This window comes from Equus asinus, chromosome 20 (assembly GCF_041296235.1).
Source record: "Equus asinus isolate D_3611 breed Donkey chromosome 20, EquAss-T2T_v2, whole genome shotgun sequence".
In the NCBI taxonomy this organism is placed as follows: Eukaryota; Metazoa; Chordata; class Mammalia; order Perissodactyla; family Equidae; genus Equus; species Equus asinus.
The window spans coordinates 10,870,984-11,159,341 of record NC_091809.1 but is presented as its reverse complement, the minus strand read 5'-3'; the positions used below and the strand labels follow the sequence as shown (position 1 = coordinate 11,159,341).

Below are 288,358 nucleotides of genomic sequence, written 5' to 3'. Positions count from 1 at the left end.
TCTCTCTGCGTCTCTCTGGGCCTCTGTGTCTCTCTGTGGGGCTGTGTCATTTTCTGTCTCTCTCAGTCTCTCCCGGTCTCTGTTTCTCTGTCTCTTTCTCTCTCCATTTCCGTCTCTTCTTCTTTGTCTCTCTGTCTCTCCTCTCTGGCTTTCTGTCTGTGTCTCTCTCCGTCTTTCTCTCTGTCTCTCTGATCCGTTGTTCAGGAGAAGCAAGACGAGATCTTAGGAGCTGCGCTTGGTGGCCCTCGTGCAAAGAGCTAGTAGAGGGTCCCGGCTCCCAGACGGAAAAGACTCCCAAATCCATCCAGATGGCGTCCTGCCAATAGTCGGGCAGTGGTGTCCGAGACAGGCCCCGCCCCTCTAGCCTCCGTTGAGCCTGCAGCCTCAGCCTCCCGGGAGACCTGGAGGCAGAGGTTCCTAGCAGAGCTGAGCCTGGATCCTGGGAGAGAAACGAGGAGGTGGTGCCTGTTTGTTCTTACGAGTACTAAGTTAGGGTCGTGCTCACACCCAGCCTAGACAGCTAGGAGCTCCTTCCAGGCCTGAGTCTGGCCCTGCCCTCCTCCCCTCCAGCCTCCTCTCCTCCCCAGCTCTCTGCAGCCACTCTAGCTCCTTTCTCACCTCCTCTCGGCCAGATTCCCTTGCGCCTCCGAGTGTCTGGCCCTCGGAGCTTCCCTTGGCACACTGCACCCGGCTGTGTGCAGGGCTGGCTCTTCGTGTCCTTCTGCTCGTGGCACCAATGTCCGCTCAGAGGACTTTCGACCCACCTCAGGGCTGCAGGCCCTCCCTCCAGCACCCTGCTTCCTTGCCCTCTAGCACCTGCGTGTCTTTTCCACATGGGTTTGCTTCCCTCACTCGGTCCCTTCCCCTTGCAGGCGGTGAGGTCCTGGAGGACACGGGCCGCGTGAGGGCTTTCAGAACCGCCCCCAGGCTCACACCGCGCCTTCCCAGAGTGAGCGCAGGGCCCACAGCAGCTGAAAGAAGGGGATGACCTCAGAGCCCCCTTCCGCCTCTGAGCACCTCCCATCGTGGCCATGGGCGCCAATCATGAAAGGTACCTGTTGCTTTGGCCAGGGGAAGCCCCAGAAGGACCGCTGAGTGTGCCTTCCCTCTTCCAGTTACTCCTCTGAGCACGAGCACGAGTGGCCACCAAGCCCCTGGTGGTCAGGCCCAGCATTGCAGCAACAGGCGGGAAAGCAGGCCACGAAAGACACACCTTGGTTCGGGGCCTGGAGGCAGCGGTTCCAGCAGGGCCCAGGGCGCAAAGGAGAAGGCCGTGCAGGCTCCGGGGGTGATGTGAGGGACCTGCGAAGCCTCTCTTGCTCCCTCTCTCCCTGCACTGGCCCCGGCGTGTGCACTTTCCCCACGAGGCCTCCTCACTGCAGCCAGGGCACTGACTCCACTCCACGTCCAAATGAGGGCCCCGAGGCTCCAACAAGGATGGCCTCGGTCCTGCTCTGCAGAGGAGGGGGTCCTGTGCTCTGCCACGTTCTGCAGGAGCCAGGTGCCCAGCCCACCTACAGCTCAGGCTGCCCTCTGCCCAGAAAGGCCTCGAGGGACTAGAAGGCCCAGTCCAAGGCCTCGGAGCACGGTGGGTCATGGATGGACAACTGAGATCGATAGACTCTTCTACAAGCTTGTGGGGTCCTTGGAGTCACTCCTCTAGGCTCCTCAATTGACGGAGGAGTAACCTCAGGCCTTCTATCCACTAGCCCCTTCCACACTGGGGGCGGGGACATCCTCCATCCAGGTGCCCAGAGTGGTGGACACAGGACCCCAGACCTTGTCAGGCATCTCTCCTCCTCATGCTGCAGACCTGGGCATGTTGCTAGGGGACTGGAAACCCCTGGGCCGAGGCAGAGCCACCTCCAACCTCTTTCTTCTTTCCAGCTGTCACCTCCCCAGTGTGCACTCCCCTCCTGACCCCCACCCTGGGCAGGCAGAGTGTGTGTGAGTGTGAGAGTGAGTGTGCGCCCAGGTGCGGATGCCCAAAGGAAAGGGCCCCCAATGGGAGGGCGTGGACAGAGGTCCCCCAGGATCTTAGGGGCTCTCCTTCCCAAGGCCAATCTCCTGGGACGCTAGAGCTGGCCCAGGGGCCTGGAAGCCTCGCTTCTCCTCTGGACTCTGCCCACCTCGTGGGCCCAGGGCCGGTCCCTGTTTCCCCTGGCCTCAGCTTCCCAACTGTCCCGTGAGGGTTGCGCAGGAACCGCATCAGCCCTGCTCGGCATGGACACAGCCCTGGCCTCCTGCCCCCCTGGGTGTGGCAGGGCTCCCAGTCCTCTCTCCCTCGGGGCAGCCGGGCCTCCTGTCCCCGGCCAGGCACACAGAGCAGCCCTGCCGGCAGCACACGTGGGGGTCCCCGCCCCCAGCACGCCTGTGGACCACAAGAGGCTCCTGACACGGCTGCTTTCGATCAGTGCTTCTGAAAATATTGCATGATTCCACTGATAGGAGCCATCCAGAAAAGACTGACCAAAACCTGCCAGAACACAGAATAGGCGTTGTCAGGGAGCCAAGGAGGAATGAGGCATGAGCGCTTTGGGAAAAGGCTTCCCCTGTGGTGAAGGGAATGTTCAGCAAGCGGACAGTGGTGATGGAGGCCGAGCATTGGGACTGTACTTAACGCTCGGGAATTGTACACTTGAAAAGGAGAAAATGCAGAGTTCTTAAAATATAAAGAAATTTATTTTACAATTTACATAAAGACCAAAGAAAGACAAGAAAACGAGCAACATAAACGGCTACACAGACATACAGGGGAAGCAGGGAGGGGAAGGGAGGTCGTGGTGAGGGAGCAGGTGGAAGGGATGGGTCAGGAGCTGGGGATGACGGGGGTTGGAGAGTGAGCTCTCCCGGGGACAATGCTGGGGCCTGAGCGGGCTCCAGGGCTCCAGGAGGCTCTGGAGCAGGGGATGGCTCTCCCTGCTCCCTGGCGACCACTTCAGCCTGCCCCGGGGCACTGGCAGGAGCCAGAGCAGGGGATGGCTCTCCCTGCTCCCTGGCGACCACTTCAGCCTGCCCCGGGGCACTGGCAGGAGCTGGAGCAGGGGATGGCTCTCCCTGCTCCCTGGCGACCACTTCAGCCTGCCCCGGGGCACTGGCAGGAGCCAGAGCAGGGGATGGCTCTCCCTGCTCCCTGGCGACCACTTCAGCCTGCCCCGGGGCACTGGCAGGAGCTGGAGCAGGGGATGGCTCTCCCTGCTCCGCTGGTTCCATGAGAGCCGGCTGCATGGCTCCTGCCCGAGCCTGAGGAGGGGCTGGCTCTCCCTGCTCCTGTCCTGGGGCGCCGCTTGTCTCCTGCCCTTGTGCAGGAGCTGCTGGAGGTGATTGTGCTCCCCGCACACGGGCTGGGGCCTGTGCTGGCTCTGATCCTTGTGCAACAGTCCCTGAGGACGGCAGCCTTTTCCCCACGCCTGCCGCTACGCTGTTCCCGCCCAGCTTCTCCTCCCTCGGGGAGCTGGACTCCGTGTCCCGAGTGGACCTCTGCAAAGACAGTGACCAACAGTCAGCCCAGAAGCATCAGAGCCCTGCTCAGCTGCCCCTGCTCTTTCTTCTGCCCTCTGCGCCTAATGCTCCCACATCAGGCACCACCCTGTGTCTGCGCAGAATTCTCCCCGGGATGAAACAGATAGACCTCAGGGGCTCGGGAGAAACCTCGGGCAGACGGTGCTGCCCGGCACTCCACGTCCCACCCGATCAGCCATGAGCTGGGGTGGGAATGGGCCCGGCCCACCAGGCTTCTAACCCCTCATCAGCCTGCTCCTCCTCGCGGTGGTCCACTCACACAAACCACCCTTCCACAGACACACACACATGCACACACACACTAACAAACACACACACACACACACGCACACACACACTAACACACACACACAACCCCCCCCCAGGGAGGGGACGTAGGGCTGTCCAAGTGGGACCACAGTGGTGGTCTGGCCTGGATTGGCCCACCCCGGGCGTCCCTGTGTTACCTTTGTGTCCCTCCGCACGAACGTCCAGAGACGTCTTGAGCGGGACAGGAGCCCGCCTTTGCGTCCAGGGCGCTCCTTGCGGGCTCTGCTGAGGCTGCGGCCCCGGCAGATAGGCAGACAGCAGAGAAACATGCTGCTCCTTCTAGACGAGTGCTAGACGAGTGAGCTGTTGGGGGCTGTCTCTAGGAGCTGGGTGCCTAGAGACCAGGGTTCCAAGTTCTCTTGGGCCCAGTGAGGTCACTGCCTGGGGTCCCCTTCCCTAGGCTTCCTGCTCACACGAGACCTCCCTAAGGGCCCCCTGGGCCGCTGACGGCTCACCCTCCATCCCAACACCACAGCCATCCACACTTGCACCAACACAGCCCATCCCACCGCCCCCGAGGAGGCCTGGCTCGAGTCAGAAGCCAGCGTTGGGGACGCACAGCTGGTCAGACCTGGCTCCTCCTTCTTGCCAGTGATGTCCCCCTGGACAGCCATGTGCCTCTCAGGGCCTCCCCATGCCCCCATGTGTGCAGCGCGGGTCGTTCTAGTACCTACTTGCTAAGGGTGTCTTCAGGTGTCTAGACCTATCAATCCCTCTAGCGCCTGTCAACCCATGGGCCGCTACCCCGTGGAGCTCCTGCCCAGACTTAGCACGGGAAGGGTTCCCCAAAGGGCTGGGCGGGACAGACAAGACAACTCCAACAGACCTGGGGCTGCTCTGGCATCTGGGAAAGGCACTGCCCCTCCTGCCTGTTTCCCAGTGTCCCCAGGGAGCGTTGTCATGAAATGCTGTTCAGACATCATCTCCCTCTGGCTCACAACCTTCCGGGGCCTCCTGTTAGGTTCAGACTCAGGTCCAACGGCCTCCTGTCCGCCTCTGTGCGTGGGAGACCCCAGAATGGCTCCCAGTGTTCCCACCCCCTAGCCACATCTTATGTGATCCGGCCTCCTCGCGGGGAAGGAACTGGGTTCCAGCCAGTAGAATACGGCAAAGGGATGGGATGTCCCTTCCAAGACGGAGTTCAGGACATGTCTGTGGCTTCTGCCTGCCGCCCTCTCTCCTGTGTTCATTCTCTCTCCATCTCTCTCTCTCCATCTCTCTCTGTCTCTCTCTGTCTCTCTCTGCGTCTCTCTGGGCCTCTGTGTCTCTCTGTGGGGCTGTGTCATTTTCTGTCTCTCTCAGTCTCTCCCGGTCTCTGTTTCTCTGTCTCTTTCTCTCTCCATTTCCGTCTCTTCTTCTTTGTCTCTCTGTCTCTCCTCTCTGGCTTTCTGTCTGTGTCTCTCTCCGTCTTTCTCTCTGTCTCTCTGATCCGTTGTTCAGGAGAAGCAAGACGAGATCTTAGGAGCTGCGCTTGGTGGCCCTCGTGCAAAGAGCTAGTAGAGGGTCCCGGCTCCCAGACGGAAAAGACTCCCAAATCCATCCAGATGGCGTCCTGCCAATAGTCGGGCAGTGGTGTCCGAGACAGGCCCCGCCCCTCTAGCCTCCGTTGAGCCTGCAGCCTCAGCCTCCCGGGAGACCTGGAGGCAGAGGTTCCTAGCAGAGCTGAGCCTGGATCCTGGGAGAGAAACGAGGAGGTGGTGCCTGTTTGTTCTTACGAGTACTAAGTTAGGGTCGTGCTCACACCCAGCCTAGACAGCTAGGAGCTCCTTCCAGGCCTGAGTCTGGCCCTGCCCTCCTCCCCTCCAGCCTCCTCTCCTCCCCAGCTCTCTGCAGCCACTCTAGCTCCTTTCTCACCTCCTCTCGGCCAGATTCCCTTGCGCCTCCGAGTGTCTGGCCCTCGGAGCTTCCCTTGGCACACTGCACCCGGCTGTGTGCAGGGCTGGCTCTTCGTGTCCTTCTGCTCGTGGCACCAATGTCCGCTCAGAGGACTTTCGACCCACCTCAGGGCTGCAGGCCCTCCCTCCAGCACCCTGCTTCCTTGCCCTCTAGCACCTGCGTGTCTTTTCCACATGGGTTTGCTTCCCTCACTCGGTCCCTTCCCCTTGCAGGCGGTGAGGTCCTGGAGGACACGGGCCGCGTGAGGGCTTTCAGAACCGCCCCCAGGCTCACACCGCGCCTTCCCAGAGTGAGCGCAGGGCCCACAGCAGCTGAAAGAAGGGGATGACCTCAGAGCCCCCTTCCGCCTCTGAGCACCTCCCATCGTGGCCATGGGCGCCAATCATGAAAGGTACCTGTTGCTTTGGCCAGGGGAAGCCCCAGAAGGACCGCTGAGTGTGCCTTCCCTCTTCCAGTTACTCCTCTGAGCACGAGCACGAGTGGCCACCAAGCCCCTGGTGGTCAGGCCCAGCATTGCAGCAACAGGCGGGAAAGCAGGCCACGAAAGACACACCTTGGTTCGGGGCCTGGAGGCAGCGGTTCCAGCAGGGCCCAGGGCGCAAAGGAGAAGGCCGTGCAGGCTCCGGGGGTGATGTGAGGGACCTGCGAAGCCTCTCTTGCTCCCTCTCTCCCTGCACTGGCCCCGGCGTGTGCACTTTCCCCACGAGGCCTCCTCACTGCAGCCAGGGCACTGACTCCACTCCACGTCCAAATGAGGGCCCCGAGGCTCCAACAAGGATGGCCTCGGTCCTGCTCTGCAGAGGAGGGGGTCCTGTGCTCTGCCACGTTCTGCAGGAGCCAGGTGCCCAGCCCACCTACAGCTCAGGCTGCCCTCTGCCCAGAAAGGCCTCGAGGGACTAGAAGGCCCAGTCCAAGGCCTCGGAGCACGGTGGGTCATGGATGGACAACTGAGATCGATAGACTCTTCTACAAGCTTGTGGGGTCCTTGGAGTCACTCCTCTAGGCTCCTCAATTGACGGAGGAGTAACCTCAGGCCTTCTATCCACTAGCCCCTTCCACACTGGGGGCGGGGACATCCTCCATCCAGGTGCCCAGAGTGGTGGACACAGGACCCCAGACCTTGTCAGGCATCTCTCCTCCTCATGCTGCAGACCTGGGCATGTTGCTAGGGGACTGGAAACCCCTGGGCCGAGGCAGAGCCACCTCCAACCTCTTTCTTCTTTCCAGCTGTCACCTCCCCAGTGTGCACTCCCCTCCTGACCCCCACCCTGGGCAGGCAGAGTGTGTGTGAGTGTGAGAGTGAGTGTGCGCCCAGGTGCGGATGCCCAAAGGAAAGGGCCCCCAATGGGAGGGCGTGGACAGAGGTCCCCCAGGATCTTAGGGGCTCTCCTTCCCAAGGCCAATCTCCTGGGACGCTAGAGCTGGCCCAGGGGCCTGGAAGCCTCGCTTCTCCTCTGGACTCTGCCCACCTCGTGGGCCCAGGGCCGGTCCCTGTTTCCCCTGGCCTCAGCTTCCCAACTGTCCCGTGAGGGTTGCGCAGGAACCGCATCAGCCCTGCTCGGCATGGACACAGCCCTGGCCTCCTGCCCCCCTGGGTGTGGCGGGGCTCCCAGTCCTCTCTCCCTCGGGGAAGCCGGGCCTCCTGTCCCCGGCCAGGCACACAGAGCAGCCCTGCCGGCAGCACACGTGGGGGTCCCCGCCCCCAGCACGCCTGTGGACCACAAGAGGCTCCTGACACGGCTGCTTTCGATCAGTGCTTCTGAAAATATTGCATGATTCCACTGATAGGAGCCATCCAGAAAAGACTGACAAAAACCTGCCAGAACACAGAATAGGCGTTGTCAGGGAGCCAAGGAGGAATGAGGCATGAGCGCTTTGGGAAAAGGCTTCCCCTGTGGTGAAGGGAATGTTCAGCAAGCGGACAGTGGTGATGGAGGCCGAGCATTGGGACTGTACTTAACGCTCGGGAATTGTACACTTGAAAAGGAGAAAATGCAGAGTTCTTAAAATATAAAGAAATTTATTTTACAATTTACATAAAGACCAAAGAAAGACAAGAAAACGAGCAACATAAACGGCTACACAGACATACAGGGGAAGCAGGGAGGGGAAGGGAGGTCGTGGTGAGGGAGCAGGTGGAAGGGATGGGTCAGGAGCTGGGGATGACGGGGGTTGGAGAGTGAGCTCTCCCGGGGACAATGCTGGGGCCTGAGCGGGCTCCAGGGCTCCAGGAGGCTCTGGAGCAGGGGATGGCTCTCCCTGCTCCCTGGCGACCACTTCAGCCTGCCCCGGGGCACTGGCAGGAGCCGGAGCAGGGGATGGCTCTCCCTGCTCCCTGGCGACCACTTCAGCCTGCCCCGGGGCACTGGCAGGAGCCAGAGCAGGGGATGGCTCTCCCTGCTCCCTGGCGACCACTTCAGCCTGCCCCGGGGCACTGGCAGGAGCTGGAGCAGGGGATGGCTCTCCCTGCTCCGCTGGTTCCATGAGAGCTGGCTGCATGGCTCCTGCCCGAGCCTGAGGAGGGGCTGGCTCTCCCTGCTCCTGTCCTGGGGCGCCGCTTGTCTCCTGCCCTTGTGCAGGAGCTGCTGGAGGTGATTGTGCTCCCCACACACGGGCTGGGGCCTGTGCTGGCTCTGATCCTTGTGCAACAGTCCCTGAGGACGGCAGCCTTTTCCCCACGCCTGCCGCTACGCTGTTCCCGCCCAGCTTCTCCTCCCTCGGGGAGCTGGACTCCGTGTCCCGAGTGGACCTCTGCAAAGACAGTGACCAACAGTCAGCCCAGAAGCATCAGAGCCCTGCTCAGCTGCCCCTGCTCTTTCTTCTGCCCTCTGCGCCTAATGCTCCCACATCAGGCACCACCCTGTGTCTGCGCAGAATTCTCCCCGGGATGAAACAGATAGACCTCAGGGGCTCGGGAGAAACCTCGGGCAGACGGTGCTGCCCGGCACTCCACGTCCCACCCGATCAGCCATGAGCTGGGGTGGGAATGGGCCCGGCCCACCAGGCTTCTAACCCCTCATCAGCCTGCTCCTCCTCGCGGTGGTCCACTCACACAAACCACCCTTCCACAGACACACACACATGCACACACACACTAACAAACACACACACACACACACACACACACACACACACACACTAACACACACACACAACCCCCCCCCAGGGAGGGGACGTAGGGCTGTCCAAGTGGGACCACAGTGGTGGTCTGGCCTGGATTGGCCCACCCCGGGCGTCCCTGTGTTACCTTTGTGTCCCTCCGCACGAACGTCCAGAGACGTCTTGAGCGGGACAGGAGCCCGCCTTTGCGTCCAGGGCGCTCCTTGCGGGCTCTGCTGAGGCTGCGGCCCCGGCAGATAGGCAGACAGCAGAGAAACATGCTGCTCCTTCTAGACGAGTGCTAGACGAGTGAGCTGTTGGGGGCTGTCTCTAGGAGCTGGGTGCCTAGAGACCAGGGTTCCAAGTTCTCTTGGGCCCAGTGAGGTCACTGCCTGGGGTCCCCTTCCCTAGGCTTCCTGCTCACACGAGACCTCCCTAAGGGCCCCCTGGGCCGCTGACGGCTCACCCTCCATCCCAACACCACAGCCATCCACACTTGCACCAACACAGCCCATCCCACTGCCCCCGAGGAGGCCTGGCTCGAGTCAGAAGCCAGCGTTGGGGACGCACAGCTGGTCAGACCTGGCTCCTCCTTCTTGCCAGTGATGTCCCCCTGGACAGCCATGTGCCTCTCAGGGCCTCCCCATGCCCCCATGTGTGCAGCGCGGGTCGTTCTAGTACCTACTTGCTAAGGGTGTCTTCAGGTGTCTAGACCTATCAATCCCTCTAGCGCCTGTCAACCCATGGGCCGCTACCCCGTGGAGCTCCTGCCCAGACTTAGCACGGGAAGGGTTCCCCAAAGGGCTGGGCGGGACAGACAAGACAACTCCAACAGACCTGGGGCTGCTCTGGCATCTGGGAAAGGCACTGCCCCTCCTGCCTGTTTCCCAGTGTCCCCAGGGAGCGTTGTCATGAAATGCTGTTCAGACATCATCTCCCTCTGGCTCACAACCTTCCGGGGCCTCCTGTTAGGTTCAGACTCAGGTCCAACGGCCTCCTGTCCGCCTCTGTGCGTGGGAGACCCCAGAATGGCTCCCAGTGTTCCCACCCCCTAGCCACATCTTATGTGATCCGGCCTCCTCGCGGGGAAGGAACTGGGTTCCAGCCAGTAGAATACAGCAAAGGGATGGGATGTCCCTTCCAAGACGGAGTTCAGGACATGTCTGTGGCTTCTGCCTGCCGCCCTCTCTCCTGTGTTCATTCTCTCTCCATCTCTCTCTCTCCATCTCTCTCTGTCTCTCTCTGTCTCTCTCTGCGTCTCTCTGGGCCTCTGTGTCTCTCTGTGGGGCTGTGTCATTTTCTGTCTCTCTCAGTCTCTCCCGGTCTCTGTTTCTCTGTCTCTTTCTCTCTCCATTTCCGTCTCTTCTTCTTTGTCTCTCTGTCTCTCCTCTCTGGCTTTCTGTCTGTGTCTCTCTCCGTCTTTCTCTCTGTCTCTCTGATCCGTTGTTCAGGAGAAGCAAGACGAGATCTTAGGAGCTGCGCTTGGTGGCCCTCGTGCAAAGAGCTAGTAGAGGGTCCCGGCTCCCAGACGGAAAAGACTCCCAAATCCATCCAGATGGCGTCCTGCCAATAGTCGGGCAGTGGTGTCCGAGACAGGCCCCGCCCCTCTAGCCTCCGTTGAGCCTGCAGCCTCAGCCTCCCGGGAGACCTGGAGGCAGAGGTTCCTAGCAGAGCTGAGCCTGGATCCTGGGAGAGAAACGAGGAGGTGGTGCCTGTTTGTTCTTACGAGTACTAAGTTAGGGTCGTGCTCACACCCAGCCTAGACAGCTAGGAGCTCCTTCCAGGCCTGAGTCTGGCCCTGCCCTCCTCCCCTCCAGCCTCCTCTCCTCCCCAGCTCTCTGCAGCCACTCTAGCTCCTTTCTCACCTCCTCTCGGCCAGATTCCCTTGCGCCTCCGAGTGTCTGGCCCTCGGAGCTTCCCTTGGCACACTGCACCCGGCTGTGTGCAGGGCTGGCTCTTCGTGTCCTTCTGCTCGTGGCACCAATGTCCGCTCAGAGGACTTTCGACCCACCTCAGGGCTGCAGGCCCTCCCTCCAGCACCCTGCTTCCTTGCCCTCTAGCACCTGCGTGTCTTTTCCACATGGGTTTGCTTCCCTCACTCGGTCCCTTCCCCTTGCAGGCGGTGAGGTCCTGGAGGACACGGGCCGCGTGAGGGCTTTCAGAACCGCCCCCAGGCTCACACCGCGCCTTCCCAGAGTGAGCGCAGGGCCCACAGCAGCTGAAAGAAGGGGATGACCTCAGAGCCCCCTTCCGCCTCTGAGCACCTCCCATCGTGGCCATGGGCGCCAATCATGAAAGGTACCTGTTGCTTTGGCCAGGGGAAGCCCCAGAAGGACCGCTGAGTGTGCCTTCCCTCTTCCAGTTACTCCTCTGAGCACGAGCACGAGTGGCCACCAAGCCCCTGGTGGTCAGGCCCAGCATTGCAGCAACAGGCGGGAAAGCAGGCCACGAAAGACACACCTTGGTTCGGGGCCTGGAGGCAGCGGTTCCAGCAGGGCCCAGGGCGCAAAGGAGAAGGCCGTGCAGGCTCCGGGGGTGATGTGAGGGACCTGCGAAGCCTCTCTTGCTCCCTCTCTCCCTGCACTGGCCCCGGCGTGTGCACTTTCCCCACGAGGCCTCCTCACTGCAGCCAGGGCACTGACTCCACTCCACGTCCAAATGAGGGCCCCGAGGCTCCAACAAGGATGGCCTCGGTCCTGCTCTGCAGAGGAGGGGGTCCTGTGCTCTGCCACGTTCTGCAGGAGCCAGGTGCCCAGCCCACCTACAGCTCAGGCTGCCCTCTGCCCAGAAAGGCCTCGAGGGACTAGAAGGCCCAGTCCAAGGCCTCGGAGCACGGTGGGTCATGGATGGACAACTGAGATCGATAGACTCTTCTACAAGCTTGTGGGGTCCTTGGAGTCACTCCTCTAGGCTCCTCAATTGACGGAGGAGTAACCTCAGGCCTTCTATCCACTAGCCCCTTCCACACTGGGGGCGGGGACATCCTCCATCCAGGTGCCCAGAGTGGTGGACACAGGACCCCAGACCTTGTCAGGCATCTCTCCTCCTCATGCTGCAGACCTGGGCATGTTGCTAGGGGACTGGAAACCCCTGGGCCGAGGCAGAGCCACCTCCAACCTCTTTCTTCTTTCCAGCTGTCACCTCCCCAGTGTGCACTCCCCTCCTGACCCCCACCCTGGGCAGGCAGAGTGTGTGTGAGTGTGAGAGTGAGTGTGCGCCCAGGTGCGGATGCCCAAAGGAAAGGGCCCCCAATGGGAGGGCGTGGACAGAGGTCCCCCAGGATCTTAGGGGCTCTCCTTCCCAAGGCCAATCTCCTGGGACGCTAGAGCTGGCCCAGGGGCCTGGAAGCCTCGCTTCTCCTCTGGACTCTGCCCACCTCGTGGGCCCAGGGCCGGTCCCTGTTTCCCCTGGCCTCAGCTTCCCAACTGTCCCGTGAGGGTTGCGCAGGAACCGCATCAGCCCTGCTCGGCATGGACACAGCCCTGGCCTCCTGCCCCCCTGGGTGTGGCGGGGCTCCCAGTCCTCTCTCCCTCAGGGCAGCCGGGCCTCCTGTCCCCGGCCAGGCACACAGAGCAGCCCTGCCGGCAGCACACGTGGGGGTCCCCGCCCCCAGCACGCCTGTGGACCACAAGAGGCTCCTGACACGGCTGCTTTCGATCAGTGCTTCTGAAAATATTGCATGATTCCACTGATAGGAGCCATCCAGAAAAGACTGACCAAAACCTGCCAGAACACAGAATAGGCGTTGTCAGGGAGCCAAGGAGGAATGAGGCATGAGCGCTTTGGGAAAAGGCTTCCCTTGTGGTGAAGGGAATGTTCAGCAAGCGGACAGTGGTGATGGAGGCCGAGCATTGGGACTGTACTTAACGCTCGGGAATTGTACACTTGAAAAGGAGAAAATGCAGAGTTCTTAAAATATAAAGAAATTTATTTTACAATTTACATAAAGACCAAAGAAAGACAAGAAAACGAGCAACATAAACGGCTACACAGACATACAGGGGAAGCAGGGAGGGGAAGGGAGGTCGTGGTGAGGGAGCAGGTGGAAGGGATGGGTCAGGAGCTGGGGATGACGGGGGTTGGAGAGTGAGCTCTCCCGGGGACAATGCTGGGGCCTGAGCGGGCTCCAGGGCTCCAGGAGGCTCTGGAGCAGGGGATGGCTCTCCCTGCTCCCTGGCGACCACTTCAGCCTGCCCCGGGGCACTGGCAGGAGCCGGAGCAGGGGATGGCTCTCCCTGCTCCCTGGCGACCACTTCAGCCTGCCCCGGGGCACTGGCAGGAGCCAGAGCAGGGGATGGCTCTCCCTGCTCCCTGGCGACCACTTCAGCCTGCCCCGGGGCACTGGCAGGAGCTGGAGCAGGGGATGGCTCTCCCTGCTCCGCTGGTTCCATGAGAGCCGGCTGCATGGCTCCTGCCCGAGCCTGAGGAGGGGCTGGCTCTCCCTGCTCCTGTCCTGGGGCGCCGCTTGTCTCCTGCCCTTGTGCAGGAGCTGCTGGAGGTGATTGTGCTCCCCGCACACGGGCTGGGGCCTGTGCTGGCTCTGATCCTTGTGCAACAGTCCCTGAGGACGGCAGCCTTTTCCCCACGCCTGCCGCTACGCTGTTCCCGCCCAGCTTCTCCTCCCTCGGGGAGCTGGACTCCGTGTCCCGAGTGGACCTCTGCAAAGACAGTGACCAACAGTCAGCCCAGAAGCATCAGAGCCCTGCTCAGCTGCCCCTGCTCTTTCTTCTGCCCTCTGCGCCTAATGCTCCCACATCAGGCACCACCCTGTGTCTGCGCAGAATTCTCCCCGGGATGAAACAGATAGACCTCAGGGGCTCGGGAGAAACCTCGGGCAGACGGTGCTGCCCGGCACTCCACGTCCCACCCGATCAGCCATGAGCTGGGGTGGGAATGGGCCCGGCCCACCAGGCTTCTAACCCCTCATCAGCCTGCTCCTCCTCGCGGTGGTCCACTCACACAAACCACCCTTCCACAGACACACACACATGCACACACACACTAACAAACACACACACACACACACACACACACCCAGGGATTGGACGTAGGGCTGTCCAAGTGAGACCACATTGGTGACCTGGCCTTGATTTCCCACCCAGGCCGTCCCCGTGTTACCTTTGTGTCCCTCCATACAAACGTGCTGAGTTCTCTCGAGCGGGACAGGAGCCCGTATCTGCATCCTGGGCGCTCCTTGCGGGCTCTGCTGAGGCTGCGGCCCTGGCACATGGGAAGACAGCACGAAATCATGGTGCTCCTTCTAGTCAACTGCTAGATGAGTGAGCTGTTGGGGGCTGTCTCTAGCTGCTGGGAACTTAATGCTCAGGAATTGTAGAATTTAAAAGGAGAAAACACAGATGTCTTAAAATATAAATCCATAAATCTATTTCAAGGTGACACAAACACCACAACAAGACAAGAAAACGAAAATTATAAACGGCCACACAGACATACAGGTTAAGGTGGGAGAGGAAGGGAGGTTGTGGTGAGGAAGAAGGTGGAAGGGATGGGTCAGGAGCTGGGGATGATGGGCGTTGGAGAGTGAGCTCTCCCGAGTACAGGGCTGGGGCCTGAGCTGGCTCCAGGATTCCAGGCGATGTGGAGCAGGGGATGGCTGTCCGTGGTCTCCAGCTGTGGCTTCAGCTGGCTTGCCAGCCCCAGGAGGAGGCAGAGCAGTGGATGGCTCTCTCTGGACCGTGGCTGGGGCTTCAGCAGTCTCCCAGGCACAGGCAGAATCTGGAGCAGGGGATGGCTCTCCCTCTTCCCTGGCTGCGACTTCAGCTTGCTCCTGGGCCCTGGCAGGAGCTGGGGCAGGGCATGGCTCTCCCTGTTCCGGGGTCACATGTTCAGCTGGCTCCACAGCCTGGCAGGAGCTGGAGCAGGGGATGGCTCTCCCTGCTCCATGGCTGCGTCTTCAGCCAGGCCAGAGTCCCAGCAGGAGCCGGAGCAGGGGATGGCTCTCCCAGCTCCTGGGCCCTGTCTTCAGCTGGCTCCACAGCCCTAGCAGGAGCTGAAAAGTCAAAGCCTGTGTCTTTCCAGTGCTGGCAGACCCCATCTCCCTCCCCCAAGCTCGGCTCACAAAGCCAACCTGTGGCTGTGACAGCAGTGCCCAGCTGCCCCCTGCCCTGGATTACAATGGGCACAGATATATTGGGGGGTTTCCTGCCAACCTCTGCCCAGTGTCCACTCACAGAGTGGCATCAAAACTTCCTCAGTCCCAGGACTGGCGTGCTCTGCTCTCATCTGTGAGCTCCCCAAGGTCCCCTCTCTTAGCTGGGGCTGGGAAGGACCCTACATGTCCCCACATCCAGACCCAGTGGCTCAGAAAGGTGGCCCAAGATGGCCATGGGGTCCTAAAGGTCAGCCTGGGAGATGCTGCCAGGAGGGTCCTGTGGTAGGTGGGCAAGTTTCTCTTGGTGCCATCAGCTTGGGGTGGGGGCCACGACTTTCCTGTCTCTCCAGAGCCTTCTCTGCTGACCTCCCTGGCTTCCTCTGTCACCTCACAGGGGATGAGCCCCACCAGACCCTGCATTTCCTTGTGGACACCACACTGGTCACTGAGGCCATGCTGCCTGGTGGGGAGGCCACAGTGGGCATCTCTGAGTTCCCCGGCTCCCTCTCTTCCACCAGAGGCCTGTGGCCTGCAGAGGGTGGGAGGGGAGCCTGCTGGTGCTTGGGGGGTCTGGAACCCCTGAATCTTGAGAGTTGAGGTGTGCACACCTCTCCAGCTTGGATGAGTGCCTGGGCGGAGGGCAGTGGCATGGGCAGCACCTCTTGGGGGACTTGGGAGACCCCCGTGGAGGATGGAGATGCAGAGCCAGCCCTGCCCAACTCTCTGTGGGTGAGGACTGGGGCTGAGGGAGAAGGAGGTTTGTAGTGAACCAGGGGAGCCCATGCCGAGGGTGGAGCCAGAGCAGACACTTCTAATTGGAGTGAGGGAAGCAGTGCCCAGGGCTCCCCTGTCCCTGCCTCTCCCCTCCTTGGCTCTCACCACTCTGGACTGTACAGGGATGGGGTGGGCGAGGGGCGAGGGGTGGGGGTAGTGTAGATGGTTTGAGCTTTTCCCACCAGGGAGAGGCACAGAGGCAAAGACACAAGCTCAGAGCCCAGGTGGCGGCTCCCGGCGCCCACTCACCCCGCCTCTCGGCAGCCTGGCCCAGGAACCCCGTTTCCCTCCCTGTGCCGCCTGCCTCCCCACCCTGAGCCCAGAGACCCTCAGCCCCCATGGGGCATCTTCCTCAGGCCTCCCTGAGCCACGGCTGCCCTCAGGGTCCGCCTTTGCCTGCAGCCTGGAGGAAACGTGGTAATGGGCTCTTGGGCCTGAACATGGGATCAAGGGTCACCCAAGATGGCAGCGCCCAGCATGGGATTTCTCTGAAGTTTTCTTCATGTCACACAAGGGACCTGAGCTCCACGTGGGCAGGAAACATATTGGGTTTTGCTCCCTGGTGAAGTTACAGTGCTGGGCACACAAGCAGGGAATAGAGGCTACTGGCTGAATGATTAAAAGAATGAATTCCTACCTGAACGAATGAACGGATGATGAATGAGTGAAGGCCTGAATGAATGAATGACTGAGTGAGTGAGGCCATGAGTGAATGAGTGGATGAATAAGCCAGTGAACGGAAACACAGACGCCGCGATGCAAACGGGAGGAGGCTCTATTTCTTGTCCTGGGGCCTCTGCCCAGCTCAAGGGCCCAGCCAGTCCCTGCCGCTCCTGGCCTCCGTTTCCCCACTGTCCCCTGAGGGGCGGGTGGTGGGGCTGCAGCAGTCCAGCTTGGCGTGGCCATGGCCGGGCTCTCCCCGCGGGCTGTGGCGGGGACGCATTCGGAGCCGCACTGCCTCCCTCCAGCGGCGGACATGGGCGGACCCCAAGGTCGCGGCCGGGCTCGCTTCCTGGCCCTGTGCACAACGGCCAGAGAAAGCGCGTGCCCGTGACCGCCCGCCGCGCGCATGTGCACCGCCAATGGCGCCCAAGGGCCGCTCCCAAGGGTCTTGTCCCGCCTTCTGCTCCATGGCCAGGTTGGGTGGGGCGTGCGGAGAGGTCCTGGGTCCCAGGGGCCAGGCTGTGGGCGCGGCGAGGGGAGCAGAGAGAGGTGGCCTGTTCCCCCAGAAGCCTCGGCCCCGCGTCCCGGGCCAGCCGGCGCCCGGAGGCCGGCAGAAGAGGCTCCGGGGCTGGAGAGAAGGCCTCTGAGCCCGGAGACCCGCCTGTGGTTCGCCCTGTGGGCCGGACGCAGGGGACAGGTGCCCTTTGCTCCGTGTCCCGGTCCTTTATCACCGAGGGCTGTTGGTCGGCATCTGCAGGGACAGCAGGAGACCTCCGTCACCTCGGTGAAGGACACGGCCCTGGCCTGGTGAGCCCACAGGTGAGAGAGCTGCTGCCCACCACCAAAGGCGGCACCATGCTGCCACCCCTGTGTCCGGCCCTGTCTGGACCCCTGAGGGAGGGACAGGGACCTGGTGGCAGGAGCACACCTGTCGCAAATGTGGATGCTACCTGGGCGAGGAGACCAATGTGTCTCTGCTCATTTATGATGAGTTGATGCGTTTACTGGGACGAAGGGGTCAGGACTCAAGTCGTTTGGTTCAAATGTCCGTGGGGATAAACTGAAAATGGCAACTCGCCCTAGAGTTTTCTCCTGTCCAGTAGACTGTTTCCTTTCTGTGTTGGGGAAAGAACAAAAATGATGGTATATTTTACCCTTTGCAAAAATAAAGCACCAACCTTTGTTTCTTTAAAATGATGTGAAAAGTTACTGGTATCCTTCAAGTTTTGTTTGGGGGTCACTTGATGGTAAACAGGCAGCTTTCTTCGAAAATGTCTTGTTCTAATGATCCGGCCACTCCTGGCACAGGGAGCAGAGATTTTCATGTCTCACCAGGTTGAAAGGCCCTGGGCCAGCTGTCAGAGACACTACCAGCCTCCCTGTGTCTCAGTTTCCTCATCTGTAACATCGGGCTCGGCTGGAGGGCCTAAGTGGTTTCCAGAAGTTCCTGCAGCTCTGACAGCTGATGCCTTAAGTTACCAAATGTTCCTGAAGACATGAAACAGGGGACAAAAATAGTTTTCTCCCCTTGAGGGTCTAAACTGGTAAACAGACAGACGAGAGAGGCCGAGCTCTCAGATGAGTGGTTCCAGTGCAACTCGCTCACAGCCTGTGTGTCATGGAAAGTTCCCATTTCTGTGCTCACTGCACAGGTCCTGCTCCTTCCGTCTCACCAGAGTTCATCGATGCCCTTGGGCACTTTCATTCATCTTTCAGCAGGATCTGTGTTCACCCTCGTGGGTCCCTGACTATCACACTAATGAGTCAATAATGTTCACTTGTTCCAAGTCCTGTTGTTTAAAATCCCATCTCCAGCTCTGTTCTGGGCAAGTTTCTAAGGAAACCTCCGTGTCTTGGAGTGATTGAATTAGAGAGAATGTTACAGCCTATGCACTCTCGTTTTCTCCCTTTCGGTGTGTTTCCCACATGGAATAGCTGCTTTGAAAATCAAAAGATAAAATTTCCACTCTGTCCTCTGCCAGCTACCCTCTTGCCTAGAGAGACACCATAAGCTGCACCTGCTTTCCCTTGGGAAGATCGAGGCATAAATTCAAGGCAACATTTCTTTAGTGTGAAGGGTCGGGTTAGGGCTGCTCCCGCCCATGCTGCTGGCTGGAGCAAGTCTGCACCCCCTTCCTGACACCAGCATCCCCCATCCTTTCCTTCCGAGGATGTCTTTGCCCATTTCCCTGGGGGTGGGCTTTGTGGGGCTGTGACCCACATCCTTTGGATTGGTTGGGACTCAGCTGTAGCCAGTGCCTCGTGCTACTTATCGTGGGACAAAGACACATCGCAAAGTTAAAAGAAAATTGCTTTTCTTTTTCTTTTTTGAAACAGCTTTGTTGACATATAACTGCCATGCCGTGTAATCCACCCATTTTCAGTGTACGATTCAGTGGTTTGTGGGATATTCACAGAGCTGTGCAACCATCCCCACGATAGTAGAACGTGTTCATCCCCTCGAAATGAGACCCTGTACCCCTGAGCAGTCACTCTCCATTCCCCCATCCCCAGGGCCCTAGGCAACCCCTCAACTACTCTTGTCTCTCTCTGTCTATTTTGGACATTTCATATACACGGAATAATACAATACAGGTCCTTTGATGGCTCCTTTAATGTAGGATGTTTCAAAGTTCATCCGCATTTATAACACATGTCAGTAATTGATTCTCTCTTATGCCAAATAATATTCTGTTGTCTGGATATACCATGTTTTGTTTATCCACTAACCAGTGGAGGGGTATTTGGGTTGTTTCCAACTTTTGGCTCTTGTGAATCCTGACGCTATGAACATTCGTGTTCAAACTTTTCATATGTTTCCATTTCTCTTGGGTACATACCTGGGAGTGGAATTGTGGCGTCGTATGGAAACTGCGTCTAGATTTTGAAGAGCTGCCGGGCTGTTTTCCAAAGGGCTGCACCATGTTTTATTTCAAGCCAGCAACATATGAGGATTGAATTTCTGCCCATCCTTGTCGACACTTCTTACTGTCTACCTTTTAAATTACCACCGTCCTAGTGGATGGGCAGTGATATCTTGATTGTGGCTTTGATTTGCTTTTCCCTTCTGAATAAGGATCTTGAGCATTTTGCCTGTGCTTTTCAGCCTCTTGTGTATCTTCTTTGGAGAAATGTCTGTTTAGCTCCTTTCCCCATTTTTAAGTTGAGTTATTAGTTTCTTTATTATTTTTTATTTATTTATTTATTTTTAATTCTTTATTTTTTTATTTATATTTATTGAGTTAATGATAGGTTACAATCTTGTGAAATTTCAGTTGTACATTAATGTTTGTCAGTCGTGTTGTAGGTGCACCACTTCACCCTTTGTGCCCTCCCCCCACCCCACCTTTCCCCTGGTAACCACTAATCTGTTCTCTTTGTCCATCTTTTTAAATTCCTCATATGAGTGGAGTCATACAGAGATTATCCTCCTCTAACTGGCTTATTTCACTTAACATAATTCCCTCAAGGTCCATCCATGTTATTGCAAATGGAATGATTTTGTTCTGCTTTGCAGCTGAGTAGTATTCCATTGTATATATATACCACATCTTCTTTATCCAATCATCTGTTGATGGGCACTTAGGTTGCTTCCATGTCTTGGCTATTGTAAATAATGCTGCAGTGAACATTGGGGTGCATAGGACTTTTGGGATTGCTGACTTCAAGCTCTTTGGATAGATACCCAGTAGTGGGATGGCTGGATCGTATGGTAGTTCTATTTTTAATTTTTTGAGGAATCTCCATACTGTTTTCCATAGTGGCTGCACCAGTTTGCATTCCCACCAGCAGTGGATGAGGGTTCCTTTTTCTCCACAACCTCTCCAACATTTGTTACTATTAGATTTAGATATTTTTGTCATTCTAACAGGTGTAAGGTGATATCTTAGTGTAGTTTTGATTTGTAATTCCCTGATGATCAGCGATGATGAACCTCTTTTCATGTGCCTGTTGGCCATCCGTATATCTTCTTTGGAGAAATGTCTGTTCATGTCTCCAGCCCATTTTTGGATCGGGTTGTTTGATTTTTTGTTGTTGAGTTGTGAGTGTTCTTTATATTATGGATATTAAGCCTTTGTCAGATATATGACTTGCAAATACTTTTTCCCAGTTGGTTGGTTGTTTTTCTGATTCAATCCTGTTTTCATTTGCCTTGAAGAAGCTCTTTAGTCTGATGAAGTCCCACTTCTTTATTTTTTCTGTTGTTTCCCTTCTCTGAGAAGACATGGTGTCCGAAAAGATCCTTTTACTACTGATGTGAAAGAGTGTACTGCCTACGTTTTCTTCTAGAAGCCTTATGGTTTCAGGTCTCACCTTTAGGTCTTTGATCCATTTTGAGTTTATTTTGGTGAATGGTGAAAAAGAATGGTCAATTTTCATTCTTTTACATATGGCTTTCCAGTTTTCCCAGCGCCATTTATTGAAAAGACGTTCTTTTCTCCATTGTATGCTCTCAGCTCCTTTGTCAAAGATAAGGTGTCCATAGATGTGTGGTTTTATTTCTGGGCATTCAATTCTGTTCCATTGATCTGTGCACCTGTTTTTGTACCAGTACCATGCTGTTTTGATTACTGTAGCTTTGTAGTATGTTTTGAAGTCAGGGATTGTGATGCCTCCCGTTTTGTTCTTTTTTCTCAGGATTGCTTTAGCAATTCGGGGTCTTTTCTTGCCCCGTATAAATTTTAGGATTCTTTGTTCTAATTCTGTAAAGAATGTCCTTGGGATTCTGATTGGGATAGTGTTGAATCTGTAGATTGCTTTAGATAGAACGGACATTTTAACTATGTTTATTCTTCCAATCCATGTACATGAAATGTAGTTCCATCTCCTTACGTCATCATTCAATTCTCTCAGAAAGGCCTTGTAATTTTCATTATATAGGTCCTTCACTTCTTTAGTTAAATTTACCCCGAGGTATTTTATTCTTTTTGTTGCAATTGTGAATGGTGATGTGTTCTTGAGTTCTTTTTCTGTTAGTTTGTTATTAGAATATAGAAATGCTACTGATTTATGCAAATTGATTTTACACCCTGCAACTTTGCTGTAGTTGTTGATTACTTCTAAGAGTTTTCCAATGGATTCTTTGGGGTTTTCTATATATAAAATCATGTCGTCTGCAAACAGCGAGAGTTTCACTTCTTCCTTCCCTATTTGGATTCCTTTTATTCCTTTTTCTTGCCTGATTGCTCTGGCCAGGACCTCCAGTACTATGTTAAATAAGAGTGGTGAAAGAGGGTATCCTTGTCTCGTTCCTGTTTTTGGGGGGATGGCGTTCAGTTTTTGCTCATTGAGTATGATGTTGGCTGTGGGTTTGTCATATATGGCCTTTATTATGTTGAGGTAGTTCCCTTCTATGCCCAGTTTGTTCAGAGTTTTTATCATAAATGGCTGTTGGATCTTGTCAAATGCTTTGTCTGCATCTATTGAGATGATCATGTGGTTTTTATTCCTCAGTTTGTTGATGTGGCATATCACGTTGATTGATTTGTGGATGTTGAACCATCCCTGTGTCCCTGGTATGAATCCCACCTGATCATGATGTATGATCCTTTTGATGAATTGTTGAATTCTGGTTGCCAAAATTTTGTTTAGAATTTTTGCATCTATGTTCATCAGTGATATTGGCCTGTAGTTCTCTTTTGTCGTGCTGTCCTTGTCAGGCTTTGGTATCAGCGTGATTTTGGCCTCACAGAATGTGTTAGGAAGTGTTCCATCCTCCCTAATTTTTTGGAATAGCTTGAAAAGGATAGGTATTAAATCTTCACTGAACGTGTGGTAGAATTCCCCAGGAAAGCCATCTGGTCCTGGGGTTTTATTCTTTGGGATGTTTTTGATTGCTGCTTCAATCTCTTTCCTTGTGATTGGTCTGTTGAAACTGTCTGCCTCTTCTTGAGTGAGCTTTGGGAGATTGCAGGAGTCCAAGAATTTATCCATTTCCTCTAGGTTATCCATTCTGTTAGCATAGAGTTTTTCGTAGTATTCTCTTATAATCCATTGTACTTCTGCAGAGTCTGTTATTTCTCCTCTTTCATTTCTGATTTTGTTTATTTGAGCTTTCTCCCTTTTTTTCTTTGTAAGTCTGGCTAGGGGTTTGTCAATTTTATTTATCTTCTCAAAGAAGCAGCTCTTTGTTTCATTGATCCTTTCTACTGCCTTTTTCGTTTCACTAGTATTTATTTCTGCTCTGATTTTTATTATTTCTCTCCTTCTGTTGACTTTGGGCTTTATTTGTTCTTCTTTTTCTAGTTCAGTTAGGTGTAGTTTAAGATGGCTTATTTGGGATTTTTCTTGTTTGTTAAGATGTGCCTGTATTGTGATGAATTTTCCTCTTAATACAGCTTTTGCTGTATCCCATATGAGCTGATATGGCATGTTATCATTTTCATTTCTTTCCAGGTATTTTTTGATTTCTTCTTTAATTTCTTCAATGATCCATTGCTTGTTCAGTAGTGTATTGTTTAGTCTCCGCATCTTTGTGCCTTTCACAACTTTTTTCTTGTAATTGATTTCTAGCCTTATAGCATTATGATCAGAGAAGATGCTTGTTATTATTTCAATTTTTTTAAATTTGTAGAGGCTTGCCTTGTTTCCCAACATATGGTCTATCCTTGAGAATGTTCCATGTGCACTTGAGAAGAATGTGTATTCTGCTGTTTTAGGATGAAGTGATCTATATCTGTCTACTAAGTCCCATTGTTTTAGTTTTTCGTTTAGCTCCACTATTTCTTTATTGATTTTCTGTCTGGATTATCTGTCCATTGATGTGAGTGGGGTGTTGAGGTCCCCTACCATTATTGTGTTGTTTTTAACATCTTCCTTTAGGTCTGTTAATAGTTGCTTTATGAACCTTGGTGCTCCTATATTGGGTGCATAGATATTTATAAGTGTTATTTCTCCTTGATGAAGTGTCCTTTTGATCATTATATATTGTCCCCCTTTGTCTCTCTTTACCTGTCTTATTTTGAAACCCACTTTGTCTGATATAATAATTGCAACACCTGCTTTTTTTTTGCTTGCTAGTAGCTTGAAATATTATCCTCCACCCCTTGACTCTGAGCCCGTGTTTGTCCTTGGGGCTGAGGTGTGTTTCCTGGAGGCAACAAATTATTGGATCTTTTTCTTTAATCCATTTTGCCACTCTGTGTCTTTTTATTGGAGAGTTCAATCCGTTTACATTGAGAGTGATTATTGATGCATGTGGACTTAAAGCTGTCAATCTGTTGCTCATTATCTGGCTTTCCTGCTTTTCTCTTCCTGTGTGCTTTATCCTACCCATTTGATATGGCAATTTCTTAAGCTGGGTTTCATAGATTTTTCCTTATTTATGATTTGTGTCTCTGTTCTGTTTTTTAGTTTAGTGTCTACCCTGAAGTTTGTATTTAGAATCTCGTGTATAATATAGTCTATTCTCTGGTGGTCTCTTAGTTACTTGGCCTAGACTGATTTAGTCCCTTTGCTCTTCCCCTCCTAAATTATTATCTTCGTTTCTTATTCCAACTCGTGTTATGAGTTTGTAGTTAGAGTGATAAGATCCTCTTTGCTTTGGTAGTTTCCTTACCTTTATCCTAATGCTATAGTTGAATATTTGCTATCCTATTCTCGTTCTATTTATCTGTCTCGCTACTCTGTGGTTTGTGACCCCTTTCTCCATTTTTTCTTTTTTCAAGTATGAGAGCCTTCTTGAGGATTTCTTGTAGTGGAGGACTTTTGATTACAAATTCCCTTAACTTTTGTTTGACTGGAAAAGATTTAATTTCTTCCTCATATCTGAGGAATATTCTTGCTGGATAGAGTATTCTTGGCTGAAGATTTTTATCTTTTAAAGTTTTGAATATGTTACTCCATTCTCTCCTAGACTGTAAGGTTTCTGTAGAGAAACCCACTGAAAGTCTGACAGGAGTTCCTTTGTAGGTTATTTTCTTCTGTCTTGCTGCCCTGAGTATTCTTTCTTTGTCTTTCATTTTTGCCATTTGTACTACTATATGCCTTGCAGTAGGTCTGTTTACATTGACAATTCTAAGAGAATTGAAAGCTTCCTCTACACACATTTCTCCCTCAATCCCTACATTTGTGAAGTTCTCTTCTATAATTTCATTAAGCACACTTTCTGCTCCATTTTCCTTTTCCATGTTCTCGGGAATTCCTCTGATCCTTAAATACTTTCTCCTCATTGAATCCACTATCTCTTGGAGATTTTCCTCATTTTTTAAAATTCTTAGTTCTCTTTCTTCCTCTGTCTGGAGCCATTCAGCCTGTCTTTATTCGATTATGCTAATTGGCTCTTCTATGGTGTCTACCCAGGCATTCCAGGAATCCGTATTCCGTTTTATCTGGTCCATTGTGTTTTTCATCTCTAATAATTCTGTTTGATTCTTCTTTATAATTTCAATCTCTTTTGTGAAGCAACTCCAGAACTCGTTGGCTTGTTTCTCTTTCTCTCTACCCCATTGAGTTTTTTGATTATAGCTGCTCTGAACTCATTTTCACTTAAGTTACCTGTTTCCAAGTCCTCAGTACTTAATTCTGTGTTTTTATTGTTTTCCTTCTGGTCTAGAGCTTTTATAAGTTGCTGGATGGTAGAGGAGCAGTTTTTTCCCATGGTGGTAGAATTCGGTTGCAGTTACAGCCTGTTGCCACGAGATGGGGGTCGAGAGCTGCATGTTCTGAGCTCTCCGCCTTCGGGCAAGATGGTGGCGCCCAGCTCAGTTCGCCTGGGGGAGGGGCAGTTTTTCTCTCAGGCGGATCTGGATTCAGATCAGTTCTGGTCTCTGGTCTCCCGGGGCCCTAGGTATGTGGGGTCCCCGCACACGGAAGACTTCCCCCATCAGCAGGTTTCCACTGTACCACCAGCGGGAGTCCTGGATGATACCCCGGTTGTGCAGCCCCTCCCCCGCTCCTTCCCTCACTGGAGGCAGCAATCCCAGACTCTAGGGGAGGGAGCGAAGTTCTCTCCTACTGCCTTCCAGCTCCTCTGAGGCCAGCAGCAGGGTCTCTGTCCTCCATATTTTTGATACTGTAGGTCTCCAACGCCCTGGCATTAGGTTTATTTGCTGAAATTGAGTTTTTTTCCAGTCCTTTGTTGCAGTTTGGAGGGGAGACAGTCCCAGGTCAGCTCACCCCGCCGTCTTGCTCAGTCCACACCTGTAGTTTCTTTATTATTGACTTTTAAGTGTTCAGTATGTTTTCTATACGCAGGTCTCTTATTATACTTGTGATTCGCTTGGGTATTGTCCCATTCAGCAGGTTGTCTTCTCACCTTCTTGATACTCTCGTTTGAGACACACGTGTTTTTAATTTTGTTGAGGTCCAATTTATTTCTTTTCTATTTTATACTAGTGCTTTCGGTGTCATCCCTGGATAACGATTGCCTGACTCCAGGTCAGAAGTTGTGATCCCATGTGTTTTCCTGTAGGAGTTGTGTAGTTCTGCCTCCTATGTGGTGTTGGATCTCTGTGAGGTCCTTTCTGGAAGTGCTGTGAGGAAGGAGTCTGACTTCCTCCTGTGCATGTGAATATCCAGTTGTCTCGATACCATTTGTTGAAAAATTATTCTTTTCCCTTTGAACTGTCTCATCTCTCATCAAAATCCAACTGACTGTAAACATGAACATTTATTTCTGGTCTTTCAGTTCTGTTCCATTATCTGTGTGTTTATTTTTCTGTCGGTACCACACTGTTTTCATTATTGCAGCTTCACAAGGAGTTTTAAAGCAGGAAGCGTGAGCTCTCCATCCTGTTCTTCTTCTTTGAGGTTGCTTTGGCTCCTCTGGCTCCCTTGCATTTCTCTATGAATTTCGGGATTGGCTGGTCAGTTACTGCAAAAGAGGCTGCTGAGATTTTGCTCGAGGTTGCATTGACTCTGCAGTTCTCTCCATGCAGTATCACCATCTTCATAGTATAAAGTCTTCTGATCCATGAATATGGGCAGTCTTTTCATGTATTTTGGCCCTCTTTAATTGCTTTCAATAATGTTTTGGAGCATTTGTTGTACAAGTCTTGTACTTCTTAAGTTAGATTTATTACTAAGGATTTTATTGGTTTGGATGCTATTGTAAATTAACCTATTTTCTTACTTTTATTGTCAGTTTTTCATTGCTAGCATGGAGAAATAAAATTGACTTTTTAATTGAAATATTATATTAGTTTCAGGTGTAAAATATAATGATTCCATATATGTGCGTATTCCCAAATCCTACCGCCATGAGTCAAGTTTGAATCCATCGCCTTGTTACTGAGCAAGGGCTTGCTGCCTGATGCGCATAGAAGCCAGGACTATGGCCTTGGCTTTGGAGAAAAGAAGAGCTTCATTGCAAGGTCGTCTCACAAGGTAACAGGGGGCAAATCTCTCCAATCTGTCTTCCCAATGCAGGTTTGGGGTCACATTTCAGCACTGGTGGACTAGCAAGCTGCTGCTGGGACCACGTGGGCTGCCGGGCTGGCCTTGACTTGGTAATCAAGCTACTTGGGCTGCTGGAAGCCAGATTGTCCTTATTGAAGGGCTGCTTGCTTCCGGTGTCAGTGTTTCTGAGGATTCTTGTCTCTGGGGACCTCCTGGGGCCATGGGTTCCTGCCTGGCATGTGCACAGTGCTGTCTGTGCAATTGAGCACCAGGACTGATTAATCAACAACCTGTTTTAATGGAGAAAAACTAGTTTAAGATGGTCAGTGTTTTCTGTGCTGTTGCAACCTCATATAGCTACAAAATTTTTCTTCTTGTCTTGAGAATTTTTAACATTGACTCTCTTAGCAACTTTCCAGTAGACAATATAGTACTGCTAACTCTACTCACCATGATGCACGTTAAGTCCTCAGGACTTCTTCATTTTAGAACAGGGAATTTGTACCTTTTGACCCCCTTGCTCCCTTTGCCCACCCACTACCCCTTCCCCGTGGCAGCTGACAACCTGTTCTCTGCATCTATAGCTCAGACACGTGGGTTGCTTCTGTGTCTGGGCTCCTGTGAATCATGCTGCAGTGAACATGGGGGGCAGATGTCTGTCTGCAGGAATGTTTCTGTTTCCATTGTGTAAATACCCAGAAGTGGAATTACTGGATCATATGGTGGTTCTATTTTTAATCTTTGGAGGAACTTCCATACTGTTTTCCATGGTGGCTGCACCAACTTGTAGTTCCGTAGATTGGTGGTGGTTTTGTTTTTTTTTACTGATCTTGTATCCTGTCATCTTGCAGAAGTCGTTTATTCGTTCCAATACTTTTTCTGTGTTTTCTCTGATTTCCTATATACATGGCCATGTCATTTGCAAATAGAGAGAGTTTTACTTCACTCCGTCCAATCTGGATGCCTTTTATTTCATTTTCTTGCCTATCTGACATGGCTAAAACCTCCCGTAAATGTAAAATAGAATTGATGGGAGTGGCCCTTGCTCACCTTGTCCTGACGTCAGGGACGAGGCTTCCAGTCTCTCCCGTGAAGTATGATGCATGTGAGCTCTGTCTTGTTCACAGATGCCCTTTCCAAGGCTCAGGGAGCTGCCTTGTGTTTCTAGTGTCCTGAGTGTTTTGATCACAAAGGGCGTTGGATTTTGTCCAATGGCTTTTCTGCATTTAGTGGGAATCAGCTTTCCCAGCAGCTTTCAAACCATGAAATCATCTTCCCTTCCCTCTCCCTCCATCTCTCTCCCTCACACAAACACACAGACCTCTCTGGAAGCAAATCAGAATCCACCCAGCAAATCCTTGCTAAAAGTTGTCGAAGGAGTCATCTAGACCTCTTGCTCCCGGTTATCGTTGCCTGGCTGCTGCGTAGCTAGGGGTGGCCCCCACTCCACACAAGTGATGGCAGAAATTCACATGCTCCTGATGATTTGCGAGGGTGCTGACTCCCTCTGGCATGCACACACCATCATTTTTCTTCTCTTGACTGACTGTAGAGTGGAAGCATTTAGCACGAAAGGAGAGGACCATGCAGGAAGGAGCATGTATCAAGTGCGAGTGCTAAAGGGTCACAATAGACAGATAACATGTTGACTTCCCCAAGAAGTGTGTTAAAGGAAATGTGACATATTCTCGACAGCCCTTTCTGGCATGGAAGTCCGCGTTCTGCAAATACTGCTTTGGGTTTATTTCCTGAGGCCTCATATATTGCTTTTGTCTTGCAGGAGTTTGGTTGCTGACCATGTTGTCGAACGGCCCTCAGGAGGGTGAGCTTTCTGTTCCTCAGTTTGGCCTGTTGCAAGTAAGGGGCCTTGGGGTCCTTTGTGTGTCTTCAGCTAGGAAAGGGTCATCTGGGCTTTCCCCAGAATTCCCTGGCAGTGCTGGGAGCGCTCGACATGCAGTACAAGGTCTGGATTGGACAAACGCTTCATCTGCAAACTTCCTATGGTGCTGAGTTTCTAAAGCCCTCGAATGACATGGATTCTGAAATGGAAAAGTGAAGGACAAAGGGACTTCAGCAATGTGGTTGCCAGGCTTCTCCTGAAAACAAGCAACAGGATACACACCCACGCACATACACAGATGTGTGTATACGTATGTGGAGAGAGAGACTGACTTTAATATACTGGCCTGTGTGAGCATGTGGGCTGGTGAGTCCACAGTCTGCAGGCCAGGCTTACAGACTAGAAGCTGTGGCAAGTTAGGTCTTGCTGAAGGTGCATATGAAGGTGAGGCTGACCCCCTGACCAGGTGATTGTAAGGCTCAGCTGTGTGTTGCTGCTACGGTCACTTTACTCACTTTATTGGGTGAAGTGAGCCCCAACACAGCTGGCTGAAAGGTCTAATAGCACATACCTGCTGTTGTTTTGCTATAAAGTCAGTCAGGCCCCAGTGTGGCTGGTTGCTAGTGTCACGGCCTCGCATTTTCTTTGGGCCTTTGGTCTGCGGGGCTGTTGTTAGCTCTCTCAGGAGCTCAACCTTGTGACGCCAGACTCAGGGATGGGAGCACACAATCATTTCAGGTGTTGGAAGGTGGGCAGATTCCCTATTTGTTGTATAAGAAGGCCAACAGCACAAGCCTGCTGCACTTGAGAAGTCTCACCACCCCACTGTGGGACCATAAACCCCATCAACACAGGCCCACCCTGTGTACATGCCCTGCTCTGCTGAAGCAGACCTGCTTATCTTGCTGTAGAGGTCCAGAACACACCAGCTACACAGCCCGACAAGTTCCCTGTTGGCTGGCTAGTGGGTGGGGTGAGTCCCTAGGGCAGGGCGCCTTCCCTGGATGAGCTGGATTAAATCACTGCTCTAGTGGGCAGGCTAAACCCCTCAGCTAACAGGCCATGGGAAGAAATACAATTGCATCTGCCACTGTCTGTCTCAGAGGCCTGTATTATGTCACAATAATGGCTCCGACCAGTGTTCACTCCCTGGGGTGGTGATCCCAATCACCTTCTGCCTCTCTGAGATGTGCTCAGAGCTTATCCAGTGAGTCTTTTTTTTAATCAAAGGACTATGCACCTTTCTTTCTGGTGATTTTGTTTGGTTTTTAGAATGGGTGAATTTCTGCATGGGTCCCTTGAAAGCAGGCTTTTCTTTCTCTTCGCTTCAATAGGTTTTCTGGGGGGTATTCTCCTTTGGGTTTAATAACCAGCAAAGCCAGGTACTTGTCTTTGGTTGTGCTGAATTTGACGGTTGCTTATTATGACATCACTCTCCCCCTCAGATCCCCTGCTCCTCCAGGAAAAGCTTCATACCTTAAAATGTCTCTGGCTTGAAGCACCATGGCAAGAATGTGACTCTTTCCTCAGCAGGAACGTATCTCTGCCTCTTATAACTCAGTCAGTGTTGTTCTTTGTTGTCGGGGTTCATTTTATACAGTCTCCAGTTCTCACTCAGAGGTAATCATTCCACAGGGGTAAATTTGTTGTGTCCATCAGAGAAGGTCAGTTCAGAGTCCTATGTTACCACCTTCCCAGCAATCCTCTTGTCATTGATTTTTGACTGTTTTGTTATCACGTGTCTTGGAGAGGGTCCTTTTGTGTTGAGATAATTGAGTGTTCTACTTGCACAATGGATTTGTATATTCAGTTCCTTCCCCAGGTTTGGGAAGTTCTCAGCTACCATTTCTTTAAATAAGCTCTCTACTCCCTTCTCTCTCTCTCCTCCTTCTGTGATATCCATTACCCTTATGTTGTCATTTCTAAAGGAGTCAGATAGTTCTTGTAGAATTTCTACATTTTAAAATGTGTTAGCTGTCTCTCCTCTTCTACCTGCCCAATTTATAGCTATCTTCAAGCTCCTAATTCTCTCTTCCACATGACATGCTCTTTTTGCAATGTTTTCCAATGCATTCTTCATCTCATTCATCGAGTTCTTCACCTCCAGAATTTTTGCTTAGTTCTTCTTGAAAGTTTTGATCTTTTTGGAGATTGAAGTATTCCTGCTATTCATTGATTTCATTCCTGAGGTCATGAAACCATCTTTCTGAGTTTTCTTGAAGTTCACTGAGTTTCTTCATGATAGCTATTTTGAATTTTTTGTCCATTAGATCAGAATCTCCCATGACTTTATGTTTGGTTTTTGGAGGATTGTTTTCTGTAGCAAATACGTTTTTTATTTAGGTACAGTTTTGTTTTGTTTCAAACTTTTCAATTGCTTAGAGATTAGAAGCCTTTTTTTGTTTTCAGTAGGTGTCATTATAGTAATTGTTTTTGATTTCTCTTACCTGAGCTGTGTCTGGCTATATTTGTGGATCTGCAAGTTCTATCCTCCAGCTCCTCTATTTTGTGTCACATGGATACTCTCTTTGTTGCTGCCTGCCCTTCTGGGGCCCACTGATGGCTTTTTATTGCTTGCATTTCTGTGGTTGCTGGCTTTGCTCTCAGGACATGGAAATGGTCAATGTAAAGCCACATCTGAGATCTACTGAGTGGGAAGCTCCACCACAGCTGTGGGGATTGGGGTTGGGGAGGTGGTGAGGGAGACTTGTACAAGCAGCACTGTCTCAGCTGTTGCCTGTTACCCTTTGGTCCCAGGAAACACTGCTGTTGGGAAGTGGGAGTGCTGTGCACACCTGGTGCCACCAGGCTCTGAGCTGAGGACAGGGGTTTGGGATCATGGGACTCCACCTTTGTAGCTCCTCTGCTTCCTGTAGCCACAGGTGTCACTGCCCCTGCCTGGCTGCAGTCACACGTACACCTCTGCTGAAGACCACTGTGTCCTCTGGGATCAGGGGTGGCTGGCTCATCTGCCATGGCTGGGGATCCAGGATCCTGGGTGCTGCCTCCACTGCTCCCTCATTTAGGCTTTTCTATGTGCTCCAATTCACTTTCTTTGCATGTACTGATGTGTAGATCTTTCCATCACCCTGGTGTTTGGTGCAATTTAGCTTTTGTTGAGTTTTGAATGTTTTAATCATTGTAGATTGAAGAGCAGAGACTCAAGGATCCTCTCACACCACCATGATGATGATGTCTTCTAATTACTACAAATTCTTAACCCCATATGATATACAATGTTTATTTATTAGTTTTACCAGTAAGTTCCATGGGGGGAGAGACCATGGTTGCTTGTTAATCACCATATACCATGCTACCCAATACGACAGTGGGGACATAGCAGAAGCTCATCAAATATTTGTCAAATAAATTACTGAATTATATAAATGCCACCATTGTCTTAACCACAGAGATATTATATTCTGGTGAGAAGAAGAGCACCAGGTAAAAGCACTAGAGAGCAGGTTTTGAAGAGAGTGATGATACACTGACCTACACCAAGAATAAACAAGATAAGATCAGTGAAACAAGACATTTTAGCAACTGAGTTGAGTTAGAGAAACAAGGAATAGCTCAACATATAATGGAGAGAAAGAGCAGTGTATGACAACGAGATGGGAGTAAATATGAAGGAGATGTAGGGACATGCTATTTTCTTCTTTGATATCTGTATCTGAAGTCTTTTGACATGTTATATTAATGTTGAATATGAAATTGGAGTATGACCAAGAGCTAGAGTGGGAAACACTACTGGCAATTGCCTGTCTCTATTCCTTGACTTCTGTTCTATGATATTGCATGTGGCAGAACCCCCAAAAGTGTCCTATGAGCAAAGGAGACTAGATTTTTTGCAGTCTGTCTTCTCAAAAGGGTTGGATAGAAAGGAGCTAGAAAGATCTGTGTTTCAAGATGAAAAACAAGCCAGAGACTCTAGGAATTGTTTCTCTCCATGCTTAATTGGCCCTTGGAGAAGTCATTCCCATGTTACCATCAGAGTGATGCTCCTTGAAATATCTCATGCCCTGACACCTCCCAACGAACTCCAAGAAAGCCCTTTGGGAGTGCTTATCTCAATGCACACAGGGAGTGTAATTGGCATCTTGAAGTAATGCTCTCCAGAAGAGACTCAGGATGTGTCCTCTGGGTTGAATCCCTGATGCCATACATTGAGTGCCCTTGATTTGCCTCAGCTGACATAATAGGGTCTCTATGTTAGAAGGCTGTTTTATTTCTCACAGATGTTTGCTTCTTTTCCCTCATGTTTAGCTCATTCGGTCCAAGTCTCTTCTCATTTTTACTGCTATGATTCCTGCTGAGGAAAGATTCATGCAGTCAAGAAGGGGATTCTACTAAAAAATACCAGTGCTAGAGGCAAATTCTTGTTTTATTTGGTAGGAAAGGAGGTGTAAAGCTAAGAAGAGAGTGCCTTGAGTGATCCAAAATAGCAGAAACTCCAAAACAGATTTTCTTTTGGCTCTGGACCTATTGATGATTAAGCTGGTATTAAATGAACCTTCTTAATCTGGTAACATTAATGGAAATTCTTTTTGCCCAAGCTCTTGTTGTCCTTTTGGATGGAGAGGTACCTGAAATATATATTTAGAGGCAGATGAAGGATATTCATTATTCAAAGGCCCACCTATTACAAGTTCAATAGGTTCAGTTACTTAATCTGTCCTGATGTGTGCTGATGGAGTTCAAAATCTGAGCCCAGATTGCAAGAGCATTACTACGGATGCTATTGTTCCTGATGATGCTCTGTCACTAGGATAATTAGTGTAGACAACGATGACTGTGTAGGACATGGTGTTCTATGCCATTCTACCAGTAAATGCAGATGACCAGGGTTAGAGAAGAAACTCTGATGAGCACCTCAGAAAAGACTTGTTTGGATGATCAGTAGCCAATGTTTGAGTTAGTGTGGATCTATGCTTCCCTCGCCATTTCACTTCTATACTTGTTCTCTCCACAATTCTCTGCAGCAGAAATTCCAGGTAAGATAATTTTTGGGCTCGAGGTGTTCAGGAAACCTTCACTATAAACTAGGGCAACCTCTGGCATTGTTAGCTTATTCCCTCATCCCTAAAGTCAGAGGGTGATATTGGTCAGTCTGTGAGGAAAGCTGGCTGAGAAAGCAGAGAAAAAAGTCAACTGAGGGTCACAAATCAGAATGGGAAATTATTAGGAAAGTTGTCTAAGGGAGGCAGAGAGACAGGACTCAGATAATGAGAAAACCAATGCTATGGACATTTAAAAGGTGGAAATTAATGAGGAAAGAGATAGAGACGTAGATGAATACTTTAATACAAGGGAAATATGTGGATGGCTTGATAGGATTGGAGTGACCAGGGGGAACATGGGATATTGGGCCCTTCATTCACAAGAAGCTGAGTTTGAAATAACAGTACGAGGAGACAGCCAAAAAGATGACCCTAGGCTGCATTAATTGGAGAGAGATAATATATGTGACCTCTTTCTTACTGGTCAATTTATCCTTTGGAGAAAACATTCAGTTCTGACTTCTTTGCTCTAAATGGTAAGCAGATAATGTGGAAAGCAAGAAGATCTAGGAGATGTTTAGGAAAAAATACAAAGAGGTATTGGGTCGATATTTTGGAGATTAATTTAGATTATCAATTTTTCAAGTTGGGCTTCACCATGGAGATGAAGCACTCATTCTGATCAGCATTCCTGTGAGAATGAGATAAAGGGCCAAGTGGGAATGTGATTGACTAAATGTTATAGAATTTGGTTGATTAAATGTTATAATCTTAATTTGATCAGCCTGATCCATAATTTAAAGAGACTCAGGTCTACTGAGGACATATCTCTTGTTTGTTTTCAGGTATATAACAATGGTGGTTTTGTTATTTGTCAACATGGCACCCGTATATATCTCATAAACCATACTTAATCTCCAAATAAAGAGCATACCAAGTTCTCCTTCCATATAACATAATGCGACTACCCCACATACAATCAAAAACTTGTTAACCTTTTCCCAAGAAAAGGATATAAATCACACCAACCCTTTCCACTTAAGAAGATACCAAATCACTTCCTTGTCTTGGTTGAAATTCATTCTACTTCTGTCTGGTTCCTACTCCCCTTTTTATGTCTTATGACTGATATACTTAGATATGAACCTAACTACATTAATATACCATACGTTAGAAAGGGGATATGTGAGGGGAAAACCTCAAACAATTCAGTTAATTATATTTAGAAAATATTCATAAAAAAGAAAGAAGAAATACCTGTTACTACTACAGTTTTTGTTTCTGAAGCTGCTTACATAGTCATGTCTGGTGTATATAACAGTCTTCTTTCACACCATTCCATATTTCCTTTGTCTGCATTTCATCATGTTTCCTTTTCTGGTGGGATGACCCAAACATTCATTCCTGAAGGATCTGGGTCATTACCAGTCCTGTGTGAATTGGGTTTGCATAGTTTTCCACTGACTTTCATCACAGGGCATTTGAGTACAGAGGTGCCCCCTAGAAAATCTCCTGCCTTCCAGACATGCTTCTCCTCATCCCCATGGTGTAGTAGAAACTCAGTAACCCCTTGCTAGTCAGGATCAGCCATGCAAGGCAGTGTATAGTAACTTCCTTTGCTTGTTGATTCAGTGATAGGAGGAGTCCATGTTGCTGAGCCCATGTGTAGCCTTCATCCTGGTTTCTGTGGCTACTCTGTTTGTGAGGCCATTATCATGAACGAGAGTGACTGAGCAAGAGTGTAACTGACTTCCACAGAATGGGTTAGCACATGGATAGGATGTCTCATTCTGTGGAGAGCAGGAATGGATATTTCTTCCTTGTTTTTATATGACTATTTCACATGTTTTTGGTTCTATGTGGGATAGTGATATCATGTTAGGTAAAAGGATGACTGTTGTGTTTATTTTGGGATGAAGTGTGGCTTAAGGAGATGTGCATCTGTGCCAGATTGACAGGAGATGGACTCTGGTGGTTTCGTAATGTGTCAACTTGGCTAGGATGGACTACATTTCCCAGAATTCCCATTTTTTGTGTTTCTGGTTAAGGTGGGTCACAGGAGAGACTGTCCCAGAGCCTTAGAGGCAGAAGAGAAGCAGCCATTTTGTAGTGTACAGAGATGGCATCTGATCTGCTGATTCTCCTCTTCCGTGCGAAGCAGCAGGTGGGCCTGCAATTGTTCTGCCTTCCCCTGGATCCTCCTTTAGCGCCTCTGACTTCCAGGCCAGGTGTGTGTGTTTAGGCTCCTGAATATGGGCCTCAGCTTCTGTAAGACAATCACACCACCAATTCCAGTGGCAACAAGAACAGGCATGGCTTTCAGTCTGCCCTGTTGGGGTTATATCTCATTCTTGTGGGTTCCAGCAGGCCCTTGATCTGCCACACTTTATATCCACTTTATAGCTTCCTGACTGCTTGTGCCATGGACTTGAAGTTCCAGCATCAGACACAAGGGTGACAGCCTTATATAGACCGCTTAAGCAGCTTTCACTATTGCATAATGCAAAATTTCTGTACAATCCCATTAAATACATACATATGTATATATGTATATATACATATGTATGTATAAAACTCTCAGTGGTTCAGCTTCTCTGGATAAACTCTGACATAAGTAAGAAAGCATATATGTGTACTTTGTATATATATATATACATATATAATATATATTATACTAAATATAATTTAGTAAACATTTAGTCTCTCTCTATAAAGCATATATATATATATATACTTATAAAAAGTATATATGTGTGTGTGTGTATTTCTTTCTTAATGAGGAGAGGCTCTTGTTTGATTTTTGGCACTTAGAGGTTAGAAATTCCGGAATTTCTAAGTGTCATGTTTGTGAAGAAAGATTTGACATTCTCATTTTAAAGGGCTATTTCAAGAATTTGGGCTATTGAATCACTAGAAATAGAAAAAAAAGTCTTCAAAAATTGTGTGGTAAATCAAAAGGTCTTATTGTAAGGTGTGCTGAACTCCACTATTTCTGATATCAAAATTCTTCTCCACTTCCTGTTTCCCCAGGGACAGAGAAAGGGGAGATACGGCAGAGGAATCAGACCTCTCCAGTAGACTTCATCCTTGAAGGGCTCTTTGATGACTCCCTCACTCACCTCTTTCTTTTCATCTTGACCATGGTGGTCTTCCTGATTGTGGCAAGTGACAACATCCTCACCATTCTCCTCATATTTGCAGATTCCCAGCTTCATACACCCATGTACTTCCTGCTCAGCCAGCTCTCCCTCATGGATCGGACGCATGTCTCCACAACCATCCCCAAGATGGCTACCAACTACCTATCTGGCAAGAAGTCCATCTCCTTTGTGGGCTGTGCCACCCAGCACTTCCTCTATTTGTCTGTGGGTGGTGCTGAGTGTCTTCTCCTAGCTCTGATGTCCTATGACCGCTATGTTGCCATTTGTCATCCACTGCATTACACTGTTCTCATGAACAGAAAGGTGGGACTTATGATGGCTCTTGTGTCATGGTTGGGAGCATCCATAAACTCCCTAATTCACACGGTGATCTTGACGCAGTTCCCTCTCTGTGGGCCTCAAAAACCCACCACTTCTACTGTGAGTTTCCAGCTGTTGTGAAGTTGGTACGTGGAGACATCACTGTCTATGAGACCACAGTGCACATCAGCAGCATCAACCTTCTCCTCCTCCCCATCTTTCTGGTTTCTACATCCTATGCCTTCATCCTCCACAGTGTCATTCAGATTCGTTCAGCTGGGAGTAAGAGAAATGCCTTTGCCACTTGTAGCTCTCACCTCACTGTGGTTTCCCTCTGGTTTGGTGCCTGCATGTTCTCATATATGAGGCCCAGGTCCCAGCGTACCCCGTTGCAAGACAAAGTTGGTTCTGTGTTCTATAGCATCATTACTCCCACACTGAATCCTTTGATTTATACTCTCTGGAACAAGGATGTAGCTAAGGCTCTGAGGAGAGTGCTGGGGAGAGATGTTATCACTTAAAGACAACAATTACAGTTGTCCTGAGTATAAGAGTAGAATGGCATAAGCTCCTCAAAATGATTGGGTAAACCCTTAAGAGTTTTCAAGGGTCCAGGTCTCTGATCACTACTGCAAAAGTGATGTGGTCAACATGCAATTCCAGTATTCTGACTTGGTCTCAGCCGTCTAGGCAGCTTAGAGTACTATCTTAGTCCATTTGGGGCACAATAACAAAAATACCACAGAGTAGCTGGCTTAGACAACAACCATTCATTTCTCACATTTCTGGAGACCGAGAAGTCTGTGATCAAGCTTTGAAAGTGCTACACCCTCTTTCATTTCCTTTTGATCTCTTTATATGTAACCCTGCCAAACCATGCTTCCCTGAATTCCCTATCCAAAGCAGCACTCTCCAATTTCTGTCCCCTGCTTCCACTTTGTTACACTACTATCATGATGTTCCACAATATTGTTGTATTTTATTTATTGTCTGTTTTATTAGAATGTAAGCTCCCTGAAGGGATGGACTTTACTTTGTGTACTATTGTCTCACCAGAGCCAAGATAAGGCCTGACACGAAATAAATGCTCAAAAATGATTTGTTGCTTGGATTAATAAATGAAAGGGACCTAGATCATTTTACTATCCCACGTGACATTCATGACATTTAATTCAGATAGGGGAGGGGACTATGAAAGTGAATAATACAGTGGATGGCTTCGTAAGACTCATTTGTCTCAGATAGCTGGATATTAATTCCACATTAGTGCAGAGGGCTGATATCTAAGTGAACTTTCCTGGAGCCTCGTGGTCTGAGGGATGCCAAAATGAGGGACAAAATTCTATATCTTTCTTCCCTCACTAGTTAAAAATGTCATGAATCCCTGGGACCCTCCTCAGAAGAATAACACTTAAAGTTTGCGAGATTAGTTATCTTCTCTTTCATGAGTAGGTATTTTCCCTTTGAGAAAGAGCTTTTTGGCATTCTGAGATATGGCGAGCCGCCCATCAGGAGTTGGGTGTCATCTTACCCACCTAGCCCTAAGGTTGGATGTACCCTGTAACACTCCAATATCAAATAGAATGAAGTTTTACAGAAACTGTGCCTGTGCTGTTTCTGAAGGCACAAGGGTGTTGCATAAACAGCCAGCTCACAATCCAAGTTACACACAGGTGGTTGTTCCTCTGCTACCTCTCTCTAGACGTGCAACCATGGCCTTGTAAGGACTCCTATAAGATTATCTGAGAATTAAATAATCTAAGCCAAGTTTATGGATCATTATTCATGTAATGCTAGCATCTGTCAAATGCAAATAATACAGTGTTACATGGGCTCCCCTTGAAAAAGAGATGTAACAATGTATTATTGTAACCATCCTTTATATATTCCAGATGGTATCTCCTTATCAGATAGATGGTTTACAAATACTTTATCTCAGTCCATGCATTACCTTTTCACTCTTTGATTGTGTCCTTTGAGGAACAAAGCTTTTAAAATCTTGATGTAGTCCATCCAATTTATCTATTTTTAGTTTTGTTGTCTGTACATTTTGTGTCCTTCCAAGAAGTCATTGGTAAATCCAATGTCATGAAGCTTCTCCTCTACGTTTTCTTCTAAGAGTTTTATAGTTTTAGCTCTTATATTAGATTTTGATACATTTTCAGTTAACTTTTATATCCATATTGTGTAAGGTAACAGCCCAACATCATTCCATTTACAGTAGCAATTCGAAGGAATAAAATACTTAGGAATTAACTTAACCAAGGACTGATAGAGTTGTACACTGAAAAATATAAAACTCTGCTGCAAAAAATTAAAGAGGCATAAATAGATGAAAAGTTATCCTGGGTTCACGGATTGCAATTCTTACTATTGTTAAGATGTCCATATGACCCAAAGTGACCTACAGATTTAATGCAATGTCTATCAAAATCCCAATGGCATTTTATTCAGAAATAGAAAAACCTATCCTGAAATTCATGTGGAAACAAGAAACCTCAAATAGCCAAAATAATCCTGAAAAAAATAAAACTGGAGGACTCATACTTCCTGATTTCAAAACTTAATATAGAGCTACAGTAATCAAAATAGTGTGGTCCTGCTATAAAACCAGGCATATGACCACTATAATTGAATAGAGAGCCCTGAAATAAAGTTTCATACGTATGGTCAAATCATTTTCCCCAAGGATGCCAAGATCATTCAATAGGGATATGACAGTGTTTTCAATAAATGGGCTGGGAAAACTGGATATGCAAAAGAATGAAGTTAGGCCTTTACCTTACATCATAAACAAAAATTAATTGAAAATGTATCAAAAACTTAAATGTAAGTCCTAAATGTATAAAGCTCTTAGTATAAACCATATGGGAATAGGTTTAGGACATTGTATTCGCCCAGTGATTTCTTGGATATGATAGAAGAACACAGGGAACAAAAGTATAAATGGATAAATCGGACTACATCAAAATTTAAAAGTTCTGTTCAGGACACTGTAAAATAAGCAGAGTGAAAAGGCAGCGTATGGAATGAGATAAAATATTTGTAAACCATCTATCTGATAAGGGTTGATACCCAGAATACATAAAGAATGGCTACAACTCAACAGCAACAATAAAAGAACTCCATTAAAATATGAGCAAGGAATGTAAATAGACATTTCTCCAAACAAGGTGTGCAAAGGGCCAAGAATCACATGAAAAGATGCTCAACATCACTAATCATTAGGGATATGGTTAGGAAAAATAGACTCAAATTGGATTAAAGACTTGAAAGTAAGATCTGAAACCATAAAGCATTTAGAAGAAAACATAGAGGGTAAGCTCCTGGACATTGGTCTTGGCAATGAATTTTTGGATTTGACAACAAACACACAAGCAAAAACAAAAGCAAAAATAAACAAGTGGGACTTCATCAAACTAAAATGCTTCTGCACAGCATAAAGAACCATCCACAAGATGAGAAGGCCACTTACAAAATGGGAGAAAATATTCGCAAATCATATATCTGATAAGTAGTTAATATCAAAGATATATAAAGAACTCATACAACTCAGTGGCAAAAACCCCCAAACTATCAGATTAAAAAATGGGCAGAGGATCTGAGTAGACATTTTTCCAAAGAAGGCACACAGATGTCAACAGGCAAGTGAAAAGATGCTCATCACCAGTAATCACCAGGGAAATGCAAAGCAAAACCACGATGAGACACCACCTCACGCCTGTCAAGAATGGTTGTTATTATAACGACAAGAAATAACAAGTTTTGGAGAGGATTTGGAGAAAGGGAACCCTTGTGCACTGTTGGTGGGGATGTAAATTGGTACAGCCACTATTGAAAACAGAATGGAGATTCCTCAAAAAATTAAAAATAGAAATATCATATGATCCAGCAATTCCACTGCTGGGTATATATCCAAAAGAAGTGAAATCACTATCTAGAAGATATCTGCACTCCCACGTTCATTGTAGCATTATTCACAACAGCCAAGACATGGAAACAACTTAAGTGTGTATATATGAATGGATGGATAGAGAAAATTTGGTGTATACATATACAACAGACTATTAGCCAGCCATAAAAAGGAAAGAAATCGTGACATTTGTGACACCATGGATGGACCTTAAGGGCATTATTTTAAGTGAAATAATAAGAGAAAGAAAGACAAATACTGTATGATTTCACTTATATGTGGAATCTAAAGAAACTGAACTCAAAGATACAGAGAACAGAATGGTGGTTGCCAGAGGTTGGGGTTGGGGTTGGGGAATTGGGTGAAGGTGGTCAAAAGGTAAAAACTTCCAGTTGTAGAATGAATAAATTTTGGGGATGTGTGTACAGCATGGCGACAGTAGTTACAAATACCATATTGTATATTTGAAAGTTGCTAAGAGAATAGATCCTGAAAGTTCTTATAATAAGAAAAAAATGTGTAACTTTGTGAGGTGATGAATGTTAACTAAAATTATTGTGGTAATCTTTTCACAAGATATGCATGTATCAAATCATTTTGTTGTACACCCTCAATTAACACAATGTCATACGGCAATTTTATTTCGATAATACAGGAAAAAAAAATCTCACCCTTTCCTAAAAACATAAGCAAACACCACAATGAGACACCACTTCACACCAATTAGGGTGGCTATTATTAAGCAAACAGAATAGAAGTGTTGGTGAGGATGTTAAGAAATTGGACTCTTATGTGCTCTTGGTGGGAATGTAAAATGGCACAGCCATTGTAGTAAAGAATTTGGCAGTTCCTTGAAAAATTAAAAGTAGAATTACCATATGATCCAGCAATTCTATTTCTGGGTGTATACCCAAAAGAATCCAAAGAAGGATCTCAAAGGGTTTTTGTACACTCCTGTTCATAGCAGCATTATTCACAACAGCCAAAAGTAGAAGCAACCCAAGTATCCACTGATGATGAATGGATAAACAAAATGTGGCATATACATACAATGCAGTATGATTCAGCCTTAAAAAGGAAGGAAATTCTGACACATGCTGCAACATGAGTGAACTTTGAGGGCACTATGCTAAATGAAACAAGCCACTCATGAAACGACATGTACTGTATGATTCTAATTATGTGAGATACCTAGAGTGGTCAAATTCATAGAAAGAGAAAGAAGAATGGTGGTTGCCAGGGGCTGGGGAAGGAGGGGTTGTGGAGTTGTTTCATGGGTACGGAGCTTCAGTTTGGGAAGATGAAAAGAGGTCTGGAGATTGGTTGCACACAATGTGAAGGTGCTTAACAATGCTGAACTGTACACTTAAAAATGGTTAAGATTGCCAATTTTAGGTTATGCATATTTTATCACATTTTTAAAATTTATGTAAAAACGTAGCTTGGTTTTAATACAGGGCACTCTCATCATTAATGAGATATTCATTAAATGGCAACTAGAGTTTTGGTGGTGAACATGAGGGAGTCTATACAGGAGTTGAAATACAATGATGTATACCCGCAATTCATGAAATGTTACAAATTGTTACCCCAATAAAAGAATAAACAAAATTCATATAGAAGTTGCATGATGAAAAACTTACTACAAACAAGTTTTAATGGAAAAAACCCACTAGGAACACTTTCACTAAAACCAAGGACAGTAAAAACTCACAATAATACTACATTTAAAAGAAACAGCCCATTTGATCACTGGGCTGGTGGCTCTTAACTGCTGTATGATGTTAACTATAACAAGTTTGAGAAGTATACACCTGATTGGATGTATTATTTTCACATGTGTTTACTCTAAGGAAAGAAAAGTTACTCCAGTTGAAGGAAGTTTAGATAGTTACTCAAGTTGGAAGGACACTGTGCTTCTCCTCCTGAGCTGAAAGAGGTCCTGAAAGTCCCCACGGCCGGGCTCTGTTCTCAATAGACATGGGTCATAAATATCCAGCAGTGAAACTGTGTCCAACCAGCCTCTTTAAACCCAGTGGCCCAGTCTATCAATTCTTCATATATGAAAAATCTTGACCATGTGGAGCCTGTGGGACAAATTATTCTATTTTCACCTGAAGCCCAAGCGCACCAGGAAAGTTCCAAAAGTTCTATCTTACTCTTTCACAGAGATTCTTTGCTGATCCAAATATACCAGGTCCGCAGCACTGTTGTCAAACTCGACCCTCTTCAGAAAGGAGTGGAGCTGTAAAAGTTGTAGTTGGGTTGTAGAAAGAATCCTAGATTTGGACACGAGAGATCTGTTAGCTGTGTGACTTTGGAAAAGTTCCTTATCTTTTTTAAACTTTAAATTTAAAAGTACTCATTTGTATTATAAGAATCGAATGAGGTAATGCATACGAATGTAACTTGATAAACTAAAACTTAAATGTAAAATACTTAAATATCATATAATATTTATGTGATTTACGCATGTGATATACATACAGATATATATACACACGGAATTGTTATGAGGTAAATTTTGTAAATTAGCCACTATGGTTCCAGACCCAACGTAGGCACTTTCTTGTCAGTCACTTACTTGAATGGATGCTTGAGAACATGAGAACAAAAAAATATTTATGCTTGAAATTCAGAAAATATTCGCCAAAGAATCAAATTCAGATTCACTCATTTGTCAATAGTAGTCTCTCAAAACTTCTCTTTACTCTTCTGCTAACTGGGGATAAAAATATTGCCTAAATAAATTATTATATAATATTAACCATACACACATACAAATATATGTCATATATCAAACATCTCTCCCTCTCTATAAATATGCATAAGATAAAACATTTAAGCTAGCTACTATAGTGCCAGACCTGACATAGGCACTTTGAGAACTAGTGTTCTTTCTACTCACATTTATGGCCATCACGGAAGAACTGCAGACCTATGATAAAAAACAAAAAACCCCACAAGATTGGCAATACTCTGAGGCTCTTTGTGACTCAGAGAATTCCCTTTGGCCCATAAATTTCAGAATTTCATCCCTGCTGTGGGCATCTATTGCTCTATGATTTTTTCTACATGAACAAATTGAATTTGAAAGCATATAAGACTAGATCTCCATCTTAGGCAGTGAAACTAGTAAAGAAGCTACTGTAACTCTGAAGAAAGAATCCAAAACGCTGATTTCCTATAGAAGTTCTGAAAAAGTGACATTTAACTATGTGTTTGGACTGGATCTAAAATTTCTAGATCATCAGATGAGGAGCAGCTCGATTTGCAACATTACCTGCAAAGGGTTAAAAACCAGCCTCTCTCTGTTCCTTATCTTTTTTTTTTTTTTTTGAGGAAGACTGGCCCTGAGCTAACATCCGTGCCCATCTTCCTCTACTTTATATGTGGGACGTCTACCACAGCGTGGCGTGCCAAGCGGTGCCATGTCTGCACCCGGAATCCGAACTGGCAAGCCCCCGGCCACCGAAGTGGAACGTGTGCACTTAACCACTGAGGCAATGGCCGGCACCTCTCTGTTTCATATTGGTTGCATGCTTGACTGCTGAAGAAGAAACATATGAAGAGTTTGGCCCACAGCATTGTAACACAGTAACTCCTGCCAGCCATGGTCACATCAAATTTGTGCAAAGGGAGAGACTCCAAAGAGTCAGTAGGTGAACAGTCGTCCGATTTTTCACTGTCAGTTTCAGAAACTGAGCAATCGAAATACAAGTTCTATCATTTAGTGAGGTACAAGTCATCTGGGTACTTAGAAGGGTATCTATCTAGAGAAACTGTGTGAAACCAGGGATCTCACTATCCAGTTGTGAAAAGGTGAGAGTCCCATAGAATGTGCCAAGCAGGGGATAACTTTCACTAAAGATAAAATCCCGTTGCAAAATAGTGATCCAGTCATTCCCTGTCACCAAAAGTTTCCACTCTGAAAAGCTCAGTCCTAGAAGTATGTCAGAGTCACCATAGATGCCAAACACGTTTGCTGATGAATCTCTTCCCTGAAGTGAAATGGCCAGGCCAATGAGAAATACATGCCCTTGGCGATAGGAAACTTTTCCAGAAAGGCCATACAGATGCCATTCTTATCAAACTCTCCTCTCAAGCCCCAGAGAAAGTGAACCCCCTTCTTGTCTTCTGAAACAACCAGCACAACCCAGATCCAATCAAAATGCAGCAGCAACAAGACCGTGCCAAGGGCCAGTGCTGTGTTTCTGGGGGCCCTCTGATAGAGAGATGGAAACTGGCCTTTGCCACTCAGGATGGGATCAAAGAAGCCATAGGAGAGCTCAGTGGGAAAAGAAAAGCATGATCCCATGTGAGATCAGAGGAAGCAACATGAGGACGGAATGAAGCACAATTATCAGCCCAACTAACTTCAATTAACTGTTAATGGGCATCAGGCCAAGCTGCCTGGTTGCTGTTCAGCTCAAGAGTTCCCTGCTGAAAGGAATCACAGAGAAGCTTTGCTCATTCCACTTTTATGCCTCACTCTCCCTCTGAAAGTTCTCTGCAAAACAATTGCCAGAGCTCAGAAATCCCCAAAACTTTAGCCAGTTATGGCGTGCCCATTTTCTCCTTCTCTCTCACTCTCTGCAAGAGATTGAATTATTGACCCAAATCCTTCACCCCTCACTGTACTATTGGCCTTTGTTTTATAACTTTGCAGTTACTCTTGCTAGACGTGGAATGTACTTCCCTATCCTTTGACCTTGTTTATACTCAGCGTGTGACTTGATTACACCAATGGTATGTTAGTGGACATGACATAAGCAAAGTCTTGAAATGTGCTTACTCAATGGGGATTGACTTTCTGCACTTTTCCCATTATCATGAGAAAATTTTTTTCCTAGGACTTTACTGCCCCTTCAACCTGGGCTTCAAAAGGTGAACACGTACAGCAGATGTGAGAGCAACCACCAGCAAGGAACAAAACCTGCACTCAGCAGAACCCAGCCTAGATCCGCTGACCAGCCAACCAACATAGAGATACATTCATGAGAATAAATAATTGCTGTAAGTTACAGAGTTCTATATAAGTTTTTGGATGTAGTATTATGATGCTAATAACTAATGGATATAGAAATTGGTAAGTAGAAGCAGGCTTCTGCTTAACAAAAGGATAGCATATGCTAGTAGTTTGGGAACACTGTTATGGGTGGTGAGAGAGCTGTTAGAGGGGGTTGGAAAATGGCCATAAAGCTATTATAGGGGACAGAAAATGGTGCCCCATGTTATGTAGACAGAAAAAGGTGATGAGACTGTCATCTGTGATAATTAAGAAGATAGGAAATATACCTAATAAACTCGTAGACTTGAGCAAAATAGTTTTCCAGGCAGAATTTGAGCTCAGATACATATAAGAAAGAGATGAGCTCAGAAAAGAACTGGCTCATTTGCAAAAGTAGAATTTACTGCGAATAAACGGAGTCTAGAAATTGTACTGTTGGAAAATCAAACCACTTCTCATAGAATCGATAGATGTAGCTTTTATTATATAGCCTCATAAAGAAGACCAAATTCAGGTCACTGCCAGTAAAACACAGCCTCAGAGTAAAGAACAAATGGTTTTATTGATATTACATTCCTTTAAGACCTCTGAAGAAATAAAGTGGCTAGTAGATTCTAGTAAGTTTCAGGGTATGATCCCACAACAATCTGGGGTATCTCAAGTACCATTGATTAAGTGTAGAAAGTGTGGTGTGTCTTATAAAGAACTCTGAGCATGGCTTTTGACACATGGAGTTGACTAGAACCAAATATACTGAACACTCACAGTTTCTGAGAGTTTGGATTGGCAAAAGCACTGGCAGCCTGTAATAAAAGACACTTAGACTCTTTGGGATGTAAAATATTTGGGATGACCTCTAAAGCACCAATTTTCTATAAGTAAGAAGCAACTCAGAGCTGGCCCAGTGGTGTAGTGGTTAAGTTAGTGCCGTCCACTTCCACGGCCCAGGGTTTACCAGTTTGGATGCTGGTCATGGACCTACACACCACTCATCAAGCCGTGTTGTGGTGGCATCCCAAATAGAAGACCTAGAAGGACTTATGACTAAGATATACAACCCTGTACTGGGGCTTTGGGAAGAAAAAAAAAAAAAATAAAAGAGGAAGATTGGCAACAGATGTTAGATCAGGGCCAAACTTCCCCCATGCCAACAAGAAACAACTGAAAAATCTGAGGGCATACTTTGGAACACCCTCCTTACAAGTGGCAGGGAAAAGAATTGTGTGCTATAGTGGAAAACAAAATAAAGATACACTTCCAGGAATTTAAACTGTGGCCTAATCCAGAAGCTCTCTGTATTCCTAAGGCCTGGCAACATTGACACAGATTTCATAATTGCATGAATCAGGGACTGCCCTGTGCTTCCCAGTCTTCCTCATTATGAATGGAAGTGTTTACTGCAGATCTTGTTGCTTTTCCAGCTTTGTATGCTGGCTGGGTGGGATGCAGTTAAGTTGTTTTGTTAATTCATAGGTCTTATATCAGGAGAAAGTGCATCCAGAACTGATGTGAATGCCGAGATCTTGGTCTTTGAGCCTGATGCTGTGATTCCATGAGACTTCTGCGGCTCTTTGGGGTGGAGTAAGCATAGTTTTCATGTAGAGGATCATGAAGAATTGTGGTCCAAAAGCACAGACTGTGGTAGATTGAATTACCAGTCTCAATTATTATCTCCTTCTATACATGCCCTTTGCCATGTAACTTTTAGCTCCTGCTATTAGAGGTGGAAAGTACTGCCTTACCCTTTGACCTTAGGTCTGGTCCTATAACCAGCTTTTGCCAATAGGATATTAGTAAAAATGAGTGAGCAAGGGTTTGAAACATGCTTGTCCAATTGTGCTTGCCCTGTTAAGCTTCCACCGTTGAGATGAAAAGAGTTTCTGCTGGGTAGCCGCTTCTGCTCTAGTCTGGGCCTCAGAATCGACACAGGTGGAGAAAACTTGAGCTCAAGACATAGCATGGAGCTAAGCTCAGTCAAATCCACATCTTGAAGCAGAGCAAGCAAGCTGACCCATGGCTCACATGTGCATGAATGAGAACGAATAATTGTTTTAAGTCATTCATCTTTAGGAAGTTTTGTCCCACAGCATTAATATTGTTGTGACAATAGGTAGCCAAGACACCCACCCCTACTCAAATAAAGGACGGACACACACACACACACACTCCCTCTCACACAAACTCTGTGTTATATTTGTGTCTCTGTGAAATGAACTCTCTTGTTTCTTCTTACTTTTCTTAGGCACCTAGGAGCAGCACCCAAGGAGGAAAGATTCCATTCCTCACCACCCCATCACACCTTACCTGTGGGTAATTGTAGCATTCCAGCAGTGTCCCCATCTGAGCTGAAATGGCCCATGTGGTTCCTGCAATAACTGCTACAGACCTGCTCTCTCTCACACAGGTGTAGTTAGGTATCACATTGCCTAGTCCAGGCAACCACATGAGGGAACTCTCCAAAGTCCTTTGCTCACTGTGCAATGCATTGTAGAGATCCCATCCTAGGGATACATTGGGTAAAGATAGGGGTTCTCTTTATTGTCTCAGTGGCAAAATCAAAGGCAAGAACATACTGGTAGTGTGATGAAAAAGCCCTGTATGGAGGGCATAAAGATCCTTAGGAAAGGCTCAAACCATGTGATTTAGGATTATTTCATAATTGAAGAGAAAGGACACAATATTGAAAGAAAAAGCCCAGTAAACTCATTCAATGAGAAGAAATAGCTGTCTTTACTTAGACATTAGAATTTGGACTTAATCACTTATTTAACTGGAGGCCTTGAAGACTGTCACTTAATGCCAAGTTTTCTGAGAGGGGATGTCCATATGAAAAGAACAAAGGGAGTAAGGAAGATTCAGATCATGTTCAGGGTGGACTAATAGGTTTTCTTAATGTTGGACTCTAAGTGTATGACGTTCTAATTAATGATAATTAAATACTGCACTTTGGTGATGCATTAACATGAATTTGGAGGTGGACATGGGAAGGAGAGTATTTTTCAAGCTGCTGCATGTGGAGAGCCATCAATTCAGTGCCAATAACCCAGGTAGACATAGAAAGTTAATGAAATAGGCAGATCGAGAAAGAGGGCTCAGCAGAATAATCGTGCTGCCTAAGTTGGTGCCTCACTCAGAGACACATAGATCTGCCATGTCCAAAAGTGAGGAAACGAAGGGCAGCATTTCAGAGTCCTCAGGAAAGGAGTCAGGAGAGGCACTGACTTTGGAGGAAGCATAAAGCTGCACTGACAGATTATGACTTTTGCCAAATCTAAAAGAACTAGGAACATTTAGGTGTTTAAGAGGCAACACATTGCAATCTTTTGGTGTCCATTTATGAATTGCATACATAATAATTTTAATACATTAAATTTTTATATAAGATTATAATTAGAACTGTATCATCTGCAGTACCTTCTTTTTGTCTGTTTCCTACAAGTTATAGCCATTTTCTTATTTCTCCTTCCAGCAGACTTGAGGGCAATCTAATAGTTTCTCCGAAAGAATCATGCTGGTTACAGAAAATTCCCTGCTTTCCTCTTACCTGGTACAGGCAATTAGAACAGTTGTTCAACAGAAGGGCTTCTTTGGGTTACTTTAAATTCTCCCATCTGCACTGGTCTTTATCACACCAATAGTTTGCAATCAGTTGAAGGTTCTTTGTTGTAGAATACATGTTAAATTTTCATGACTGTGTTCAGTATGTTTTTAAAAACAATGTATTTTTTCTCATTGACAGCAAGGTGTCTACATATGTGCAGTAAAGAAAACATTTTATTCTTCAAATATTCTATATTTTTACTATATTTGTTGGTTTTATCTACTGACAATTGAGAGAAGTAAGTTGAAATCTCCTACTGTGATGATAGAATTTCTTTTCTATTTTTCCATATTCATCAATTTTTACTTTCTGTGTTTTGGGGTTATATTGTTGTCACACAACATTAGAATTGTTATATATTCCTGGCAAATTTGACCTTTTATCATTATGTAGTGACCCTTTCAACCTCAATGAATGCTTTCTGTCAAAGTCTTTTTTGTCTGATGTTAACATAACTAATTTAGCTTTCTGCTGAGTGGGATTTGCCTAGTATATCTCATTCCATCACTTTACTTTCAAGTTTTCTGCATATTTATGTTTTACATGTGTATCTTGTAAACACTATGTGATATTTTTTCTTTACCCTTAGAATTTGTTACAGAACAGTCCCCAAGATTGCTCACATTCTTTGCCTTAAAATAGACCTCAAGAAATTAAAAAGCATATATAAATATTTAAATTTGAAAGAATATATAGTCAAATATTAAATATATATATGTTTGAATTTTAAAGACTATATATATTCCATGATCAAAATGGAATTAAACTAGAAACCACAAAGATACTGGAAAATCCCCAAATATTTGGAAAAGAAACAACACTCTTCTAAATAACGCACAGGTCACAGAAGAGATCACAAGAAAAATTAGAAAATATTTTGGTTTGAATAAGTGAACATACAACACACAAAAACATAGACAATTCAAACTGAGTGCAATTTTCAGCGTTAAGTGCTTATATTTATAAGGAAGAAAGGTTTTTGTAGTGGGCAAAATAACTGTCCCTAAGGATGTCTACAGCCTAATCCCCAAACCTGCAAATATGTTACCTTACATGGCAGATGGAATTAAGGTTGCTGATCAGCTGACTTTATAATGGGAAAATTATATTGGACTAACCAGGTGAACCCAATCTAATGATACAAGTTCTTATAAAAAATGTAGAGAAAAGCAGAAGAATGGATTAGAGAGAGACAAATGGACAGAAGGTGGAATAGGAGACGAGTTGGAGAAGGAAGAGAAGGGGGAGGCAAGGGTGAGATCCAAAGTGTGAGAGGGACTTGAACTTTCATTATGGGCAAGATAGAGAAAAGCCACCATGGGCCAAGGAATGCAGTGGCCTCTGGAAGCTGGGCATGGCCCTTAGCTGACAGCAAGCAAGGAAACTGAGACCTCAGTTGAATAGCTACATAAAAGTGAATTCCAACATGAATCCAAATGAGCAAGGAAATGGATCATTTCCTAGGCCATCAGAAAGGAGCACAGTCCTGCTGAGATGCTGATGTTAATCCAGTGATACCTGAGTTGGAACTTTCATCTACAGAACTATAAGATAATATATTTGTGCTGTTTTAGCTGCTAAATTTGTGGTAATTTGTCAGGGCAGTAATAGAAATCTAACACAGTCTCTGATCAATGATTTATGTTTCTACCCTCAAAAACTAGAAAAGAAAGAGCAGTTTCAACCTAAAGCAAGAAACAAGAAGAAAGTAAGTAAGAAAAAGCAGAAATTGATTAAATAGAAAACAGAAAAACAGTAGGAAAAAAGAAAAGAAAGGAAGTGGTTTTGTGCAAAAGTTAATAAATTCTCAAACTTTTATTTAGCCTGATTGAGAAAATAAATTAAACCAAAATTTCCAATAACAAGAATGAAAGAGGGAACATCACTAAAGATCCTACAGTCATTAAAATGATGATAAGAGAATATTATGGATACTTTTTGGCAATGTATTGATAACATAGATAGAATAGACAAATTCCTTGAAGATCCAGTCTACCAAATTCACTCAAGAAGAAATTAGCAACGTGAGTAGCCCTATATCTATTAAGGAATTTGAATTCATAGTTAAAAACATTCCTACAAATCAAGACCCAGGCTCAGATGGTTTTCTTGGTCAATTCAACTAAACATTTATGGAATAAATATTGTTAATTTGCTCAAACTTTTCCAGAAAATCAAGAACAGCTTCCCAACTCCTTTTGTGAGGCCATCATGTCTAATCCTAAAATCAAGAAAGGCATACAAGAAAAGAAAACCACAGACTAAGGTTCTTCCTGAACATGGATGCACAAAGCATTGACAAAATACGAGCAAATTGCATCCAGCAAGGTTGGTTCAATATTAGAAAATTAGTCAGTGTAATTCATGTGATAAAATAAAGGAGAAAAATCATAAATTATCTCAAGTGTTGTAGAAAAATGAAGTGCCTAATTGGAAGCAAATTAGAATTCTAAGAATATGTACCTGCCAGTTCAGTAACATTCCTTGATAAGGAAAATCCTAGATCATCTGAGATTAGACATAACTTGGCTAACATAGTATTAGGTAAGACAGTACAGCGAGTGGTGGATACTGCATGTGCTGCCCAGGTCCCCCTTCAGTGAAGGATTTTTTGTCCCAGCTGCTAGGGGTGCTGTCAGTCCCTTTAGGGATTGCTCAGCTGCAGAAAGCCTCCTTATCCAAGGTTTTGCCCCTTCCTGGGGTGACCCACATCCAATGAGAGATTGAAGTAAGACTACAAAGGCCTGACCATATTGGGAAAACTCGGAACAACTCTTAAGGGCCATTCTAGCTCCAGAACCCCCTGTGGTGTTGGTCTAAATTGTCCTTAGTCCTGCATCACAGCTCAACCTATTCCTCTGTGCACTCTTGCTTTTTCTTCAATCCTTCCACATGCGCTGATCGCAAGGGTACTCCTTAATAAATATCCTGCATAATAAACACTGTCTTTGCATTTGCTTCCCATGAAACCCAATGTGTAATGGTTGGTATAGGAGATGAAGAACAATGACAACAAAAACAACCATTAAAATTGGGTTTTGGCACCTGATCATTCTCTCCTCTCTGGTCAGGTGGCAAAGAAGGCCCCACCATTACTGGTGTAGGAAGCAAAGATAATCTCTGGGGAAGATGAAGATCCAATTATTAATTGGATGAATTATGACGATGAATTGTGGATGATGAAATAATGAAACGTGATGTATTTGCTTGTGTGATATACTAGGCATTTGAGAAAAATATGGGAAATACTAACTATAGTGGCAATGGAATTGAGTGACTATTGATAGACTAGATGGATAATATGGAAAAAGATAATGAAAAGGTGAGAGCAATTAATTGCCAATTGTAAGCTAAGTGTCAAAGTCAAAAAGCTTACTAGATAGCATGCAATGATACTCTAATTTCCTTCAGTGGAAAGGCAGAGAAAGCAGACAACCAGAAGATTGCAAGAGCTTAGCCAGGAGCATGCTTTTGATATGCAAACTAATCAATCCAGATTCATTCTTCTCTTTGGTCCATAAACACCAGAAGGCAAAATTCCTCTGCTTTAATCATCCCATGGCCAGGTCCAGAAAGCTAGGGACCATCCCTATAGCTGAGAGCGCACTAAAATTGTTCAAACTAGCCAATCCTAAAGTGTTTACTTTGATCTTCCTTTGGAAACTCCAGTAATGGCTATGGCCTAATCTCTCACCTTGGTCTTGACCCTTTTGCCTCCTGACCATCACTGGTGCTTTTCCATGTGGCTCTGCATGGCATGCTGTCCAACCTCTTTCTACGAACTGTGAGTATAATAAACTTTGATTTCCCAAGGATCTCCTGTGTCTCCACCTGTGGCTGCATCTGACTGACTATAACATACAAGAACACAAAATAAATAGCACAATTAGGCTTGGTAAAACATACGCACCCCAGAGGATGGTAGATAAACCCTTCTAAATTTCAGGGGCCTGCCTGATTTTCAGAAAAGTTTTTTGTGTCCACTGATTAGGAGCATGTTGGCACATCACACACAAAATAAAAGACAAATTATTGCATCTTATATCTCCCATAATAAATAAGAAAGTATATGCCAGGTAAGGCTTTTCAATTATCAGCAGCATATTCCACACCTGAGATTCTGCTTCAACCCATATATACCAGGTGACACGAATGCCTGCTAGTTTTGAGGGAGGCCCAGAGTAGGAAGTTGGTCTGTAGCCACCATGCTGAATATCACACCCTTTCCCAGGGTAGCCCAAAGCAATGACTGATTGATGAAGGAATACAAAGGTCTAGACACTTTGGCCTAACTTGATATGACCTGAAGGGTATTCTGTTATTAATTAATTAATTGCAGTGACATTGGATTATAACGTTATATAGCTTTCGGATGTACGTTGTAATGTATTTCAAATTCTGTGTCGATTACATCATGTTCACCACTCAAATACTAATTACAGTCCATCCCCTCACATGTGAGCCTAATCAACCGTTTTGCCCTCCCACCACCCATGGTAACCACCAATCCATTCTCGGTTGCTATGTGTTTGATTGTCGTTGTTTTTATCTTCTACTTATGAGTGAGATCATATGGTATTTGACTTTCTCCCTCTGACTTATTTCACTCAGCATAATACCCTCAAGGTCCATCATGTTGTCATAAATCGCCGGATTTCATCATTTATTATGCCTGAGTAGTATTCTATCGTGTATAAATACCACATCTTCTTTATCCATTCATCCCTTGATGGGCACATAGGTTGCTTCCAAGTCTTGGCTATTGTGTATTATGCTGCAGTGAACATGGAGGTGCAGGTATCTTTATGCCTTTGTGTTTTCAAGTTCCTTGGATAAATACCCAGCAGTGGAATAGCTGGGTCATATGGTAGATCTATTCTTAATTTTCTGAGGAAACTCCATACTGCTTTCCATAGTGGCTGCACCAGTTTGCACTCCCACCAGCAGTGTACAAGAGTTCCCATCCTTCCACATCCTCTCCAACATTTGTTGTTTCTTGTCTTGTTAATTACAGCCATTCTGACCAGAGTGAGGCGATGCCTCATTGTAGTTTTGATTTGCATTTCCCTAATGCTAATGATGTTGAGCATCTTTTCATGTGCCTGTTGGCAATCCGTATATCTTTGGAGAAATCGCTGTTCAGATCTTTTGCTCATTTTTTAATTGGGTTGTTAGTTTTTTTTTGTTGTTGAGCTGTATGAGTTCTTTGTATATTTTGGATATAACCCCTTTTCTGATATAGGGTTTGCAAATATCTTCTCCAAATTGTTAGGTTGTCTTTTTATCTTGTTGATGGTTTCCTTTGCTGTGCAGAAGCTTTTTAGTTTGATGTAGTCCCATTTGTTCATTGTTTCTTTTGTTTCCCTTGCCCAGTCAGACACGGTACCTGAAAATATGCTGCTAAGACCAATGTCAAAGAGCGTACTGCCTATGTTTCCTTCTAAAAGTTTCATGGTTTTGGGTCTTACATCCAAGTCTTTAATCCATTTCGAGTTGATTTTTGTGCATGGTGTAAGGGAATGGTCTGCTTTCATTCTTTTGCATGTGGCTGTCCAGTTTTCCCAACGCCGTTTATTGAAGAGACTCTCCTTTCTCCATCGTATGCTCTTGGCTCCCTTGTCGAATATTAGCTGTCCATAAATGTATGGGTTTATTTCTGGGCTCTCGATTCTGTTCCATTGATCTGTGTGTCTGTTTTTTGCCAGTACCATGCTGTTTTGGTTACTATGGCTTTGTAGTGTATTTTGAAATCAGGGAATGTGATATCTCCAGCTTTGTTCTTTTTTTCTCAAGAATCCTTTGGCTATTCGCGGTCTTTTGTTGTTCCCTATAAATTTTAGGATTCTCTGTTCTATTTCTGTGAAAAATGTTGTTGGAACTTTGATAGAGATGACATTGAATCTGTAGATTGCTGTAGGAAGTATGGACATTTTAACGATGTTAATTCTTCCAATCCAAGAGCACAGAATATCTTTCCATTTCTTTGTGTCTTTAATTTCTTTTAACAATGTTTTATAGTTTTCAGTGTACCGATCTTTCACCTCATTCGTTACGTTTATTCCTAGGTATTTTCTTCTTTATGTTGAAATTGTAAATGGGATTGTATTCTTAATTTGTCTTTCTGCTACTTCGTTGTCAGGGTATAGAAATGCAACAGATTTTTGCGTGTTGGTTTTGTATCCTGCAAGTTGACTGCATTCATTTACTATTTCCAGAAGTTTTTTAGTGGATTCTTTAGAGTTTCCTATATATAAAAATATGTTATCTACAAATAGTGGCAGTTTTGATTCTTCTTTTCCACTTTGAATCCCTTTTATTTCTTTTCCTTGCCTGATTGCTCTGGCTAGGACCTCCAATACTATGTTAAATAAGAGTAGTGATAGTGGGCATCCTTGTCTGGTTCATGTTCTTAGAGGGATAGGTTTCAGTTTTTCTCCATTGAGAATGATATTAGCTGTGGGTTTGTCATATATGGCATTTATTATGTTGAGGTATTTTCTTCCTATACCCATTTAACTTATTTAGACTTTTTATCATAAGAGGATGTTGGATCTTGTCAAATGCTTTCTCATCATCTATTGAGACGATAATTTGAATTTTATTCTTCATTTTGTTAATGCAGTGTATCACGTTGATTGATTTGAGGATGTTGAACCATCCCTGCAATCCTGGAATGAAACCAACTTGATCATGATGTATGATCTTTTTAATGTATTGATGTATTTGATTTGCTAGTATTTTGTTGAGGATTTTTGCATCGATGTTCATCAGTGGTATTAGCCTGTGATTTTCTCTTTTTGGGTTGTCCTTATCTGAGTTTGGCATCAAGATAATGTTGGCTTTGGAGAATGACTTAGGAAGCCTCCCCTTCTCTTCCATGTTTTGGGAACAGTTTGAGAAGGATAGGTATTAAGTCTTCTTTGAACATCTGGTAGAGTTCACTAGGGAAGCCGTCTGCTCCTCAACTTTTATTTTTGGGGAGGTTTTTGATTACTGTTTCAATCTCCTTACTTGTGATTGGTCTATTCAAATTCTCTACTTCTTCTTGATTCAGTTTGGGAAGGTTGTATGATTCTAGGAATTTATCCGTTTCTTCTGGATTATCCAATTTGTTGGTGAATAGATTTTCATAGTATTCTTTTATAATCTTTCGTGTTTCTGAGGTGTCTGTTGTAATTTCTTCTCTTTCATTTCTGATTTTCTTATTTGAGCCTTCTCTCTTTTTTACTTGGTGAGTCTACCTAAAGGTTTGTCAATTTTGTTTATCTTTTCAAAGAAGCAGCTCTTGGTTTTGTTAATTTTTTCCATTAGTTTTAGTCTATTTTATTTATTTCTGCCCTGATTTTTATTATTTCCTTCCTTCTGCTGATTTGGGCCTTTGTTTATTTCTCTTTTTCCAATTCCTTTAGGTGTACTGCTGGATTGTTTATTTGGAATTTTTCTTGCTTGTTGAGGTACCGCAATCCAGAATTGCTATGAACTTTCCTCTTAGAACCACTTTTGCTGTATCTCATAGATTTTGGAATGCCATATTTTCATTTTCATTAGTCTTCAGGTATTTTTTGATTTCTCCTTTTATTTCTTCATTGACCCAGTTGTTGTTCAGTAGACATTCTGTTTCTTGATCTGTGTCCTGGTTACCTGATGGGTTTACTTTGTGAAAATTCATCATGCTGTGCTCTTATGATTTGTTCACTTCTCCTAAGGTATGTTATGCTTAATAGAAGGTTTTTAAAACACATATTGTTTCTACAATTATTAGAATTGAGCAGGGGGTTCAGAAGAAATGATTAAAAATATAACAGTTCCTCTGTCTTTGACAAAATTAATGGTCAAATAGATCACACTTTCTAACCTTGAGAACCTCATTCAGCAGCTCACCAAGGAATCAGTATGATTTGGGATCTAATTGGTGAGGCCACAAAGAACGTTTCATTTAATACCACAATGTAGGGAACAAATTAAATCAGTGTAATGTAATGATCAGTTTCACAAAGAAATCTTCAGTCAGGGAGGAAACAAAAGTAGGAATCAGAAAATAGTAGGAAAGAAGTGAGAAGTGTGGAGAGAGAGAGGGAGAGGATAGGTTGGTAAGTGAGGTGATGGAGCGAGGCTGAAATTTCCCTACCCTTCACTCACCCTGAAAGAATTTCAGCAGTCAGCAGCTCCAGCCCCACCTAGGAAATGGAATATATGTAAATGAAATAAAATGATAAAAATGTTTCTGAACCACATTTTCAAAATTTTTTTTTCTGGAGAGAAAAACAGGAAGCCCAAGAGAGGGTCAAAGAATGAGAGAGATTTTAGACAAATACCTAGAAAAGAATACAAGGCAGGTGCAGAAGATATCTAAAAGAAAAAAGAGTGGCTGGCCCCTTTGGCTGAGTGGTTACGTTCATGCGCTCCGCTTCGGCGGCCTAGGATTTCAGCAGTTTGAATCCTGGGTGTGAACATGGCACTGCTCATCAGGCCATGCTGAGGAAGCATCCTGCATAGCACAACCAGAGGCACTCACAATTGAATATACAGCTATGTAGTGGGGGGCTTTGGGGAGAAGAAGAAGAAGGAAAAAAAGATTGGAAACAGATGTTAGCTCAGCTGCCAATCTTTAAAAAAAAAAAGAAGGGGGTCAAACTTCCTACGTAAAAGGACCTTATCTGCATCATCCCTCCCCAGATGCAATGCTTCCTGTGAAATTTGTGACTTTAACTCATATGGCAACTGATACAGGTGTTAATGTGAAGAGGTCGTGTCATTCTGAAATGTATTCCCATCTTTCTCATGGGGAAAACAAAATGTTGCACCATCATATTAACAGTCCATCAGACATAGGACTGGTGCAATTTGATTAAATATAGGAAAAAAAAATGAAAGCTTGTCTTTATTATCCTGAAACCACTAGTAAAACAGAATGCAATGGAGAGAAAAGACCTCATAGGCTATTCATTCCCTTCTCCTTTCCTGGCATGTAGACATAGGAAGCTTGGGCCATTCCTCGTAAAATACAGAGAAAGTCTAGGTATTTCACAAATCAAAATGATATTTACATAAAATTCTGTTTCTGCAGGTAGGACACAAAAATTTTATTTATTTATTTATTTTGGTCATAATACCTTATAACAGCGAGATTTCAGTTGTACATCATTGTTTGTCATACACCGTAGAAGTATGTACCTTTACCCCTTGTGCCCACCCTCCACCCCCTTCCCCCAGTAACCACTAATTTATTCTCTTTGTCCATAAGTTTGTTTATATTCCACATTGAGTGAAATCATATGGTGTTTGTCTTTCTCTGTCTGGCTTATTTTGTTTAACATGATGCCCTCAAGGTTCAACCATGTGGTTGTGAATGGGACGATTTCATCTTTTTTATGGCTGAGTAGCATTCCGTTGCATATATATACCACATCTTCTTTATCCAATCATCTGCTGATGGGCACTTGGATTGCTTCTATCCCTTGGCTATTGTGAATAATGCTGCAATGAACATAGGGGTGCACAAGTCTCTGAATTGTTGATTTCAAATTATTTTGGTAAATACCCAGTAGTGAGATAGCTGGGCCATGTGGTATTTCTGTTTTTACTTTTTTGGGAAATCTCCACACTGTTTTCCACAGTGGCTGCACTAGTTTGCATTCCCACCAGCAGTGGATGACAGTTTTCTTTTCTCCACAAGCTCTCCAACATTTGTTGTTTTTCGTCTTGGTGGTTATAGCCATTCTAACGTGTGTAAGATGGTACTTAAGCGTAGTTTTGATTTGCATTTCCTGATGATTAGTGATGTTGAGCATTTTTTCATGTGCCCATTGGCCATCTGTATATCTTCTTTGGAAAAATGTCTGTTCGTATCTTCTGCCCACTTTTTAATTGAGTTGTTTGTTTTTTTGTAGTTCATTTGTGTGAGCTCTTTATATATTATGGAGATTAACCCCTTATCAGACATAAGATTTGCAAATATTTTCTCCCACTTGGTGGGTTGTTTTTTTCATTTTGATCTTGGTTTCCTTTGCATACCAGAAGCACCTTAGTCTGATGAAGTCCCACTTGTTCATTTTTTCTTGTGTTTCCCTTGTCTGAGTATACATTGTATTTGAAAAGATCCTTTTAAGTCTAATGTCAAAAAGTATGCTGCCTATATTCTCTCCCAGAGGTTTTATGGTTTCAGGTCTTACCTTCACGTCTTTGGTCCATTTTGAGTCTATTTTTGTGCATGGGGAAAGATAATGGTCTACTTTCATTCTTTTGCATGTAGCTGTCCAGTTTTCTCAGCATCACTTATTGAGGAGACTTTCCTTTCTCAGGTGTATGTTCTTGGCTCCTTTGTTGAAGATTAGCTGTCCATAGAAGTGTGGTTTTATTTCTGGGCTTTCAATTCTGTTCCATTGATCTATGTGTCTATTCTTGTACCAGTATCATGCAGTTTTTATACTACTCTTTGTAATGTATTTTGAAGTCAGGAATTGCCATGCCAACAGCTTTGTTCTTCTTTTTCAGTATCGCTTTGGCTATTCGGGGTCTTTTCTTGCCCATGTGAATTTTAAGATTCTTTGTTCTATTTCTGTGAAGAATGTCATTGGGATTCTGATTGGGATTGCACTGAATATGTAGATTGCTTTATGTAGTATGGACAATTTAACTATGTTTATTCTTCCAATCCATGTGCATGGAATATCTTTCTATTTCTTTATGTCATTATCAATTTCTTTCAGTAATGTATAGATTTTTGTATAGGTCTTTCACTTCATTGCTTAAATTTATTCCTTGATATTTTATTCTTATCAGTGCGATTGTAAGTGGAATTGTATTCTTGAGTTCTTGTTCTGTTAGTTCGTTATTTGAGTATAGAAATGCTACTGATTTCTGTAAGTTGACTTTGTACTCTGCAACTTTGCTGTAGTTCTTGATTATTTCTAAAAGTTTTCTGATGGATTCTCCAGGGTTTTCTCTATATAAAACCATGTCATCTGCAAACAGTGAGAGTTTCACTTATTCATCGTCTATTTGGATTCTTTTTATTTCTTTTGCTTGCCTAACTGCTCTGGCCAAAACCTCTAGTACAATGTTGAACAAGAGAGCTGAGAGTGGGCACCCTTGTCTTGTTCCTGTTCTCAGAGGGATGGCTTTCATTTTGTCCCCATTGAGTATGATTTTGGCTGTGAGTTTGCCATATCTGGCCTTTATCATGTTGAGGTACTTTCTTTCTATACCCATTTTATTGAGAGCTTTTATCATAAATGGATGTTGGATCTTGTCAAATGCTTTCTCTGAATCTATTGAAATTATCATGTATTTCTTGTTTCTCATTTTGTTAATGTGGTGTATCACGTTGATTGCTTTCTAGATGTTGAACCATCCTTGTGCCCCTGCTATGAATCCCGCTTGATCATGGTGCATGATCTTTTTAATGTATTGCTGTATTCAGTTCTGCCAATATTTTGTTCAAGATTTTTGCATTTATGTTCATCAGCTATATTGGCCTGTAATTTTCCTTCTTTGTGTTGTCCTAATCTGGCTTTGTTATCATGGTGATGTTGGCCTCATAGATTGTGTTAGCAATATTTCCGTATTGCTCAATTTTTTCAAATAGTTTGGGAAGAATGGGTAATATATCTTCTTTGAATATTTGGTAGAATTCTGCTGAGATGCTGTCTGGTCCTGGACTTTTATTTGGGGGGAGGATTTTGATAACTGTTTTAATCTCTTTACTTGTGATTGGTCTATTCAGATTTTCTATTCCTTCTTGATTCAGTCTGGGGAGGTTGTAAGATTCCAAGAATTTATCCATTTCTCCTAGATTGTCCAGTTTGTTGGCATATAGTTTTTCATAACATTCTCTTATAATCTTTTCTATTTCATTGATACCCATTGTAATTTCTGCCCTTTCATTTCTACTTTTATTTATTTGAGCCTTCTCGTTCTTTTTCTTAGTGAGTCTGGCTAAGGGTTTGTCAGTTTTTTTTTTTATCTTCTCAAAGAACCAGTTCCTTGTTTCATTGATCCTTTGTACAGTCAGTTTTTGTTTCAATTTCATTTATTTCTGCTCTAATTTTTATTATTTCCATCCTTATGCTGACTTTGCCCTTTGTTTGTTCTTTTTCTAATTCTGTTAGGTGCAGTTTAAGATTGTTTAGTTGAGGTTTTTATTATTTGTTAACATGGGCCTGTATTGGTAAAAATTTCCCTCTTAGGACTAGTTTTGCTGCGTTCCCTATGAGTTGGTATGGTGTATTTTCATTCTCATTTGTCTCCAAACGTTTTTTGATTTCTCCTTTCATTTCTTTCATAACCCATTTCTTGTTCTGTAACATGTTGTTTAGTCTCCACATTTTTGTCCCTTTTTCTGCTTTTTTCTTGTGGTTGATTTCTAGTTTCATAGCATTATGGTTGGAGAAGATAGTATACATGGTTTCAATCTTCTTAAATTTATTGAGGTTTGCCTTGTTTCCCAATATTTGGTCTATCCTTGAGAATGTTCCATGTGCACTTGAAGAAATTATACTCTGCTGTTTTTGGATGGAGTACTCTCAATACATATCTATTAATTTCCTCTGGTATAGTCTTTTGTTTAATTCCACTATCTCCTTGTTGACTTTTTGTCTGGATGATCTACATTGATATAAGTGGGGTGCTGAGGTCCCCTACTCTTATTGTGTTGTTGGTAATATCTCCTTTTAGGTTTGCTAATAGTTGCCTGAAGTACTTTGGTGCTCCTGTGTTGGGTGCATATATGTTTATAAGTGTTATGTCCTCTTGCTGGAGAGTCCCTTTTATCATTAAATATTGCCCCTCTATGTCTCTCTTTACCTGTTTTATCTTGAAGTATACTTTGTCTGATATAAGTATGGCAACACCTGCTTTCTTTTGTTTGCCATTAGCTTGGAGTATCATCTTCCATCCTTTCACTCTGAGCCTATGTTTTTGTTTAGAGATGAGATGTGTTTCCTGGAGGCAGTATATTGTTGGGTCTTGTTCTTTAATCCATCCTGCCACTCTGTGTCTTTTGATTGGAGAATTCAGTCCATTTAACTTACATTTAGAGTGATTATTGATATATGAGTGCTTAATACTGCCATCTTATTGCAGGTTTTCCTGTTTTTCTGCATATCCTTTATTTATTGTCCCATGTATATCAGGCTACTGATTGGATTAGGTAGTTTGTTTTCTATGTTGGTTTTCTTCATTGTCTCCTGTTTATCATAGAAGGACACAGAAATTTAGAGCTTCTCTATAGTGATATTATCAATGATCATCCTAAGCTTGGACACACTAGCAGATGTATGACTTTGTAGGAAAAAAATTTGCATAGTCTCTTAGATCTGCCCTCCTGACAAAGGACTGCATCTCTGAGGAACACCACTTTTCTTACAACACTAGTAATAGCCAAGGCAGGAAAGGGTGGATCCAGGAGATCAGACATTGATTGAGATCCCTCTGTCTTACTTATGCCCTAGTAATGCAGGAAGATAAGAGGTGGGGAGAGTCCTAATGTGAGGTCCTGATGGGAGGTGTGTGTGAAAGGAGAGTGGAAGTAGGAATGAGTGAAGAAAACTTGATTTCTCTCTCCAACTTTAAAGGGGAATAGGCCAATGGAAAGAGAAAGAGTAAGTTAGAGGGGATGAGGGAATGGTGGACACAGACAGAATAAGAGAGAATTAATTCAGAGTGCATTGGCTGAACCACCTGAGGCTTAAATAGATATCTTCCACCATAAGCTCTGAAGGTAAAAATAAACAGGCTTAAGAGGAAAAAGAAGAAAAGAAAAGGTACTTACTACAAAAATTGCATATCTTAGGTAGGATGGTATTGAAACACTTTCCGTAAAAATTCTGGATCTAGTTGAAATGAATAAAGTGAGAGAAAGCCACCAATAATCATATCCCAATCCCAGTGTAGACTAGGCTTTACTTTTGAAAAGCAGCTGGGGTTATCTAAACTGCACCCTGAGAGTGGAAAGTGGATGAACAGAGAGAAAAATCAGACAGATCATCACAGAAACATCTCCACAAATTACAGCCCAAACCCTAATTCTGTGGTGAGGGAACAGGCAGATCTGGGAGGAAGTTAGCAGCTGGGCCTCTGCCAAGAGATAAAAGTCAATGCCTCACTTCCCCTCCTCTGAGGAAGCATCATGGAATGGGTGTTTGGGCCAATATCAAAGGCCAGGTCAAACACAAGTGCACAAAGTAAATATGGACATTTCCAGGTCTTAGGGGACACCTTCAGTGTCCTTATTGTAAATTAGGGAGGCGTCATCCCTCCCGTCAGCCAGTTAGGACTTGGGGACCATCTTTAACCTGAGGCTGTACATGTGGGGCTCTGTGCTCAGGTGAAAAAAAACAGAAAAAAAGTTTGTATGTCACCCACTGTAGCCCAAGGCCACACGATTTCATCAGAGCCCCTGGAGAGCACCCCCAAAGACCTTCCTCTTCTGAAGCAAAGGATAATTTCAACTGTGTCAGTATGCCAAATTGACACCGTCATCAATAGACCCCTCATTTCAGTGTTGGGCATCATGTAAGATAGTTCCAACATCATGCTCCTCGAAAGCCAAGGTAGAAGGATCCTTCTGGGTCTGTGCCTCCTTCACATATCCAAGGTCCACAGCAGTCATGATTGTGCCCTATAAGGCCTCCCAAGGGCCTCTAAACTTCCCTGTGCTTTAGATTCATGGGCAGGTCCAAGGAATCCTTCCTGAGGAAATGGCAGTCAGCTGAATGTTACTCAGCCTTACAGAGGAAGCAAATTATGACACATACTACAACATGGATAAACCTTGAGGACATTATCCTAAGAGAAATGGGCCAGTGACAAAAGGATAAATGCTGTAGGACCCCACTTATATGAGGTACCTATTATAGTCAAATTCATAGAGACAGAAAGTAGCAGGGTGGTGGCCAGAGGATCGAGTGAGGGAGGGTGGGTGCGAGTTAGTGTTTAATGGGTCCAGAGTTTCAGTTGGGTGATTCTGAAGTTCCGAAGGTGGACGGTTGTGATGGTCTCACGACGATGGGAATATAGTTAGTCCCTCAGAACTGCACACTTAAAAATGGTTAAGATAGTAAAATTTATGTTATGATTTTATCACAATTTAAAAATAATTAATTTAAGAAAGAGCTTATGTTTGAACACTGGACTGAACTGGAGAGCCACTTTCCTATCTCACGTTATGGAGTGAACTGTGTCCACCTCAAATTCTGTGTTTAAGTCCTAACTCCCAACGTGACCGTATTTGGAGATAGGCCTTTAAGGCAGTCATTAAGGTTAAATGAGGTCATAACGTAGGGTCATAATCTCATAGGATTGGTGTCCTTATAAGAAGAGGAAGAGACACCAGAGCTCTCTCTCTCCCTGCAGGTGCACAGAGGAAAGGCCATATGATCACACAGAGGGAAGGTGGCCGTCCACAAGCCAAAAGAAGAGGGCTCAAAATGAAACCAATCCACCTGGAGCCTGGATCTGGGGTTTTTAGCGTATATAACTCTGAGAAAATAAACTTGTGTTTGTTAGACCGCCTAGTGTTTCATATTTTGTTACAGCATCCTGAGCTGACTAATTCATCTCATATGGGCACATTCCTTGTTAGGATTCTCTTACAGAGAATCTCTTTCCAAGATGAAATTAAAGGGAAGTGAATTCTCTCTTCATTTCTTAAAAATCACAATGTGTATCTGGGGAATAAGAAATTGTGGAAAAGCAAGGTGAAATCCCCCAGAGGAATGAGTTCCAGCAATTCTCATGACACACGGTGTGGCCTAACTCCCTAGCTTGTTGTTTTATATGCCTGGAGAATCTGAAGAACAAGGCCATCTGGATCTCTAGACTTGAGTGCTGCTTTCTTGGAATCCCCCCTTGGAGCCCAGCCATGTTGCAGGCTGACCCCAACCACCTGGAGGAGCCACCTGGGAGCACTGTGGTCCATAGCCCCAACTGAGCTCCAGCCAGGTGAATGTACCATCTTGGATGTTCAGTCCAGTCGAGACTTGTGGTGGCACATCCTGCACGCCATCTGATGGCAACTCTGTGAAAGGCTCCTAGCAAGACCTGCCCAACCAAACCCTTCCTAAGCTCCTGACCCACAAAACAATTACCCAAATAAAATGGTTGTTGTAAGTTGCCAAGTTTTGAGTTAATTTGTCAGGTAGCAAAAGATAACAGGAACAACCACTCAAAACAGATGTGCATTTGCTAGGGCCAAGGGAACTTACAGGGAACCACATGTGATATTGGAGGAAGCAAAAAACCTTTAAGTTACAGTGAATCACTGGAAGCAGCAGTGGGGTTGTGGGTCAGCTCGGAGGAAGGAGTGTCGAGGTCTAAGCAGGAGTGTCCTTTGGAGTCACATGGTTCAGGGCAAAAGGGAATGACAGCATACTGACATTATTGAGCACTATTATGTGTTGGGTCAGCTTGATGCCAAGCCTTTGTGTTCCCATCATATGCCTTTCAGTAGGGCACATTTTGGCTGCAGTCTGTGGTAGACAGCTTTCAAAAACACCCCCAATGATTCTCTGCTCCTGGCATTCACACTACTTTGTAGTCTCCTCCCAAATAAGTCAAGTTGACCTGTGAAGCCACTAGGATGTTGTGGGCATGATGGTGTGTGATTTCTGCTTCCTCCTATTTGTCACAGTTCTAATTATCTTCTGCATCCTATACATATTACTCTACGTGAAGTGAGTGAGAGATGTTTCAATTATCTATTGTGGCATAATAGACCACTCCAAAACAGTGAATAATATTGATCCTTTATGCTGTTCATGGATCTGGGGTTGACTAGGCTCAGCTGGGCAGCTCTCTGTTTTTTAATTTATTTTACTGCAGTAAAATTGGATTATAATATTACATAACTTTCAGATGTACGTCATAATATATTTTGAATTCTGTGTAGATTACATCATGTTCACCACCCAAAAACTAATTATAGTCCATCACCTCATGTGTGAGCCTAATCACCCCTTTTGCCCTCCCCCCTCCCCCTTTCCCTTTGGTAACCACCAACCCAATCTCTGTTGCTATGTGTTTGTCATTTTTATCTTCTACTTATGAATGAGATCATATGGTATTTGACTTTCTCCCTCTAACCTATTTCACTAAGCATAATACCCTCATGGGCAGCTGTTTCTTGAAGTCTGTCATGTGGTTGCAGACAGGCTGGGCCAGAGGTCATCGCAAAATTTCTCTCCATATGTCTGGGTTGGAAAGAGTCAAGCAACTGGGGGCTGGAATGCCTGCCTCTCCTCAGATATTTCTTATCTTTTTATATAGATACATAGATGAAGAGAGAGAGAGATGATAGATGTAGATAGGTGATAGATAAATAGGTAGAGGTAGACAGCTTATTGAGAGATATAGACAGATATATAGATAGATGATCGATAGAATGACCGATACATACCTGCAGACTTACTTACACTGTTAAACTTTCCAGGAGTTATTGCATCTTCCAACAGGATTCCATGGAGAGAACAATTCCTGGCCAAAAGAAGTGAATATGGAAGTTTGGACACCGAACTGAGGGTCTTCCACCCCATGGATAATTACCTACTCTGCAGAAGGTCTCAGCCAGTGTGTCACAGGAGAAGAGAATCTCTGAATTGACCAAAGTTGATTTGATATTTCCCTTGTCCAGCCTGTGTATCTTTGAGTGTTGTAGGGATAAGCCTGTCTCATTCTGGCTTGTTATCTATTTTGGAGACGGCACAGCCTGAATATCACCAGAGGGACTTGTCAGAATTCTGGGACCAGAAAAGCAATGCTATGGGAGGGCAGGTGAGGGCCCACATGAAGACAGTGGGAGCATTTCTCTAGAGTCACTGCAGTGCATGCCCCCAAGTTTGGTCAGGCTTAGTTGTGATGACAAAGTCACTGCTAGAATGGGGATGTTTATATTGTTCTTAGGGAAATTATTCAATGGCATCAGCTGTGACACCAATGATTTCATACGTAGAACTCTGTGAAGGATGTATACAATTTTATTTCCTAAAATGGAAGATGAAGCTGGAGTTGGTCATGCTGTAGGCCAAACTTCAAAACCAATATTGGCTCCTGAGGACTGAGGATAATATGTCTTTGAAAATAACAGCTGACATTTATTAAGCTGTCACTGCATGCTTCGTGGTCTGTGCCCTAAACATGTTGCACACAACATCTGATTTCCTCATCACTTGAGACAGGTGCTATGTTATCCCCCTATTTTGCAGATGGGGACTCTGAGGCTCTAAGTACAAAGGTGCTAAGGTATTAGGGAACTTGTTTATGGTTGCACTGATAGGAAAGGTACCAGATCCCTTTCACTGGGCTGTGCATCCATTGTCTAGTTGCTGGGAGTTTTGGCTATTACTAGCTCACAGTTGCCCCTTTCTCAGGAGAACCATCCATGACCAAACTAAAGCCCTTTCACCTGGCAGTTGTGCCTCCTGGAGGGTGGGAGACCAGTCTATGACTGACTGATGGGGTAAAAATGATGGCCCCTGCCAAAAAGTGAGATCTGCTCTGTAATGCAATTCTGGCTCCAGAGCTCCCCATGGGATCAGGTTCCACTGAGACCACACCTTCACTCAGCCTTTCCTCCTGCCCTGCTCAGCTCCCTTCACTCCCTTCTGAAAACACTCTCTCTGTAAACCATTTGCACCATAATCCTCATCTTAGGCTCTGCATTTAGAAAACCTGAACTGAGACAGTGGCTAAATCCGAGGTAATTTGTGCACAATCACACTAATCTGAGGGGTATTCAGGGGCTGAAATTCAGTGCAAACCCTGTTGGGCAAGCTATGCAATGAGGGCGACTTGTCCTCATTGTCCCAAAGCCACTGATTGGTCTAGACTCAGTTCTGGATTGAACTAGGATTCAAAACCCAGGAAGTCCAGCTTCAGAGCCCCCATCTCTCAATCACTGTGTGGTGCTGCCTCCTCCTATTAAAATAACACAAGTAAGACTAAGGTGAGAGAAGAGGAGAGCTGTATAAGTGAAAAGGTGTCTTTCTGAATCCCCCACCCCCTAAATGGTCGCGTCTTACAGAACAGTCAGTTCAAAGAACTATTTTCCTGAACCATCGCAGAGTAAGTTGCTCACCTGACACTTCATAGCGCCCTGTATTTCCTACAAACAAGGATATTCTCCTACATTGCCTCAAAACTGACATTCAAAGTCAGAAAGTTAATGCTGCCACATTATTGCCATCTAATCCTCAGACCCCATTGAATCCTCCCACTAGTCCCAATAATGTCCTTTATAGCAGGAGAACCAAGCCCACGTGTTGTGTTTAAGTGTTACCTCTCTTGAGATTCCTTCAGTCTGGAACACTTGCTCAGTCTTTGGATTTCATGACCTCGGCTCTTTTGAAGATTACACACAATCAGACAGGAGGAGTGGAATATTCCTCAGTTTGTTTTCGTCTGACCATTTCAGGATTTCTTTCAGGTTTGCCTTCTTGGCAGGACTGTCACAGAGGTGACGCTGAGTTCTTCTCACTGCATCCCATCAGGCGATGCTCAGTCAATTCACCCCATTCTTGGTGATGCTCTCTCTGATCACTTGACTAAGGGGCTGTCTGCCAGGTCTCTCCACTGCGAGACTACCATTTCTCTTATGTAGCTAATGGGAATTTTAAGCAGTAGCACTTTGAAACTGTGAAAATATCATCAAATTGCAATTTATCCATTTTTATATCTATCTGTATGTACTCATGTTTCCTAGTTAACGCAATGTGTCATAACCTCTTACCATCATTCTTTATTATGATAAAATTGTTCATGCTTGGTCAGTCAAATCTCGTCAGGCTGGTTTCTGCAACCTGTTGACATGTCTCCATCTCTGTTTAGCATTCTCCTGCTTTCTAGCACAAGATCTTCCGGGCTTGTCTTGTACTTTCCCAGTCCTAGCCTTAGAATCAGCCATTTCTCCAAGGAGTCCTGGTTCCTTTTAGCGGAAAATGACATATATAAGTCAAGATCCTGGCAGGAGGTGTGCTTATTGCTATTAGGGTCTCACTGTTTCTAAGCCCCATTGGCAGACAGAAGTAAGAAATGTGTTTTTATAACTACACACACACACACACACACATACACACATACATTATCTGTCTATCTATCAATCTGTCTAACCTATCTCTCTCTCTCTCTCTGTATCTATCTAATCTATCAATATAGAAAAGTAGGAATTTACACCAATACATTTAATTCCAATCTGACTCCACAGGGTTCATTGGACTTCTCCCTTTCAGAATCAGTGACTCCTTTCTCAAACAGTGAGAAAGGTGGCTTCTGTCATCCTCAATATATTTACTTATTTGATCAATCCCCTTTTATGTGGCCAATCCTCACTCCATCCCTTTCCTCTCAGGGATGCCCTGCTCATCCTATGTGGGCTCTCCACACCGTATTTAGGCTCTGGCTGCTCTTGCCAGGCAACCCCTCTGTATGGATCCCCTTCTTACCTTGATTGCTCTCCCATGCCCACGCCAGGATGCTCCTCCAGGTGCAGATCCTATGCATCATACCTTGTCTCTGATTTGTAGCAACTGTGACTCCCTTCTCTGACCTTGCAACCCAATATGTGGCTGCCACCTGATTGTGCCCCACATACTGGCTTTAGGACTGAATTATCTAGGAAGGGAAAAGCAGGCATGGGAAGAGGAGGAGAGAGAAGGGGAAGGAAGAGGCAGAAAAAGAAAAGGAAGAACGAGGGCAACTTCTGATACCAGCAGAAACTGACAAATGCTTTTAGCCTTTCTGCCTAGTCAACTGACCTATCAACCATTTTTCTAAATTATTTTATTGAGGTTATATTGCTTTAAAACATTGTGTAAATTTCAGGTGTATATTATTCTATTTCAGCTTCTGTATAGACTACATTGTGTTTACCACCAATAGTCTAGTTTTTATCTGTCACCATACATATATGTCCGTTTACCCCTTCTGCTCTCCCTCCATGCCCTTCCCCTCTGGTAACCACCAATCTGTTGTCCTTATCCATGTGCTTGTTTGTTTGTTTATCTTCTACATATGAGTGAAATCATACAGTATTTGTCCCTCTCTGTCTGCCTTACTTCCCTTCGCATGATGCCTTCAAAGCCCATCCAAGTTGTCGCAAATGGCATGATTTTGTCTTTTTTAATGCCTGAGTAATATCCCACTGTGTGTGTGTCTATAAACCACATTTTTTATTATTAAATTATTTTATTGAGGCTGTATTGGTTTTTCACTGAGAATAAACAAGATAAGCTGAGTGAAGTAAGATATTTTAGCATCTCGAGTGAGATAGAGTAACAAAGGATAGTTCAATGCATCCTTATAATGGAGAGAAAGAGCAGGGTATGAGAATGAGATGAGAGTAAATAAGAAGGAGATGTATGGATATGCCGTTTTCTTCTTTTACTGCTATACCTGAAATCTTTTCACATGTTATATAAATGCAGTCTATAAAATTGGAGTATGATTAACAGCTAGGTTGAGAAATGCTAGTGGTAATTTCCTATCTCCATTATTTGACTTCTCTTCTGTGATATGGTAAATGAGGAAACCCTCAGAAGGATCCTGTGGGTAATAGAGACTAGATATTTCTCAGACTGACCTCTCAAAAGGGTTGGATGGAAAGGGGCTAGAGAGAACTTGATTCCGCAATAAAAAACAGGCCAGAGACTCTAGGAAATTTTTCTCTCCACTGTTAATTGACCATTAGAGAAGATACTCCCATGTTGTCTTCAGAGACTTGCTCATTGAAATAACTCTTTCTTCTGACCCCTACAAACTAACTCCAAGGAAGCCCTTTGGGAATGCTTATCTCAATGCATACAACAAGTGTAATTGGCATCTTGAGTAAAGGTTTCCAGCAGAGACTCAGGATGTGTCCTCTGGGTTGGAATCTCTGATGCCACATATGTAGTGTCTCCAGTTTTCCTCAGTGGACATCATAGGTCCTCTGGGTTAGGGGCTATTTCATTTCTCAACAGACGGTGCTCCTCTTCCTTCATGTTTGGCTTGTTTCAGGTCAAGTCTCATTCCTGAGGAAACATTCATGCAGCCATGAAGGGGCTTATTCTAAAACAAAACAGTGCTAGATGCAAAGTCTGATTTGATTCAGTAGGAAAGGAGGTGTGAAGCTAAGAAGAGAGTGCCTTGAGTGATCCCAAATAGCAGAAAATAGAAAACAGGTTTTCTTTTGACTCTTGACTCATAGACGATTAAGCTGATATTAAATGTAGCTTCTTGATCAGGTATCATTAATGGAGAATCTTATTGCCCAAGTTCAAATTGTCATTTTGGTGTAGAGAGGCACCTGAAATATATGTTTCAAGGCAGAGGAAGCATATCATGATTCAAGGCCCAACTAGTAGAGGTTAAATAAATTCACTTACTTAACCTGTCCTGATGTATGCTGTTGGAGTGCAAAATCTGAGCCCAGATTGCCAGAGCATTACAGAATTACACATACAGTTGCTCCTGATGATGCTCTGTCCCTAGAGTAACTAGTGTAAACAGTGATGACTGTGTGGGACAATATCACCTATGCCATCCCAACAGTAAATGGAGATTTCCAGGGTTAGAGAAGGAAGTCTGATGAGCATCCCAGGAAAGACTTGTTTGGATGATCAGTAGCCAATGTGTGAGTGAATGTGGACCCATCCTGCCCTCTCCGTTTCACTGCTATACTATTGTTCTGCCCACATTTCTGCAGAGGAAACCCAGGTAAGGTAATGTTGGGGCTTGAGGTATCCAGGAAACGTTTAATGGAAACTACGGCATCCTCTTGCATTGTCAGATTATTTCCCAATTACTTAAGTCAGAGGATGGTACTGGTCAGTCCATGAGGAAAGCTGCCTGATGAGGCAGAAGAAAACAGTCAGTTGAGGGCTGCAAATCAGAATGGGAAATTATTAGGAAAGTTAAGTGGGGAAGGAATAGAGAGACACATGAATCAGATAGTGGAGAAACTTATGCTACAGAGATTTAGAAAGTAAGCTGTAAACAAATGAGGAAAGAGATAGGGGAATATATGAATTCTTTAGTAAAAGGGAAATGTGTGGCGGTCTTGTTGGGGTTGGAATCATAAGGGGGAAGATGGGAAAGTTGGGCTGTTACTGCAGAAGAAGCTGGATTTGAAATAAGAGTGTGAGGTGACAGCGAAAATGATGATCCTAGGCTGCATGAATATGGCAAGAGATGGTAGGCATGACTTCTTTCTTACTGGTCAAATTATACTTTGAAGAATATATTCAGTTATGCATTCTTCACTTTAAATGGTAGGTAGATAGCGTCTAATGCATGAAGCTCTAGAGATATGTTTAGGAAGAAAAACACAAAGAGGGATATTTTGAGGATCTGTTTAGATTAGATTTTTGAGTTGGGCTTTACCAGGGAGGTCAAACTCTCATTCTTATTAGTATTCATAGAAGAATTAGATAAAGGAGTGATGGGAAATTTAGCTGGTTAAAAGTTATAATCCTACTTTTATCAGCCTTATCAATAATTTTAAGGCTCTCATGTCTACCAGGACATATTTCTTATTTACTTTTAGGTACATAAATATGGGATATTTGTTATGTGTCAACTTGGCACTCATAGACATTTCTGTAAACTATACTTAATCTTCAAATGATGACAATGCTGAGTTATTCTTATACCTAACATGATCCAATTATCAATGTACACTCAAAAACATGTTAACCTTTTACAAAGAAGAGGATATAAAACACACCAAGCTGTTCCCCACACGAACAAGAGCCCTTTTGTGTCTTTGGGTGAAATTCATTCTACTCCTACTCCTGATTCATACTCTACATTTTCTGTCCTGTAACTTAAATACTGAGATATGTAGCTAACTGTATGAATATAGCTTATGTTAGAAAAGGGGATGATGGAGGAGAAGAAGACAAAAATATTGAGTTAATATATATGTACAAAACATTCTTATCCGAGTAAGGAAGAAATGCCTCTTACTATTAGTTTTTATTTCTGCAGCTGCTCACATGGTCGTGGCTGGTGTTTATAACTGTCTTCTTTCACTATCCATTCTGCATTCCGTTTGTCAGCAGTTGGTCATGGTCCTTGTCTGGTGTGATGACACAAACCTTCACTCTTGAAAGATCTGGGCCATTAGAAGTCCTGTCTGAAATGGGTTCTTGTAGTTTTCTCACAGACATTTGTGTAGACAGGCCCCCTAGAAAGTCTCCTGCATTGCAGACATGCTCCTCTTACCCCCACGGTCTAGTAGCAACTCAGTTTTTCCTTGTTAGTCAGGATCAGTCACACCAGCCAGTATATAGAACTTCCTTCACTTGTTGATTCAGTGATATGAAGAGCCAAAGTGGCAGTCACGACTCTAAGCAAATGAAATAATTTTTTTCTCACCTGGTGGCATAATTTCTCCTTTTGGACCTAAAATGTCTAAACTACCAGAACCTAAAAGTGCAGACATAGGAAGCAAAAATTTTCTTAGTGGGTCATAGGTATAAATGTCATAGTGAGAGATATCATTGTCAATTCCACCTCTTGATTCCTGGTCCCATGAAGACTTATGACGGAAGAAACAGCACCATAAATTAGATGAGGATTTAGAGTATTTACCACATCCTGGAGGACACTGCCCCAGCAATGTGAGGAGTTGCCAACTAGCTTTGCTGTAACTGAGTCATCAAAAACCCTTTCCACTGTTATATCAAACCAGTAGTTTCAGGATGATTGAGAATACAGAAAGACCAGTGGATTCCATGAGCATGGGCCCATTTCCATACGTTATTTGCTTTGAAATGAATTCCTTAGTTAGGAGCAAAGCTTCATGGAATACAACTATGGTGAGGAAAGCAGTCTGTAAGTCCAGCAGTAGTAGTTTGGGCATCAGCACTGTAGGCAAAGAAGGCAAATCCATATCCAGAGTAAGTGTCTATTCCAGTAAGAACAACGCACACTCCCTTCCATGATGGAAGCTATGCAATGTAATCAGTCTACCACCAAGTGGCTGGCTGTTCCCCTGGGCAATGATGGCATATCAAAAACTCAGTGTTGGCACCAGCTGTTGGCAGATTGGGACACAGCAGTGTCTGTAACTAGATTGGACTTGGTGAGTGGAAATCCATGTTGCTGAGCCCGTATATAGCCTCCATCCTGGCTTCCATGGCCACTTTGTTTGTGAGTCCATTGGCAGGAACAGGAGTGCCTGAGGAAGACTGTTAACTGACTTCCACAGAATGGGTCAGCACTTGGATAGGAGGACTCATTCTGTGGACAATAGTAATGGGTATTTCTTCCTTGTTTTTAGACGAGTATTTGGCATGCTTTTGGTTATGTGCAGGCTAGCTATATCATGTTAGGTGGAAAGATGACTTTGTTGTGTTTATTTTGGGATGAAGTGTGGCTTAAGGAGATGTGCCCGTGTACCAAATTGACAGGGGATGGACCCTGTTGGTATTTAATGGGTGGGTGAGGCTAGGATGAAGTACATTTCCCTGATTTCCCATTTCTGTGTGTTTCTGGTTATGGTGGGCCACAGGAAAGATTCTCAGGGAGATTTAGAGGCAGATGGGAAGCAGCTGTTTTCTGCTTTACAGATGTTGTTCCTGAACAGCTGACTTGCCTCCTGTTTTGAAGCAGCAGCCGGGACTGTGATTGCTCTACTTTTCCCTGGATCCTCCTTTAGCTTCTGTGACTTCTGGGTTACGTGTGTGTGTTCAGCCTCATTAAGAAGGGCCCCAGCTTCCGCAATACCACCAATTCCAAAGGCCACAAGATCTGACATGGGTTTCAGTCTACCTTGTGGAATTACAGCTCAACCTCGTACATTCCAGCTTGCTCTTGATCTACACTTTATACGCAACTTGCCTTGCTGACTGCTTGTCTCATGGACTTCAAGTACCAGCATCAGACACAAAGGTGACAGCCTTACACAGACTGCTTCACCAGCTTTCACAACTGCATAAGGCCAAGTTTCTGTACAATATTAAATGTATGTTTCTATGTATGGTAAATATCTTAGTGGTTCAGCTTCTCTGGTTAAACCCTGACTGATAGAATAAGCCAAAAAAGCATATATGTATACTTTTAACATGTTCATTTAATATAAATAAAATTTAGTGTATTTATATAAAAGTATGTATATGTGTGTGTGTATATTTATAAAAGTATATACATGTGTGCATATGTATTTCCTGCTTAATGAGGAGATACTCTTGTTTTGAAATTTGGCACTTAATAGATCCCAGATATTCTGGAATTTCAGAGTGATCATATTTGGGAAAAGAGATTTGAAATTCTTTTTTTTCTAAGATTGGCACCTGGGCTAACAACTGTTGCCAATCTTTTCTTTTTTTTTTTTCTGCTTTATTTCCCAACCCCCCCACACCCCCGGTACATGCTTGTATATCTTAGTTGCATGTCCTTCTAGTTGTGGGATGTGGGATGCCCCCTCAACGTGGCCTGATGAGTGGTGCCATGTCCGCGCCCAGGATCCGAACACTGGGCCGCCGCAGTGGAGCGCGCGAACTTAACCACTCGGCCACGGAGCAGCCCCATGAAATTCTTTTTTTAAAAGGGTACTTCAATAATTTGAGCTGATGAATAATTGAAAATAGAAAAAAATTTCTCCAAAAATTATTTCATGGATGAAATGTCTTATCGTCAGGTATGCTGAACCACAGTATTTTTGATACCACACTTCATCTCCACTTCCTGTTTCTCCAGGGACTGAGAAAGGGGAGATGTGGCAGAGGAATCAGACCTCTCTGGGAGACTTCATCTTTGAAGGGCTCTTTGATGACTCCCTCACCCATCTTTCTCTTTTCTCCTTGACCATGGTGCTCTTCCTTATTGCAGTGAGTGGCAACGCCCTCACCATTCTCCTCATCTGTGCCGATCCCCGGCTTCATACACCCATGTACTTCCTGCTCAGCCATCCCTCCCTCGTGGATCTGATGCTTGTCTCCACAACCATCCCCAAGATGGCTACCAACTACCTATCTGGCAAGAAGTCCATCTCCTTTGTGGGCTGTGCCACCCAGCACTTCCTCTATTTGTCTGTGGGTGGTGCTGAATGTCTTATCCTAGCTCTCATGTCCTATGACCGCTACGTTGCCATCTGTCATCCACTGCATTACTCTGCTCTCATGAAGAGAAAGGTGAGACTCATGATGGCTGTCATGTCATGGTTGGGGGCATCCATAAATTCCCTAATTTATACGGTGATGTTGATGCAATTGCCTTTCTGTGGGCCTTGAAAAATCCACCACTTCTACTGTGAATTTCCAGCTGTTGTGAAGCTGGTATGTGGAGACGTTGCTGTTTTTGAGACCACAGTGTTCATCAGCAGCATCCTACTTCTCCTCCCCCCCATCTTGCTGGTTTCTACATCCTATGCCTTCATCCTCCACAGCATCATTCAGATGCTTGCAGCTGGGTGTAAGAGAAATACCTTTGCCACTTGTAGCTCTCACCTCACTGTGGTTTCCCTCTGGTTTGGTGCCTGCATGTTCTCATATATGAGGCCCAGGTCCCAGTGCACTCCATTGCAAGATAAAGTTGGTTCTGTTTTCTACAGCATCATTACTCCCACAATGAATCCTTTGATTTATACTCTCCGGAATAAGGATGTAGCTAAGGCTCTGAGGAGAGTGGTGGGGAGAGATGTTATCACTCAAAGACAGCAATTGGAGTTGCCCTGAGTATGGCAATAGAATGGGATAATCTCCTTAAAGTGATCTGAGTAAACCTTTAACAGTTTTCAAGGGTTCAGGTTCCCGATGACTACTACATAAACGAAGTGGTCAGCACACAATTCCAGTATTCTAACTTGGTCGCAGGCATCAAAGCACCATAGAGTACTATCTTACTCCATTTGGGTTGCTATTCCAAAAATACCACACACAGGGTGGCTTAAACAACAAACATTTTTTTCTCTCAGTTCTGCCAACTGAGAAGTCCAATATCAAGCCTTGAAAGTGCTTGACACTCTCTCATTTCCTTTTTATCTCTTTTTAGATGTAAGCATTTCTAAGCATGTTCCTGACTACCCTATCCAAAGCAGCACTCTCCATTCTGTGTGCCCTTCTTTCACTTTGTAGCACTACTTTACAAGATGCTACACAAAATTACTTTACATTATACTTATTGTCTATTTTACAAGTATGCAATCTCCCTGAGGGCAAGGACTTTACTTTGTGTACTATTGTTTCACCAGAGTCAAGAAAAGAGCCTGACATGAACTAACTGCTCAATAACTATTTGTTGCATGGGTTAATAAATGAAAAGGACCTGGATTATTTTACTGTCCCACATGACATTCAAGGTAATTAATTCAAAGAGCTGAAGATATTATAAAAAGAATACTACAGTGGATAGCTTGGTAAGAATCATTTGTCTCAGCCAGATATTAATCGTGTGTATATGCAGAGGCCTGGAATCCCAGTGAACTTTCCTGGGGTCTAATGGTCTGAGGGATGCCAGAGTGAGGGACAAATTTTTATATCCTGCTTTCCCTACTAGTTAAAAATGTCATGAATCCCTGGGACCATCTTCAGAATAATAACTCTTAAGGTTTGAGAGGAAATTTATACTGTCTTCGACAACTAAGTATTTTCCCCTGAGAAACAGCTTTTTAGCCATCTGTAATCGAGTGAGCCACCCCTCATGAGCTGGGTGTCACCTTACCCACCTAGCCCTGAGGTTGGATTTACTTTGTAATACTCCAATGACAAGTAGAATTAATTTTTACACAAACTATACCTGGGTTGTTTCTGAAGTCCCAAGGGTGATTCATAAACAGCTAGCTCACAATCCCAGTTAGAGACAAGGGGTTATTCTTCTGCTGCCTCTCCCTCTCTACACACACAACAATGCCCTTGTCAGGAATCCTATAAGATTATTTGGGAACAAAACAATTGAAGCCAACATTATGGATACTTATTCAAGGACAGTAAGGGCTATAAGATGGATAAGTTCTATGGATATAGTTTACAGCATGGTGACTATAGTTCACAAAACAGTATTGTATATTTGAAAGTTGCTAAGAGAATAGATCATAAAAGTTCTTCCGATGAGAAAAAATGTATAATGTTGTGAGGTGATGGATGTTAACTAAACTTACTGTGGTCATCATTTCACGATAGATACATAAATTATTGTGTTGGACACCTTGGGTTAATATAATATTATATGTCAACTATATCTAATAAAACAGGAAACAATAAATCTCACCCTTTAATAAAAACAAACAAACAAACACTACAGTGAGACACCATTTCATGTCCATTAGGATGGCTATCATTAAAGAAACAGAATGCAAGTGTTGGTGAGGTGGTGAAAAACGTGGAACCCTTGAGCACTGTTGGTGGGAATGTAAAATGGCACAACCATTATAGAAAACAGTTTCACGTTTCCTCAAAAATTAGAAAATGAGATTACTGTATAATCCAGTAATTCCATAGAATATTCATTTTCCATGAGAGTTGTTTTACCCCTTAATCCTGGCAGGATACTCCTATCTGGCTTTAGCGGAACCTTATAGCTCTTGGGGCAAAGACATATCCTAGTAGCCCAGCACTAGAAGCCAAGATGGAAAAGATCTCCACAGCCACCATGACCTCCCCCTTGGTGCTGTTATGCACAGGGAGGAAGGTGATCCAGACCCTACAGAACACCAGCATGCTGGATGTGAGGCACTTGGCTTCCCTGAAATTGCCAGGCAGGCTCCTGGCCAGGAAAGCCAAGGTGAAGCTCATGAAGGCCAAGGAGTCCAAGTATCCTAAGGAAAGGTAGAACAAAACGACAGAGCCCTCATCGCACAGAATTATGGGGAAGGTAGGCTCAGAATGTGCATGTACATCAACAAAAGGGGGAGAGTTTCCCAACCAGACAGTAGAGAAAGTCAACTGAATCAATGAGCAGATGGGGATGATGGAATTAGGTGCCCCTGACAGCAACCACTGCCTCATCTTTATCCCTGGGGTTGTGAACTTGAAAGCCAGAACTACAGTGATGGTTTTAGCCAAAATGGTGGGAACCACCACAATAAACATGATTCCAGACAACATTTGTTGGAGGATCCAGGTGGAGGGTTGGAATGTCCAATGAAGAGTAAGGTCAGAGGAAGCAGAGGATGAGGGAGGTGAGCAGGAGTAGCTGAGAGCCCAGTTAATACCTTGGGCTATGGGTGTGTCGCTATACTTCACAAAAATGCCAAGAACCACAGCTGTGAGGACAGACAGGCAAAGAGCTTCACAGGCAAGTACCATCCCCATAGGATCTCCATAGGCCAAGAAGATCACAACTTTTGAGAGGCAATGATCTCGATCACTATTTGGGTATTGATTGTCTGGACACTCCATACATTGCTTCATATCTGGCAAGAAAAGCATGGTGACACTAACTTGGGTTCAATGATTCTTAAGAGTCCTCAAAATATTCACATTTGGCCAAATCGATGTGATTAGACAAATAAAGGAATGCTATAGGGAGAGAAATTCCAAGATAATGGTGTCTATTGCATTCTCGGTATAACAAAGGTCAAGGAGCTCTAGCCTCACCTCTTTTGTTCATCTTCTGTATGCAAGGGAATTAGTTTTTTCTTAGAAACAAAAATTACACCTTTTATATCACTTAAATATGGGTAGGGTAGGACATATCCTCGATTCGCTCCCTCAAAAGCAGGCACTTGTTGATAACTTTCAGTGACCTAATTTCCAGAGGTTTGCAGATATAGAGATGACCAAGATATAACCTGTCACTGAAGCTTCAAAATTACATTGCTGCCATCCAATTTATTGCACACCTATCTCCTATTCGTTCCCACTTCTATTATTTTTGTTCAGATTTGAATAACATCTATTTTAACAAAATAACTCCCTAACAAGTCTTCCTGTCTTCTGTCTTGAATCCCTCTCACCTCTCACCCATTCAATCACACCCATTCATATTTCTATTATTAAATCCATCCACATAATTTCCTTGCTTAAAATATCACAGTTATACTCATCTTCTTCTAGACCACTGATTCTCAAACATTGGTGCATGTTAGAATCACCTGGATGGCTTGTTAAAACAGGTTGCTTCACCCTGCTATCAGGGTTCCTGATTCAGAAACTCAGAATTTACAATTTTAATAAGTTCTCATGATAGGCTGATGCTGTTGGTATAGGTACTACACTTTGAGAACCATCATTCTCGATGGAATCCAAACTCCTAGCAACATAGAAAACGTGCATGATTATCTTGCTTCTAACTACTTTTCCTGTAGCACCTTTTTTGAGAGGAGTTGTGTAGTGAGGATAAAAGTACACATTTTATTGTGGATCTGTGGTATTGTAGGCAATTTGCTTGATATGTCACATAATATATCTTTCTTTAATTCTTACAGAATCGTTTGAGGTAGGTGGACAGTATCAACACATTTAGCAGAAGAAAATAATTGAGGCTTAAAGAGCTTGAATAACTCACCTGGGATCTTGAAGGTAGTGAGGGCTGGGCTAGGATCCAGACTTAAGAGCATGGGGCCAGACTAGGGTGAGGGGAATGAAAAACCAGAGGTGCAAAATTTAAGGAAGCACTCACTTTCATGTGCCAACCCTGCCCTTGAATGACCCTGAGAGTGAGTGCTCCATAAATTTTGTACCCCAGGCACCTCACCTACCTTTCCCTCGTCCTGGCCTTACTCAGTACTGTCTGACTCCAAAGCCAGTGCTCTTTCCATTACATACCTTTTGCTGACTTTAATGTTCATCACAATCTTTCCTCTTAAAAAGTTGTCATACTCTTAGAATTATAGGATTTATAGATATTTCTGTATTTTGATATTTTTTCTCAAGAGGAATTTCTGAAGATTTAATTTCATAAATTTAATTCATCACTAAAAAGAATTATAAACCAATCTCATTAATGAAAGCCTAAATCCTTAAATAAAATATTAGAAAATATAATCAAGCACATTAAAGAAATGGCACACTACACTCAATTAGGGCTTTTTAAGTGTTTCAAATGGAAAAACTTCAAAGAACATTCAGCTTATAGTGAGGCAGAAATGAGTTCAAGACAGTCCAAATATTGGTATAAATTTTATATTGAATTATAATCAATAAAAACAAACAACAAAATTCCTGAAGCTTTCCTTCTTTTTAATTTTGTGGTTTAGTTCAAATTGCGTGAAAATTATCTGTTTCCTGAAGATTTGATGAAATTCCCATGTGAACCTATCTGGACGTAGAGCCTTTTTGGGTGGGTAGCCCTTTGAAATCTTTAAACACTATTAAAACCTTAAAAGAAATCTATCTTCAATTCTCAAAATGCTCCATTATCCTCGTACAAGTGCATGTAACACATGCTTTCTCTTCTTCCTGGGGCATCATTCTTTCCTTCTACATCTGACTATCAACACCTGTCTCTAGACTGAGCTTGAATCATCTCACCTGAGTAGCAGTCCTTGTCTTTGTAAGGCTTATTGACTCCTTATGTCCCCAGTACATCCTACTTATATTTCTATAATCACTTTTTATACTTTATTGGAATTTTTCTTTACTTTCCTGCTTTATATCATTAGGCTGGAGATGTTCGACAGAAACGTGGTTTATTTGAAAGAGAATAAGATTTGGAGTTAGAATAGTATTGAAATTTGGGCTCTTCCACTTATTAGGGGGTCTAACATTAATCAATTTCATTCATAAAAATTATTAAAAACTTGGAAATAATGTAAGAAGATGACTGAATGTCCTTTCATTGGCATACCATAGCATCGTCTAACCAGCCAACCTAAGGCTTATTCATTTATCTAGAACAATGTATCTGTTTGACTTTATGATTTACTATTTGATTAGAACCCAAACATTGTGCAGTTATATGTTAATCTGTAGATTTCTGTCCAGGAGAAAGATAAAGCAGAGATTACAGTTTTATTGACCTTTAGGATCTTAACCATTTTCTGTATAACCTAACAACCTTGATCTAACATTCTTTGGTTGATGTTGTGTTGTCAAATGTGCTTTTACTGATAAACTATATAAACCCCTGTTTCCCAAAAAGGGTTTGTGATTCTTGGAACCACTTTGATCATCTCATTGATTTCCACATTACTTAGTTGAATAAAATATTTGATAGAAGTTTATTTTGTATTTTTGAGGGTCATGGGCTTAACTTTTAAATATTTATAGTCACAGTAAACTCAACTCCCAGAAAAAAAAGGTCATGATGATAACGTCTACACCCATAAGTATTTTTATGGAAAAAAAATGAGTACATACGTATATTCCTGTATTGTAGTCTCTCAGTAACTGGTATTTGTAGCTGCTATTACTTCCTCCTAACATGGTGTATTGCACCCAATAGGCACTCAATATGTTTTTGTTGAATATACATATTGGTGAATACAAATACAGTTACCTATTGAATAACTAATTGACTGATTATCAACAATGAGATGGGACAGAATAACCACACCTTGATCTTCAACAAGCCTAAATTTCTGGGTGTTAATTGACATTAAAATGCTGTGTTTCAGTCTGTTTTCCTAAATGTGAGCTACGTAATTTTTAACAAACTTTTTATTTTAAGGTAATTGCAGATTTGCATGCAGTTAGAAATAATACAGGGATATCCTGTGTACCCTTTACCCAGTTTCCTCCAATGGTAACATGGCACAGAACTCTAGTACAATGTCACCACCAGGATACTGACACTGATGTTCATTGCTGAAATCTTCCATTTCTTCGCCGAGGCTTTCTATTTTTTCATTCGTCTCAAGTGTCTTCAAAATTGCTCATTGGAGCATTTTTTATCATAGTTACTCTAAAATAGTTATTAGATAATTCTGATATCTCTGTGATCCTCATGTTACCTTCTGTTGGTTTTCTTTTTTCATTCAGTCTGAGATCTTACTGTTTCTTGCTATGACGAGTGATTTTTGATGGAAACTGGAGCAAGTTGTGTATAGTGATATGAGGCCCTGGATTTTTTTGGTTTTTGAGGTTCTGGATTTTATTTAAACCTTCTGTTTTATCTAGCTTTGTCTGTCTCAGTTCTGGCTGAGAAAGAGTGGGGGACACTGTCTTGTTATGGCAAGGGAGGTAGAAATCAAATTTTTCTACTCAGCCTCTGATGGCACATGATGAGGGAAGATCTCCTCATCTCTTCAGGTTGGTGTAGAAGTTCTGACTCCCTACTAGGTCTCCATGGTTTCCTTGTGGGGGAGCTTGCATGGATGCAAGGCCACAGCTATTGCTGCACACAAAGCAAGGAATCTAAAGAAATCAGAGGGAAGTCTTGTTAAAATCTGAAAATAGGTTAAAGGATATTTCATATCCGTAAAGTACTTAGAGCTGTGTCTGGTCTTTAGTAGGCGTTAGTAGTGGTTGATTAAAGAAATGGATAAACGCATACATAAGTAGTAAAGGCTTGGAGGCTGTCCCTGGTGAAACGTGTGAACTGGAATGGATTACAGCCAACTTTGTTTCCTTTCCAGATTACAATTGCTACTGACCGCATCTGTAGCACTGTGTAATTAGAAAAAATCTCCCTCAACTTGGCTGCTCTTGGGAAAAGAATCTAAGGCTGTCAAAATTATCCCAGGGAAATAAAAGGCTTTTCAGTAGGAGAGTAGGGTTAGGCTTATTTCATATGTATCGTTTACATTGGTTTGTTTAGTATTTGTTGGTAAACTTTTTTTTTTTTTTTTTTTTTTTTGCAAAGCTGCTCGGTTAAAAAAAGCAGATTAGCTATGGAACGGTTCAGACACAGAGAAAAGTAGAGAGTTGTGTAAGCAGAGCATGCCTTTCCTTGACTTTCTGTCGAGAGCTTGTGTGATTCCAGGTGCTCTCTGCCTCAGACACCGTGCCCTCTGCGTGTGCAGTCACGTAAACAGTGCAGGGTCTGGAACCGTGGAGGATCTAAGGCAGTACAGTCATGCTTTGCTTCACAGTGGGGATAAGTTCTGAGCAGTGTGTCATGGTCAGGCAATCTCGAGACTGTGCAAACACCACGGAGTTCCTAAACCTAGATGGCAGAGCCTCCTACACACCTAGGCCATATGGGACTAATCTGATGGGACCCCCGTTGTTGACTGAAACGTCCTGATGTAGGGCATGACGGTACTTCCCGACTCCAAGGGCACGGAAGCGTAGCCTGTGGGGCTTTTGAAAAGAACAGAGACGCTCAAGGCCTACTCTGGACCCACTGACTCAGAATCTACTGGGATAGTTCCCGGCTTTAAAGACCAGACATAGTCCTCCTCTGCAGACGTCTCCTCAAGGGTTTTTCACACTGGGTTTTCCCTCATCTGAAAAAACAGGCCAAGAGATTGTGAGGATCCATAATTAGTGTTTTAATCCATTTGGCAGGACTCAGTGTTTTTCACGTTCTGTGATAGTGTGATCTGCATCTTCACTGTAATGTGTTAAACCTTTAAATCTCGTCCAAAAGTCATGTCATTACATCGAGAATCCTTCTGTGAATTCCAGGCAGATTGCCATCTTTCTGCTTCCGCCTGCTCACCTTTAAGATGGGGAGAATAACGGTAACCTACCTTTCGGATGTGAGGATTAAATGAGACAGTTGGTGCAACGTGGTTAGCACAGGATCTGGCACGAAGTGAAGCCTTCAATAAATTATGATGACAGTAGTTTTGATTTCCTTCCAGTCGGAATATAGTTTAGTTGAAGTTAGTGGCTGTGTCACAGCTGTGTCTCAGGCTGGTGTCTGCCGCCCTGAGCTAAGCCATAAAAGTCCCTAGAATAACTTTTCAAAAGCCTGTTAGACTCTTGAGGCTCCTACACTTCTTTATTTTATTTTATTTTATTTTATTTTATTTTACCTTATTTTATTGCAGTAACAGTGGATTCTAACATCATATAGCTTTCAGATGTCCGTTGTAATATCTTTCGAATTCTGTGTAGACTACATCGTGTTCACCACCCGAGAACTAATTATACTCCGTCACCTCACATGTGAGCCTCCTCGCCCCTTTTGCTCTCTGCCCTCCCCCCTTCCCCTCGGGTAACCACCAATCCAATCTCCGTTGCTCTGTGTGTGTTTGTCATTGTTTTTAACTTCTACTTATGAGTGAGATCACACGGTGTTTGACTTTCTCCCTCTGATTTATTTCACTTCACATAATACCCTCAAGGTCCATCCACGTTGTCACAAATGGCCGGATCTCATCATTTCTTAGGGCTGAGTAGTATTCCATTGTGTATACATACCACATCTTCTTTATCCATTCTTCCCTTGTTGGGCACCTAGGTAGCTTCCAATTGTTGGCTGTTGTGAACAATGCTGCAGTGAACCTAGGGGTGCATGTGTCTTTCTGCATTGGTGTTTTCAAGTTCTTTGGATGAATAGCCAGCAGTGGGCTGGCTGGATCATACATATGGTAGATGTATTCTTAGTTTTCTGAGGATACTCCATACTGCTTTCCATAGTGGCTGCACCAGTCTGCCCTCCCACCAGCAGTGTAGGAGAGTTCCCTTCTCTCCACATCCTCTCCAACACTTGTCTCTTGCCTTGTTAATTAGAGCCATTCTGACCAGAGGAAGGTGACCTCTCCTTGTAGTTTTGACTTGCATTTCTCTGATGGCTAATGATGTTGAGCCCCTTTCCATAGGCCTGTTGGCCATCCCTATCTCTTCTGTGGAGAAATCACTGCTCAGATCTTTTGGCCCGTCTTTTTAATTGGGTTGTCGATTTTATGTTGTTGTTGAGATGCATGAGTTCTTTCTGTATTTTGGATATTAACCCCTTATCCGATATATGGTTTGCAAGTATCTTCTCCCGGTTGTTAGGTTGTGTTGTGGTCTTGTGGAGGGTTTCCTTTGCCGTGCAGAAGATTTTTTTGACTTTGATGTAGCCCCATTTGTTCATTTTGTATTTTGTTTCCATTGCCCAGTCACACGCGGTACTTGAAAATAGGCTGCTAAGAGTGATGTCAAAGAGCATACTGCCTATGTTTTCTTGTAGACATTGCATGGTTTCGGTGTGACGTTCAAGTAAAAGCCGAGGGAGGAGGCTGCAGTTCCCCGAGAGCGAGCTTAGCGGGGACCCTGAGTCCCCGTCAGCGCACCTTCCCGCTCCGCGAAGGTCCAAAGCAGCGTGTGGGCGGGGCCCCAGGAGTTCTCCCAGGAGGGTGTCCCTGTCCCTGTCCGCAGTCCACCGCCGGAAGGGGGTCGGGGCAGCGGCCGGGGAGCGTCTGGGCGGCGGGCGCGCGCGCGCGCGCGAGGAGAGGAGCGCGTGGCTGCTGGGCCGCCGTCCTGGGAGGCGTGGGAGGCGTTAGCGAGCCGCGCCTGCCTGCCCAGAGCCGAGCCCGGCGGAGTCCGGCCGCGCTCTGCTGCTCTCTCCCGGGCCGGGCTCGTCCGTTCCCCCGGCGTCCGTGGACGCCGCTCCGTGTCCCCGGTGGGCACAGCAGCCCGGGCCCTCCACAGCCATGACCGCTAGCCTGAGGAGGCCCTCCTTCAGCTCCCGCTCTTCCTGCTCGCCGGACACTGACGACCAGGGCGCCCGCGAAGATGATTCCATCTGGGAGAGGTACCTGGGGTCGTGGGCCTGGGGGCTGGTGGGAGGCGAGCGTGTACCTGAGGAATAGGCTTGTGCCCCGAGAGGTGCCCGTCAGGTGGCGGGACAGCTGTGCGGCGCGGGGAGCGAGGGGGTCTCTTCCTGCGCTTCAGGCGTTCGTGGAACGGGAGGTGTGTGCCGGGCACGGGGCCAGCCTGGGGGTGCGGTGCCCGGGAGTTGGGCGCTGAAGTGGCACCCGTGGTCTTGGCTTCTTGGAAGGACAGACGCGAAGTCGATAACGACACTGGTCTCCAGGCGTTCTGAGGAGTGCAGGTCTCCCTCTTTTAGAGGATACGTTCCGTTGGGGTTTTCATGAAGCCTGTTGTGCACCTGAAGCTCGGGCCGGTTCAGGGGAAGTGGCCTGTCGAGGGCCGCATAATATTTGTGTGCAGAGCCAGTGCTTTCCAAAGCCCTTGACTGTGTGGAAGTCTACCTGTTAGGGGTGCAGTGGGGGCTGTCCGGGGAGCGTTGTGTGTCCCACACTTGAAAGTCTGGCAAAGAAAGCGTGAGGCTCGAGGGTGCTGCGTTCGTTCCCTCCTGCCACAGAAAGTCTGGAGAGTTGACTTTGGGACAAGTCCTTCCTTTCCTCTGGTCGGCGCGTGTTCAGTGGTCTGGACACTTGGTGAGTAAGACTGACAGGGTGTTTGACGTACTGGACCTCCCAGGCTGGTTGGAGAGGATCATGTGGAATTTGACTTTCTCCCTCTGAGATATTTCACTCAGCATAATACCCTCAAGGTCCATCCACGTTGTCACAATTGGCCGAATTTCATCATTTCTTATGGCTGATTAAAGTCAATAAATTTTTATTTAGGGAATTTTACATATAATTCCTTCCACTGCCCATCAAGCTTACTTTAGTTCCACCAAAATTTGAGTCAAGATTCATCTACGCAACAGCCCTTTTACAACGACCCTATGCTTTCTTTTTTTTAGATGAAGTATATCTGATATATAACGTTGTGCAAATTTAAGGTGCATATGTTAAGTTGGTACATATTATAGTATGATTCCCTTAGAAAAGGAAGAATTTAAAAAATGCAGTGAGAACACTGTTATATCAGTGAATGGAAGTTTTACCATTCTGTAATGAATGTAGAGAACTCTTTAAGAATACTTGTAATAAACATTTCTAAGAATGATAAAAAGATAAAAATAAATAAACAAATAAATATAACCCATGTTTAATCCACAGTTGTCATGTTAGTCAGCCCACAATTTTTTAGTTGAGTTTATTTTATCTCCACTTGAATATGGATATACTGATGACACACTTCAAAAATGTCTCACCTAGAAACTTTGGGAATTAATTTCTTCAAGAAATTTACTTTAGGGTCTTCTAAATATGAATTAAGTTCAAATCATATTCACTCCTAAGCTTCCACACCAAAAAATAGTACAGATATTTACGATACTGTCAATACCTAAAATTAAAAAAGTCAACTCTTGGGTCTTTTATACTTTTAGGAACTCTGTATTGTAGTTCTTTCCCACAGATCTAACAAATAGTTCTGTGAGTAAAGCAAACCACATAGTTACTTGACAAGCCATTTCCAATAGTGTGAGTCTACAGAAAAAGCCCCATTGGATAGACCTCAATTCAAGATTTATATTTTGCCATTCTGTGTTAACATTTCCCATAATGAAGTGCTCCCATGGTTCACACTTGTACTTAGCAGCAAAGTCCTGCAATTTCTCATGCATTTCATTTTATCCTAGAGCAAGAATGTACATTCTTGATAAACTTTCTTGCAGCTTTCCCCTGGTTAGCTGGTTGGAAGCAATAAGGGGTGTAGGAGGAAGCCCACGAGGAAAGCAAATTCCATTGCATGACAATTTCTTCAAATAAGGTAATGGCATGGTGTCTAGGCTAAGGAAGACTGTTCTTTCCTCTCTTTCAAGGGAGAGGAAGCTACTTATGATAATAAAGAGGATGCAAGATAATTTGTGATTTCATGGTTTTCACCCTGCCCTGCACAATTATGTCTGTCTAGATCTCAGAGCCCTACTCTTTTCTTATCAGAATACTGACTTCAACAAAAAATTCCTAGTTAGGTTGCATATTCAGTCATCTTTACAGTTCTGTCATCTTTATTATAAAATCCTGGACAAAAATTAGACCAGAATTTCTGTGGGCAGGAGACGTGGCAACAGTGGGCATGGAAGCTCTGTGTTAAAAGTATGTCCACAAGACATATTAGATAGAGTGTATCTCAGGAGGCACCTAAGTTGGATCCAATATACACCCCTTTTCATAATTACTTTGTCTTGAAATAGAAGACATCAACTAAAACTATGCCAACTGGAAATGACTATTTTGCAAAGCTTACAAGAGCAGAATCAAACTCCAGCAGCTGTGACCAATAATAAATGCTTGAGATGAAGTAGCCTTGAAATTCATAGAATCTGAAAAAAGTGATGTATATATGTCACTAGAGTTTATTGTGGAATTCAGAGTTTTACATTCCCACATGGAGAAATAGATGCTCATTTTCTCAAGCTAAAGAAATTCTAAAGTTCCTGGTACAATAAAATTAATATAAAACTAGTAATCTTAATATAATTAAGTAATTTATAAATAGAGATAGAAGTTCCAAATAAACAAAAATACTCCTTGAATTTTCTCTATGGATAAAAATAAAAACAAGAATAGAAATTGAAATCAGAAGATTCTTACTGTTCATACAATTAGTCTGTGGTGCTGATGGATGGTGACAAATGGTGATATCCATCTCCATTGCATAAACATAGTTTTCATTCAAATATCTCAGTCTCATTCAAATTACTCTCTTTTCTGGATTATATTAAATCTAACTAAAATAATTCATATCAGTGATGTAACTCTTCTGCTCCAAAGCCTAAAAATCCTCCTCTGGTTACAATATTATTTCTTTAATCAATTCTTATTTTCAAGTTCCCTACTATCAACTGCATATACTCTTCTAGGCCATATAAATATATCCATATTAATTTGGGCCATCTATGCCATAATCATAAGAACCTGATCTTATGAACAAATTATTATAATTGGGATGACTCAAGAGAAAACTTAAAACTTCCCCAAAATTAGAATGGATCATTTTAGAAGCAAAAAGTAATTTTTACAAACAGAATAATATTGAGTATAACCTAAATAATCAGAACCTTCCTAAGATAAAAAAGACTCCTTCAGAAGGGTGACTGTTCTCACAGTGTTCTGTCACTCTTCTAGAAGGATCTTAATAAACATATGGTAACAATTCAAAGTATAACCACAGGACATAGAAGAGAGATTATCTGCATTACGTGTCTTGTCCTTTACAACATGAAGTTTCTATAATTATTTGAATCTGGTGCTTTCTTTGAGTCAGGAAGAACAACCAAGTTGAAGGTTCATGGTCAGACATTATGATCCCACAGTATTTAATAAATGAACAGTTTGGAGGAAACCTTGCCAGGCTGTTGATATAAGCATATAGAAGTGTAAGAATAAATAGAGAACACAAAGAATCAATATGAGGAAAGGGAGAGATAATACTAGATCACAACACAGTGCTATTAGGCAGGCAAGAGAGGCAGAGTAAAGCATATGTCTTACATGACTGTTTCTAGCTGGGGCTGTTTCTATTTCTATATAAAATTGACTCAATGCTAATCAGTATATGTGTTCATATTGCCTATCTTCTTGAAGAAACTAATTCTTATGCCCCACGTTGGGATAATGTTAACTCTGCAATAAGAGGACAATATTCTCTATGGACTTTTTTGATCAATCCTAATGATAAAGAAAATTTGAAACTTCTATTCATCATTTGTTACCTGAGATCAACTTCGTGTTCCATATTTTCCTCAAGGCATTTTTCACTTCTACATTTCTCAGTGTATAAATCAGAGGATTGAACAAAGGTGTTCCAATTGTATAAAACACAGCTATCATCTTGTCCATGGAGAAGGTGGTTGCAGGCCGTGTGTATATAAATATGCAAGGACCGAAGAACAAGATGACCATGATAATGTGAGAAATGCAGGTTGAGAGGGCTTTTTTCCTCCCTTCAGCACTGTGGTTTCTCAGAGAATGCAAGATGATAACACAGGAGAACATCACCATGACAAAACTCACTGTACAAATGGCCCCACTGTTGGACACCAAGAGTTGATTGACCACGTAGGTGTCTGTACAGGCAAGTTTCAACAAAGGCTGCAAGTCACAGAAATAGTGATCCATCACATTGGGACCACAGAAGGGTAAACTCAAGGCCAGAAAAAATGAGCTGAAGAATGTACACAGGACCCCACCCAGGCTACAGTCACCAATGCACCACAGACTTGATGGCTCATGATGATCATGTGATGTAGGGGCTTACAGATGGCCACAAAGTGGTCAACAGCCATGATAATTAGGATGAAGATCTCCTGGCAGCCAAAGAAATGTGATGAAAAGACTTGGATCATGCACTCATTGAAAGAGATAGTGGTCTTCTTCAAAAGGGCATCACAACCATTCTAGGTCCTATGGATGTAGAGAGGAAGGTATCAGATAAAGATAAGTGGAAAAGGAAGAAGTACATTGGACTTCCAAGTACCCGGCTGGTCTTGATGGTAGCAATAATCAGAAAGTTACCCAGCGAAGTCCCCAAATAGATAAGTAAGAAAGTGACAAACACTATTTTCTTCCTAACAGGTTCCTGGGTTAACCCAAGCAGAATGAACTCAGTCGCATTATTATTCAGCTGCATGATTTCTTGAATGAGAAGAAGGAGTGTGAAATGGTTCATCTGCAAAATATAAGGGAATTAATTCAGGGTTGTATGTGTAACATATAGTGTGATATATGATGTTATGGAATATTTGAAGAAAAATAAATGTTCCTTATCATGGGCATTTTAGCTGTTGCTTCTTAGTAACTTACCTCAACACTTTGTTCCACAGTTTGTAATGTGGCTCCATTTTATTATTAAATTAATTATTTTTCCATATTTAATAAATTGACATCCATGTTTGGATGGTGTATCTCTTGGGATTTTGGATATATCTGACTACTTTTGGAAGCTCATAATACAAATGGAAAATTATACCCCAGCCCCAACCCATGAAGAATATCTTCTTTATACATATATTTATCATTGCATATTTGTTACACATAATTCTAGAAATGTCTATTTTTTAATATATATTATGCATCCCTTCACTGGATGCTAATTTCCAGATATTAGAGCTTGAAAAGAGAAACAGGAAGTACTTATATCCTCTAAATAATATGATGTTACCTTGTGGTGCTCTTATGATATTTAGTATTTGATATATACTAATGTAGAGAAGTGAATATTCTTTAATAGTTGGCAATATCTCAAATATCCTTATTTCTATTTTTTCCTTTTTCCCATTTCTGAAAGACATCCCTTAGAGGACCCAAAGTCCCTAAGGTTGCATAAAAATGAAAGAGGGGTGTTATAACTCAACAGTTCTTGTTTTCATAATTCAAGTGTTTAACTTAAACATTTTACATCTGAAGTGATTTTGGGAGGACACCACGCAGTTCATGTAGGATCAGATGGTGGTTGTAATCTCCAGTAGAGTTTGTATTATCCAAGCACCTGAAAACTCCTTTGTTCTTGTAACAAACTAGAGATTCAGAGGAGGGAAGGAGATATAATTTTAGACAACAAGAGTAGTGGACAGTCAGTAACACTTCATTCAATTTGTTTCTGTCCTGGCTAAGTCACTGATGATTTAACTTTGAAATTTAATTTATTTCAATGAATATTTCTCTTTTTTCAAACTTAGAAAGGAATACTATCACTGCCTTCACTTCTAAGAAGAAAACTTTTTATCTACATCATTCTTTTCAAGATAATTTTGAAAGGGACTATATGCAAGTAAAAAGTTTGGAAGGTTTACGTATCTCATTGTGTTCTTCAATCCTTCAATACACTGTCTTGAAAGTTGTAAGTGGCCAAAGCACAGACTATTATAGAGTAAACAGATGCAAATTTCCCTTATACACCTTTTCCTCTCGCTTGGTAAGCTTTCTTCTCCTGAGCCCACTTGAAATATACCTTATGTTCCTCCAAATCAAAAACTACTCTCAGGAAAGTGTCTGATGAAGTAATTTATATTAGGATACAAAGATTTTTAAAAAACTCTCTTTGCACAATGAAACTTTTGACAAAGATCTTCAACTATGAGGAAACTGATCCTTAGTATCTTAATCGAAACCATAAACTCATTCTTTCCTTCTTAATTTGAAAGAGTGATCCATCATGAAATATTTGTACTTGGAATTAAGTCCCATAATTGTGGCCACTCCTTTGAGTGTATGACTTTTGATTTGTGCTATCAACCCAATTAGAATGTTCATTTCTAGAACAAGTTTATTTTATTTTATTGTTTTGCTAAGTAATATTTGCCCTGAGCTAACATCTGTTGCCAATGTTACAGGTATCTTTTTTTGTTTGAGGAAAATTGACATTGAGCTAACATGTCTGCCAGTGTTCCTCTATTTTTGTATATGCAGTGCTTCCACAGCATGGCTTATGAGTAGAATAGGTCCACATCCAGGATCCAAACCCACAAACCTGGGCCACTGAAGTGGAGTACGTGGAACTTTAACCACTTGGTCATGGGGCTGGCCATAGGAACAAGTTTATTTATACATCTGGACATATATTGTTTAAGATAACTTAAGAATTATAAATACATATATTTTCATTAACTTATTAATAATTATGAGTTCTCATAAATATTTAGTCAGCAGTTCAATCAATAGTCTCCTTCCTTCTTAGAATGCCACTTCATTTCTAACTACTTCAACTGTCCCAAAACTCCAGGACCCAACTGCTAAGAAACATCTGGTGGCCTTCAGTGACTGCTTTATGATAAAAGAAATTCTCTCTCCTGTTCCCTAAGGGCTTCTCTGATAGCTTTTCTTATAATATTACATAATATTAGTTAAATTCACTTGTATGTGCTCTCTCTTTAGCTTCCTTTTTGGAATAAAAATCTTTGAAAATTATGTATTCTCAGATTTTATTCTCCACAGTTCAAAACTCAATGTCTTGTACAATGTAGGTGCTGAGTAAATGTTTTTAAATTGAACCTTCTCAATTACTTCTTAATATATTTATCTGATTGGTTTAGTGCTATTCTGATTACAAAATGCATTCACATCATTAATCTTCTGTGGCCTTCTATTATGCATGGTAGGCAGACAAACATACTCCCAATTTATAAATTCAGAAAAAAATACTGAGATGAATTTTAAATAACTTAGTAAATCATCTCCACAATCTGGAGTGGAAGATGGTGTAGTCTGAACAGCACCACATGGCCATGCAAGATTTGAGACCCTGACACCCGTAAAAATGATCATCTTAGCATTTAACTATTTTTTATCATGAATCCTTGGCCCTTAAAGAATATGAGAGCCTTGACATTTTTCATATCCTCCTGATATTGGTTATGTTTTTGTTCATGTCTTTGTGGATGTTCATATGTAGATTTTTTCCAGAGGTGTGTTAACACCTTTCATCAGGTTCTCAAAGGAATCTGACACAAAAAATGGGTAACAATGATCTGAAGACAACACTAATAAAATAGCACAACTTAATAACTATTGTACTTACCTGAAACAAGTTTAGCCAAACTTAGCATGGCTAAATTTGTCAAAACAATAATAAACAAACGATGTGTTGGATGGGGAGGTAACAGAAAAGAGCTGAAAGAAAAGCAGAGAGGTGGAAAATAGATGAGAGTGGAATAGAGTGTTAGGTGGATCTTTCTAACCTATCCTATCTGTTTTATTGCAGAGGCCACAGTAAGAATCTTTACTCTCCTTAACAACTGTCTCTTAAATTACTCACCCCTCCCTGATCTGGCTACACTAGAATTCTATCTTTGGGAGAATCTCATTTTATGTATACACAAAATTTACCATTTTCTGTGGGAAGGTTAACAGGTTGACCCAAGATTCTTTATCCCTCAAAAGCCCAAATTAAAGAATGAGAAAAAGCTCCCCTCCCCCACATATGGGACATTACCTTTCTTCTTCTTTACATAGTTTTTAGCCTGCACATTGTCATTTCTGAATTTTCCATGAGTAGTGGTTATTCAGTTTTTCAAACTAAATCTGAGATGCATGTAAACTGCAAATTCTATTCTTATGATATCATTTTAGAAACATGCAGAGATTAGTAATTCTATACTGTAACAAACAACATTATATTTAAAGCTGTCACTTGGAGATGACATTCTGAAGAAGCTATGTGAAGGTCACTACCTCTATTAACCTTTTCTCTAAACTCTAATCAGGCGTAATCTTTTCTAACTTTTAATGCCCATAGTGAGGGCTTATCTTGCTCAGCTACCTTACATGAAAAGCATTTGTGAACTTTTTTACCCTGCCATCTCAAGAATCTGTAGTAAACCTTAGGGCATGGAATTCCTCTTTGTATCCACACACAACAATGGTGGCTTTTCACATACTTTGTGCTCATAACATATTTGTTGAGTTCAAAAGACCTTTTTATTCTAAAGCTTATATTTGATTCTGTTTATTTACTATATTAAGAGTAAACTTTTTAAAACCATTATTCTTTTATCTGTTCCTTTATCAGAGGAAGTAGCAGCAATATAGACACACATAAAATATATTTAAAAACGAATTTGCATTATTCTGTAATGATGCCTTTCTGGGTACAAAGATGTAAATAACCTGTCACTTACCTGTTAGAACACTATATAGTGTCAAGTCTTTCCTTCCCTTTTTGAAGGCAGCCATCCCACGGAATACTGGGAGAAAAATTCCCCGTCTTAATTCCTGAGGGAATGTTTTGACATAATGATGTAAAATATAAGCATCCCAGAGAGTAGTATGTGCTAAAGTTTCCTTTTCTTTGCTAATCAGAAGCATCCCACATGCTGTAATAAATTTAACTTTTAATTTGTCTATGTAGCCCACAAAAGAGAAAGTGAACCCTCCTCACACTCGGTATCCAAATACAAACAAGGGTTTAGAGGTATTATGTGTGTTAGGCTGACCAAAGATATCAGGGGAAGAAGAGCAAAACATAAATGGATGGCAGAGAGGGTGATAGAGAAGAGGAAGAAGAAAAAACAGAGTCTGTGGTGAAAGAGGAAGTAGATCAGCAAGAAACTACTCTGCTCCCACCTAGTTCCCTAAATTACCCCTCTGTGCATTAGGAGAGACACTTTCCTAGCTCTCATAATTTATTTACAAGTACAATCCAGGGAAGGCAGTATGGTGTCCCGCAATGAGAAGTTCTATTCTGTGTGCTATAGCCATTCTTCATGAAGGAACCACAAATTTATACTGAGAATTAACATGCATACTGAGCATTGAATAGATATCTCATATTATTTTGAATTCATTTCTATTTATTTTGCTAATTAATGTTAGTAAACAGACACTTATTTTGGAATACATTTTATTGATACAATGTTACTTCACCAAATATTTATTGAATACATTTTGTATATTAGACTCTATTTATCACCCTACATAAGTTATATCATTTCATTTACATAACTATTCAATGAGGTAGGTGTTAACAATGACATTTCATATAAAAAAATAAAACTCACAGAAATTAAGCAGCTTGCCCAATTGCATATTTAATAAGTTCAATGGGGAGATCTAATCACTCTCTTTTTCCATGGTTTGTCTTCTTTCCACACATTTTCGTGACACTAGCCCAAATTGAAAACCAGGTAGTACTAGACAGTGATGATGAAAAAAATTTCTAATGGCTAGCAGTGGTATCTCAGGTTGGGGAGTTTAGAATAATAGGGCAATGATGACAGGGTCAGGTCAAAATAGGATATACAAGGGAACATGTTCAGTAGACAGTTGGCTTTTTTTAAAATTGTGAATCTCAAGTTAGGGCTGTAGAACTAGATTGGGAAATCTTTACTGGTAAATGATAGCTTAAATCATGAGATTGGGTGAGGTCACCCAAAGTAAACGGGTAGTTTGGAGAAATGAGCAAACGACAAAATGTAGAGTTTCACGAACATTTAAAAGAATTTTTGAAGACTGTTAAGAAGCATGCTTAAAGGATCATGAGTAAAATCATGAAAGCACAGTGATTTGAAATCCAAAGGAGTAGTCTCTCAGGAAGAAGTGAGCGAATTTTCTGCATAAGAAGGCCACATGAGTACTAGTGTGTAAAACTCAGATACATGAACGTCCTGATTGAAATGATCAATCATTGAGAAATTAAAAATAGGAAAATGTTGCATAAAGACCAGAAACCAGGAAAAAATCCTATTTTATTCTTCAAACTCTTATTGAGTTCTGGAAATTGTAGATAGTCATCGAGGGTAGGGTTCATGACTATCTTGTTCTACAGCATATCTACAATAGTAAATATTTATAAACAACAGTTCACATTGTGCTTCAAATTATCAATTGTTTACTAGGTGAATGAATGATTAAAACAATTCAAGCCTAATTGAAAATAATTTGAGTAACATTTTTTAATTACCTTTTCTGAAAAATCACCTGTGTAATGGTTAAAAAAATAGGTTAAGATTCTCTCTGAACTACACTAAAACCGCTAATTTAGGACAGAGGTAGATGTGAGGTCAGGTCTTGGGATACAACAAATACTCCTTTAGGAATCGCTTTCATTTATGTGCCTCAACAGCATTTAGAATCAACAGCCCTGGGAGACATCAGCTGGGACACTGAAAATGTCAGGTTGTTCTTATAATAGAGTATGATATTTCTCATGCTGTTGTGTGGAATATAGCCCCCAAAGAATGATGTATTCAACCTTTGGTGTATATTTGTTTTGCTATAAAAATGTCTAAGTACTTCTGTAGATTTATCCTGCCTTCATCATAAGGATGCTAAAGATGAGTTATAAAAAACTATCTTACAGGCCCTGAATTGATTGTTTTTGCTGGACACAAGTCCATTTTCCTTCTTGGAGTAATTGAAACTTGATTTTCTTCTGAGAAACCACAATTTCTGCCTTTTCATTACATAAGGTATGAGCAGTGCTATCTCCCAAAGATGGGTATCATTCCTGTGTGGTCAATCAGAAAGCATTTCCCCAGGTTGTAATGATTGGGTCATGCATCTATTAGCAAATAAGATGCAATCTCAGTACTTTTCTTGAACTATTGAGAAAAGTCTTTTTTTTCCCTAATAGAGTTTCTAAGAGTACAGATGTGGAACTCCTCATAATCTTACCATGAGTGGAGAAAGCCTGATTGAAAATGGAACCAACACAAAATGAAGCAGAGGCAACATACAAGCAGAAGAAAGCGATTCTTATAATGGAATTCCAGCTGTAGAATTCACCCATTTCCAAACTTTTTTACTGTCTTTTATTTGATTCATTTTATATTACTGCCTTTTACATTTATTTAAATAATATAATGAATATCTGTAAGCTTACTACTATCCCGAGACGGTATCTACCTACCATTACCAATAATTAAATCAATTTTTAACCTTTTCCATATCCTGCCCCCTGCCCCACCCTAAAGATAGCCAATATCCTGATTTTTTAATTGTACAATTATCTTGCCTCCTAAAAGCAGAATATCTTTATCACATAAGTAGTTTTTTAGTTTTTTCCTGGTTCTGAACTTAGCATACTATCTGCAGACTTCTAAGAGTTGTTTTATTTTTTCATCCACATTAAGGCTACTAACTTTTATATCAGTTGTTGAATATAGTTGTAGATTCATTTTCGCTTCTATACATACTCTATTGCGTGATAATTTCAAAAATTTTTCATCCATTATCCTCTCAATTAGTATTTCATTACTATGAATAGTAACTACGAACATTTTTAAACATGTCCTCTAGAAATGTAATTAATATGTTGCAGGATGTGGCAATATTCAACTTTACAAGATAATGTAATATATTTCCACAAGGAGTCCAGGAATTGCAGTCTAAACCAAAAAAGGAGAGGACTGGAATATTTACAAACAGATCAAAAAACTATACATGATGAGTGAAGGATTAAGTAGATGAATGTTCTGTACTGTTGTTACTGTTTTAATTAAGAACATGAATAAATTCATAATACACAAAACAACCTGGGTTTATATTTTTTTAACAAAAATTAAAGATGTCAATTCTCAGCCACTTTACCTGTGTCACACTAGGAATAAAAATTTTGTACGCTAAAATAGACTCACGTCCTGTGAAAGGAAGAGAGTTTCTTTGAGGCAGGAAGATGTCCCTTTATTTATCAATTATCATTGACATGTGTGATCTAGAAAGTTAGACATGAGGTTTATGATTATGCTTATATTAATGAGACACATATTTATAAAAAAATTTCCATCTACTCCTACATACCTACATTAATTGAAGATAACTTGCAGAGGTCAAGACTGGCATGGCACTGAAGGAGTTAAGAGTATTGCGTGACATTATAAAATTCTTTGTTCCCTAGAATATAGCCTGGGCTCAAAAATCTAGCCAAGTAGAATAAGATCTTCTGTTTGAAAAATGATAATGACATGTGTCATGTTTGTTCTCTTATTGATTTGTTAAAGAGCTCCAAAAATAGATGAACTTTCAGAACCTTGTGTCCCAAGTGGACCCAGTTCCTTCTAATGGCAGACTCTGTCTGCAGATAATTTAGCCCATAAGAAATCTCTTAAAAGCAAAGAATGTAAGAAGATGGCCTAATTAAAGATAGATTTATCTTCATCTTATTTCATAATTTAAAAGCCCAATATGAAGAGGTGGGGGGAAGATGAATACATGAGGCACAGAAGATTTTTAGGGCAGTGAAACTCTGCATGATACTATAAGGATGGATGCCTGGCATTATACATTTGTCCAAACACATAGAACGTAGACCAAGAGAGAACCCTAAAGTAAACTAGGGAGTTTGGGTGCTTATGGTGTGTCAATGTAAGTTCATCAGTTGTAACAAATGTATCACACTGGTCAGGGATGTTGATAATAGGGGAGGTTATGCAAGTGTTAGGGCAGGGGGTATATGGGAAATCTCTGTATCTTCCTCTCAGTTTTGCTGCGAACTGAAAACTGCTCCGAAAAATAAAAAGTGATTAATAAAAAAATCCAATATGATTTATTAGCTAGTGTATAGACTTTTATAGACATAGGCCAAGTTTTCTCCAAAGTGTAATTTTTGGAGGTCATAAGCTATATTGAGGCAATGACAAGGAAGCAGTCTTCAGATAAGCCTTATTTATGGAGATTCCTTGGAATCACAGTACTTGCCTTTCTCTCATGAAGGAGGGAAAGACAACGTGCATTCCTTGAGGTACATGCCAATTGTGGTCAATATCTCCTGCCACCGTGGACTCTTGGTCTCCAGGGCTGATGCAATGCTTTAATTACTCAGAGTGCTTGGTGCCAAAATCACTTCCACACTAATAGGCACTGTCATTTATCAACTCCCCAATGATAACTTCTTTTAGCAACAGTTTCTTCTCAAGAGGCTTCAGAGCTGAATCCTACTACTGAGCTACTGAAAATGGCTCTTACTAGCAGGTCCCAATGTCCACAACATAATAAAAGATCCTCTGAAGATATTACAACAGCCACCTTGAAAGGTGTCTCTGTCTCCAGTGCCCTGCACAGTCAAGAATTGTGACAGGCCTCTTTCCTTTATCTCCAATCCACAAGTTCATGACAACTCTCTGTCTTTACACAGAATCTCTTCCTGAGATCATTCTTCTCTGTCTTCTCATCATTCAGAACATGGGCACAGCAGCACTTTCACATTCAAGACTTGTGTGTCTCTTAGAACTAAATTTCCATTGTTTACATACATGGTGCCTAAGTGTACCTTTTTTACTGTGTAGATCGTTTCTCAAATTTGCGTATCTTGCAGAATACTTGTAAATAAGGATGCTCTGAAGTTCAGCTTCAGCCTTGAGAATTTGAAACACTGAACAGCTAACTGCCTACATCAGTGTCATTGCTGACATCTCTGCCCTTTAGAGATACGACTGATGGGTTACCACCATGTCCAACCTGCAGGATGGTACTATTACAAACTAGTCATGATATGCAGATTCATTTTCAATATGTGAATATTTACTCTCAAATATTGGTGAACATTCTATATATGTCTTGGAGACAATATCTCCTTATTTGTTTTATTTTTCATTTTCATTTTCTTTTGGATATGAAACATTAAGCAGAGTGACATTCTTATAATATTAATAATTATAATATACACTTTTCCAAAATGTGAACATAGACATGACAACCATAACTGCAACAAACGGTAAATCACTTCAGCAACAAGGAAATAGGATCACAAAGAAAAATAAAATTGCACAAATTTTTTCTTCCTTTATTTTTCTTAATCTAACAGCTCACTGATAAAGAATGGAATCCTATTTTTTTCTTCTTGCTTCAAATTAATAAAATTATCTGATAAGGCTCGAACAGTTCTGAAATATTTAAATTGTGATATTTAATTCTGTAGTATTTAAATTGATTAAAATATGAAATTTATCTTTTGAAAATATTTTTACTTTTTATTTGGTTTAGACATTTGTAGAGAATGATGACTATTGGAAAGGGTCTTGGAAATTCCTACATTGAGATGTTGAAGAAATTTTCCAGGATAGGGCAGAAAAAAGAGGAAGAGGAGAAATAAAAGTTAACAAACAGGACACTTAGTCAAGTTAAAAATGCACAGTCTTTGGAGGGAAGGAAAATAAACTCTTCTTGAAACTCCATGGGCATGGTGCATGCTGTAGGTACCACTTATGGTACTCACAAAGATTTCCAAAATGATCTCTTGAGTATGCACCTCAGAAGGGCATACTACAACAGAAACTAACCTATGGCTCTAAGCTACTGGAATAAGACTGAGAACTATCAATTGCCAAGATTTCTCTCCTTGCTGTGTGGCATCATAGAAGGATGCTAGCACACCTGAGTATGTAGGGAGGTCTCTGTGATATCAGTGGTCTTTAGTAAAATTAACTCATCATGGTGATATCTGGTATCATCTCTGTGGGGCACATAGTGTGGGGACCTAAGCCGGTGAGAACATGGCATCAGAACTCCCCACATTAGGTCCTAAGAATCCATAATGAAATGTGCTCTCAGATTGGAGTGCACTTTGGTGGAATTTATAGTCATCATTTGTTTGCTTTTGGTCATCTTTGGTATTGGTGTTAACAAATTCTAACCTCAGGGCACATAGGTTCTTGGAATGGAAAAAAAAAATTACACTCAAACCTCGAATGGCCATTTCTGCTCCCATCCAAGTTGTCAAAATGAACCAGCTGCCTGGGTGTAAGCTTGGCAAATGACCTGAGCTAAGATTTTTTCTAACATCTTTTTATTTTTACTCTTTGTATTATTTATTATGTCTGATTTTTTTGTTGTTGTTGTAAATATGTTGTTGTACATTTTGGGAATTTTCCTCTTGCTGACATTTTGAGATGGCACAGTGGACACTCTATTTCTTTTTTTTTAAATTTATCATTATCTAGTGTGAAGAATTTCCAGAGTGCTTTTTTTGAAAGATCCCTGACCTAAATAAATTAAATACTTTAGAATAAAATAAAGTCCTTAAAAGTAATTTTTGCTAGTGTTATAAATGCTAAAATTCGACCTTTTATATGAAGATTAGAATTTTGACATATTCTAGCTATTATTAATCTCCTTGATTTAATTTTTTAAAAAATATTTTGAAATATTTCTTAGCTAGAACAGGCTATAGCATTCTTCCCAAACTTGTATGTAGCCAACATATTCTCTTAATATTTCATTAACTGTCAATCTATTTTCCTATTTAATTATTTGAAATCTCCTAATTGTCTTTGAGCTATTTAATACTACAGCTGTTATGACCATTGTTAATATTGGAGCATTGTACTCTTGCAAAAATAAATATATATACCTCTACTTGATTATAGAATGTCAACATGTAAAACATACATAGAGGCTCAGATTCTCAGAACTTCCCAACTGAAATCTTTCTCTGCCTCCTGAACCCAATAAATTTATTGGAGCCCCATCCCAGAGCAGCAGCTGCCACACAGGCCTGCTTCCCCAATCACAACACTGCACCATCCTAGATGGGGCAAATGTCCTAGGGTTTTGATAACCCTTGGACATAAAAGGAATCAGTGAACAGTTAAATTTTCAAACATAAACATACTGGATCACAGGAATCAGAGATCTTCTGAGAACATGATGCTGGACTTTCTCAATCATTCATGTCTTTCCTCGAATACTCATATGACCAGAAGAGAGTCCCAAATTATAAAGCACAGGTCCTCCTCCTTGCTATAATTTCAAGAAAATCACCACTTTTACTTTCTTTTTTTCCCTCTCATTTATCCTCAGTCCTTAATTTTTCCATCTGCTGAATTTTGTTATAAAACCCTCTCTCAATTCAAACTGTGCTTACATCATTAGTAGAAAAGACAAAGTTGTGAAACAATTTTTCCATAGCTTCCTGAATTACATTGACAGATATTTTCGATTTCAATTTTTGTCTATATATATTTACCATAATATAATGAATATTTTTTCCAGATAGCTGTACAGTTCCACACCAAGTTTTTGAATGATTTATTTTTTCCAGTAACTTGAGACACCACCTTAACTTTATTCCAAAATGTCATACACATTATGTTCTACTTCGAGGTTTGTGTTCAGTTTCACTGATACATCTATTCTATGGCTAATACCACAATTTTGTAATTATTGTAGCTGAGTGTTATATTTTAATATCTGGGAACACTTTTCCCCCTTATTTTGGTAAAAATTTACCTTCCCATGTTTTGTATATTTATTTTTCAATGTGAACAAACTTTTCTAATTAAAAAGTGTATTATTAGTAATTTTACTTGGAAATTCCTTAATGTATAACTCAACTTGTGGAGAAGTTGAAATTTTTAAAATGTTGAGTATCTTTAATATATCAAGTAGGATTAGTGATATTAGAGGAAGCAAGGCTGTGACTCACATAGGACCTGGAATAGTTTGGGTCTCTCACTCATTGGAATAAAAAATCTCATAATTCACAGGACACCAACTAGATTATTCAGAAATGCATTACCTCAGTAGTGAAGGAAAGTTAACCATGAACTTACCATAAGCTAAATATTGCTCTAGTCTCACTTAACAAAGTTCAAGTATAATTATATGAATGCAAAATATCCAGGAACAAAGGTAAAATTCATAATGTTTATTATTCAATCAAAAATTACCAAATATGGAGAGCAGGACCAAGATGGCAAAGTGAGTAATCTTATTTGCCTCTCCCCCTTCAAATCTACAACTAATTGGACATTAATCAGTTAACAAAGGATATCCAAATAGCATCTCAAGATGCCTGAGAGACCCTTGCTGCTATACATTGGAAAGTGGACAGACTTCCCCCTGGGAGGAGGTGGAGATAGGTGAACACTCTCTGACCCCCAAACCCACAGATAGCCTAGTACCTGCAAGAGGCTCTCTTCCAGTGGACTCCCCCATAGCATCATCACACACCAAGGGTGGGCATATGCATGCACCGGTGGAGCTATGGTGGAAAAAAGTGACTACAGACGTACCTAAGCCCCCTGCAATTACACCTAAGGCAAGGGGGAAACTCCGGGGTCCTGCACCACCAACAGGGAAAGCATTTGCTTGCCATTAGCAGAGAGGCCCCACCCAGAATTCAGAACACTGGGAAGCTCCCAAAGAGCAGAATTCCTGACAAGGCAGCAGCCCACCAGCCACCGCCAGGCCCACAGACTCCAGCTGTGCCCCAGACAGTGCAAGAGGCATCCAGAGATCCTGTGGCTGTGCTTGGGGTCTGGGTGGAGCTCCAGGGCCTGGTTCTGTGGCCCAGGGTAAACTCCAGGGTCCCACACTGCCAGCAGGGAAAGCCTCTGCTCGCCATTAGCAGAGAGGCTGCGCCCAGCATTCAGAATGCCAGGAAGCTCACAAAGAGCAGAATTCACAGCAAGGCAGCAGCCCACCAGTCGCCACTAGACTCAGGACTCTGGCTGTGCCTCAGATGGTGCAAGAGGCACCCAGAGATATCATGGGCATGGTCAGCAGCTGGGTGGAGCTCCAACGACCCAGCTCTACATTCCAGGGGGAAAATCCAGGGTCCTGCACTGGCAGCATCCATCATCAGAGCCATGGGAGGCTCCCAAAGAGCAGGATCCCGGGCAGGGCAGCAGCCTGCCAGCCACCACCAGACACATGGACTCTGTCTGTGTCCCAGATGGGGCAAGGGGCACCCAGAGATTCCATGGGAGTGGTCTGGTGCTAGGTGGAGCTCCAGTGGCCCAGCTCAGTGGCCCAGCGGGGAAGTGTAGTTTCCCACAGCAGCCTCAGCAAAAGCCTCTGCACAGCACTAGTGGAGAGGCCCTGACTGGCAATCACAAGGCTGCAAGGCCCTGGGGCAAAAGTAGCACTGCTAGGTGAGCTAACCACAGACTGCAGAAGATACCTATAGCTCTGCTGGGACATATAGTGGACAGGTGAGATCTTGTAGGCTCTGACAGTGACAGAGCTGCAATTATAGGTGACCTTGCTCACAGACACTGGGAAAGCCTTAACACTGCTGCAGACCCAAAGGAGGGAGTGTGTCTAGGTGGTCTGCAACAGCAGGCACCAGCAGCATGAGGCCCCCTTGTGATTTCCCCCACAAATGAGGAGGGACCCCACAGGACCACTGTGACTACGAGGAGGGGCCCAGGTCCAGTCAGTAACAGCTGACAAGGTTCCTGGTTGGTGCAGTCTAAACAGATGCTCCCCACCCACACCAGTTGAAACAAGTGGAAAGAGTAACTAAACTCTATCCCTATGCGGAGGCACAAATCCACAACATCAAGCAGTATGAAAAATGTATTAAATCTCCTGAACATAAGGAAAATGACAAGTACCCAGAAAACAATCCCAAAGACAATGAAATCTATAACCTAAATGATGATGAATTCAAAACAGTCATTATTTAAAAACTCAATGAGTTAAAAGAGAATTCAGATAGAGAACTCAATGAGTTTAGGAGCTGTGTCACAAAAGAGCTTGATACTATAAAGAAGAAGCTATTAGAAATACTGGAGATGAAGAACACAATGGAGGAGATTAAGAAAAATCTGGACTCTCTGAATAGTAGGGTCGATAATATATAGGACAGAATTAGCAATTTGGAGGATAAGAATATAGAAACGCTGCATTCAAAGGAGGAGAGAGAACTAAGACTAAAAAGAAATGAAGAAACTCTCTGAGAATTATCCGACTAAATTAGGAGATGCAACATAAGGATTATAGGTTACCAGAGGGAGAAGAGAAGGAGAAGGGGGCAGAAGGCTTGATAAAATGAATAATGGCTGAGAACTTTCCAAACTTGGGGAGAGATATGGAACTTCATGTGACAGAAGCCAATAGACCTCCAAAATTTATTGATGTAAGAAGACCAACCTCAAGGCATATAGTAGTCAAGCTAGCAAAAGTAAACAACAAAGAGAAAATACTAAGGGCAGCCAGGCAGAAGAAAATCACCTAGAAAGGAACACCCATAAGGCCATCAGTAGATTTCTCAGGAGATATCTTACAGGCTAGAAGAGAATGGAGTGAAATATTCCAAACTCTGAAGGACAAAAACTGCAGCCAAGAATACTCTACCCAGTGAAAATATCCTTCAAATACAATGGAGAAATAAAAACTTTCCCAGATAAACAAAAGTTAAGGGAGTTCAATGCCACAAAACCACCTCTTCAAGAAAAGCTCAGGAAGAACCTCATACCTGAAAAATCAAAAAAAGGAAAGGGGTTACAAAATCCAGAACAAAGGAGATAAGTAGAAGGACAATAACAGAAAGTGGCAGCTCTCCATCAGAACAGGTTAGCAAAAGTTAAATAAAACATTAAAGATAAAAGGAAGGGAAACACAAAGAAAAAATATAACCTTGTCATTTTAACCACAAACTCACAACACAAGAAGGAAGAGGAAAAAAAATCTGACAATAAAAGCTTAGAAGGGGAAGAGAGAAGGGATGAAATGTTTTAATTTAAGGAAATAAGAGACTATCAGAAAAAGGACTATCTCCTCTATGAGACGTGTTATATAAACCACCTGGTAACCCCTAAACAAATAACAAGAATAAAGACACAAATTACAAATAAGAAGAAAGCCAATACAGAAATTTACCTACCTGAATTAGATATCCAAAAATCATGTGACGAGAAACAAAAGAAATGCAAAAGAACCGGAACACAAGAGATAAATTGGCAGCGGTAGGCCCCCACGTTTCAATAATCACTCTAAACATAAATGTATTGAACTCTCCAAGCAAAAGACACAGAGTGGGAGGATGGATCAAAGAATGAGATCCAACAATATGCTGACTCCAGGAAACACACCTCAGCCGCAAACACAAACACAGACTCAGAGTGAAGGGATGGAAGACAATACTCTAAGATAATAATGAACAAAAAAAGCAGGTGTTGCCATTTTTATATCAGACAAAGTAGACTTCTAAGCAAAACATATAAAGAAAGACAAAGAGGGGCAGCATATAATGATAAAAGGGACACTCCACCAAGATGACATAACACATAAATATATACGCACCCAACACAGGAGCACCAAAATATGAAAAGCAACTATTAACAAAACTAAAAGGACACAACAAAAACAATACAATAATAGTAGGGGACCTCAACACCCCATTAACACCAATGGATAGATCGTCCAGACAGAAAATCAACAAGGAAATTGTAGAATTAAATTTAAAATTAGACCAGATGGACTTAATAGATATATATAGAACACTTCATCCAAAAACAGCAGGTTACACATTCTTCTCAAGTGCACATGGAACATTCTCAAGGATAGACTATATCTTTGGAAACAAAGCAAGCATCAGTAAATTCAAGAGGGTTGAAATAATATTGAGCATCTTTTTGGATCATAATGCTATGAAACTAGAAATCAACTACAAGAAGAAAACTGGGAAAGGGGCAAAATTGTGGAGACAAAACAACATGCTGCTGAACAAACAATGGGTTATTGAAGAAAGTAAAGAAGAAATCAAATATTATCTGGAGACAAATGAAAATGAACACACGCCATACCAACTTGTTTGGGATGCAGCAAAAGCAGTCCTAAGAGGGAAATTCATTGCAATACAGGCTCACCTCAATAAGCAAGAAAAATCTTACATAAATAACCTCAATGATAACGAACGGAATTAGAAAAAGAAGAACAAACAAAGCCCAAAGTCAGTAGAAAGAGGGAAATAATAAATATTAGAGCAGAAATAAACAATATTGAAACCAAAAAGACAGTAGAAATGATCAATGAAACAAAGTTTGTTTTTATAAAAAATTAATGAAATCAATAAACCCTTAGCCAGACTCATTAAGAAAAAAAGACAGAAATCTCAAATAAACAAAATTAGAAATGAGAGAGTAGAAATCACAACAGATACCAAAGAAATACAAAGAATCATAAGAAAATACTATGAAAAAGTATATGCCAACAAATTGGACAACCTAGAAGAAATGGATAAATTCCCAGGCTCTTAAAACCTACCCAAACTTAATCAGGAAGGAATAGAGTATCTGAATAGACCAATCACAAGTGAAGAAATAGAAAAAGTAATAAAAAACCTCCCCAAACGTAAGAGTCCAGGACCAGACAGCTTCTCTGGAGAATTCTACCAAATATTCAAAGAAGATTTAATACCTACACTTCTCAAACTTTTCCAGAAAATAGAGGAAGATGGAGCACTCCCTAAGACATTCGATGAAGCCAATATCACCCTGATCCTCAAACCTGACATGGACAACACAAAGAAGGAAAACTATAGGCCAATATCACTGATGAACGTAGATGCAAAAATCCTCAACAAAATTTTGGCAAACCGAATACAGCAATACATCGAAAAGATTATACACCATGATCAAGTGGGATTTATACCAGAGACACAGGGATGGTTCAACATCCGCAAGTCACTCAACATCATTCACTACATTAACAAAATGAGAAACAACAACCATATGATCATCTCAATAGATGCAGAGAAAGCATTCAACAAGATCCAACATGCATTTATGATAATAACCCTCAATAAAATAGGTATAGAAGGAAAGTACCTCAACATAATAAAGGCCATATATGACAAACCCACAGCCAATATCATACCCAACAGAAAAAAACTGAAACACATCCCTCTGAGAACAGGAACAAGACAAGGCTGCCCACTTTCACCACTTGTATTCAACATAGTACTGGAGGTGTTGGCCAGAGCAATTAGGCAGTAAAAAGGAATGGAAGGAATCCAAATAGGCAAGGAAGAATTAAAATTCTCGTTCTTTGCATAAGACATGATTTTATATATGGAAAACACCAAAGAATCCATAGGAAAACTGTTAGAAACAATCTACAGCTACAGAAAAGTTGCAGGGTATAAAATCAAACTTCATAAATCAGTAGCATTTCTATATGCTAGCAATGAAGTAACAGAAAAAAAAACTCAAGAATGCAATCCCATTCACAATTGCAACAAGAAGAATAAAATTCTTTGGAATAAATTTAACCAAGGAAGTGAAAGATCTATACAATGAAAACAACAAGACTTTCTTAAAAGAAATCGATGATGACATAAAGAGATGGAAAGACATTCCATGCACACGGACTGGAAGAATAAACATAGTTAAATTGTCCATACTACCTAAAGCAATCTACAGATTCACCGCAATCCAAATCAGAATCCCAATGACATTCTTTACAGAAATTGAACAAAGAATCCTAAAATTCATATGGGACAACAAAAGACCACGAATTGCTAAAGCAATCCTGAGAAAGAAGAGCAAAGCCGGGGGCATCACAATCCCTGACTTCAAAACATACTACAAAGCTACAGTAATCAAAACAGCATGGTACTGGTACAAAAACAGATGCACACATCAATGGAAAAGAATTGAAAGCCCAGAAATACAACCACACATCTATGGACAGCTAATCTTTGACAAAAGAGCTTAGGGCATACAATGGAGAAAAGAAAGTCTCCTTAACAAATGCTGCTGGTAAAACAGGACAGCCACATGTGAAAGAATGAAAATTGACCATTCTTTTTCACCATTCACCAAAATAAACTCAAAATGGATCAAAGACCTAAAGATTAGGCCTGAAACAATAAGTCTTCTAGGAGAGAATATAGGCAGTACACTCTTTGACATCAGTTTCAAAAGAATCTTTTTGGACACCATAACCCCTCAGACAAGGGAAACAATAGAAAGAAAAAACACATTGGACTTCATCAGACTAAAGAGCTTCTTCAAGGCAGGGAAAACAAGATTGAAACAAAAAAACAGCCCACTAATTGGGAAAAAATATTTACAGGTTATTTATCTAACAAAGGGTTAATCTCCATAACACATAAAGAACTCACACAGCTCAACAACAAAAAAATAAAAAAACCCGATCTAAAAATGGGCAAGAGACATGAACAGACATTTCTCCAAAGAAGAAATAGGGATGGCCAATAGACACATGAAAAGTTGCTCATCATCACTAATCACCAGTGAAATGCAAATCAAAACTACACTAAGATATCACCTTACACCTGTTAGAATGGCAAAACTATCCAACACCAAGAGTGACAAATGTTGGACAGGCTGTGGAGAAAGAGGAACCCTCATACACTGTTGGTGGGAAGGCAAACTGGTGCAGCCACTCTGGAAAACAGTATGGAGATTTCTCAAAAAGTTAAAAATAGAAATACCTTGTGACCCAGTCATCCCACTACTGGGTATCCTAAGAAGCTGAAATCAGCAATTCCAAAAGTCCCATGCACCCCTATGTTCATTGCAGCATTATTCACAATAGCCAAGACATGTAACCAACCTAAGTGCCCAGTAACTGATGATTAGATAAAGAAGACATGGTATATATATATAAATGGAATACTACTTAGGCATAAAAAGGACAAAATTGTCCCATTCACAACAACATGGATGGACCTTGAGGGTATTATGTTGAGTGAAATAAACCAGATAGAGAAAGACAACCCCTGTATGACTCCACTCATAGGTGGAAGTTAACATATAGACAAAGAGAACTGATTGGTGGTTACCAGGGGAAAGGGGGGTTGGGGGTAGGGCACAAAGGGTGAAGTGGTGTACCTACAACATAACTAACAATAATGTACAACTGTAATTTCACAAGGTTGTTAACTATCATAATCTTAATAAAAAGAAATTAACAAGTATGCAAAGATAAAGGGATAACTAATTTACCATATGGGAGAAAAATAACCAATGTAAACAAACCAAAAAATTACAGTGACTATAAAATTAGTAAGTTGGTATATGAAAACAATTGCTATAATTATATTAAGTATTTTCAAGAAAGTGGAGACAAGATTGGTAAGTAGAGACATGGGACATACAAATAAGATTCAGTTGAAATTCTAGTGATGAAAATACAATAACTGAAATGCAAAAGGTTTCAGTTATGGCAGATTAATAGAAAATTGGACACTGCAGAAGATTGGACACTGCAGCAGAAAAGGTTAGTAACTCTAAGAAACAGCAATAGAAACTATCTAAAATGGGAAACAAAGAACAAGGGGACTGAAAAACAAATACAAAGACTACCAGTGGGCTATGGAAAAACTTTAGATAGCCTAACATGAGTAACTGGAATCCTCAAAGAATCGATTAACAGAAAACACAGGAAAAAATATTTACAAAACTAATGGAAAAATTTTTTCCAAATTTAATGAAAACTATAAACCCATGGATCCAATAATCCAACAAACCACAGCACAAAAAATCAGGGAAGAAAAATACACTAAAACTGCATCATAATAAATTGGTCAAAAGCAGTGATAAAGAGAAAACTTTAAAAGCAGCCAATGAGAAAAGACACTTTATGTACAGAGAAATAATGATAAAAATTCTCACCAGAAACAATGTAAACCATAGTACACTGGAGCAACATCTTTAAAGTACTCAAAGATTTCCCATCTAGAATTCAATGCATCAAAAACATCTTTCAAAAACTAAGATGAAGTAAAGACTTTCAGATATACAAACTCAAGGATTTCCTCAACACTAGACTTCACAATAACGAAGCTTAAGGAAACTCATCAGTGAGAGACACATAATACCAAATGGAAGTTTGGATCCAGTGAAAGGAAGGAAGGCCATCAGAAGTGGTAAATGTATTTTCAAGTACAAATAATATGATTTCTATGTCAGCAAAAATCAACATCAGCTCATTTTTGCTTATTGTAAAATGAGAGTTTTGTCACAAGAGAATTTCCATCTTAATGCTTTCTCTTCTGTGTAACAAATAGTCAAAACCCAAATTTAAATATCCACTTGAGATAGCTACAACTCTTAAATCCCCTGAAAGTTGTGCATGCTGCCTCTATAAAACAGGCAGAACCAAGCTAAAAGATGAGTGTATTGCAATTATTAAAACCTTGTGGACTATAAGAAATGTGAAAATGTATCAAAACATGTCCTCCTCTTAGGGAAAGACCCAGTAGGTTTTAAGGACTAGATCTATGATGTAATAATTCTGCTTTGTCAGATGTCTGTCAACTTAGGTAACTGTCCTGCCCTCTAGACTGGACATGGTCATCCAAAGAGCAGAGGCAAAGTGAGCCAGCCCTGGGGTCCTAGGATTGTAACATGCTCTGTGCAGAAAATGAAACTCTGTAAGAAAGTGACGTTAACAATCCGTCCCATGAAAACGGATTTGAACCACATTTACGTTCATAGGCACAATAAAGTGGAAGAATCCTGTTAATTATAGGAAATGTTGGCAGCAAATCTTTGGGATAAAATCAGGAATAAATGATACTCTGGGGATGGCTCCTGGGGCACCATTAGCAGCTTTCACACCTGGGTGGCTGGCTGCCAGATTTGAGATGTTTTGAGATTTGTTTGCAGAGGGTGCCAAATACACATTTTACAGAACTTTTAGCTGAAGCACAACACTCTTCAGACCTTTAAGAGAGAACTAAAAGTACAAAGACTCAATCTGGAGGGAATAGGAAAAGCTTATTACTGAAGAGAGCTAACAATACATGTTTTTAAAAGTGGAAAATTGGTCACAGCTGTGGAGAAATAAGCTCAGCCAATGCTATGATAAATGCTCAGATAAAGACAAATTCCTAGGGTGATTTCCTAAGCAGATAGAGGAACAAGCCTCACAACCTTTACTCAGGTTAGGCAGCCTTCTTAATGGCCATTTCTGTAACTCTACAACACTTTGATTAATTTGGCCCTTATGCGATCTTCCGAGGTGGCACTCACGTCGTCGCTCCTTCAATTTAATCTGGTACTAGAGGATGTTGTAGACTTTCCTGTCTTCAGAAAATGGTAAAGGATTATGTGAATTTTTAACTAGGTTGTACCTGATCCTCTGCATTGTATTTAGCGACCACACTAGCTGGTTTCATGTTAAATACACGAACTGGATCTCAAGTGAGCCCTTCGTGCTGCTAGACCAGCACTCTTCTCGTGCACAGTCTATGTATTCTCTCACTGTCCTAAAGTGACTAAACGGCTATTAGAATTTTAATGATAATGGACTATACAGCCTAAAGGGCTATCTCTTCTGCTCTCTCTCTTTAAAATCCCCATTACCTTCGTCTTTTTCCTCAGTCTCCACAATGACTTTACTTTCTACTTTACAGAGAAATCTTGAAACAATCAGAAAAGAATTTCACTATCATAAAAATGAATATTAATGTAATCTACAAAGCTGTATGTCATCTTGACCCACCACCCTGTCTCTGACCTCATCTCTTCCTACTCTCTAAGTTTCCACTTTACTGGCCAGCTTACTGTTCCTCAAACCCACCAGACACACTTGTTTGAGCAGATATTCACATGGCTGACACCCTCACCTTCTTCAAATATTTATGCAAATGTGATGCCTTTCATGAAGACTACCCTGACCATCTATTTAAAAGTACAGACTGCCCCTGCCCTGATGATCCTTATTACTGTCCTCTGTGTTTTATTTTTCCACAGTACATGTAAACTACTAATGAAATATGCAATCTACTCTGTGTTAGTTTATTATTTTCTCTCTCCCTCACTAGAGTCTAAGCTCTGGAGGTCAAGGATCTTTCTGTATTCTGTTCACTGATTTATCTCAAACACTTAAAATATGCCTGGCATATAATAGTTATTCAATAATTATTTGTGGAAAGAATAAATAAACTTATAAAACGTGTAGAACCAAAGTATGAAAAACCTTGTTAGACCCAGATTTTTGTTACTATATTGTGAAAATAAACTAAAATTAAACAATCTGCACTAGTCTTTGAGTCACCAAAGCACTTGCAGATTCTTTTAAATTTTTTCAAAATACCATATTGTGTATAAATTACTATAAACCATATGAATATTTTTATATATTTTTAAATATTGGTTTCTTAGTATATTTGGAAAATTGACCACCAGATAAAATGCTCACTTTATTACCACATCTTTAGCAAAATGGCTTATAATTCAGTGCTAGGAACTAAGGAGAGAAACTATTGCAGTTTCCACGGAATTTATATTCTGTTCCTTTTTTACCTTTACTACCTTAATAAAGCCTTTAAAAATCTCCTTCTATGAAATATTTGATTCTTTCTTGTGAGCAGCTATAGTTCGTATTTTAAACTTAATACAAGTTGGCTTCTTTGACCTCCATTCCACCTACCTTCACTTTGGAAGGTGCTGGAATGCTAAAAGCCATGTTTACCACACTCTCTACATCTTGAACTTTAGAGGTATATTAGGATCCTCCATTATTTGCATTCCTGAGGTACTTGGAAGGTGATACTGCAGAGGCAATCTTCTTCCATCTCTTGGCAACAGATGAGCAAATAAGACTAAGAGAAGATTAGTAAATTCCTTATACTCAAGAGTTCCACAGCTGTAAGTAGCAGATAAAGTATTCCAATTTGAATCTCTAAACTCCAATTCAGTGTTCTGTGTACTAGAATATGGCTGTATTTGGTGTATAAGTTCCTGTAGATAATTTTTGTTAATCTGACTTAAATTACACTTTGTCATTAAAAAACAATTTGACTAACAAGTTGGAAAATGACATTTCCTCAACTGTAACTTTTAGCAATAAACTTCCCGCATGAAAATGCAAAATTATATAGTTGACAGAGAAACAGTTGGACATGCCAGAATCACCTGCACAGCACGCCAGAGCCAGGTACCGGACACTCCAGAACCACCTGCTGGACACACTGGAACCACAGGCCAGACATACTGGAACGACATGCCAGACATGCAGGAACCACATGCCAGACCAACCTGGACCACCTGCCTGACACCCGAATGCCCTGCCCAGAGAGGCCTGAATCACCTGCCAGACATGCCCAACGCACCTTTCGGACACATGAGAACCACGTTTCAGAAATATGTGGACCTCAGAAGGGCCATTCCTTGACCATGTGCTTGATGCACCTGGACCAGCTGACAGACATGCCTGAACAACCTGCCGGACATGCCAGAACTACCCACTGGACACACCGGAACCATCCAACAGAAACACGTGAACTGCCGGGGTCCAGCCCCAGCCAAACAGGGTCTCCTGGGGGATGGACGGCATCGGCGAGGGAGCAGGCAGTGAGACAAGGAGTTTAGTGTCCAAGTCTAACTTTATTTTGTGTATGTATGATTTATATAGGGCTCAGGGTATGCAAGGATGATTTCATGAAACAGTCCCAGGACATATCTTTGGCTCACGTAAGCGGGTTTTTGCAAGGTAGACAATAGTCCTAAGAGTAATTGATTGTAAGGTAGATAATAGTCTTAAGAGCAATGGATTGTGTGCAGGCCCGAGGGGAGTCAAGCTTCTGTAATTCTGTACTTCAAGGAGGCTACCCCCAGCAGCCTCCTGACTCAATGGGCCGTGGCAACCACCGTCCTCCCAGAGAGATCTGTGGGGGCCACAGATTTCTTTGTTCCCTCTCCACTCCCATCGCTTCACCTGACCGAAGGACGGGTCAGAATGTTCTTTCCCTAGAAGATGTTTTTCCCCAGAACTTTCCCTAGAATATTGTATTGTATCATTCTCATTCCCAAGGCCAGGCTGAATTCCCCAGAAACACCACCAGGTGTAGAACAGAGTAAGCAGAAGCAGGAAAGTCAAAAGTACCAGGGAGACTTGTTGCAAGGGCAGCCTGGTAGATTCCCTTGAGGGTCGCCGTGAGTCCCCTCATCTCTCTCCTGGACCGTGTCACAAGGCAGAGGCTTAACTTGTAGGCTGATGGCTCCCGGCAGTGAACCATCTGCCTGACACGCTAGAACCAAATGCCAGACATGTCGGAACCACCACCCAGACACTCTGGAACCAGACATTGGAGACTCCAGAATCAGGTCTTGGACAGGCCGGAAGCACCTTCTGGACACGCTGGAATTACATACAGGAAGTGGAAAATCACCCACCGGACACAACGGAACCATCTTCTGGACACACTGGAACCAACTGACTGACAGGCTGGAACAACCCCCGGATATGCAGAAACCAACCGCCGGACACGACTGATCCACCTGCTGGATAGCACTGATCCACCCACCAAACATGGCTGAACCAGCAGCTGGACACACCGTAATCACCTGCCTGACACCCTGGATCCACCTGCCGGAATCTCTGGAACCACCTGTTGGATATGCCAGAACCAGGTGCCGGACACAGTAGATCCACCTGCCAGAAAAGCGAGAACCACCTGCCAGACATGCCGCAGCAGCCTGCTGGACACACTGAAATCACCGGCCAGATGTGCCAGGATCAGGTCCCAGATATGCCATAACCAAATTCCGGACAGACTGGAAATACCTGCCAGAAATGCTGGAACCACCACCTGGACATGCCGAAACTACCAACCCATCCCGATGCAATCAGGTCTCAGACACACTGTAGCCACTTGCCGGACATGCCAGAATCACCCACTGGAAATGTAGGAATCCACTGCCAGACACCCCAGAAGCAAACACCAGACACGTTGGAACCACACGTTGGATATGCTAGGCCCAGGTGCCGGAAACACCAGAACCACCTGCTGGACAAGCCTGAGCAACCTGCCAGACTTGTGTGAATCACCTGCTGGTCATGCTGGTATCAAGTCTAGAATGCGCCAGAATCATCTTCCAGACAGGCCAGAAAAACCTGCCGGACATGCCAGAATCACCATCAGAAACATTGATACCACCAACCAGACATGACAGAATCAGCTCCTGGACACACCAAATCACCCACCAGACATGCAGGAACTAACTGCCAGACACCCCGGAAGCACCCACCGGACACGTCAGAACCACCTTACAGACATACCGGCAACTCATGCCAGACACACAGGAACACCCTGCTGGACTCACTGGAACCACATGAATGACACATCAGTACCATTGGCCAGACATGCCGGAGCCACCTGCCAGACAAAACTGAACCACCTGCCAGACAAGACAGAACCACCTGCCGGATACGCCTGAAACATTTGACAGACACTCTGGAACTACATGCTGGGCACGCCAGAACCACCAGTCAGATATGCCAGAACTGGGTGCTGGACACGCCAGAACCACCTTCTGGACAGGCCTGAACCACCTGTCAGAGAAGAATGAAGCACTTGCCCGATACGCCTGAATCACTTGGTGGACAGTCCAGAACCACCTGCCGGGCACGCCAGCACTATCTGCCAGATAAGCCAGAACCAGGTGCTGGACACGACTCAACCACCTGCCAGGCAACCTGAACCACCTGCTGGAGAGACCTGAGCCATCTGCCGGACCCCCTACAACCACCATCCAAACGTGCTGGAACAATGTGGTGGACAAACTACAACCACCTGCCAGACACACAGGAACCAGTTCATGGGCATGCCAGAAACACCTGTTGAACAGGAAGTAAGAAGCCGACAGACAACCCTGATCCAGTCAACGGACATGCTGGAACCACAGGTCAGACAAGACAGAATCATGCTCCAGACATGATGGAACCATGTGACTGAAATGCCGGAACCACAAGCCGGACACGATGTAACCAAATTCTGGACACTCCGGAACAAATCATCATACATATCAGAACGAAATGCAGGACAACAGGGAATGACATTCCAGACACAGCAGAACCACCTGACTGACAGGCTGGAACCAACTTTTGGACACATCGGAACCATCATCTGGACACTCTGGAACCACCACCACAGATGTGAGAATCAGGTCCAGAACGCGCCAGAAGCACCTGCAGGACATGCCAGAACCACCTGACTCACGCCGAAATCACCTGCCAGATATGCCAGAACCACTTGATGGACACTCTGGAATCACACGCAGGGCATGCCGGAACCACCTCTTACATATGCCAGAACCATGTGCCGGACACGCCGGAACCACCTCCCGGACAGACCTGAACCACCTGCTGGACATGCCTGAACCACCTGCCGAACATGCCAAATCCACGTGCTTGACTCGCTGGAACCACCTGCCGGACACGACAAAATCACCTGTCGGATACGCTGGAACCAGGCCCCTTAGACGCCGGAAAAACCTGACAGACACGTGGGAACCACCCGCTGGACACTCTCGAACCACCACACAGACATGCCTGAATGACACTCCAGACACACCTGAAGCACCCACTGGACACGCCAGATCCACCTGGAACCACCCGCCGGACACACTGGAACCATGACTCTGACACTCCAGAACCAACTCCTGCACATGCCGGAAGCACCCAATGGACATGCTGGGACCATCTTCCTAACGTACCAGAACCACATGCCAGACACAAGGAACCACCTGCCAGACACTTTGGAACCACCTGTTGGATATGACGCAACCAGGTGCCAGATACACTGAAACCTCCTGCCGAAGATGCCAGAACCAGGTGCCGGACACCCCACAAACACCTGCCACACAAGCCGGAACCACCAGCCTAACATGTCGGAACAATCTGCCACACACACCAAAATCACCTGCCAGATACACTGGAACCACGTCCTGGATATGCCAGAACTAATTTCCATAAAACGTGGGAAACACCTGCCGGACACGCCGGAATCACCCACCGGACATGTGGGAACCAACTGCCAGACACACTGGAACCAACACCCGGACACTCTGAAAGCACCAACCCGACACAATGGCATCAGGTCCCGTACACACAGCAGCGACCTGCCGGACACGCCAGTACCACCTTAAGAATGTACCAGAACCACCTGCCAGACACACAGGAACTACCTGCCAGATACCATGGAACCAACTGTCAGATACGCTGGAACCAGGCACCCGGTACGCTGAAGCCACCTGCCGAATATGCCAGAACCATGTGCCAGACATGATGGAATCATGTGAGGGATACATCAGTAACAGGTCCAGCACAGGCCAGAACCAAGTGGTGGACACGCATGAACCACCTGCTAAACCAGCCTGAACCACTTTATGGACAATCCAGAACCAGTTGCCCAACATGCCTGAACAACCTGCTGGACACTCTGGAACTACCTGCCGGACATATGCCCAGCGTCCACCAGAAACGCCTGAACCACCTCCCAGACACTCTGGAACCAACCGCTGTAAAAATCGGAACCACTACCTGGACAATCTGCAAACACCTGCCGGAGACACCAAAATCAGGTCCCGGCAGGTGGTCCAGGTGTGTCTGGCACCTGGCTCTGGCGTGTTCGGCAGATGGTTCCGGCATGTCCACCAGATGGTTCTGGCGCATTCTGAAGGTGGTTACGGAACATCAGGCAGTTGGTTCAATCATGTCCAGCAGCTGGTTCAGTCTTGTTCGGGAGGTGCTTCAGTCATGTCCAGCACCTGCTTCTGGTATGTGCAACACCTGTTTCTGGCATATCCAGCAGCTGGTTCAGTCGTGTCCGGCACCTTGTTTCTGTGTGTGCAACACCTGTTTCTGGCGTATCCGGCAGGTGGTTCTGGCATGTCTGGCAGGTGTTTCCCTCAAGCCTGGCTGGTGGTCCAGGCATGTCCATCAGGTGGTTCCAGTGTGTCGGGCACCTGGTTCCAGCACGTCTGGCATGTGGTTCTGGAATGTCCATAAAGTGGTCCTCGCTGGTCCAGCAGGTTGTCCAGGCTGGTATGGCAGCTGCTTCAGGCTTGTCCAGCACCTGGTTCTGGCCTTCCCTGGACTTGTTTCTGGCATAACCAGCAGATGGTTCCAGCGCGTCCAAGAGGTGGCTCGGCTGTGTCCGGCAGATGGTTTCGGTGTATTCAGCAGGTGATTTGGATGTGGCCACCAGGTGTTTCCACCATGTCCGGCAACTGGTTCTGGCATATTCGGCAGGTGGTTTCAGGGTATCTGGTACCAGATTCTGCCATATGTGACAGGTGATTCCGGCATGTCTGGCAGTTGGTTCTGGGGTGTCAGGCTGGTGATTCTGCCGTGTTTCACAGGTGGATCAGTGCTGTCCAGCAGGTGGAACAGTCATGTCGGGTGGTGGGTTGCAGCATATCCCGGGGTGGTTGCAGTGTGTCCAGAAGGTGGTTCTGTCATGTCGGGCAGGTGGTTCTGGTGAGTCAAGCAGGTGGTTCTGGCGTGTACGGCCGGTGGGTCAGGCATGTCTGTCAGCTGGTCAAGGTGCATCCAGCAGATGGTCCAGGCATGGCCGTCCCGTGGTCCAGGCATTTCTGAAGTGTGGTTCTGATGTGTCTGAATGATGGTTTGGGAGTGTCTGGCATGTGATTCAATCCTCTCCGGGAGGTGCTTTGGGGTTGTCCAGCAGGTGGTCTGGGTGTATCCAGGAAGTGGTTTGGCATGGCCGGCATGTCCTTGGAGTATGTCTGGCCTGGGGTTCTGGCGTGTCCAGCAGGCGGTTCCAGTGTGTCTGGCACCTGGCTCCAGTGTGTTTGGCAGATGCTTCCAGCATGTCCACCAGATGGTTCTGGCGCATCCTAAAAGTGGTTACGATGAATTCATCAGGGGTTCAGGCTTGTCTGTCACTTGGTTCAGTCGTGTCCAAGACCTGGTTCCAGCATGTGTGACACCTTTTTCTAGCGTATCTGGCAGGTGATTCCGGTATGTCCAGCTGGTGGTACACGCAAGTCTGGCAAGTGTTTCGGGCATGTCCAGCAGGTGGTTCTGGCCTTAGGGCACCAGATTCCACCATGTCCAGCAACTGCTTCTGGCATATCCAATAGGTGGTTCCGGTGTGTCTGGCAGGTGTTTGTGGTATGTCTGGCAAGTGGTTCTTTTACATTAGTAAAGTGGTTCTGGCGTTTCCAGAGGGTGCTTCCAGGGTGTCCAGCAGTTGGTTCCAGCGTGTGTGGCTGGTGGTTCTGGCGTTTCTGTGTGGTGGTTCCAATGTGTCTGGTGGGTGCTTACGGGGTTTCCAGCAGTTGTTTCCCACATGTCCGGTGGGTGATTCCAGCGTGTCTGGCAGGTGGCTACGGCACGTCCGGGACCTGATTCCGTCATGTCGGGTGGTGGTTTAGGCATGTCTGTGTGGTGGTTCTGTCATGTCCGGCAGTTGATTTCGACATGTACGCCAGGTTTTTCCAGTCTGTGCAGAAGTTTCCTCTGGCGTATTCAGGACCTGGTTCTGGCGTATCCAGCAGGTGATTTCAGTGTGTCCAGCAGGTTGTTTCGGCATGTCTGGCAGGTGGTTCTGGCATGTGAAGCAGGTTGTTGTGGTGTGTTCGGCATCTGCTTCTGGCGTATCCCACAGGTGGTTTTACAGTGTCCGGCACCTGGTTCTGCCATATCCTACAGGTGGTTCCGGCATGTCAGGCAGGTGTTTCCAGGGTGTCAGGCAGGTGGTTCTGGTGTGTCCGGTTGGTGGTTGAGCCGTGTTTGCCAGGTGGATCAGTGCTGTCCGGCAAGTGGATCAGTCATGTCCAGTGGTTGGTTGCAGCATATCCAGGGGTGGTTCCAGTGTGTCAAGAAGGTGGTTCTGTTGTGTCCAGCAGATGGTTCTGGCGTTTCCAGAAGGTGGTCCACCGTGTCCAGCAGCTGATTCTGCCAGTTCCTGCAGGTGGTACCAGCATGTCCAGGACCTGATTCTGGCATCTCCAGTGCATGGTTCCAGAGTGTCTGGGTGGTGGTTCCGACGTGCCCAGCAGTTGGTTCCAGTGTGTCAGGCAGGTAGTTCAGGTTTTTCTGGTGGATGGTACCAGTATGTCTGGTGGGTAGTTCCAGTGTGTCTGGCAGGTTGTTTAAGCATGTCTGTCAGGTGGTCCAGTTGCATCTGGCACTTGGTCCTGGCATGGCCATCCTGTGTTCCACACATTTCTGAAACATGGTTCTTATGTGTCCGAAATGTTGTTTGGGCATGTCCGGCATCTGATTCAGTCCTATTCAGGAGGTGCTTTGGGGGTGTCCGGCAGGTGGTCCGGGTGTTTCTGGCAAGTGGTTCGGCATGTCTGGTGTGTCCTTCAATTGTGTCTTGCCTGTGTTTCTGGCATGTCCAGTAGGCAGTTCCAGTGTGTCTAGCACCTGGTTCCAGCGTGCTCAGCAGGTGCTTCCGGCATGTTTAGCAGATGGTTCCAGTGCATCCTGAAGTTGGTTACAGTGTGTCGAGCAGGTGGTTCAGGCTGTTCCGTCACTTGGTTCAGTCGTGTGCAGCACCTGCTTTCAGCATGTGTGACACCTGTTTCTGGCATATCCGTCAGATGGCTCCAGCGTGTCTGGCAGGTTGTTCACTCATGTCCGGTACCTGGTTTCGGCGTGTGTGACACCTTTTTCTAGCATATCTAGCAGGTGATTCCAGCATGTCCATCAGGTGGTTCGCACAAGTCTGGCAGGTGGTTCAGTTGTGTCCAGCAGGTGGCTCTGCACTTAGGGCACCAGGTTCTGCCATGTCCAGCACCTGTTTCTGGCATATTCGGCAGGTGGTTTCAGTGTACCTGGCACCTGGTTCAGGCATATCCAACAGGTGGTTCTGGCATGTCTGGCATGTGGTGCAGGGGTATCTGGCATATGGTTCTGTTATGTTCGGAAGGTGGTTCTGGCGTGTCCGGTGGGTGCTTCTGGCGTGTCTGGCAGTTAGCTCTGGCATGTCTGGAGGGTGGTTCTGGCGTGTCTGAGTGGTGGTACCAGTGTGTCCGACGGGTGGTTCTGGCATGTCTGTTGGGTTGTTCTGGCATCTAGGGGCCTGGTTCCAGCATATCTGGCAGATTATTTTGGCCTATCTGGCTGATGGTTCCAGCAAGTCAAGCAGGTGGTTCCGGTGTGCCCGGCAGGTCATTCATGCGTGTCCAGCAGGTGGGTTCAGGCCTGTCCAGAAGGTGGTTTCAGCACTTCCAGCACCAGGTTCTGGCATATCTGACATGTGGTTCCTGCATTCCCGGCATGTGGTTCCACATTGTCCATCAAGTGGTTCATGCGTATCTGGCAGGTGGTTCAGCTTGTTTGGCAGGTGGTTCTGGCATGTCCTGCCAGTGGTACTGGCGTGTCACTCAGGTGGTTCCAGTGTGTCAGGCTTGGGGTTCCTGTGTGTCAGGCATGAGTTTCCGGTATTTTTGGAAGGTGGTTGTGATGTGTCAGGTGGGTGCTTCCAGGTTGTCCGGCTTTTGGTTCCTGCATGTCCAGAGGGTGATTCCAGTGTGTCCAGGACCTGATTCTGTATGTTGGGTAGTGGTCTTTGCATGTCTAGGTGGTGGTTCCGGCGTGTCCGGCAGGTGATTTCAGCATGTGCAGCAGGTTTTTCCAGACTCTGTGGAAGTTGCTTCTGGTGTATTCAGGACCTGGTTCTGGCGTATCCAGCAGGTGATTTTGGTGTGTCTGGCAGGTTGTTCTGGCCTGTCTGGCAGGTGGTTATGGCGTGTCTGGCACCTAGTTCTGCCATCTCTGGCAAGTGGTTTCAGGGTGTCTGGCCATGGTTCTGCCGTATCCGACAGGTTGTCCTGGTGTGTCTGGCAGGTGTTTGCGTGGTATCAGGCAGGTGACTACAGTGTGTTCAGGACCTGATTCCCTCATTTCAGGTGGTGGTTTTGGCATGTCTGGGAGGTGGTTCTTGTGTGTCTGGTTGGTGATTTAGGCATGTGCCACAGGCTTTTCCGGCCTGTGTGGAAGTGTGTTCTGGTGTGTCAGGCAGCTTGTTCTGGCATGCCCGGCATGTGGTTCTGGAATGTCCGTAAAGTGGTTCAGGGTGGTCTAGCAGATGGTTCAGGCTAGTCCTGCAGCAGCTCCAGGCTTGCCCGGCACCGGGGTCCGGCCTGTGCTGGACCTGTTTCTGGCGTATCCGGCAGATGGTTTCGGCATGTCCGACACAGGGTTTCAGCTTAACTGACAGCTGATTTGTACATTTCAGGCAGGTGTATCTGCCATGTCCGGCACCTGGTTCTGGTGTATTTGGCAGGTGGTTTCAGTGTATTTGCCATCTGGTTCCCGCATATAGAACAGGTGGTTCTGGCATGTGTGGCAGGTGTCTGGCATGTGATTCCGGTATGTTCAGAAGGTGGCTCCGGCGTGTCCAGTGGGTGCTTCTGGAGTGTCCGGCAGTTGATTCTGGGATGTCTGTTGGGTTGTTCCGGCATATAATGGCGTGCTTCTGGTGTATCCAGGAAGGGATTTTGGTGTGTCTGGCAGGTTGTTCCGGCAAGTCACCAGATGGTTGCGCATGTCCAGCAGGTGGTTCAGGCCTGTCCAGAAGGTGGTTCAGGCCTGTCGTGAAGGTGGTTTTGGGGCGTCCAGCACCTGGTACTGGCATATCTGACATGTGGTTCTTGCATGCCCAGCATGTGGTTCCAGATTATCTGTCAAGTGATTCAGGAATATCTGGCAGGTGGTTCAGTCTTGTCTGGCAGGTAGTTCATCTTTGTCCGGCAGGTGGTTCTGGCATGCCCTGCCAGTAGTACTGGCGTGTCATTCAGGTGGTGCCAGCATGTCAGGCAGGGGGTTCCTGAGTGTCTGGCATGAGTTTCCGGTACGTCTGGAAGGTGGTTCCAATGTGTCAGGTGAGTGCTTCCGGGGTGTCCAGCAGTTGGTGCCCACATGTCTGGCATGTGATTCCGGTGTGCCCTGAATCTGGCTATGTCGTGTCCAGGACCTTATTCCATCATGTCAGATGGTGGTTTTGGCATGTTTGGGTGATGATTCCAGCATGTGTGGCAGGTGAATTCAGCATGTCCAGCAGGTTGTTTTGGCGTGTCTGGCAGGCGGTTCCAGATTGTTCGGCATGTGGTTCTGGTGTGTCCGGCACCTGGTTCTGGCATACCCAACAGGTGGTTCAGGCATGTCTGGCAGGTGGGGCAGGTGTATCTGGCATGTGGTTCTGTTATGTTCGAAAGGTGGTTCTGGCGTGTCCGGTGGGTGCTTCCGGCATGTCTGGCAGTTAGCTCTGGCATGTCTGGAGGGTGGTTCTGGTATGTCTGGCACCTGGTTCTGGCATATCTGGCAGGTGCATTTGCATTGTCTGGCACCTACTTCTGCTGTATCCGACCTGTGGTTCCAGCTTGTCAGGAAGGTGGTTCTGGGGTGTCAGGCAGGTGTTTCTGCTGTGTCCAGCTGCTGGTTCAGCCATGGTTGACAGGTGGATCAGTTCTGTCCAGCAGGTAGATCAGTCATCTCTGGCGGTTTGTTGCAGCATGTCCTAGGGTGGTTCCAGCATGTCCAAAATGTGATTCCATCGTGCCTGGCAGGTGGTTCCAGCGTGTCAGACAGGTTCTTCTGGCGTGTCAGGAAGGTGGTTCCATTGTGTTCGGTGGGTGATTCTGGCAGTTCATGCAGGTTGTCCCACCATGTCCGGCAGGTGCTTCCAGCATGTTCGGGACCCGATTCTTGCTTCTCTGGGGTTGGTTCCAGAGTTTGCAGGTGGTGGCTCCCATGTTTCCAGCAGTTGGTTCCAGCGTGTCAGGCAGGTGGTTCAGGCGTTTCTGGTGGATGGTTGCAGTATGGCCAGAGGGTAGTTTGGCAAGTCTGGCAAGATGTTCAGGCCTGTTAGTCAGCTGGTCCAGGTGCACCTGGCACATGGCATGGCACATGGCATGGCCGACCTCTCCAGGCATTTCTGAAATATGGTTCTGATGTGCCCAAAAGATGGTTTGGGTGTGCCAGACATCTGATTTGCTCCTCTCCGGGAAGTGCTTTGGGAGTGTCCAGCAGGTGGTCTGGGTGTTTCCAGCAAGTGGTTTGGCATATCCAACGTATCATTTAATTATATCTGGCCTGGGGTTATATGCCGTAACCACCCACAAGACATGTTGGAATCACCTGCTGGACACACTGGAACCACCTTGTGGAGATGCCAGAACCACCCCTGGATAAGCTGCAACCAACAGCCAGACTCGACTGACGGCTGGAACCAATCTCCTTATACGCCGGGAAAACTGACCACATGTGCCGGAACCACCTGCAGGACACACTGGACGCACTACAGAGACACACCAGAACCACGCAAAACACACGTCGCAATCAGGTAGGGGACATGGTGCAACCTCCTGCTGAATGGTCGGGAACCACCTGCCAGAAATGCTGGAACCAGGTGTCCAACACGCCAGAACCACCTGCTGGATGTGCCTGAGCCACATGCCAGACTTGCAAGAACCACCTGCTGGGCACACTGGGACTACCTGAAGTATAATCCAGAAACAGGTATTGCACACGCCAAAAACAGGTGCAGGTAATGAATGAAAAACCTGCAAAACATGACAGAACCAGGTGCCAGATATGCTGGAAACACCTGCTGGACGCATTGAAATCACCTGCCAGATACACCGCAACCATGTGCCGCACACACCAGAATCACCTACCAGACATGCCAGGACCACCTGTTGGATACGCTGGAACCAGGTGCCTGATTCGCTAAAACTACCTCCTGGACATGCCAGAACCAGGTGTTGGACACGCTGGGACAACCCACAGGACGCGTCAAAATCACCTGCATGATACCCAGGAACCATGTGCCAGACATAATGGAACCACCTGCCGGACACGCCAGCGCCACCTGCCAGATACGCCAGAAACAGGCGCAGCACACGCCAGAACCAGGTGTCCCACATGACTGATCCAACTGCCAGACAAGACTGAAGCATCTGCCGGACATGCAGGAACCACCTTAAGAATGTACCAGAAACACATGCCAGACCCCATGGAACCAACTGTCAGATATGCCGGAACCAGGCACGTGGTACGCTGAAGCCACCTGCCAAATAAGCCAGAACCATGTGCCAGACATGCCGGAACCACTTCCTGGACAGACTTAAACCACCTGCTGTGCACGCCTGAACCACCTGCCAAACACGCCAGAACCACCTGCTTGACTCACCGGAACCACCTGCCAGACACGCCAAAATCACCTGCCGGATACACCAGAACCAGGTCCTGGATATGCCAGAACCAATTTCTGTCAAAGGCCAGAACAACCTGCCAGACATGCCAGAATCACCCACCGGACATGTGGGAACCAACTGCCAGACACGCCGGAACCAACACCAAGACACTCTGAAAGCACCAACTGGACACGCCGGAATCAGGTCCCGGATACACAGTAGCCACCAGCCAGACACGCAAGAACCACCTTAAGAATGTACTGGAAACACACACACAAGACACACGGGAACCAACTGCCAGACACCACGGAACCAACTGTCAGATACGCCAGAACCAGGCGCCCAGGATACTGAAGCCAACTGCCGAATATGCCAGAACCATGTGCTGGACACTCCTAAACCATGTGATGGATACACCAGAAACAGGTCTGGCACAGGCCAGAACCAGGTGCCGGACATGCCTGAAACAGCTGCCACACACACCTGAATCACCTGCTAGACCAGCCTGAACCACTTGATGGACAATCCGGAACCACATGCCAGGCACACTGGAACCAGGTGCCCGACACGCCAGGACCACCTGCTAGACCAGCCTGAACCACCTGCCAATCTTGTGAGAACCACCTCCTGGATACACCAGAAACAGGTGTTGCACATGCCAAAACCAGGTCCTGGACACGACAGAGCACCGAAATCACCTGCCAGATACGCCAGAACCACTTCACGGACACTCTGAAATCACATGCCTGGCATGCCGGAACCACCTCTCAGATATGCCAGGACCACGTGCTGGACACTCCGGAACTACAGGTGATTTTGGCGTGTCCAGCAGGTTGTTCTGGCATGTTAGGCTGGTGGTTCTGGCTTGTCTGGCAGGTGTTTGTGGCGTGTCCGGCACCTGGTTCTGGTGTATTCAGCAGGTGGTTTCAGTGTATCTGGCACCTGATTCCGGCATATCCAACAGGTGGTTCTGACGTGTCTGGCAGGTGGTTCCTGTGTGTCTGGCATGTGGTTCTTCTATGTTTGGAAGATGGTTCCGGCGTGTCCGTTGGGTGCTTCCGGCATGTCCAGGAGTTGGTTCTGGAGTGCCATAGTCATGGTTCCATCGTGTCCAGAAGGTGGTTCCTGCATGTCAGTCAGGTGCTTCCAGTGTGTCCTGTGGGTACTTCTGGCGTGTCCTGGCCCTGATTCTCGAGTCTCTGGTGGGTGGTTCCAGAGTGTCCCATTGGTGGTTCCAAGATTCCGGCAGTTCGTTCCATCGTGGCAGGCAGCTGGTTCACCCATGTCCAGTGGGCGGTTCTGGCATCTGCAACAGACAGTCCAGAAAGTGGTTTCGGCATGTCTGGCAGGTGGTGCAGGCCTCTCTGGCAGATGGTTCAGTCTTGTCCCTCAGGTGATTCAGTCGTGTGGGGCACCTGGTTCTGGCGTGTCTTGCAAGTGGTTTAATCATGTCTGGCACCTGGTTTTGGCATGTGCGACACCTGTTTCTGGCGTATCTGGCAGGTGTTTCTGGTGCATCTGTCAGGTGGTTCTTACAAGACTGGCTGGTGGTTCAGGCGTGTCCAGCAGGTGGTTCTGGTGTGTTGGCCACCTGGTTCTGGTGTGCCCAGCATGTGGTTCTGGATTGTCCGTAAAGTGGTTTAGGCTGGTCTAGCAGGTGGTTCAGGTGTGTCCAGCAGGTGTTTCAGGCATGTCCTGCACCTGGTTCTGGCCTGTGCTGGACCTGTTTCTGGTGTATCCATCACATGCTTCCGGCGTGTCTGGCACATGGTCCTGGTGTATTCAGCAGGTGGTTTCAGCGTATCAGGTGCCTGGTTCCAGCGTATCTGACAGTTGGTTCCATGGTGTCTGGCAGGTGGTTCCTGTGTGTCTGGCACGTGGTTCCAGTATTTTCTTAAGGTGGTTCCGGTGTGTCCTACAGGTGATTCCTACATGTCCTGCAGTTGGTTGTGCTGTGTCCCGGGCCTGACTCTGGTGTGTCTGGTGGGTGGTTCCGGTGTGTCTGAGTTGTGGTTCAGGCTGCCCGTCGGGTCATTCCAGCTTGTCCTGCATGTGGTTCCTGCATATAAGTGGCCTGGTTCTGGAGTATCCGTCAGGTGATTTCAGCACGTCCAGTAAGTTGTTCTGGCGAGTCAAGCATGTGGTTCTGGCATGTCTGGCAGGTGGTTCAGTCATGTCCGGTGGGTGATTCGGGCTGCTCCGGCAGGTTGTTCAGGCTTGTCCATCTGCCAGTTCTGGTGTTCCTGCCAGCTGGTTCTGCTGTAACTGGCAGGGGGTTGTGGTGTGTCCCGCAGGAGGTTCTGGCATGACTGGCGGGTGATTCTGGTGTCTCAGTCAGTTAGTTCCTGCATGTCAGTCAGGTGGTTCTGGCATGCCCAGAAGGTGATTCCATCATGTCCAGTGGGTAGTTCCAGTGTGTCCAATGAGTGGTTCCAGCATGTCCGGAAGGTGGTTCCATCATGTCTGGCAGGTGATTCTGGTGTGTCCCGTGGGTGATTCAGCTGCGTTTGGTGGGTGGATCAGTTGTGTCCAGCTGGTGGATCATTATGTCCTGCATGTGGTTACTGTGTGTCCGGGGCATGGTTCCTGCTTGTCAGAAAAGTGGTTCCATCATCTCAGGGAAGTGGTTCTCGCATGTCCATCAGGTGGTTCTGGCATGTCTGGCAGATTGTTCAGGCATGCCCGTCAGGTGATGCAGGTGCTTCTGGCACCTGCTACAGGCGTGGCAGTCCCGTGGTCCAGGCATTTCTGAAACGTGTTTCTGACATGTCAGAATGGTGGTTTGGGTTTGTCTGGAGGCAGTTCGGAAGTGTTTAGTAGGTTCTTCAGGCGTGTGTGGCAGGTGGTCCAGGTAGGTATGGCAGGTGGCTCTGCTGTGTCTAGCATGACCTTCCTGCATATCTGGTCTGTGGTTCCAGCATGTCTGGCTGGTGGTTAAGGGTTGTCCAGCAGGTGGTTCCGGCATGTCCGGGTGGTGGTTCCCTCCAGTCCTGCGGGTGGTTCCGGCGAGTCCAGCACCTGGTTCTGGCATATCTGGCAGGTTGATCCTGCGTGCCAGGCAGGTGGTTCCAGATTGTCCCTCCAGCGGTTAAGGCATATCCGGCAGGAGGTTCCATCTTGTCTGGCTGGTGGTTCCAGAGTGTCCAGCATGTGGCTGGGGCAAGACCGGAAGGTGGTTCTGTCATGTCTGCTGGGCAGTTCTGGCATTTCCAGTGGATCATTTCACTATGTCCGGCAGATAGTTCGGGCGTGTCCAGCAGGTTGTTGAGGCATGTCCGTCAGGTAGGCCAGGTGCACCTGGCACGTGTTCCAGACATGGCCATCCCGTGGTCCAGGTGTTTCTGAAATGTGGTTCTGACATGTCCGAAAGGTGGTCTGGCTATGTCCAGCAGGTGGTTTGCGAGTGTCCAGCACCTGGTTTTGGCATATTCAAAAGGTGGGTTTAGCATATTTGGTACCTGGTTTCAGCATGTCTGGCACCTGGTTCCGGCGTATCCAGCTTGTTGTTTCAGTGAACCAGGCACCTAGTTCCAGTGTATCCGACAGGTGGTTTCCATGTGACTGGAATTTGGTTCCTGTGTGTTCGGCAGGTGGTTCCGGTGGGTCCTGCAGTTGGTTCTGGCATGTCTATCGGGTGGATGAAGTGTGTCTGCCTGGTGATTGAGGCATGTCCAGCAGGTGGTTCAGGCTGGTCTGACAGATTTTTCAGGCTTGAGTGGCAGCTGGTTCTGGCATTCCTGCCACCTCATTCTGGTGTAACCAGCAGGTGGTGCCAGCGTGTCCCTCAGGTGGTTCTGGCATGTCCGTTGGGTGATGCCTGCATGTCAGTAAGGTGGCTCCAGTGTGTCAGGTGGTTCCAGCATGTCTGGAAGGTGGTTCTGTCATGTCCGGTGGGTGGTTCTGGTGTGTCTGAGGAGTGGTTCTGGCATGTCCAGAATGTGGTTCTCTCATGTCCAGAAGGTGATGCTGTCATGTCTGGACTGTGGTTATGGCATGTCCGTTGGGTGGATCAGGGCTGTCTGTCAGCTTTTCCCTTCCTGTTCAGCAGGTGGTTCCGGCGTGCCCAGGACATGGTTCTGGCATGTCTGGCAGGTGGCTCAGACCTCTCCAGCAGGTGGTTCAACTTGTCCGGCAGGTGGTTTAGTTGTGTCTGGCACCTGGTGCTGGCTTAGCTGGCAGGTGGTGCTGGCGTGCCTGGCAGGTGGTTCTGGACTGTCTGCCAAGGGATGCAGGTTATTGGGCCCCAGCCAGACACGATGGAGCCACCTTCTCGACATGCCAGAACCACCTTCTGAAAATGCTGGAACCACCCCCAGATATGCTGAAACCAACCACCAGACATGACTGATCCACCTGCTGGACAGCACTGAGCCACCTGCCAAACACAGCTGAACCACCAGCCAGACACACCAGAACCACCTGCCTGAGACCCTGGAAACACCTGACAGTCACGCCGGAACCTCCTGTCAGATACAGCAGAACCAGGTGCTGGACACCATGAAACCACCCACCGGATACACAAGAACCAGGTGGTGGACATGCCAGAACCACATGCCAGACAAGCCAGAACCACGTGCCAGACACACCAGAATAGCCTGCCAGACACGCCAAAATCAACTTCTGGATACCCCAAAACCAAGTCCTGAATACACCAGAACCAACTTCCACACAGGGTGGAAAAACCTGCCATACATGCTGAAATCACCTACTGGACACGCCAGAACCACCACCCAAAGATGCCAAAGCCACCATCCGACATGACAGAATCAGGTCCTGGACACGCTGTACCCACCTGCTGCACACGCTGGAATCACTCACTGGACATGCGGGCACCAACTGCCAGCCACCCCAGAAGCACCCTCCTGACACATCAGAACCACCTTCCAGACACACTGGAAACTCATACCAGACACTCAGGAAACCCCTGCCAGACATGCTGGAACCACCTGAATGACACGCCAGTACCACTGGCAGGACATGCTGGAAGCACAAGCCAGAGAAAGCTGAATAACCCGCCAGACAAGACTGAACCACCAGTCGGATATTACTGAACCACTTTACAGACATCTGGAACCACATGCCGGGCACGCTGGAACCACATGTCAGATATGCCAGAACCAGGTGCCAGACGTGCAGAAACCACCTTCAGGATAGACCTGAACCACCTTTTGCACATGCCTGAACAACCTAGTGGGACACACCGCAATCATCTGCTTGACTTGCCAGAACAACCTGCTGGACACGCCAAAATCACCTGCCAGATACGCCGGAACCTGGCCTCTTTTACGCCAGAACAACCCAACAGACATGCCAGAACTACCCACCCGACACACTGGAACCACCACTCAGACATCCAGAACCACCCTCCAGACATGCCGGTACCAACTGCCAGACACTCTGGATGCACCCACTGGACATCCCAGAACCACCTTACAGACGTACCAGAATCACATGCCAGAAACACCTGAACCACCTGCCTGACACACCGGAACCACCTGTTGGATATGCCGGAACGAGGTGCCAAATACACTGAAACCACCTGCCGAAATCACCAGAATCAGGTGCCAGACATGGCAGAAACACCTGCCAGACACGTCCAAATCACCTGTCAGATACACCAAAACCATGTGCAGGACATGCCAGAACCACCTGCTGGATACACCAGAAACAGGTCCAGCACAGGCCAGGACCAGGTGCCAGACAAGCCTGCAGCTGCTGCATGACTAGCCTCAACCATCTGCTAGACCACCCTGAACCACTTTACGGACATTCTGGAACCACATGCTGGGCAAGGTGGAACCAGCTGCCTGACATGCCAGAGCCACCTGCTGGACACGCTTGAATCACCTGCCAGACTTGCATGAACCAACTGCTGGTCACACCAGAATCACCTGCCAGAAATGCCAGAAACAGGAGTCACGCACGCTGGAACCAGGTGCTGGACACGACTGAACCAACTGCCGAACAAGCCTGAAGCACTTGCTGGACAGGACTGAAATACCTATTGGACATGCCGGAATGACCTTCAGGACACGCTGGGACCATGTGGTGGACATGCAGGAACCACCTACTGAAAAGCCAGGTGCTGGACACACTGGAATCGCCCGCTGGACGTCCCAGAACCAAACTCCAGACATTCTAGAAAGAAACACTGGACATGCCGGAATCAATGCTGGACACACCTGGACTGCCTGCCAGATACCACCAAAGCACCTCCTGGACAGTCCTGAATCAGATGCTGGACATGCCCAAACCACCTTTTGGACACGTCAGAACGACGTTTCAGAAATGCCTGGACCACGGGATGGCCATGCCAGGACAATGTCCCAAATGCAGCTGAACCTGCTGACAGACATGCCTGAACAACCTGCTGGACACACCTGAACTACCTGCTGGACATACCGGAACCATCCCCTGGAAACGCCTGAACCACCTGCCTGACATGCTGGAACCAACTGCTGGACACATCGGAGCCACAACCCGGACACTCTGGAACCATGCACTGGAGACGCCAGAATCAGGTCTTGGGCATGTTATAAGCCCCTGCCTCACACGCTGGAACTACCTGAATGACACGCCAGTACCCCTGGCAGGACATGCTGGAACCACCTGCCAGAAAAGACTGAAACACCTGCTGGATATGCCTGAAACACTTGATGGACAATCTGGAATCACATGCTGGGCACGCTGGAACGACATGTCAGATATGCCAGAACCAGGTGCTGGATGCGCCGAAACCACCTTCCGAACAGGCCTGAACCACCTACTGGACACACCTGAACCACCTGCCTGACACGCTGCAACCACCTACTTGACTCACTGGAACCATCTGCCAGACACGCCAAAATCACCTGCTGGACACGCAGGAACCACCACCCAAACATACCAAAACCACCACCCAACTTGATGGATTCAGATCCTGGACACGCCATAGCCACCTGCTGGATGTGGTGAAATCACCCTCTGGACATGTGGGAAGCAGCTGCCGGACACCCCAGAAGCACCCACCGGACACATCAGAACCAGCAAACAGACACGATGGAACCACCAGCCACACATGCTGGAACCAACTGCCAGACACACTGGAATCACCCACCAGACACGCCGGAAGCACCTTCCGAATGTAACAGAACCCCTTCCCAGACACACCTGAACCACCTGCTAGACACACCGGAACCACCTGTTGGATATGCTGGAACCAGGGGCCAGATACACTGAAACCACCTGCAGGATATGCCAGAACCAAGTGCTGGACACAGCGGAACCTGGTGCCCTAAGGCCAGAACCGCCTGCTGGACACACCCAAAACACCTGCCAAACTAGCGTGAACCACCTGCTAGACATGCTGGAATCACCTGCCAGATACGCTAGAAAAAGTTGTTGCACACGCCATAACCAGGTGCAGGAGATGACTGAACCACCCACTGGACATGCTGAAGCCACCTGCCAGATATGCCAGAAACAGGTGACGCAAATGCTGGAAGCAGGTGCTGGACACGACGGAACCAAGTGACGGACAAGCCTGAACCACCTGCTGGACACGCCATAACCACCTTCAGGATGCACCGGAACCATCTGGTGGACATGCCAGAACCACCTGCCAAGCATGCCGGAGACAGGTGCCAGACACACTGGATCTGCCTGCTATACAAACCAGAACCCCAGACCACACATACTCGAATGACGTGCCAGACATGCTGAACCACTGGCCGGAAACACCAGGACCACCTGTGGGACACCCCCAAAGCACCTCTCGGAGAGGACTGAATCAGATGCCAGACACGCCCAAACCATCTTTCGGACATGTCAGAACCATGTTTTAGAAATGCCTGGACCACGGGACGGCCATGCCTGGACCATGTGCCAGATGCACCTGGACCAGCTGACAGACACGCCTGAACCACCTGCCAAACATGCCATAACCACCTGCTTGACTCACCAGAACCACCTGCCGAACACGACAGAACCACCTTCTGGACACGCCACAACCACCGCCAGATATGCTGCAACCCACTGCCAGAACGACTGATCCACCTGCTGGACAGCACTGATCCATCTGCAAAACATGGTGGAATCTCTGGTCTGACACCCCGGAACCACCTGCCAGACATGCTGGAACCAACTTTTGCATATGGGGGAACCAGGTGCCGGATACACTGAAACCACCTACCAAATGCGCCAGAACCAGTTGCCAGACATGGAGGAAACACCTGCCGGCCACTTCCAAATCACCTGCTGAGTACACCAAAACCATCTGCCAGACACACCGGAACCACCTCTTAGACACACCGGCACCATCTGCCAGATATACCAGAAACAGGTCCAGGACAGGCCAGAACCAGGTGCCAGACAAGCCTGAAGCAGCTGCCATACTAGTCTGAACCACTGCTGGACCAGCCAGGACCACATTACAGACATTCCCAAATCACATGCTGGGCATGCTGGAACCAGGTGCCCAACATGCCAGAACCACCTGCTGGACACGCCTGAACCAACTGCCAGACTTGAGTGAAAAACCTGCTGGACATGCCAGAAATACCTGCCTGATATGCCAGAAACAGGTGTCGCACGCACAGAAACATGGTGCTGGACACAACTGAAACACCTGCCGGACTCACTGGAGCCACCTGCTGGATATGCTAGAAACAGCTTTCTCACATGCCAGAAGCAGGTGCTGGACACGACTGAACCACCTGCTGAACAAGACTGAACCACCTGCTGGACATGATTGAACCACCTGCCAGATATGCTATAACCACCTTCAGGATGAGCCAGAACCATCTGGTGGACTTGCCAGAACCACCTGCCAAACATGCCAGAACCAGGTGACGGACACGCCAGAACCACTGGCTGGACATGAGGAATTACAGGCCAGACATACTGGAAGGACACGCCGGACATGCTGGAACCACTCGCCAGACACACCCGGACCACTCGCCAGACACCCCCAAAGCACCTCCCAGAAACGCCTGTACCACCTGCCTGACGCGCTGGAACCAACTGCTGGACACCACCACAAGGACACTCTGGAACCACCCACCGGAGATGGCAGAATCAGGTCCCAGCACACCAAAAGCACCTGCCAGACATGCTGGAACCACCTGCAGGAACTGCCAGAATCGGGTTGGTGGTTTCGGAGTGTGCAGGTGGTGGTTTCGGTGTGTCTGGCAGGTTTTTCCAGGACCTGGTTCCGGTGTATGAGGCAGGTGATTTGGGCGTGTCCGGCAGGTTGTTCCAGCATGTCAGGCAGGTGGTTCCGGCTTGTCCAGCAGGTGGGTCTCTCGTGTCTGGCACCTGGTTCTGGCATATCCGACAGGTGGTTTCATCATGTCCAGCACCTGGTTCCGCCGAATCTGACAAGTGGTTCTGGTGTGTCTGGAAGGTGGTTCCTTCGTATCCGGTGGGTGATTCCAGTGGTTCCAGAAGGTGGTTCCAGAGTGTCCGGCAGGAGCTTCCGGTGTGTCCAGGATCTGATTCTAGTGTCTCCAATGGGTGGTTGCAGATTGTCCGGGTGTTGTTTCCAACATTTCCGGCAGTTGGTTCCAACATATCAGGCAGGTGATTCAGGCGTTTCCAGTGGATGGTTCCGGTATGCCTGGCAGGTAGTTCCGGGGTGTCCAGCTGGTTGTTCAGGCATGTCTGTCAGCTGGTCCAGATGCATCCGGCACATGGTCCAGACATGGCCATCCTGTGGTACAGGCATTTCTGAAACATGGTCCTGAAGTGTCCAAATGGTGGTTTGGGCATGTCCAGCAGCTGATTCAGGCCTCTCCAGGATGTGCTTTGGTGGTGTCCAGCAAGTGGTCCAGGTGTGTGCAGCAATTGGTTCCTGCATGTCCAGCATGTCCTTCCAGTATGTCTGGGCTGTGGTTCCGGGGTTTCCAGCAGGTGGTGCTGGCGTGTCTGGCACGTGGTTCCGGCATGTTAGTCAGGTGGTTCCCGCATGTTATTCAGGTGGTTCCAGCATGTCCACCAGATGGTTCCAGCGCATCCAGAAGGTGGTTGCGGTGTGTCCACCAGGTGGTTCAGGCATGTCCAGTAGGTGGTTGAGGCCTGTACTGCAGGTGGTTCCAGCGTATCTGGCATGTGGTTCTGGAATGTCCGTCAAGTGGTTCAGGCATGTCCAGCAGGTGGCTCAGTCTTTTCTGGCAGGTGGTTCAGTTTTCTCTGGCAGGTGGTTATGGCATGTCTGGCCAATGGTACTGGCATGTCATTCAGGTGGTTCTGGCATGAGAGGCAGGGGGTTCCTGTGTGTCTGGCATGAGTTTCTGGTATGTCAGGAAGGTGGTTCCGATGTGTCCGGTGGTTGATTCTAGCATGTCCAGCAGGTTGTTCTAGCATTTTATGGAAATTGGTTCTGGCATATCCAGGAACTCTTTCTGGCATGTCCGGAAGGTGATTTCGGCATGTCCAGCAGTTTGTTCTGGCATGTTAGGCAGGTGGTTCCGGCTTGTCTGGCAGGTGTTTTTGTCGTGTCCGGCTCCTGGTTCTGACTTATTTGGCAGGTGGTTTCAGTGTATCCGGCACCTGGTTCTGGCATATCCAACAGGTGGTTCTGGTGTGTCCGGTATGTGGTTCTGGTACGTTTGGAAGATGGTTCTGGGGTGTCTGGTGGGTGCTTCTGCTGTGTCCGGAAGTTGGTTCGGTGTGTCTGGTTGGTGGTTCCAGCATGTCTGAGTAGTGGTTCCAGTGTGTCCAGTGGGTGGTTCCAGGTGGTTCCGGCGTGTCTGGGGTGTGTTTCTGGCGGGTCTGGTGGGTGGTTCTGATATATCTGTGTGGTGGTTCCACTGTTTCTGGTGGGTGATTCCGGCATGTCTGGCTGGTTGTTCCGGCATATAAGGGGCCTGGTTCTAGGGTATCTGGCAGGTGATTTCAGCATATCTGGCAGGTGGTTCAGGTATGTCTGGAAGGTGGTTCCGGCGTGTCTGGCACCTGGTTCTGGCATACCTGACAGGTGGTTCTGGCGTGCTCGGCATGTGTTTCTGGAGTGTCTGTCAAGTGGTTCAGGGGTATCTGTCAGGTGGTTCAGTCTTGTCTGGCAGGTGGTTCAGTTTGGTCTGGCACGTGGTTCCAGCATGTCCGGCCAGTGGTACCAGTGTGTCATTCAGGTGGTTCCAACATGTCAGGCAGGGGGTTCCTGTTGTCTGGCATGAGTTTCCAGTATGTCCAGAAGGTGGTTCTGACGTGTCCAGTGGGTGCTTCTGGGGTGTCCGGTAGTTGGTTCCTCCATGTCTGGCAGGTGATTCCCGTGTGTCCAGCAGCTGGCTACGACATGTCCAGGACCTGATCCAGTCAAATTGGGGTGGTGGTTTCGGCGTATCTGACTGGTAGTTCCGATGTGACCGGCAGGTTTTTCTGACCTCTCTGGTTGTCGGTTCTGGTGTAACCGGGACCTGGTTCTGGCATATCCGGCAGGTAATTTTGGTGTGTCCAGCAGGCAGTTCTGGTGTGTCCAGCACCTGGCTCCGGCATGTTCGGCTGGTGCTTCTGGCGTGTCCACCAGATGGATCTGGTGTGTCCTGAAGTTGGTGATGGCGTGTCCTGCAAGTGGTTCAGTCACTTCCAGCAGGTGGTTGAGGCTTGTCCGGCAGGTGGTTCAGTCGTGTTCAGCACCTGGTTCCGGGGTGTGCAACACATGTTTTTAGCATATCCAGCAAGTGGCTCCAGCATGTCTGGCAGGTGGTTCAGTCATGTCCGGCACCTGGTTTCGGCATGTGTGACACCTGTTTCTGGTGTATCCGGCAGGTGGTTCCCACGTGTCGGGCAGGTGGTTCAGGAGTGTTCAGCAGGTGGTTCTTACGTGTTGGGCAGCTGGTTACAGCGTGCCTGGCATGTGGTTCCAGAATGTCCGTAAAGTGGTTCAGGATGGTCCAGCAGGTGGTTCAGGCTCATCCAGGAGGTGGTTTAGGCTAGTCCAGCAGCTGCTTCGGGCTTATCTGGCACCTGGTTCCACCCTAGCTGTACCTGTTTCTGGCGTATCTGGCAGATCGTTCTGGCGTGTCCTGGAGGTACTTTTGGTGTGACCGGCACATGGTTTTGGCATATCTGACAGGTGATTTGGACATGTCTGGCAGTTGGTTCCGCCATGTCTGGCACCTGGTTCTGGGGCATTTGGCAGGTGGTTTCAGTGTATGCAGCACCTGGTTCCGGCATATCCAACAGGTGTCCAGCAGGTGGTTCCGGGGAGTCAAGCAGGTGGTTGAAGCATGTCAGTCAGGTGGTTCAGGCATGTCCAGCAGGTGGTTCAGGCCTGTCCTGAAGGTGGTTTCGGCACCTCCGGAACCTGCTTCTGGCATATCGGACATGTGGTTCCGGCATGCTTGGAATGCGGTTCTGGAGTGTCTGTCAAGTGGTTCAGGTGTATCCAGCAGGTGGTTCAGTCTTGTCTGGCAGGTGTTTCAGTTTTGTCTTGCAGCTGGTTTTGGCATGTCCGACCAGTGGTACTGACATGTCATTCAGGTGGTTCCAGCTTGTCAGGCAGGGGGTTCCTGTTGTCTGGCATGAGTTTCCAGTATGTCCAGAAGGTGGTTCTGACATGTGCGGTGGGTGCTTCCGGGGTGTCCAGCAGTTGGTTCCAGCATGTCCAGCGGTTGATTCCAGCGTGTCTGACATGTGGCTACAACATGCCCAGGACATGATCCCGTCATTTCACTTTCGTGGTTTTGGCCACTCTGAGGGGTGGTTCCGGCGTGTCCGGCAGATTTTTCTGGCTTGCCTGGAAGTTGGTTCTGGCGTATCCGGGACCTGGTTCTGGCATATCTGGCAGGTGATTTCAGTGTGTCTGGCAGGCAGATATGGCGTGTCAAGCACCTGGCTCTGGCATGTTCGGCTGGTGCTTCCGGCATGTTCACTTGATGGTTCTGGCGTTTCCTGAAGGTGATGACGGCGTGTCCGGCAAGTGGGTCCCTTGTGTCTAGCAGGTGGTTCAGGTGTGTCCAGCACCTGGTTCCAGCATGTGCAACAGCTGTTTTTGGCATATCCGGCAGGTGGCTCCAACGTGTCTGGCAGGTGGTTCAGTCATGTTGGGAACCTGGTTTCAGCATGTGCAACACCTGTGTCTGGTGTATCTGGCAGGTGGTTCTGGCATGTCCGGCACCTGGTTCTGGTGTATCCGGCAGGTGGTTTCACAGTGACCGGTTCAGGTGTGCTCAGCAGGGGATTCTGGCGTGTCAGTCACTCGGTTTTAGCGTGCTGGGCATGTGGTTCTGGAATGTCCATAAAGTGATTCAGGCTGGTCCAGCAAGTGGTTCAGGCTAGTCTGGAAGGGGCTTCACGCTTGTCTGGCACCTGGTTCCGTCCTGTGGTTTTCCTGTTTCTGGAGTATCCAGCAGATGTGTCCACGAGGTGGTTCCGGCATGTGTGGCACATGGTTTTGGCGTATCTGACAGGTGATTTGGACGTGTCTGGCAGGTGTTTCCACCATGTCCGGGACCTGATTCTGGCATATTTGGCAGGTGGTTTCAGCGTATCCAGCAGATGTTTCTGGCATATCCAACAGGTGGTTCCGGTGTGTCTAGCAGCGGCCCAAGATGTGTACAGGATAGTGGCAAAGAGTGTGGGCTTTGACTTGGGTTTTAATCTCTACCCTGCCACTGTTTTAAATCCAAATGTTGAAGGCCATATATGGCCTTGGGCAAGAGACGTAATCCTTCATAAACCTCAGTTTGATAACAGTCTCTTCTCCATGGAGTTTTAAGATAAATTATATTACAGTACCTGGCAAATAGTAGATTTTCAATAAATGGTACTTTAAAATACTGATAATGACAACAACAATAATAACAATATCCTTGGATCTACCATTAGAAATTATGAGCATTTTTAGTTAAAGTATTGAGACATCAAGAGCAAGAGGTATTGCTATAAAAAATTAGTAAGAATGACAAAATGTAACATTAGTTGGCCACAAGTATAAACTGTGGAGTCTTTCTAGAAAACAAATATAGAGCTGTTTCCCAATCAGTCTTACATGTTTAGAGGATGAATAGGCTCTCACTTAATCCGGAACACTGTCAGCCATTGCTCTGGATCAGCATTTTCCCCCTTAAGTGTCCATTTGGAGACTTAAAGAAAGTAGAACTCACTCAGACTTTCCTTTCTCATCCACTGATTGCTGCGTTCTTCCAGCAATCAGTAAAAGCTGTTGATGGTTCTTCCCTCAGAAACTGTCTGAGAAAACATAGCAGAAATACAATAAAGATGTTGATTGGCGTTTTTATTACGTAGATGTTTTATATAAGGTGACAAATATTTTTCTTTTATGCTGCTTTAGAACTCATAAAATATGATTAAAAACACTGTTAAAAAATCTCTGTAAAATTTAAGCACACATCTCCAAAATCATCTCTGAAAATGTATAAATACAGAGTTGACAGACTGCAATTATTTACAAGTCACACACACATATTGACAAAGCTGGGAGGAGCTGGGTGATCTGGCAAGATCACATCAACCTTTCTTGTGTTTTCATTTCCTCCAGCATTGTAATAATGGTTTTTATACAAAAAAATAGTTTAAAAATTCCTGCAAATAGCTCAATCTAATTATGTCCCTGATGATCTAATTAAATGTTAAATTTTCAGTTATTAAAAACCACATCTTTCTTTAAAAGAAAACGTTTTAATTAATTGCTGTATATGTTTTATGTTTTACATATGCTATATATTACAAATTAATCACTCCCTTCGTATTAGCTATTTAAGCTATTTCTAATTTTCCTATTATGCGTAATCCTTCAATTAACATCTTTTAAAAGGTCAACTTTTGTTCAAGCTTCTCTTTTATGTCTCAACATTAGATTTTTATTTCCCTGGTCTTTACAATGGAAGACAGGAATGGCACTCTTTTAAAAACTGAAAGAAGTAAAGATGCCTGTCAAACAAGGCAAAATTTATACATTTCCACCCCTTTCTGTCCTTCCCCACCACTGCCATCTCCACATAAGTGTGATCCCTTTCAGTGTGTCCAAGTTTCTGATAATTTCTTAGGATACAATCTGAGACAGGGGAGTTACTGAGTAAATTAGAAATTATAGAAACATTAAAGGAAATTATTGGTGGCAAAATAGAAAAATTCAAATCCTATATATATGGAAATAAGAAACATTTACATCAAAGAAAACAAAGATAAAAAGAAAGTCAATGGAATGGGGTAATGCTTGCCATTAGTACGTCAGAGGGAAGTCTGGTATCTAAAATATAGAGAACTGCTGATAAATTTTTTTGGACAGTAACTAGGATCTGGTGGATGAATAAATATTGGCAGAGGAGAAAAATGAGAGCTGGAGGGAAAGGAACTTGCCCACCTTCTGAAGGAAAGTAGACTGTGAAGAGCGTGCTGAGTCTGTGTGCTTGATTGTGCCGTCTTGCACGCTCTCTTATTCAGGGTGATGAGTATTTTGTACACGAAGTTTAGATCTCATGAGTAAACATAAAGTGTGATGTGCACTGATAGAGAATAGATGCAGGAAATGGGATGGAATGGAGCAGGGTGCTGGAATATGTATATACAGTGTGATGTGCACTGATAGAGAATATATACGGGAAATGGGATGGAATGGAGCAGGGTGCTGGAATATATCTTTAAAGTGGTTTTATTGTACCAGAGGACATGATTGTGTTTGCGACTCTGATAAAGAAATATTTTGAATGATTTCTTCTTTTGAAAGACAGCGTGCTCATTACCATTGCCTTGTCACTCTTGCTAATTTTTGCTAGTGTTTCCTTCTAGTCATTTCCCAAGTATTCCTGAGAAATGAAAAATCCACTTTGTGCCGGATTTTTTTTGCATCGCCTGCTGCATCTGACAGGCGAGCTCTGCATGGAGATGGGGGTGAGGTGGGTGGGGATGTGTGCAAACAGCAGGACGGGGGGGCCTCTCTGCAGGGTCGACAGCTGTCAATGCTGCCCAGGGACATGATGCCCCAGGGTCACGTGGCCTGGGAATAAATACTGAGCCCCTGGAGAAAGGAAAATGGACAGGAAGCGGCTCAGGTTAATAGACCGACTTATAAAAATCAGATGCATCAAACGCCACAAGTGTCCACAGCTGCATAAATGGAGGAACAGCACACAGTCCATTGTGGAGGGAATATTACGCAGCCATGAAAAGGAAGGAGATTTGGACATGGGCTCCTTTTTCATGGCTGCATAATATTCCACTGCACAGATGGACCGTATTTTGCCCATTCGTTTTTGGTCTCATTTATTCCTCCTGCAAACAGCGGCTAGATCACCGTCCCAGGATGCAGGCATCTGTTTTTGTGCTTTCGGCACCGAGGATGGAGCGTCGGTTTTTGCACGGGGAAGGAGACAAGCAAATGTGGGGACCGACTGTGCCCTTTTGATGGTGGTTTTGAGGTTGGGAGGCAATGCTGTCTGGGAGTCGGTTTGTGATGGGTGATTTGGGTCAGTCAGGTCCTGCGCTTCTGAAGGACGGTGGTCGGACCTCAGAGGTGGAAGGAGGCAGTGCCCACCATGCCCTGTGACCTCCCCACCACCAGGCTCATCAAAGGGGGAAGCGGCCTCTGACTCAAGACCCGAGTCATCCTTTGAATCAGAGATCAGTTTTTTCTGAGGAAGAGTGGCCCTGAACTCACATCCATGCCCGTTTTCCTGCATTTTGTATGCAAGATGCTGCCTCACATGGTTTGATGAGCAGAAGAGGCAGGAGGGACCCTCCCTGGAGGACCCGACCCCATGACCCTTCACCCCAACCAGCTCCGGGTCCCTCGCAGAGCACCCCCAGCCCCTGCCTGCCTGGGCCAGTGTGCAAATGAGTGTCACCTGCTGCGTGGCCCGCGAGGCCCTTTGATGTGTGGCTGACACCGCGGGACGCTGCCCGGGAAACGACTCAGGAAACGGCAGCCGGCTTAATTGAGGTGAACATGAAAGCCACTGCTGTGTTAATTGGGGCCGCTTGGCCCCCAACCGAGTCAGGACTCACATCTTTCACGCAGCAAGCTGGGCGTTAATCACCCCCGGACACCGAGCGCTCGGCCGGGGAGCCCTGGGGGGGGCCGGGTGTCATCGGCCTGGATATAAAGGAATGGGGTGCTAGCCGAGGGCGTCTGCGTATCAGATGCCGGAGGGAAGATGGGGTTTAGGGGAATCGTTATTGGGGGGCAGTTGCCTCCGGTCCCCCCACCCAGGTCGTTGGCCTGCCCTGTCGGGGCTGCCTGGGCCGCTCGGGGGCTGGGAATCAGGCTGAGGGGTGGCCAAGTCTGCAAAACGGGATTGGATGGGTGAGGCAGAGTGCAGGTCTGGAGAGTTCCAGGTGAAGGGCCGTTCAGGGGCTTGAACCCCAGGGATCCGTCCTACCCCATCCTGGAGCCCAGAGTCTGAGGTCAAGGGTTGCAGGGCTGTGCTCCCTCTGGAGGCTCCATGGGAGGGTCCCTCCAGCCTCTTCCAGTGTCTGGGGCTCCAGGGACCCTGGGCTGGTGGCCGCCTCCCTCCCGTCTCTGCCTCCGTCCTCACGGGGCTGCTCCTCTGCATCTGTGTCTCCTCTTCTCATAAGGACCCCAGTCCCGTTGCATCAGGACCTCATTTCACCTCCTTAAAGAGCCATCTCCAAATCCTGACATGTGCCAAGGTCCTGTGGTCAGCGCTCCTGCCCTGTTCCAGCCTGCAGTGCCTGGTCCCCTGGGATGTGGAGGAGATGTCCTAGTTAGGTGTCTCAGGAGAGCTGATGAAAATTCATTTCAAGGGCATTGTGGTTTAGAGCGAGTCCCATGAGCAACAGACATTTTCAATATCTCATAGTAGCAATAACTTACTTTGGTTTACCACTTTCAAAGGGGAAATCTGCCTGTCTTTCTTCCTTTCCCCAGATATTCTCCAGCTTTGTAATGCAAACAATGGCTCCCCTGTTGTTCTTACTGAAGCGCGGGTTACAGTGGAAGGCGACATCATGCCCTCTCTTGAAATCTCAAGCAAGCCTGTTTTAAACCAAAGACCAGAGTTAGTAAAATGATTCAAGCTGTGCATTTGCATCAAGTGAAGAACATGCAATTTTCTAAAGAGCAAATCATTGTATAAATACCTGACAATTTTCTAAACAGAAATCACACTGACGGTACACTGGGCCAAGGACTGGATGTAACACAGAAGCATCTGACAGGAAGCAAGACAACGTGCTGAGTTTTTTGCCTCGTTGTCTTGGTCACATCATTCTAGTCAGCTGTCATTCCCTCTTTACCACCTCTACCCATGAAAGGTCTTCAAGGTTTTCTCACAGAGGTTTTCGGGCCACTTTGAGGGCACTTTATGCTTTACTTTGCAGAGAATAACGGTTACCTCCTTCCTGCCCTGCCAGCCTGCTTTTAATCCCTATTAATGGCAAATAAGAGCTTTCAAATACTCGGCTTCCTCATAGTTAACCAAAAGCCAAGTCCTGACACAGCAAGAGCTAGACAACATCGTTAAAGTTCAGTATTCCGATGCTAAGTTGTAAAGTCGTGACAATAAATGTGGTAAACATTCCATGATGTCAAGTGGAACTAATGAAAGTGCTGCTTGGCTTTTTTTTTTTCTTCTTCAAAGATTTTATTTTTTCCTTTTTCTCCCCAAAGCCCCCCAGTACATAGCTGTATACTCTTAGCCGTGGGTCCCTCTAGTTGTGGCATGTGGGACACTGCCCCAGCGTGGCTCGATGAGCAGTGCCATGTCCGCGCCCAGAACTCGCTCCAACGAAACACTGGGCCGCATGCAGCGGAGTGCGAGAACCTAACCCCTCGGCCACGGGGCCAACCCCACGAAAGTGCTGCTTGGCTTTTTGACCCCAGTTCCTGCACTTGGATGTCAAGGCAAACACAAGTCCTGGCTGTCGAATCACTAACTCTTTCCCTCAGTGTCTCAGCGAACCCCATAGAGCACTGACAGAATCAGCATGTGCTCTGGTTTTAAAGCAACGTCTGCACTCTAGACCTTTTAACAATGATTCTCTGTATGTTTTGATTCACCCAGTAATGAACACATACACCACACTGTGTCTTCCAATGATTAAATTCACAGGGAAAAGACCAAGATAGCCAATGGCAATAGAATTTGTATTTGACTGAAAATCCAATGCCTATATTTCCTCTGCAGTGAAAAGCAAGATACTGTCATCTCTACTGCCTTCAGTGTTCTTTTTTTCTTGTAATTCCTCACATAGAATTTGCAGGACCAAGCAATAATTTTTTCAGTTTAGACCACCTTAACCACTTCAACCAGAATTAGTTCTGAGTGGCCGCAGTGTCAGTCTGCATCTCTAGTGTTCCTGGAGCTAAAATTTCCAATGCAATAACCCTAAATAAAGCAAAGATATGTATATCAGTGTGGTCCTGCATGAGAGGGGTCATACAGGGAGGAGAGCAGATATTAACAAATCATGAGTGCTGTGTGCACAGGGTAAGGTGTGCTGGGTCCTACCTTATGTTGGGAGGAAAGATGGACGGGGACATAGGCAGAGGGTATATATGTTTTGTACTTTGCTGTGAGGCAAGCTTTATTGTGCAGGGAAGAACTGTGCCATCAGAAGCTGTACAGGCTGTGTGGAAGTAGCAGTTGGCTTAGGGTGGTGACCTTCATGCGGAACCAGAGGAAGCTGGCTGGAGGTTGGAGTGAGTGGGCCATTTGGATGTAAAATGATCAGATCAGAGCTGAGTCTATCTCCTGCTAACAGAGGAGGTGGCTCCCTTTGATTCACCAGGAAAAAGGTGACAGACACTCATGGAGTCTGTTTGCAAATTATTGAATAAACCTGTGTGCATAGCTTGACTTTGTGCCTTTTGTGTCCTGGTCATAAGACCCAGAAACACAGATGAATTAATGGCTGCAGTAGCTTTAGTGGCACCACTGACCTCAGGGATGGGCGTACTGGACAGCTTCAGGATATCCTTAGCCTTCTTGTTTTACACGTAGGTATAACCAGTGGTGATCACCAGGCCCAGGCATCCCAGGGCAGCCATGGATCAGCACGGATTTACCTGTTAGCTCCAATCTTACCCCATCCTAGCTCACCTCAGTCAAACCAGTTCCAATGGCAAAGGTTGATTTATTTTGAGGAAGTCTTGTAACTTGAGGGATCTGTTCAAATCTTCTAAGTATATAGAGTCTGCTCAGAAAACTGGGGTTCTCCATCCTGCCACTTGTCAGCTGTAGACCAGGCTAACACCATAGGAATCTGTGACCCTGCTGTTGCCCCCACTATGAAGATAGAAATGGCAGCTGAGCTCGCAAGGTCCGAGACTGCACTGTGACCTGCACAACTGCGGGGAGGTTTGTATGCACATCAGGACAGAGCGGCATCACTTTCAAGCGCTCAGACCAACTCGGAACAATGTCCAGTGGGGTCTTTTTGTTTTCACACCTTGTTTTTGATGGACATGTAGACATAATGTGCATGCTTGGTTTTTTACACAATGTATGGCTCAGAGGTGGAGAGACGGCCAGGCATCACATTACAAAAGCTCCACGTTTCCTTGAGCTCTAAGGCTTTCACTGCCAGGAAACACCAACAGAATGGGTTTCCTGCTCTTCCTCTTTGTCCTCAGAAAGTAGGACTCTGTTTTATTCTTGATTCTTCTGGTTTAAGATTCAGTGAGGGAAACGTTGTCCCCGTATTGGGAATACATATTGATTTATGGGATAATCCCGTACTGTGGTATAGCCAAGATTCTAAATGTGTAGTTTTAAAAATTCTAAACCAATCAGCAAATACGACAGACTTGCTAATCTTGCTGTTCACCTGTTTGCATTGCGCTTCACTGTGCCCAGAATTGTTATCAGCATGCAAGGTGTGACTCCTCCAGGCAAAGGCAGGTCACAAAGCACAGTCTAGGAATAAAAAAATATATATGTGGTAAATATTCCATTTGCACTTTTGGTATCCTCTTAATATGTTGCCTCTATGAATCATTACTGTGTTGTTTTGGTAGCAAATTTTCATTATGTAAAAAAAAATTTAATTTATGTTTTTATTTTTTATCATTTTAGTTGCAGTAACATTGGATTATAACATTATATAGCTTTCAGATGTACATCATGATATATTTCAAATTCTGTGTAGACTGCATCATGTTCAACACACAAAAATGAATTATAGTCCACCCCCTCACATGTGAACCTAATCACTCCTTTTGCCCTGCTCCAGCCCCGATTCCCCTCTGGGAACCACCAATCCAATCTCTGTTGCTAGGTATTTGTTTGTCGTTATTTTTATCTTCTGAGTGATTTCATACGGTATTTGACTTTCTCCCTCCGACTAATTTCACTCAGCATAATACCCTCAAGGACCACCCATGTTGTCACAAATGGCCGGATTTCATCATTTCTTATGGCTGAGTAGTATTCCATTGTGTATACATACCACATCTTCTTTATCCATTTGTCCCTTGATGGGCACCTAGGTTGCTTCCATGTCTTGGCTATTGTGTATAATGCTGCAATGAACATAGCAGTGCATGTATCTTTATGCCGTTGTGCTTTCAAGTTCTTTGGATAAATACCCAGCAGTGGGATAGTTGGATCATATGGTAGATCTATGCTTAATTTTTGCAAGAGGCAGAGGAAATTCCAGGCCTCAAATGCAAGGGAAATGCATGCATTTCCCACACCAAGGGCCCCCCAACCTGTGCAGGGCTGGCTGCATCCCCAGATCCCTCCCCACGTTCCCTGCTTCTGGAGGACTCTTCCCAGAGAATGGGGGCCATGAACAGCAGCCAAAGCCTGATCAAGTCAGCGGGGACTGAAGGACAGTCTGGCAGCAGAAAAGCCATGCTGGCTTCCAGGAGAGGGGCTGGGTGGGTGATGGGAGGAAGCCTGGTCTCTAGGGAAAGTTGCTTCTCTTCTCCAAAGCAGGTATGTGGAAAGTAAGATGCCTCACAGGTCAGGCCAGGGCCACATGGCACTGCTACCGCTCCGCACACTGTCACCACTGTGGCGGAGAGGGATGCTGGAGCTCATGCCGACAGAGACCCTGAGTGCCTGTGCACAAGGAAGGAGTGGAGGCACCAGGTTTTCTATGTCCCTGTGTGGCCAGGACAGCGGCACTGCTCAGGGATGTCAATGCTATAATGAAGTCTGTGCTATTTATCTGGCTACTCAGAAAGGGTTTTCAAAGCAAGAGGAAAGAGGAAATAGGGTAGGAAGGTAGGCCCGGGCCAAGCGGCCTCCATCACCTCCATGGAACCTCTCTGGAAGGGGTTTCATCGACAGCCTTTCTTTCTACTTCCTGGGCACAGAAACTGAGCAGGAACCAAATGAGAAGGAGGGTTCTGGCCTGGAATGGGGTGTAGCAGCTCCCCATTGGTTTGATCTGAAACTCCCAGGCCATGGAGACAGAGGCCAGGTATGGGGTCTTGGGTTCTTGCCTTTACGGGGGCCCCAAAGGCTTTAGACTTCCCCCTCAGCTTCCTCTGGTGCACTAGAAGGACTCCGGCATCAGGCTGAGGAAGGGAGGCTTTCTCAGAGATCAGCAGCTCTCCTCTGGAAAGGCCCCACCTCACCCCATGAGACTGACTCACAGCAGCGTGGCCCTGATGAAAGTTCACAGCTTCCAGAAACCAGCAGCCTCAAGGTGATGCTCTGAGGAGCAAGGGGCAAAGGAAAAGAGACTCTGCCTGGTTGGCTTCTGCTGGGGCTTGGGAGGGGTTGAGTGGAAGAGGCTGGGACCCCAGACTGCCCGGGCTCTAACAGACCCTCAGGGAAGTGGGGGCTCTTCCCACCCTGTGATCACGTGGCTCCTGCTACCAACAGAAAAGGTGAAGCTTGGCCAAGGCCAGCATTATTTGGGGGAGGGGACGTCACAGGGGAGGGAACGGCTAGGGAGCAGGAGCACCATCAAATTCCCTGGTCTGGGCCGAGCGTGTCTTCTGCACGTGTAGTTGCCTTATTTGGAGGCAGGAGGTCTGCTACGGCACTATTTCCAAGGTATTACTATGGAAATGCAGCTTAACCCTGAACTCTGTTATTCTGCCTGGGAGTTTTTTCTCTCAAACCAGCCAGCTTTGGGGGATTTGCATGTGTGTCTGCTGTTCCCCAGCAGGAAGCTGTTCAGTCTCCAGGAACAACTCCCATTTGATTTTGCCAGGGACACTACCTTCCAGAGGATGCTAGCCTAGGACTCCTTGGGGAGGGTAGACAGAGGGCAGACAATGACCATCAGCTGAGAGCAGGCCCAGAGCTGCACTCTACTAGTAGGAGGGTTTGTGCAGCAGCCCAGGGCAGGCAAATCCAGGGGAGACCCGGGGGGCGTAGAGGAGAAGGGGGACCCAGTTCCACCCAGGCTGATCTCTGCCACTCAGTGAAGGAGAGAGCACCAGGAAGGACTGCTGAACCCTGGGGGTAGCCATGTTCTGCTATGCCTGGACCTCTGCCAGGCTCTGGGCCTTGCAAGATGCCCAAGGGACCCCCAATCTCCACTCTGCTCGTTCTCAGGGTTACTGCGAGGCTCGATCAGGCAAGAACACTTGGTAACAGTGAAGCCTGAGCGCAGAGGAAAGGAATAACATTTACTGAGCACCCACACTGGGCCCAAGACCTCCTTTCAAGCTCACAAATAATCCTATAACCGGATCAAAACAAGCCCATTTTGCAAATCAGTTCACTGAGGCTCAGAACCTTTCCTGGTGCCCTGAGCCCCTGGACACTGGCTGGGGAAGAGAAGGAAGAGGAGAGGGGTCTTTGGGGAAGGACTGGACCTGGTGGGACCACCCCAGCCACCTCCCACTCTGGTCACATGGGAGTCAGAGCAGGGGCACAAAAATCAAGACCAGCACCAATTTTTTCCATTTATGGTCAAGGCCCCAGAGCAAGAGTGGGGTCCCCGAATTGCCCTTCACTTGGCTCCCCTTTCTCAGCCTGCTCTCTGCAAGAGCATCTCTGTGTAGAAAGTGGAACCGAGCTGAGTCCTTCCTTGGACTGTGGCGCACGAGGAGTGTGTGCAGCCAGCAACCCCTCCTGGCATGCTCTTTGCTTCCCAGCAGCTGGAAGGACAGCCAGGGGAAGAGACACACGCTCTGCTACTGCTTCTCAGCACCTGCCCCCTGGCTGGAAGCCTCCTGGGGCAGCCCCAGACCACACAAGCAGGCCACCCTATCCCTGTAGTGGGTCCTGCCCTGTGGCTTGAAGAGGAGCATGCAGATTGTAGCCCACAGACCACTGGAAGGATGGAGACAACATGCAGGGCTGGTGACCACCTCAGCCCTGACCTGAATCCTTCCCTCACCCCTGATTTTAGGCTGGGTCCTGAAGCCCTTGAATCTTCTGGGGTACTCTCGCTTTGCCCCAGCTCCTCATCTCTGAAACCACAAAGTGGACACCAACTGGCAAACCCACTGCCTACCTGTGGCGTGGGTGGCTCAACTTTCTGCTTCTTCTTCTGGTTCTGTTTGTTGGTCCTGGGATAGAACATGAGCATCTCCAGCCACCTGGGGAGAGAAGAGAGGACCGAATCAGACCCCTGCTCTCAGGAACTAGGACCATTTCTTTTTGGGTGGTCCAGGCACCAGGCTCAACACTTCCGGACTGGAGGCACCCACCCAGTGGCCAGGCCTTTGGACACCCAAGCAGGGCAGAGCACTGCCCAGATTAGAGCCTGCCACTGCTGGGGCAGGAAGTGCCAGCAGCACAGCCTAGGACAAGCACTGTGCCAGGGTGGAAATGTTCACTCTCTTGATTGTGCTGATGTTTTCAAAGGGGTATAAATTGTCAAAAGGTATCAAATTATGCATTTCAAATATGGACCCTTTATTATATGTCCAGTCCGTATTAATTAGAAGAGCTATAAATAAAACAAATAAGGTGTTGGCTTGACTTCTGGCTTCTGGTCCATGATGTTAGGAGCCTGGAAGTCTCCACTCCATCCCCAAACACTAAACAGCTGAACAAACTGAAAAGGCTCCAGCTGTTCTTAGGTTCATAAGAGCAGTGAGGTCATAGGGCAAATTGCCGCCCCCAGATTGGGGAGACTCACAGGTGAACGCAGAGAATCACAACTGAGCCCCCAAGGGGACCAGTGCTGGGGCAGGGAAGCCTAACCTGTAATGGACAATCTGCAGGAGGCCCAGTGTGGACAAGTGTGGACCCTCAGAGAGTTAAAACTCCAGGAGGACCTGGTCACAGGGGCCCAAACTTTTGTGAGTTTTGCCTCCAGCAGCTGGACCTGCTTCTTACAGTGAATGTCTGAGAAAAAAATATTGTGCTTCTCACAGAGGAAAGAAAAAATGAACAATTTTGAAATATGCTAGAGCATTCTGTTCTTAAAAAGTCTGCTCTAAGGAGAAACTATTTTACTAGAACCTGATGTGCTAAGGTTTGATCAGGGACACACCTACCTGTGGGGACTCCAGCCCACTTCAGCCATCCCGCCCTGCCTACGTGGAGGACGCAGAGCACACGTGACGTTCTCTAAGCACATGGATGTGATCTCTTCTGATGCCTCCGGGAAGGAATTGGGTCCAAAGTTACCAGAAATGAAAGGAGAACGAACATTTATTGAGTATCCACTAAACGTCAAGTAGTTTATTAAAATGTCACCCCGTCAGATCCTCTCAACGCTGCATTTATAAACACTGTACATCTTTTTCAGAGAATACATTTAGTGAGATATTAATTCTTTCAATGTCAAACAATTCTAGTTTTCATTTCTTCGAAATTATCTAATTTTGAAGTTTGATATTTCATGTACTACTCCTTCAGTTATATACTCTAAGCATTTTGTGATCACCAGAAATTGCCCAGTTTTTTTTTTTATTGTGGTAAGAACCCTTACCCTATGGTCGGCCCACTTAACCAAGTCATAAGCGCACACTGCAGTACCAGGAACTCTGGGCACAGGGCTGTGAGCAGCTCTCTAGAACTTACTCATCTTGCACGACTGAAACTTTGTGCCTGTCGGACAGCAGCTCCCTCTTTCCTCTTCCCCCAGCTCCTGGCAATCACCATTCTCCTCTGTTTCTGTGAGTTTGACATTTTTTTCTTCTTTTTTGGTTTGTGGGGGAATTTTTCCAGTTTTAATAGGGCATCACTGCCAAATAAACGTGTTATCTCTTTACAATGACATGATTTGATACATTGCAAAAGGATTCCCCTCATCAGGATAAATAACATATCCGTCACCACACAGGTTTCTCTTTTCTTCTCTTTCTTTTTCTTGCGAGCATATTTAAGTTCTCTCTTCGCAAATTTCAATGACACAATGCAGTGTTGTCAACTATAGTGAGTTGAACCGTTTCAGATAGCTCGCATAAGTGGAATCACACAATATTTGTCCTTCTGTGACTGGCTTATTTCACTCAGCACAATCCAGCGATCCCACTTTGGGGTATATATCCACCAGAATTGACATCAGAATCTCAAAGAGACATCTGCATTCTTGTGTTGACTGCAGCCTTGTTCACAAGAGCCAAGATATGGAAACAGCTTAGTGTCCATCGACAGATGAATAGATAAAGATAATGCCAAGAAATATTACTCAGCCTGAAAAGAGAAGGGTATTTTGCATATGCAACAACATAAAGACATTTATTTGACAAGAGACTGCAGACTTCTGTTTGGGCCAAATGGAGTGAGCCCCATGCAGCCTCTCTCTCTCAGATGACAAATGAAACTCTGGCCAGAGAACAAATAATTGCCATCTGATTTTCTAAATTCACCAAGTGAACAATTCCCAGTAACTTGAATCCTGATACTGACCAGGTCTGAGACAGGTTCTGTTGGGGTTTTTACATAAAACAATATTTATATATTACAAATGCTTTAAAAATATACGCAAAATAAATTTGAAAATATGCACCAAAATACGGGCAGAGCTTAATAAATGGTTATAAGGCAGTCCCCCTATTGACCACCACCAAGGTCATTCCCATCCTCTGTGACATTTGTTCAGTCTTAGTTGTACAGGAGACTGCAAATTAGAACTTCCTGTGTCCCTATGTTACTGTCTGTCTAGGCATTTCATTGTGTGGAGTTCGTCAATGTCTCTGGAATGAATCATGAGAAGAATATTATTTATCGTATTATGTAAAGAATGACACTGAAATGAGTCTGACCTAGTTGGTGTGAACATTATGCAGAATTTTAAACGCCCTTTTCCCTCAGCAGTGCTATCTGGGGCAGAAGGAACGGGCAGAGCAGCTGAGGGGATTTGGAATTAGAGAGGAGCAGGAGGAAGACAAAACTTCTCCAGTAATCTTTGCAATTTAACCACCACATTGGCATTCTCACAGCGTGAAATCAAATATGATTTTATGTTCATTCCAGGATTGCTAGCACATCGTTTCATAAAATGTGCAGGGTTATTGTTTCCTTTCCCGTCATCTGTATTTGAGAGCCCCAACTCACCTCAGACAAAGGTCCATACTGAATTATTCTGTGTCTTCTATTAAACAAAGGATTCTTTGATACAGTGCAGAAAAATATGTACTTTGATGAGCACGAAATTTGAAGAGAAGGAGCATCTAAAACTTAAGAGGAAAAGGAAGAATTAGAAAAAATAATTGAATTATCTGAAAAACACAAATAATATCAGCTTTCATAAGTCACTGTAAAATATAGAAATAAATGACTAATGACATACTACTTATAAATAGCTACTAAAATTAGGACATTTTTAGAGCTAACGCATTTATTATATATTCCATCACGAATAAGTTGGGAGGCCATAGTAATGAGCCAGGACCCCCGACCTCTGCAGGGAGCCCTCACCCAACCCCAGAAACTGTCTCAGACACTCTCAAGGCATCATGGGTCAGAATCATTCCTTCCTATAGGGAAGGTGTGGAGCCAGTGGTGAATGGAGGGATTGGGAAGCTGGATATGGGAGAAGAACCCGGGGCTCAGGGGCCCTTCACAGAGCAGGAAAGTGCAGGGAGGAGCTCCCCCTGGTGGCTGTTGGGTGATGCTGCTTGACCCAGGTCAGAGCTTTCCCTGGGCTGTGCTGTTTACGTCTGAAGGACCACGCTGATGCACACTGCCCACCATGGGCTAGAGGATCAATGAGTCCCATTTCAGTGGGTCCAGTAACTTCATTTTCCTCTCCCGCAGTGTGTCAAGTCTCCACCGCTAGAAGCTCACAAGCTCTGTCTGCGCTTGGGGCGTCTGGCATGTGGCTCAGTGCGTCTTCATATCTGCTGTCCCCCAATTCTGTGTTCACCATCGCCCAGAGATTTCAGTCATCTAGTCTCAGCCCAGATGCCCCCTGGGGTCAAGGTGAATGTTTCTGCATATAACACGGATGGTACTTGCACCTATGCTCTGCTCAAGTGATACCGTTCCTGATGGTTTGGGTTTCATTATTTTCCTAGAATCGGAAAATGAAATTGCCCTACATCCTCTCTTCTTTTTCTCTCTCTCTATATGTAACATATAATATACAACATATATAAGATGCAACATGTAACACATAATATGTAATATGTAGCATTTCATACATTATAATGCATTTTACATACGAAGTTCTCTCCATATAATACATTACATATATTTATGTTTTTATATGTAATTTTATAATACGCATATTAGTTTAAAATAAATATAAATTCCTTACTTTATATGACTGTTTGATGTAGCTAATATATTTTTAATCAAGTTCTGTAGTTTTACTCAGTGTGAGGGCCGATAGAACAGGAACGTTACTACAATGGAACCTCCTCCCTATGTTAGGGCTCTTCTCCCATTGCTGTACTAAAAACTCTCATAGCCTGTGACTGTAAGGTACTGGGCCCTAATCAAGATTTTTTTAAGAGCTCCATGGAATTATTGAGTGTTAGGTGTCTAGGATCTGAATCCAAAAGAACAGATGTTTATCCAGCACTTTCCCAACCAAGGAACCACAGGGAAGAGCAGGAGACGTTGTGGATTGACCTGAGGGAGGTGAGCACTGAATGAGACGGCATTGAATGTGGAGATCACTGTGGGTGGTATTGATGGATACCTGTGCAGTATTGTCATCCAGTCCGTGAACATGGCTGCCCTTTCACTTATTTAAATTCGTTTTTTTCAGTAATGTTTGTAGTTTTCAGTTTACAGCCTTTTCTATTTTATTATTTTTGATGCTTTTGGAAATGGAACTGCTTTCCTAATATCCTCTTCATCTTGTTCTTTGTTGTTAATTAGAAAACCAACTGATTTTTGTAGAGTATTACTACCCTTAAGTCCCGTAGGAGAGACCAGATAGAACCCATTAGGGTTATGATAGGAGTCGGTTTTCCTATCTTGAAACAGTAGGATAACAAGTATTGAGGCAGGTGGGAATATGAAAATGAAGCACTGCCATCCATGAGCAGTACAATGAGTAACCCTGGATCCACCTCTAAAGGCATTGAGGAAAAGTAGGGATTTTCCTGAAGGTTTAGTGGAGGCCAGAGAATAGCTATCACAAAGTACACCTGAGAGCAAAGCTTCTTCAAAATCCCCTTCGAGTAGCTCTGTCTTCCTAGATTTCCATTCCTTTTGGCAGCTGCCCCAACTCTCTCTTCTCCCTCTCTGCTCGTTTTCCCCAGTCAAGCTCATTTCTCTCTGCATCTTTCTTCTCCAAACCCCCTCAGCTTGCATATCCACCCAGTGATAAATACCAAGCCCCACCTTGTGGTCATCCACTCCTCTGCAGCTTCTCAAGGTTGCCCCAGGACTCTGAAGCACCAGCATTCTTTCCATCTAGCATCACTTTGGAACGTGGTTAGTGACATAACTCATCGGTGAACAACATGGGCTCTAAATTCTGACTTCATCTTCACAAACCGGGTGACCTCAAACGATATCCTTCCTCTGGAGCTGTTTTCCAATCTATAAAATAAGGGTAATATAAGTACGTGGCCAGCATGATTGCCGTGAGTATTAAATGCGATGATGCCTGCAAAATACCGGTCTGTAGTGACTGTGCAGTAACTGTTAGCCATCAGTACTATTATTCATCTGCTGGAAAATTCTATGAGGTCAGTAGGGCAGTGGTTCCTGTTTTGATATGAACAAAGCAAGGACCCCAGTGGTGAATTGATTTGCTCAAGGTTGTACAAGACAGGCAGCCAAGCCAGAGGTCAAATCCCATCCCTTGAGTCGAGAGCCTTTGGATTTCTGCCCAATTTCTTGAGGTCAAGACCTGACAAGCAAGTGCTGGTGAATGGGGTCCCCCACAGCTTGGATGCTGTTTAAGAATTCTGAGGAGAGGCGATACCCCTTCCTGGCTTCAGTTTTCAGTGCCAACATTAAATTATGATGATGTATGACATGAGATTGTGTCCCCTGCTGGCCCCTGAAAGTTGCATTTCTTCTGAGGGCGACTACAGAGGATCCATTTTGCTGTTCTCAGTAGGTCTGGAGTGACCTACTCTAGTCCCTCTGCTTGGGACACAAAGCTCATTGCCCTCATGAGCCATTTCTCACAGCAGCCACTCAGGGACTTCCTACATACTTCTAGTTTGCCTGGATGGTGCCCTCCATTGGGGTGTCATCACTTCATTAAAATACAGAATTAAAGTTTGTCACTGGACACCCAGCCAGCTGTCAGGATCCCCCCCTCCTCCTGCCAATGTCACACACTTGGTACTTCCCAGTATAGTGTGGTGTTTAGGGAATTCTGGAGTCAGACAGATATGAGTTCAAGGTCTAGGTGTGACACTAAATGTGGACTTGGTTCAATTTTTCAGCCTCTCTGAATCTCCATTTCTTCATCAGTAAAATGGGTATTTGGATAATGAAAAGCAGGCAGTTAATACTTCCTCGGACTCTGGCAGTTCATGAGACTGTGTCAGTGAGCTATGACTACACTAATGTCACATAACAGATAACCATAAACCTTAGGGGCACATGACAATCAGCAATCCACAGAAGAACAAATGTAAGTAGCCAACCCAAATGTGGACAGACTTCCCTGCATTAGTAAACAAAGCATCTCCAATTAAAGAAAACCCAAGATACCATTTTTCATCTATACTTAATGGGAACTCTTTAAAAGATAGACTTTACTTTTTAGAACAGTTTTGAGATTGATAGAAAATTTAAGAAAGACAGCACAGAGAGTTCCCATACACCTCTGTTCTGATTTGCTATTACTAGCATCTTACCTCAATCGGGGATATTGGTTACAACAGATGAAATTATACAGGTTCATTGTTATTAACTAGATGTATGACTGTTGATGTTGACCTTGATCGCCTGGCTAAGGTAGTGCTTGTCCGTTTTCTCCACTGCAAAGTTACTGCCCCCTCTTTCCATACTGTGCACTTTAGGAAGGAATTCCATGCACAGGTCTCTCCCTGGTTGATGCCCCCTCAGCTCTCAGGATCAGGGCAGAAAAAGGAAGATGTGCACAGCTGACTCTCTCCCAGTTCAGGCCTCATCCTGATGCAGTACCACGTGACCTATATAGTGAGGGGTATGTCTTCAATAGCAAATATTTACTGAATACCTACCTGGTGTTGAGTCTGGTGGTTGGCAGTGGAATGCCAGGCTGTGCTAGACAGCCTCATCCCTGCTCAGGGAGCTTGCCCTGAAGTAGGAACATTAGGGTGGGAGGCATACTTGGGGCCATCCTTCCCCAACTTCACCACTGGAGACAGGGAGGCCAGAGAGGACACTGCTGCACTCATGGGTCTGTGATGGGATGAGCGTTGGTGGGATGATAGGAGAGCAGGGAATCAGAGGCAACACGAGAGCTGAGGGCACCTGGGAATGACGTGAAGAGTCCTCGGGTTTAGGCGAAGATGTAGAAAAGTCCATGAAACGATATAAACAGAGGAAGATGGAGATAAACAACATGACCTGGGAGAAGTGAACTACCAGGGAAATGAGATTAGAATTCAGGAATTACGAGACCCTGGCAGGGCAAGTGCCTTAGGAATCCCAGAAGATGTGCTTTGGTTTGTCAGGTGGAGGGGCTTGGTCATCGGTTGAATGTGATCTACTGAGGCTGCTGGAAAGGAAGACAGGGAGAGGCCACATGTCAGCAGGGTGAGAAGTGAAGGGTGGGTGAGAGAGTTGACAGAGGGAGGACAGATTCCCCTCCAGGAAACCTTGCATGGGAAGTGTAAGATGGAGGAGTCCAAATCTGGATGTCCTTCACTGTGTGTCATAAAAATAGAATAATGTTAATTTGTAGATTTTTGTCACAGGAGAAGATAAATTCAAAGCTTATAGATTGATTACCCTTTAAAACATTAACTGTTTATGTCCAACAAAGGAAATTTGCTTCTTTGGCCCCAGCTTGGTCCCATAAAAGTACTATACTCAAAAACATTCTTTACCACCTTACTGGTCTCCTCAGTAAGATGAGTTGAATAACATTTGGACTCAAGTTTAGACTCTAGTGTGTGAGATTCATGTGTTTAACTTTGTGAAAATTGGTCTCTGACACGTTGGGAGCTTATTTCCTGAGATGTCTGAGAGGATCCTTCCATCTAATCTACTGACCCTGTGGTGACTGAGGACTGGAATCTTCAAGCTCAGGAATTACTGTTCTTGAGTCCTGAGGTGATTCCCAGGAGCTACGAAAACTTTCCTTTTCTGACCCTGTATTTTTCTAGAAATTCACCACCCCCACACAATTTTTTGTTACAAGGGGCTGAAAATGATTTCAGGGGCATTAGCTGACTGGTGTCTACGTGATGAGAACATAACGGAGGTAGTAGAATTTTGGAGAAAGCGTTCTTGGTGGGATATTACAGGAAGGAAAGGAAAGGAAAGGGTCGAGTATGATTATGGAGACTCTAATCTTCAGTGACTGAAAGCATTGCAGACAGGGAGCTGGGTGGACCCACGCCACGTGGGGCCTCGGCATCATTCTGCAGTTGTGCCTTTATGTAAGTCACTATCACTCTCACTGGCTTGGATTCAACAGGTTGCTTGGTTGACACTCCTGAAATGAAAAACCAACGATTGTCTTAGTATAAGCATATTCTCAGATACTAGACTCATCTCATTGCGATGAAATGGATTTTCCTAAAGACTTCCTCAGAGCATTGAGGTAAATGTCTGAAACCAAGAAATGTCAAAAATAGGAAGGGGCTCATGATACAGGCCCCCAGGTTCTGAATCTAAACTCTACCTTCTAGAATGGACTCCTGCCCGTTAGCTGTGATTAGCGAGGCGCCAATAATACCAGCTCTAGCATCAGGGGCACTTCTACTAGCCTTCTTAAATACTTTTTCACAAATTTATTTTACATCCATTATCTTACTTAATCTTTACACCACTCCTAAGATTTAAACATTATTACCCCCTACAGTTTAGAGATGAAGAAACTGAAAACAAGCTAGAATAATTGGCCAAAGATCAAACAGCCAGGAAATGGTAGCACAGGAGTCTGCAGTACTCTGAAAGGTTGTCTGACATCAAGTCAGCTCCTTTTTTTCTCAATGATGCTGCTCCTCTTAATCTGTTTCAAAGAGCACTGGAATTCCTCGGTGCTTCAGGGACCACTGAGCAGCAGCGCCTCGGGGCCCTCACTCTGGTTTCAACAAGAGGACATCTATTATACACATAATAGATTTGAAGTTTTGTTTGAAAAATTTCCCAGACACTCTATTATCCCATGATGTCTCCTAAAGCTGTTACGAGCTGCACCAGCAACTTCTTGAAGTCAGAGACCTTGACTTCTTTCTTTGGTCTCACAACAGTGTGCAACCCTGCCTGACCTGTGAGCCAGCCTGTGGAAGGAGGAGCAGATGGGAATCACTGCCCTTGGGATGTGCTCTGGGATCCCCCATCTAGGTATCTCCCATGACCCCTGGCGGCCTCGCTGCCTGTTTCTCACCGAAGTCAGTCGAAGGAGCTGCAGCCTTCTTGCTGCCATCACAATGCATGGAGCTCTCCCCCAGGAGGGAAGCAACGTCTTCTCCGAAGTCAGTCGAAGGATCTGCAGCCTTCTCGCTGCCATCACAATGCATGGAGCTCTCCCCCAGGAGGGAAGCAACGTCTTCTCCGAGGTCAGTCGAAGGATCTGCAGCCTTCTCGCTGCCATCACAATGCATGGAGCTCTCCCCCAGGAGGGAAGCAATGTCTTCTCCGAGGTCAGTCGAAGGATCTGCAGCCTTCTCGCTGCCATCACAATGCATGGAGCTCTCCCCCAGGAGGGAAGCAATGTCTTCTCCGAAGTCAGTTGAAGGATCTGCAGCCTTCTCGCTGCCATCACAATGCATGGAGCTCTCCCCCAGGAGGGAAGCAATGTCTTCTCCGAAGTCAGTTGAAGGATCTGCAGCCTTCTCGCTGCCATCACAATGCATGGAGCTCTCCCCCAGGAGGGAAGCAATGTCTTCTCCGAAGTCAGTCGAAGGATCTGCAGCCTTCTCGCTGCCATCACAATGCATGGAGCTCTCCCCCAGGAGGGAAGCAACGTCTTCTCCAAAGATCTGGAGGCAATTCTCAATCAAAAATTGCACAAGAGAAATCTGCAACACAAAAGGGTAAAAACGGGGTGTTCTTTTCAATATGGCATAGTTATAAATCACATTTCATACATGAATCTTGGCTCTAACAAAAATTTTGGAAGAATACTAAGAAAAATTCAGAGAACCAGTTTTCTCTAAGAAGGAACTGTGATACTTTCGTGAGTACTTTGGGCACAGGTTTTAAAATACTTTTCATCAGTGGACTAAAGGCATAATTTGTGGTCTAGTTTAAAAGCTAACATTTTTATATCAATGGTTACATCTTGAAAACAAAGGCAATTTTCAAATGTAACCCACATAGGATGTTTGGGGGAAGATGTATAGTCTCTTATGAAATTTTATCTATTCATTTTCATTAAACATTTTTTCCAGTTTTGTTGAGATATAATAGACATATCGCATCTTAGGAAAATTTATAAAGCACCCAATAGACATGGATACGTGAAATTCATTTGTAAGTTTAGGTGCTGCTTAAACTTGGGCAGCAGAGATTTCTGTGGGTTTTTGTGAGGGAAGAAAGCAGCTGGAGAGACACCATTCAGTTTGTCTGGCTGCAGCCCCTCCTCTTGCATTGCCTGCCTCACCCTTACTTTCTGGGAAACTCTCTTGGGAAACAGCTATGATCTTATTGGGCATGTTGTAGCTCTGATAGGATATTCTGGAATCTTTTACTAGTTTCCTCACCCTATAGCAGAGGCAAAATAGTAGCCAAGTATTTTTCTGAATGAGCCACAGCTGGCAGAGGAAGGCCAAAGTGTGTGGAGCCATGGGTGCTCATATTGCCCAAGCTGCCTAGGATGTGCCAGTAATGACCTGAGGAGCTGGGTGTTGTCGCCATCGTGTGATGAAGAAACCATGGCTTGGAAACTTTGCCCAGGGTTACACATCCCTCAGTGATTAGGTTGAGAGTTGAAACTTGGCTTGTCACACTCCAAAGCCCAGGTTCTTTTCTGTCATATCTGGCCACTTCTCTCTCTGCTGTTCAGTAGGTCCAGAGTTTAGTCTCATGGACAGGAAGGGAGGAGAGACTCAACTGCTCACAGTTCCCCCTTAACAACCCTCCTTCCCATCCCCACAGAGGAGGATAAATGACTCTGCCACTCAACGGATACACTTTCAAAAACTGGTCTGTCAGAGTTAACACCGTCCATTTTGGGTTCCAAGTGGGGACTCTGACCCCTAGGGCACGCAAATGAGAGCTTTCATTACCTTTCTTGTGATGTCACTTTCTAATTCTGCGCTGCAGGCATTGGGCAAACAAAGAATGCTTGGGGCTATGCAGGTGGCTAAGTTGTAAGCTGTCATCTGATTGACGGACGAATGCTGCTGAATGTTGTGCAGCACTCCAAAAAGATAGCGCAGGAGCTCTGCATTGGCTCTGGGCAGCTCATCCAAAAGCCTAAAGACACAAAAATGGACCTTTAAAGACAGCACGTCATTTTGCTCAGGAAGTTGGAAATACAGAGAAAGGGAGCAGAGGACTTCTTTGTAGAGCAGGCACAAAGCCCAGTGAACATGCACGAGAATGCAGAAATGGCCCTCCCAAACATGCTGCCTGAAACATTTCCCTGAAACGCCTAGAACGTGTTCTCATTCGGGCACATCTTATTAACATCGAATTTAATCTAAATATATTTTAAAACTCTGAAACATTGCAGAAACTCTTCAATTAAAGTTCACAAAAGCTCATTGATTAAATTAAACAGCGATGAAATTTCAAAGGCTCCCTTTGTTTTGAAGGTAGCAATATAGGAACACTGTCTCAGGGTAAGAGCCCAGCAAAGTTCCAGGCAAAAATGTTTCATTGAGTTCAGTTCCTGAACCAGATAAGAACTTCTCTGGCTAGTTAAGTGTTTGACAAAGGTAAGACCATATCCCTGGCAGATTGGTCCTTTAGCATCTCTCTTGGACCAAAGGATTTCATCTGCTCTCAGTTTCATATTGTCAAATAAAAATGGCAAGTAATAGGATATATTGGAATATATGAGGAAGCCATTTTGGTGTAAACCTAATTCGGGCCTGACCTTGTCTTTCCAAAAGGGCCTGACCGAGGCCATTGAGCATGCATTGTATATCTGCTTTAGAGATTCCCTATGGCAAGAGCAAAAGGCCCTTGAGATAAAGGTGCAACTTCCCTCCCCCTGCCAACGTTGGTGTCTCCTTAAGGATTAAGCATCTTTCCTTAGGCTAGAAACTGATTACTGCGCTCACCTGTGACCGCCCAGCTTGAGACAATAGACTTGCCTCCTGCTGCGCCCTTGGAGATAGCAGACCCACTACCTGCTGTGTCCATCAAGTGCTGTGCCGACAGGGCACTCTTGTGGCTATTGTGGGAGGGACATTTCAATCATGTGAAACACCCTCTTTGAGGGTATATAACCACCCTATGTACCCCCACTTCTTTGGAGTGCTCTGTTCCTTTGTGGAAAGACCTCCCGGGTTATAATCCTAAAATTTAAGCTCAGAATAAACTCACCCAAATTTTCATTTATTGATTGGTTATGGATTATTTTCGTCGACAACATATTCAGAAGGTATAAAATGGTCAAGGATTCCTTATTAACAAGACTAGGAGAAGAACGAGAACTCAATAAGAGCAGTAAGGCATGCCACTATTTTTGAACTGGCCTCCGTGGGAGTGGTCAAATCAAACTCTTTGGCATTGGTCATTATTTTAGTGGACAAAGCTGTAAAGTATAAGCTAATATTTTCCTAAGAGTATGTTGATTGTACTTTGGAGGTGTGCCCCAGTAGAGTAATCATGGCATCGTTACCTCTGAGTGGCAGCGATTTTCTCCTCCTCGTTCTCTCCATCAGTTATACTGACCCATTTAGCATAGAGGTCAGATGTAAAGACGCTCCCTGGGATGTTTCGAAGAAAATCCTTACACACATCAAAAGAAGAGTATTATTCTTATGGCAAATACATATTGGACAAATTACAGGGAAAACATGGAGTTGAAAAGTTGAGTTTCTGTCCCCACTTCCTTCTCAGGCTCCCCACACTGTGACCAATGCAGCGCTCAGCTCCACCTCTCCACTGACCTGCACACCCTGAAGTGGGTGCTTGGACTTCTAAAACTTAGAAGCATCAAAGCAGAGTGGGCCACAGTGGGAGCGAAGAGAAAGCCCCCTTCTATCACCTGGAACTTCCTCTTGGTGTCCATTTTAGTAAACTAGTAGAAACTGACAAGGTCCGGTGAGACGTCATCCTCAATCCTGCTAGTTTCTTGAGAAGAAATACCCATCCCCGTTTGAGACACAGTGCTTGCTCTTAACTCAAGCAAGAGAAGTTCTGAAACAAACCAAACGCGCACACCCTTGTGCTCTCGCACACATATTAAGAGAGAACTGAGCCTTCTGACTTGAGGTATGTGTGCTCCTTGGGAGAACACTGCGTCACAATAGCCTCATTCATCCTGGTTTTAACTGTATGAACGTTTGATCCTGCAGACTGGGAAGCAGCAGACATTGGAAATATATTAAAATCCCCATTGGGTAACAATGTGTTACCCCTTACAGTCTGTGAGTGGGACATACAGATCCTTCCAAAAGAAGAAACTTACTAAAAACTTAGATACATCGCAACTTCAGGCCTCTGAGTATCAGGGCTACAGACGCACAAATGTCCACTTCCTAAGTGGAGGCCTGGAACATCTGTCACTTTAGAGGGCTGAGGAACAAGTTTAACATCGTAGAATTGGGCCTATTAAAATTTACAAAGCTTTAATGTTTGTGCAAGACTGAGGGGAAGTTGTCACATTGTCTTGCTAGCTTCCAAGCACACCTAGCTTCCATTGTTCTCACTCAGCAGCACATGCCTTCTCTTAGTGGTGGCTTGCTCGAGAAGTGCCTCAGGGCAACAATCCTAATGAGAATCTAATGATGGTTCACTCATGCTAATCCCTATTGAGCTGCTGTTAGTACCAGGCACTATTGTGAGCACTGGGGACAGAGCAGAGAAGCCAACGGACAGAGTCCCAGTCCTCTCACTTTGACTATGTTGATTGGTGTGTGGTACCCATGGTATTGTAGCTAGCCATGGTAGTTAGTGCTTTTCACCGTGTTTCCTATGGAGTGCTTCCAATATATTTGGAGAGAGGAAGCAGTCCAACTCTGGCCGGCTCTTTGAGTCTGGGAGCATGCAGGAGGGCCCTTGCCTCATGCGTACCACACTACATGCACTCGGAGCATGTGTCTCCTCTCTGTTTCCTGAACCCTGTTCTGTGGGAGCCCATTGGTGAGGCTGAGTGTGGTGAAGCCAGAACATGACCCGAGCAGAATATGCCAAGGGTATTCACTGCTGGACCTCTGTTTTTAGACAGCTCAATGGCAAACTCAATGTGGTCCTGATGATGTACTCATTTCTGGTTTAGGTCAACACCCCAGTTCATTGGGCATGGTATTTATCAAAGCCAAGTTGCAAAGTCTGATTCCCCACCAAGATCAGTCAACTTTAGGAATGTCTAAGAACTATACCCACGAGTGGCCACCCCCTTGCTAGTGTGTACTTATAACAGAAAGATAGGCAAGACTCTGCTGATGGGCAACTCTAACTCTTGCTGGAAAATCAGTTCCAGGTGGGCACCTCACAGAAGGCAACACTCAACTTGCTATTTGCATGCCTAGAGTATATTTCTAATCATCCCAGTGTCACAGTGGTCGACTCTAAGCCACTTCTGAACTGTCCCTATTTATCACAGAGCTGAACAATCATAGGGAACAAGGAAAGACCAAATGGAATCTCGATTATAAGAGAATTTTAATAACCTATTGTAGTCATTTCTACTTATGACATTCCTCTTTACAGCTGTTAACAAATACCAAGATGGATTGAGTCAATTCTTTCCCTGTTCTATGATTCCCTTCATAGAAACATAACTGGATATTTGTGATTTAGTGGTATCATTTAAAAACCTTTTTTGTATAAATCTATTGAATTTTCAGAATTCCAAACAAATTTTCATTGCTGCACCTACTTTAAAAGTCAGATTTATAAGAAGAAGCATGTGGTAGGAGCTTGTTACTGTGTGACCATAATCGTGGGTGGTGGGTTAAGCTTAACAAACATTAATAAAGGATGCCAAATTTGGTAAGGGTGAAAGAAGGCAAAAAATAGTGAAGTCACCCCTACACTACTTTTAAATTAAAAGAGACAGGCGAAAGAAGGATGAAGAAGTGAACGGAGCTTTTGGTCACTCATTGAGCATTTTTTGATTCATTGAATGACAAATGTTGGCTTACTGACTACGGTCAACCTCTCTATCTATTTTCAAATGTTTCATACGAATTTTCTTTTGTAAACTTTGCTTTCATTAGGACAATGGTGAAGAAGTCATCAAAAACAGGATGTTTGTTCTGGTAAACGTTCTGTACATCTAAGTGTGTGTTTAGAATTTTTATTATTATTATTCTGGGATAATGTTCAGGAATGAAGAAGGAGAAGGTAGTGTGTGATGAAAAAGGAAAGTATATCTAACATTTGGGGCTTTTAACACCCAAACCAACGCCCTTAAATTTGGACTTCGTGAAGTGTTTTTCAGTTTCTCAATCTATTATGCCTATTATGGTTCCTGGGCAATCACGGTGAAGGAAATTGATCATGTACCTTCAGAGTTACGCTGTGTGTGGATAATGCTAGAAGTTTCCCTACCTTTAAGACACATGCGACCACAAGAACAGATTCACAGTCCAGGTTCACTTTGTCCCCAGCATTTAATGTCTCCTTTAGGGCTCTGCATAATTTCATATTGGCCGATTTTCTGAATATGCCCTCTGTGAGCGGCCCTTTTTGCTTAAGAAAGCAAAGCATATCCTATAGGGAAGAAGAGAAAGAAAAAATCAATGGTACCTCATATCCAGGAGCCAAGAGCACCAGCTCCCCCCTTGTCTGAGCTGGGGTAAGCGAGGTGCAGTGCTGGAGGGGGGGGGGGCATGCAAGCAAACGTAGAAGTTTTTTTCTCAGTGTCTCTATTTTCTACCCAACCATCCCTTCTACATTCATATGCTGAAACATTTCAAACAGTTTTTAAGTCAGATTTTCCTTTTCAGTGAACTGACACTTTTGAATCAAACTTCCCTGCTTCCAGGCCTTTATGGAATCACCCGCTCCTGCTCCACCAATCTTTCCTCATCGTGCCCTAATATAGCTGCTCTTCCCCAGCTATGGAAATCTTCGTGCCATACCCGTGTCCCATTGTTCATTCCCCGTTAAGGGGCTGCGTACCCTATTTCTACTTCCTGGATTGCTTTCCCTCTTTTAAAATCGGGGTCTCCAAACCCCTCTCCTCCTCCTCTAATTACATCCCCTTCTCATCACTCTTTCCTTTCCTTTTGCTGCATCTTCATGTCCTCTGCTTGTGGTGCAGAAAGGCTCTAGGTATTGGAGTCAGGTAATCCAAGGGACCCGAATCCTATAATGCTACATCTTGGCTGTGTGGCCTTGGGCACAGTGTACACTTTAGTGAGGTTACTTTTTTTATCGTTTGTGAAGTGGGAATGATGATAATCATAGCTACCCCCTAAATTTGCTGTGAAACTTGCAAGGACTGAGGTAGTAGGAGCATGGGACTGGCATGACACATTTCTTCGTCGTTAGCCTAAAGTTCCCTAGATCTGGTAGAGTGCTTGGAGAGATACTGGACACTCAATAAATGTTGACACTGACAATTCCATACACCAATTTGAGTTAACACAGGCCAAATTCTGTGGCTGTCACTTGACACATTCTATTTGGATGAAAGGATCCACATATGCCAGAGGCTGAGTCTGTATGCTTCAGCACTGGAAATACAGGTCAAAGTCACCTGAGAGATTCTGAGGAGTGAGATTGAGTAGACTCAGCTGAAGGAGGCTGAAGACTACTGTGGAGTTCAGAGAAGATGAGACGGGGTGGACTCTCAGAGACTCATCCACATAGAGCCCATTTGCATTGATCTGAGCAGGCATATGTGGGTCTTTGCTGAAACCTATGGAATGGACATGGGTATCTTTTTTTTGTAGTGTTTGCTTTATGACTCAGCAGTACCTAAATCAGATTTTATTCTTTGACGTAATATTAGCAAAGCTTTTCCCCCAAAGCCAGCGGCTGTCTAAAGATTTCTCCATTTAGGGATAGATTTAAACGAGACACTTGACCTCTCAGAGTTCTCCCTCCTCAGGAAAGCCACAGAAGACCAAAATGAGACCCACCAGAAGAGAAGGGGGCAGGCTGTCGCGTTCACACACATCCCCGAGGCTGATGCCAAAGAGCTGCCCTGGCTTTGGGGATGGTGGCGTCACGTGCAGAAGGTCCTGGCAGGTGCTGGAGCCACGCCGGAGGGCCCAGTTGCCCATAAAATTAATTCTCACTGACTTCTTTCCTGAATCCAAAGAAGAAGTGAGATTATCAGTAGTAGTTAGTTTAATTTACTTACGGCACATTCATTGCGATGGCAAGAAGAAAGAGGAACTGAGTCAGCTTTTGCACAGAATTTCCCACGTTTGGAAATTGGCCAACTGCATCCTTGTGGTGTTAACGTGCTCTTCTTCCCCTCATCCTGCAAACCTACAGGCTTGCTCAGACTCGGGGTCACTTCTTCCAGGGGAAATGCTTCCTAGGCAGTGCTCTCTCCTGCCTGTTGCATGAGACACTTCACTTGTACTTGTCCATGTTTTCTGATGTTTAGTATGAACGGTGGATTCAGGTGACAGATCACATTTCGAAAGCTAACCAGGTTTGGTTTTCAAATCAAGCAGAGTTTGGCAATCATCTACTTTCATAGTAAGTCTCCTCCCACTCTTAGATTCCCTGTTTGCTTTCTGAACGCCCAACCATGGTCAACTTTCTTTCAGCAAAAGGATCTGCCTTTCAAGACACAACCTGCCTGAGCCCACTTCTCAGCCCGCCTCTGGCCTCTGCTCTGGGGGCCACAACGTTCAGGCAGCTCCATGATGACTATCAGCAGTCAGGGTCCTTGGGAAGTAGTCATTAAATGCTGGCTATGTGGTAAGATTCCAGGTGGCCGTGTTTCTTCGGACACCCCACAAAGCTACCCAAAGATGATTTTTAACTACCCAACAGCCCCTGTCAAAAGAATGCTTTTCAAAGGAAAGGTGATCAGCAAGGAAAAGCTGAGTTCCAAGTTTCTACTGCTCAGCTATGAATGTTTACCTAAGAAGGTACCTTACCATTTGTTTAAATCACATGTTTATACCAAATACTAAAAATGTCAACAGAGGAGCCAAGTTGTAGAAGGATAAACAGTGAAGCAACATTTCACCAAGTAGCCTTCAACGTCCAACCACTCGGCCTTCCTGGGAAGGAGTGAGTGCATCTCCATGTCCACTCACATGGATGCAGTGCTCCTGGGGCTGGACCAGAGAGAGCAGGATCCGAGAAACAGAAGGCTCCTGGTTCTGCCGCTTAGTCGGATAAGTTTACTGAAAACTCTTTGAGCTTTGGTTTGGTCAACTTTAATGTAAATGATGCTACCTACACCTCTTTGGACTAAATACTAGAAGGTCCCACTCAGCATAAGGCATGGCTCATAGCAGCCTTGATAAATCTCATCTCCCTCACTCAGAGGGCCTAAGGAGGCCTAGACATCTGTCTCCCCCCCCCAAAGCAGACCCCACCCCCATTCTCCATTTGATTTCACTGCCTCCAGAAGGTAGCAGTCAGGAAGGAATGCCACCACTCCCCTAACTAAGGCTTCTTCCTGCCTGGCATTCATACCCCTACCATTTTAAAAAGAGAGAAGCAAGCCAATACATTCTTAACTCCAGGAGAAGATTTCTATATGTCTGCATGTACAAATGTTTGTCTCAGATACACGTTAAAATATAGGTTGAGTTGTTGTATGCAACCTGGTTTTCCTACTCTTAACCTGATTTTATTATTTCTAAAACTATCCAAATGTATTCCATTATTCAGCTTAAACAAGAATGCTCTGAAGAAGAGTGCTCTATCCCTTGATACAAAGCTACACATTCAGCTACTCTATGAGCATAGACAGAAAGTATAGACAGTGAGCTAACATCTGTTGCCAATCTCCTTTCTGCTTGAGGAAGAGTGGCCCTGAGCTGACATCTGTGCCTATCTTCCTATATTTTGTATGTGGGTCACCTCCACCGCTTGGCTTGATGAGTGGTGTAGGTCAGCACCTGGGATCCAAACGCACAAACCCTGGGCCACCGAAGTGGAGCGCACTGAACTTAACCACTACACCACCGGGCTGGCCCCCAAAACCTAGCTAGTTTTAAACAGTCCTGGCAAGATTTAGGTTAGTGTTTCCTCATCCTCCAATTAGGGTGTGTGTATTAAAAAATAAATTTTTTGAAAATTTATCCTTCTAGAATAACAATCATAATAAAAATACTTTGAAGTAGAAATTCTATTCTGGCTCAAATACTTCCCAAATAAATAAAATGTCTTCTTCAGAGAAAGAAATATCAATGGGAGAATATTGGAGTGGTAGGGGAAAAAATGACAAGAAGGAAGATAAAAAAGCCCTGACCATAAACATTCAGTCTAGTTTTGGTCTCGCCCTGGGTCTGAAGCAGACGTGGAAAGCGAGCTTGCTGTGGGAACAGACTTGAGAGTCCAGTTCTCTCTGGCATCCCAAGGCTACTTCAGCCCAAGCCCAGAAGAGAGTCCAGTTCAATTCCATAACTCTTCACTCCACTGGAGTTTTTGATTCCAGGTGTGTCTAAGACATGTGGTCATTTGGTCCCCTCCCGTGACAGACCGAGATACTGGACAAATCCCTGAGATCGGGAAGGCACGTTCTCGGGTTGTAGAAGCACATGCTCTGAGAAGACACATGGATGTGCAGACACAGAACTATATGGCAACAGTGCTCTAGGGATACAGAGAAGGGAGCAACTGTCTACCTAGAAGAATTAAAAAAGAAAAAAAACCTTCCTAGAATTGAGCTGGGTCTTGATTTTAGACCTTTGGAGTTTCTCTAAGCTTGATTCTGGGTGGGTACTGGGTTCCTGTCCACACGGGCTCTCCACCCACACATGGAAAATCAGCTCTGTGTCACGCGTTTGGGAAGTGGAGACATGAGCCAAGAGAAGGCGCTTGCCAGAGGGGAGGGGCTCACCTTTCCTCTGTTGGTTCCTGGCTGGGTGCCTTGGCTTCAGGATGAATTGGCCTTGCGTGTCTGGGGACTCCTGGAAGGTGGAGCCCTCTGGTCCCTGTGGCAGGAGCCCAGTGGCTGGACGATGGCTCATTTTAATTATGTAGGGATGCTCATGTCCTGTACAGAGAAAAACCTAACTATGCATCAGGATTATGGTGATGGATTAGGATCAAACCTCCTTACTGTGAGCATGTGGGCCACACCAGTGTGTGCTGCCATTCTCCCGCAGCTTCTGGATGAAGAAGGCTGTGCTCCTGAGCGAGTGCCACGTGCACCCTCACAGGCGACACCTTGCAAAAAGCAGGTGCCCAAGCAAAAGAGTTTAAAAAGGAAAGAGAAAAAGATTTTTAACCACGTTGCTTTCTTTGGAATGCATAGATCCATAAGTGCATTGCACAATCTTGACTTTTGTTGTGTTTCCCTCCGAGAATATTTAATGCCTTCTAGTTTCTGCCTTGACACTAACTAGATCTGTACATCTGAGGCAAATTACTTGACCTCTCTGAGCCTGACATTCATCCTTTTAAATGCTTACCCTCACACAGACTTATAAGGATCAAGGAAAATATATTAATAAACATTGGTGGTCAATGGTTTTTAAAGAATTGGACCATATATGTTCAGAATTGCTGTGATCACTGTTGTCTCACTTGTAATGTCATTTTAACACAGATTTTATTTCCTTTTGTCAGTTCTAAAGACAAGGGCTCCTCAAGAGCAGCAGGGCTCTGTGCCTTCAGCTGCCCTCCCATGGCTGCCCAACCACCCAGGGCCCTGCCAGGCAGCCATCAGAGGGAAGGCTGCACGGTGTTGGAAACCCAGAAGCAAAGTGCAAAACAGTGTTTACAGAGTGGAAAACTGCCCCCAACATCACCGGGAGTTGCCTGCCATGTGATTTGTTTTGCTCTTCCATGCTTTAAATTGCTTCCTCTCCATAGAGTTCACTGTGGAGAATTGCACTTTTCCCCAACAGTGTGGTGTGGATTTCATTCTTGAAGAATACAGGCATGCCTAGTTTTATTGTGCTTCCCTTAATTGCATTTCACAGATACTGCGCTTTTTACAAATTGAGAACTTCCGGCAACCCTATGTCAAGCAAATCGATCAGCACCGTGTTTCCAACGGTGTTTGCTCGCTTTATGTCGCTGTGTCATATTTTGATAGTTCTTGCAATATTCCAGTCTTTTTCATGATTATTATAGTTGTTATGGTGATCTGTGATCAGTGTCTTTGATGGTACTATTGTAACTGTTTTGGGGCACTATGAACACTGCCCATCTAAGATGGAGACCTTAATGGATAAATGCGTGTGTGTTCTGACCTCTCCACTGACCTGACATTCCCCTCTCTCTCCATATCCTCAGGACTCCCTGTTCCCTGAGACATGACAATATGGAAATTAGGCCAGCTAGTAACCCTACAATGGCCTCTAAGTGTTCAATGAGAGGAAGAGTCACACACCTCTCACCTTAAATGAAAAGTGAGAAATGATTAAGCTTCCTGAGGAAGCCATGTCAAAAGCTGAGGCGGCTGAGAGCTAGTCCTCTGGCACCAGAGAGTTAGCCAAGTCATGAACACAAAAGAAAAATTCTTGAAGGAAATTCAAAGTGCTCCTGCAGTGAACACATGAATGAGAAGAAAGCAAAACAGCCTTATTGCCGACAGGGAGACAGTGTTAGTGGTCTGGATAGAAGATCAAACCAGCCATAACACTCCCTTCAGCCCAAGCTCATCCAGAGCAAGGTCCTCACTCTCTTCAATTCCGTGAAGGCTGAGAAGACCTCCTGCCAGGTCTGCAACAGAGCCTGTCCCTTCCCTTGTCTTAGTCCCTCTATTTTCCACACTGAACAAATTTGGTGATCCAAGAATTATTATTCTTTTAGCTCACTTGCTCTAATAACGATTTTAGGAGAGGTGTAATCGATTTATCAATAACCTCAAGAACAATACTAGAAAACTCGGCCTGAGAAACAGCAAAGTACCGGTGGTTTAGTCAGTGAAGACGTGAGGAGTTAACTGCAATTATCTCATCTTCCTTATGATGCTGAGAAAAGTTTCGGACACAGAGCAAGTATTAAATAAATATTTGTACTTGGATTCAGAGGTATGGCTGGATTTTTTAAGATTCTCACAAAATAGAGGCTACTTAGTAGTTAGGAAATGGAACAGAGGAATTCAAGACTGGAATATAAAAAAATAAATAGATGGGAAAAGAAATTCCGATCCAGGTTGCCATCATACCTGAGGAAGTAAGTATGTATAAGTTTTTCAAGACAGCTCTGCTTGTCAAGTAAAAAAGTAAAGAAGAAAAACTCACATTTCCCACAAACTAGACCATAAGCCGTGGAATGAAGAGATGTTATCAGTGCCTGGGATAGAGTAAGTGCTTAGTAATTATTTAATAAATGTAGGAAGGAATATTGCATAAGATTTTCACTTTTAAGGGTCTTGGAGCTTGAGACTGAGCAACCGTTCCTTGGAGACTTCAGAGTTGCAGTTTTCTACCCAATCAGCCCCCTCTGAGATGTTCCCAGACACTTACCAGTGAGTGGGCATGGGGCCTCTTTCTTGCCGGAACTGACCCACAGCTGGTAATCTTTCTCAGAGCCCTTGGAAACAAAAAGAACTATGTGTCACACTAAATCTTTCACAGCAGGTACCAGTTCCTTAGCATTTCTGCTTCCAAAAAGAAAAAATTGGGGCCAGTATAAATGCTATTTGGTCAATGGGGGTGGCTACAGTTTTTTGGAGTCAATGGCGCCGATTTCAGTAACCCCTTATCCCTCTCACAGCCTCCAATAGACCCTCCCTGATTCTTGTCCCTGTTGATGAAGGCCAAGGATCTATGGAACCACAATGCAGTCAGCCCCTCAATTTGGGCATGGCCGATAGCAAAAGAAATCACAGTTATGCCCCCTTTATTAAGGAGGAAAAGTCTAATCTTGAGAGTCCTGCCTTCTGCTATCTCCAGACTCCTTGGAGAATGTTGGCTTTTGCCTTCAAATGTCCCTGCCCAGACAAGCATGCTGTCCTGAGAGCCACACACCCTGCCATGACTGTTCCATGAAAGTAAAGCTTGAAAGGCCTCGATGGCTCAGCAACCCTGAGCTAAAGGAGGCAGAAGCCCAGGAGGCCTTGAGGAGATGGCCCAGCGAAGTCAGCGCACTGACTCTGGTGCAGACGCGGGAAAGAAGCCACAAGAACTGTAACCGAGAGAACAGGTCAGATGCAGAGCACAGCCACTCCCAGCAGAATCATTGCCAGTAATGCTGTAAAGCCTACTCGGAATGATCAAGTCAAAATTATAAAGACAGCTGAATTATTTTAAAGAGTTCTCCAAGAGAGGATAAAGCAAAAAATGTTTGAAACGGAATTGTTGGTGATTGATAGGTACCGTGCTTGCCCTTGACTCCTGATTAAAAATCAGTCTAGCCCTTCTGAAGGAGAGTCCCAGCTATGGCGGCCATCACACACACACACACAGGCACACACACACGCCTGCACAGCTAAATCTGCTCAAAATTGTGTTGCAAATAGGAAATGAGAGCTAATAAAAACCTTTTCTTTTAAGGTAGGGATTGGAAACACTGTGTTGGAATCTCTTCAATCAGGCATACATATATAGCCAAATAAGCCCAACTCTTCATTAAAATAGAAATTTTTTTGTCTAGTGAGATTGATCACTTTACACTAAGGAAAATTAAAATCATGAAATAAAATGAGCTATATCATTAATCAATCTCCCTAACCTCATCCCTAAAAACACTCACTCTCTTCCAAGGTTTAATTGTTATTCAGAGTGTACACATCTTCTAGGTTAGAAATCAATGCAGAAGTGTGCTTTACTCATGCATATAAATTCCAATTCATTTAAAATGTATTATTATTAATTCTGTTTGTACAGAAATCATTGGCTCCTTGTGGAAAATTCTGGTTGCCCTTAGCTTTTAAGAGGCTTTATTATACCATTGGGTTAGGCAAATTTTAAATACAAGTCTTGTAATTACGCCCTGTCACTGTAGCAGGGCATTTTTACATTTCCAGAGAATTTTATTTGAGGAGTCGTGCTTTACAAGTGCTTCCTTGTTTTCTGTCCATCTGCATGTCACTCTCCCTCTCTTCTCCCTGACACAACCTCGTCCTCAAACATATGTATCTCTCACCAAAAAGAATTTCAACAGCTCACACCAGCTCCATCAAAGTATCAAAGAGCAGACACTTAAAAGCAGAACAGGATGAAAGTGATGTGGACACAAACACCCCTGGATTCGTGGTCTCATTCAGAACTTGTCTCCTCCTTTACCAATTCACAAAGGGCATTAGCCAACTCATCCTCAGGGTCTGCATCAATGGGGTGGAGCCTGTAGCCCGGTGGTCTTTATATCAAAGTTCACAAGAAAACATCTTATTTAGGGTTCATCATACTGAGATTGAGTCCTTGAATGACAACCAGGGCAAATGGCGATGGGAGGGGAGGAATCAGGAAAGAATATACAGAAGGAACAGTCCAGTGGAGGAGGAAATATTTAGAATCTTATGTGATTGTCCATGTATAAAATACATACAATAAAAATGCATGTTGCCATTAGCACTCTAAAATTATAGCCCAATTTCATTATGCTATTACTTTCCATTTGCACAAAATTTAAAATGGGAATACAAGAATAGCAACCATATATAGGTTAATAATATAGCTTTGCTGCCTTCAATTTCCAAATTTGAAGGGGGACAAAATATGACTTTGAAATCCATAATAATCAGTTGTCATGTGCATTATGCAAACACACACACACACACAAATCTCAAAAATTAAAGTCGGTTTTTAAGTAAAAATAGTTTGCAGGTAACTTACAGTTATTCCAAGCATTGGTAGTGACATGTTGATAATGTTATTCACTGTATCCGAATTGGTCACTGTTACAGTTACAGACTGTAAAAAATAAATGCGAAAAATTGCTATAATTTAAATTTGAAAAATTTAAATAATTTTTGTCAAATTACTATCCGTTTTCTAAAGGCAAGCTCGTTTTCAGGTAGTGATACAGCACAGCACATGCAGAGCACGAACCCCTAAATACCATTTACTTTCATTCCTTTGTATAACATGAGGCTAGTAGGAAGCATTTCAGTAAATCAAACATTTCTCTGAAAGGATTTGTGGCATAAAAAACATAACAGGTTAAGCAAGAAGGAGAAAGACTGAGAATTCCGGGCAGGCCCGTGGGCTGGTCCTCAGCACCTTGAGGCTATTTCTGTAATGGAGGGGGGGTGGTTTAAGAAGGAGGAGCTGAACCCTTTCTCTTCCTGAGCTGTGCTTTTGTAATATGGCTTTATTTCTTTGCAATTACATACTTGGTATTGGTAAAATCAGAAGAACTGGCTATAAAAGGCATTTTTAAAAGCTATTCTTTAGTGAGTACTTTCTTTGTGTCTGGCATGATGGTCACTAAGTTTTCATTGTCAAGATATGTTGAGAAAATTAAATGAAACCAATGACTCCAGGAAATTAGACTGAAAATTTGAGAAACTCAAGTTCCATTCCAAACTCTGCCAGTGACTAGGGTATTCACAATAGCTCCCTGCCACACCTCACAGTGAGAAACTGCTCCATTAAAATAGGAAGACAGTTTACAGAAAAGTACCCGAAAGCAATTAATAGGATTCTGAGATATCTATTGAACTCTTAACTCCAAAAGACATTTTAAAAGAAGAAAAACGGTAACCAAGAACACTGACTGCGCACGTAGTTTTGGAGTATTATCAGGCAGGAAGGCCCCTGTCCTAAATCAACGGTGCTTAAAGAAGACAGACAGCATAAGGGGACACTCAGAGGCTTGAAGATGACATTAAAAACAAAGGGAATCCTTTCGTAATTCATTCTTTGTCCTTTCATTGTATTTTTCTTCGTATGAATTCAATTGCTTGATATGACAGATGGCCCTGAAACTTGCTTATAATGGGACTTCTATCAATGAAAGCATTCATTGATTTCCAACTACTTGTAGCCCTAAGGATTATGAGAAAGTGCTTCAGAACCCAGTGGTAGAGCTCCGAGGGCCCAGACGCAGGCATGCTGGGAGCTTCCTGTGCTGACGTGTCTGGGGGCATTCATCCATGGGGTTTCCCTCGGGACCTAACCAGAAGTAAGGGTGCTGCTGTTTTTAAGATGTCTGAAGTCCCTTCAATACAATCAAAAACTCTCCCATGAAAGATTTTTTAAAGTAAAAGAATCTCTTTTCAAATGCTAATCATCACTCCCTAATTTATCTGGTCTGTAAGATAACGGTTTTTCCTGGCATAAGGAACATATTATGTTCAAAATAGTCATTCCAGGGATGTGTGTATTTCTTCCTGCATGTTGTCTGTTCTCCAAAACAGATAAATTCCAGTAGACAGAGCTCTTTGCAAACAAACGCCTTAAAAAAATTAACTATTTCATCAAATAATTTGAAAAAAATGGAAATGTGATTTTTTTCATAAGAACTAAAGCGTTACTTGATATATGAAGAACCAGGAAAATGTGATCAATTCTCAAGAGTTGAGGACAACCCTGAGATGATCTAAACGTTCAAATTATTAGCCAAAGACAGCTATTACAATTATGCTCAATTATAGAAATGAAAATATGGTCATAATAAACAAAAATATAGGAATCTCAGCATAGAAATTAAAAATATTGAAAAATAGAAATTTTTTATCTGAAATCTGAAAAAAACATTGAAACTACACAGGCTAAATTGCATAATGAAGATGACAAATGGAAGAGGAAATGATTTTGAAAGTAGATAATACAAATTATCCAATGTGAAGAGTAAAGGGGAAAAAAGAAGATTGAAAAAAATGACAGAACCTGAGGGGCCTGTGGACAACATCAAAGTGTCTGATATAGGTGTAACTAGAATCTCAGAAAGAAAGAAGAGAAAAAACGGGGAAAAAAAAAATGAGGAAATAATGACCAAAATTTCCCAAACTTTAGACATAATTTACATTCATAAAGACATAAATTTAAAAACTCAAGAAGTTTAGAAAATGCCAAACAGGATTTTGTTTGGCAAAAAAACATATTCAAGGAAAACCATGCTCTGATACTTACCCACACTGCTAAAAACCAAAAATCAGAAAAAATCTTGAAAGCAGCTGAAGAAAAATGACAGATCATATGCAGATGATTAATGTTTGAATGATCACAGACAACTCATCAGAAGCATAAAGACCAAAAGACAGCGGAACATCTTTAAAGCGCCGAAAGAAAAAAAATTGCAGGCAAAATTCTACATCCAGCAAACACATCTTTCAAGAGTGAAGGTGAAATAAAGACATTTTCAGATAAAAGAAACTAAGAAAATCTGTTGGCACCAGATCTGCATAACAAGAAATGCTAAGGAAAGTTTCTCCATGGTGAAATGAAATAGAATTAGAGGGAAATTTGGATCTTCGGGAATGAATGAAGAACATTAGAAATGTTTGTTTTGTGTAACGTTTATGCAATTAAAGTTCATTTTCAAAAATTTAAAGGTGATTTTCCATGAAAAATTCTGACTGCAACCCCTGCCCTAAGTGAAATGAGAGCAGGCTGTGTGCTTTCCTAGGGAACACTCCAGTCTTATCTCCTCAAGCAGAGCATCTCTCGGATACTCAGAAACAGATCAGAATATTTGCACGGCTTTCCTACTGGCCAGGAAATAACTGTCTTAAACTGCCTCTTTTTCCACCTTCACATACTATCGTGTGTGATCGAGAGCTCCCGTAACAGATAACAGAACAAAGTGATATGAAAAACACCCAGAATATTTGCTCCTCAGGGTCAATGTCTTGGCTCCTGCACTACAGTTTCAGAGATCAAATTCTATAGAAACAACTGAGGTGAATGGTTTTTTTCCCCAGTGGCATCAAAAAAATAAGGTAGAAATATACTGATCTCTTAAAAGTCTCAACCTTTTCAGTTCAATTAGTGCTGACATTCCTCAGAATGAAAGACTTTTCAAAACTTCTCCGCATTTTTAATACCTGACCCTCCAGTAGATTCTCTCCTAGAAGAGGGACATTACTGAGGCCAGCTGGCAAAATGGGAACATGAATGGTAGCTTCAAGTATTACACCAATGTTCAATGTACTAAAGGCGATAACTGTATGGTGTTATAGAAGGGAATACCCTTATGCTTAGGACATACCCAAGTGTTTAAGGATAAAGGACCACGACGTATGTGCGACCCTCAAAAATAGGTATCTTCATACACAATATGGAGAAGGAGAGAGAGACAACAAAATACATGATAAAGCAAATGGAGTAAAATGTTAACCAAATAGGTGAATCTAGCTAAAGGGTATATGGGTGTTCTTTATACCATTTGTATTTTTGCAACTTTTCTGTAACTTTACAATTATTCTAAATAAAACATCCTAGGAAGAAAAAAACTGTGGAAACAACCCAGGCCACTCTGCATGTAGCAACAATTGGAAAAAATGTTTCATTCTAATAGGAAATACCTGGTTGTGAAAATCACTTTATTACAACAAGCCACTATAATTACCATTAGCAGGATACAGAGAAACATTAGGAATGTTTACCATGCAATATTCTTTTCATGCTTAAGCACTGAAGCCATCATAGATTCCTCTTGCTTCATATCACCTGGGATTCACGTTTTATGTCACAGTATGGATACAGGAAAATACAGTTTTCCACTTGGTACCTTCTAAATTCTCTCTTTCTCTTCCCCTCTCTTCCTTTCTCCCTCCCTCCCCCTCATCTCCCCTTCCTGTTTTTCTTTCCTTCTCTCTCCCTTTCTCTCTCTCTCTCTCTCTGTTTCTACCTCCATCTCTCTCTGTCTATGTCTATGCCTTTCTCTTTCATTCTGCCCAAATAAAGAACTTGGAATTTAATTTAATTTTTGCTCTTAAAAATACTCACACAGACACAGTTCTTAATGTCCTCAGTGACGATTTTGAGGGGAATGCTCTCTGGCTGGTCCTTCTCTTTGGCTAGATTGATGCACCTAATCACATTCAATAATAACCCAAAATAGAGTAGGATGGATTAGCTATTAGCTTCTTTTCAAATAATCTATACTGCTAATATTTTCAGTCTACTTGGTTATTTTTGAAAGCATATAAATAGACTCGGCAAAACCAAATTATGAGTTGGAAGAATATGCAAAAATACTTCATGACATGACCCAGAAAATAACGGGTTGCCCCTGTCGTGTGAGATTTGGCAGTAGATCCAGTCCTCAGAGCTTTCCTGCCTGGTTGGAGAGCCCAGCACCTTCCTGGGTTCAAGGGTAGGAAGTAGCAGCTGCTTTGAGAATCACTCAGTAGAGTAACCTGCACTTAGGGAAATTGAACGTGTGTTTTGAGAGTAACATTGGATCCAATCATTAGGTTGGAGAGAAGGGGAAGATGAGAGTGACAAGACGAACTTCCTCAAAAATAAGCAAAACATGCATGTAAGTGAGAGGACATTTTTGCAGTAGCAGCCGGGTAAATCTAAACAAGGAGTTATTTGAGGATGCTCGGACAGCTTCTACTAGAGAGAGGGAGAATAGTTTGAGGGCGCTGCCATGAAGAGATCTGCAATCTTTTATTGTGGATCAAAGATTTAGAATATGTATACTGAAAAAATACCTTTGAAGGGAAGAGTGCCATTTTTCCTTTAGTTCTGAAGAACTGCAATTTAAAAAAAGGGAGAAAAAATTAACTACATAAAATACTTATACTAAGATATTAGAACTGCCATTGCAGATGAAAATAGCAGCAGCCGTTTACCACTGACGTGGATGTGCGTGTCAGTTGTTCTCTCCTCATCGTTGGGCATTTGATGGGCCCTGCTGTTTTCCAAGCAGTGTTACAGCGATGGGAAATAGATCGTAAAGTGGGAGAGCAGTTGGTGTGGAATCTAAACACGTAATTGCAACTATGTGAGGCAAGCTATGTGATCACGGGCAAATCAATTAACCACTCTGAGTTTCAGTTTCCAGAACAGGAAAAGGGTTAATTATACCTCAGAGCGTTCCTGCAGCTGGCAGTGCTATTCAAATATAAAAAAGAACCCCTGTGAACCCAGAAGTGTAGACTCAGGATGTCCAGGGTCGGGGAGCCACATTCCCCATCCTCGTGCCAGTCTTAGAACATGTCTCGGAACACTAACTTGTACTCTGGGACCATACCTTTGTCTTGAATTGTCACCTCTCTATAGACACCAAATAAGACAATATGTACACAGCAATTCAGGCAACCCAGTATTTGATGACATGATTAATTTTATTTGTATAATTAAATACTATTTTTAAGGGAATGAATTTGAGAGTATAAAAGCAATTTTTCAAACTGACTTGGACTATTTAATAGTACTTGCTCACGGAAGATATTCCAGTGATTTAAAAACACAGCTACTCACTGGGGATTAGGGGCAGGATGTTGAGAGGGGCCTTAAACCTTACTCCATGTACCCTGAACATCCACCTCCCCAAGTAGCTCCTAGAGCCCATTTGAAAAAGCACTCATCCAAAAAGGAAAGGAAATTACTCCAATAGTTCCCATTGTTCATGATCAATTTGCACATAAAAACCTTTTGGGGGAAAGTACATACAAGTGTCATTATGAGAGGTCAGAAAAGGAGTCACCGAATACAAAAGCTGTAGGTCTTACCTGAAGGTGGCCACAAAGTTCACTGTGGGCCAGCCCAAGACAAAGGACCTCTTGGCAGAGGTGTCGGCTTCTCCAAATTTGTCCAAACAGTTGGCAATCCATATGGTGTTCAGGGGTACTTTATTTTTTATTTTAAAGTTTTTTTTGTAACTAGAAAGATAACCAAACAAGACCTCTGTTAGTTTGTTTCTTAAATGTTATGGGAACAGCTGTGCTCATGGTAAGATGCCAATTCTCACTGCCCCAGGGTGCAACGTGCCTCCTTTAGCTCTGTGACCCTCTGAGCTCCGCACAGTCAGGGGTTGGATGGGTCTTTACAAAGTGTGTGCTGAGTGACGCCTGGCCCAGGAAGGCCCTGAAAACACAATGGCAGCAAATAGCCATTTTTCTGCATGTTGAGGATTGAGTACGGACCATACTCTACATTTTAGAGCTTTTTTAGAGAACCATTAATTCATTTATTATTCATTTATTATTGTTATATTTATTATATTCACATATATCATTTTATTTACTTAATGATTTATTATTACTATAATTAATTTATTATTTGTTCATGTCTTGCTTACTTTAAAAAGCCTTTGAGTAGCTGAACAAAGATACATGATACATGATTTATAAAGATAATTATACAACTTTTTTCTTGAGAATCAGACTAAAACAGCAATAAGCTTGGATCAGAGGGATTTAAAATACATTTTCAGCCTTAATTTTTTAAAAGATTTTCTAGCGTTTAAGCATAGGTTATTTTAAATTTCCTTTATTAAGATTTCATTCATACCATTTTCTATCAGGTTCCGGATCAAACTGAAAAACTGTTAGCGTGCGGACTGAGCTCAAAATTCAACCAATCAATCGATTGGTCCCACATCAGTGCCCAGGAGGTCTTACATGTGAGTCATGAAGATATTTCCCATTTATCTCTGAGGAATCGGAAGGTGATGGACTTTGTCAGCAATGAAATGGTTTTCCGACAGTTTCTGCCTAATCTCCTTTGACCTCTGACATGGAAACCACTATATCTCTCGGTTAACTCACAAATTTAACACTCAGGCGAGCCTGAGATTTAGACGGTACAAGTCCTCTGAAGGATGCCTAGGGAACACGGGCACGCCACTTCGGAATTGCCTCCTATTCAGAACCACATGTGGAAACGCTAAAGCTAAAATGAGATCCAAGACACCTCAGGTTCAAAAACCCCTAAGACTCTGCTGACTCATGGAACAGTTAAAGCAAAAAGCCTTCGATGGGATTTATGAAACGAAAATAATTCTGCAGTAAGCCTACCTGAAGGATGACCTAGATTCAAACGTTAGGGTACAGTGGATGCAAATATGCCTTGTGACACAGGTGGCTTCTTAGACATTTATTTCACATTTTTACCCTATGTTGATGTATTTGAAGATTTGTGTGAAACACAATCAATTCTCAGATAAAATAATTGTTCTAGATCGTAACTCTAAAAGCATTACGAAGCTAAAAATCGTCTACTGCCAATAGGAAAGAGAGACACGTGTCTACTTGTTTTTACAGATTTTAAAAGTTTTGGCATGTAGATGTCCATGTGTGGAGACACCTAAGGTACTGTGTGGAAAATTCCAAATACATGCACCTGAAAGAGTCATTTCAATAATTCTCTCCAAAGTTCCATAAATTCCCAAGATTATCCACTTCCTTGAAACCAAACCATGGAGTTGTCAAAAGCCCAGAGTATGGTTTTCAGTCTCCTATAACATTTATTGAGCTCCCACCACATGCCAAGCACTATTCTACATATTTTACAAACATTACTTCACTTAATCCTCAATCCACTATATCTATTAGCTCCATTTTATAGATGAGGAAACTCACAGAGAGATTAAGAAAATTGCCAAAAGCAAGAGATGGGCTTTGAAGCCAGACAGCCTAAGTCATGAGCCTATGCTCACAACCACTCGGCCTCCATGAGTGCTGACCTGTACAGTTCCATGTAGTGCCCTCCTCATCGTTCCTACCTTCAGCCTCCTTTCTCCCCCCAGAGCCATCAGGCTTTCTGACGGTATTGTTCTCTCATTTGAGACTGAGAGGATCAATCTCCTGACATTCTATCAACAAAGCTAAATGGTAGCCTGGAAATACTGAAAATGTATTACATCAAAGGCTTGTACTACAGTGGATTCTCCTGAGATCTCACCGCATTTCTCTGCTCTCAGTGTCTGACTCTTCAGATTATGTCAGTAGAAATGAGAAGGGATGAACCTTATGGAAACTGGCTCAAAGGGAGCAGGAGGAAAAAGGCAGTTTTTATTTCTACCGCATGGGCCCTCGCTATCGGTCTGCTAAGATGATGGTATCCCTCTTGCTTTCTTCTACCTCAACTTGGACACAGGAGCATGAGCCCCGGTGAACTGTGGAAAGTCACAGATTCTAGGGAGATTCCCCTCATTCTAAGGCACAGGTGTTCCCTTAGATGCTGGGAGTAGGGGTCATGGTATCTTCTGCAAGAATCTTTGTAATGCCACTGATAATAAGCTAATAGTCATCTTCATCTTTTGACCTAAACAAAATTGGATTTTGTTGTTTATATATTCTTTAATAACTAAATATGAGGAGAGAGATGTCTGAGGGGGGTGTGAGCTAAGTAAGTACAGTCTCTTCCTTTCTGTACGTTCTCCATGGGCCTCTACGAGTATTAGTATCTTATGAAGTAGATGCTGTTTAAAAAAACAAGTCATAATTTCATTTGAAAAATAACTTCTTATTTAGCATTCTAATGAATATCAAAAATGTTAACAAAGTTCCCATCTGACTTTAATTCTTGAGAACCAAAGTTTCTAATGTAGTATGAAAAAAACGAAAAAAATCTCCAAACAATTTCCACTGACTATTATTAACATCCAGCACAATGGGAGAAATATAATTTCCTCATGAAGAAAGGACATATAAATCCCCTTTATTATTACACACAAACTAAAGTTCATTTAGTCTGACTAATATATACGAAGCAGTCAGTCAACTATTTACTCCCTTTGTGTTGGTTTCTGTAGCATCAACCTGGAGAAGAAAGAGTTTCCAACTGAAGCCTCAAGACACACTGAGGAAAAACGGAACCTAAATCACTCCACCCCCTTCCCTGAGTAGAAAAAGCAGGCACTAAACTCAGGTGATTAACTTGAACAGATCGATCCAGGACATAACACAATCCTCCATCTGAGAGCGAGGCATGACAGAAAGGAAATAAGCGGCTTGTTGCGGGTGGCTATTTCATTGAAGTTGTTATTTCTTGGTAGGAAAAAAATAAATAAATTTTCTCATATGAACAGTAATCATGAATGTCCTCAAATGTTTATTATGGAAATGATCTAGTAGCCAGCTTTCTAAAAGCTGTGGTAAACTCTTGTACAAGGTGGCAGCATTGAGTACTGCTTGCTTCCTGCTATGGACTGAATTGTGTCCCCAACTCCCACCCCACTCCCCACCCTCCAATTCATACCTTGAAGCCCTAATAGCCCATATGTCAGTTTTGGGAGATAAAGCTTATAGGAGGTAATTAAGGTTAGATGAGGTCATAAGAGTGGGGTCCTAATCCAATAGGATTGGGAGGAAGAGAGAGAGCTCTTTCTCCACAGGCACACACTGAGGAGAGGCATGCGAGCCCATGGGGAGAAGGCGGCCATCTGCAAGCCTGGAGGGGAGCTCTCATGAGGACCCGACCCTGCTGACAGCCTCATCTCAGATTTCCAGTCTCCAGAACCATGACAAATTTCTGTAAATAAATAAATTTCTTTTCTGTGTGGTGAGGAAATGACTAACTCTCATCTGCTTGGTACCTGGTGAGAAATGGAACAGAATGCTCAGGGAACTGAAAAACAAATGAGAAGTCTAGCTATCAAAAAAAAATCAGAGGCCAAAATAAAGATAAGAAAATATATTTAAGATGAGTGAAATTGCCTCCAGGTGTAGCCTTGGAGATGGTGATGTCATAAAGAGGACAGAGAGAAAAAGACTCTGTCCAGGGCTTGGCATGAGGTCCACTTGAAGCACTAATAATAAATAAATGAATCTCTGTAAATACATTTCTGTGGTTTAAGCCAAGCAGTCGATGATATTTGGTTTTGGTAGCCTGACCAGATGAAGACAGTTACCTTATCAAAAATCTCTGCTCTCTCTATATCAAGGTCTTCTGAAGCAAATCAAATGCCTTAGATCACCTACACATTCCAAAATTCCCAATGGATGTAGAAAGCATATAAAAGTAATCTTGCAGGAACTGAGTCTCATAAACAAGAATATTATTGAATAAATTGATAGAGATTGTGTCACATTATGAAACCCTTGAGCAGACACAGAGAGCTCTCTGAAAAGCAGTATGTGAAAGATGGTGGGCATCTTCTGTGATAATAGACCAACCAAAATAAAAATTCAGCTCTGAAATGGATGCAATTTGCTAGGAGAAAAGAACTCTGTATCAATATAAAATGTTTTTAGCAGAGTACTGTAGGTTCTATCAGACCCATTCAGAGGTTAGCAGTATCTGAGACAAGTGGCTTCTGGTAGGAAAACAAAGGTCTCCTACTCTCCTAAATACTGTAACAATTACAAAGGAGAAAAGAAAAGTGAAGGAGAACGGATTCCCCTTAAAAATTGAATGTGAGCGGTCTGCAAAGTCCTGACAAGCAGGAGATGAGTGTTGTGGTTGCTTGCTTTTGTGTGTCTCAGGTTGAGCATGGAGGAATACAACATGGTGTGACAGGAAGAGCATGGCCTTGGGATGAAGGCAGACCTGCAGTGCAGTCTCTCCCACCATTTTCCTGTGTATGACATCAGGCCAGTTCCTGAGCCTTCCTCAGTCTTTGTCTTCCTATCTGAAGCCTGGAGATGATAACAGTACCTGCCTTGGAGGGCTATTGGGGAAACTAAACAAGCCGTCTGTGATGCTCCTTGTGTGGTCCCAAGAATGCATCCAAGAAATTTCAGTTTCCTATACTAACCTTGCTTAAATAAAGAGATTGGTAACTAGTCTACACTTTTTAAAATAATGCCTCATTCCCTCTATCAGGAGCAGAGTGCCTTGAATGGACCTCATGCCAAGCCCTGGACAGAATCTTTTTCTCTCTGTCCTCTTTATGACATCGTCATCTCCAAGCCTACATCTGGAGGCAATTTCACTCATCTTAAATATATTTTATCGTCTTTATTTTGGCCTCTGATTTTTTTTTTTGATAGCTAGACTTCTCATTTGTTTCTCATTTCCATTTCTCACCAGGATGTGAGGTAGCCATTTCCTCACCACAAAGGAAAGGTTGATTTCAAGGATGAGAGAGAAACTAGTTGATTGTGGTGTGTTCTGTGAAATCCAGACAAAAGAGAGAATACAGGCAGCAGCACCACAGGTTGGGTAAGAGCCTGTGTGCTGAAATTAACAGACCTAGTTTCAAACGTGGACTCCACTAATTGCTAAGGTGGTGACCTGGGGAAAGGCAGCAGGCCTCCGGGCATCAAGGTCCTCCATAAGATAAGGAAAATGAGCCTATCTCACTGGGTAGTTGCAAGGGTCAGACAAGATTCGGTACATAAAGTCCTCAGCATAATTCCTGACAGAAAAAAACTTCTGATAAATCATGCTTCTTATTATTAATGTCGCTCAGATTAAATATAGCATTTTGCAAAGTCAGTACTTGCGTGTCTTACCTATGACATGGCGTAACTAACTGAGAGCTAGCGGTGAGGGCAGCCAAGAAAAGAGTTTTCATTTTCTCTAGTAATGAAAAAGCTTCTTAATAGTTTGTTTGGTGAAATATTCTTTATCTTTTATGGTGTTTCATAAATCATGAAAACAGAGATGAAGAAAGTAAACAGATGACCTTGCATCCACCTACCGTTAGATGTTAATTGAGCAATTACCATGTTCTAGGCTGGATATTGGTTACATTTGTGTCCAGGGTTGGGAAGAAAGTGCATCCATTTGGTTCTGTCTCCAACATATGTTCCAAATCTGTCTGCTGCCTCTTCTCACTGCCACTCCCAACATGGAGTCCCTGTCATATTTCATCAGAACCACTGCCTCCCTAACTAGTCTCCCTGCATCCACTCTTGCTTACCCACCAATCTGCTATCTAGCAATAGGCAGAACAATATGCTAAAAATATAAACCAGATATGGTCACTTGCTTAATTAAATATGCTTCAGCATAATATTTCAACCTTTGTTGTGGCCTGTGGAGACCCTGTGTGGCTGGACCCCTGACCACAGTATCTTACCTGATATTGTGCCCCACACTGCAGGCTCCAGTCACATCAGCCTTTCCTGAACCCCTCCCTCCAGAGGGCTGAGTTGCACCCACTGAGTCCTGCTGGTCCCTCACCATAGAAGGCTCAGCCACCTAGTCTAGGAATGCGGCTGCTTCTCACCCCATAGGTTTGGTTTAAAGGCTGCCAACTTGGAGAGACCTTCATAGACAGCCCCTCTCTAGGATGGTCCCATTTTCTTCTCCACATGGTACCCTCTTCTCTCTCTCATGAGAAGCACTAACTTCAATGTGTAATTTCCCTCCTCTTATTTTTATCATCTGTCCGGAAGCTCCAGGCAGGAGAGACCCTGCCTGTCACATTCACAATCGTGTTCTCTACAGGGACACGGCACAGAACAAGACCTCTGTCAGTACTTGTTGACTAAAGGGAGGATCAAAACATTTGCAAAAGCAAAAGAAGAAAACCACTTAATATTTTCCCACAGTAAGGGTTGGTGAAAACGCAATCTGGTGGTAATCAGGGGAGCCTGTAGTGTACACGTACTTGGTGTTAGTTATCAGCAACAGATCGCTGAGCAAGAAGAGGTGTCGCTTCTGCCTCCTCCAGCCTCTTTTGAGTTCCACGGGGCCGTGGATCAGCAGAGTGCGACCGGCACTCTCAGATGACGTAGCATTTTCACTGTGGGTGTCCACCTCAACAGAAGAGCTTTCCCTGCAAAGCAACAAACACCACAGGACAACCAGTCACCCATCAAATACCTGATAGAGTTTTGTGCCAAAGGTCAAGGTTAACACGACACTAAAAATTAGCCTCGATCCCCAAAACAGAACTCTATAGCTCAAATTCAAGTCTCCAAATTACAGAAAGCTATTAAAAAAGATGAGGGCACACAGGGAGTTGAGGTAGATGGAGAACGGTTTCCAGGACATGCCCCGGGGCATGCCAACTCTTAGAGGTGGAGAGAAGGGGGCAGCAGCAAAGCAAAGATGGCCACGAGCTGTTGGGAAGGGGAGAACCAAGAGGCCAAAGGTTGAGAATATTACAAGAAGGTAAAAAAAAAAAAAACACCAAAACCCAGGACAATTTGTGGCCTGAGACAGATAAAATAAAGTGACCTAGAGATTTGTGAAAAAGTAATTACAATTTAGTTTCATGTTAACATAAAAATTTAGATAACTGAAGATTCTGGAAAATTGACTCCAATCGTAGCTAAATCAGTATTCAAGTTTTGGGGGGAAATTCTCAAAGATCAGCAAATAATACTGGAAACATCAATAAGTTTCTAAACATAACAGGGTCTTAGATATTATTTTGTTGAGCTATAACTAACCTCTAAGCTATGACTCTTTGGTCATAAAAGGTAAAACAACTAAATTTCACAGGACACAAAAACTCTTTCATGAATAGGGAGATATTGTCATAGGTCTACAGAAAATTCTCTCTCATGGAGCCAAGAAAGAGTCTCCCTTGAGTATGTAAAGCCTGCTTTCTGTACGCAGCAGCACTGAACCTTGTGAACATGAGTAGCTTTTCATGAAAGCAGTGCTGAAGGTAAGAATCAGTTCCCATGTTTTAGGAGAAACAAAACAGAACACTTCCTGTGACTGCTAGTCCCTTTGGACGATCAAGAGTAGTATATTCAAAGACTACCTGCGGAGGTGAAGCCTTGAACGACCGCCTGAAAGCTGAAAGCGCTTTTTGATTGACGAAAACATCCCGTTTTCTTCAATTCTTGGCACTGACTATCGAGCACGTCTACAGCACTTGGCAGAGCACTGTAAACTAGGCCCTGAAGCCTGAGGATTCTGGAGTTGTCAAGGTCACCGGCCGTTATGAAGTCAGGGTTCTAAGGCGCATGCCATAACTGACAAACTGACATATCTGTTTCTCTGGTTTTGCCTGCATCTTTTGAGTTTTTAAAACTAATCTATTTACTTTGAGATAATTGTAGATTCACAGGAAGTTGTAAGAAACAACCCAGAGAAATTACATCAACCTTTTACCTGGTTCCCCGAATGGTACTATCTCTCTAAACTATAGTTCAATACCATAATTAAGATAGTAGCATTGATACAGTCAAGATACAGGACATTTATTTCCATCACCACAGGATCCTTTCTCTGCCCGGTCTCCATGATTTCTTCTGGTACCAGCATATCCAGTAATCGTCAACACTGAAGTGAGAGGTCAGGGTCCAGGAGAGTCTGGCTGTTTTTCCAGGAGATGCAGAGGGAGGGCAGCTGAGTCAGCACAGGCTGGGAGAGGGAACCTGCAGACACAGACAGGCATGGTTGCTTGGCAAGAATCATGGGAAATTTCTCAGAAGTCTAAGCAAGGGAGAAGTGATGTTGGGGGCTTCCCTCTGTCCCCAAAGCCTGTCCCCAACTGTGCAGTGAGAGAGGAGCACAAGGAGGAGGGGAGACCAGGCCATGGTGCACACATCCCCGTGGTCTCCACCCTGTGCCATAGTAGGGGCTGCCCATGAAAATGGGTTTCCATCCAGTGACTGCCCAGCCCCTCCCTGAGCCCTGGTGCTGGAGCTCAGCTCACAGCACACACTGAGGAGGATGGAGGTTGGCCTCACCCCTTGGGAGAGCCCTGGGAGGAAGCACCTACCGAGACAACACAAAGTTCCCTGCTCAGGGGACTCTGCCAGGCCAGAGAGGACAGAGCTGCTCAGCCTCCTTCAGTAAGCACAGGGTCCAGCCCCCAGGCCCAGGCTCCTTTGAGTGAATGGTCCTTGCTGAGCAGCTTTGTAGGGACCAAAGGGCTGTCCTGCACCGCCCCCTCCTGGTCACAGGACATATCCCTCACCAGGGCCAAAGCCCTGAGAGCACAGCTGGTTTCTGAAGCTCACCAGGTCACTGTCTCTATTCACACATCCATGGTCTGATCATCTGTTAATGGCATTCACATACATTGGAGGCAATGTCTCTTGTATCACTCTCTCATAAGGCAGTGCACATGGAAGGTGGAAAAATGTACAGAAATTGGAATTTAAAGTGTTTTAACCATGAGACAAGATGTTGCAAACATCATATCCCTTCATTTTAATGTGGTTTAGGGAGCGCATCCATGTTCAGTGTTCCATCACTTGTGCATAAAGCAATGAATTCCAAATAATCTCACACAACCTTATCTGTGTTTTAAACTCCAATTTTTAGGTAATCTATTGCCTGTACTAGTGAGAAATCAAAGAAGCACAATGAATCCTAATATTTGAGCTGTGCAGCTCCCATCACGCCATCTTGTATTAGAGTAAAGTCCAACCTGGCAGAGAAAGTCTTAGACCCTCATTTGTTGGCTTCTGTCATCCATCTCCCCCTGTTCAGAATCATCTCTTCTATGGACACACAGCTTACCAACCCCATCATCCTCTCTTCACAGGTTTTCCCACTAGGGTCCTTCATAGGATTTTGGGTTAAAAAATTGAGTATTAAAATTTCATTGATCTTGTGCTGGATCATGAGCTCTATATTTAACATCTTGTTAACAAATGTCTATCATTAGGGGCCGGCTTCATGGCCGAGTGGTTAAGTTCGCGTGCTCCACTGCGGCGGCCCAGTGTTCGGATCCTGGGCGCGCACAGCTCGTCGGGCCACGTTGAGGCGACGTCTCACATCCCACAACTAGAAGGACCTGCAACTAAGATATACAACTGTGTACAGGGGGGGTTTGGGAAATAAGGCAGAAAAAAAAAAAGATTGGCAACAGTTGTTAGCCCAGGTGCCAATCCTTAAAAAAAAAAAAAAGTCTATCATACATGTTCTTAAGTGGAATGTTATTTGACTTCTATCAAGTTCACCCACACTCTGCAGTTTATTTGCTCATGGAACTTGTCTCCTGTGCTCACAGTTTGTTCCCCCATCCGCCTGCTCCCCATGGTTTTTTCCTCAGTCCCTGCAGGCCCAGCGCATCCTTCTCTTTCTCTGCGTGAAGCCTTGGAACCCAGTCCATCTCCCTGGTCACTGTTCCCAGGGTCAAGGGGGAGTTTCTCTTCTGTCCTATAGACAATGAGATCACCATTATTACTTAACCTCTACTCTTAATTCGACTCAGAACTCCAGGCTCAAGCTGTCCAGAAAGCAGAAATCATTGTCTTTGCCTCAGATCTGCTCTTCAACAAGGTTTGAAATTCAGGAGAATTCAAATACTCTTTCAGCAAACACTTGCTGAGTTTGTCCTTTGCACCACAGTTTTCTGGGCTTTGTAGATACAGCAGTGACATAAGAGGGGAAAACTCCTATTCACATGGAAGTTAGATCCCAGCAGGAGAAAGAGGCAGTGCATAGACTCGCATAATTCCTCTGGGCATCTGGAGCCTGCTCCTGCTGGCTGAGAGCCCCTCATCTCCCTCAGGACGTGGACACTGAGATTCTCTGTGCTCTGTCCCCAGCCTCCCCTCAGCTGCACATGGCTCTGCCCCATACCAGGTGCCACGTGCAGGAGCCCAGCCCTGCTCCCCCAGCCTTGCAGAGTCCCTCAGTGTGGCCTCATCCCACAGTTTGCCCACCGTATTCCATTCTTTACTCTGTATTTAGAGCGATATTTCAAGCGCATGTATCTGATAAAGGCACCTCCCTGCTTAAATGTTTCACACAATTTCTCTCACTGTCAAGATTATGTAAAGCTGTTGAGTGTCACATTCAAAGTCTCTGTATATGTGACCATCTTTATTTCCGACCTCTTGGCTCACCTCTCCCCTGGAGCCTATGCAAAAGCACAAGTAGGGCCCCTTTGCTAAGAGGATGCTTAACCCTGAAACCCAGTGTCCCCTTCTCCTTTTGGTACTTCTGGTCCTCCTGTCCCACCGCTGTCCCCTTCCATCAGGACCAGGCTCACACATCACCTGCTGGAGATACTGACCACGCTGAGATGAGCAAATACCTGTTTTTATTATAATAATTTACTAGGAAATTTCCACACTTACATCTGATCCCATTGTGCATATTCTCTTAGATAAAATTTAAGCATAGAAATACTGAACAAAGAATGCAGTTATGATTCTTATCATCATTTTGTTTTTCTGATTAGTTTACCCTGTTTACATTCCCTAAAGAAGTGGATGTATATTGTGTTATTACTTTTTATTTAAACATTTCATATTTCCAATTTGGTTGGTGGAGTATTATCCTTGGACTGAGTCAGACATCTAGGATAAAGGGTTGTAAGAAGAGATTTTATAGCATTTGAATTCCAGAACAACTTTACTATGACGATCTGTAAAAATGTGACCCATTAGAGAGCCTGGAGGACTATTCCTCATGATCATTTAATTTAAAAACTGTGACAGACAAGGACGTCCCTGCGTGTGGGGCAGCTCATAATCTAGAACGTCCTCTGCAGGACCAAGGATGCTGCTCTCATAGCAATTCTAACAGATCGCTTCTTCTGATGTGTGACATTTGTTTTATCTCTGTTTTAAATAGAGAAATTCTAACATAAAGTAACTTAGAATAATGATTTTTGATGATTTATTTATTTTCCTGTCTTCCGTCAGGGAATGGGACTTCCCTTTGATTCCAGTTTCCTGAGAGATTGTTTCAAAATCACAAACAAGTTCTGAAATTTTACCAAATTCTTTTCTGTTGAAATAGTCACTGGCTTTTCTTTAATGGATCACAAGCCTGTGGTTTGGAAATAGTGACCACTGACCACTGACTCGCCCCATATGAAAAACTCAATCTGATTTGAATCATAGTCATCAATATAAAAGTTAAAATCATAAGAGTTCTAGAAAAAATACAGTAACATCTTCATGTCCTGGCAATAGACAAATTCTTCCTAGGTTGAACACAAAAATGACTAACCATCCGAGAACAAAATACATTACCTAAAATTTTTAAATATCACTTAACAGGCGAGTGACATCAGCAAGATGATGGAATAGGCAGTCCCCCACTCGTGTCCTCACTCAGCAACCATGATTTGGCAGCCATCAATGGAGAAAAGTGCCTTTGTGGGAGCTTCTGGATCCAGGTAGGAGACTGTGAAATCCTGGCGGAACCCAAGGCTGAGGAATGGTGTTTGAGAAGGCAGGCCCGTGCTCAGGGGGTCCTGACCACAGGCCCAGATCAGTGCCATACCCCTGTGAACATGGCACATCTTTTTTTTGTCTTCTTCTTGCCACCTGCACCATTTGTCAATGGACCCAGCAGGAGTCACTCCCGTCTGTGCCTCAGTTAGCAGGCCTGACAACCGTGTCCCTGGCTGTGAGCCCTGAAGCAGCCCGTGATCCAGTTCCAGCCCCTCTTAGCCACAGTCCAGGAGCAGTCCTGCCCATCCAGGAACTGCACAAGACAAATGCTCATCAGTGCCCCTGGAGGCAGGCCTGCTGACCTCAGTCTGATTGGGAATCTTGAGGCAGCCCTGTGCCCTGGCTCCAGCCCTGTGCAGAGTGGTCTGTGGGCAGGAAATGGGCTGGGGACAGGCCCATTTAAGCCCCAGGAAGCAGGTCTTCAGACTAGTACCAGCTGTGGACCCTGAAGCAGACTTCTGTCTCAGCACAGCCCTTATCAGCTGTGACCCAGGGCCAACCCTGCCCAACAAGGAAACTGTCCAGTGCCCAGGGGGGAGCCACACCCATCCATCCACTATCTTCTCTTGATTTTGGGGTAAAGCATTGCCTAGATCCTCCTTCTCACTGCACTGAGGGGTTGTCTTTCTTGAAATGCATCCATCACACTTTGGTTTCTAGGAGAGTCTTCTTGATTTCTCCTACTAGACTCTGCTTGCCTGGGAAATGATGCCATCCTAACACCTGCTTCCCGGCACAGCCTTTCAGCCCCCACAGGGGATGACTGGGATCAGGATGTGTGGACCATCCTCCTGGACCCTGCCCAGTGGGAGAGCAGGCCCCCTCATATGAGGCCTGAGGTCCCATCTGGAGCCAAGTCTCAGCCTCTTCAGCCTGTCCTGTCTTGTTGGCCAATTTTCTTCCTCAAGAAAATAAGAAGAGAAGCCAAGTAGGCATTATCAATCTTTTTTGCATAAAATAAACCTCTGGAAGCATTTTAACATGACCCCATTACAGAATCCTGCTCCTGAAGTTCAGATTAATTAATCTGGTAGAAAGGGTCATTTTCTGGCTTTTAAAAAGTGGAACGTTTCTAATATGGGGGCAGCATTGAGAAGGAGGGGGCTGAGTTCATCCTTCGTGTTCTGTTCCTCTAACAAGATGCTGAAATTGAACAGGCACAGGTGAAGTTTTCATCAAATGTAAGAGGAGAGTAAACTAGAGATGCGCATGCCTGGCCTTCCTAATGAGTAGACACATTTGTCAGAGCTGATCATATCTCCTGAAAATGTGAGCTTCAAATAATCCTGTCTCAACTAGATGGAGCCATCATGTTGTCTCAATTGATTGAATCACCCCACACCCGCACTTTTCCCAAGAGCCCAGCCTCAGTTCCTCTTTTTCCCAACACCATCCTTCAATATTCCTTCCTCCAAGACATGGGGAATCCGAACTTATTCCTCTATCCCACCTGCTCCACCGGTTAGCCAGACTCACAGTCTGACATTTGTGTCGTTCACAGTTCCTACCTAGTCCCTACCTACATCCAATCCTCCTACTCCTTCATTTTCTATGCAGCACCTGGGCCTCATAAACAAATCACATACTGTTGATCCCCTGACAACCCCTCTAATGCTCCCATCTCCACCCCACCAAGCTCACCCCTCCTTACTCTCCAAAAACAGCTTTCCTGTACAGTATATTTTGCTTGTTTGTACTCTCTCTTCCCCTAGACAGTGTCACCACTCTGAGCATGGGAACCCTTCCTATCTTGTCCACCTACTATCCTGAGCCCCTACACCCAAGTCTGACCCAAATTAGGTGTTCAGTAAATGGTGTGGATGCACATAATATGGAGAGTCAACTAGCCTGAGTCAAACAGAGCTGGACTTTGTTTCCCTGATTCTGCCCTGACTCCCTGATATGGACTGAACTGTGTCCCTCAAAATCCTAGGTTGAGACCCTAACCCTGATGTGACTGTCCCTGGAGATAAGGCATTGAAGGAGGTAATTAAGGTAAATGAGGTCATGAGGGTGGTGCCCAAACAAGTGGGGATGGTGTGTTTATAAGAAGAAGAAGAGAAGCCAGGGATGAGCACACAGAGAAAGGTCCCTGTGAGGACACAGTGAGAAGGCAGCCACGTGCAAGCCAAGGAGAAACCAAACTGCCGTCACCTTGATCTTGGACTTCCAGCCTGCAGAAATGTGAGAAAACACATCTGTGGTTAATCCACCCCATCTGTGGTGTTATGTTATGGCAGCCCTGGCAGACTCACACACCCCTGGTGGACTCTGTCCCCAGGGAAGCCTGCCCCAGCATCCAGGAATGTCTGCTCGATTAGAGAAAAACAGACAATGGATTGAAACCAAGGACAAGCAGTGGTGGCAGTAATTGAAAGACACAGACTCTTTTCCTCTTATGTGATCTCTTCCTTGTTAGAGATTAAGCAGCGTGTCTCCAACACTCCAAATCTTTGCTTCAGACGTCCTATTCCTGGTGGAATGGAAGTACTTTGATTTTTGCTACGCTCTTCTCTTGGACCAATCCTTACCATTCACTGGTCTCCTCACTAATGTATGAGTTGAATAGAATATTTCACATGGCTCATTCTCTACTTGTATGAGTGAACCGTTCACTTTTCTGAGTCAGGCTAACTCTGATCCAAGCTCCAGGACACAGAAGAGGAACGTAACTGGGACAGAGCCCCTGAGACCTGGGCCCTGTGAGGGGGAGAATCTCAGAAATCAGCCCTCAGTGACCTGAGGAATCACTTGTTTGGGGGAACATGACAGAAGGGCTCTGGACTGGAGTGTGTGTCTAGACATCCATGAGCTGGGCCTCTAGGACAGTTCCTCACCTGAGAGAGGAGGCACTTGCAGGGGAGGAGCCCGGTGATGGCAGGCAATGGCCACTAGTGTGGGTTCTTGAGATGTAATCGCCCTTCTCACTCCCTCTGGGAAGAGGACATCCTCATGAGGGAGTTTTGCCCCTTTCTCCCTCTCCAGAGAGTATTGAATTTCAGCCTGGGGCCTCCCTGATTGGAGTTGGTGTCATTTCACCTGAGACTGACCCTTTGCAGAACATTAGAAAGACCAGGGCACCAGAAGCAGAGTCTTATGAGACAGGTGTGCCTGGCCTGTGTCCCCTGCCCAGCTCCTAGTGTGCACAGTAGTTGACCCAACATGAACTAATGACGAGGGTGGAGAGCAGATGATGCACATGCTGGGACCACTGAGGGAAACCTTCTGTCCTTTCCTCTCCTCTCCGACCCCAAATCTCCCAGTCATGTGGTGAGCCTGTGATTTGCTCCAGCTCCAGCCCCAGGGACAGGCCTTTCATTTTCCAAACCAATCAGACAATCCCCTCCCTGCTCACCATGATGGAGTCAGGGGAGACAGTGTGAGGTATCTCTTCCGGTCCTGTCCTCATGAAGTCTGAGATTCCTGTTCCATGGATCAGGGAGGGCAATCTCTCTCATTCAGGAGAGTTTATTGTGTGGGTGTGATGCCTGGGACTGCAGGGACATTTTTGACCCATGTGGGATATCAGCCTAGGGACATGTGAGATCATGGACATTGGACAACTCAGATAAATCTCAGAGAAGGAGGGAAGTCCATTGAGATGACACACTTGACAACTACAACCTTCCTGTCACCACTGAACAAGGCAAGAAGGCTGTTGTCTATATTTCCATCACAAGGATGAGCTCAGGACCTCAACCCCCCCACGTGTGTCCATAGACCATCATTCAGGAGGTACAGCTCACTCACATCTCACCCAGTCCCCGAGGACCAGCCTCCAAACCTCTTCCCTAAATCCCCTTCCTTCCCTCCAAAAAACATGCGGTGTCTGACCTAGGGAGAAGTGGGCTGGGTGGAGGCCCTGAGGCTCTGGGACCCTGGCATGGAGGTCACTGGACATGGGTCACAGACTCAGGTGGTGGCTGTTTTCCTAGCTGCCATCACCCCATGGAACCTCCAGCGACTGGCCCACAGCACCTCCTGCTGCCCCAGCCCTTATTCCTCTCGGCCTGACATGAGGGGTTAGGAGCCCCTCAGACAGAGATCCCCTGCCTCCACCCCTGGCTCAGCTTCTGCCTCTCACTCCCCACAGGAAGGGGCCACACCCAGGCCTTGCTCAGGCTGCAGCCTCTTGGTCACATTCAGCTCAGAATTCACTGCTGTGGCCTTCTCGCTGAGGACCATCCACAACTGTCTCCACTGTCCCCATACTGATTCCACTGCTGGGCTGAGGTGGGGTGTCATAACCCATCCCCAGTGCAGGGAATAAAAACACAAAGGCACCACAGATCTGACCCTGTGCACTCACAGTTTGGGACCCAAGAAATTTGGTCTCTGTCTCTCTTTCACTCTGTTTTCTCTCCAGCCTCTCCTTCCTGTCAAGCTGAGTCTCAGTCCTTGCTCCCTATGTGCAGAGGCTCCAGAACGACATAAGCAAGGAAGTGCTGAAGGGAGGACGTCATTGTCCCCACAGTGGGTGCTGCTCCAGTGCGGCCCCTCAGATATCAGAGGGAGGGATGGGTTAGCAGCAAATGCCAGTTAGTGGGCAGCACACGGGGTCACTGTGCCTGGTCCATGTCAGGCTCTGCAGTGGTGGCGTGTCACGTGCACCGTGACCTCTGCTTACGCTAACCCACACTTTCTCAAGGGGAAACACGTATGAATAAGTCACAACATAAATAATAAAGGTGCCCATATAACCTGTCTACTCACTGCTGACATTTTTACTCTGTTTTCATGTAAGGAAACATTCCACCATTTGTTCAATTTTTTATTTTATTACGTGCTGAAATTTGTAATTGTTTTTCTACAGATATGGTCAAATTTTTAATTTTTTATACTGGAAACAGAATCATATACATTTTGAACTACATTTTAGATTACATACTTTTAACATGAGATACTATGTTTATTCATTGTGACTCAGATAATTTTTTCATTCATCCTAATTAATTTTCAGTACAATCTCTAGACTTCTAGGTACATACTTATAGCTTTCATAATTAAAATCTAACTCTTCATATTTAAATGTTTTCTCTTTTTTTCTATTCTTGACTTGACACAAATCTCAGGGTAAACCTTTCAGAAGAGCTGTGTCGGTAGTCATCACGTACGGTCCAAGACCGAAATGGAACAATTCTAGTCTTCTCTGTTCTGGGATAATGCTTTTCTCTGGTTTAAAGATACACCATCCTTAAGCCATTGAGGAAGTAGTCCTTATTGCTTTATTTCTATATTTAATTTTACAGGCATGGAGATGAATTTAATTGTCATCTTCTTAAGCGTTTATTGAAAACGTCATCTGTGTTTTTCTACTTAAACCTTTGCAATGAGAAAGGAGCCAAAAAAGGATGGTTTTGAAACAAATCCACTCATTTCACTCTCACGATTGAGTCCCACTTCTGTCTCTCTTGGCTTATGGTAAACCTTTACATCCACTAATTCTGTGTTTGATTTCCAACACCAGCTGTGGAGTCTTCTTTTCCATTTCCAGAATCTTCCAGAGAGCTGACAGACCTAAGGCCTGTGCCTTCATTGAGTGATAAATGATGAACAGTGGTCTCTTCTTTGCCTTGATAAACTCTCACCGATTTCTCCTGATCTGGCTAGAGAAACACATGTTTGCAGTCTTGACACAGTCCTGAGGTCAGGGACACAAACTGTCCCGAGGATGTGGACACACAGGTGTCAAGGTACCCTCTTCCCCTCCACCCAAGTGGGTCCTGTGACTCTCGGAGCAGCCTTGCCCCTGGGTTCCTGTTCATGCAGGAAGGTCAGTCCTCACAAGGGAGCCTGGGGTCTGAGGGCAGGGAGCCCCCAGGGAGCAAGATGCACAGAGCTGAGGGTCAGGCCCAGGGGATCAGGATGGAAGTTACTGCTCCTGGCCTCAAGAGGACAGGAAGAGGGCCACCATCCTGGGATTGGGTAAAACAGGAAAATAGAGGCATATTTTGGGTTTCTGACAAAGATCTGGGATTGGATTACATGGGTTCCTTGTGGTCAGATACTGGCAGGTTCTTAACTCGGCTGGACACATTGGCATCACCCTTCTGTTGACTCTTCCATCAATTATCTAGAGAGAATTTGTGCCCTGAAAATAAAGCTTCTGTCTGTGCAGCAGTGATGAGGGTGTGAACAGGCTGTCAGGAATGGCGCAGCCATCCTCAGAGCCGCAGCTCCCACAAAGTCTCCAGACATTCAGGGATGGCAGCAGATGAACGGCAGAGTCACCCGGATGTAGAGTCAGATGAGGAAGTGACCAGAGAGTGACGGGCTCACAGGGGGAGGGGGAGGGGCTGCATCGTGATTCCTCACAGATCTGGACACTGTGTCAAGATCATCTCATGTCTGGTCCCAGTGGCCAACCCCGTCCTAGGACAGGATCTAAGAGACCCTCAGGAAGCTTTCCTGCCAGACCTGAAGCCAGAGGGTCTGTCTCATGCTGTGAGAAAAGAACACCTGGGTCCACGTTTCTAGGGCTTCTGCCTGGATGCTGTTGTCGCCAGGCCACACTGATCATCTCAAGGTGCTGCTTTCTCTGCTGTGGATGATCCTGTTCCCGAGACCTGACCCGACACCACAGATGGATGTGTGAGCACAGCTTGGAAGCAGGAGCCTGAAACACATAAAAGATGGAGAAGGGGAGGTTTGGGGTCCCTGCTCATGTTGTCCACAGCCTGACTCACTTGAGGATTCACAGCAGACGTTTGGGATTGCCAGAGAGGATGATAAGTGAGGGGGAAATTGCAAAGATAACAGAGTCACCCAGTATGGGAGCCACAAAACCTGAGCGTTGACTGAGAAGAAAGCTCTGGCTGTGGAGACTGTGAGGGGAGGAGCTCCCAACTCGTGTTTCATGTCTTCACTGATCAGGTGAGGAGACACTGCAAATTTAATAATAATGCTACAAAGTCAGCCCCTCGTTAGCACTGAAGGGGTGTGGACTCTTGCTGCCCAAGGAGTGTGACTCTCGGTCCCCAGCCCTCCCACACTGGAAGAGCACTGTGGCATCTGGGTTGTGCTGGTTAGTGATGCTAAGCTTCACCCTCGACTTGGAAACCAGAGCTGTTGGCCGAGGGCCATGTGGAGACCGAGAAGAGAACTGAGGTTGTGAGAGTGTGGCTGTTCCGATGGGTCTGGAGCTTTAACTGGATATCCCAGGGGCTGATGTGTCAAAATCACTCCATTCTATCCAGCGCTTTTTTCCGGGGCAGCAGATCTTGGCTTTCTATCCGGGAATCCCAGTCCCCGCAGGAGGCCGGCTCAGCAGGGAGAGAAGCAGAGTGCTGTGCGCACAGGACACGTCCACGCTGCAGGGAGCAGGGCAGCCCTGGGCAGTGTGCCTACACGTGTGTCAGGGAGCCATTAAAGGTGTGGTGTTCAAGGTCAGTGAGGAACAGGGGGACCCAAGGCATGGTGAGGACAACCTGAACCCTGCCCCTTAAGGCCCCAAAGCTAAGGCACAGCTACCTCACATCTCTCATCCTCCTCCACACCCAGAGGGAAGGGAGGGGCCTGTGGAGGTTCATGTTACATGTCAGCTTATGTATGCCATGATATTCCGTCAGGACCCAGATATTTGGTCGTACATTACTCTAAGAGTTTCTGTGAATGCATGTTTTCAATGAGATTAATAATTAAATCAGTAAACATTGATTGAAATTGATTACTATCCATAATGTGGGTGGGCCTCATCCAATCAGTTGAAGGACTTGACAGAGAGAAGACTGACCTCCCCTAGGAAGAGGGAATTCTGCCAGCTGACTGCCTTCAGAACCCAACTGTAACTTCTACTCTTCCTTCCCTGGGTCTCTAGCCTGCCAGCCTTCTGCACATTTTGGACTTGCCAGTCTCTATTATCATGTGAAACAATTTCTTAAAATAAATTTCCATAGATAGATACACACATACATACACACATAGGTAGATGGATAGACGATAGTCAGATACATACATAGATACATGGATAAAGAGAGAGAGAGACACATCCTACTGATTCTGTGCTCAGGAGAACCATAAGTCGTACACAGCCCTTCATCCAAATCTCTGCCTGCTCTTCGCTCGTTCTGGCCCTTTGCAGGGTCCTGTCCTGTGGAACAATCTGTGATACACGGTGGCACAAGGGCAGCCTGTGCTCTGGGCCCTACACAGACCTCAGGAGGTCGTGGTCACAGGGAAGCAGAGGTCCAGGAATATTCCTGGATGGTTGTGCACTGTACACAACCCCACGAGACCAGGCTGTCGGCGCCCCATTTGTTGAAGGACGGATTCACACTCTTTCTGCGACAGGCCAGGCAGCTATCGCCAGTAATACATGATTTTGTGAGAAGGGCCTTTGGGTTTCCTGTCCAGGATTCATGGATGCAGGTTCCACTTCTGAGCCTTGGAAATGATGTCAGGGACCCTGGGAGCACCTTCTTCCTGAGAGCCGCTGGGTCACAATCCTCATGCACAGGTGACAGATCAGAAGGTGCTCCTTGTGGTGAGGAGACAACAAGAAACCCATCACCCCTGGCGCACATGGTGGGTGTCAGCACGGGCTCAGGGCCCAGTGGCATCCAGCCCTGGCCTGCTGCACCCACCCTCTGCCCGTCAGCCCTCAGAGCAGGTTCCCCACCTGGCCTCTGACTCTTCTGGGACTAACGCTGCTCTCCTTGCCTCACCTTGATCATCGAAAACAACCTCTCTGTTTCTGGAGTTCAAAGGCGATGCTCCACCCCTCCCTTCCCAGATGGATCAGCTCCCCGGGAGGGAGAGAAGGAGCATCCCAGGGCTGTGAGCCATTTATGTCTGCTCTTAGCATTTTCTTTCTTTGCTGAGATCTTCTCCCTCATGGTTCATCGTGATTACATTTTACCTGAAGACCTTGCAGTGAGTCTTTGGATCATTTCGGGAAGAACTGTTATCTTAGTGACAGTCAGTTTTTTGACCCAGAAACTAGGAATATCTATTCATTCATTTATTTTTTAAATTTCTCTTGAAAGGTTTTGTAATTTTCAGTATATAAGATTTGCAATTTTTCTCAGATATATCCACGTTTCATTAAATATTAGTAATGTTGTATGTTATTGTTTTTCTTTTAAAAATTGAAGGTTCATTACTGCTATATAGAATACAATTAATTTCTGCATCTTGGCATTTTATCACAAAATCCAAACTGAAACAGTCAGACCGGAAGCATATCGCAGTCACTCGACCCTGCGCTGGGCATGGGCAGACTCGATCTCTTTTGGCCTCCTCAAATGTCTCCACTGAGAGAATCTTCTCTCTCAACAAGCAATTTTTGTCTATGCAAACATGAGTTGGATAAGAATATATTAGCAATGATATTCTTCATGATATGAAGAAAAGGGTATGACTTTGTCAACTGTTCTGGTTCTAGGAAAATCAGGTCTTGTCTAAGATGTGACAGCAGAAGCCATCTCCTGAGCCACCAGAGGGGCGAGCGCACCAGACCAGGAGAGTGGGGGGGGGCGGTTTGTGTCTCACGTCCTCGGGGGTCTGGAGCACATGTGAGCATTAGTGACACCGGGCCATGTGTTACAGTAATAGTGAGCCTCGTCCTCAGGTCGCAGCCCGGGGACGAGCAGAACACCAGAGTTAGTTGTGTCATCTTTGGATCCAGAGAAGTGGCTGGGGATCCTGGGCCCTGATGCTCATTTGAGTCTGTGTGGCAGAGCAAGAGATACCTGGGGGCTCCCTGGCTTTGGCTGGTCCAGAATATCCTGTATCCACCAACACTGATGTCACTGCTGGCAGTGCAGGTGAGTCTGGCATATGCTCCAGGTGATGCAGAGGCAAGGTGGCTGAGTCAGCACTGGCCGGGAGAGGGAACCTGCAGACACAGACACCCGTGGATGATGAGGCAGAGACTAAGGTTAAGCAGCTAGAGGGTCTCAGCCACAGGGGGCTGACACAGGCTCAGGAGCTGACTCTGGACACTGCAGACTGTCCCTACCTGTGCAGGGAGAGAGAGGCATGAGGAGGAGAGGAGTCCCGGCCGTGGTGCACACAGCCTGCTGGGGCCCCAGATCAGGGCTGGGTGGCCCCCAAATCTTTGATCTTCTCCATTGACCTGAAAGAGAAGGGGCTGCTCACACAAATTTGTTCCCCCTAATGATGATCCCACTTTTATCCTGAGAACCAGCTGAGTCTGAGCTTGATTCCTTAGATGGAGGAGCTGATGGGTGAGTTCAGAGTTTGCCCCATCAGAGGGACCAGGGAGGAAGCAGCTGAGGGACCTTACTCAGACCTGTGAGCAGAGAGGACACAGCTACTGAGACCCCTCAGCAAACACAAGCACCAATGTCCCAGCCCTGGAGGATTTGAGGGATTACACAGCAGGGGGCACCCAAGGTGCAACCTTGGGGAAGACCCACAGAGCCCCCTGCTGCTCACTGTTCTAACTTCAGTCTCAGGTTGGAAATAATGTCAGGGACACTGGCTTGACAGCCTGGTCACTGTGGGTCCACAAACATCCATGCTCCACACCCCGTGCTCTGCCCCCACGTAAGTGATATTGATAAACAACCTAACTGTGGGCTTCCTGGACTACTAGGAGGAAGAGATGTGGAAATCTGACCACAGGACAATGAGACTGAGTCTGCAGTGAGCGAGGAAGCAGAGGGCTCTGGGAGCAAAGACCCGAGCAGCTCCTTCCACAGGGGCCACATGAAGGAGCCACTGGAGCCCTGGGTCTGAATGGAGACCGGGGTTCTGCTGGTGGACAAAGCAATAACTGTTCCTAGGAAATGTGCTTGATTCTTGGAAGATCGGCAGTGTTTGCAAATACTCAGAGACATTAAGTAGACTAGGTTGGTGGTTGGGTGGCAAACCATACAGGGGACCTTTGCAGTGGTCTACGACACTGAAGCTGTGGCTCTGAGGAGAGCTGGAGCCCGATTCGAAAGAACTTTTTCTTTCACCAAGAAGGGATTGAGATGTATTTATGACAGCTTTAGTGAGGTTTAATTTTCAAATAATCAACTGCCATTTTAAAGTGCGTAATTTGGCAAGCTCTCATGAATATATGAACACACTGGTGAATCCATCACCACCGTCAAGGCAATGACTGTATCTGTCATTATGTTGACATCACCAGTTTGAAACCACTCCATCCCGCCATCCCCTCCCCAATCCCTAGGTGATTGCTGATCTGCTTTTGTCTTTATAAATTAATGTCCATTGTGTAGAATTTTATATAATTCAAATCTTTGTTCTGGTTTCCCAGCTTTACTTGTCTGGCTTCCTTCATTGAGCATATGTATTTTGACACCCATCCCTGTTTTCACAGTTATCCACAGGCCATTCCTGGGTGCACAGTATGGACGGGCCGCAGTCTGCTTCTCCATCCGCCTGTTCATGAGCGTTTGGGTCTTTTACACTTTGGGCTATTTATACATAAAGCCGTTATTTATGTTAGAAGTAAATTTGTTTGCATTTATTTAATATGTGAATTTCATATATTAAGTAGTTAAAATAAAATTTAATATGTAACTTTATGTTATAAATGAATAAACCTGCTGAGTATTTGTGTACAAGTCTTTGAATGAGTATGCACTTTATTTTTTCTTGGGTAAACAGAGCAGTTGGGTCTTAAGAAGCTATATATTTAACCCTTTTAGAAACTGCTCAACTGTTTTCCTAACTAGTTTGTCGATTCCGTGCTCCCACCAGCCGTGTGAGAGTAGCTTTGCCACCTCCTCTCAGTATTGTACTTTTGTCCCTTCTCATGTAGGTTTAGTGGCATATAATTTTCATTTTAATTTGCATTTCCATAATATATAATGATGTTGAAAAATTTTTCATGAGCTTATTTGCTATCATGTATCATCTTTGGTGCAGTGTCTGTTGAAATATCTTTCCTAATTTTAAATTGAACTCTCCTGTAATTATTGAATGGAAAGAACTCTGCAACATATTATCCACACAAGTCCTTTATTAGGTAAGTGATTTGCATGCATATTCTCCCAGTCAATGGCTGTCTTGTCCTTCTATTAGCAGTGACTTTCAAAGTGCAGGGTATTTCATTTTTGATGAATTCCAAATTATCAATTTGTTTTTTTGGTTTTTCTTTTTTTGGTTGGAGCTTTTGGTGTTGCAACTAAAAGGTCTTTTCCAGCGTGAGCATTCTTACATATTTCCCTTTATGACATTGTTTTCTTTCTTTCTTTTTTGTTTTGCTTAAATATATAAAACTGGAAAAGCTGAGTCAAACTAAATGTTTAGATTTCAATTTATCAGAAATTGGCAAAAGTTTTCAAAGCATCTCACATTCCAAATGAGTAATATAGGTGAGTTCCTCTGGACCCACATCCCTGTCAACATTTGGTTTGTTAGACTTTCTCATTCCATCAGTTTCTGTAGGTGCATAGTTTCTTTTTCGTTTTTTTTTTTTTTTTTTTGAGGAATATTGACCCTGAGCTAACATCTGCTGCCAATCCTCCTCTTGTTGCTGAGGAAGACTGGCCCTGAGCTAAGACCCGTGCCCATCTTCTGCTACTTTATATGTGGGACCCCTGCCACAGCATGGCTTGCTGAGAGGTGCCATGTCCACACCCAGGATCCAAATCAGCGAACCCAGGGACGTCAAATTGGAAGGTGCAAATTCAACCACTGCCACCACCAGGCCGGCCCCAAGTAGGTGCATAATTTCTGTAGGTGCATATTCCTTCCTCTCCATTAAGCCGAGGCAGCTCTGATTGTGCTAATTGGCTCACTATGGGCCACCTTTTGGTCCAGGTCTCATTATAGTTGGAATTTCCCTTTTGCTGATGACTTATAAGGCCAAGCACTTTTTAAAATTTTTTATTATTTATTTTCCTTTGTGAATTGTTTGTTCAGATCTTTTGCCCATTTTAATGGATTGTTTCTCTTTTTATGTGAAAATAGCGATTATTAATGTACTTTTGATGTAGCCATTTTGGTCACACATGTGTCATATGACATCTGGGCAGTTAGTGTGGAAGGTGAGGAGAAGTGACCAGGCCATGGTGGACACACCCAGGCCTGTTGAGGACTCACAGTGCAGACAGAGCTGTCCCAAGTCTGTGTGTCTTTTGTCACCCAAGCTCCAAGGGAACTAGGGCTCTCTCAGTCCCTTGGGCACCATCTGTCCCCAGGCCCCAGGGGAGGTAGGAAGTCACCCCCTGTGGGTCCCAGTGAGCACTGAGCCGGGCCGTGGATGAGCGAGGGGAGGAAAGGGCAGGCAGGATTCCGGCTGCACCGGCCGCCTCTGAGGCTGGAGTGCGTGCTTTTCAACAGGTCACAGAGTCCTGCCTTTCAGTCTCAGGGGTGTCAAGGTGGCCTTAATGCATCTTTCTCATTTCTCCCTCATTTTTCTGGATTAGCACCTCTTTTCTTCACTGTGATGGGGTCAGTCCCTCCTCCTTCTCTCTCACTCACCAAACCCACGTCCTGGACACCTGAGATAAAATGTCTCAAGATATAAGAAAGAGTCAAGTGCGTTTACTCCCACCATTCTTACTGTTCCTATGTCTCTCTGCCTCTGTCTCTTTCTCTCCTCCTTAAATTAGCATGTGCTTTCGAGTTTATTGCAAGAGTTCTAAAATCCTTGGTCCAGAAGATCAGTGAGATACCTCTAAGGTGGTCACTCCAATGAACTCCAGTGAGGCAGGAGTGAGGGGCGTCATCCTGGGGTTTCCGCCTGGAGAGGAGAGTATTCCTGTTCCCCTAGGGAATGACACCGCACGAGACAGCAGGGTGCACCAGGTTTGCTTTCTACATTTGCACCATTACTGCAGGACCAGGTCACTCTGTAGCAGCTTTCCAGCTGCCTGCTGCCTGGGGAGCTCATGGTAGGAAGCTATATGCCTTGCTCTTCCCTGGAGAAACAAGAAGAAAAAATCCAACACTTTTGATAGTCAGGACACCAGACACTCTTTCTGGGAGCCATGTGACAGTGTCGGTAGCAGGTCAGAAGAAACAGGATCATCCCACTTCCCCATTCATCTGGATCACTGTTGCTTCAACAAATGACACAGCAATGCTGTGAGATGCTCCACAGAATGGCTGGTGGGGATGGTTGAGTAGCGGTCAGCCCCAGAGCTGGAGCCCCAGAAATGATCAGGAATTCCATCCCCCTTGCTGTGGCTTCCTTCACTCTTCAGGCACGTCACATCCTGAGGGGTCTTCCTAGGGTGCTGTTGATTCCATCCCATGTAGAAGGTGCTCTGCTCACTGCTCAGGGTGCAGCTGAGCATGGCCAAAGCTCCCAGGGAGGCAGACGCAGAGAGTAACTGAGTCACACAGGCTGACTGAGTCTGGAAACACAAACAGCCATTATGGTGGAGGGAGGGAAAGAGAGAGGGACATTTCCTCCATGTGGTTGGGAGGTAGTTTAGTGGGCTGGGGAATCAGGACCGTCCTGACCTGAGCAGTGCAGGAGGAAGGGGAGGAGAGTGGAATCCAGGCCGTAGTGCAGACGCCCCGGAGCTCTGCTGAGATGGAAATGCTGCAGGTCTCTCTCATCCTCCTCAATCCCCAGAGAATAGAGCCCTTCATACAAATTTGTTCCTCTTCTCCTGGCCAACCAAACACCTCCTCGGTTCATGTTTGCCTCTCCCACCACACACACAATGTCCTGAGATCATTATTTCTGGGAGGGATAGACCTGGGCTGAGACTGGGCTGAGAATCACCAGGAACCCCGAGAAATCCAGCTCCTGGGCCCAGGGGGCAGTGAGCAGAGACCAGGGTACAGGTGTCTGGTTTCGCAGCTCTCAAAGATCCCTTGGCAGCAAGCCTACAGCACCCCTGCTGCCCCAGGCCCAGGTCCACCATATCTGTGACCAGAGGACAGGTGACCCTGCCAGAGGCTCCTGCCTCCCCCACTGCTTTGATCACTGCCATTCCCTGAGGGCAGAGCGAGGCCCTCCTCAGGGGCAGCCTCCCACCTCATTTCAGTCTGTCGTTGTCTGCTTGGGCCTCCTCAGCAGGAATCAGAGACAGAATTCACCCACTTTGCAAGGAGTCCTCAGGGGAAGGGGCCTCATATGCAAACCCTACATGAAGGAAAACATTCATTAGCTGAGAACAGGGACAGGTCAGCCATGAAGTCACTTCCCAGGCTGCTCAGGAATCCAGGTCCCTTTCCTCCTGCCTGACCCCTCACTAGATGTGCACAGAGGACACACGGGGGTGAGAGTTTTGAGGATGAAGGCACACACTGGGTAGCTCCCTGGGGAATGAGGAGAAGCCCAGGGAGGAAAAGGGGAAGGGACTCCTGTGGCTGGAAGAGTCAGGAAACTCGAGGGTCCTTAGGAACTAAGGGACCAGAGAGGTCGGGAAAGGAGAAGGGATGTGAGGAGCACTCCTGAGGAAAGATCTGGGAAAAAGTCCATGTCTTTTCTTCAGGAAGTCATCACAAATGACATTCTTTGAAGCATTTTCCTCAAACCTCTGAATCATTGTGAACAGAGCCTGGGCCCAGGGGAATGTGACATGTGTAGCTATTAGGATCAATCTTTCCTATTAGAGAGTTTTGAAAAGAATGTGGTTCATACTCAAGAACCAATGCTCTGGGCAGGGGTGGGGAGGTTAAAAACGAGAACGATTTATATGCTTTTATCTGGCAAAATGTCCACTCTACATGATTTTGCCAGAAAGATCACCTCCAGCCAAAAATAAAACAAAAAAAACAAAAACTTTTACCAAAATAAAATAAAACAAAATAAGCAGATAATAAGATCAAATAAGATTTCTATAGCCAGAAAACTTTGAGAATTCTATGCACCAGACTCTTAGCCCACTTGAGTCTGGGGAGTTGTTAGGGGCAGAGAGCACATCCTGGCCGTCAGTTTGGTGCGCTCTCTGTGTGTTACAGTGGGGTTGCGTTATCTTGAGATATTAATACACCAAAATGTTTAAATGGATTAGTGAAAATCTAAAGTCATTATTTAATCAAGAGTAGTCAATGAATTTTCCTGGGGGAAAAAAGCTCTATTTTAATTTTGCATTTACAATGATAACCACCTCTTGAAATATTATTTTCTCTGTAAGTTTTGTTATTTTTAAACAATTTTGATTAAATCACACAACAGGGACTTTATTAAATTTTCTTCATTATTGAGCAGAAATTAATTTTTACAAAATATTTGCACCTTGAGTTTTTTTGGCACTGCTTCCTTTCTGATGATGCAGAAATCTTCATTGTGAATTTTATTTTGCTTTTCCTTCCACTTCAATAAACAAGGATTTGCAGGTCTGCCTAGTCTCTCACACACAGGATGAGGCTGCCTGTGTCCCCTCTCCCCATGGATGCTCTCTCCCTGGTGGGGCCCCCTCAGCTCTCAGGCTCAGGGCAGAGAGAGGAGCATGGGCACAGCTGACTCTCTCCCAGTTCAGGCCCCATCCTGATCCAGTACTACTCGGCCTGTGTAGTGAGGAGCATGTCTTCAATAGCAAATGTTTACTGAACACCGATCTGGTGTTGAGTCTGGGGGTTGGCAGTGGAATTCTAGGCTGTGCTAGACAGCCTCATCCCTGCTCAGGGAGCTTGCCCTGAAGTAGGAACATTAGGGTGGGAGGCATACTTGGGGCCATCCTTCCCCAACTTCACCACTGGAGACAGGGAGGCCAGAGAGGACACTGCTGCACTCATGGGTCTGTGATGGGATGAGCGTTGGTGGGATGATAGGAGAGCAGGGAATCAGAGGCAACACGAGAGCTGAGAGGACATGGGCAGGACTTGAAGATTCCCTGGGTTTAGGTGAAGATGTAGAGAAGTCCAAAAAGTGGACACAAACAGAGGAAGACAGAGATAAATAACATGACCCCGGAGATATGGGCTACTAGGAAAAATCGGATTAGTTAGCAGGGCAAGTGCCTTAGGAATCCCAGATGTGGTTTGGTTTATCAGGTGAAGGGTCTTGCTCACTAGTTGAGCGTGACCTACTGGGAGTGCTGGAAAGGAAGACAGGGAGAGGCCATATGTCAGGAAGGTGAGAAGTGAAGAGTGGGTGAGAGAGTCAACAGAGAGAGGACAGATTCCCCTTTAGGAAAGATCGGATGGGAAGTGTAAGATGGAGGAATCTAAAGTCTAGCTGCCCTTCTCCATATTTTTCTTGTAAATGGAATCACGTTAATTTGTAGACTTTTACACAGAAGAGAAATCCAAAGCTCATAGATTTATTACCCTTGAAGACATTAACCAGTTTATTTCCAACGTAGAAAACTGGCTTCCTTGGCCCAGTCTTGGTAGAATAAATGTACTGTATTTAGAAAATACTCTTTAAAATCTATTACTGTCTCACTAGTCTCCTCAATGAAATATAAGTTGAATAAATTTTTGACACATGTTCTTACTCCATATGCTTAACTTTTGGAAAATTTTCCCTGACAATTTAGGTTACTTACTGAGATCTCTGAGAGGATCCTTCTATCTAATCTATTGACACTGTGGTGACTGAGGACTGGAATCTTTAAGGTCAGGAATCGCTTCTCTCGAGTCCTGAAGTGATTCCCAGGAACAACTAAAACTTTGATTTTCTGATGCTATATTTTTCTAAAACTCCACCCCCGACACACATGTTTGTGACAATGGGCTGAAGATGCTTGGTTGGGGTCATTAGCTGACTGGTGGAAAGGAAATGAGAACATAAGAGAGATGGTAGAATTTGGGAAAAATCAATGATTCTAGGTCTGAGGACATTACATGATATGATTGGATAGACAAAGGACATTCCAGAAGGACCTTGACATGTAGAGTCCAGGTGGAGGAAAAACCAGGACAGTTCAACTGCAGCTCTTAATAGTTTTCTCTATGTCCTCGATGGGCAGAGTCACAGCAGAGGTAGCATCAGGCTGAGTGCTCTCATTCCCTTGGAACTTTACTCTGTGATGTGGACACTCCCAGAAATGACACAGTGGTGGCCAAGGGAGCAGTTGCTGTGGTTTGGGAGCAAAAGGAACTTCCATGTGGAGCATGTGGACAGAGGTATTGGTTCATGTGATGGTCCCTGAGTCTGGTCCACATTGGAGAGAGTGAAGGCAGGGAGAGGTGTCCGGTGAGCTTTGGAAGATGCCACCATGGAGGTTTCTTGAGCCTTCTTTACCTTCTTACTAAACCTGGGAAGAAGAGGTCATCAAGAGAAAGCTTTTTTTTTTCTTCTTTCTTCCTCTCATGAGACTACCTAAATTTCAGATCAACACGTTGTGGATGGGAATGAATCTGTCTTGTCCCGGAATTGATCTCTTGTAGGAATATCGGAAAGGCCAGGGAGCCAAGCTGTGGCTTTATGATACGGGAACAGTCTGGCCTGTGTCCCCTTCCCAGATCCGAGTGTCCACAGTACATGCCCCAACCTGAACTGACGATGAGGGTGCAGGGAAGAGTGAGGAAATGTTAGAGACCTATTTGGTAAAACTTCTATCATTTTCTTCTCCTATTTGGACTCCAAGTCTCCCAGACATGCAGTTGGCCTAGGATTGACCACACGTGCTCCTGGATAGCCCTTGTGTTACCTAAACCAGTCAGACAATCCCCTCCCTGCTCACCATGGTGGAGCTGGGTGATGGTGTAAGTGAGCTCGTCCAGCCCTCCTGAAAGCTGATTTCCTGATCAGTGGAACAGGGAGGGCAAGTCTCTCTCCTTATGGACTGATTGTTGTGTGGATATGATGCCTGGGACTGCAGAGGCAAGTTTGGTCCATGTGGGAAAACAGCCTGGAGACTCTCTATATACTCATGGAGGACGTAGAGACAATCACAGAGAATCCAGCAGCGTTCATCAGCCCTGCTTACAGTTGGTCCTTGTGAAATTTTGCCATTTGTCTTCCTGATACCACAATCCAAACTTTGTAGCCCACCCTGAATTTCTGGTTCTAAACAGACTGAAGTATCCCTCTGTCCCTCCTCCCTCGGAGAGAATTCTCCAGACCAAAGAATGTTAAGCAGCCAGGTTGAAAGCCCCTGCAAGATGAGGTTCTCTCCTACATGACGGGGGTCTCTGTGCCTGGCTCAGGGCCACTTTAAACTCACTTTAGCTCATATGTGTTTAACAATTGAAGGGACTGATTGAACTTCTGGAAAATCATATCTTCTGAATGAACGTATTAACCTAGTGATAGCATGACATACATATCTTAGAAAAATCCTCTCACCATTTTCATTTGGTTCTAATGTAAAGCATTGCCTAAGCCCTGCCTCCCTCCTCATCCCTGCAGTGAAGGGCTGTCTTTCTCTAGGTGCATCCATCACATTTTGATTTCTAGTAGAGTTTTCTATATTTCTCCTACTAGACTGTGTTCATCCTGTGACCTAATGAGCCCATCCTAACACCTGCTTCCCAGCACATCCTTCCCCGTCCCCCAGGGGATGACTGGGATCAGGATGTGTGGACACGTCTGACTTGACCCTGCCCAGTGGGAGAGCAGACCCCCTGCTCTGAGGCCTGGGGTTGCATCTGCAAATGAGTCGTCTCAGGGTCATCAGCCTGTCCATTCCTCTTGGCTCATTTTTCTCATCAACAGAATGACAGATGTAGCCAATTAGGGGTTATCTATTCATGATACATAAAAGAACTTTCTGGAAGCATGTAAACACAAACCTATTACAGAATCCCACTTATTGAGTTTAAAATTAAGTAATCTGGTGGAAATTGTGGTTTTCATCTTTTCCAAAGTGGAAGATTTCTAATATGGGGGCAGCATTGCGAAGGAGGGGACTGAGTTCATCCTTCACATTCTATTCCTCCAACAACATGATAAAGTTTAACAGGCACAGGTGTAGTTTACATCAAATGTGAGATGAAAGTAAACCGAGACGTGCATTCCTAGGACTTCTTGTGAACAGTCCCATTTGTCAGGAGCTGATCATGTCTCCTGAAAATATAAGGTTTAAATAATCCTGTCATAAATATATGGGGTCATCATGTTGTCTCAAGTAATCGACTCACTTACGTCCCGCACTGTTCCCAAGAGCCCAGCCTCGGTTCCTCTCTTTCCCATTTTCATTCTTCAGTCCCTCCTACCTTCAAGACATGGGGACCCTGACCTTTCTTCTCCATCCCACCTGCTCCTCCCCTCCTCCAGGGCTCCTAGTCTGACATCGTATAATCCACACCCCCACCTGGTCCCTGCCTTCACTCTCCCCTCCTCCTAGTTCACCTTCTATGCAGCACCTGGATTAAATACACTTAAATCACATTCTGCTGTTTCCTTGTTCACCCCCCCTAATTCTCCCATCTCCACCAACCGCCATGCCTCTCCCCACTCTCCCAGGACATCTTTCTTTCAAAGCATGTTTTGTTTGTTTGTTCTCTCTCTTCCCCTGAGAGTGTCAGCTTCCTGAGCATGGGGACTTTCCCATATTTTCCACCTACTATCCTAAGCTCCTAACCAAAGTCTGACACATAATAGGTGTTCAATAAATTGTGTGGATGCACATCATCTGGACAGTTATCCTGAGTCAAACATAGCTGGACTCTGTGTCCTTGGTTCTTTTCTGACCCCTTGATATGGACTGAACTCTGTCCTTCAAAATCCTATGTTGAGACTCTAACCCCCAGTGTGACTGTCTTTGGATATAAGGCATTAAAGGAGGTAATTAAGGTAAAAGAGTTCATGGGGGGTTCTCCTAAGCAAGTAGGGCTGGTGTCTTTCTAAAAAGAGGAAGAGAAACCAGGGGTAAGTACACAGAGAAAAAGCCATGTGAGGAGACAGTAAGAATGTACACATCTGTGGGCCAAGGAGGGTGGCCTCAGGAAAAAACAAACCTGCCAGCACCTTGATCTTGGACTTCCAGCCCGTAGAACTGTGAGAAAATACCTTTCTTTGGGTTAAGCCAACTCATCTGTGTTTTTTCGCTGTGGCAGCCCTGCCGGACTAACACACTGCATGGATGCTGTGGCCAGCACTGCCTGCCTCCACATCCAGGAATGTCTGCTCGATTTGAGAAAATCAATAATGTGTTCAAACCAGACACAGGCAGTGGGGGAAGAATGGGAGAGGACGAGGACACAGTCTCTAAACAAAGCACCCTGGATTGAGTCATAGAAAGTTTGGGGCCAAAGAAACCAAGGAAGCAGCTGACATGGCCAAGGAGTGGGGGCTGCACAGGGAAGCCCCATGGCTGGGGGGGAAGCAGGTTTCTGTCTCACTTCCCCACAGGCCTGGAGCACTGTGTGAGCACTCAGGCTGTCATCATAGCACTCACAGTAATAATCAGCGTCGTCCTCAGACTTGAGCCCAGTGATGGTCAGGGTGGCCGAGTTGCCAGACTTGGAGCCAGAGAATCCTTCTGGGACCCCAGATGGCTGTTTGCTGTTATCATAGATGATGAGTTTGGGGGCCATTCCCGGGAGCTGTTGGTACCAGTGCACATCATAATCACTGATGTCGGAGCTGCTTCCAGTGCAGGAGATGGTGACCCTCTGGCCCAGATTCCCAGACACTGAGGCCTGCTGAGTCAGCACAGACTGGGCCCAGGATCCTAGAAGAGGGAAAGACACAGAGATGGTGATGCTGGGGTCTAGAAACAAGATGAGAAAGCAGGGTGACATGTATCTTCCCAGGGCCCCTTGTCCCCATTACTAGTCACCTGTGCAGAGAACAATGAGGGTGAGGAGAGGGGTCCAGGCCATGGTGGAGGTCATCACCGATTCCCACCGTCTGTGGCCCCACAACTGAAGCAGAGCTTCTCCCAGATCTCTCCCTTCCCCTCTTCATACTCTAACAGAGGGAGGGCCCACACATGCACATCAGACCCTCCCAGCTTTCTGATCTCTCACTGGGCCTTGGTTCAGGTCTCACTGCCTAACGATGGCCAGGGAGTGGGGAGTTCACAGCTGTGATCCCTGAACAGAGGGCACCAGGCAGTGCCAGGGGGCTGGTCCCAGCTGTGATGAGCCACAAAAACCTCAGGAACGAGCACTGAGCACCCCCCGGTGTCCAGGCCATGATTCATCAGGTGTGACACAGTGACTAAAGCCAATTAGAAACAGCTCTAGTCCCCACTGCTCTGTCCACTCTCCCCTTGCCTTAGGGTCAGGCCAGGTGGCCCCTCATGTTGCCTCCCCACCACCCAAAGGCAGTCTTTATGCTCCGCTCAGCCTCCTCAGGGGTGAGCATGTTCGTGTGGCCATTGGCTGTTCAGCGGTCAGGACTGAGGGGGTGTCTCTTATCAAACTCCTCTTAGATCAGGATCAAGAACAGAGCAGTGACCGGCCCCATGGAGGCAGGTCCCCTTCTGTGCAGGACCCAGATTCTTTCCTCGTATGTGATCCCTCTCTTGTTAGAGATTAAGCAGTGCATCTCCAACACTCAAAAACTTTGCTCCAAAGCTTCTATTCCTGCCGAAATATAAGGACTTTGATTTTTGCTATGCTCTGTGACCAATCCTTACCATTTACTGGTCTCCTCACTAATGTATGAGTTGAATAAAATATTTTACACTGGTTCATTCTATACTTGTATGAGAGTCAGGTGTTTACCTTTTTGATTCAGGGTCACTCTGATCCCAATGCCCGAACATAGAAGTGGTAGGTGACTTCGATAGAGCACCTGTGACCTGGACCCCATGAGGTGGAGAATCTCAGCAATGACCCCTCACTGACCTCGTGGAGCATGTGCTTGGGGATGGGGGTAGAAGGGGCCAGGAATGGAGCATGCATCCAGAGATTCATGAGCTGACCCTCTGGGACTGGTCCTCACTTGAGGGACAGGGTAGATGGTGGAGAGGAGCGCATGTGATGATTGGCACCAGCCACTACTGTGGTTTCTTGAACCTTAATCATCCTCTCACTCCCTCTAGAGAGAGGATGTCCTCATGAGGGATTTTTGCTTCTTTCTACTTTTCCTGAGAATATTGAATTTCAGATTGATGCCTCACTGATGGAAGTGGGTGTGATTTCAACTGAGATCGATCCTTTGCAGACCATTAGAAAGGTCTGGGAGCCAGAAGCAGAGTTCTGTGAGACAGGAACCTGTGGCCTGTGTCCCCGGTTCAGCTCCCAGTGTCCACAGTGCTAGGATCAACATGAACTAATGATGGCGATGGAGGACAGAGTGATGTGCTGGGTGGGGACCACTTAGGCAAACATTTTGCCTTTTCTTGTCCTCTCTAGACCCCTAATTTCCTAACCATGTGGTGAGCATGTGAAAAACCCCACTGCAGCTCCAGAAATAGGCCTTTAATTTCCCAAACCGATCAGAAAATCCCCTCCTTGGATGCCATGACGGAATCAGGGGAAATGGTCTAAGTGCTCTGGTCTGGACCTCATGACAACCAGGATTCCTGTTCAATGGATCAGGGAGGGAAGTCTCTCTCATTCAAGAGGATTTGTTGTGTGGATGCGATACCTAGGACTGCAGGGACATTTTTGATCCATGTGATAAATCAGCCTGTGGACACAAGAGATAATGGAGAGAGAACATCTCAAGTGAATCTCAGAGAAGAAGGAGTGAAGCTTATTGAGATTCCACACTTGACAACTAAAGAGAAAACTTTCCTGTGTCACCACTGAACACGGCATCCAGGACGCCAGTCTAATATTTGTAGCAAATCCACAACCCCAGAAAGGTCTCTGCCTTCACTCTCACCACCTACCCACTCATCTTCTTTGCAGCATCAGGACTTCATAAACTTAATCAGATTTCATATATTCCATGTCAAATCCTCTAATGCTTCCTATTCCCCATCTAGCCCAGCCAATTGTTGGTGCTTCCTAAATGGCGTGGATGGATGTACTCATGAACATTCGGCTACCCTGCATCAAACACAGCTAGACTATGTGTCTCTGGTTTTTCCCTGACCCATCGTGGACTCTGGCCTCATGGCAGCCTGACCTTGACATTGAGGAATATCTGATGAATGTGAGACGATCAGATAATTTGTTGCTGCCAAGGATGGGCTTTGGGAGCATAAACTGAGAAGATGGGGCTACAAGCTGTACACCATGTTCCCTAGACTGGGTATGAGAACCTAGTTTTAGGCCAAACAAACAAACTAAGGTATCAAAAAGCCTCACTTCAATGAGAAAACTCAATGCCGAAGTCTGCAAGAGCCAGTAGAGCATTCTCTGTGCCTGCTTTGCCCAGAACACTGCCCTCTCAGGACCTGTCCAATAGCACTTCTGCTGGTCTCAGATCCAGGGGCCAGTGCCTCTGACTCCACTCAACTCTCCTGGAGGATGTCCTGATTTTGCTCACAGATCATTGTGATGTCACTACCCAGAATAGCAAAACAAGTAGGCCGTTTCATGGGATTTGAGTCTGAGACATTAATTGCCTGTAGATAACCAATGACCTCCAGATGGATAAATACGGGATGCATCGCACAGTCCTCACGGCGCCAGATATTTCAGGTTTACCCAACATTTTACTTTGCTTCTGCCATATGTCTGGAGCATCTTAAACCAAGTTCAAGGCCTAAGACTCTACAGTGTACTCTGTTGGTTCATACTGGTGAGAAATCTGTCTGGGATACCCTGACAGGCTGATTTATGTTGTTGTTGTCACCATTATTGTTGCTGTTGTTGTTGTGGGGGACTCCTGTTAGACCCCCCCAACCCCACTGCACAAGTGCTGGTCATGCCTTCTCCAGTGGCCACTGGAACACGGCGCTGTTGGAGAAAGGCGCCCTCCCTCCTGCTGATCACTCTGGGCTCATTTGCCCTTAATGGCTGTTCTGGAGATTTATTCTTTCTTCTTTTGAATCTGTGATAGATTTCTGGTAGTTTTCCCTATTTTAGTCAAGTTTTGTCAATGTTATTAGTCTGAAGATTGATAAGTAAACCATTACTATGTGCATCTCTCTTTTTTGAGGTCCGCCCTCCCTCCTTGACTTAGTGGCATCCAAGATCTGTTACACAACTCACACTGGGCCCTGACCAGGTTTACTTGGTAGCTGCTCCATATGCTGATGTGATTAATGAACAGGGCTGTCTGTGAATTGTTTTGTAATCTCAGGGCTCTCTGTGATAAGGAGGGTTGGGTCATAGGCTCTAGATCCCAATGACCTGAGATGCTTTCAAACATCTCCCCCTCCAAAATAAAATAAACACACAAAAAATCTGTAGCTGTAAAACCGGTAAGATTTGTGGGATTAAACTGGGGAAAGTGAGGAGGTGATGGGTGTGAGAACTCAGGGCATGATCAGCAAAGCCTGGGCCAGGCTCATGGGACATGTAGGGGACTGAGCAGAGGGGGACCTGGGTCTCCTGGCTCTCGCTGGCTGACTTCTCTTCTCCATGCATGCATGAGGCAGGGAGGTGCTTGTATAGGTTCTGGTGACAAAATGATTTGCTTGCATTGGAAAACCAGTAATAAAATGGGTTTTTTTTTTTTTGCATCCATACAGGTGGACTGACTAGAAAACATCAGTCCCTCTGGTTTTAGTAGCACAAGTGACAGCAGAAGCCAAAACCTGGGCTGGTGTTGCCTCCAGGCAGGGACAGAGGAGAGTTAGGTCAGACCGGGGAGTGGATCTCACTCCCCACGGACTAGGATTGGCATCGAGGTTGCATGCAGCTGTTTGACAGTGACAATCAGCCTCATCCTCTGGCTGGAGCCTGCAGTAGTCAAGGAGGTTATCTTTACAGACCTGGATCTGGAGATTGGTCTGGAACCCCTGCTGTCCTAGGACACACACTTAGGAGCTCTTTCTGGGAATCCTTGATGCTGATTTCCATTGTAACCTATGTTTCTGTTGATTCCCTTAAAGGAGACGGTTTGGGACCTTCTAAAGAGCTTCCTGGGTTGGATTGACTTCATGCACATATCAGGGAGTTTCTGCTCGCTCATATTCCACTGTCATTCTCTTACACTTTGTCTAATTGGAAAGGTCCACTGAGATACAAGAGGAGAGAAGAACTCAAGTGTGTACCTGTAGGCTCCAGATCACACACCGGAGGGAGTCCCATGTGCCCTGAGGGGGATCGGTGGTAGGAAAGTCACAACTGCGGGACATACTTCACCCAGCTTCCATGCTGCAGGCTCACCATTTTAGTCTCCCCTTCTTGCTGACATCACAACCGTAGGTCCAGGCACCGAGCAAGTGTGTCAGGCCAGCTCTGTGCCTGGAATTCCTCCTGGGATGTTTCTCACAACATCTTACATCTTAATCTTTTGTGCTTGAACACAGTGAGCCTCAGCCAGATCTGAGCACAAGAGCCTGGGAGGGAGGGAAGGTCTCCGCTCTGACCCCTCACAGAGCAGAGTCCCTGCTGTGGAGGACTGTGTATCTGCTGGATGGACCCTGGGTTCCCACCAAGAAGAAATCTAGCAAAGGCTAATTTCCCATCTTTCAAGACAAACAGCCCAGCTACAAAGGCTCTCATTTTATCACACATGGGTCACCAGGCAAAGATTCAGTGTCATCATGAGATTTGTATTTTGTTTGGTTTGGTTTTCATTTTGGTGTTTGTTTACCTGAGATTGCAGGTATATTGACTGGAAAATTGGGAAGACAGCCGATGTGAACCAGAAACTACTTCCAGGCACAGCTACTGCGTCTACAAGTTACCGTAGAATTGCAGAAGCATCTATTCCAAGTGCCTGAGTGGGCTGAGGTATTTGTCCCAATTTCCCATCTGCCTGTGTCACTGTGAGAAGCCCTATTGTGCACAATCACACAGTAATAATCAGCCTCATCCTCTGGCTGCTGCCCAGAGATGAGCAGAATCCTTGCGTTGGCCGAGGCATCTTTGGATCCAGAGAAGCAGCTGGGGACCTGGAGCCTGGTGCTTCTCTGAATCCGTGTGGTAGTAGAGGAGATGCTGGGAAGGGGACCGTGCATTGTGCTGGTACCCACGCTGCTTTGAGTAAAAATCCTCCCTGAGCCGCTCTGTAGGGACCACAGGCCAGTCCCACATCACCCCCTGCTGGTCATATGTGGAAAAATGAAAAATGCCGAAAATGCAAGAGATAATGTCTGTGAAAAATAGGTAAAATACGTGCTTTTCTAGGAAGGATCAAAATTGGCTCTACTGGAAATATAACAAGTAAGCTCACCTATTTTAATACAGAAATACAAAATGTTATGGATCCACTCCACAGAATGACTGAACAGACAGATATTCTCACATGGAAGCTCTAAAAACATCAGAGACCAGAGGGTTCCAATCTACTTGCTCTATTTTTAAATAACACTTAAAAGGATGGAAAACTTACCAGTTCTTTTAGAGATCAGTTATATCATTTATAATGCATGTTACAGTTAAATTACAGAAAAATAAAAATGGCAGATGAACAACATTAGATATTATGCAAATGTTCTAAATAGAATATTAATGAAGAGATCTCAATACTAGATTAATGAATTGATGAATTATTACCAAGTGTCATTGATTCCAATGATGCAAGTTGTATGCAATAGTAAGAAATATTTTAATATAACACACAATATAAATATAGATAGATAGATATGATCATACGGTCTCAAATGATACTGGAAGGGATTTTGACCAAATTTAGCATCAATTCCTAATAAAAGCCACATAAAACTAAAAGCCACAAACAGAAACATTTATAATACGGCCAGACACACTCTCTCACACACGTATAATGAAATCCTAGTGGCAGCATCTTAGTCAATGGAGTGGTAAAGGGCAGCATTTCCAAAAAGATCAGCAATAGGCAAAGGTGATTCCCTTTGCCCATGTACCTCCATTAATATTCCACAGTATTCTGCAAGCATGAGAAAATCCAATTAAAGTAATGATATCAATGGTTTGGACATAGAATTCATGGGAACAAAGAAGTAGACATTCTTAATGATCCAAATGAACGTTGTGGCCTTAGATTCTCTGGTCCCGGTGCAGAAGTGACAGCAGAGATCACCCCAGTGAGTGACTAGTCACTAACACTCACTAGTACTGGTAACAGGTAGTGACAGAGGCATGTGAGTGGAACAGGGGGAGCAAAGGGGAGGTCTTGGTCCACCTGCCCAGCAGTGAAGAGCATCTTATAAGATATTAGGCAGTCACCTGAGGTTTGGGGTAATCATCTGCATCCCACTCACACTGCATCCCAAGTAACATCAGTCATCACACTTATGGGGCTTCTGTCTCAGAGCCAGAATAAGCCACATGCAGACTTCCAGGGCAGAAAGTGTGGACTTTCTGCCCAAGTGACCAACACACTGAGACAGGCGTTGTGAGTCTGGTGTCACAGCACCTGCTCCATGTGGAACCAAGGAGAAGGCAGGTCCTGTGCGTAAAATCTTGTAAAGGTCCCCTACCAGAAGCTGGAAGAACAAGACTTCCGGGTTTGGTTGAGGCGCCACTGAGCTCTGTCTCCTGAGGGTCCACTGTGCGGACTCCGCCCACAAGCTGTGTCTTGTCTTCTGCACAGTCTTCCCAGGAGCCCACTTCCTCCTTGGAAGTGCATTGGGGCTCGTAATGGTCTGTCAGCCCCACCTTGTTCAAGACTCCCTGAGGAAAAAGGAGGCAATCACCTACATGGGAAACCATCAGTTAGGAAGCCAAAACCAGGAGCTCACAGGGTCACAGGAAGCCTCATGGGTGAAGGCAAGTCCCACATCAGTGAGGACACAGGTTGCCCAACTGCCCTGGAGCCCACTGAGTGGTTGAACATCTGTCTGACCCAACACCTGCCTCTCCTAAGTCTGAGGACACTCCATTGCTGCCCCTGCTGGTGACTGCCCATCCCGCAGCCGCTGTGACATCCCTAAGCACACCACGCAGAGTGTTCGATTTTACAGCAGTCTTCCCCAACGTTACTCCCAAGAGAGTGGAATGAGAAAGGCCTTCTAGGATTACATGGGGACAGTGATGCTCTCACACCTGCACTTCTATTTTCATGAAAAACTATAATTATTTTCAAACTGTCAGTCTCTGTCCATTCCACCCTAGAGCTCCAACCTTGCCTGCTGTGGCAGACACTGACCTCGGTGTGTGAGAGGACAGTGAAAGGGCGCAACAGGAACACACCTATGCTGACACGGCCCTGTGTGCATGTGGGTTGTGCACATGGCTCTGTGTTTTCTTGTGGGTTGTGCACATGGCTCTGTGTGCATGTGGGGTGTGCAGATGGCACATTGTGCATGTGGGGTGTGCCCTGGGATATTGGGACAAAGGAGCCTGGACGAAGCTATGATATGTAAGCTGGGATCTGTGGGATGAGTCAAGTGATCACCCTGGGAAAGACTGGAAGAGCCTTCAAATCAGAGGTCAGGTCATGTACCGAGGTCAGGAAAAGAGGGGAGGCTGGTTGCTGGTGACGCTGGTAGATGGCCACTTGAGGTCGGAGAGATGGACCCTCTAAGCAGGGGAACCCAGCACCTCCAAATGGAATAGAAAAGAAAAATCTCGAAAAATTAATATTCTCTTACTTAAACCTTGAAATCCTTTATTACACATTTTTAAGGTGTATGAATGTGCATCTTCATATAGCCACAAATGCATTCACAATGATGTTGCCTATATGTTAATCATGCAGATGAAGAAATTTTCACTTATTGTATTATTTTTAATACTCCTGAATAGGCCACACAATTGTCAGCTGGAACCCAGTCCCTGTCCTTTCCTTGGCAGTGAATGCTGCTCTGGGAGGTCCCCATGCGCTGGGTGAGCCTGGGGAGCTCAGGGTTTGTGTCTCCTTCCCCACTGGCCTGGGGCCCCATGTGCGCACTGAGGCTGCTGTCCCACACGGAGCAGTAATAATCAGCCTCGTTCCAGGCTGGAGCCCAGAGATGCTCAGGGTGCCACACTGCCTCACCTGGAGCCAGAGAATCTCTCGGAGACCCCAGAGGCCCAGATGTTATTCCTGCTGGTCAGGAGTGTGGGGACACGGCCTTGGGGTTGCTGCTGCAGCCACGCTGCCCCCTCATGGCTGACATTTTTGCTCTTTCCAGTGCAGGTGAGTGTGGCCGTCTGTCCTGGGGACTTGGTCACTGAGGGCGGCTGAGTCAGCCCTGCCTGGGCCACAGACACTGTAGGGCACAGAGAGGAGTGTGAGGGCAGGATCCCAGCTCACTGTGAAGGAGGGTGGGGGCGTGGGGCAGAGCTGGGGGTGGATCTCCATCCCGAGGGTAAGTCACTCTCACCTGTGTGGGGAGTGAGGAGGTGAGGAGGAGAGGAGCCCAGGGCACGGGAGAGACCCAGACTCTGAGCCCTAGAGCTGTGCTGTGGAGACGGAGCTGCCCTAAGTCTCTCTGGATCTCCTGAAACTTTCATCGGGGGTGGAGTGGATACACTCAAATCAGCCCTTGCTCTCTGTCTGCCTCTGGCCTCCCTGCCCTGGTCCTCACAGGGAGATGGAGGTAGAGGAGGGATGAGCTGACCCAGGGGGTGGAGGCCCTGGCTCTTGATGACCCTGGGTCCTGGAGGTCAGCACAGCCCAGTGAGCACACTGATGGCTGAACCCCTGGAGCCCTGGGTGGCTTCCCAGCTGGGAGGGGCCATCTCAGGATTGTCCCACACTGTCCCACATGCCCTCAGACCCCACCCCACCCGGCCTCTCTGACACACCTGGGCCCTCCGGTTAGAGGAGGACTGTTGTCCCGATGCTCTTCATGAAGCTGCTCCTGGTGTCAGAGAGGGACCTGGGCAGCTGGGATTCTAGACACCAGGGGTGTAGGTTGAGGGATGTCCCCATCACTACAAAGAGGCCACAGCAGCTTGCCTTTCAGCTGCATCAGCAGAGTATGCACAGAATTTTATTAGATCATCGATTATAAGTCCAAAAATGGAGAATGTTTTCTTTCAGTTTTTCATGAGAATTAGATCCCAACAATTTAATACACTTATTTTCCTAACACTGTCGTCACCAGGAGCTTGGGATCGTGTGAGATCCGTGTTGGCTCCAGCGCAGTCTCTAGGTCCTTCTTGTTTCTGACATGACTGGAGTCAGCCTCCCTCTGTCCCCATCACTGTCTCTCTGGAGAGACTGGGTGCCCTGGAAAAGGAGCTCCTGCCTGTGTGGACATGAGCAGGCAGAGGGTGCATCGATGGGAATGGCTCAGTCTACAGGGGATCAGAGGAACGGACATGCTCAGATCGACAGACCCATGTAGGGGGCTCAGACCCTCAGATGCTGGTGACAGAGGTGACGTCAATCACAGAGGAGTGAAGGTGTGATCAGGGGCCCCAGGGGGGTGGTTTATGTCTCACTTCCTCGTGGGCACACAGCACTGAGTACACTGAGGTCTCTGTCATATGTGTGACAGTAACAATCACCTCGTCCTCAGGCTGGAGCCCACAGATGGTCAAAGAGACCACGTTGCCTGACTTGGAGACAGAGAATCATCTGGAATCTCTCAGGGCCTGGTACTTCCAAGAGTCAGAGTTTTGGGGCAGCACCACTGACAGCTGGAACCAACACACACTATGGGATCCAATGTTGCTGTTCCCGGAGCAGGAGATGGTGACCTCCTGGTCCAGGGTCCCTGACACCGAGGATGGCTGGGTCAGCAAAGACCGTGCCCAGGACCCTGAAATGAGGGACACAGAGTCACAGAGGTGGAGAGTCAGGGCCCTTCCCACACCCCAGGCTGGACACCAAGGGGAAGGAAACGTCCCTGTATCCTTCTAGGGACCCGACCTGACCCCAGAGTCCAGTCACCTTTGAGTGAGTGAGGAGGGTGAGGAGAGGGGTCTGGACCATGACGGAGACACCCCAGAGCTCTCTCTCCCTCCCCCAGATGACACAGGGCTGCCCAATTATCTATCCCTCATCCCTTCCCTCACTCTGATGGGAGCAAGAGCCCTTCATCCAAATTGTTTCCCCTTCTCCTCCCCTCACCTCTCCCAGCCTGTCTGTGAACCAAGATTCAATCCGCTTTGCCTTGGAGTTTATCATTGGATGACATGGAGCTGGTAACTTATGATATGGGCTCTTCTGGGACCTTGGGAGGAAGGATCTGCTGGGGCCCAGGGGTCACTGAGCAGAGGGCACCAGCTAAGCAGCCAGGTGCTTGGGTCACAGCTCTATCTCATCACATGTGGTTCAGACACATGCCCACCGCGCCCCCTGCTGGCCATGGTGCGCTTTGCACCATGTCAGAATACACTGTCAGCATCCCACCTGCAGGAGGGCAGGGCCTCCGTAAGCATTGCCTTTTCCACAGTCCCCTCCTCATAAAGGGGTGGGGCTCTCACCCAGGCCTTCACTGGGCTGCAACCTCCTCCCCACGCTGACCCCTCAGTGTCATAGAGAGGCCTCCTCACATGGTGGGCTCTCTGATGCCCCTTCAGTTGTTACACAGTGGAGCACAGGGCCCTGAGAACTGGACCCAGAGGGACAATTTGTGCTGCTTTCTCACAGCAGAAGGACAAAGGCCCTGAGACCAGCCACGTCTCACTGTTTGGGAAGGTGGAGGTGCTCCCCCTCTCTCTGACCCCACTTTCCACTGAGGCAGGTGCAGGCCCCTCGACCCTCCCCCTTCATGCCTCTCATGTACCCCCTGGTGGGGATGGGGGTCCATCAACAGGAACAAGGCAGGGAGGTATTGAGAAGAGGCTGTTCTTCATCCTCAGAAAGACAGAGGTCGGCTGCTCTGGGACCCACCTCTCAGCACAGCTGTCCAGGATGACACTGGGGCTGCAGCCCTGGGACCTAAGGGGATGGGGCTCCACGAAGAGGGCAGCGTCCCCAGGGTGAAACCGAGACCCTTGTAGGAGGGAGAGACTGAGGAGTGAAGGGGGCTTAAGGATTGAGACCACAGGAGACAAGGAAAGCAGACTTTGAGTGACTGAGCCATGGCTGAGTGACAGGAGAAGGGAGGTTTCACACCATCCTCTGGCCCACAGGGACCCTCACATCAGAAGATGAGAATGACCACACAGTAGAGCGGATGGAGCTGAGGTGATGGGCTACTTTGAGCAGGGGTCATGCTAGAGGTCCGGGGACCTGCACAGCTGCCTCTATTTATCCCCACCAGGCACCTTCTTAAGGAAACATTCAGAAAGGTGTATTTTGCCTACTCTTTTCCTTTTATTTCTTTCTCTCTCCCTTCCACACACACACACACACACACACACACACACACAAATATAGGTAGAAATGTGTCGTGAATCAGCCATGATGGGCATTCGTACTGAAGAATTTCGTACCATGAAAGAGACCAACTTTGCTTTAAACTTGGCTACTCTCTCACTTTTGTCCTGAAATTTTTACCTGTTCTGTGTATTTTGTGTATCATCACTTCTCTTCCTATGTATAGTTTTCGTGAAAAAATAATAAACGTGTGTGATTGAGCATCAATTTATTAACTAGAACACAGCTTTAATCTTACTCTTTTTTGTATCTAAAATACTCCATTTACAAAATAATTATGTAATTTTTTACCCAACCTGTTCACTCTAACAGAACTGTACTAGTGAAAATATTGTGATATTTCTTTACTAATTTCTCAGTGAATAATTTAGCCTTTCACAGTGACAATGAACACAAATTTCTCAGTGAATTCATAGAGATAGGAAGTCCACTAAATACATAGTCTCCGTTGCATAGAGAGAAAAAGTAGGTAATATATAGAGATGACTAGAGAAGAATTTACATAATTTGATAACTCAGATAAATATGGCTTTTCAAATGGAATTTCCAATGATTCTATTTCCAAATGTGTGGAGGTATAATTAACAAGTAAATATTGTATTATATTTAAGGTGTGAAATGTGGTGATTTAATACATATGTACACACACATTTTCAAATGATTACCACAATAAGTTAATTAACACATCCATCACCTTTTTGTATTTGGTGAGAATACTTAAGATCTACTCTCTTAACAAGTTTAAAGTGTTCAACAATGTATTATTAACTATAGTCACCATGCTATATATTAGAGCCTCAGAAATTATTCATCTTTTTTTTTTTTGAGGAAGATTATCCCTGAGCTAACATCTGCTGCCAATCCTCCTCTTTTTGCGGAGGAAGATTGGCCCTGAGCTAACATCCGTGCCCATCTTCCTCTACTTTATATGTAGAAGGCCTGCCATAGCATGGCTTGACAAGTGATGCATAGGTCCGTGCCTGGGATCCGAAACAGCAAACCCTGGGACACTGAAGCGGAGTGCACGAACTTAAATGCTGTGCCACTGGGCCAGCCCCAGCAATTATTCATATTAATACTGAAAATGTATACCATTTGCTACTTTTCATTTAAATAGGAACAAATTTTATGTTCTTTGTCCTAGAAATGTCAGGTGACATCTCAGAAATGGTAGAAATGGGTGGGTTGGTATTTCAAATAAAAAAAATGTACTGTATTTATTTCCATCACGTCAGCTTTTAGGCCTCTCACTCTGCAATTTTCACTCTCCACTATAGTTGGGGTGCAGGTATTTTTCCTACATATAGCTCGTTTCCAGAAACAGAGAACAATTATTGTGACACTCTATTCAATTTTTCAAACAAACTATTTACTCTTCAATGATGCACTACAAGATATAAAAACACACTTATATAGAGAACACCAGGTGGGCGCCACAGTGTGGGGCATATGTTCACTCTGATAATCCTATGATGACCCATCTCAGTGGTTCTGTGCTGATGGACACCTTGTCCTCCATTTTGTCACTCTGTCAGTGGGGAGGTCAGATTTGATGGCAGGTGAACAGTTCTTAGCTTTATACCAAGAGTCCTCCAAGATGGGAAACCAGCACTGCTGCTCTAGAAGTATGTTCACAAGGATTCTGTGAATGTGGTGACAACAAATGGGCTGTCTAACTCTTCTCAGAATATTTGACACTACTTTTCATGTCCCCTTCTCCAATACATTATGCAGAGTTATAAATGCGTCTTATAATTTTCTTTTATTCCTCAGTTTATATTTTTGAAACTTCATTCAAATTGGTTGTGTTAAGTTGTGTATCCATTTAGAAAAATGTACACTTTCCTAATTCCAATCTTGAACACTCTCCTCCAGAGAATATAAACAGTGAGAACACACCCAGCCCAAAATCCCTGAATTCAACACACAGAGGAGCTGGAGCCAAGAATCAGGTGCTGTATTTCCTGGGGAAGAGTGACAGGCAGTGTTCCCACTGTAGGGGAGGATGACAATTCCTCTACCCTCTATGTCCTTCTGGTTAGTCTAAGAATTAAGTTGACATGAGACAGGATAACAGGAGAAAAATCAAAGTAAAATAACATGTACACATGAAATAAATGCAGGAAAACCGAGTAACTCACCAAAATGGCCAAAGCCAGCACCTTAAATACCATCTTCAATGAAATAAGATGTAGATAAAGAAAACACAAACCAATAAACAAAACAACACAAAAATATCCCTAATATTTACACAAAAGTCCAACCTCCCCCCAAAAAAACATACCAGCAAACCAAATTCAACTGTACCTTAAAAAATTTATACATTATGGACAAGTAAGATATTTGCTAGAATGCAAGGATGGTTTAACATATGAAAATCAATCAGTGTAATATAGTACATTAACAGTATGAAGGACAAAAAACACATGATCCTCTCAATTGATGTATAAGAAGCATTCAACAAGTTTCAACACTCTTTCATGATAAAAACAAGACCAAAAAATTCAACCAACTCAAAATAGAAGGGCCCTACCTCAAGATAATAAAGGTCATATATGGCAGAATCACAGCTAACATTGTACCAGATGATGAAAAGCTGAAAGTTTTTCCTCTAAGATCAGAAAGAACACAAGGATGCCCACTCTCACCACTTCTATTGACTATACCACTGGAAGTCCTGGCTAGAGCAATTAGGCAAGAAGAAGAAATAAAAGACATCCAAATCAGAAAGGAACAGTTAAAACTGTCTCTGCAGATGATAGGATATTATATATAGATAACTCTAAAGACTCCACCAAAACCTGTTAGAATAAACAAACAAATTTAGAACATTTTCAGAATACAAAAACAAAATACAAAAGTCAGTTGTGCTTGCACACACTAACAACACACTACCTGCAAAAGAAATTTGGAAAACAATTCCATTTACAATGACATCAAAATGAATAAAACTCTTAGAAATAAATTTAACCAAGGAACTGAAACATCTGCACAGTGACAACTAAAGAACATTGATGAAATAAATTGAAAAAGACACAAATCAACAGAAAGATATCCAATGTCCATTGGAAAAATTAGTATTGGTAAAACATCTATACTACCTAAGGTGTTATATAGACTCAGTGCAATTACTTTCAAAATCCAAATGCTATCTGATACAGAAAGAAAAATATTTGACCATAAACTTTACATGGAACCACGAAATACCTCAAACAGAAAAAAACAATGTTGAGAAAGAACAAAGCTGGAGGTCTCATAATTCCTGATTTCAAAACATATTGCAAAGCTACAATAGTCAATGAAGTATTACACTGGAAGAAAGACAGACATCTATACAAATGAAACAGAATAGAGAGCCCAGAAATAAAGTCACGCATAGATGGTCAACTGATCTTCAACAAGGTTGCCAAGAATACACAATGGAGAAACGATAGCTCTCCAAAAAAGGTTTGCAGAAAACTGAATATGCATATTCAAAAGAATAAAACTGAGGAGTCTGATCTAACACCATACACAGAAATGATTTCCAAGTGGATTAGAATTAAACATAATAGTGGAGACTGTAAAAGTGTTAAAAGAAAACAGAATAAAAGGATAATGACATTGGTGTTGGCAATGATTTCTTGGGCATGACATCAAATCACAGGACACAAAAACAAAAATTAGAAAAGGGAGGTCACAATTATCTGAAAATATACACAGCAAAGGAAACAGCAAGTGAAAAGACAACTTATAGAATGGGAAAAGAATATTTGTAAGCTATATATCTGATATGAGGTTATTATAAAAAATACATAAAAGAACACCTATGACATAACAGAAAAAGTCAAATAACCTGATTGAAAAATGGGTAAATGTTTGATGTAAAGTGATGCAGCCACTGTGGAAAATAGTACTGGGTTTCCTCAAAAACCAAAAGTACAACTACTATATGATGCCGCTCTCCCACTTCTGGGTACTTATCTAAAAAATTGAAATCAGGATCATAAAGAGAAAATTTCACTCCTGTGTTCATTGCAGCATTACGCACAATATTCATGAGGTAGAAACAACGTAAATGTCCTCTGACAAATGAAACAGTAAGGAAAAATTAACATATACATGCAATGGAATATAATTCAGTGAGGAACCAAAAAAACAAAAAGGAAATCCTGCCATATGCTACAACATGAATGAACCTCAAGGGGCATTATGCTAAGTGAAATAAGCCAGACACAGAAGGACAAATACTGTAATATGGCACAGTTCCAGTTATACGAGATTTCTAAAATAGTCAAACTCATCCAAATGCTGCAGGAGCAGCAACGGTACTCATGTCTTAGCCCTTGCCCTTTCTCCAGCAGTGGCAAATGGCACCTGAGACCCGAGGCTTCAGGAGCCACAGCAGAACCCACGACCCAGCCCCCAGTGGTGGCACTCCTGACACACACTCTACCAGCAGCAGGGAATGTCTACAAGACCCTGGTCACCCAGCAGTGACAGTGACACCTGTGAACCTACTGCTCCTGGCAGCAATGCTGCCATAAAACCTGGGAGCAGCAGCACAAGTGAAGCACAGGGCAGCCTCACCCAAGCCCATGGAGAGCCAGTGGGAAAATATGACACTCAGGAGACTCCAAATGCAGAGGAAGTGTTTGCAGGCTGGTCACCCTGATGGTGACACCTGAGAATGCAGGAACATCATAAACATCAAGGCACCAACAACCTTGGAATCACAAGCAGCACAGGGACGGTACTGACAATGCCTCTGCAGTGGCAGTGGATGGTGAAGTGTGCAGGCTCTCAAAAACATGCAGAAGCAGCCTAGAATCAAAGTACCCAAAGTCTTACCCAAATAAGAAAGGTGTTTACTGCCACAAATGCACTGGCAGAGGATCAACTCATCAAACACCATGAAGAACTACAGTAACAAGGCAGAATAAAAAGGAAATGAGAAGTCTCTAGAAATCAAACTGGAAGTCATGGAAGACTGCCATCTGACTGACAGGGAACTCAAATAGCTGTCATGAAGACAGTGAGCTACAAGAAAACTCAGAAAATTCAATGAGCTCAGAAATAAAATTAATGAAGAGAAGGAGTACGTCATCAAAGAGACTGAAACTTTAAAGAAACAAACAAACAGAAATTCAGGAGAAGAACACGATAAATGAGATGAAAAATAAAGTAGAAAGCACTGGAAATACAGCAGCCCATATCAAAGAGAGAAGTAGCAAACTCAAAGATAGAGACATAGAAATGATTCAGGTAGAAGAGGAGAGAGAACTAACATTTTTTAAAAAATAAAGAAATTCTATGAGGAATATATGAGTCTATTAGGAAAAGCAACATAAGGATAACAGGTATCCCAGAAGGAGAAGAGAGTGAGAAAGGAGCAGAGAGCTTAGTCAAAGAAACAATAGCTGAGAATTTCCCAACCCTGAGGAAAGAACTGGATATACCAGTACTTGAAAGAAATAGATCTCCTAAGTATCTCAATGCAAAAAGACCTCTCCAAGGCATGTAACATTAAAACTGTCAAAAGTCAATGATGAGAAAGAATATTGAGGGTGGCCAGAGAGATGAAAATAATTTACAAAGGGAACCCCCATGAAGCTATCAACAAATTCTTCAGCAGAAACTCTACAGGCTAGGAGAGAGTGGAATGATATATTCAAAATATTGAAAGACAAACACTATCAGCCAAAAATACTCTATCCAGCAAAGTTCTCCTTCAGATATAAAGGAGAAACAAAGGCTTTCACAAACAAATCTGAGAGAGTTTATCACCAGTAGACCTCCCTTACAAGAAAAGTTCAAAGGAGCATCGTACCTGAAACTAAAAGGAAAAGGTTGACAAGATTTCAGCTTGGTGATAAAGACACAGACAGAATCAGAAAATTGCAACTCTATATCATACTAAGTAAACAGTTATACCATAAAGGCTAAATGGGAAAAAAACAGAACAAAAATAACTATAACCACTTTAATATAACAAACTCACCACACATAAAGGATAATTTGTGACAATAAAAACATAGAACAGGATGAAGAAAAGGATAGTATCTTCATAGGCTAATGGAGATAAAGTGCTATCAGGAGAAAAAGGACCTCTCATCTAGGAGATCTTTTATACAAACCTTATGTTAACCACAAAACTGGAAAATCAGAGCAGAGTCATAAATCATAAATAAAAAGGAAAATGAGAAAAACATCACAAAAACCCAGCTGACTGAAACTGCAGACAGAATTACAAGGAAAAAGAAACAAGGAAACACAGAACGACCAGATAACAATAGATAAAATAGCAGTATTAAACCCTCGCATATCAATAATCACTCTAAATGGGAATAGATTGAATTCATCAATCAAAAGACACAGAGTGGCTGGATAGATTAAAAGACAAGACCCAATAATATGCTGCCTCCAAGAGAGCTAAGTCAGGTCTAAAGACACACAAAGGCTCAGAATGAATGGATGGAAGATAATACTCCAAGCAAATAGTAACTGAAGGACAGTAGGTGTCACCACACTTATATTAGATGAAATAGACTTCAAGCCAAAAAAGATAGCAAGAGACAAAGGTGAGCATTCTATAATGATAAAAGGGACATTCCACCCAGAAGACATGACATATTCATATGTATGCATCAAACACAGGAGCACCAAACGATATAAAGGAACTATTAACAGAAGTAAAGAGAGAAATTGACAGCAACAGAATAATAGTAGGGAAATTTAACACCCTACTTACAATAATGGGTAGATCATCCAGACAGAAAGTCAACAAGGAAACATTGGCATTAAAGCAAACACTAGACCAGATGGACTTTCTCTCTCTCTATATATAATATTCTACTGTAAAGTACCAGCATAGATATTCTAAACATTCTTCTCAAGTGCACATGGAACATTCTCAAAGATAGACCATATGTTGGAAAAGAAAATAAGCATCAATAAATTTAAGAAGATTGAAATCATATCAAGCATCTTTTCTGACTACAGTGGTGTGAAATTAGAAATCAACTAGGAGAAGAAAACTAGAAAACTCACAAATACATGGAGACTAAACTACATGCTACTGAACAACTATTGGATCAATGAAGAAATCAAAGGAGAAATCAAAAGAACACCTGGAGACAAATGAAATTGAAAATACAACATACAAAAACTTACAGGATGCAGTAAAAGCAGTATGGAGAAAAAACAGGAAAAATCTCAAATAAATAATCTAACTCTACCTAAAGAAGTAGGAGAAAAAAGACAAATAAGCCCAAAGTCAGCAGAAGGAAGGAAATAATAAAAATCAGATCAGACATAAATGAAATATAGACTAAAAAAAGAAAAGAAAGGATCCACGAAAATAAGAGCTGCTTCTTCAAAAAGAAAAACAAAATTGACAAACCCTTAGCAAGACTCACAAATAAAAAAAGAATGTTCAAATAAAATGAGAAATGAAAGAAGAGAAATTACAACAGATACTACAGAAATAGAAAAGATTATTTGAAAATACTAAGAAAAGCCATATGCCAATATATTGAATAACCCAGAAGAATAAGATAAATTCTTAGAATCATATAACCTCCTGCAGCTGAATCAAGAAGAAATAAAGAGCCTGAATAGATCAGTCACTAGTAAGAAAGCTAAAGCAGTAAGACACACCTCCCAGAAAACAAAAGTCCAGGACCAAATGGCTTCTCTGGTGAATTCTACCAAACTTTCAAAGACTTAATATTTATCCTTATGAAATTCTTCCAAAAAGTTGAAGAGGATGGGACACTCCCTAACTCAGTTTATGAGGCCAACATTACCCTAAAACTAAAGCCAGATAAGGACAATGCGAAAAAGGAAAGTTACAGACTGATATTGCTGATGAACACAGATGCAAAAATCCCTAACAAAATATTAGCAAATCAAATACAACAATACATTAAAAGAATCGTACACCATGATGAATTGGGATTTATTCCAGGGATGCAGGGATGGTTCAACATCATCCACAAAACAATCAATGTGAGACACCACATTAACAAAATGAAGAATAAAAAACTCATGAACATCTCAATAGATGCAGAGAAAGTACTTGTCAAGATCCAATATCCAATTATGATAATGACTCTCAATAAAGTAGGAATAGAAGGAAAGTACCTGAATGTAAAAAAGGCCATATACCACAAACCCTCAGCCAACATCACACTCAATGGTGAAAAAGTGAAAGCTATTCCTCTAAAGACAGGAACGAGACAAGGATGTACACTCTCACCATTATATTCCACATAGTATTAGAAGTCCTAGCCAGAGAATTTAGGCAATAAAAAGAAATAAAAAGGATCTGAATTGGAAAGGAAGAAGTTAAACTGTCACTAGTTTTGGATGGCATGATTTTCTATGTAGAAAACCCTAAAGAATTAACCAAAAACTACTAGAAATAATTAATGAATACAGTAAAGTTTCAGGGTACAAAATCAACATATGAAAATCAGTTGTATTTCTATACACTAACAAGGAACTAGCAGAGAGAGAAATCAAAAATAAAAATCCATTTACAGTCTCAAAAAAGTGAATAAAATACCTACGAATAAATTTAACCAAGGAGGTCAAAGACCCATACACTGAAAAATATGACATTATTGGAAGAAATTGAAGAAGACATAAAGAAATGGAAAGCTATTCCACGTACATGGACTGGAAGAATAAACAGAGTTCAAATGTCTTTATTACATAAAGCAATCTGCAGAATCAATGCACTGTGAATGAGAATCTCAACAACATTTTTCATGGAAATACAATGATGAATCCTAAAATTTATATGGAACAACACAAAACTCTGAATAGCCAAAGGAATCCTGAGAGAAAAGAACAAAGCTGGAGGTATCACACTTTCTGAATTCAAAATAGACTACAAAGCTACAGTAATCAAAACAGCATGGTAGTGGCAGAAAAACACACACTCAGATCAATGGAACAGAATTGAGAGCCCAGAAATAAACCACGCATCCATGGGCAGCTAATTTCCGACAAAGGAACCAAGAACGTACAAGAGAGAAAGGAAAGTCTTCAAAAAATGGTGTTGTGAAAATTGGACAGTCACATGGAAAAGAATGAAAGTAGACCATTATCTTACACCATACACCTAAATTAACTCAAAATGGATTAAAGACTTGAATGTAAGATCTGAAATCATAAAAGTCCTACAAGAAAACACAAGCAATATACTCTTAAATGTCAGCTTTAGTATCTTTTTGAATATCATGCACCCTTAGGCAAGAGTAACAAAAGGAAAAATAAACACATGGGACTACATCAAACTAAAAAGCTTCTGCATAGCAAAGGAAACCATCAACAAAATGCAAAGACAAACTAAGTTAGGAGAAGATGTTTGCATTAATATTTGGATTAGTATCCAAAATACATAAAGAATTCATACAACTCAACATCAACAGTAAAACCAAATTAAATATTGGGCAGAGGATCTGAACAGACATTTTTCCAAAGAAGATATACAGATGAACAACAGGCACTTGAAAAGATTAGGGAAATGCAAATCAAAGCTACAGTGAGATACCCCCTCACACCCAAGCAGAATGGCTATTCAAACAGACAAGAAATAGCAAGTGTGTTTTAGGACGTGGAGAAAGGAGAACCTCATATACTGCTGGTGGGATGTTAACTGTTGTAGCCACTTTGGAAAACAGGATGGAGATTCCTCAAAAACTGATACTTGAACTACCATATGAAAGAAAGAAAGATGGAATCCTTTCTCCCCCAATCCTAACTCCTTATGGCTTTTCACCCCAGATAGCCAATTTCTTTGCAAACTTATTAAGACTTAAAAGAAATTACACTGTTTAAATCTCCACGATAAACTTCCTGGGAGGCATAATGGATCTAGAAAGGAGATCTCTGCCCCAAATGATCACAGGAAAGCGGGAAGGAGCATTTTGAGGACAAGCTGGCACAAAAAGCACGGCTCTCCACTCCTAATCATCTGTTTTCATTATGGTAAAATATGTATAACCCAAAATTGACCGTTCCGACCGTCTTTACGTGTGCACGCAGCGGCATTAAGTCCATCCGCAATGCTGTGCAGCCATGACCACTACCCTTTTCCAGAACACTCCCCATCTCATACAAACCCTGTTCCCATTGAACATGAACGCCCAGCCCCCTCTCTCAGGCCCTGGGACCCGCGGGTCCGCTCTCTGACCGTTGATCCGCCTGCTCCAGCTTCTCACGTCAGTGACATCCGCCCTTCAGTTCCACCCTCTCAACCACCACATCTAAAGTTTGTAGTTTTCTCTCAAAACAGCCCCAAATGACACCGACAGGAAATGCAACTGCAAAACAGTGATTTTCCGTGATCGCTATCACATCAATCGATGATAAAGCCGTTGACAAACTACTTTCTGCAGTTTTTGAAATTTCAATATTACCCAAAAGACCTAAATGACGAGGCTGTTTAGAGTTGAAATCCTGCACAATTCGCCCTATTTTACCCTCGTACTTCCCAAAGCCTCAAGTTAAATGAGCCAAACCCACTGACTCCGCGCTCAGGAGCCACTCGGACGCCCTGAGCCCCGCCCTGTGCCCCCTCGGCCGGGCCTGGAGCCCTCGGTCCCTGAGGACAAACCTGCACATCCTCCTCAGGGGGCACGCGGGGCGGCGACACCTTCCAGTCAGTCAGCGCGTTCAGGACGAGGAGCGCGAGCGGAGTCTGGTCCCTGCTCAGCGCCCGCGACTGTCGCCTGCCACACACGACCGGGGTCGGCGCCCTCACCAGGGTCCAGGCTGTGAGGGGCCGCTGCCGCCAACGTCCCCGCTGCCAAGTCCGCTGACGCCCAACTGCCGCCGCCGCCGCCGGCTCTGAGGGCCCTGGGGGAGGGGCTGGCAGCTGCGGCCCCGCCTCCAAGCGCCGACCACGCCCCCTGACACGCCCACCGCGGACTTCCGGCTGGCGGGGGAATCCGCTTCTCTCCTCAGGGCCAGTTCCTTTAGCGCCCTCTCTGGTCGCGGTGAGTAATGCAGGAGGGCTGTGCGGGGCTGCGTGATGGACATCCAAAATGCCGCCAACCACGCCTACCGTGTGCTCTTGATCTGCGTCTATCCTTCTACCAAAACCATTCAGCTCTAAACGCTGTAACTTTGACTTTTACAAGCTTGTGGCCTTATTTCTCCCACTTTATTCTCTTATTTAAGTGTTTTAGCTATGCGTGCTCCTTAGCTTTTCCATACACATTTTCGCATAATTTTTTCTGTATCTACAAAATGTCTTGTTGAGATTTTGATGGGAATTATATTAAATACATGTATCAATTTAAAAGAAAATTGACTTCTTTACAATACTAAATTTTCCGACTCACGAATGTACTGCATCTCTCCATTTATTTAGATCGACTTTTTTTGATTAATTTCATCTGCATTTGAAAGTTCTCAGAATCCAAGATCTGTACAAGACTTCTACAAATTTTTTGTGTATTTCTTAGAATTACACTTAAGTTTTTCATCTCTGAAGAATAGTAACTGATTATATACTTTAAATTTCTGCCAATGCGTCATTGCTAGTATACTGAAATCCAAATGATTTTTGTATACTAATTTTGTGACCTCCAAATTTGGTGAAGCCACTTATTACTTATAGAAATTTTCATTTGTAGATTCCATGGAAATTTCTATGGAAGCAGTCATGTCCTTTGCAAAAAAGGCATGGTTGCATTTCTTCTTTTTCTATATGCATGTCTTTTCTTTCCTTGTCTCATTGCACTCACTGGAACTTCCAGTATGATATTAAATAAGAGTAGTGAGGATGGGCCTCCTTGCCTTGTTCTCAGTGATAGCAGGAAAATGTTAAATATTTCCTCCTTAGGGATAGTGATAGCTGTAGGTTTCTGTGGATCAATTTTATCAGGGTGAGGCTGTTCTTTATGCCTAACATACTGAGATTTTTTTAATCATGTGTTAAATTTTGTCAAATTGTTTTATACATTGATTGATATGATCATGTGAGTTTTCTTCTTTAATCTTTTCATACAGTTAATTACATTGATTGATTTTTCATATTGAGCTAGGCTTGCATCCCTGCAGTAATCCACAGTTGGACATGCTATATATATTTTATATACCGCAAAATATAATTTGATAATATATTAAGGAATTTTATGTCTATAATTGTGAGGGATATTGGTCTATATATTTTTGTGCATTTTAAATTAATACGTCTTCTATGTTGTTGGATTTAGTGTCTATGAATGTTGCTTGGATCTTATCAGTTCATCACGTTGAGTTCTCTTATATTCTTGCTGACTTTCTGTTGAGGTTTTTATCAGATGTTAAGAAGGCTTTATTGAAGTCATAAGGTGTATTTGTGGATCTACTTCTCTTTTCACTGATATCAGTTTTGCTTCACATATTTTGCATCTCCTTGCTGAGACTTTCAATTATTCCATTTATTTCAAGTTTATTCATATGTGTGTTAATTTATTTTGCTAATAGTTGCTTTTAATCATTGTCAGATAGGTAATTCTAACATTTTTGTCATGTCTGTGTTGGCATCTATTGTTTGTCTTTCTTCACTGTGTGATGTTTTCCTGATTCTTAGTGTGAAGAATTATTTTCGATTGAAAGCTGAACATTTTGGGTATTGTATTATGAGACTTTGGGTAGTACTTAAACTTTTTGTCTTAGCTGGCTTTCTGTTACATCACTCCAGCAGGGGAGAAGAGGTGAGCAACACCTCATTCCTTCCAGGTGTGGGGAAATGTTCAGACTCCCCATTGCAGGTGGAGATCTTTTCCCTGCTGGGAGGGGGTAGGAGTGCAGACTTCCCACCAAGCCTCCACAGATACTCCCTGGATGGGAGAGGTAGGAGTGTCTCCTTATTGATGCAAATATGCCTACACTGACTCCAGGAGAGCAGGGCAGCTCATTACCACATGGCAGTGATAAAGGTCCCCACTCTGCTCTTGGCCTGCTCTGTGTCTACCTCTGTGGGTATGTGGAGGAGCACCCACCCCTTCACTGCTGGGTGGAGAGTGGAAATCCAGCACCCACAAGCTCTCTACTGATGCCACAGGGAGAGGGCTGCATTACCACCTGACATTCCTCCCACTGAAAGCTGGGGTCTAGGTACCTCCCTCTACCCAGAGCTGACTCTAGTGCTCCTTGTCACTGCCCAATAGCTTGGAAATGACATTGTGTCATGCTTAAAGTTTTGTTTGAAATGACCATGAGACTCTGTCTGGTCACTCAGGTCACTCCCCTGTGGAACCCTCATCTGAATGCCCTAGGACTGCCCTGTTGTGAGGAAGCCCAGGTCACTTGGGGAGGTCTCACGTAGGTCCTCTAGCCAAATCCGGCATCAACTACACACATGGGAGTGAAGTCACCTCCCCTGGATTCCAACCCCTAGTTTTCCAGTCAGGCCCAGCCAGGGGGTCTTCTCTGCTGAGGCCCCAACATGATAGAGTAGAAAGAAGCTGTCCCCACTACATCTTGTCTGAATTCCTATCTTGTGTCCATGAGCAAAATTAAGTGGTGTTTTTATGCCAATATTTTGGGGAAATTTAAAAATTTTTTCCTTGTTGATTTGTTTCGTACAGTAATAGCAATAAGAATAATGCTCTCATAGAAAACTCAAAATGTACAAAAGTGTGTGTATTAAAATCTGAGTTTCCTCCTTCCTTCCTGACAGCTTTCCAGTTTCTGCCACTGGAAGAAACATGGTTAAATTTCCAATTTACTTCTGGATTTATTAATTGAACAATCATTAGCACCGACTCTGTAACAGGCATTTTTCTAAGGGCTTCACAACACTGCCACCATGGTCATCCCCACAGGAGGTGACCTAGTGTGGACTGGGCCCTGACAGGGCAGAGGAGGGGAGGACCAGAGAAGGGATTGGAGGGTACACATTTATTCCTCTCTGACCTCACCTGATTGTAGTTACCTGGAAATCAGCCTGTCTCCTTGGTGGATGGGCTGCCATTTAGGGGACTTCTTCAGGGGTCAGCAGACAGCTCTAGGTCTGAGACATTTCTGTCCCTGTCCCTTTGGAGCCTCATGTTCTCACTCCCAGTGAGTCTGGCTGTGGCCACCTCACAGCGATGCTGTCGTAGAGGAGCTTGCACAGGTGGAGTGCTGGGCTGCGGGCCTGGCACCAGTCACTGTGAGATGCTGCGTCTGATGCTGCGCTCGGTTAGTGCTGTACCTGGAACCCCCACCCCCAGCATGGCCAGGGTTTGCAGACATCCCATCACAGGCTCCTTAGTTTCCAAAGTGACGTCACAGCTGCCCCAAATCTCTTACAGGACTCCAGCCCCAGAGCAAAGGTGGGGGCCCTTCACCCACATCTGCATCCTCTGATCTTTCTGTGCCTTTCCTGAGTCAGGGTGGGGGAAATCCCTCTTCTACCCTTCTTGTGTTCTTATGGCCGGACTAACAGTAAAATTGACACAAGACCAGACTAACAAGAGAAATCCCAGTTTAATATGTACATATTGGAGATCACAGAGAAATGATGCTCAGAGAGTGAACAAAGCAGGCAGTAGGTATATATTTTATACAGTGAAGCAATACATTTGTGAGGAATGACAGGACAAAGAAACTTAGATTTGGGCCTGTAATTGTGAGGTGTTTCAGCAGAGTTCAGCCTTTGGGGGGGCATCAGCAGGTCTATGTTGCTTCTCAGCCCGAATCCACAGCTCTGGAGCTCAGGACGCGGGGAGCGCACCCTCTACCTGGGGATGTGTGCCCTGGTTTCAGGGGAAACAGAACAGGAGGGCCAGGATGCCCTTTGTGCTTCTCAGGTAACTTTCATTCAAAGGAATGAATATGCTTGTGGGGTGTTCAGGGGCAGCCTGTTCTGGGCCCTGAGACCTGGATTCTGTTTACAGAACAATCTGAGATGAGCACTGAAAGAGGATGCAGCCTGAACCCTGAGTCCCCACAAAGACCCTGAGAGCTCAGAGTCTCAAGGAAGCACAGGGCAGAGATGCAAGGTTCCCCAAAGCGTAGGACCGCCACGGTGCACCACCCCAGGGCCAGGCCAGCACACCGTGTGCTGCGGGGACACTCTGTCACTTTCTGAGGCAGTTAGAACAGAAGCGGAGTGATCTACGATTTAATGAAAGGTTCTGGATTCTTTCCCCTGGAACTATGAACTTGGGTCCCAGTGATGAGCCTTGGAGACACAGTCAGGGATCCTGAAATCATATGTCATCTTCTGTAAAGAGCCCTCTGGGCCTTGATTCTCCTATGATGGGATACAGGTCACAGGGTCCTTCACTTGGGGGAGGTGATGCTCAGAAACAATCACTCAGGTGCACATTGCAGGTGTCGGCACAGGCCCAGCTGCAGAAGCACCAGCCCCAGGCCTGCTGTGCCCACGCTCTGCCACAAGGAGATATAGCTGCAAATTCTTTAGGTTTTCTTTAATTTCTTGCAGGAACGTTTCCTAGTTTCCAGTGTACAACACTTTCTATTTGTTCTCATATTTTCCCTCATTAATATGTATTTTTATGCTGTCATAAATGGTACTGATTTTTATTTTCAATGTTGAGTGGCTGATTGCTAGTATGTAGAACACAGTTCCATTCTGCGTGCTGTACTGTTTCCAGAAGCCCAGACTGAAACACTCAGACCAGAAGCACCTCTGAGTGTCTCCTAGATGCTGAGCTTGGTGTGACCAGATTCGCCCTACCCTCGTCTCCTCCACTGTCTCCACTGAGAGACTGTGTCTCTGATCAAGGGCTTTCTGCTTGTGAAACACGAACCAGGTGAGACACTAGCGGATCCACTCATCTGAGGAAGTCAGGTGCTGGCTGAGGAAGTGGCAACAGCAGTCACCCCCTGAGCTAGACGTGGGGGAGCCAGTGCAGGGTGGCTGCTCCAGGCCAGGAGGGTGGAGGGAGCTTTGTGTCTCACTCTCCATGGGGCTGTGACCTGAGTCAGTATTGGAGTAGCTGAGGCATGTGTCACAGTAATGTCACCCTCTTCAGGCTGCAGCCCAGAGAAATAAAATATCTGAGTCAGTGGAGGCAACTTTGGATCCAGAGAGGTGGCTGGGGAGCCTGGAACCCTGATTCTTACCTGAGTCTGACTTGAAACTCAGGAGATACTGGGGAGGGCTCCCTCCTTCTGCTGCTATGAGCTCATCCAGAAGCCCCCACCACTGAGAACACTGCTCAGGATGCAGATGAGTCTGGCTGATGTTCCCAGAGGTGCAGAGAGGGAGGACACTGAGTCAGCAAAGGCGGGGAGATGGGACCTGGAGACAGACAGACAGGAGTGATGGGGAGGGAACAGGGAGAAGATGCTGGGGTTCTGAGTCCAAGGGGCTGACATCTAGTCAGAGCTGGCTGGGTCGCTGAGGTCTGTCCCTGTTTGTGCAGTGAGAGAGGAGCAGAGGAGGAGAGAGGTCAAGGCCATGGGGACACAGCCATCCTGAGTGCCAAGCTGGGGCTGGATGGCCCAGACCTCTTCTATCTTCTCCAGAGGCCTGAAAGATGAGAAGCTGCTCACATAGACTTTCCCTTACTGGAGAATCTGCTCCATCCTGAGCATTAACTGAAGTCTGAGCTGGGCTCTGTAGACAGACTAGAGTCTGAGGGTGAGACCCAGAGTTTGCTGTGGAAGGGACCAGGCAGGAAGCAGCTGCTGGAACCCTACACAGCCCTGTGAGCAGGAGACTCTGCCCAGCCCAGACAGGACACAGCTGCAGGGTCCCCATCAGCACAGGAGGCTCCAACGCCCCAGCCCTGGGGAGTTTGTGGGATTACACAGCAGGGGGCACCCACTGTGCAGACCCTGGGGAGATCAACAGTGCCCCCTTCTGTTCCCTAGTCAAACTTCAGTCTCTCAGCAGAAGTGATGTTGGGGGAGACTCGCCTGAAACCTGGTCACTGTCACCACAAACATTCCTGGGGCTTGCTGTGAGCGAAGTAATGGATATTATCTGATTGTCCAATTTATCAGAGAGCAAACACCTTCCCAAGTCAATAAATGATTTTAAAATCTACCACAGTCAATATTGAAGTTTAGAGAAGACTTTAAATTACACTATTAAAAAGGTAACACTTTTTCATGGTTAAGTAAGTGATACTCAAAATCACAAGGACTGAAATGCTTGAGAAATAGATATCAGGGAGCATGAACTATCTCTGGCAGCATTAAAAAATGAACTTTCCCAAGTGCATTTTGCCTTCATGATCTTCATTGTGCAATGATGATGAGCATCTGGCCTGTGAAACAGAACAGCAAATGTGCTGTGGATTCAGCTTATGTATATGAAGAAATGTTGAACATTAATTTGGTCTCTAACATCAAACTAATGCATGAGAGTAGGCCTGTTAACGCTCTGTGAGTCAGAAGAGTCTCACAGTCATGGTTGGGTCTCCGAGTCTCACTGTCGGTTGATGTATTTTGGAGCTGAACCTCCCTCCATCATCACAGGCAGAAAGGGAGAGAGGAAGGAAAGTCTTGGAGGAGTCACCCTAGAGGGATGGACACAGCCTGGGAGAACCTGGAAGGGGCACATGGAGATGAACCTCTGGATAGGAGGATGGGGGCATGGGCCTCCCTCCCAATGATGGTGTTACCGTCTCCACCTTCTCACTTGCTCTCCTGCCTCCGAGGGCTGAGCCGTTCTGAGCATAGGAGGAGGTTTTGGTTGCACTTCCCCATGGGTTTACATCACTGTGGAAACACCACGATCCACATACAGATCACAGTAATAGTTGGCATGTTTTGGTCTCGGTTCCCCATGGGTCCGGAGCACTGTGTTATTGCTGATGCTATCGTCCCATGCTGAACAGTAATAATCAGCCTCATCCTCAGGCTGGAGCCCAGAGATGGTCAGATAGGCCGTGTTGCCGGACTTGGAGCCAGAGAACCGAGCTGGAATCCCTGAGGGACGAGAACTTCTGAGCGTCACAGTTTTGGGGGCACCGTGAGAAATTTGGTACCAGCCCACATCAAATATTCCAACGTTGTTGCTATTTCCAGCACAGGAGAGGGTGACTTTCTGTCCCACAGACCCAGACACTGAGGCTTCCTGTGTCAGCCCAGACTGCGCCCAGGACCCTGGAACAGAGGAGGTAGAGACACGGAGAGTTGAGACTGGGGTTATTGCCCGCAGCATGTGCACAAAATTATGGTTAAAGAGCAGCCAAATTGTCCCCCATAATCACTTCTCCTGCTTTCCAAAGCCAGTCACCTGAGCAGTGAGTGAGGAGGGCGAGGAGGAGAGGGGTCCAGGCCACGGTGGAGACACCCAGGCTCTGCTTCAGAGCCTCAGGAGTGAGGGAACTGCAGAGTCCTCTTATCTCTTCCCTCAGGAGAGCAGAGAGGGCCCCTTCATGCAAACCACCCCCTTCCCCTGGAGTGCCTGGGCCCACATTTGGTGGAAGCTGAGTATGGGTGGGGCTGGGGAGCCTCTCCTAGGGCCCTGGGAGCTCCCAGCTGCTGGACCCCAGTGAGCACAGAGCAGATGCACAAGGCAGGGCTCCAGGCTCTGGGTTCCCAGCTGAGATCACCCCACAGACCCTCCGGACAGGCCCACAGCACCCCCTGCTGTCTCAGAGCCCAGATTCACCTGTGACTGGGATGGATACCCCAGGGCTGAGCAAGGAGAGAGAGAGACTCTGGACTCAGCCCTGCCTCGCACCCCACCCATCCTCACACAGGGGCCGGGGCTTCTCGTCCCCAGGGGGCTCCTTGCTGTGCTGCAGGTGTCACCGCATCTTTTCCTTACTTCAAAAATATGGCCTCTTCAGTATAAAGTCACCCTTCTGCCCCTTCCACCGTTAGTTAATTATGTGTTGGGGCCATGGGTGACTGACCCCTCAGAGAGACCATGTCCTGCAGCCAGTGAGCAGAGGGCAGAGGGCAGAGGGCTTTAACCCTCCTCCACACCCTCTCTGTGGGGGGCCTGAGGTGACCAGTTCCTCTCTCCCTCATCACAGGTCACTTCCAGCCATGGCAGGCCAGTCTCCATAACCTTCTTTACTTGTCCCCACCTTTACCCTCAGTGGGGCAGGGGTCCATTAATAACTACACTCAAGGAATTCTTCCAGAAGAACCTTTATTATTTAGGAGAGAGACCTGCTTCTCCTGTTGCTCGTCCACCCTGGGGAAGATGATCAGGGACATCAGTCCCCCCAGGAAGCAGCCAGGAACCCACAGCCCTGAGGGTGGACAGCAGGGTGAATGGGTCTCCCACACACGATGCGGGCTGTGCATTAGGACAGGGCTGGACCTCCGGGGAAGTGCAGAAGGGCTGAACCTGCAAGCAAACGGGTGAGGAAGGTGGCACAGATGTCCCCAGATTTCTTGTCTAAATCCTCTACTCTCAGCCCATGCATCATTTATTCCTACTCTACAGATCCTTCTGTGGCACTGCCATGTGTTAGATATTACCCTACATGCTTTATGAACATTAACAAAGTTATTTCTCCCAGTGAGCAGATCCACAAGTGTAGCTACAATGGCTTTAATAAACTTCAGTCGATTACATACATATATTTCTAGCCAAGCGCTTGCTTCTTGACCTCAGTCCTCTACACTCTATTCCTGCAAGGACTTACTGTGTCCGACTGACTGAGTCACAGAAAACATCTGCTCAACTTCTCCACCGCTGAGTCAGACTAAAAGCCAAAGGATGCCCGTGGCCTTAACAGTGTTGTTTCACTACTGTGGCACTCAAACCCGGGAGAGTGCTGAGACTTAGTAGTAGCCAGTCCAAAAGTAATTTTGAATGAAAACGTAAATGAGTCAACAAAAAAGACAAAAATGCCTCTCCCCTCCCCCACACAGGGTGAAGCATGGATAGAGACACTATGCCGGACCTCTTTTATCTGTGCTCTAATCGACTGTCCACATCCCCAGCTGTGTACATGAGTCATCCTAGAGACATCCACGCACCTCTCTCATGCATCCCAGCAACCCCCCAGCCTGCGGATCCTTCAACACAAAGACCCCCAGGGTCAGGCCCCTAGCTGAGTGGTTAAGTTTGTGCCCTCCACTTCAGCAGCACAGGGTTTCACGGGTTCAGATCCTGGGTGTGTAAATGGCTCCGCTCATCAGGCAATGCTGAGGCAGCGTCCTACATAGCACAACCAGAGGCACTCACAACTAGAATGTACAACTATGGACTGGGGGCACTTTGGTGAGAAGGAGAAAAAAAAAGTCAATATTGGCAACAGATGTTAGCTCAGGCGCCAATCTTTAAAAAAAACAGCTCTAAATTCTGATGAATCTTCTTTGCCGGTGGAGGCAGCCTCTCCAACCCCTGTGGAAACAGCCTCGTGAGGAGTCCCCTGTGATCAGCTTGGGAAGCAGGAGAAGCCTTGTGCCAGATTTCCAGAGCACTCTGTGATACGCAGGTCCCACCCAAAGGTGCACAGCAGCATCCCTGTGCCCCTTTCTGGGGCATCCACGAAGGTCAGTGATGAGGGGAAATCTTTCCAGTGAGCAGGACTTCCAGCAGCACTCCTGGCTGCTCACTTTGCTTGGAATAGGAAATGTGATCCGTGAGTGGGATCACGCACTGACACATGGGCTGTGGACAACTGCTTGGCCTGATGGTCAGGTCCCTGGAAGCAATACCGTTGGAAAACTGCTGACCAAGAAAATGCAGACAGGTCTCTCTGAATGGGCAAAAAATGCGCAGAGATTTGTATCACATGTGAATGCTCCCCAAAGGGTGACCTTGGCACAGGAGGATTTTAATCAAATGGATGGCCTGTTTGTGGATACCAATCAGCCTCTTCCCCAGCAGCCCTGGCATCACCCAATGAGCTACGAGCAAAGGGGTCCTGGTGGCAGGGATGGACGCGGTGGCAGGGAAGGACGTGGTGGCAGGGATGAACGCGGTGCCAGGGATGGACATTTTGCATGGGCTCAGCATCATGGACTTCCACTCACAGAGACTGATTTGGCTCCGGCCACTGCTGGGCACCCACTCTGCTGGCAGCGGAGACCCACACTGAGTGACTCACACAGCAAGCATCGCCACAGCCATCAGTCAGCTGCCTGGGGTCAGGGTAATGACACTGGACTGCATCCAACATGGAAGAGGTAGTGTGCTGTTCTACCTGAACAGACACTCACTGTGAATATGGACTTGGCTTCCCTGAATACAACATTTCTGCGAAAACTACCGTTAGTGAGCTCAGAATCTCTTTCCCACAGTTATGGTTTCCACATAGCCTTGCTTCTGATCAAGGAACTCAGTTCATAGCAAATGATGTGAGACAATGGGCCCATGCTCATGGAATTCACTTGGCTTATCATTTTTAACTGTCTATTCACTTGTCCATTCACTTGTCCATCCTGAAGCAGCTGGCTTGGCAGAATGGTGCAGTGGCCTTTTGAATTCCCAGTACAGTGTTTGCGAGGGGACGATCCCTTGTAGGGCTGGGGCATGGCTTTTCAGGAGGCTTTAAATGCACTGAATCGTTAATTGACATGTGATGCCCTCTCTCCCACATCCGGTATTCAGAGTTCCAGGAATCAAGGAGTGGAAATGGCAATGACATAACTATTACCCCTAGTGACCCACTAGCCAAGTGTTTAACCTCTGTCCCCTTGACCTTATGTTCTGTTGGCCTAAAGCTCTTAGTTCCAAAGGGATATATGCTGCCACCAGGAGACACAACAATGATCTCATTGAACTGGAAGTTAAGACTGACAACTAGCCACTGTGGGCTCCTCGTGCCTCTAAATCAACAGGATAAGAAGGAAATCACTGTGCTGGATGGGGTGACTTCTCCTGACTGCCTTACCAAGGAGAAATTAGACCATTATTTCACAGTGAGGTAAGGAAGAGGGTGTCTATAACACAGAAGACCCCTTAGGGTGTCTCCTACAATTGCCATGCCCTGGGATTAATGTCACTGGAAAATGACAACAACTCAATTCAGGCAGGTCTACTGATTGTCCGTACCTTTCAGGAATGAAGGATTGGGCCATCGCAGTGACATCTAGGAGGTCACACTGTCTGACCTGGAGCCAGAGAATCTCTCAGAGACCCCTGACAGCAAGCTGTTACTCCTGTGGATCAGGAGTTTGGGGACATGGCCCAGGAGCTGCTGCAGCCATGCTGCTCTCTGTTGGCCAACACTGTTGCTGTTTACCATGCAGGTGAGTGTGCCTGTCTATCCCAGGGACTTGGGCCCTGAGGGTGGCTGAGTCAGTCCCATCTGGACCCAGAATCAATAGCGGGAGACACAGGGAGAACAGTGAGCTGAGTGAGTGAGGGGGAAGCAGAGGTGAGCTGAGGCTCCCCAGAGTCTTGCACTCAGGAGAGGCCCCCAGCACCTGTGCAAAGTGAGGAGGCAGATGGGGAAAGGGGCCCAATGCACCATGCAGGTGCTCAAGAGCTCCCCTCCCAAGACCCCTTCAGGGACTCTTGGGTCCCCCATATCTCTTTCATTATCTAAAAGACCCAACAGGGGAGGAGTTCCTACATTCAAATGTGTGTGGGTCCCTGACCCCCTGTAGCACCCCTCAGCTCTAGGCACAGTCTCTGTTGCCTGGAGGAAGAGGAGGAGGAAGAGAATTGCACCCTCCCAGGCCCCAGGTGGTGAGAGAGCCTGGCCCTTCATGGCCCAGGGTCCCGGAGGTCCTGACTGCTGCAGTCTCATCACAGCACAGCTCAGTGAACTCACTGCTCACTTCCCTCTGGCCTGCGAGACTTTCCCAGGTGGCAGGGCCAGGCAGACTCACCTCTGAGATAGCCCCACGGTGCCCCCTGCTGGCCACATGTCCTTGCAACCTGAGTGTCCTGCAGGTCTGCACTCGATGGTGCAGTTGCTTCGGGAAAATTCCTTGCAGGTATTCAAACAGTGACACCAAGAGTTACCATGTGACCCAGCAATTCCACTCCTGGGTACAGACCCAAAAGAAATGAAAGCAGATCTCCACACAAAACCTTGTACGTGAATGCTCATAGCAGACAAATACATAATAGCCAAAAAGTGGACACAACCCAAATGTCCATCAGCTGAGGAATAAACAGACTGTGCTGCAGCCACACGATGGAATGCCATTCAGCATCGAAAAGAAATGGAGGGCTCACACATGCAGCAACATGGGTGGACCCTGAAGCCGTCATGCTGAGTGAAAGAAGCCAGACTCAAAAGGCCACACATCGTATGATTCCATTTATAGGCAATGTTCAAAATAGGCCAATCCACAGAAACAGAATATGAATTTCTGTTTGCCTAGGCCTGAGGGCTTAGCAGAAATGGGACTGTCTCCAAACGAGTAGAGTGTTTCTTCTGGAGCAGTGATGGAAAGCTTCCAAAATCGATTGTGGTGACATTGCACAATTCTGTGAGAATATTAAAAACACTGATTTACACACCTTAAAGTGTGACTCGTATTACATGTGAACTATATCTCACTGACGCTGTAATGATGACTAAAGACTGCACGGTGAATCAGCAACACAGAAAACATCCCCCAGAAGGGAGGACAGAGTCTCGTTCACTCACTTTAAAGGGTCCCAACCAGGGCAATGAAAACACAGAGGAATTCCAGTAGCGAATGTTCTAGGTACTAGGACATCCTGAAACATCCATGAGGATTTCTATGTTTTAATTTTTTTAAAAAAGGCACCTAAAGTTTAAAAAAACATATTCACAAGTGTCATAAAAGAATCATCGTAGCTCAGGGGGAGGAGAACACAGGGAACCATCAAATGGAAAAGAAGTGGAAGAGTTCGGATCATGTGGATCTGCACCCCAAACATGAATGTGGACCCGCGTTTATTACTGCTCCACCCCAGAGAGACGTCAAACAGCCCAATTAATGAGATCTCTTTCAAAAGCATCAGTTTATGACAAAACAAAATATTAGGAAATAAATATTTTGCAATCATGAATTGAATCTTCCAGATTCCAAGATTTATAACTAAAAACTCCTGAAGGTTCCATTTCATAGGCATTGAAGTGACTTTCCTCCTCGTCGTTGTAGTGGATTCCAGAAGTGACAGATGCCTTCAGGATCAAACTGAAAAGAGTCCAACAGTGTGTGTAAAAGGCTGTTCTCGAAGCTGAGTCTGACCCTAAACTCTATATAAGATCAGAGACATGAACAAAGAGCAGCACAACCAGCAGGCAGAGCAACAAGGAACTGTGGAAAATTCAGCTCTGTGTGCCGGGATATTTCAGGGCACGTGTCTATTAAAATTCATCAGGCTTTAACGCACCTTTCACGGTTAAACAAAAACAAATACAAAGACATTCTGGATTTGTCCAGGCGTGTGCCTGTTCCTGATACCAGCCTTTGGTGTCCCTTTAGTTCACATGACTATCACCGATCACAGTATGCACCCCTGGGTGAAGACACCGCTCACCAGGGCCAAGGTGACTGAGGCACTGGTGCCATGGAAGTCTGGGCTACTTAGCCAGGGGACACCTCCTACCTCCGCCTCCTCCACTTCTGTCCTGGGCAGTCAGGAGAACCCCACCCCACCCTAGGGGCTCTCAGATGGCTGTCATGACGTGGTCAAGGTTTTAATGACATTGTGGGCATAGGGTTGCCAGGTAATGAATGCACAATGAAGCTGCCCTCTATCTGTATTATGATCATATCAAGGGACATTACTCACACTAAAAAGGAAAGACATTGTTTATAGAATAAAGGACAGACTATCCTAGGACAGACCATTTGCCAAGCTTCCCCTGACGTGTGTGTACATAACACATAAATCGCATTCACCCACCTTTCTAAGGGGTTTCCTCATCTCTAAATGCAGATGATGATAAACTTCCCTCCCAGGGGTGTGGCGAGAAGGAAGCACAGGGAAAGTGTGGATCCAGCCCCAGAACAGAGTGAGAGGGAAGACATGTCAGCTGCTGGATTCTCACACACGCCTCCTCCTGGCCTTGATCTGCTCACTGCCCTCCATCAGGGAAGACTGCACAGGCCAGCCTGGAGAACCAGACCCAGGTGAGAACACCAGGTCACAAGGAAGAGGCCTGGCCCTGAGTCTGCCACCAGGGGCCCCACAGCTTCATTTGTACAAGACAGCTCTGGTCCACTCTGCACACCCACCTGAGCGCTGACCTGCTTTATACCAAGCACAGCACTGGGGGCCACGGTCGGGAGCAAGACAGCTCCTGCCCCCCAGGAACGTCAGACCCAGGGAAAGGAGAACCAATGACGGCCTCGGGTAACCAGTGGTCACTGATCTAGTGCTTCTCGTGGAGGTTTAAACAGAAACATAAAGAAGCAAGCCATTTGAAAGACAGTCTACAGAAATTGGAAAAAAAATGAAATCATCTAGCTAAATGAGCATGGAGGTATTATCCGCTTGTCAAAATCTTGGCAGGATGCTCATGAGCTGTGCAGGCTGCTGGCTGAGAGGGTAGTAGAGGCAGCGGAACAAACCACCCTGTGCGGGAACCAAGCGCACTGGCGGGAAATCTCCACCAAGAGCAGGGTTGTCATCACCGCTCCCCCAGATTACCTGTTGCACAATCTGACCCTCACCCAACATCCCCCCTGAGGGTCATTTTCATTGATGGAGACTCACGCGAGCACCATGTGCTTCCAGCTCTGGAAAGCAAGGGGTCAACTGACCCACACATATCAGGACCTGGCCTTGGTCCTGCTACCCTGCAGGTGCCCCAGTGCCAACAGTGAGCCTACCTGGATCTGCCTGAAGTCCACGGTGATGGTAGCAGCAGAGGTGAAACCTTTAATGATGGCACAGGAGACGAAGTCCAGCAGGAACCCTGGCAGCCAAGAGGGAATACTGTGTTGGTCAGAGCTCTGCCTGGTCCCAGAGGACATGGGTGGACATGGTGGGGAAAGGCAGTGTGGATGAGACTGAGGCTGAGGACTGGAATGACATGCCCTGTTTGGGCTGGTTGGAGAGCAGGAAAGGGAGGCTGGGGTCTGAGGCTCTGGGAGCTTCTCCAAGTGTCCTGGCCTCTCAGCAGAATAGGGGAGGGCTGAGGGGTGAGGGTCCCCCTGCCCCTACTACACGCCCACAGGGATAGCCCTTGGAATGCAAAGAAGGAAATGCTGAGGGCAGGGCCATCCTCAGGAGGCAGGGGCCTCGGTACTCTGGGAAGAGCAGAACCACACCTCCCCCACCATGGAATGAAGGCCTGAGAGTCTTACCCAAGCGCAGGGACCCCATGGCTAACTGCATGCAGCCCACAGGAAAGCCAGCAGCACAGCACAGGTGGGCTCAGGGTAACATGCCAGAAGGTGACCAGGAAGAACTACACGAAGCACCCATGAAGGCAGAGTAGAAGCCACACTGTTGGGGAGAGAGTGATGAGCACCCAGGAGGCACTCGGCACACCCATGGTGCCCCTGGTGTAGACATCTGAGCACAGGGGTCTGCGGTGTCCACTGTGTACTTGGGGCACACGAGCGCACACAGGCAGGGTAACCACTCACCCTCGATCATCCATGAGTGTGACCTGCTGTGATGAGGGGACCTCTTTTCTACCTGCACCCAAGTGGGGCCACAGGTACCACCTGTGGGAGCACAAAGACCTGCGTGTTTCTGTGTGAGTCTGCGAGTCTGAGAAATAATGCTTAAAGCTACAGTGAGTCATCCTGCTGGCCCCATCACACAACCCAGAACTGCCCTGATACCTGTGTGTGACAAGTGTGACAAGAGAAGTTATAAGGGTGCGCGTCTCCCCAAAGGCAGTCACATGCTCTAGACTGTAAACCAAGGCTTCTTGGTTCCCATGGGGCTGGAGCCCTGGGTGCCCTGCTGTCTGGAGGGGATACTGTGCATTTCTACTCTGCTTCTGGGCAGGTGATGAGGCCTAGTGTGGGGTCAGGGCGGGGATGTGGCCAGCAGCAGGGGCAGACATCTCACCTGGGGCAGGAGTCAGGTCACCTCAGCACAGGCCAGCGCGTGGGGAATGACCTTGAGCCCCACTGAAAGTCCAGTGATGAAGTCCATCTTCAGAGTCCAACAGCCAGGCCAGGATGGGCAGCCTCCTCTGCATGGCCGCAGGGGGGCAGCAGTGGTCTTGCAGGGCCATGCTGGAGCCTGAGGGCCTGGCCTCACTCAGCGTGGGATGGAGCAGGGGCAACACAGACCAGCAGTGTCTGGGCCTCAGAGGACCCAGCAATAGGGCGGGGATCCAGGGCATCAGGGGAGGCACAATCTGTCTCTCCTCCAGGGGGTCTGAGCTAGATGGCCTACATCCCACCTCCTTGCTGGTCTGAGACAGGAAGCCAGAAACCTGTGCAGAGGGGGCCTCCACCAAAGATGGAGTGTCCCCACACCCCTGCCCCGAATCCCAGAACCCCACTTGCCCAAACCCTAGCTGATGAACAGTTTCTCAATAAGAATCCTAAACACTCAGTTTTTCCTCCAAGGAAAATCTGCTTGCTGCTTTTTTTTTCCTCCCCAGGGAATTTAAGGAGGCACAGTGCAGAGAGAAGCAGGGTCCAGGGGGCTCCCTCCTCTGGCTGGTGTGGGTGGGAGGACTGGAGGCCCTGAGGGCCCGAGGCTTTGCAAAGGCCAGCCATGGAGACTTCCACCCACTAAGGGGACTGCAGCGCTGGAGGGGCTGTCTTCCATTGAGGCCTTGCCTTACCCCCGCCCCCACCTGTGGCATTGGCATCCTAGGGGGCCCCAGGGGTTCTAGTTGGTTCTGGGAAGCTCAAGGCCCCTTGATTAACTCAGAGTGCACAGCATCCATAGGATCCTGGCACCACCTGCCCAGAGTTGGCCCCAGACTGCCCCTCATCCCCGCCCCTGTGAGGCTGCTCTGGGCACAACATGGCCCCCACCCCGAAGCCACTTACGGCGAGTCTAAGGGTGGGACACCACGCTGCCTAAGTGTCTATGGCCTGCGGGCTCCACCAAGTTCGGGGGAGGCGGCAACCTGGGTTGGGACGCAGTGGGTGGGGAGCGGGGTCCACGTGCAAGGCGCCCGCATCCTTGGCCCCTGCGCCGGGCCCCGCATAGGCCTCCCCACGCGGACCCGCTTTTCTCCCGGGAGCTCACCTACCCTTCCCTGGGCCCAACGCCACCCACTGCCGCCGCGGACTCACCAGGAACCGCAGCAGCTGAGGGTCTCCTAACATCACCACATCAGGGTCCACGGGAAGCGCAGTGGTTGAGCGAGGGGCGGGGCCAGGGCGCCTGGGGGCGGGGCCTGACGCGCACGTGTACTCGGGAGGGGCCAGAGCCCCGGGTGCGGGCCTGCGAGGCGCTGTCGGACCCTGAGCTCTGCCGTGCGCATCGGGCGCCTAGCCGGAAAGTGCTGCTGGTCCTCGGTGAGTGCGTCCCCCGCAGGCCCGCTGACGGCCTGAGCGCTGCCTTCCACCGCCGCCTGTTGTTCCGCCAGAAGTGGCCACTCGTCCCTTTACACCAGCGGTTAGTGCTGACCCGAGCGTGCCCTGCAGCCCCACTGCCTTTCCCTCCCCATCTCCCCTCTCTGCTTCTCGGACTTCGTGGTCGGCTCCTTGGAGAGGGAGGCAGGGGCGGCCTCGCCCACCGCGGGGTGTGCAGGGGTGGGCACCAGCATTCAGCCCCCAACTCCTGCCCTCTGCTCTGACCCTGCTCTCCCACAAGTGCCAAGAGCAACCAGAGCTAACCCTGCGGGCCCCCAGCTCAGAAGGCTGGGCGGCTTTCCACAACTCAGGGACCCACAGATCCTGAAGGAGATGCCATAGGAGGGGCTAGTGCCCCAGTCCCCAGAGACCAGCCGGGGTGCCCTGGGGCTCTCATCTGCTCCCCAGTCCTTTTTTCAGACTCCGGAGCGCTGTACTTCAGCTCTCCTTCTCCTGGCTGAAAGGTGCAGCCCCTGACAATGCATCCCCTGGCGGAAACCCCTGGGATGTTTCCAGAGCCCTGCCGTTCAGGAGATTGGCTGCTGATGGGGATGTTTCCAGGGGCAGCAGGGCCCCAAGTGGTGGTGGTAGCAGAGGCAGCGGCAGGTTCAGCCTTAGGAGAAAGGAGGGCCACTGCACGGGGGTGTGCCAGGACCCGCGGTTGCAGGCTGTCTGGTCTGTCTGTCCCAGGAGCCTGTCCCCGTGGCATCTGCACAAATACAATTGTCAAGCCCGAATGCAAGGACACGAACTGTGGTACTCAGGCAGAAAACTCGAACCAAGAAATTCCTGCAAAATAAAAGTGGATACTGGGCATTGCAATAAATCATATCGGGGAGAATTGAAGAGTGTTAGAATTATTCAAAAGATTTAATATCTCTGGTTTCACAACTGCTGCAATGTTGCAAAGTAAATATCCACAAACAGAAATAGTAAAGAAAATTAAAAGATCATTGCAGTCAGCAGAAAACACTTTTTTCACATGAACCTTCAGAAGAACCACGTGTTAATAAGAAAGACAAGTATAAAATTAATATTCCATGTAACCAAAGACACAATGGTAGATGAATAAAAAGGCATTTTGAGTTATATGCAAATGCAGAGCACGCTTTCAGTTATTTATATACCCTCCATAAGTTATGGGAAATGTCAGAGGAAACATTGAAATGCCAAAGTATAAATTTACATTTAAAATTAAATTCAGATGGCATGAAATTGATTTGTTTGAAGGGTTAAATCTTCTTAGAAAAATTTTTCCACAAGGATCATCAGCTCTAGGTGTAATAAAATTTGTATTTTGAAATAATTTATCAGAAATCCCTTCAATGTTGTCATAGCCTATAAAACACTCTTCATGGCTCCACGAGTGTTTATACCAACACAGACTCTTCTCCTCAGCATAAGTGAACGTGATCTGCAATCTTGCATCTGCCAAAAATAACAGATACCTCTTTCAACTGTATCAATTTAAAATAAAAGTTACTAACTTTATATATTTTCATGACATAATAAAGGAATTTGCATAAGTGAGACAAAAATCTTATGATCTGTTTCAACATATTGAGAAAGTGTCATGTACTGTATATGTTATATAAAGTAAGACTGATAAGATTGCCTTGTAATGTGTAAATTTATGTTATTCATGTCTTTTTCAGTCCTGTTATGTTTTATAAGTAATAAGATATTTTAAAGGAAAATGCTTCCTATTTTGGTACCTTTAACTGCGTATTTCCCCCTGCTTCCTGCATAAGGGGTTCTGAATGTTCATTTTTCAATGGGCCCCACAAAATATGCAGTCAGCCCTACAGCTGTGTGAAAGGTTTCCAGCCCCCCTGCATGACAGCTCTAGTGAGGGGACAAGGCATGTAGCCAGCAGAGGGGCCTTGGGTCCAGCTACACACAGCGACACAGGTTGAGACTGTTCAAACTATTTAGAAGGACTTTAATCAGAGTAGGATTCAAACTGAGTCTCTTGGCCAGTACAAAGTTGTGTTTTGGGCCATGATTTTAAAGCATAAATACTAACTAAAAGCTGAACATTGTCTTCTTAAGAGCTCAGAATCATAGTCCTTGTGATGAGGATTTTTAGGCTGCTTAATTTTAAAACAGTTTATGTTCAGGATTTTTAGGCTGGTTACTTTTAAAACTACAGATAAGAAGCAGGCTCCGAGGAGTGGAATTTGTTTGCCCTTTGATCAGAGACAATTGCATTTGTGAAGGAAATCTCCATGCCTCCCTCTCTGCGCCAGGAGGAAGGGGGGATGGCTTTATCTCTGGAAACTCTTAATGGGGAAGGCAAGAACTTAAGTTGTTTACTGTCTGGCAACCTCATGTAACTAACCCCCCACCCCAAAATCCTCCTTTGTCTTTAGCTGAAGATAATATTTGAGCGGTGACTTCTGCCATTTACTCAATCCGGTTTGATTCTTATCTAAAAGTTGTGGGACCGCCCCATGGCCGGACCCTACCGGCACTGGTACCATTTTAACTTTTTTTCCTTTGTCTTGTAAAGAGATGACTCACATACCTATGCCTTAAATTTAGCCCTAACCCTCAACTCCGGGCAGCAGCAGGAGCTCTGACTGCCCGTGGGTCCTGTCCCCACGCACCAGCTCTGCCTGCCCATGGGTCCTGTCCCCATGCCAGCGGGGGCAGCAGCAGCGACTCTGCCTGCCCATGGGCTCTGTCCCCATGCCAGCGGGGGCAGCAGAAGCGGCGGCAGCAGAAGCTCTGACTGCCCATGGGTCCTGTCCCCAGGCTATTCCACACTATTCTCTAAATAAAAGAGCACTACTGCCAGATCTTGAGAGTCTAAGAAATCTTTCTTTCGACTCCTCGGGTCACCAACCCCGCATCATTTTGTTTACAACTAGGGCTGCCTGATAAAATAGAAGACCTCTAGTCAAACTTAATTTCAGATGAACAACAAATAATTTTTAGTATAACTAGGTCCTAAATGTTACATGGGACGTATTTTTTATTTCCTATATCTGGCAACCCAATTAATAGCACTATCATCATTAGTCCATACATTGCCTTAATTAACTTAATAATTAATCTGATATTCGTGTTTTAGCTGCAGGAATTTTTAGTAACTATCCTCTTAAGAAACCTTGTGGCAACTCTGAGGCACTGAGAACTTATTTTAGATACTGAGAAGTGACTGATTCTCGATCCTGTTAATCAAATTGTGATTGACCCAGGGTATCAGCATCAACCTCGTGCTTGTTAGAAAAGAATCTCAGGTCCCACCTAGACCTACTGAATTCAGAATCTGCATTTTAACAAAATCCCTATGTGATTCATATGCACATTAATATTTTAGGAGCACTGATTTAGAAAGCTGTGCTTTGGGAAAATTCCCAGGGCATATGCAGGGTGGACTGAAGGGGAACTGACTGCAAGTATAGAAACCCCTTACAAGAATATTTTAAAAGTTCAGGCATTGCTTCAAGATCTGAATTCTGGTGCAGGCGGCAGGAATGAAAAGAAAGAAACTGAAATGAGAAACACTCTAATGGAAAAAAAATCAATGGGACTTGGTAACAGACCAGATGGAGGAGAGAAAGGAAAGATGTCAGAATCCGAATGTAAATCAAGTAGAAGCATCAAAGTGTTTCTAGTCTTCTTGGCAGGGGTTCTCAACCTTAGCTGCATTGTGATCACCATGAGCTTTAAAATACTCATGCCTGGGTCCCAACCCCAGAGACTCTGATTTAAGGTGAAGCCTGGGCATTAGAATTTCAGACTACTTCCCATGTGATTCTACTGTGCAGCCAAGGTAAAGAAACACCTGACAAATAAAAATGGCAAGCAATAGGATATATTGGAGTATATGAGGAAGCCATTTGGTATAAACCTAATTCGGCCTGACTTTTTTTTTTTTTCAAAAGGGCCTGACTGTGGCTATTGAGCACGCATTGCATATCTACTTAGACATTTCCTATGGCCAGAACAAAGGCCCTTGAGATAAAGGTGCAACTTTCCCCCACATTAGCATTTCCTTAGGGATAAGCATTTTTCCTTAGGCTAGGAACTGATTGCTGCACTCACCTCCCAGCTCACCTGTGACCACCCAGCTGGAGACAACAGACTGCCACCCTGCTGTGTTCACAGAGACAGAAGACCTACCTGCTATTTCCATCAATCGCTGTGGCGACAGAGCAGTCTCGCGACTATTGTAAAAGGGACATTTCAATCCTATGTGAAACATCCTCTTTGAGGGTGTATAACCACCCTTATACCCCCACTTCTTTGGAGTGCTCTGTTCCTTTGTGGAAAGACTCTCCCGGGTTATAATCCTCAGATTTAAGCTCAGAATAAACTCACCCAAATTTTCATTTATAGATTGGTTATGGATTATTTTCGTCGACAGTTCTTGGCCTAGTCGCGGCAGGATTTCAGAGAAACCCACCGGAGGCCACCTGGAATCTACACTGAACCGGCATTCGGTACCAATAAGGGCCCATTGAGCCCCCCGGATCACTGCATTCTTCAGGTGACCTTGGTGAGTTCTCCTGAAACCCGGACCTCCTTATTTTAAGTCGATGGTCCAAGAGTTTATATGAGCTGGTTAAGGTCTTAAGACTAGAGGTTTTGAGGGGTACCGGTACAGTTCCTAGGTGGAGAAAAACCTAGAGAGAATTCCTAAGCCTCAGGGGCTTAGAGGAGCTTGGAGTGAGCTGGGTTGGTTGTCCTTTTAATTTGGCTTTGAATTGGAAAGAATTGTATTTATAAAGTCTGAACAAACTGCTTGATAGAGAAATGAGAGACTGAATGTCTTCAGCTCCGAAGAAAAGGGACACTTGCTCCTCCCGGCCTTTACCAAAAGGCGCCCTTAGGTGACTAAGGACCTCAGCGGGAGTGTCAGAGGATCAATCCTCGCGACGTGCAGCGGTCCCATAGGGAACTCCACTCTCATTCACGGTAATTAATTACAGGCTTGTCCGGGGACGCGCACATAAGGGCTGGTCACCTGCGCTCCGAGCTCCCACGGCAGTATTAGGCGGCTGGAGGGAAAAACCGAGGCACTTAAGAGTGTTTATGACCTTTCTATGGGGAGTAACACTCACAAGCAGCACACTTCTGACCCACTACACTGTCCTTAGAAGTTGTTCAGACTTTATTAAAAAAAAAAAACAGACAAGCAAAAAGAAAATGGGAAAACCGTGCTTTTTAAAGCCGGCCAGCTCCCGGATGGGCGACCTCCCAATGGAACTCCAGCTGGTTTGCTGTGTGGAGACAATGCTTGCAAGTATCTAACAAAATGGGAAGGATTAACTAAGAATGACTTAAGTGGCCAAAGTGGGGAACGTTCGATATCTCAAAGCTACTGTATTTGTGCGCACAAGTAGAAAGAGCCAGCTCTAAAACTAAAGCAAAAGAATGGGAAGCTTATTATGATTGGCATTTAGAGGCTTCAAAACGTAATAATGATAAAGTGAATTCTTTACAGGAGACTAACCGTAAATTGGCAGAGACTGTAACTGAATTAAAAAAGGATAAGAATTCAGAAACTGTCCCACCCTGTTTATCCCTTCCATCTCCTCTGCAGCTGCCTTTGGAATCTCAGAGCTCATCTTCTTTTCTAAAGAGCTCTATTCCTTCTATTAAAGTAAGCGCTTACAAAAAGTTTTTCTGAATAGAATTAACCCAAATGTCTTCATCTCTCTTAGAGTTACAATGGCCATTTTCGCCTCCTTTTTAGCTTTGCAACCAGGAAACAAAGAAATCTTTAAGGAGTAAAAGGCTCCACCCCTGGGAGCCCCAACTTTGGGTTTCTGGGCCTGATCACCCCAGCAACCCTAAGTGGGGTGCCCTCTCTTGACAGTTGACTCATTGAGTATTTTAATCACCTACTGAGTCAGTTATAAGGGTGGGAGACCTGTGATTTATTCTGTGAACTGTCCTGCTGGGGTTGTGTGCCCAGCATGGGAACTGTTGTGTGACTCTTATCTTGATAACCCTCTGGAAGAGGCCATGAGGATGAGGTCTGATCTCATCTCTTCTTTTCTTTGTCTGTTTTGCTCATCATCTCTTCTGTTGTCACCAAGTCGAGGTTAAGTTCAGGCTGGACCTGACCAGAACCTGGACCTCCTGTAAATCGAAAACTTGGGTTTGTCTGTGCCTTTGTGATGCAGTTGGACAGGTAGATCAACCTGGAATGTAATTTGAGTTAAAACCCAGTTTCTGAGAAATCAAGAGTTTTGGCATAAAGTAAGTGCTTACATAAATTCTAAATGTAGTAGAAATTAACCCAGTATCTTTCAAAGTTAACATCTTGTGAATTAACCTTTGGTAAATGAAAGCTTGTTTAAGTTTGTTGGTTTGATTGAAAATAGTCTTGTTGTCAGAGTTGTCGGTATTTGCATAACGATGCAGGCATGCAGCCTGGGTTTACTAGTCAAATAAGTTCATGTTGTCTGTTAGAAATTCGTTAGCAAAATAATAGCTTTAAATGAGGACCAGTTTTGTCTCATGTCTTATGAGGTTTTCATAGGTAATCTGAACATAAGTGTTGGAAACAAACGGTTTAAATAGATAAAAGTGGGTACAATAACTGTTTTATGGTCTGTATACTTGGAAAAAAAAAAACACCTTTGAAATTCTTTTTGGTTTTGCCAAGTCAAGTTAAATGATAAAAATCTGAGTATCTGGGTAATTTTTGGATTGGATAGAACAAAAGTTGCTAAACATCTAAGTTTATCTGCTTTTGGTTTTTATTGCAGAGATGCTAAAGTCTATGGGTTTTTAACTGTAAAGTGATGTGTTCCTAGAAATTATGAAGTGTTTAGAATGCTGATATAAAGGACAATTCATAATTGCTTACCTTTTGTCTGTTAATGGTTAAAAGTTCTAATTAACATATGTAATTAAAGCCATTGGAAATTAATAAGGAAAACAGCTCTGCATTCAAGGAAAGTTAAAATGTAAGTTTTCAGTAAAGAAGGTATAAAGAATGGAAATATTTTTGTTTGGTTGGTTAAGAAAGATAAATTTGTCCTAATGTACTAGAAGAGAAGAAAGAAAGCATGGGACAAATTCTGAAGGCAAAAAGAAAGTTGTAGAAGGTTTGTGAAGGAGAAATTCTGAAAGGAGTTTTATGCTTGGTCACATAGACTGAGATTAAAGTAAATCCAATTAAGCAAATGAGTTTTAATGTTAAAAAACAAAACTGCTAACAGATTAAGATCAAGAACCAGTTATACAGGACTGAATGAACTGAGGATGATTATAATTTTTTTTACAACTTTTGTTTGGAATATTGTTTTTGATGTGTTGTTTTGTTTTCTCAGATTTAAGGAAATCTTTTCTCTTATGCTAACCATGTCTTATAGCAATCAGTGAAATTATACCTTTGTGAGCAAAACTGAAACATTTGTCTTTTTCTCCCTACCTGATCCCTCCAGAATTTGGAAACTCTTTGTGAGTGAGTATGGCTATTTCTTGGCAATATAGTTATTTGCATAAGTTCAATAAGAATCTGTTCTCCTTGTAACAGGACACATTTGTTATCTTACCAAAACTTTGACTGGAATGTCATGTTTGAGAGAAAGATACAGACTCAGATATGACAATACTGCCTTTGAGGAATAAGGTTGACTTTCTGGAAATAAAGCCACTTGGAAATATGGGCCTGGTACCTTGCTTTACAGAGAGAGATTCCAGCAATCTTACCTGGTAAGTAAGGAAGCTTGCTTACTGGCAGGTGCAATGAACTTCAAATATTCTGGGGAATCTCAAGAAAGGAGAGAAGTCACCCAAATCTAAGGTATTGCAGGCAAGGCCTCATGGCACAAATCCTTGGCTTGGCTTTTCTGGCCTCAAGAAGTCTTTAAAGTTCAATCTGAGATTCCTCATGAAAAATTCCAGCAAAGCAGATTTAAGAACCTATATGATCAATTGCTATTCTTGCTGCACTTATGTAAATAATTGGGCCAAGTTTCTTGAAACTAAACTTATTTTGGCAAACCAATTAGTCTTAACTTGACTATCTTTGGTAAAAATGAGGGTGATTTTAGAGAGAAGAATTGTTTCAGTGAAAAATTATAATACGCATTTGTGGATATTAGATCCTAGTTCTGTTAATTGTCTTTGAGCCTTTTTCTACCTGTGAACTGAACTGCATCCTGAATTCTTCTACTGAAATATCTGGTTATAAACTTCCAAACTAATGTTTTCAATTTTTCCCTAATTTTCATTTGGAATCATTGAGAATTGATCATGCTCTTTTTCCTGAAACCTTGCAAACTGAAGCTGAACAACTTGATAGAAACTTAAGAGAGATTCCTGTCTGTTGCTGTGTAAGCTGTAAGCCACTCAAAAAGATACCTGAATGCCCGATGACATCATCAGACATTTCAAGCTGCAAAAAGATGCTTTGACTCCGACATCTAGAAGTCTTCTTGACTGCCTGCCCCCTGGACGCAGGAACAAATTTATAATTTGCTCCAACCATTAACCTTGTTACCTTCCAACATCACAAGGGAGAGAAGACCACGACTGCATTCTATTGTTTAATTTGGTTTACAAATGAGTCTTACTTAAATGATAAATGAGGATGTTACACTGTCTAGCCTCAAGAATGCCTGCTACTTTCTGTTAACTCTGCTAACCCATAAAAGATTTCCTTCTACAGGCTCAAGAAATTGCCACAGAACAAGAGAAACAGATGTGGCAGTCAAAAGGGGGAATTTTTGACACCCCCTCGCAGATGTGGTTCGGTCCCAATAAGAAACCCACTCCATGGGTCACAAGGCCACTTTCCCTTCCTAAGGGACCCTTTGAGGTATGACAATTGGACTTTGTCCAAATGCCACCATCTCAAGGATAAACATATCTTGTAATGATCTGTATGTTCTCACATTGTTTTGAGGCCTTTCCTAGCAGAAGAGCGATGGCTTTAGGTAAATTATTATCAAAAAGAATAAATTCCTGTTTGAGGAATTCCTCCCGAGTTACACAGTGACTGGGGAAACTCAAATCTATTTGTAACGTTTGGCCAATATTGCAGCATTTCTACTGTGCCTACCATCCTCAATCCTCAGTATTGGTAAAAGGAACTAATGGCACAACCAAAAGTTAATTGGCAAGCTTTCAGAAACATTTACTCTCTCACGGCCAAAAGCTCTTATGCTAGAGCTCTTTAATCTTAGATCTATACTTTTTGTAAACATCGGCTGTCTCCTTTTTAAATAATACAACAGCCTATGCAATTAAATGAAGAAATATATAAACCAGGTTTGCTTAAGGGATGTATTACATTGTTTTCATGGTCTTATTGTGGTGCTTAAAAGAAATGAAAGATTTGTAGCTGATTCTTTCACAGAGAAGTCCCAGAACTTTAGGATCATGGACTGTAACCTGAAGAATTTATTTATTGAAAGAGACATCAAATAAGACTCTTTGCAGCCCTGTTGAAAAGGACAATACCAGGAGGAGAAGAAGATGACATCTGTTGTAGACAGCTGTCCCAAGACTCCAGACCAGACCTGTATTCCCAACCTTATATCTCCTCATTTAAACCTTTGTTATGCTTAAACTGTATACCTATTTTATAATTGTTTGGAATCCTATCATACTTAAAGTGATTAATTTGGAACAGACTGGTCTTGAAGGCCAGGAATTTATCGAGTGACTCCTAATGGAGCTCAATGATTATGTGGAACAAATCTTTGGCCTTGGCTACTGCCTGGATGGCTAAAACATTGCACCCCGAGTTTCCTTTAAAAGCAAGGAAGGAGTCAGGCTGAGTTAAAACCTGTTGCCAATCTCCCTCTCTTTAAGGCCGGATGGGCTTGTTCAGTGCTCCACTGGTATGGCTGTATTTGCAGCCATATTTGCTCCTTTGGAGCTAAAAGATGTCATTATTACATATGGAAGATCTGACTAAATTTACTCAAGAAGCCCTTAACGATAGTCAAGCAGGAATAGTCTCATTAAATACTGAAATGCCTTTAATGAGAAGGGCTGTCATTCAAAACAGAATGGCTTTAGATATTCTTACTGCATCCCAAGGTGGTACATAGACAATCATTCAGACTGAATGCTGTGCTTTTATACGTCATGAATCTTCCAATGTGTCATCTCTGAAGAAGCAAGTGGATGCCTTATGCGATCCAACACCCAGTCTTGAGTTGTTTGGTTAGCTCCCTTCCGGTATCAGTTCCCTTTTCCAATCCAGATTGGAATTCCTATTTCTACTACTTCTTGGAATTCTTGTACTAGCATAATATTCAAACTAATTGTTATTTTCTTTACTCAGTGTTGTAAGAGTAGCATACAAACTAGAGTAATGATTGCTCGACGGCTTGAGATGGTTGATCTGTCTTATAACCCTGGACAAATTGCCTTTTCTGCTAGAGACTATGACTAAGAATGCATTTCAGACTAATCCTTTCAAAAATGCTGTTATTATCGTTACTGTACTTGTTCTATAATCATATACAATGTAAATGCAAGGTGTCATAGAAAAGCGCATATGCAATGTTTGTGCAACAATCTAAATTAATTACATAACATATGAAATGCTTCCTCTGTTAATAAATATACTTCCATGCTTGTCCACTATTTCCCCCCAACGTGGACAACTAGGCAAATAAATGAAATAAAAGCCTAGCACCGAGGGACATGATGGACCCAGGGCAGGCAGCAACCACCCTGGCGCCGAGGGACAATATTTTGATCATCAATGCTTTCTATCGAAAGATTAGAGATCAAAAGGGGGAAATGACAAATAAAAATGGCAAGCAATAGGATATATTGGAGTATATGAGGAAGCCATTTGGTATAAACCTAATTTGGCCTGACTTTTTTTTTTTTTCAAAAGGGCCTGACTGTGGCTATTGAGCACGCATTGCATATCTACTTAGACATTTCCTATGGCCAGAACAAAGGCCCTTGAGATAAAGGTGCAACTTTCCCCCACATTAGCATTTCCTTAGGGATAAGCATTTTTCCTTAGGCTAGGAACTGATTGCTGCACTCACCTCCCAGCTCACCTGTGACCACCCAGCTGGAGACAACAGACTGCCACCCTGCTGTGTTCACAGAGACAGAAGACCTACCTGCTATTTCCATCAATCGCTGTGGCGACAGAGCAGTCTCGCGACTATTGTAAAAGGGACATTTCAATCCTATGTGAAACATCCTCTTTGAGGGTATATAACCACCCTTATACCCCCACTTCTTTGGAGTGCTCTGTTCCTTTGTGGAAAGACTCTCCCGGGTTATAATCCTCAGATTTAAGCTCAGAATAAACTCACCCAAATTTTCATTTATAGATTGGTTATGGATTATTTTTGTCGACACCACCTATGCTGGTGGAGGGCTGTGACGCTGAGACGACACTCTGCCCCCGAGCCTGGAGGAGTCACAGCACAGGAGGAGCACAACTCGAAAAGCAAATGAAAGCCCAGCAGCGAAGAGCTCCACTGACCACCCACTGCACGTGTTTGTCAAGTAACTTAAACTCCCCAAGCCTCAGTTTCCTCACCTGTAAATTGGAGGTGAGAGCAGGACATACCACTCAGGGACGCCATGATTCACATAAACTCTTCCAAGAGTGTCCACACTAGAGTACACACCTAGGAAACTGGGCCCTTCAAGGGTTCAGAGTGGAGAGACAGTGTATTTCCAGCATCCACAGTCACATGGCTGGTGAGAGAAGTCAGAAAGCCTTCATGGATGCCTGAGCCTTCAGCTGAGTCATTTCCTGGCTCTGGGACTCAGTCTCCTCATGTTTTCGGTGAGGAAGTTGGACTCGAGTTGATCCCACCCAGCTCTTGCTTCCTGTTTGATTTGGGCCAAGAAAAATGAGCCAGATTTGGACTTGCAGAGATAAAGGAAGTAAGGACGTCCCCAGTGGGGACTGGAAGAGAGTGTTCTTTAATGAGGAAAATCACCTTTTCTGAGCACTATCCATAGAACTTCTAATTCAGCAATTGCTTCCAGGGGACCTACTGTGTTCAAAATACTTAACAGCCAGGCTTGGCGTCACACTGACCTACAGGAGTGGATGCTGGCCAAGGGGCTTGGGCAGGGTCCAGAGGCCCCTCTGGGCCAGCATTACCTAAGAGTGGATTTTGGAGAAGTTCTGGGGAGGAGCAGGTATAGGTTGGACGATAAGCAGGGGTGGTCCTTTGGCAGCTCAGGGTAACAGTTGCCAATCAACATGGAGGAATTCCAACGGCCCCTCCTATGGGTCAGAGTTGAAGAAGATCCAGCCCCTGTCCTCAAGGGACTCTGAAGGAAGTAATGCTCCCATGAGCTGGTAAGTTCAGCAGTGGGAATTGTGACCAGGCCCAGTGGAGCCAGCCAGCCCTCAGGAGACAGGGGTCAGCTCTCTCGAAGCTGTCAAGGAAGCGGGATCTGACACGTTCTTCACCTCCAGGTCCACTCCTGACCTAAACACAGTCACTGCTATGATCTGGGGGAAAGGGACAGAAATTTCCCTCTGTGTGGAGCCAAGTGGCAGACTGAGGGTGAGGTCTAGCCTCACAAACACAAATGCAGGATGGCAAAGGAAGGCAAGGCCAAGGGTGTGAGCCCGCATGTCTGGGGTGGGGAACGTTCCATGTCAGTATACCCTGTCTCAGTCTGTTTGGGCTCCTGCAACAAAATGTCATAAAGTGGGCAGCTGATCAACAACAGAAATTTATTTCTTACGGTTCTAGAAGCTGGAAGTCAGAGATCGGAGTGCCAGCATGGTCAGGTTCTGACAAGGTCCCACTTCCAGGCTGCAAACTACAGACTTCTCATTGCACTCTCATGTGGTGGAGAGAGAGCAGAGAGAGAAACAAGCTTTCTCCTATCTCTTCTTATAAGGGTACTAATCCCATTCATGAGGGCTCCACTCTCATGACCTAAGTACCTGATTACCTCCGAAAGGCCCCACCTTTAACACCACCACATTGGGGGCTGGGATTTCAGCATATGAATTTTAGGGAGACACAAACACTCAATCAATAGCATACCCCTACCTCTATTAACAGCAATATCAGAAGAGACATTGGCCATAGACAACCAGGACAACAGACCAGCTGAAAATGGGCCCTTACATCCGATGGTGACAACATATCTACTGCGGGCCTGATGCTGTGTCAATGCATTATCCTGCTGGGCTAGCTCGTTTGATCTTCAGAATAACTCTGTGAGGAAGGTACTTGATCATCCTCCAGTTAGAGAGGAGAACTGGGGCCTTAGGGGATTGCGTGCCTCTCCCACGTTCACAAAGCAAGTTAGTAGCCAAGCCAGGCCTTGCACTAAGGCCCGACTGGCCTGAGCCTGGTTCTTCATTTGTTTATTGAAGTATGATTAACATACAGTATATTAGTTTCAGGCGAACTCATAGTGATTGAACACTTGTATACATTGAGAAATGATCATTACAGTAAGGCTGGTTACCGTCTCTCACCTCTCAAAGTTAGTGCAATATTATTGACTATAGTCCGCAAGCTGTACATTACATCTCCATGACTTATTTAATTTATAACTCCAAGTTTGTAACTCTTAATCCCCTTTACTCATTTCACCTCCCCCTCAGGCTCCCCCCCACCTCCCCCTCCACCCACCCGCCCAGCGACCATCGACCTGCTGTCTGTGTCCATGAGTCTGGCTTTGTTTTGTTTTGCTTGTTTGTCTAGCTCTTAACCGCTGTGCTGAGCCAGCTCCGAAAACTTGAAAGGTTACCATGTAAGGCTGCCGTTAGCTGAGAACACATCGCCCGTGTGCCGGCTGACAAGTCCTCAGTCCTGGAGGCATCGTGAACACTTGGCCACTTTGAGATTTGTCTAGACCCTAAAATCAGACAAATGGAAACACCGCTTCTGCTCATGGAAGACGTCATTAGTCTTCCCAATAGGTAACATTACTGAGAGTTTTTCCCACTTTATTGTAGCTCTTGCCTTTCCCCCTTTTCAATCAGTAGGTCCTTTCCTGTCAACTTCCTGAGGGAAAGAATGGTCAGGGGAAGGAGACAGAGCAAGGCTGTGGGGCGGCATCCATGTCCCTTTGGGGCCTTACCATTTTCCCCTCTTGCCATATAGCATTTCTTTACCTGAGAGCTCTCTACCAGTGAAGGCCTGGAGTGCTGGGGAAATGACAACTTCTCACCCAGAAGCTACGGGAGCTGGTGGGCACATGCCCCCTGCCCGTCCTCAGGTGGGATCACTCAGGTCGTCTCCTGCACTCGCTCCAACACTCCCCAGCAGGAGGAAACCCCACTTGTCCACAGTGGTTCCTGGCTTGTGGACTTCCCCATCTTGCTTTTCCACTTCTCCATGGTGCTTCCTACAATCACCTCCCAATTGAGCTACTTGCACTTAAATCTTGGTCTCAGATTCTGGGCCTAGAGGAAGACAGCCCAAGGCAGGAGCCAGTTCTTCATTTTTGAATCTTAAAGTTTAGGCCCCATGGAAGTCAAGGCATAGAATATTAGGCTCAGAAAAGGCAGGTTTTTTACCCCCAGAACTTAGAAAATATCCTTTTATTTTGAAGAAAGAGAACACCAGGAGCTTGGGGAGGCTGAGAAAGTGACGCCCAGCTCCATCACCACCTCCCCACCCCTTGCTCTGATCCAACTAGAGGGAAAAATAGAAACTCCAGAGATGTGGGCGTTCACGAGAGCAAGGGCTCCCTCCTCTGATTAGGAGCAGGGAGGCCCAGGATGCTAGAAAGGAAACACATGTGCCAGGGAGGTCCAGACCGACACACCAAGCAGCCTCAGAGAGCACGCAGGAACACAGCTCTTCCATGACCCAGGGCCCAGAGCAGAGCGTCTGCTGCCCACCATGGGAGAAGGGCAACCAGGTGGCAGGGACTTGGCACAAGACATCTGATACCCTGAGACTGAGGCTCAGACAGGGCACACATGTCATATACACTGAATAGGACACCCTACACACCTGCCTGTCTGTCTCACACCCTCTTGGCCACACCCCTGGTTTCACTGCGGCTGCAAGTGCAGCTTTGACAAACTTCAGGCTGACACTGTCTTGGACCAAGTGCACATGGTACTTCTGTAACTTTCTTTGCTGGGGCTTCTCCAACACTTCCAGCAGGGGGAGGAGGGGGCAGGAAGGAGCCCAGCTCAGCCATGGGAACATGGAACTCCTAGAAGTTTAAAGGAGTTTACCCCCGCCCTTGAGACAAGCCTCAACCAAGGTGGAAAGCAAGCGATGGAGAAATAGTCAGTGCTCAGATGGACAAGTCTGAGATGCTGTCCTCGTATTCCTCAAAGCGTCCTGGTGAGACTGAGTGCCACTACCCACAGTGTGACCGCTCGGTAACACACCATGCTCTGATCATTCCCTGGGTTACTCACTGTGTTGGCTCCCAAATAAACCACCTGCATACAAGTCCTTATCGCAGGTCCACTCCCAGGGGGACTCGGGCTAGGACATATGCTCAGAGAGGCCGAGAGGACAATGACCACACTGAGGGCCTGACCCTTGACACTATGGAAGCCCCTCAGAGCTAGATTAACCCCTGAACGTGCAAAACCCCAACTGATTAGAATTTCCATCCCTGCCAAGAATGGGGACTCACAAACGAAATTAAGTTTAGTTGTAGAAAGAACAGACAGAGTTGCATTTATTGTACACAGGAAAAAAATGATCTGCAGCCCAGAGACGAAATGAGAGGCCAAGGCGCTCCTGTTCATCTGTCCATGCAGGGCCCGGGGGACAGCCAGCCTGCAGTGCAGCCTGGACTGGCCCTAGCTCTTCATCCACAATTGACCGTGATGAGCTGGACAGCCTGTGTCTGCACATGTTCAGTCAAGAGGGCGTTTGAGGACGTTCTCCAGGTAAATCTGGACGGAAGAGATTTTGGAGAAGCAGGCATGTCACAGGGCATCACTGCTTCCACAGCGTGAAAGCTGACCTGGTTTTTCATTTCTCTTTACTTGTGTCCAGAGCCCACACTGGAGCCAGTGTCCAGAAGTCTCCCCTTCCACAGACAAGGGGTTCCAGGGCCTGGGTTTTCCATCTGGCTCTGTCACTAGTTGAAACAGGATCTGTAGACTAATGGGGGCTCTGATGGTTTCCAGGCTCTATCAGTAATGGGGTGGCCTGGCTGTCCTGCATTTCCATGTGAAAAATGGAGGAGATACAGGAAGAAATGACGAATGACAAGTGACTCCTATTATGCATAGCCAAATCTCTAGGTAATTAAACCAAAAATGGGAGGAAAATGTTCTTAAAGATGTTATTAACAGACCAACATTTTGAGTTTCCCAACTTCTGTTGCATTTTTCCTTAATCCTGGAGACAACGGACAGGTCGTGGCAGACGCTGAGGCTGGCCTCCCAACAGCTGTTTCACATTTCTGTCTTTTCTTACAGGATATTGACTTGTTTAGGTGTTGAGCTACAACTCTGTTTAAGAAAGGGGTAAAGTGACTCTGCAGCTCCAGAGGGCTCATTCTGATTGGTCCCAGCTGATCATCATTATTTCATTCACCTCTGCAGGGATTGGCCAGATGCCCACTCTTAAACAAATAAATGATGCAGAAGCACGTGACCCAGCTCTTATAAATAAGTTGTGAGAGTTCTGCTAGGTTGCTTCTAAGGAAAATGTTCTTTTCTGATACAAAGAAGTACATTTAAAAATCCCTCTTTGCAGCTGAAAAGTATTGTGCCTATGTGTGACGCCTGTAACGGTAGCAGCCATCTTGTGTCCATGAGGGGGAAAACCTATGGAATAAGCCAGTATGCTCTGCATGGCATAACAGAAAGATGAAGGAGCCTGTTTCCTTGAAGTCATTGCAAAGCCACTGAATTAACTCTGTCACTGCCGTGTTTTTGACTTGTTAAGATAAGAAGTCTTGTATTGTTTAAAGTATTTTTAGTTGACGTTTCAGTCTCATCTGTGATCAAATAAATTTGAAAAATGGTGGTTTAAATAGAATTGAACAAGTTACGACTACTGGCGTTTCAGAACCTAAGTGTTAAACACAAATGTTCACCATGAATTTTCAAGGAGGAAATCTTGCACATATGTCTGGGATGGAACTGGATCACTGGGGTTTCCAGGCCAGTGGAAATTACTGTATTGATTTCCCAGAACATTTTAATTTCACAGTAACAATTTAAAAAGGAAAGCCTAGAGGCCAGCCAAGTGGCGCAGCAGTTAAGTGCACACGTTCTGCTTTGGCAGCCTGGGGTTTGCAGGTTCGGATCCCAGGTGCGGACATGGCACCTCTTGACACACCATGCTGTGGTAGGCGTCCCACAAATAAAGTAGAGGAAGATGGGCATGGATGTTAGCTCAGGGCCACTCTTCCTCAGCAAAAAGAGGAGGATTGGTGGTAGATGTTAGCTCAGGGCTAATCTTCCTCAGCAAAAAGAGGAGGATTGGTGGTAGATGTTAGCTCAGGGCTAATCTTCCTCAAAAAAAATAAATAAATAAATAAATAAAAATAAAATAAAAAGTCAAACCTACAGCATAACTTAAACAGAAATTCTAAATTTTCATGGAAATTTTTCTATAGTGGAATAATTATAACAAATTGTAATATTTATTTTAAAACTTTAAAAGTTTAATTCACTTTTTTAATGTGAAAAACAATATTATAATATAAAAACACTGAATCACTAAAAAACGTTAATTTAAAATAATTGTCAAGCCTGTGGCTAAACCATTCATTTGAGTTGCTCTTGCTGCACGTCCTCAGCCAAGAGCCAGGATCATTACGGTTGTTGTCAACAAAACCTTGAATCAAGCCTTGTTGCAGGAGAAGCTGAGAGTGAAGCAGTAGGTGATGTTTAGACCACTGGTTTTGGCTCTGCTATTTCTGTGTGGGCGGCCTTAATGTCTCCGAGCCTAGGCCCCCATTTGTAAAATGAGAGTCTCATTAGTACCCACCCCGTACAGCTGCAGAGGACAGAAACCGAGAGAATGCACAGAAAGATGCAAAGTGCTCAGCATGCCAGGCACAAGACTGATACCAGATGGAGTGGGACCCGGGTCCCGAGTCAGACCCGGCCCTTAGTGTGAGTTCTTGACCTAGAGCAGGAAAGAATTCAAGAGCGGGTCAGGAGACAATAGGCAAGTTTATTGAGAGACAAAAGCCAGGCAGATCAGAGAAAAAGTAAACTAATCTACCTAAGGAAGGCGAGCAGGCCAGACTGATGGGGCGGAAACTGACCAGCCAGCCCTGGGTGAGGTCGGGGGTACTCGTTATAGTGGTTGAAGTGGGGAGTGAGGTTGGCAGCTGGGGATGGTCAGTCTCTGGGCAAGGTAGTCACTTCCTGGAGGTCAGGCACTGGGCTCGTGCTCAGGTCACCGGTTGGCCACCTGGAGTCAGGCATCTGTTTGTGTGGTTCAGGCGCCCACCTCATGCATTCTCATAATAGAGGAGGATGTGGTCCCTCTTGTTGGTTCGGGAAATGGCTCAGAGGAAGCTGAATCCACGTAGAGGAACTGTTTCCCCTCCTGTATCACAGGGAGAATGCAATCATGGTAAATGTCATGGCTTTCAACCATCTCTCAGCCCTCCTCGTGGGGTCTTCCTCTGCACCCCGAGTAAACTTGCTTCCTCCCTTCCTTGAACCCGCAGCACCCTTTGCAAACTGCATACTCAATTACCTCTAATGTGTCTCTGATGGTCTCTAGCTTTTTCCTGTGTTGAAGTTTCATCTCTAATAACATTAGAATCCCCCTGGGGCAAGGCCCACTGCTCCCCCACCCATACCATCCCCCAGCCCCTTACTCCATGCCCGGTGTACGTCTGCTGGAATCAGTTTGCCTCGGCCCCTTCTCAGGTGGACAGGGCACTTGGGAGAGGTGTCACGTGAAGGGATTTGTTCCTCCTGAATGCCAGTTACTGGGTCCATATGGATTCTACTAGAAATTATTTCCAGTGTGCACTTCAGCAGATTACAGAATGAATAGTAGAGTTTTAAAAAAAAGCTTTCCTGCAATTCAACATCACAGATGACAGCCTTTCCTCTTCCTCTCATCACAGCTCATAGTTCTGGCTATGTGGCTGCAGCTGCTGCGAGAAGGTCTCCAAAGGCTTTCCTAAAGAACCATGAGCCCTGAGTTCAAGGGGATTAATAGCTAAATTGTCAAGAAGTGCTGTGTGTTAGGCCCCACGCCGAGGCTGCTAGAGTGGCTGTCCATCTTTTCAGAGTTCTGGACTCAAGAAGGAAGGTAGAAGAATACTTTCACCTTCTGTGGTGGACATCCACTGGTTTTGGTCATCCAGCCTGGTTACAGCTCTTCAGTTTTCTTTTGGGGAGCCACCTCTCCCCATAAGAACGGGATCTCCTCCCCTCATATGTCCAGGGATAAACACGTAGACCCAGCTAAGCCAAGTAGCACCGAGTGTAAGCAGATGCAGGGCCTCAGTGCCAAGAAGCATGCCCGGTCCTGACGCTGAGACGGCAGAGGCTCCCATGCAGAGGGAAGCTGCCCGCGAAGGAAACACAGGTGAGGTAGAGCCAAGAGCAGCCCTGAGCCCCTGGAGTTTCTGCTTATATGTGCAATCAAATTTCCTTCCACACTTTCTCTTAAATGTTTTTATAGTGTTTTTAAGACAAGTTGAAAATGTTCCCTGCAACTTAAAGAGTGTTAGGGAAGAAAATAATTTTCCCTCTACCTTTCATGATTTTTTGGCTGAGATACCCCCAGTGATAAAGGACAGGTTAACAGGAAAAAAACAAACACAAGTTTGCTAACATGTATACACAGGAGAAACCCAGGAAAACTGAGTATCCAAAACAGCTGAAGCCCTCACCTTAAATACCATCCTCAGCTAAAGACAAAAGAGATGTTGGGCTTGAGGAGAGTCAGCCACTTCAAAGAGGAGGAGGGCAATTCACAGGTAGGTGAAAAAGGACAAATGCTTGGTAAACAAGTGTTTGCTCAGCCACACAGAAGCAAGGAGCACAGAGGGGGCCCCACAGGAAGGCTTCGCATGTTCCCCGTCCACCACTGGCTTCATGTTATGATGGTAGCTCTCTTCCTGAAACAGGTTCTCATCTGAATTAGTCTAGGTAGTTAAGGAGAAGGTAACACGGAAAACTTTCTGAGTATTTTGTTTCTTAAAAATAATCAGCCTAAAATAACCCTCATGTTAGACACTTTTGGAGTGGCGAATTTTATTCTCCTTCAAGAGTCTGAGTAACTAAACTTTCAAACAAACCAAATAGAAATTTCAGCTAGTAACAATTCATTACAAAAGCAGCCTTTCTTTTTTAAAGCAATCTCATATGTGTAGTCTCATTTTGTCCTGAAGCAGTAGGTCAGGAATTAGAGTTTTATCTTACAGATGAGGGAGCTGAGGCCCAGAAGGTGCTATGAATTGCGCCAGATCTGTCGGTGTTGGTAAAGGGCCAGCCCCACTGCAAGGCTGCCTGTACCGGGTGACGCTCTCCTTTGTAACTTCTACAAAGCATCACCTTCAAGCTTTGTAAGGTCAGGATGAATTTATTCCTTATCAGTAACCCAACTCAAAGCGCCATTTTTGTAATATGGCAACTGTGTTGAGATAAAGCACAGGTGAAATCTTTCTGCAAGCCAGCTTCTTTCCCAGCATATTGCTCTCGTAAACCGTGTGTGCTCTGCAATGCTTAACTCACTGATTTCCTGGACTCGCTGGGAGAATAAGAGGATTAGTAAGAGATTAGATTATACATCTTAAATCTGTGGGGGAAAAATACCAGTCATTCTGTCAGCTCCCGAAGATTCCGCGTCTGGGGAGGGCGGAGGGGCGAAGATTCCGCGTCTGGGGAGGGCGGAGGGGCGAAGACCTGGCCAAGGCTTTGCTTCACTAACCATCTTGGCTGCAAACATGCAAGAGAAAAGATTTTACAAATCTTGGGTGATGGCTAGATGTGTTTTGAACTGTGCAGTTCAAAACTAATCTTTAGGGAATTATGTTTTCTAGGTTTTCAGGGACTTCTGGGCCTCAGTAACTCTAGAAATGAGGAACAAGTTTCATGGGCAATGTTAACTGTCATCACACACACTGCACTAGTTAGGATAGACTAGGTTTTGCTGTAATAACAGATGACTTTGATAGCTCAGGGCTTAACACAACAAACTTTGGTTTCTTGATTATGCTCCAGGACAGTCTGACTATGCCAGAGTCTCTGCTCGTAGTGGTCCCTCTCAGACCCGAGCGAACCAGGGTCTAATTTTGACATGTGCTTCCATCATCACTGCAGCAAGGGGGAAGGAAGCTGGTGAATTGTGTGTTGGCTCTTACAGCCTCCACCCAGAAATGACACTGGTCACTTCCAGGGGCATCACTAGCTCGTCAATCACATGGCTGTGTCCAGCTTCAAAACAGGCAGGGACATCAGCCCACCAAGTGCTTGGAAAGAGAAAAGGAGAGCACAGACATGGCTTAACATTTTGTGACCCTCACAACAACTCTACAAGTTTGGAGAATCAGAGACAGTTCTTTCCAATTTAGATGGAGAAACTAACAGAGAGGCCATGTGAAATCGGAAGAAGGAGCCCAGGTGTCCTGTCTCTAAACCCAGCTTTCTTTGCACTATATCATGAACCCTTTACCATCAGAAATGGGATTCCCAGAGAGCAGTCACTTGTGGGCGAGTTAGCAAAGTGACATGAAAATAAGTTTAAAATATATCCTGGGAAGTCTGAGTTATTACAGTTGGCAGAATATCAAAGCTACGTGGGGTAGTGGAGCCCTGCTTGAAAACCACTGGGTCATCTCGCAGTGTGTGTGTGAGTCCACTCATCATGCTGTACGCCTTAACCTCACAGTGCCGGCGGTCAATTGCATCTCAATAAACTGGGGGAGAAATCCTTGGATGAGATGATGTCTAAGTGTCTCAGTGAAGCCTTGGAATGTCCTATGGAAAGTCAGAGAGGGAGGAGGGGCCCTCACAGCCAGTCCCCTTGCCAGTCAACTCAGAGGAACTTTGCTTTAGCAGTTTCATATATTAAGTTTCAGCACAAGATTCATTTAAAGAAAATCATCAACTTAATTATATTTTAAAATGAAAACTGCTGATTCCGGTCCACGTGCTTCATTTTGCAGACAGAGAGTGAGGCTCGAGGAAAGGAGAAGACTTCCCCAGGGAGACGGTGGCCGAGCCGGGACTAATCCTCAGACCCGGCCTGGGTGGAGAATCAGAGCCTCGGATCCACACTCAACATGCCACTCACTGGCTGTGTCACCACAGGCAAGACACAACTTCTCTGAACCTGTTTCCTCATTTGTACAATGAGCATAAAAATGTCTGTCCCGTCAAATATAACTGGAAAGTAAACATGGAAAGATGATCAACTTCATAGTAGTAAGACTGAAAATGAGAATATCAATGAAAAATTGTTTTTCACATATTAAATTAGTAATTTAAAAATTCCTATTTCCTATTTCTGGCAAGCATGTAGAGACTTAGTACTTATGAACCAGTATATTTGCTGCTTGCACAACCCTTTGAAAAACAATTTGGTAGTAAAAGTCAATAATGCTATAAATGTTCACGTCCTTTGCCCCAATAATTCTACATCTAGGAATTTAGTCTTAAGGGAAAAAAAATCCTCAATACCAAAAATTATGTGAACTGAAATGTTCCTCTCAGTTTTATTTAGAATAACAAAAAAATTGAAAATGAATGAAATATAGAGTAAAATATGATAAATCCATTAAAAGTCATGACTATAAAGAATATAGAAAAACACAGGCAAATGCTTGGGTGAAGAGATTCAAACTGATTAAGCAATATAATAAGAAAAGGACACCTTTTTAAAGACTAAACAGAAATAATGGAATATTGCTTTATTTTCCCCTCCTTTTCTCTATTTCATAAATTTTGAAGTATGCCAATATATTGCTTTTATAATGAAAAATAAACATACTAAAAATATTCCCAATATCTGTCCTTCTGTAAAGGTTACTGGCAGGAATAAATTATATAATTGGTGTAAAAGTACTTTGTTCTCCTTAAAATATGGTCTGCGGGTAAGAGATCATTATGATCGATGTTAAATTATGTTTGGTTCCAACCCACTCACTTTCAGTTGAACACTGCTGTCTCCTTTTTTCTTATCTGGAATTAAAGTGAAAGCATAAGAGAGCAAAGTCTCACCCATTCCATATTTAATTAAGCTTTTAGGATACATTCTTCTCTTGTAGATTTGATTAACTGCAATTCACCGGAGGCTTATCCTTCTATAGAACAGAATACAGAAGATGATTCTTTATGGCTCCAACATGTGTGATTAAAAGGATTTGAGTAAGTAACCTTTGTACTCACAGAGCCACGAAGAAGCTCCTCCAAGCACTTCCCTAGTCAGGGCCAGCACATAGATCAATGCTGCAAAGTCACTTCCTGAAGCTCAGAACAAGTCAAAATGCTCAGAATGGCTTCCACACCATGGGAGCAAATAGATGGGGACTGGAAGAGCGAGCCCGTTAAAACCCAGCAGGTGCCAGCCCGGGACTGTCCACCTGTCTCCGGAGACTCTCACTCCAGGCACGCGCTTCACTCTCCCCCATTACTCACCAGTCACTCTTCCTTTTGCCTCCCAGCATCTGAACAGCTTTATTTATGTTTCTCATAACAGTTTCACTTTCATATAAATGAGGTCTCTTCAAAAATTATCCAAATATTTAGATTTTATCATAAGAGCAGGTAAATCCAGGAATGAGGAAATACGTTAACCATCGTCCCCTTAACGTTCCCACCCACGTACAGTTCACACTGTTTCAAACATTTCATACCAAACGCAGTCTGTGAAATTGTAGTACTACTTTTTATACATGCATGTAGGATTTTAGAAACAAATAGCATACCGACAAATGACTTAGCTACTGAGTGAGCAAACACGCTCCAAAGTGCACTTCTGGCACTGTGCTGCGTGCTGTGTGGGCTACAAAAGAAGGGTGCATTGGCTTTACCTGCCAAGAGTGTAGTTCAGTAAAAAGAGAAACATTCACATATAGACGAAAGGAGATAATACACCAGGGTTTTGCCCACACAATGTGGCACTGCAGGAAATACCAAAGTGTTAGAAAAGATCAGACTGAGGGAAGAACATTTGAGGCTGAAGGGGTCATGGAAGGCTTTCTGGAAGAGGTGGAAGTGGAGCTGGGCATAGATGGGTGCAGAGGGTTTGGCTGGACAGAGAAGATGAAGAACGGCTGGAACACAAGGACCAGCCTACAGGAACAGGGGTGAGTGGGAGCACGGGGGCTGGGGAAGCTTCCGGGGGAAGTTCAAGAGATTGGACTGAATATGAAACAGAGGCCAAAATACTCCTGAGAATTCTTTTCTTAAGTGAAATCCCTCATCTCAGCTTGCATGTGATGCTAGGAGCAGACTGGCCATCCCAAAGAGTAGTGGGAGGGTAGATGTGGTCCACCTTCCAGGTGAAAGCAACGTGCAAGGGCACCCAAGACAAAGAGAAGCATCGCAGCCACCAGACTGCTGGCAGGTGCAGTGAAAAGCCTGGCCTTCCCCAGAGCTAGCTCTAATTATCTGGAAACAATGAGCAAAGGGAGGGACAACTTTCCGCAGCCTTCATCCTCAGCAGCCTGCCGGACCCCCACCTTCCCGAGAGGAAAGCAAGCTTTCCAGACTCAGTAGCATTAGGGAAGTTTTAGGGAAGTGAGGTCTCTGAACAGAAAGATGCCCTCTATGCTGGAGGCTTTTTCAGATGGAGAGCAAGCAGCATCATACATAAGCTACGGCCAGGGGCCTCCTCTTACACAGAAATTCCCGGGAGTACTTTGGCCTGCATTTCCATTAAGCCCAGTCTCCTTAACTTTTTCATTCAAATCTACACAGCCAGACAAATCCATTGATTTTCCGAGTGATAACCAAGGGATGCTGGAGAAGAAAAATGTCTCCTATAGACATTTTAGAGAGAATTTCTGTAACACGGTTTAAGCAGCAGGGTTAAACCTCAGTTGTCTAGACCTCCAGGAAAGCCCATTTCTTCACCTGACCCTGAGTGGAAAAGTGTGAGCCCTTCGTGCCAAGCGTGGTGTTTGCTGCAAGGAGGAACACGCACAAGCTGCAGAAGCTCAGGGATGAGAGGAGTGTGAGTAATCGTGATAGACAAGAGACAGCTTGACTCCTGTCTTTCTTGTAAGCTACATGGCCAGCAGAAAATAATTTATCATAAATGTCCCCAATGGAAAAATGACTATTTATGGTTAAGAGAAGAAACAAAGGGTGTTGAGGCACCTAGACACTAGAAAGAGCTGGAAGCTGTTCCCAACCCTAGGACTGAAGAGGCAAAGGGGAGACAGTGGTGTCACCTGAGAGCAGGAGTCATGGGGAGAGCTGCCTGGAAGGAGCTGCAGACATGGAGGGACACAGCTGCTGCCAGGTCACAGCAATGAGCCAGGAGGAAGCAGTGCCCTTATATGTCTCCTCTCTCTCTTCTACCCTCTGATTCTTTGCTGGCACCTCCCCTTGGCCAAATTTAACCAGAAGCCAAAGGGAAGGGGAATCCCAGACGATGACGTTGGCAGGGCCAGCCTCCCAGGGCACAGAGCAGGGCAGAGAACGGAGGGGAATCGATCTGGGGATGCTAATGGAGAAGAAGCAGATTATTATTAGGAGAGCCCTTTTCAGATCAGATGCTACTGAGAGTATTATCCTTATCACTAAGGAGGAAGCAAGACAAAACTCCTCCCCTTTCCTCCAGAAACAGAAAGCAGAAGACAAGACACAGGCCCAATGTTCTTGACACAAAGCAAGCACATGCAAACACACACACCATTTCAAGTTGGTTTTCCATAATAGAAACAGGAGAAATACGTAAATGTTAACATTCTAAATATTGAGGATCTTGGTGTTCCTTGTTTACTCTGCCCCCAGAAAAGTGGCTACCAAGATTTATTCCTAGAAGCTAAGAAGAACTTTCTCTGGGGCATCTGACTACCCAAGAGAAGCAGCCTGAAGATCCAGACACAGACCCCAAGTGAAACGGTCCAGCCTTAATTGGAGCCTTTCACTAAAGTCCAAATATGAGGGCATCTGCATCCATATAGGCTTACAGCTTCCAATCACCATTTTAGTCTTCCCGCCATTGAGCATGAGCAGATAGCCAAGGATGACCAGACTTCTAAGGAAACACTCCAGTATTAATGACAGAGGCCAAGAAAAGAAAAAGACAGCTAAGATGAAATAGAGAGTGTGCAAAGAGAAGGAACTTTCAAAAAACTATTATTAACATCATCAGATAAGAGAAGGCAAACACTTAGAGAGCAAAAGAGGTATCTTTGGAAATAGAAAATATGGTAGCAGAAAAAAAGCCCTCAAAAGTCAGGAGGGAGGATAAACTTGAGAAGATATCCCGGGAAATAGAACACAACGAGATGGAAAGCAAACAGAAAAGAAAATGAGAAGACTAGTCCAAGAAGTTCAGATAATGGGAATCCTAGAAAGAGAAAAAAGATAATATTATAGGGAAAAAACATAAAGAAAATCTCACAGATCTAAAGGATGCAAGATTCTAATTTGAAAGGGTCCCACCAAGTGCCAAGCACAAGAGATAAAAATAGACTCACATAGTGCACGTCATTACAACATTTCAGAACAATGGAGTAAAACAGAAGATGCAGAAATTCTCCAGATGAACTGATGACTCAGCAAGGTGGAGGAGCAAGAGCTCCCTGGTTCTGGTTCCCCTCACAAAGATAGTAACTATCCACAGAGCAGAAGGCCTTTGTGAGAATCTCAGAGCCCAGAGATGAGGCAGAAACACCTGCTGGGAGGACAAATTGAGAAAGTTAATTCAAAGGGTAAGCGGAGTAACTTCACTTTGATGGTGTCCCCTCCCCCAGGCCAGCACAGCAGACACTAAGAGGCCCCTGGGCCTGTGGTGTCCCCACTGGAGAAAAGAGAGCCCAAGACAAACATCCAACTCCCCCAGCATTCCAGGGCAATCACTGGGAGGACCACTCTGTCTTGCCTCACAGGGAATACTGGAGGAACTGGCAGGGCTAGATGACCTGGGGTCAGACATATGGAACAAAGAAAGAAAGGAAGGCTCACAGTGACCAGCACATGCAGTACATGACAGCATCGCTACCTGTGACCTTGTCCAACCAGAGAGCCTAACTGGCAGTTCAGCCTACCCATGGAGCCAAAATGGCAGCCCCATCTGGTCAGGGAACACAGTCAGCAGTTCTGTCCAGCTGGGATCTCCAGCCAGTGGTACAGCTCAGCCACAGAATCTAGCCAGCAGCCCTACCCAGCTATGGAGCACAGGCTTCAGCCACACAAACCAGAAGGAACAGCCAGTGAACCTGCCCAAACATGGCGCCCAGCTGGTAAACCCCCAGGGCAGTTGCAGAGCCCAGCCTGAAGCCCTGACCAACAGAATGGTATAGTCTGTGGCCCCACCTACTCTCAGAGTCCAGCCTGTGATCCCACTCAACTGTATAGCACAGCTTGCAGCCTGCCCATCAGCAGAGCCCAGCCTGTGGCCCTGCCTTAACACAAAGTCCAGCCAGCAACACCACCAGGCCATGGCATACAGCCTATGGTTCCACCTGACCAGAGGCAATTGTGGAGCCTAGCCTGTGCCTGCCCCCAGTCAGAGTGTCCAGTCAGCAGCACCACTCACCTGCACCCCGACCTGACCAGAGGTGATTGTGAAACCCAGCCAGTGGACCCACTGAACTGCAGAGCCCAGCCTGTGGCTCTACCTGTCTAGAGAGCATAGCCAGCAGCCCCATCAGATCATGGAGCACAGCCTGCAGTCCCATCCAATTCCAGAGTCCAATCAGCAACACTATCAAGCAAGGGAGCCCAGCCAGTGGCCCCACTTGACTGTGGCATCCAGCCAATGACCCCACCTGACCATTAAGTCCAGTTAGTAGCCACACCTAAATGCAGAACCCAGATAATGCACCCTTCCAAGGAGTGAGCTTAGCCAGTGGTGCTAGCAGAACTCAGAGCACAGGCAGTGGCCCCCATCTACTAAGGGACCCTGGCGGCAAGCCCCATCCATGCATGGATGCTACCAGTTGGGCCATCCAGACCCCCAGAGCTGACTGGTTAAGGATTTCCCTGAAGAAGCAAACCTGTAAAGACTGGAAGAGGTGACCATTTCCACAACTGTACAGACACCAGCACAAGGATACAAGGATCATGAAGAATCTGGGAAACACCAAAGGAAACTATCCAAGCTCCAATAACTGACCCTAAAGAAATCTATGAATTGGCTGACAAAGAATACAAAGTAATCCTCTTAAAGAAGTTCAGTGAACTACAAGAATACACAAATAGACAACTAAATGAAATTAAGCAAACACGAACAAAATGAGAAGTTCGACAAAGAAAGAGTAACCAATAAAAGAAACACAACAGGGGCTGGCGTGATGGTGTAGCGGTTATATTTGTGGCTCCGCTATGGCAGCCTGGGGTTCACCTGCTTCGGATCCCAGGTGCAGACCTAGCACTGCTTATGAAGCCATGCTGTGTCAGGTGTCCCACATATAAAGTGGAGGAGGATGGGCACAGATGTTAGCTCAGGGCCAGTCTTCCTCAGCAAAAAGAAGGAGGATTGGCAGTGGATGTTAGCTCAGGGCTAATCTTCCTCAAAAACAAACAAACAAACAACAACCAGAATTCCTAGAGCTGAAGAATACCATGACTAAACTGAAAAATTAAAAACAGAGCTTCAACAGCAGATACAACAAAGCAAGAAAAAAAGAATCAGTGAACTCAAAGACAAGTCGTTTGAAAGTATCCATTCGGGGAGAAAACAGAAAGAAGAATGAAAAGGAGTGAAGAAACACAACAAGACTTAAGAGATATGATCAAAAGAAACAACATACACATTATAGGAATCTCAGAAAGAGAAGAGACAAAGAAAGGGGAAGAAAGACTGTTTAAAGAACTTACAGAGGTTCTGGTTCAAGATGGTGACATAAGAGGATCCTGAACTCACCTTCTCTGATGGACACACTGAATCTACAACCACATATGGAACAACTTTCTCTGGAAAAAAAAACAAAAAAAAACCTAAGAACTGGCTGAGCAGCTACAATGCATCAAGCAAATAAGAAAAGGTCCACATTGAAGTGAGAAGAGAGGCTGGGATGTGATGTCACCGTAAGCCACCCCCCAGCGCAGCAAACCACAGTCAGAGGGAGCTCAGAACCTGGAGCTTCTCCCTGAGGATGCAGGATTTGAACCTCACATCTGGAACACCCAACTTTTAAGGCCTGCACCTGAGAGATCAGCCCCCAAAACATCTAGCTTTGAAAACCAATGGGGTTCACATCTGGAAGGCCCACAGGGCTTTAGTGATCTGAGAAATGGCTCTTAAGGGCTTGTGTGCTTGGACTCAGCCTCCCCAGGGCCCAGCAAGGAAGCAGCCAATCAAGGGGCACCCAGACTTTGTGTAGAAAAGGCTCATGTGCTTGTCTTGGAGCATCAGCCTGAAGAGCAGGCATCTGATTTGACACACATTTGGGGGCCTGCTGGGTTGTTCTACGGGGATGAAGACTGGTGGGCACCATCTTTGCACTCTCCTTATGCCTTGCTCTAGCTGGTAGGCGCCCTCATTTTTTTAAACTCTAGGCATTTTTTTCTTTCCTGGTGGCCACCATCTCTATGCTGTCCTCCTACCTCATACCCCCTGGTGGACACCATCTTTGTCCTCACCCTCCACCTTGCTCAAGCTGGAAGATGTCATCATTTTTTCTTTTCTCTCTTATTTATTCAAAATTCTTGCTCCATGGATGCCATTTCCACACCCTGCCTCTGCCTCGCTTGAGGCGTTGGATATCAGTTTCATGCTCTCTGCCTTGCTCCAGCTGGCAGCCACCATCTTTTTCTTTTTCCTCTCTCTTTTATTTCTCTTTCACCACTGGCACCATCTCCACACTCTCCCCTTGCCTCCCTCCATCAGGTGGGTGCCATCTTCACACTCTCCTTATTCCATGCTCCAGAGAACTAGTATCTCCAGGAGCGAAGTGTCGTTTTTACCCCAGTTTTATGTTTGGTGCTCTGGTTTTTGTGGTTGTCACTCAGGGGATACCTCTAGATATCCTGGCACTGGTGACCAGCAGGGTACACACTTGCAGTCCCATAGGACTGTATATACTTGCATACTTTAAAAACTATTGCCCTGGGGCCTGGTTTCCAATTAGCCTGAATCCAGGTGCCGACTGAGATCTTCCCCTTTGGGACACTGACGTGTTTTGGCACATGTTCAATTTCTGGAAGCCATAAAAAATAAAATAGGATGTTTGAAAAATCACAAAAGCTTGAGAAACAATCAAGAGCTAGGGCAGGGTTGAGAGATAAGTTTCATGTCCGATGCAAGGCCACTCCTTTAAGACTGGGAGAGGTGGATGTCTTATCTATTACATAGAAACCAACAGAGTCAAGCAAAATGAAGAAACAAAAGAATATCTTCCAAATGAAAGAAAAGATAAAACCTCAGACAAAAACTCTTAATGAAATGAAGATAAGTAATTTACCTGTTGAAATGACCAAAGTAATGATTATAAATATGCTCACCAAACTCAAGAGAAGAATGGATGAACACACTGAGAACTTTAACAAAGAGATAAAAAATATAATAAAGGACCAAATAGAAGTCACAGAGCTGAAGAATACAATAAATGAAGTGAAAAATACACTGGAGGGGTTTAACAGCAGACCAGATGAAACAGAAGGAAGGGTCAGTGAATTCCAAGACAGGGAGTGGAACTGACCCAATCAGAGCAACAAAAAGGAAAAAGAATGAAAAAAAGTGAAGCCAGCTGAAGAACTTATGTGACACCATCAAGCAGACTAACATTCACATTAAAGGGTTCCCAGAAGGAGAAGAGAGAGAGAAAGGAGCAGAAAACTTGCCTGAAGAAATAATGGCTGAAAACTTCTCTAATTTGGGGAAGGAAACAGACATCCACATCCAGGAAGCCCACAGAGTCTCAAATGGGATGAACCCAAAGAGACTCACACCAAGACACATAATTAAATTGTCAATAGTTAAAGACAATGAAAGAATCGTAAAAGTTGCAAAAGAAAAAAAGCCATTACATCAAGGAAAACTCATGAGATAATCAGCAGACTTTTCAGCAAAAAATCTACAGGGTAAAAGGGGATGGCATGATATATTCAAAGTTCTGAAAGAAAAAAACTTTGAACCAATAATACTCTACCCAGCAAGTTACCATTGACAAACAGAAATGGCAAGCAATAGGATATATTGGAGCATTTGAGGAAGCCATTTGGTGTAAACCTAATTCAGCCCGACTTTGTTTTTCCAAAAGGACCTGACATGGCCATTGAGCATGAATTGTACATCTGCTTTAAACATTTCCTAAGGCAAGAACAAAGGCCCTTAAGAGAAGGGTACAACTTCCCCCCACATTGGCATTTCCTTAAGGATAAGCATCTTTCCTTAGGCTAGGAATTGATTGCTGCACTCGCCTTTGACCACCCAGCTCACCTGTGACCACCCAGCTCAAGACAACAGACCTGCCACCCTGCTGTGTCCACCAAGACAGCGACCTACCTGCTGTGTCCATCAATCGCTGTGCCAACAGAGCAGTCTCCCGTCTATTGTAAAAGCGACATTTCAATCCTATGTGAAACGTCCTCTTTGGGGGTATATAATGGCTCTGTACACCCCACTTCTTTGGTGCCCCTTCTTCCTTCGCAAAGAAAGGCCCTGGGCCATAATCCTCACATTTTAGCTCAGAATAAACTCACCTAAATTTTCATTTATAGATTGGCTATGGATTATTTTTGTGGACACCATTCAGAATTGAGGAAAAGATAAAGGATTTTCTGGACAAGCAAAAGCTAAAGACGTTCATCAGCAATAAACTGGCCTTACAAGAAATATTAAAGGAAGTTCCTCAAGCTGAAAAGTAAAAAGTAAAGATAGTAAATGAATCACTTATAAAGCTAGTATGAAGGTTAAATGACAAAAGAGGTATAAATAACTATAACTACAATAATTAAGAGATACACAAGATAAAGAGATGTAAAATGTGATATCAAGAACATAAAATGTGGGAGGGGAGACTAGAAATGTCGAGCTTTAGAATTCATTCACATTTAAGTTGTTATCAACTTAAAATAGACTGCTACAGATACAAGTTGTTATATGCAAGCCTCATGGTAACCACAGAGGAAAAACCTATGGTGGATACACAAAAGACAAAGAGAAAGGAATCTAAGCATACTACTACAGAAAGTCATCAAATCACAAAGGAAGAGAGCAAGAAAAGAAGAAAAGAACAGACATGAACTATAAAAAGACAGAAAACAATTAACAAAATGGCAATAAGTACATACCTATCAATAATTACTTTAAATGTAAATGGATTAAATTCTCCAATCAAAAGACATAAAGTGGCTGAAAAGATAAAAATTAGGACCCATCTGTATGCTATCTACAAGAGTCTCACTTCAGATGTAAGGACACACACAGACTAAAGATGAAGGGATGGGAAAAGATGTGCCAATCAAATGGAAACCAAAAGAAAGCTCAA

The 288,358-nt window shown here is 45.1% G+C and overlaps 2 protein-coding genes, 2 long non-coding RNA genes, 1 other non-coding gene and 3 pseudogenes across 5 annotated transcripts; 2 read left to right on the top strand and 6 right to left on the bottom strand.

Annotated features, from left to right (window-relative positions):
* Positions 1-16,759: 16,759 nt before the first annotated feature.
* On the top strand, positions 16,760-38,112 carry LOC139041259 (olfactory receptor 2AE1-like; annotated as a pseudogene).
* A 38,117-nt stretch (positions 38,113-76,229) lies between these two features.
* On the top strand, positions 76,230-77,189 carry LOC123276628 (olfactory receptor 2AE1-like; annotated as a pseudogene).
* An 11,329-nt stretch (positions 77,190-88,518) lies between these two features.
* On the bottom strand, positions 88,519-88,648 carry LOC123284897 (small nucleolar RNA SNORA18). Its single transcript, XR_006526337.1, has one exon. It is a non-coding gene; the product is annotated as a small nucleolar RNA SNORA18 (small nucleolar RNA).
* Positions 88,649-89,679: 1,031 nt separating this feature from the next.
* LOC139041204 (olfactory receptor 4C16-like) lies at positions 89,680-92,140 on the bottom strand (annotated as a pseudogene).
* Positions 92,141-98,201: 6,061 nt separating this feature from the next.
* LOC106848164 (rho GTPase-activating protein 20-like) lies at positions 98,202-182,452 on the bottom strand. Its single transcript, XM_070491560.1, has 22 exons — positions 182,362-182,452; positions 181,339-181,380; positions 180,626-180,710; positions 176,567-176,644; positions 174,257-174,323; positions 171,676-171,831; positions 168,779-168,948; positions 167,241-167,402; positions 164,362-164,471; positions 162,797-162,986; positions 160,954-161,587; positions 158,615-160,056; positions 156,789-156,989; positions 154,548-154,669; positions 153,069-153,683; positions 152,540-152,643; positions 151,549-151,633; positions 148,573-148,645; positions 147,952-148,040; positions 144,998-145,159; positions 141,194-141,393; positions 98,202-140,940 (listed from the first exon to the last, which is right to left on the bottom strand). Exons 4-12 carry the CDS (start codon positions 176,591-176,593, stop codon positions 159,908-159,910), a joined length of 1,665 nt encoding a protein of 554 aa, XP_070347661.1. The 5' UTR covers positions 176,594-176,644; positions 180,626-180,710; positions 181,339-181,380; positions 182,362-182,452; the 3' UTR covers positions 98,202-140,940; positions 141,194-141,393; positions 144,998-145,159; positions 147,952-148,040; positions 148,573-148,645; positions 151,549-151,633; positions 152,540-152,643; positions 153,069-153,683; positions 154,548-154,669; positions 156,789-156,989; positions 158,615-159,907.
* An 11,019-nt stretch (positions 182,453-193,471) lies between these two features.
* LOC123287859 (uncharacterized) lies at positions 193,472-248,459 on the bottom strand. Its single transcript, XM_070491460.1, has 8 exons — positions 248,327-248,459; positions 245,263-245,653; positions 238,209-238,686; positions 222,825-223,017; positions 215,802-216,077; positions 204,587-204,703; positions 204,318-204,463; positions 193,472-203,104 (listed from the first exon to the last, which is right to left on the bottom strand). Exons 1-7 carry the CDS (start codon positions 248,457-248,459, stop codon positions 204,375-204,377), a joined length of 1,677 nt encoding a protein of 558 aa, XP_070347561.1. The 3' UTR covers positions 193,472-203,104; positions 204,318-204,374.
* A 2,925-nt stretch (positions 248,460-251,384) lies between these two features.
* On the bottom strand, positions 251,385-256,936 carry LOC106848171 (uncharacterized). Its single transcript, XR_006520645.2, has 4 exons — positions 254,424-256,936; positions 253,706-253,847; positions 253,229-253,314; positions 251,385-251,584 (listed from the first exon to the last, which is right to left on the bottom strand). It is a non-coding gene; the product is annotated as an uncharacterized lncRNA (long non-coding RNA).
* A 16,483-nt stretch (positions 256,937-273,419) lies between these two features.
* On the bottom strand, positions 273,420-279,414 carry LOC139041256 (uncharacterized). Its single transcript, XR_011496073.1, has 3 exons — positions 279,384-279,414; positions 276,561-276,683; positions 273,420-274,329 (listed from the first exon to the last, which is right to left on the bottom strand). It is a non-coding gene; the product is annotated as an uncharacterized lncRNA (long non-coding RNA).
* Positions 279,415-288,358: the final 8,944 nt, after the last annotated feature.

Bases quoted from the DNA above. Each gene is read 5' to 3' on its own strand.
- LOC106848164 (XM_070491560.1), bottom strand. From the start codon at position 176,593: ATGTCACTACCAATGCTTGGAATAACT. The intron at 168,949-171,675 runs GTGAGCCCCTCC...CTTTGGATTCAG, and splicing joins CAGGAACCAACAGAGGAAAG to GAAAGAAGTCAGTGAGAATT. The intron at 167,403-168,778 runs GTGGGTCTCATT...TCTTCCCTATAG, and splicing joins GCCTGCCCCCTTCTCTTCTG to GATATGCTTTGCTTTCTTAA.
- LOC123287859 (XM_070491460.1), bottom strand. From the start codon at position 248,459: ATGTCCATCCCTGGCACCGCGTTCATCCCTGCCACCACGTCCTTCCCT. The intron at 204,704-215,801 runs GTGAGTGCTATG...CTTCTCTTTCAG, and splicing joins GGACGACGCTGATTATTACT to GTCAATGGAGAAGATCAAAG. The intron at 204,464-204,586 runs GTAGGGACAGTC...CTGTGTCTGCAG, and splicing joins GCCTCTCTCTCCCTGCACAG to GTTCCCTCTCCCGGCCAGTG.